The sequence below is a fragment of the Mustelus asterias genome, chromosome 25 (genome assembly GCF_964213995.1).
Source record: "Mustelus asterias chromosome 25, sMusAst1.hap1.1, whole genome shotgun sequence".
NCBI classification, from domain to species: domain Eukaryota; kingdom Metazoa; phylum Chordata; class Chondrichthyes; order Carcharhiniformes; family Triakidae; genus Mustelus; species Mustelus asterias.
In genome coordinates, this window is record NC_135825.1 from 36,148,458 (window position 1) to 36,398,467 (window position 250,010).

At 43.6% G+C, this 250,010-nt stretch overlaps 2 protein-coding genes across 6 annotated transcripts; both read right to left on the bottom strand.

The window, feature by feature from the left end:
• Positions 1-435: 435 nt before the first annotated feature.
• On the bottom strand, positions 436-49,931 carry tnnt2a (troponin T type 2a (cardiac)). The gene is made up of 13 exons (XM_078197954.1): positions 49,891-49,931; positions 48,618-48,644; positions 46,148-46,174; positions 35,197-35,229; positions 33,166-33,184; positions 29,529-29,589; positions 25,601-25,717; positions 16,500-16,577; positions 16,303-16,416; positions 5,658-5,770; positions 4,638-4,728; positions 2,118-2,158; positions 436-1,306 (listed from the first exon to the last, which is right to left on the bottom strand). Exons 6-13 carry the CDS (start codon positions 29,580-29,582, stop codon positions 1,258-1,260), a joined length of 657 nt encoding a protein of 218 aa, XP_078054080.1. The 5' UTR covers positions 29,583-29,589; positions 33,166-33,184; positions 35,197-35,229; positions 46,148-46,174; positions 48,618-48,644; positions 49,891-49,931; the 3' UTR covers positions 436-1,257.
• A 28,117-nt stretch (positions 49,932-78,048) lies between these two features.
• lad1 (ladinin) lies at positions 78,049-220,995 on the bottom strand. 5 transcript variants are annotated; one of them, XM_078197956.1, is made up of 13 exons: positions 220,905-220,981; positions 220,734-220,823; positions 155,702-155,830; positions 148,932-149,223; positions 130,511-130,632; positions 129,120-129,330; positions 125,251-125,376; positions 123,651-123,691; positions 123,469-123,547; positions 122,865-123,002; positions 113,398-113,466; positions 90,814-90,830; positions 78,143-78,551 (listed from the first exon to the last, which is right to left on the bottom strand). In XM_078197956.1, exons 1-13 carry the CDS (start codon positions 220,925-220,927, stop codon positions 78,533-78,535), a joined length of 1,356 nt encoding a protein of 451 aa, XP_078054082.1. In that variant the 5' UTR covers positions 220,928-220,981; the 3' UTR covers positions 78,143-78,532. The 5 variants fall into 5 exon arrangements, with proteins under 5 accessions (XP_078054086.1, XP_078054083.1, XP_078054085.1 ...); XM_078197957.1 differs by lacking the exon at positions 90,814-90,830 and having other exon boundaries at positions 78,058-78,551; positions 113,384-113,466; positions 220,905-220,995; XM_078197958.1 differs by lacking the exon at positions 90,814-90,830 and having other exon boundaries at positions 78,076-78,551; positions 220,905-220,989.
• Positions 220,996-250,010: the final 29,015 nt, after the last annotated feature.

Sequence of the window (250,010 nt, forward strand, 5' to 3'; positions counted from 1 at the left end):
AGGATTTTGACCCAGCAACAGTGAAGGAATGACAAGATATTTCCAACCCAGGATGGTGAGCGACTTGGAGGGGAACTTCCAGGTGGTGCTGTTCCCATGCATCAGCTGCCCTTGTACTTCTAGATGAAAGCGTTTGTGGGTTTGAGCCAGCAGGAGCAGAGAGGAGGAAGTCAGGAGAAGTGGTAGTTATTTGAACAGGACTGGAAGTTGATGGTGGTTTGTGGGCCAAGGCAGTAGACAAATCAGAGACCAAAAAAGCTTCCAATGCTCTTCATTGCAGCTCGGATATCAGTAACAAAATGGCATTACAAGTGAGCTTCAACTAATTTTCATAGACTACAGACAAGATTTCAACCATTTAAACACACATGCCATAATTAAAAGAAGCCATAACAAGGCATAAGAAAAACACATTAACATAATCCATTTGTCTTTGTCACTTTTTATTAAGCCTCATTTATGCAGAGATGCATCATATTTTATAGCTGACAACGACATTTGCTCTGCAGTGAAATTAAGCATGTTTTGTTTAGTTTTAATAAGTATGCCTCACGAATACTTCCTTGAAATACAACATTTTTGCATTTTCAACTGTGCATTGTCACATCTGCAACATGTAGATTTTGTCTCAATACATATGCTAAAATATTGTAAACTAGAATTTAGGTAATGTACGAAGCTCAAATGTTCACTGTTCCCTGCAATTGCAGTAAATTGTTTCCTTTTCCTGGAGAAGCGCTAGCTCAAAAAATTTGAAAATCTGTCCTTCTTTGCCGAAAGATTCTTTACAAATTAGTTAGAAATGTTCAAATGCTTCCATTCATCAGCTTTGTCCACATGATAAGCCTTGAACACTGCAGTAATCCTGAAATAGCTCTCCCATAAGCAGGTAAGATATATAACTATGGTTTGCAGTGATGCACTTTCTGTCTTTGTAAGGTCTTAAATATACTGCTAGGTTTTATTCACTACAAAGAAGCAACTGTTATGCAAAAGCTTGATCACATTGAATTACAAGTAAAGAAATATTGCTGTGACGGTTAAGAATGTAACAAAGATATTAAAATATTGAATGACATGAAAACCACAACAGTCAAAGTGCTTTTCCGAAGATTCTACAAGTAAGAAATGGGTTGTGAGTGATGGAAGTCGATTGAGGACAGTGGAATCATTGATGTTGAAATTATAGGATCATTGAACAGATGTTGAAACTCGTTTCTGCCCAATGTCACAAGACAAGGCACTTCCATGTTTCACTTATTTCCAACGGCCTGAAACCTTTCCCTTGCCACGAAGTCCCTTTGAGCTAAAGTTGGAAAATAATGACCAGTTATTCCAGTTTTTCTTCACTTAAAGTCACACAGAATTTGTAGCAGGTCATTTAGCTAAACTGGTCTATGGTGGTGCTTATGCTCCACAAGAGCCTCCTCTCACTCTACTTAATCTAATCGTAGCATCTTATCTTCCTAATCCGTGCCCCTTCATGCACTTATCCAACGCCCCCTTAAACATATCTTTGTTATTCATCTGGAGGTATTCAATTAAATTAAATCGCCCAGTAAGAGGTTCATGGAGTAGAAAGTAGGAGAATGAAAAATACCAAATGGGATGAAAATGAGGGAAAGTTAATAAGAAATCAATCTGGTTAGAGTATTCCGCTATGGATCATGGAAAAGACTCAGCATTTATAGAACAAATGAATGCATAGCCACAACATAATTAAATGAAGCAATCAGGATGAATGTCAATCAATTACGGCAAATTGGAAGATTATTTTGATGGATTTATATAAATTCAAGTCAACACAGTGGGGCTTGGGGTGCATCGTTTCTCCCCAGAACCATATAGTGATTTAAAGTTTAGTAAATTTCCTTTGGGTTTTTTTTATTTGTTGTCCCCTTTAAAGGAGTATCCCCCTCCTCCTCAATTTGTTTCACTTGTTAATTTGTTTACTTTTTGTACTCAGAAGAGTATGAACTCAAGTCATTTGGCATAATATGGAACTGCATGTACAAGCAAAGCAAATAAAAACTATCATGGATGCATAAACTGATGGGAATTGATCTTGTAATTTTGTGGAATAGTTCATTATTGGCTTAGCATTGTTAAATACTTACACCTTCTGATGGTCACTAACTCGATTTCGAAGTACATTAATCTGTAAGATAATTTTAAAAAACACATTTAGATTAATAGCACAAATAAGGGAGACACCTGGATGGATGAAATAGGCTGGATTTCATTGAATAGTGTCCTAGTTTCTGGAGCTTTCTGTGTTAAGGTTGACTCTCTCTAACATTGTTCTGAGTGGAAAGTACAGCATTGAAAATGAAATCTACATTATCCTCAATGGCAGTGTTTCCACTCGGTATATTTAAGAAGGAACTCCATTACTTAGCTCTGTCCCACTGTATTATCCTTCCTCTAGTTCATGATCATATTCAGTTCGTCTTTATCCATCTTAAAGTTTAAAATTTATTTATTAGTCACAAGTAAGGCTTACATTAACACTGCAATGAAGTTACTGTGAAATTCCCCTAGACGCCATCATTACATTTCATTTATGATAAATTTGAAAGATATCAGAGTAATAGATTTAACTCACCAGTCATGAATTACATATCCCCCAAACCATAAAGCTTTCTCCTTTGTGTCTCAACAACTTGCCTTAACTCCAGCATTCTCTGCTGGAGTTAAGGCAAGGGGGGGGGGGGGGAGGGGCGGGTGTGCGGGGGTGTGCAAGCAGAGAATGCTGGAGTTAAGGCAAGTTGTTGAGACACATGTTCGGGTCAATATACCTAACCAGCACATCTTTCAGAATGTGGGAGGAAACCAGAGTACCCAGAGGAAACCCACGCAGACATGGGGGGAATGTGCAAACTCCACACAGACAGTGACCCAAGCCAGGAATTGAACCCAGGTCCCTTGTGCTGTGAAGCAGCAGTGCTAACCACTGTGCCACCATGCCGCCCATAACTGTTGAATTTCCAATGATTGCAAGTCTTCCAATTTAGGATATCCTGATTGGTGTTTTCTTAGAAATCTGAGTCAGTGTTTAAAGTGACTGACATGAAGAACTACAAAGAACGTCTTAATAATATTAAGAAATATTACAAAATTTCCTCTATGGGCTCTATGAGTAGTGGATGAGGTGGAGGGCTGTTGTAGGCTGCAAAGAGACATAGATAGGATGCAAAGCTGGGCTGAAAAATGGCAAATGGAGTTTAACCCTGATAAATGTGAGGTGATTCATTTTGGTAGGACTAATTTAAATGTGGATTACAGGGTCAAAGGTAGGGTTCTGAAGACTGTGGAGGAACAGAGAGATCTTGGGGTTCATATCCACAAATCTCTAAAGGTTGCCACTCAAGTGGATAGAGCTGTGAAGAAGGCCTATAGTGTGTTAGCTTTTATTAACAGGGGGTTGGAGTTTAAGAGCCGTGGGGTTATGCTGCAACTGTACAGGACCTTGGTGAGACCGCATTTGGAATATTGTGTGCAGTTCTGGTCACCTCACTATAAGAAGGATGTGGAAGCGCTGGAAAGAGTGCAGAGGAGATTTACCAGGATGCTGCCTGGTTTGGAGGGTAGGTCTTATGAGGAAAGGTTGAGGGAGCTAGGGCTGTTCTCTCTGGAGCGGAGGAGGCTGAGGGGAGACTTAATAGAGGTTTATAAAATGATGAAGGGGATAGATAGAGTGAACGTTCAAAGACTATTTCCTCGGGTGGATGGAGCTATTACAAGGGGGCATAACTATAGGGTTCGTGGTGGGAGATACAGGAAGGATATCAGAGGTAGGTTCTTTACGCAGAGAGTGGTTGGGGTGTGGAATGGACTGCCTGCAGTGATAGTGGAGTCAGACACTTTAGGAACATTTAAGCAGTTATTGGATAGGCACATGGAGCACACCAGGATGATAGGGAGTGGAATAGCTTGATCTTGGTTTCAGATAAAGCTCGGCACAACATCGTGGGCCGAAGGGCCTGTTCTGTGCTGTACTGTTCTATGTTCTATGTTAATATTGCACCCATTTTGGTATTATCAAGTTATGCCCAAGTGTCCTCCCAACCTCACTGGAATAAAACTGAACTTAAACTGGGTATAAATCAGAGCAAACAACTGGAACCCAAGGGAAGCGTTAATTCACAGGATTTCTTCTTTAAGTATGAAAAATAGACTTGTATAACAAATTGATGAAATAATACATAATCTATTACATGGCAAATATCGGCTTCAGGTTTGTGAATCCAATGACCAATCATATCGCCTGTCCAAGAATGTAAGACAGCATTTATTAGAATTTGTATGCAGCATTGAAACATTAGATAGACTTGTCCTTTATGAAGATTCTTTACTTTGTTTTGTGGGGAGGGGGGTTGGGGGGGGGCGGGGGTGTGTGAAAGCAGAGAATGCTGGAGTTAAGGCAAGTTGTTGAGACACAAAGGAGAAAGCTTTATGGTTTGGGGGATATGTAATTCATGACTGGTGAGTGGAAAAGTGTTCCACGCCTTGTATTAAATCTATTACTCTGATATCTTTCAAATTTATCATAAATGAAATGTAATGATGGCTATATGCAGCTGGTAAAATTAATTGTCAGGATTCTAACTAGCAAAAATAGTCACATTTCTACACACCTCGTATTTTTGTTGTTTCATTTTGTCCTGGAGGTCAAATTTTTCTGCTTCCAATTGGTACAGCCACTTCCATAGCTCCTTGCCTTTTTCCCTGATCACACAGTAAGATAGACTTCTGTTAAATGCCTGAAATATTGTTCTATATTTCGTCAAAGTCCTTTATAAAAATATGTCCAAGTTATGAATGACATAGATGCTGAGAGTTTGGGCGAGAATCTTTGGCCTCCCAGTTGCGTGTCTCTTGGTGATGGAAGATGGCATGTCATTTGCTGGTGGCAGGATTCTCTGGTCCAACCGCTCTGTCAATGGGATTTCCTCTTGAAGGCATCCCACGCCATTAGGAAATCCATGGGTGGAGGTGCATTGTCGCAGGGCCAGAGAATCCCGCTAACGTGAACGGCTGGAGAATTCTGGCCGTTGTTTCCCCTTGTGAGAATCCAGAACCAGAAGGCATAATCTCTGAGTAAGGGCGTTGCCCATTTCATACAGAGATCTGGAGGAATTTCTTCTCTCCAAGTGTAGGGAATCTATGGAATTCTTTACCACAGAGAGCTGTTGAGGCTGGGTTGTTAAGAATGTTCAAGGCTCAGATAGGTACACTTTTAATCAGTAAGGGAATCAAGGATAATGGGATAAGGCAGGAAAGTGGAGTTGAGAATTAGATCAGATCAGCCACGATCTCATTGAATGGTGGAGTAGACTCAATGGGCCAAATAGCCAACTTCTGCTCCTGTGTTTTATGGTCTTATGGTCTTATGGACATGAAAAGCAGATGAATTTAAAGCCACACAAATGTAGTTATAAATTTTTTTTTCGAATGTCATGGACTTAAAATTTTAGGATTTCCACTGTTTGCCCATTGCAATTCTGATGGGACAGTGGAGAATTCACCAACAAAATACGATGAGTAGTTGAAAAACCAAAGGGTGGACAGTTTTATTTTTCAATCAAGGATGGCATTGATGCAGTCTCAGGAAATGGATGTGAAACAAATAAACAACAAAATATGTTTATCCTCACTTCAGTTCCTCCTCATTCAGATCGTCGATGTTTAGAGCTTTGCGTCTATCCGCCAGGATCTTCTTCTTCTTTTCCCTCTCAGTCTGTTTCTTCCCACCTCTACGACTGTCAGTCTGATGGAAATGAAGTGATTAGCTTGATACCACCGCATAATTAATTGCTGTATTTGAATCAAATTGGAATTTAACCAGTGAAATTAAATCCTGCTCTTCTTTTCTTAAAAGATCCGGATTGTTTGCAACCCAGTTCCAGAAATGGAATGCTCTCAGTTAGAAAACACATGCTTTCTCAGTGGTTCCATTTCGAAAAGTATCCAAGTACAAAGAACAAAGAACAAAGAAAATTACAGCACAGGAACAGGCCCTTCAGCCCTCCAAGCCTGCACCGACCATGCTGCCCGACTTAATTAAAACCCCCTACCCTTCCGGGGACCATATCCCTCTATTCCCATCCTATTCATGTACTTGTCAAGACGCCCCTTAAAAGCCACTACCATATCTGCTTCCACTACCTCTCCCGACAACGAGTTCCAGGCACCCACTACTCTCTGTGTAAAAAATATGCCTTGTACATCTCCTTTAAACCTTGCCCCTTGCACCTTAAATCTATGCCCCCTAGTAATTGACTCTTTCACCCTGGGAAAAAGCTTCTGACTATCCACTCTGTCCATGCCTCTCATAATCTTGTAGACTTCTATCAGATCTCCCCTCAACCTCCTTTGTTCCAGTGGGAACAAACCAAGTTTCTCCAACCTCTCCTCATAGCTAGTGCCCTCCATATCAGGCAACAACCTGTAGAGTAGAGCCGAACAATATAGGTCAAGAAAGTTCCTCAAGAAAGTGAAAGGTTTGATGCCTGGTATGTGCTGACTTAACTGATCTAAAGAGACAGGACTCTATGAATTGGTGTGAGATTGGTTGTCTACAATTCAATTTGCCTATCAGAGTTCCTATCATGTGTAGACATCTGCATAGATGATGATTGGACTTGCTTGGCATAAACCCTTTGGTCAACAAAAACCTACTTGACTACCAGAGGCCTTTTAAAAAGTAACAATCCCAATGACAAATGATTGTTTTTGGGGATAAAGGATTAGGAGTGAAGATTTTAGTATACAATAGTTACGTGTTTGTAATAGATCTGAAGAGTGTACCAGTAGCTAAATGTTTAAACAGATTACTTAAAATAAATCACTAATAAATTCAGCACATACTTAGAATCTATCAATAGAATCTATTCCACAAAACCTTCACAATCAAAATATTGGGTGGTATTTTACGGCCTCACTCATCCTCAAACCATAAAATACCACCCAAGGTCAATGGACTTCCCATTGTCTGCCCTTTGCCTGCTCTGATTCCTGTGGCGGGCGGGGTAGTAAAATTCCAACATTCATCTTCTCCCAAAATTGATATTTCCTAGAGTGTTAAAAAAAATTCATTGACAAATCTCTGATTTTAGGTTTTCATTTGGTGGTAGTACTGAGGAAAATAATATTTTGCTTGTGAAGGGATGGTTTTGTTGAGTAGAATCTACTTAAGCATTTGTACAGGATATGTTGAGTTTATCTCTGATTTACACTCAGTTGTCTGTTTAAATAGTTAACTACTGGTACACTCTTTGAAACTATTACAAAAACATACATATTGTTTGATAAAATCTTCACTCCTAATCCTTTATCCTCCAAAACAATAGCTTTCCATTATAATTCCATTATACTTGTCTCTGGTCTTTCTTGGAAATCACTTATCAACTGGGCCAAGAGCAATATTGGCATTAACTATATAAAACTAGTCTACTGTTTACTAGATTGCTCAATTACTAACAATATAACTTAAACTTATGCAAAATTAATCAAAGTAATTATGTTTATGAAATCCTTAATCAGAGTCACGGTGCTCGATTAAAAATATGGAAATTAAATCCTATTTAAAGGATTCGTATTTATTAATTCAACATTACAGAACAATGGCAAAATACTGAATGTATAATGTACCAACCCTCACATAATCAGATAAGAGCATTTGATGAATAGACAATTATGCCCTTCAAAACTGTGTACAGTTTTGGTCTCCTTACTTGAGAAAGGATATACTGGCACTGGACGGGGTGCAGAGGAGATTCATTAGGTTGATTCTGGAGTTGAGAGAGTTGGCTTATGAGGAGAGACCGAGTAGACCGGGACTATACTCATTGGAATTCAGAAGAATGACAGGGGATCTTATGGAAACATATAAAATTATGAAGAGAATAGATAAGATAGAAGCAGGGAGGTTGTTTCCATTAGTGGATGAAACCAGAACTAGGAGGCATAGCCTCAAAATAAGGGGGAGCAAATTTAGGACTGAGTTGAGGAGGAACTTCTTCATGCAAAGGGTTGTGAATCTGTGGAATTCCAGTGAAGCAGTTGAGGCTACCCCATTGAATGTTTTTAAGGCAAAGATAGATTTTTGAACAGTAAAGGAATTAAGGGTTATGGTGAAAGGGCAGGTTAAGTGGAGCTGAGTCCACAAAAAGATCAGCCATAATCTTATTGAATGGCAGAACACGCTGGAGGGACCAGGTGGGCTGCTCCTGCTCCTAGTTATTATGTTCTTAGGTTCTAAATCATGCTCTTATCAAAAGCATACTGAAGCTCACACTTGTTGACATCCCTATGTGTATTCTTTAGTCAGCTGTTAAATAATGATACTTTACCTAATACATCTCACCTTGTATCCAAAATTGACTTAACTTTGTAGTATAAACAAACACATACTTTCAGGTTGGTGTTATGCAAAACTGTACAAGAAGTTCAGGAAGCTACATCAAGCATAAATATTAGATAGTGTTTGGCAGATTAACTAAATAATTCCAGAGAATAATAGGTTCCTGCCGTGAATGGGTTGTATTCTCCATATCATTATTTGAGCTAATTTCCAACATCTGCATCTTCCAATGTTAGTAATCCTTCATGAATAAGTTTCCAATAAAGTTTGCTGGTAGAAGAATTAGTTCTCATTGTTAACTTTTGCACAAATCCTCAATGTATTTGCTTGTTCAAGTGACTCACTTCCCTTCCCAGATTATTGTTTTTAATTTTTACTGTAAGACCTTAAGGCAGGGATCAAATATTACCCTTGGTTATAGTATAATTGAGGTATCATACAGCATATGTCTACATGAGCCATTAACAGGAGGTAATATCGGAGGTCTTGCTTTATCAACTCCTCTCAGGGTATGCCATTTGCATCCTCGGCATCATGGTGGCACAGTGGTTTGCCTCACAGTGCCAGAGACCTGGGTTAAATTTTAGCCTTGGGTGATTGTCTGTGGTGTTTACACATTCTCCCCGTGAGTTTCCTCCAGGCGCTCCAGCTTCATCCCACAGTCCCAAGATATGCAGGTTAGGTTGATTTCCCATGCTAAATTACCCCTTAGTATCCGAAGATATATAGGCTAGCGGGGTAAATACATGGGGTTATGGGGTAGGCCTGGGTAAGAGTTGGTGCAGACTTGATGGGCCGAATGACCTCCTTCTGCACTCTAGGGATTCTATCCTTTACATTTGTCTGGGATCGATGAAGAATGTGCTGGATTCATACTGTTGCTCCTCCCCCAATCCCACTGATCTTCATTTCAGTGCTCAATGAAGGGTGACAGATCTCAAAGCTCTGTGATGAAGCCCAACTGTGTAAATGGTTGGGGTCTCTCACTAGTACTATTGAGAATGGAGTAATAGTACCCGACTGAGTATCTGCTCAAAGTGCAGATAAACTGAATGCCTCTATCATTGTGTCAGAGGACAGATTCTGACTAAGTTATGGACCAATCTGGCCATTGAAGTGAAACATTGAAGTGAAATCCTCTTGCAGGATGTGGGAGATCAGGGAGACCACCAGTATCCCTGACGACAGCACCTGCAAAAGATGCATCCAGCTGCAGCTGCTAGCAAAGCGTGTTAGGGAACTGGAGCAGGAGCTTGATGACCTCCATCTAATTCGGGAGAATGAGAAGTATATAGACAGTAGCTTCAGGGAGGAAGTTACACCCAAGCAGCAGAGCACAGGAAATTGGGTTACTGTAAGGAGAGGAAATGGCAATGTGAAAGGACAGGCAGAGCAGCGTTCCCCTGTGGCCATACCCCTCCACAACAGGTATACTAAATTGGATACTGTTGTGGGAGATGCTTTACCTGGGACAGGCTGCGACAGCTGGAACTCTGATACTGAGTCTGGTTCTACAGCGCAAAAGGGTGGGAGGAAGAAGAGGAGAGCAGTAGTACAAAGAACAAACAAACAAAGAACAAAGAACAGTGCAGCACAGGAAACAGGCCCTTCGGCCCTCCAAGCCTGTGCCACTCCTTGGTCCAACTAGATCAATCGTTTGTATCCTTCCATTCCCAGGCTGCTCATGTGACTATCCAGGTAAGTCTTAAACAATGTCAGCGTGTCTGCCTCCACCACCCTACTTGGCAGCGCATTCCAGACCCCCACTACCCTCTGTGTAAAAAACATCCCTCTAATATCTGAGTTATACTTCACCCCTCTCACCTTGAGCCCGTGACCCCTCGTGATCGTCACTTCTGATAGTGATAGGGGACTCAATGGTTAGAGGTACGGACAGGAGGTTCTGTGGTCGGGACAGAGACTCCAGCATGGTTTGTTGCCTCCCGGGTGCCAAGGTCAGCGATGTCTCTGATCGCCTGCACAGCGTTCTAAAGTGGGAAGGTGATCAGCCAGATGTCGTGGTACACATCGGTACCAATGACGTAGGAAGGAAGTGTGAGGAGGTCCTGAAGAGTGAGTATAGAGAGCTTGGAAGGAAGTTAAAAAGCAGGACCCCGAGGGTAGTAATCTCAGGATTGCTACCTGTACCACATGCCAATGAGGGTAGGAGTAGGATGCTTGGGCAGATGAACACGTTGCTGAGAAACTGGAGTAGGGGGCAGGGTTTCCAATTCATGGATCATTGGGACCTCTTCTAGGGCAGGTGGGACCTGTACAAGAGAGACAGGTTACACCGAAACTACAAGTTGACCAATATACTTGCAGGGAGGTTTGCTAGTGTTATTGGGGAGCGTTTAAAATAGATTTGCAGGGGGATGGGAACCAGAGTGCCAGAGCAGATAGTGGAGCAGGGGTGAAAAGACAGGTTAGTTCAAGCAAAATCACAAATGGAAGGGTTGAGTGTGGTGGAAATAATCTTTTGAGGTGTGTCTATTTCAATGCCAGGAGTATTGTGGGGAAGGCAGATGAGCTGAAGGCGTGGATAGACACATGGAAATATGACATTGTAGCCATTAGTGAAACTTGGCTACAGGAGGGGCAGGACTGGCAGCTCAATGTTCCAGGGTTCCAATGTTTCAGGCGGGATAGAGGCAGAGGGATAAAAGGTGGGGGGGGGGGGGTGGCATTGTTGGTCAGGGAAAATGTTACAGCGGTACTCAGGCAGGATAGACTAGGGAGCTTGTCTACAGAGGCCCTATGGGTGGAGTTGAGAAACAGGAAAGGTATAACCACATTAATGTGGTTGTATTATAGACCACCCAATTGTCAACGAGAATTGGAGGAGCAAATCAGCGGAGAGATAGCTGACAACTGCAAGAAACACAAAGTTGTGATAGTAGGGGATTTTAATTTTCCACATATAGATTGGGACTTGCATACTGTTAAAGGTTTAGACGGGGTAGAGTTTGTAAAATGTGTTCAGGAGAATTTTCTACATCAGTATATAGAGGTGCCAACTAGAGAGGATGTGATATTGGATCTCCTATTGGGAAATGAGTTAGGACAGGTGATGGATGTGAGTGTGAGGGAACACTTTGGATCCAGTGATCATAATGCCATTAGTTTCAACCTGATCGTGGATAAGGATAGATCTGGTCCTCGGGTTGAAGTTCTGAACTGGAAAAAGGCCAAATTTGATGAAATGAGAAGGGATCTGGGAAGTGTGAATTGGCACAGGCTGTTCTCTGGTAAGGATGTAAATGGAAAGTGGGAGGCCTTCAAAGGATAAATTTTGAGAGTGCAGAGTTTGTATGTTCCTGTCAGGATTAAAGGCAAAGTAAATAGGAATAAGGAACCTTGGTTCTCGAGGGAGATTGTAACACTAATTAAGAGGAAGAGAGAGTTCTATGACATGTACAGGCAGCAAGGAGCAGATCAGATGCTCGAGGAGTATAAAAAGTGCAAGAAGCTACTTAAGAGGGAAATCAGGAGGGCTAAAAGAAGACATGAGGTTGCTTTGGCAGACAGAGTGAAGGAAAATCCAAAGAGCTTCTACAGGTATGTTAGGGGCAAAAGGATAGTGAGGGATAAAATTGGTCCTCTTGAAGACCAGAGTGGTAGACTGTGTATGGAACCAAAAGAGATGGGGGAGATCCTAAATGGTTTTTTTGCATCCGTATTTACTGAGGAAACGGGCATGGAGTCTACGGAAATAGGGCAAACAGGTAGGGAGGTCATGGAACCTTTACAGATTAAAGGGGAGGAGGTGCTCGCTGTCTTGAGGCAAATCAAAGTGGATAAATCCCCAGGACCGGACAGGGTATTCCCACGGACCTTGAGGGAAGCTCATGTTGAACTTGCAGGGGCCCTGGCAGACATATTTAAAATGTCAGTATTCACGGGGGAGGTGCCGGATGATTGGAAGGTGGCTCATGTTGTTCCATTGTTTAAAAAAGGTTCCAAAAGAAATCCGGGAAATTATAGGCCAGTAAGTTTGACGTCGGTGGTGGGCAAGTTATTGGAAGGTGTGATAAGGAATAGGATCTACAAATATTTGGATAGACAGGAACTTATTAGGGAGAGTTAACATGGCTTTGTGCGTGGTAGGTCATGTTTGACCAATCTATTAGAGTTTTTCGAGGAGGTTACCAGGAAAGTGGATGAAGGGAAGGCGGTGGATGTTGTCTACCTGGATTTTAGCAAGGCCTTTGACAAGGTCGCTCGACAAGGTTCCCCATGGGAGGTTAGTTAGGAAGGTTCAGTCGCTAGGTATACATGGGGAGGTAGTAAATTGGATAAGACACTGGCTCAATGGAAGAAGCATAAGAGTGGTTGTGGAGGATTGCTTCTCTGAGTGGAGGCCTGTGACTAGTGATGTGCCGCAGGGATCGTTGTTGGTCCATTGTTGTTTGTCACCTATATCAATGATCTGGATGATAATGTGGTAAATTGGATCAGCAAGTTTGCAAAGATTGGAGGTGTAGTGGACAGTGAGGAAGGTTTTCAAAGCTTGCAGAGGGATTTGGACCAGCTAGAAAAATGGGCTGAAAAATGGCAAATGGAATTTAACGCAGACAAGTGTGAGATATTGCACTTTGGAAGGACAAACCAAAGAAGGACATACAGGGTAAATGGTAGGACTCTGAAGAGTGCTGTTGAACAGAGGGATCTGGGAATACAGGTACAGAATTCCCTAAAAGTGATGTCACAGGTGGATAGGGTTGTAAAGAGTGCCTTTGGTACATTGGCCTTTATAAATCGGAGTATCGAGTCTAAAAGTTGGAGTGTTATGGTAAGGTTATATAGGGCATTGGTGAGGCTGAATTTAGAGTATTGTGTGCAGTTTTGGTCACCTAGTTACAGGAAGGATGTAAATAAGGTTGAAAGAGTGCAGAGAAGGTTCACAAGGATGTTGCCGGGATTTGAGAAGATGAGTTACAGAGACAGATTGAATAGGTTGGGACTTTATTCCATGAAGTGTAGAAGAATGAGGGGAGATTTGATCGAGGTGTACAAAATTTTGATGGGTATAGATAGAGTGAATGCAAGCAGGCTTTTTCCATTGAGGCTAGGGGAGAAAAAAACCAGAGGGCATGGGTTAAGGGTGAAAGGAGAAAAGTTTAAAGGGAATATTAGGGGGGGCTTCTTCACGCAGAGAGTGATGGGAGTGTGGAATGAGCTACCGGATAAAGTGGTAAATGCTTTTAACATTTAACATTTTAACATTTAAGAAAAACTTGGACGGGCTCATGGATGAGAGGGGTGTGGAGGGATATGGTCCAAGTGCAGGTCAGTGGGACTAGGCAAAAAATGGTTCGGCACAGACAAGAAGGGCCAAAAGGCCTGTTTCTGAGCTGTAATTTTCTATGGTTCTATGGCTCTAATAGCAAAATCTCCCATTCAGTGCCACTGCGTTTTGAAAATTTGAACTATCAGCTTCATAAAATTATTAAAAATAGGAGCAGAGCATTCAGCCCCTTGATGCCTGTTCCACCATTAAATCACCCAGCATCCACTGCTGTCTGTGGAAGAGAATTCCAAAGATTGGCAACTCCCTGAGAGAAAGGATTCCCCCTTATCTCCATCTTAAATAGGAGATCCCTTATTTTTAAAGCTTTTGATTTCCACATGAGGGGAACATCCTTTCAGCATCTACCCTGTCAAGTCCCCTAAGATTCATATATGTTTCCATAAGTGTATCTCTAATTCTTCTAAATTCCAAAGGATAAAGCCCCTTCCTGTCCAACTGTCCCTCATAAGGAAACCCCTTTCATCCCAGGAATCAGCCCAGTGAACGTGCTTTGCACTACTTCCAATGCAAGTATATCCCTTCTTAAGCAAGAAGATCAAAACTGTACACAGTGCTCTCGGTAGAGTCTCACCAATATTTTATACAGTTGTAGCAAGATGCAAAAGTCTGAGGACACGTACCAACCGACTCAAGAACAGCTTCTTCACTGCTGCCATCAGACTTTCGAATGGACCTACCTCGCATTAAATTGATTTTTCTCTACACCTTAACTATGACTGTAACACTACATTCTGCACTCTCTCCTTTCCTTCTCTATGAACGGTATGCTTTGGCTGTATAGCGCGCAAGAAACAATACTTTTCACTGTTTACTTGTGTTAATACATGTGTTAATAATAAATCAAATCAAATCAAATCAAGGCCTATACACCTTATACTCCAACCCTCTTGCAATAAAGGCAAATATTTCATTTGCCTTCCTAAATACTTGTTGTACCTGCATGTTAAATGTTTGCCAATGATGCACTAGGACACTTTCATTCCTTTGTACCATAGCATTCTGCAGTCTCTCTCAATTTAAATAATATTCTGCTTTTACATTCTTCTGCCAAAGTTGACATCCTCACATTTTCCCACGTGGTACTTCATTTGCCAAACTTTTGCCCATGCACTTAATGTGTTTATATCCATTTATATCCCAGACTACCTTTACAAATTTTATTCATCTGATCCATATGAAGATTAAAATTGCCTACAATTGCGGCAATACCTTTCCTCAAGCCCATATTATTACTTGATTTATACACTGTCCTTCAGTTTAGCTACTATTAGTGGACTTATAAACTACTCCCACCAGCAACCTCTTTCCTTTGCTACTTACTGATCTCCGAAACTGATTCTACGGCCGGATGTCTACCACCTTCCCCACCACAGAATAGGAGCAGGCGAGGGTTCGACAAAAGAAATCTCTGTTGCCTCAGGTGGGAATTTCCAGTCTCGCCCTAGCGAGGCCGTAAAATCCCGCCCTACATCTCGATCTTCTGAGCCAAGGTCATTTCTCGCTACTGTACTGTTCACATTCCTTATGACCATTTCAATACTTCGTTCCCAGCATTGGTCACCTTGCAATCAAAACACTGTAATGGCTATCATATCATACCAATTTATTTTTATTTGTTTTTCAATTTGTTCATCTTGTTATGAATGCTGCATGCGCTCAGATGAAGAGCCTTTAATTCTATCTTTTACCACTTTTCCCAACTCTGACCTTGCTGGTGTACTATTATGGTTGTATGATCTGTCCATTCCGGCCACACTTTGGTTATCATTACTTGCATTTCTACCCTGCTCTTCAAATTTATATGTCTCTCTTCATGTGAACCCTACCCTCACTTTTTAGTTGAATGCATCTCTGCAACCCTCGTTAAAAGATTTGGCAGGAAATTGGTTCCTTTGAAGTTCAGGTGACGCTGTCCCATTGGCATAGTTCCCTCTTTCCCTGGTACTGATGCCAGTGAGTCATGAATCAAAACAAAATTTCTTCCACACACCTTTTGAGCCATGCATTTACTTTATACCTGTGGCACAATGAATAGCACTCTTGCCTCTGAGCCAGAAGCTCTGGGTTTGAGTCCCATCCCAGGACTTGATGGCTAAGGAAGGTGCATTCATAATGCGGTCAAACAGGTTGAGCGTGTCAACCTGTTAATCCTTCAAAACACACCCATGGCTGCCGGTAAGAGCTGGAAAGACTCCTGGTCTGCCACACTTGATGTAGAGTAGCGCTACTCAAGCTATAAACCCTTGGCGACAAACTAGCCACCTGATCTGGGAATTACTAGCTATGGAAACAAATGAAAGTCTACCTTCGTGCATCACTAGGTATGGGAAGAGAATTGCAATTGACCTTATTTGCCCAACTCAATTTGTATGTGACTCACGCAGTAATTCTAAAACCATTACCTTTGTGGTTCTGCTTTTTAATTTAGCCTTAGCTGCTCAAACAACCATAAATTATTCTGGATCAGTTTTAAAGTGAAACATCTCACAACTGTGTTTTTAAGTTACAAAAGAAATATTCCATGCTCATGTAAGACTTACCCAGAGATAATTTAAATTATGCATGGTACGTGTAGATGACCTTTAAAACACCAATATCTATCCAATGAGGAAGATTTAATGATTACCTTTTGCATGTAGCCTCCAAAGTGCAAGGACATATTTGACATAGTCTTTTTCTTTTTTGCATCTTCCTCTGCTCTCTTTCTTGATTCTTCCTCTTCTTTTCTGGCTCTTTCCTCCTAACACAATTTTGGTAGAGATATTAGTTCCTTCTGCAGCTATTAAAAGGTGTAATGAAGATGTTTCTAAGGTCATGACTTACAGCAATCCTTGATTGACGTTCCTTCTCTTTCTCAGCTCGAATCCTTTGCTGTTCCGCGCGTTCTGCTCTACGATTTTCCTGCCGTGAAGAAATGTTGACTTTTATCAGAAAACTGAGAGCATAGAATCATTGGGCAGATTTTCCAGTCCCGGCTACAGCCAGGATTTCCCAGTCCCACCTGCAGCCAGGATTCCCTAGTCCCGCCTGAAGCCAGGATTTCCCAGTCCTACCTGCAGCCGGGATTTCCCAGTCCTACCTGCAGCCGGGATTTCCCAGTCCCGCCTTGATGCACATCAATTGGACACAAGGCTCAAAGCTTCAGTAAAAGAAGGCTTTTATTAACTAACAACGAAGCTATCAGAACTTTAACACACTATCCCAGACTGAAGGGGTCCCGTCCAAGCAGGGAGTCTTATACCTCTCCCAGGAGGCGGAGCCCGACTGGGATGTGCCACAACAGTAACAAACACAGGTGTAACAATCCCACCCGAACCCAACAGCAACATTAGTACAATCCCACAGTAAACTATATACATTCCTGTAGTACTGGCCAGCCCTGGCTCAGTACTATCCAGTGGGAACCAACGATGGTTCACCACATTCACCCCTCCTTTGAGAACAAAGGCCGGCGGGGTACGAAAACAGACTAAAATGTCAGCAGATTATAAGTTCAGATGGTCTGGAGGACCGCACCGTCGTTGTGACCTCCTCAATACCGGCGGTGACACCGGAGTAGGCACTTGCGGTGGCGTTCTCCCCAAAACGGCGTCCAGCTGTTCTTCCACGGACTCACAGCCGGTTGACCCTGATGAGACAGTAGTGCAGGGGATCCTGACACGTCCTGCGGTGGCGACCATCTTCGGGGCTCAGGCAAGCTGTGCATTGGAGTAAAACTGTTAAGCAATGGTCCCGATGCTGCCCGTGCCATGTCCGGGGAAGAAATGAGAGAAAATGGATTCATCACTGGGGGTATGGGAGCGACAGGAGTTGCTACGTCCCCTGCAGGCGCCAGGTCTCGGATCGAGACTGTGTCCTCTCGCCCGTCAGGATATGCCACATAGGCATACTGAGGGTTGGCGTGGAGGAGGTGGACCTGTTCGACCAAGGGGTCGGACTTGCGGGCCCTAACATGTCGCCGCAGGAGGACGGGTCCTGGGTACGTCAACCAGGCTGGTAAAGATATCCCCGAGGAAGACTTCCGAGGGAATGAGAACATCCTCTCGTGGGGAGTAGCATTGGTTGCCGTACACAGGAGGGAGCGAATAGAGTGAAGCGCATCAGGGAGGACCTCCTGCCAACGGGAGACTGGAAGACCTTTGGATTTCAATGCCAATAGGACAGCCTTCCAGACTGTAGCATTCTCTCGTTCCACCTGTCCATTACCCCTAGGGTTGTAACTCGTGGTCCTACTAGAGGCAATCCCGTATGAAGGCAGGAATTGCCTCATGTCATCGCTCATGAACGACGAGCTCCTGTCGCTATGGATATAGCTGGGGTACCCGAACAGGGTAAAAAGATCACGGAATGCCTTGATCACCGTGGCAGCTGATGTGTCCGAGCAGGGGACAACAAACGGGAACCGGGAGTACTCATCGATTATGTTCAGAAAGTACACGTTCCGATCTGTTGAGGGAAGGGGGCCCTTAAAATCAACACTCAGCCTCTCGAAGGGGCGAGTGGCCTTGACCAAATGTGCCCAGTCAGGTCGGTAAAAGTGCGGTTTGCATTCCGCGCAAATCCGACAGCTCCTTGTTACCGACCTGACGTCCTCCACCGAGTAAGGCAGATTGCGGGCTTTGACAAAGTGGTAGAGCCGAGTGACCTCAGGATGGCACAGATCATTATGGAGGGCGTTCAAGCGATCCTCCTGAATACTAGCGCATGTTCCGCGCGAGAGGGCATCCGAGGGCTCATTGAGTTTCCCTGGACGATACATGATATCGTAGTTATAGGTGGAGAGTTCAATTCTCCACCGCAAGATCTTGTCATTCTTGATCTTGCCCCTCTGCATGTTGTTGAACATGAACGCCACGGACCGCTGGTCCGTGATCAGGGTGAACCGCTTTCCCGCCAGGTAATGGCGCCAGTGTCTGACGGCCTCCACAATGGCCTGGGCCTCCTTCTCCACCGCTGAATGCCGAATTTCGGGGCCTTGGAGGATGCGGGAAAAAAAGGCGACGGGCCTGCCCGCCTGGTTAAGTGTGGCGGCCAGGGCGAAATCAGATGCATCGCTTTCCACCTGAAAAGGGATGGATTCGTCTACCGCGTGCATCGTGGCTTTCGCGATGTCGTGTTTCAATTCCTTGAAGGCCAATTGGGCCTCTGACGTTAGTGGAAAGGACATGGACTTAATAAGCGGATGGGCTTTGTCCGCGTAGTTGGGGACCCACTGCGCATAATAGGAGAAGAAGCCTAGGCATCTTCTCAGTGCTTTTGCGCTAGCGGGCAAGGGAAGTTCAGCAAGGGGGCGCATACGGTCTGGATCAGGGCCAATGACCCCGTTTTCCACCACGTATCCCAGGATGGCTAACCGGCGCGTACGGAATACACACTTCTCCCTGTTGTAGGTCAAGTTCAGGCGAGATGCAGTGCGTAAGAAGTTATGGAGGTTTGTGTCATGGTCCTGCTGATCATGGCCGCAGATGGTGACATTATCTAGGTACGGGAAGGTAGCCCGCAGCCTGTTCTGGTCCACCATTCGGTCCATAGCACGCTGGAAGACCAAGACCCCATTGGTGACACCAAAGGGAACCCTAAGAAAATGATACAAACGACCATCCGCCCCAAAGGCCGTGTATTGTCGGTCCTCTGGGCGAATGGGGAGTTGGTGGTAGGCGGACCTGAGGTCTATGATGGAGAACACCCGGTACTGCGCAATCTGATTGACCATATCTGATATGCGCGGGAGAGGATACGTATCCAGCTGCGTATATCGGTTAATGGTCTGACTGTAATCAATGACCATCCGGGGTTTGTTCCCGCTCTTGACCACCACAACCTGTGCTCTCCACGGACTAACACTGGGCTGTATGATCCCTTCTTTGAGGAGTCGCTGAACCTCAGATCTGATGAAGATCCAATCCTCAGTGCTGTAACGTCTACTTTTAGTAGCGATGGGCTTGCAGCCTGGTACCAGATTCTGAAATAAAGAGGGTGTGGTGATCTTTAACGTAGAAAGATTGCAGGCGGGGCGTGTTGGGCAATTTGGAGACTGCAGCTGTTCTCCCACTGCCAGCGAAGGGAGTGGCCCACCGTACTGTAGGATCACACTCCTCAAGTGGACCATGAAGTTTAGTCCGAGAAGGATTGGTGCGCAAAGATACGGCAACACAAGGAGCTTGAAACGCTCGTAAATTGTGCCTTGTACTTTCAAGGTTACCACACAACTCCCTAGCACGGCGACAGACCGGGACCTTGATGCCATAGAGATTGTCTGTTTGGCAGGTTGAATCTGGAGTCCACACCTCTTCACAGTGTCTGGGTGGATAAAGCTCTCAGTGCTCCCGCTGTCAAACAGACAATAAAGCACATGATTGTTTACCTGGATATCTATCATTGAACGATCAAGCCTGTGAGGCTTAGCCTGGTCCAGGATGATCGACGCCACCGTTGGTCCATGAACGTCACTGCAGGCAGCTGAAGTCGATGCTGAGCACCCCTGCTGGTCGCTCGTGATCATCGTCGACCAACATGGCCGCCCCCATGAATCACACATGGGTGAGGGCGCCAAACTCAGCGACCCGTGGTGGTCATACTTCTCCGACTCCGTCGACCGCAATGGCGTCGTCCTGGACTCGCACGTGGACGAACCCCGCGAGGACTTCGACGACGATGGTGATGATCCCAGCTCCGAAGAGTCGCAGGCCGCACTGCCGTTCCTGGGCTTCGATCTGCACACCTTTGCATAATGCCCTTTTTTACCGCATGCGGTGCAGATTACCGCTTTAGCGGGACACTTTTGTCGGGTATGTTTTGCTCCTCCGCAGAAATAGCACCGCGGGCCGCATGGGGCTGCAGCCATCGTCTGGCCCACATGGGAGCACGCTATAACACTGCACTTCAAGCCCGAGGGGCGAGGAGGGATTTGCGACTGCTCCTGCCACGTTGTCTCCACGTGGTCCTCTGGATATAAGACTAAGCTCTTCGACGCCGACTCGAGCATTTCAGCTAATTCGATGGCCTGGGTAAGGTTGAGATTACCCTTTTCTAGCAGTTTGAGACGGATGTATTAAGACCCGACCCCGGCCACAAACGCATCTCGGGCGAGGTCGTACATGCTCTGCTCAGCCGACACAGCTTTGCAGTCACAGCCCCTGGCTAGCTGTAAGAGCTCATTGGCGTAGTCCTCCATGGTTTCGCCCGACTGCCGATGTCGTGTAGCGAGGAGGTAACGAGCGTGGATCTCGTTAGGAGGTTTTGTATAGCGCTTCTTTAGAAGCTCGAGGGCCCTAGGGTAAGTGGTGGCCGCACGGATCGTGAGGTAGACAGTGTCGCTTACCCTCGCATGGAGGACCCGGAGTCTGTCATCATCTGTGGTGACCGCTGCGGAGGCTGCTAGGTAATCTTCAAAAGACTTCAGCCAGTGGTCGAAAGTGTCAGAAGCGCCCACCGCAAGTGGATCTAGCGTCAGACGTTCTGGCTTGAGGATTTGCTCCATACTCTCCTTTCTTTCTTTTCTTCCGTCGAGAGTTTAATTTTAGTTAATAAAATTGATGCACATCAATTGGACACGAGGCTCGAAGCTTCAGTAAAAGAAGGCTTTTATTAACTAACAACGAAGCTATCAGAACTTTAACACACTATCCCAGACTGAAGGGGTCCCGTCCGAGCAGGGAGTCTTATACCTCTCCCAGGAGGTGGAGCCCGACTGGGATGTGCCACAACAGTAACGAACACAGGTGTAACAATCCCACCCTAACCCAACAGCAACATTAGTACAATCCCACAGTAACCTATATACATTCCTGTAGTACTGGCCAGCCCTGGCTCAGTACTATCCAGTGGGAACCAACGATAGTTCACCACAAGCCTGAAGCCAGGATTTCCCAGTCCTACCTGCAGCCGGGATTTCCCAGTCCTACCTGCAGCCAGGATTTCCCAGTCCCGCCTGAAGCCAGGATTTCCCAGTCCTACCTGCAGCCGGGATTTCCCAGTCCCACCTGCAGCCAGGATTTCCTAGTCCCGCTGAAAGTCAGTGAACTTTTAACTTCCTCTCCAAATTTTCCATTCCCGTCTGCAACCAGTTCCACGATGGGCAGGACCAGAAAAATCCCATAGAATGGTTAGCAAAGATGGAGGCATTTTCTGTGCTGCTACTCTGAAGGAATAATTCACCTTCTGTCAGTCTCCTACAATTATACCGAAGCCCTGAAGTCCTTTTGAAATAATGATCCAATTCCCTTTTGAAAATCTCGATTGAGGCAGTGCATTCCAAATATCCTAATCATTTTTTGCATAAAGAAGCTCTTCCTCATGTTGCTATTGTTACTTTTGTCAACGAACTTTAAGTTGTGCCCTTTGGTTCTTGATCCTTCTACTAATGGGAATTTCCCTAACTGCTCTTTCCAGATCCCTCATGATTTTGAATATGCCGATCAAATCTCCTCTCTTCATCTATTCTCCAAGAACACTCCCAACTTCTCCAATCTTTTTACATAACTGTAGTTTCCCAACCCTGAAATCATCCTTGTGAATCTTTTCTGTACCTCGCTAATGCCTTCACATCTTTCCTAAAGTGTAGTGTCCAGAGCTAGGTGTATTGCTCCTGTTGAGGCCACACCAGGGTTTTTATGCAGATTTAACCTTGTTTTTGTACTCTATTGATAAACCCAGGATGCCATCTGCTTTATGAACCGCATTCTCAACCGTCCTGTCACCTAAAATGATTTATGCACGTAAACACTCAGGTTCCCCCGCTCCTGCACCCCCTTCAGTATTGCACTTATTATTTTATTTGTCTCTATGCTCTTCCAACTAAAGTGAATCATATCAGATTTCCCTGTATCGAATATCATCTCCCACTAGTCCACCCATTCAACCAACCTGGCTATGTCCTTTGGAAGTTTTACATTATCTTCACAGTTCACAATACTTCCAAGTCTTGTATCTTCAAATTTTGAAATTGTGCTCTGTACACCTAGATCTAGGTCATTAACATATATTAGGAAGAGCAGGAATTTTAACACTGATCCCTGCGGAACTCGACTTCAAACCTTCCTGCAGTCTGAAACAAAACAACCATTCACCATAACTGTTTCCTACCGCTCAGCCAATTTTGTATCCACGTTGCTGGTGTGCCCTTTATTTCATGAGCTGTAACTTTGCTCACAGGTCTGCTGTGTGGTACGTTAGCAAATACCAATTGGAACTCCATGTACACACAATCAACAGCATTACCCTCATCAATCCTCTCTGTCACTTCATCAAACTGTTCAAGCAAATTAGTTAAACATGGTTTGCTATGAACAAATCCATGTTGGCTGTCTTTAATTAGCCCAGGTAATTATTAATTTTGTTTTGAGTTATTATTTCTCAAAGCTTTGTTGTCATTTAAATACATGTACCTTTCATCATTCTCCTGTGAGAATGATGTACGTGGACTATGCCAGACCTTAAAGACAAATGCTGTAGAAGAAAGGATCTGAAACATGGGTCATCACCATGCATGCTAGTCTCAGTGGGTGAGTGTAAAATGGAAAATCAATGAGAATTGAGTGAAATGAAGCTCAGAAGGCTGAAGTGGGACCCATCAAGAAGGGTGAAAACCAAGGAATTGGTTTAAGTCATAGAATCATAGAATCCCTACAGTGCAGAAGGAGGCCATTCGGCCCATCGAGTCTGCACCGACCACAATCCCACCCAGGCCCTACCCCCACATATTTACCCGCTAATCCCTCTAACCTACGCATCTCAGGACTCTAAGGGGCAATTTTTAACCTGGCCAATCAACCTAACCTGCACATTGTCCTCAGATATTGAGGTCAATTTTAGTTTGTGAATTTATTTATTTATTATTCATTTGAAGGACATGGGCGTCTCTGGCTGGCCAGCATTTATTGCCCATCCCCACTTGCCCCTGAGAAGGTGAGCTGCCATCTTGAAATGGTGCAGCCCACGTGTTGTGGGTTGCGATTGATACAACTGAATGGCTTGCTAGGCCATTTCAGAGGCCAATTAAGAGTCAACCACATTGTTGTGGCTCTGGAATCACATGTAGCCAGACCAGGTAAGGATGGCAGATTTCCTTCCCGAAAGGACATTAGTGAACGACATGGGTTTTTCCGACAATCGTTTCATGGCCATCAGTAGATTCTTAACTCCAGAAATATTTTATTGAATTCTAATTCCACCATCTGCCATAGTGAGATTTGAACCTGGGTCCCTAGAACATTAACTAAGTTTCTATATTAATAGTCTATCAATAATACCACTAGGCCATTGCCTCCTCATTTTGTATTGGTTGGGTTGTGAAGGGGTGATGGGGCAGCAAAAAAGTATGCCATAGGGTGCTTGGTACCATACCTTTCTGTTGGCAGCTAGGCATCAATATTTCTGGCAGCTAATGGTTAGTAAATGTTCAGGTAGATCTTATGGTGACATGGGCATCCACCAGTGCAAATGAGATCTTCTGCCATTTCCTCCGCATAATCTTGTTAGATCAGCATGGCAGCTGGCAGGTGCAATTCTTGCAAGTTACAGATAATTGGGCCTCTTTTTATAATCTCCTATTGCTTATCCTGGGCTATATACTCCATAATAACAAATTCTCTATTTTCCAATAATCACAATCTGAAATATTTAAATACACCAAAAACAAAACAGGTTTGGTGGAGAAAGTGGGGCAGTGAGATTAGTTTTGATTCTTCTTGCAAAGAGCCAACCAAGATATTATAGAAACATAGAAACTAGAAGCAGGAGTAGGCCATTTGGACCTTCGAGCCTGCTCCGCCATTCATTATGATCATGGCCGATCATCAAATTCAATATCCTGACTCCCCCCATGTCCCTTGATTCCTTTAGCCCCAGGAGCTATATCTAATTTTTGCTTACAAAACACACAACATTTTTCCCTCAACTACTTTCTGTGGTGACTTCCACAGATTCACCACTCTCTGGGTGAAGAAATTTCTCCTCACCTCAGTTCTTATTCTCAAACTATGACCACGAGTTCTGGACTCTCTCACCATCAGGAACATTCTTTTTGAATGTACCCTGCCTAATCCTATTAGAATTTTATTAGTTTCTATGCGATCCCCTTGAGTTCCCCTATGAGACCCATTCATTATAGGTCAAATAACCTCCTCCTGATTTCAGTTGCTTTATGTCCTTAGATAATAAGGGCCTTTTCCAACACTCTCATTAAGTGCAGTAGAATGATTGCAAATTAGGCCAGGACTCAGGTATACCAGGTCTGGCCTTGTATCAGCCTTGATAACCATACAAGGGACATGTTTTTCACCAGACCCAGGCAAGGCTATTGACAGAAGAAGAGCAACCAGGAATACGAACCCTCAATTTGACACGAATGTGAATCTTTGGCCTTTGAACAACTGCATAGATAATTGGTGTCGATAATTCCAATAAAGTTAGGAGTTGTGGACTGTGAAATGATGCTTGTGCAGTCCATTGGGCTTAAGGTTAATCTCATATGCCAGAATTTTACCGCCTCGCCTGCCCAAGGCTCATAAGATCCTGCCCGAGGCCAACAGAGAACGCCATTCTGCGAGCCTCGCCCGCCCTTATTCTGGGGCAGGCGAGGCTGTAAAATTCCAGCCATAACCAGCATTCTAGGAGGCTAGAGCTGGATGGTTTCTAGTTGTATCCTTTGCAAAGAAGAATGAGGAGGCAGGGGTGACAGCTTTTCAAGGGACACTTTCTAACTTGACATTCTTCTGTCACAGCTTGCAACTTGATTTAGTGACTGGAAACCCTTGATGTGCCCCTGTTACCATCTATCCATGACATTAGTATACACAGAACTAAAAAACCAAATCCTTGCAAATCCATCAGTCTCAGAGGCGAACGTCCCCTGATCACACATTCCAGAATTTCCACACAATGCATCTTTCACAGAATCAACCCTTAAAGAGGCTTCAGCTCACAATTCTTTCTTTCAAAGCGATGATTTCCTCCTCTTCTTTCTTTCTGTTCTCAAAGTGGACCTCAATTAAGGTCTGCAATTCCAATAGATCCTTCTCCATACGTTTTCGATGGATGTCCTGGAAAATAGATGGCCATATGAGTGAGCTTCATCACATTTGATGATCTTTCAAATTTCTGAAGATATAAGACACAGACAGCTCTGCAATTTCGCCCGAGACAAGTTGAGCAATAGAGGAAAAACCGGGTTTATTTTGGCACTCAGACTTGAGTTAGCTAGTCACATCCAGGGTTATATTACAAATGTCACAAGTGGCCTCAGGGCACTCCATCATCCAGAGGTAAACCCGTGCTTGGAATTTCCCTGTGGAAGTGCTGGAAAACAAGTACATTGGTCTTTGATGTTATGGCCCCACTGGGAGTTGGTTAGCTCAGTTGGCTGGACAGCTGGTTAATAATGCAGAGCAAAGTCAACAGCGTGGATTCAATTCCCAAACTTTCCCCTTGCCTGAGGTATGACAATCCTCAGGTTAAATCACCACCAGTCAGCTCTCCCCCTCAAAGGAGTTAGCCTATGGTCATCTGGAACAATGGTGACTTTACCCACTGGTAAAATATCAGAGCCGTATGCAAACATTTCTAAGTGTAGCTACAGGCAAACTATTTTCAGTAGTACAAGAATCTAGAATAAAAATGATAATCTTAAAATTAGAGCTAGGCCATTAAGGGGTAAGAGCGCAAAGCATTTTTCTACACACAAGGTGTGGAAATCAGCGACACTCACGTTTGTAAAATTATTTTTTGAACAATCACAAATTCCTCCCTAAAAAGGATGCTGCATCAATTGGACTTTGCAAGACCGAGAAAAATTGATTTATGTGAGGTAAGGGATGGAGCAAAACTGAGTCATTGAAGTTGATGTACAGATCAATCATAAGACCATAAGACCATAAGACATAGGAGCGGAAGTAAGGCCATTCGGCCCATCGAGTCCACTCCACCATTCAATCATGGTTGATTTCAACTCCATTTACCCGCTCTCTCCCCATAGCCCTTAATTCCTCGAGAAATCAAGAATTTATCAATTTCTGTCTTGAAGACGCTCAACGTCTCGGCCTCCACAGCCCTCTGTGGCAATGAATTCCACAGACCCACCACTCTCTGGCTGAAGAAATTTCTCCTCATCTCTGTTCTAAAGTGACTCCCTTTTATTCTAAGGCTGTGCCCCCGCGTCCTAGTCTCCCCTGTTAATGGAAACAACTTCCCTACGTCCATCCTATCTAAGCCGTTCATTATCTTGTAAGTTTCTATCAGATCTCCCCTCAACCTCCTAAACTCCAATGAATATAATCCCACGATCCTCAGACGTTCATCGTATGTCAGGCCTACCATTCCTGGGATCATCCGTGTGAATCTCCGCTGGACCCGCTCCAGTGCCAGTATGTCCTTCCTGAGGTGTGGGGCCCAAAATTGCTCACAGTACTCCAAATGGGGCCTAACCAGTGCTTTATAAAGCCTCAGAAGTACATCCCTGCTTTTGTATTCCAAGCCTCTTGAGATAAATGACAACATTACATTTGCTTTCTTAATTACGGACTCAACCTGCAAGTTTACCTTTAGAGAATCCTGGACTAGGACTCCCAAGTCCCTTTGCACTTTAGCATTATGAATTTTGTCACCGTTTAGAAAATAGTCCATGCCTCTATTCTTTTTTCCAAAGTGTACGACCTCGCACTTGCCCACGTTGAATTTCATCAGCCACTTCTTGGACCACTCTCCTAAACTGTCTAAATCTTTCTGCAGCCTCCCCACCTCCTCAATACTACCTGCCCCTCCACCTATCTTTGTATCATCGGCAAACTTGGCCAGAATGCTCCCAGTCCCGTCATCTAGATCGTTAATATATAAAGAGAACAGCTGTGGCCCCAACACTGAACCCTGCGGGACACCACTTGTCACCGGTTGCCATTCTGAGAAAGAACCTTTTATCCCAACTCTCTGCCTTCTGTCTGACAGCCAATTGTCAATCCATGTTAGTACCTTGCCTCGAATACCATGGGCCCTTATTTTACTCAGCAGTCTCCCGTGAGGCACCTTGTCAAAGGCCTTTTGGAAGTCAAGATAGATAACATCCATTGGCTCTCCTTGGTCTAACCTATTTGTTATCTCTTCAAAGAACTCTAACAGGTTTGTCAGGCACGACCTCCCCTTACTAAATCCATGCTGACTTGTCTTAATCCGACCCTGCACTTCCAAGAATTTAGAAATCTCATCCTTAACGATGGATTCTAGAATTTTGCCAACAACTGAGGTTAGGCTAATTGGCCTATAATTTTCCATCTTTTTTCTTGTTCCCTTCTTGAACAGTGGGGTTACAACAGCGATTTTCCAATCCTCTGGGACTTTCCCTGACTCCAGTGACTTTTGAAAGATCATAACTAACGCCTCCACTATTTCTTCAGCTATCTCCTTTAGAACTCTAGGATGTAGCCCATCTGGGCCCGGAGATTTATCAATTTTCAGACCTTTTAGTTTCTCTAGCACTTTCTCCTTTGTGATGGCAACCATATTCAACTCTGCCCCCTGACTTTCCTGAATTGTTGGGATATTACTCATGTCTTCTACTGTGAAGACTGACGCAAAGTACTTATTAAGTTCCTCAGCTATTTCCTTGTCTCCCATCACTAGATTACCAGCGTCATTTTGGAGCGGCCCAATGTCTACTTTTGCCTCCCGTTTGTTTTTAATGTATTTAAAGAAACTTTTACTATCATTCCTAATGTTACTGGCTAGCCTACCTTCATATTTGATCCTCTCCTTCCTTATTTCTCTCTTTGTTATCCTCTGTTTGTTTTTATAGCCTTCCCAATCTTCTGACTTCCCACTACTCTTTGCCACATTATAGGCTCTCTCTTTTGCCTTGATGCATTCCCTGACTTCCTTTGTCAGCCATGGCTGCCTAATCCCCCCTCTGATAACCTTTCTTTTGTTTGGGATGAACCTCTGCACTGTGTCCTCAATTACTCCCAGAAACTCCTGCCATTGCTGTTCTACTGTCTTTCCCATTAGGCTCTGCTTCCAGTCGATTTTTGTCAGTTCCTCCCTCATGCGCCTGTAATTACCTTTATTTAACTGTAGAACCTTCACATCTGATTCTGCCTTCCTTCTTTCAAATTGCAGACTGAATTCTACCATATTATGATCACTGCTTCCTAAGTGTTCCCTTACTTTAAGATCTTTTATCACGTCTGGCTCATTACATAACACTAAGTCCAGAATAGCCTGTTCCCTCGTGGGCTCCATCACAAGCTGTTCCAAAAAGCCATCCTGTAAACATTCAATGAATTCCCTTTCTTTGGGTCCACTGGCAACATTATTTACCCAGTCCACCTGCATATTGAAATCCCCCATGATCACTGTGACCTTGCCTTTCTGACATGCCCTTTCTATTTCGTGGTGCATTTTGTGCCCCTGGTCCTGACCACTGTCAGGAGGCCTGTACATAACTCCCATTATGGTTTTTTTGCCTTTGTGGTTCCTCAACTCTACCCACATGATCTGAATGAATTACAGAACAGGCTTGAGGGGCTGAATAGCCAACTCATTTTCCTATGCCCATTTTATTTCATTCATTCATGGGATGTGGGCATCGTTGGCTGGGCCAGCACTTATTGCCCACCTCAGAGGGCATTTAAGAGTCAATCACGTTGCTGTGGATTTGGAGTCACTTGTCGGCCAGACTGGGTAAGGACGACAGATTTCCTTCCCTAAAGGGCATTATAAATAACAAGATGGTGAACCAACACCAAGGAAATGAGATTTTCGAGAAAGAATGTGAAATAAGGGACAAGAAAAAATCTTTAAAAATTAAATATGAAACATTCTTCACTCAGAATAACAAGAAAATGAATTGGCACTTTGGAATCTTACGTCAAAGTCGACTCTTTCTCCATCTGGGATTTTAGGTGGCACAAGGTTGGGCATGAAAAGTCTACAAAAAACAAAAAAAAGATAGTTTCGATCAAATAAAGTCATAGAACCATACAGTGCAGAAGAGGCCCTTCGGCCCATCAAGTCTGCATCTGACCTCCCACCTAATCCCATTTACCAGCACTTGGCCCAAAAGCCTTGAATGTTATGATGTGCCAAGAGCTCATTCAGGTACTTTTTAAAGGATGTGAGGCAACCCATCTCTACCACCCTCCGAGGAAATGCATTCCAGACTGTCACCACCCTGAGTAAAAATGTTTTTCCTCACATTCCCCCTTGTGTCACCTTGTGACTGACCCAAGCCTTTCCAACGTCTGTTCATAACTTAAATGTTTCATTCTAGGCAGCATCCCGGTGGATCTGCGCTGCACCCCATCCGGTGCAATCACATCCTTCCGATAATATAGCGACCAGAACTGCACACAGTACTCCAGCTGTGGCCTCACCAAAGTTCTGTAGAGCGAAAAGTTCCCTGCTTTTGTAATCTATGCCTTGAATGATAAAGGCAAATATCCCATATGCCTTTTTCACTACTCTATTAACATGCCCTTCCGCCTTCAGAGATATTTGGACAAGCATACCGAGGTCCATAGTCGCGTTCCTCAGGGATCAGTGCTGGGACCTTTGCTGTTTGTAATATGTATAAATGATTTGGAGGAAAATGTAACTGGATTGATGAGTAAGTTTGCGGAAGACACAAAGGTTGGTGGATTTGCAGATGGCGATGAGGACCATCAGAGGATCAAGCAGGATATAGATCAGTTGGAGACTTGGGCGGAGAGGTGGCAGATGGAGTATAATCCAGACAAAAGTGAGGTAATGCATTTTGGAAGATCTAATACAAATAGGAAATATACAGTAAATGGCAGAACCCTTAAGAGTATTGATAGGCAAAGGGATCTGGGTGTACAGGTACACAGGTCACTGAAAGTGGCAATGCAGGTGGAGAAGGTAGTCAAGAAGGCATACGGCATGATTGCCTTCATCGGCCGGGGCATTGAGTTTAAAAATTGGCAAGTCATGTTGCAGCTTTATAGAACCTTAGTTAGGCTGCATTTGGAATATAGTGTTCAATTCTGGTCGCCACACTACCAGAAGGATGTGGAGGTTTTGGAGAGGGTACAGAAAAGATTTACCAGAATGTTGCCTGGTATGGAGGGCATCAGCTATGAGGAGAGGTTGGAGAAACTTGGTTTGTTCTCACTGGAACAACGGAGGTTGAGGGGTGACCTAATAGAAGTCTATAAGATTATGAGAGGCATGGACAGAGTGGATAGTCAGAAGCTTTTTCCCAGGGTAGAAGCGTCAATTACTAGGGGGCACAGGTTTAAGGTGTGAGGGGCAAGGTTTAAAGGAGATGTACGAGGCAGATGTTTTACACAGAGAGTGGTGGGTGCCTGGAATTTGTTGCCGGGGGAGGTAGTGGAAGCAGATACGATAGTGACTTTTCAGGGGTGTCTTGACAAATACATGAATAGGATGGGAATAGAGGGATACGGTCCCTCTAAGTCGGGTAGCATGGTCGGTGGAAGCTTGGAGGGCTAAAGTGCCTGTTCTTGTGCTGTAATTTTCTTTGTTCTTTGCTCTTTGTCCCTCTGTTCCACAGAACTTCCTAGTGTCATGTCGTGAGCAACATGTGTTGCTCACATAGTCCCTCAGGCCAATTGTTGAGGATACATTTGAAAAGGAAAAGTATCTCAACTGTACTTTTAGGTTTTTATTCCAGCTATTTTCCCTCAGGTTTCCTGCCTTCCTGATCATTTCCATAAACATTCATTCCCTCAACTGACCATTGCCTGTCCCAAGTATATAGCAAGACCAGGGATTAAAGAGAAGACCTGTGTTACTGTATTTTGTCTACTGGAAATATTACAATATCATCCGTCACTTCAAAAGGTTATAGCATGGCTTTGGTTGAAAAATACTAGTTTTATTAAACAGGAAAACACACAGATTAAATTTGCATTGATTAATTTCAGAAGGAAACACGGTCATGTTAAATGACAATGTCAGCAGAACTGAAATGCGAATTTGGATTTCTATGGGCATCCTGATCATCATTTTCTGTAACTCAGATGGAAGAAAGGTGAACACATCAGATTTACCATCCCAAAATCCCCACTAATCTCCCATCTTGTAATCCTTGATAGAAACCCAAACCTCACCAGTCCATTCCTGATTCTGGTCCAGTCCAATCCCAAATCACAACCGTTTACCTATTTGCCTGATCTACTGCTCTTTATTGATGTGGAGCTGGCTCCATTGTAAAGAAGCTGAAGGCTCAATATCTAGAGGAAAATCAAAATACTGTGCATGCTGGAAATAAAAATTGAAAATACTGGAAAACTCAACAAAACTGGCAGCATCTGCCTTGGGCAGTGCCAGGGGGCCCAGGCTGGCACTGCCAAGATGGTAATGCCCAGGGGGCACCCCTTACCGCCGACCCTCTGGGGGGCCTCGATGGTCCCCCCATCACCCCAGCGGGGGGCACGGCTGCGAGCTCCCCACAAGTTGGGACTTTGACTCCTTAGCTGTCAGCCTTACAGGTGTTACCACTAAACCAGAACCAACATCAAAAGCATACAATATCTGCATAAAGTCATGATACAGAACACAGCTGCTACAATAATCATTTAGCTTAATAAATGAGTGAAAGCTTTTGTAAACCCCGCTGTAGTGAAACAGTGCTGGCGGTGGGGACAGGGGGTGGGGCGGGGAGTATATTTATGTTTAACTTAGATTGAAATATGCATTTAAATAATTTATGCAACTCCGAGCCGATTTCTGGCGCAGAGCTGAAGGTGCCGGAAATCCGGCACCCAGAGGCATGTAGCGCCCAGCAAAAGCATTGCAATGGGCCAGGAGAATCGCCCCCATCAACTCTGTTTTTCTCGCCACAGATGCTGCCAGACTTGCTGAGCTTTCCAGCATTTTTTGTTTTTATTCTCAATATCTAGAGCTCCGTGGCTTCACTATTCTGCCACAGTGGATGTAACTGTCACCCACAGCACCCCTCTCCAGCTCTAGGGTCATCCAGACTCGAAATGTTGGCTCTACTCTATCTCGCCAGGAATTTTCCAGCATTTTCTGTTTTTGTTTCAGATTCCAGCATCCGCAGTATTTTGCTTTTACCCCTCTACCAAAAGTGCCTCTGCAGTTGTAACATAAGGAAATGCAGTAACCAACTGGTCAAAGATCCAAATTACAATGAGATAACGATTAGATAATCTGTTTTTTTTAATAATGGTGATGTTGTTGTGGGTAGAATATTGGCCAAGTACTTGAGAACATATACTTCTCCTCTTTGAATAGTGCATGGGATCTTTTAAGTACATCGGAGAAAGAAGATTGGGTCTGATGTGAAATGCAGCACACCATCAAGCACATCACTTAAATGTCGGTCGAGTGTCTGGTTTGGAACTTTGACTCCTTAGCTGTCTGCCTTACAGGTGTTACCATTAAACCAGAACCAACATCAAAAGCATAAAATATCTGCGTAAAGTCATGATACAAAACACAGCTGCCACAATAATCATTTAGCTTAATAAATTAATGAAAGAAATGAACTGTTTCTTACTTTGGCTTAGGTTTTCCTTCTTAGATATGGAATAAAAGGGGAAATGAGACATTTGTTAGTGACAGTTTTAAGTCACAAAATAAGCAGTAATCAGGTCTGAATTATTTACATCGGTTGATAATCACTTTCAATAATGTCTGCTATCTTAAGAATACTTAATGAAAAAGGATGCATTAAATACTGAGCTGCTTCTAGAGCGTGGGAATAATGTTGAGTGCCCATCATGGTGAGAACAAAAACTGAAGTGTTATAAAATATCTGTCACTGCCTAAAGATTGGTTCCATTTGTAGTTCAGATTAGGCTGGTTTGGTAGCTGATTAATATAGTCTTCAATGATGATGCAACACATATATAGAGAGAGCATAATTTAGTCCAAATAAATGAACTGATAAAATAATCAAGTGTTTTAAAAAAATAAAAGCTCCAAGCACAAATCCCCTTTCTAATTTTTACATTCATTGCCTATTAAATTATTAAAAATGAATTTAAATAAGTTGCAGACAAAAATCTGGATTTATTCATTGCTGTACTGCCTCACTAAAGCCAATGACCGAAATTCTCCCATCCCACCCACCATGGGAATCTTAGCGGACGAGACAGCAAATTCGGCGGACCATTTAAAGGTCCGTTGAGCTCAGGTGGGAATTTCCAGGTGTTAAGGCTCTTTCATCAATCCAGCATCCAGGCCTGAATATTAATTTATAACCAATTTACTGGTGTTTCAGAGTTTCACCCCACCCACCATTCAACCCATCAGGTGCAAGGGCTCAAGTACTTCTGTACAGTCAACATGTCAAGCTTGACATGTTGACTGTACATGAGTACTTGAGGCCTTGCACCTGATGGGTTGAATGGTGGGTGGGGTGAAACTTTGTTCAGATGTGAAAACCACCTCATCGGGTGCTAATTCTCAGACATTGTAATACTTAAAAATTGTGCATGCTTTCGTGGAGAGCAAAGATTTGGGCTACAAACTGTGACCATGAGCGGAATTTTCTGGCTGCGCTCGTCCCAAAACTAAAAAAACCCACCTGAGATTAACACACCTTTGCATGGTCCGCCCCCCCCCCCATGATTCCCGTGGTGGGCGGAACAGGAAAATTCCGCCCCCATATCTTTGTCTGTGAATGAATGCAAATGTCATCTCAAAGGAGAAGATTTGTTCCCTGGCTAATAAGGCGAAAGCAATTGTTTTGCTGAAAGGGCTGAAAATTTGTCAGGTTATCAGAGTGAAATGAAAAGATTGGTATAGCAAAGCTTTTTAAAAAAGATTTGTTTTGATGTACCATAAAGTGCTTTTTTGGAATGAAGCATAAGATGGAAACACTTGTCTAAAAGGCCAATTGGAATAATTTTTTCAGTTTATTCATTAGTATCACAAGTAGGCTAACATTAACACTGTAATGAAGTTACTGTGAAAATCCCCTAGTTGCCACACTCCGGCGCCTGTTCAGGTACACTGAGGGAGAATTTAGCATGGTCAATGCATCTAACCAGCACATCTTTGGAGTGTGGGAGGACACTGGAGCAGCCAGTGGAAAGCCACATGGACACGGGGAGAATGTGCAGACTCCGCACAGACTATGACCCAATCCGGGAATCAAACCCGGGTCCTTGGCACTGTGAGACAGCAGTGCTAACCATTGTGCCGCCGTGCGCAATTTTCATTCCATTGTTAGTTTCTTGCCAAACGTGGCATAATAGAATGGATGAAAGAACAAGACAATTAAATGAACAACATTTCTGGGCAAAACTAATGATCCACTTAACAGTTATCCCCATATTAATAAATTATAGCATCATATATCCCGCAATGCAATTGAGATGAACAAAGGAGTGTAATTTGGCCAATTAGTACTTTTACAGTAAATCAACAACAATGTTTATTTATGTTGCACCATTAACATAATAAAATGTCCCTCACAGGGATATTATAAAAGAAGGCATGATTCAAAGGCTGGGCGAGTTTCATTAATGGTGCAATTGCATTGAAAAAGTTTCAATGTTCTTGAAACAGGAAAAATAAATACCTTCTTCTCCTCCTCCATCTCTTGCATCTCTTTCTGTAAACATTGCAGAGAAGGCATTACTTTAAGATTTTAAAAATGCAAATGTAAAAGACTCTTGCACATTCACCGTGACAATTATAGAGATGCTAGCTTCAATCATTCTTTCTGACAATACATACTATGTTAAAGTACTGGGTTACCATACAGCAAAAGCAGCTTCTAAGAAAATGTGTGAACCCACCTTGGTCTGCTAGCATTGCAGTATACAGATAGATTAGTTTCGTTTATTTGTTGTTATCAAAAGCAGGCTTACACGGCACGGTAGCACAGTGGTTAGCACTGCTGCTTCATAGCTCCAGGGTCCTGGGTTCGATTCCCGGCTCGGGTCACTGTCTGTGTGGAGTTTGCACATTCTCCTCGTGTCTGCGTGGGTTTCCTCCGGGTGCTCCGGTTTCCTCCCACAGTCCAAAGATGTGCGGGTTAGGTTGATTGGCCAGGTTAAAAATTGCCCCTTAGAGTCCTGAGATGCGTAGGTTAGAGGGATTAGCAAGTAAATATGTGGGGATAGGGCCTGGGTGGGATTGTGGTCGGTGCAGACTCGATGGGCCGAATGGCCTCCTTCCGCACTGTAGGGTTTCTATGATTTCTTCTATGATTAACACTACAAAGAAATTACTGTGAAAATCCCCAGTCACCACACCACAGCGCCTGTTTAGGTACAGAGAGGTATAGTTAGGAAGACCTGGGGACCGGGTCTTAGATGGGTCAATATGGAGGAAAAGCCCCCTTTCCCATCACCAACTCATGCAGTAGAAGCTGCCATATTGGATGCGTGGTGTGGGCCTTCCCTGTCATTGATTAAATCCTAGCAGTGGAACAATAAGGCCATTAAGGGTTATTAGTTGACCACAGAAGAGCCTTGGTTAGCTCAAGGATTGGCAGGCAGATGATTGGCGTGGCACCCATGGCGTTTACTGCCCCATCGCAATACCTGCAAACCTGCCACTGGGATGGCGGGCTCTAAAACCCAGTCCTATGACACAATTGCTGATTGCTGTCAAATTCTTCATGTAAAATGGATGCATAAAGATAATGAGTGTAGTTGTAGTTTTGTCACTTAAGAGTACAAAAATCACATTGGCTGAATATTATGAATGGACATAATGGCAACTTGGGGCAAGGGGGTAAGTGGTGGGAATAGGTGAAGGGATGGGGTAGGCAAGTTTTCAAGAACAGGCATGGAAGCGCAAAGTGTGGGGAGAATGTACAATCTTAAGGGAAAGTGCTCCCATTGCTAACACTTTCACCACTTTTAGTGTAAAAATGGCCTTCCCATTCCCACATGCCTGTCACTGCCCAAGATATTATGGCAGTGGAGGCAGATTGAGTTAGGCACAAGGGCCTCAATAGGCCTAGGGGCAGGTGGGCTAGTGGGTGCCTTACCCATATTTTGGGAACTGGTTTGGGGGTAGCCAGTGGGCTACCAACTCATCATATTTTTCATGCCCACCAACCACCTCCCTCTCCCTCCTCCCATTCACATCAGTCTGATGAGATGGAGGAGCATAAAATCCAGCTAATAGCAATTTCAAATTAACGCCAATCCATCATTTTATATTAACTGTGGAGCTTGTGCTCCAGTTAAGGAACTTACCTTTGTCTAATGACAATTGCATTAGATAGATTAGCACACAGACAACTTGCCACTTATAGCAAAAAAGTGCTTTTATGTAGCATCAGTTGAGGGGGGTTGGTCATTGAGCAGATATACCATCGAACTGATTCCCTGAAAACACCACATGGACTGCAAGGGTTCAAGAAGGCAACTCACCATCACCTTCGAGGACAATTATGGATGGACAATAAATGCTGACCATGTTAATGATGCCCCTACTCCATGAATGAATTGTAAATGTCCGGCATAAAGTTAAATAACAGACTATTTCCTTATAGTGATATATCAGAATTCTGCAGAAATAAAGTTAAGATACAATTTAAACACATAAATATATTTGTAATTTAAATAACAGGCTCCATTGCATGCACCTTCACATTGTGATGTGAAAGCAAAGCTGGATTTGATGTTTTTATTCACCTGTATTGACACTAAACAAAATTTGAGTTTGCAACTGTATTGTACATATTGCTGCTATTTTTCGTTGCATTATGTTTGAACGATATTTCTCCTAGACCAGAGAAATTCAGCATTTTGACATTGAATGCTCAATTACTCTGGACTCAAGATGAAGCATGAAGGAAAATGACTAGTGGTGTGCCTCAGGGATCAGTGTTGGGACCATAATTGTTTATGATTTACATAGATGATTTGGAGTTGGGGACCAAGTGCAGTGTGTCAAAATTCACAGATGACACTAAGATGAGTGGCAGAGCAAAGTGTGCAGAGGATGCTGGAAGTCTGCAAAGGGATATAGATAGTCTAAGTGAGTGGGCGAGGGCCCGGCAGATGGAATACAATGTTGGTAAATGAGAGGTCATCCATTTTGGTAGGAATAACAGCTAAATGGACTATTAGTTAAATGATAAAAAATTGCAGCATGCTGCTGTGCAGAGGGACCTGGGTGTCCTTGTGCAAGAATCACAAGGAGTTAGTTTGCAGGTGCAGCAGGTAATTAAGAAGGCAAATGGAATTTTGTGTTTCATTGCTAGAGTGATGAAGTTTAAAAACAGTGAGGTTATGTTGCAGCTGTATAAGGTGCTGGTGAGGCCACACTTGGAGTACTGTGTACAGTTTTGGTCACCTTACTTGAGAAAGGTTATACTGGTACTGAAGCAGGTGCAGAGGAGATTCACTAGGTTGATTCTGGAGTTGAGAGGGTTGGCGTATGAGTAGAGACTGAGTAGACTGGGGCTATACTCATTGGAATTCAGAAGAAATGAGGGGAGATCTTATAGAAACAAATAAGATTATGAAGGGAATAGATAAGCTAGAAACAGGGAAGTTGTTTCCACTGACAGGTGAAACTAGACTAGGGGGCATAGCCTCAAAATAAGGGGAAGCAGATTTAGGACTGAGTTGAGGAGGAACTTCTTCACACAAAGTGTTGTGAATCTGTGGAATTCTCTGCCCAGTGAAGCAGTTGAGGCTACCTCATTGAATGTTTTTAAGGCAAGGATAGATAAATGTTTGAATAGTAAAGCAATTAAGGATTATGGTGAGCAGGCGGGTAAGTGGAGCTGAGTCCATGAAAAGATCAGCCATGATTTTATTGAATGGCGGAGCAGGCTCGAGGGGCCAGATGGCCTACTCCTGCTCCTAGTTCTTATGTTCTTATGTTCTCATCTTCTTAAAATGTTTCCCTTGTCGTGGAATCTTGGACCAGAGATTATAATCTCAGCATAAGGGATCACCCATTTAAGACAGAGATGAGGAGGAATTTCTTATCTCAGAGGGTAGTGAATCTGTGGATTTGTTTTTTACTGCAGAGGGCTGTAGAAGTAAAGTTAATGTTCAAGGCTGAGATAGACAGATTTTTAATTAGCTATGGAATCAAGGGTTATGGGGATAGGTCGTGAAAGTGAAGTTGAGGTTATCATATCAGATCAAATCAGTCATGATCTCATTGAAAGATGGAGCAGACTCAATGGGCTGAATGGTCTACTTCTGTTGCAACTTCTTGTGGTCTCATGATAAGCTTCGAGGATGACTGATTTCAGCGGTAATCAGCTTCTGTGGATTTTGGAATCAGCACAAAACATTTTGAAACCTGATCAATGGGATGATTTGTGGAAATTATTAACATGAAATTAATGTCACTGGTATAGCATGGAGGATAAAACAAATTTAATATGAGTTTTTAGTGGAAAGCATCTTTCAACTTGTTGCATGTTGTGAAAATCGTCTTGATCCAATATTGATTCTATTTTCAACATTCCACAAAAATCTATAGATACAGCAAATCCATTTATTTGTATCTTTTTGTTTAATTTTAGATTTTATAACCCCTGCTGTTTGCACCATCTCAAACCTGGTGACATTCCCCCACTCTCATATCTCTGTCAATAATGCTGGCTAATAATTCATAGATCATAGAATATCATATAATCCCTACAGTACAGAAAGAGGCCATTCGGCCCATCGAGTCTGCACCGATCACAATCCCACCCAGGCCCTACCCCCATATCCCTACATACTTATCCACTAATCCCTCTTACCTACGCATCTCAGGACACTAAGGGCAATTTTAGCATGGCCAATCAACCTAACCCGCACATCTTTGGACTGTTGGAGGAAACCTACGCAGACACGAGGAGAACGTGCAAACTCCACACAGACAGTGACCCAAGGCGGGAATTGAACCCAGGTCCCTGGAGCTGTGAAGCAGCAGTGCTAACCACTGTGCTACCGTGCTCTGGAATTAGAGGCCAAAACTACCTGGGGTCACAGTGCCTCCACTGTTCCCATGCTCCCTGTGGGTAAATGCCTGGACATTTGAGGGCAACTTCAGAAAGGAGAATATTAATTATGTTATCTCAGTAGATATTATGGATTATGTGGTCTCAGGCAAGGCCCGGGAGTGATGGGTTGCAGACAATGTCAAACATCAGGGCCTGGGGCTAGGGAGGGTGAGGATTCCATGTTTTGAACAGAGTACTCATTGTCCAGACTGAGTAACCAGAGCTGTAGACCAGCTTAACACATCAGAACCAGTTTGTCAGTGGATATTTCACAGAGTTGCTGTGCTGCTGCTTCTGACCTTCAGACAGCTTCTTTGCTCCAAATGTTTTTTTGAAAAACCTGTCAGAAATCCACGCGGCTGCTGAAGATCAACAGCACCAACAGTAACTATCAGGAGAGTGTTCTTGCTTGAAAAATGGGAAGTAAAAATTCTGCAATTTTAGAACCAATTGGATTGGGGAGTGGGGCGGGGCGGGGGGAGGGGCGGGGAGGCGGTGGAGGGCATGTGTGTGTGTGTGTGTGTCTGTGTGTGTGAGTGTCGGACTTTCGAACAAGACCTCTTCACTGCATAGGACTTCAACCGATGCTATACGCTAGATACATCGATGACATTTTCTTTCTTTGGATTGATGGCGAACAATCACTGAAATAACTATATGATGACATCAACAAGTTCCATCCCACCATCAGACTCACCATGGATTATTCTCCGCAATCGGTTGCATTCTTGAACACACAAATCTCCATCAAGGACGGTCACCTCAGCACTTCACTGTACCGCAAGCCCACGGATAACCTCATGATGCTCCACTTCTCCAGCTTCCACCCTAAACACGTTAAAGAAGCCATCCCTTACGGACAAGCCTTCCGTATACACAGAATCTGCTCAGATGAGGAGGATCGCAACAGACACCTCCAGACGCTGAAAGATGTCCTCATAAGAACAGGATATAGCACTCGACTCATCGATTGACATTTTTGACGCACCACAGCGAAAAACCACACCGACCTCCTCAGAAGACAAACACAGGACATGGCGGACAGAGTACCCTTCGTCGTCCAGCACTTCCCCGGAACGGAGAAGCGATGACATCTTCTCCGGAATCTTCAACATGTCATTGATGAAGACAAACCTCGTGCCAAGGCCATCCCCACACCCCCACTTCTTCCCTTCAAACAACCGCATAACCTCAGATAGACCATTGTTCGTAGCAAACTACCCAGCCTTCAGGAGAACAGTGACCATGACACCACACAACCCTGCCACAGCAACCTATTGCAAGCTGTGCTGGATCATCAACACGGATGCCATCATCTCATGTGAGAACACCATCCACTAGGTACACAGTACATACTCTTGCGATTCGGCCAATGTTGTCTACCTGATACGCTGCAGGAAAGGATGGCCCGAGGCATGGTATATTGGCGAGACCAGGCAGACGCTACGACAACGGATGAATGAACACCGCTCGACAATCACCAGGCAGGAGTGTTCTCTTCCTGTCGGGGAAGACTTCAGCAGTCACGGGCATTCAGCCTCTGATCCTCGGGTAAGCGTTCACCAAGCTTCACAACACACAACAAAGCAGAATCGCCAAGCAAAAACTGATAGCCAAGTTCCGCCTCAACCGGGATCTTGGGTTCATGTCACACTATCTGTAACCCCCACGACTTGCCTGGGCTTACAAAATCTCACTAACTGTCCTGGCTGGAGACAATTCACACCTCTTTAACCTGTGCTTAACCCTCTCTCCACTCACGTTGTCTGTACCTGTAAAGTCTTGATTACCTGTAAAGGCTCGCATTCCAAACATCATCTTGTAAATTGAGTCTGTGTTTATGTATGCCCTGTTTGTGAACATAACTCTTCACTCACCTGAAGAAGGAGTGACAGTCCAAAAGCTTGTGCTATCAAATATACCTGTTGGACTTTAGCCTGGTGTTGTGAGACTTCTTACTGTCCTTACCTCAGTCCAATGCCGGCATCTCCACATTGTGAGTGTCAGAGGCAGAGTTTGGGGGAGAAGGCATGCTGGGGGTTTATGTGACGTTGAGGAAGTTGGAGTGGGGTGGAGATTTAGAGGACGTAGGTGAGGTTGGAGGGAGGTCGGGGGGGTTGGGGGGGATTGGTGGAGTGAGGAGGTGGAGGGTTTGAAGGTTGAGGGTTCAAGGTTGGGAGGATGTTGGAGGGGTTTTTGGGAATAGTATGAGTATGGAGGCTTGGGGGAAGGTTAGCGTGGACATTGGCAGGGGAGGTTGGAGGGGAGATTTGAATGCAGGTTGAAGGAAGGTTAGAGGAGGTTTGGGAGGAGGTTGAAGGGGGGGCTGAGGTGAGATTAGAGGATGGGTTGAAGAGGGCGCTGAGGGAAAGGTTGGGGGTGGAGGTTATGATTGGTTACAGAGTTTAATTGTTTTCTAAAAGTAGTGATTTATTTGTAGCCACTTCCCTAACATCAGTTGGTTACTCTGTGATTAATTATCTTGAATGAATCAGCATTGGGCCTTCAATTTCACCATTGCTACAATGCAGGTATAGTGAAAGAACAATAAAATCTACATTTATACATCATCTTTCATGGTTTTCCAACCCATTAAGTACTTTTGGGTTGTCACTGGTATAATGTAGGCAATGTTATCAAATAGTAGAGCAGGCTTGAGAGGTCGAATAGCCTACCCGAAGTGAGAATCATACCTCTGGACCAATGAGCCAATCCTGCTTATAATATGTATATTTGTATGTCATTCTTGGATGTATGAGATGAACTCGGCTGGATGCTGCTTATCATCCATAATTATCTTGCGAATTGAGGGTAGAATCATTTATTTTGTTGTGACTGAAAGTTTATAGTGAGCAGACTTTGCCAGGACCGGAGTGTGTAATTGGCTCCTCATGAATCAGTAACCGCACTTGATGCTCAAGAGTCTTTCTATTGATTTTAATCTTGATCTTTTTTTCCATGTACCAATTATCCCACTCTATGGGCCCGATTTTACCATTTTGAGTCTAAGTGCCGAATCTGGGCATAATACAGATCCGAGCCTGGAATCCTCTTTCCAGCGCGCTCATACGCATTTTGTCGGTTCCAGTCCGATCCGCGCAGTGGGCGGGGCTTAGCACTGCCGGAACGATCAGAGTTCTGAACTGCGCAAGCGCAGTTCAAAATAAATCTGAAAAAGCGCGCCCGTGTCAGATCGCAGATCTGAGGAGTAGAAATGATGCCTTGACTTAAAATCATACCTGCGAGTAAATTTCTCACTCAGAATGACAATTATTTGTTAGTTTAAAAATATAACCTGTTCCTGTGCAAGCCACTCAGAAGCAATAAACACAGCTGCATGTATTTAACTACATTTGCAATTTGCATCATTCTTGCTGATCAGAAATAACTTTTAATATTTCCATGATGCCACAGATCTGTGTTTAGTAAACACAGATAATGAATGGGTGCCGAAAGATTTCCACGGACTAGTCTGTCAGTCAGTGCTCCCACTGATCCATTCTGCACCAATATCTCTGTCCAGCTGCCTGGAAATCGTCGAGTCTCATCTGGAACAACTGAATTTGGTCAATAAATTATCTTTTTTACCTTTGATGCTGAAATAAAAATCTCACCATTCACCGGACTCTGAAATGTCTTGCTGCACTTTACACTGGAGGCTGTCAGCTCTCTTCCAACTGGTCCGATGTTGGCCACTGCAGTCATTACTGCAGTTGAAGAAAAGTCTATGGTGACTGTATATTTCATCTAAAAGAATGCTGGCTTTTCACGCTGGGATATATGTGCGTTCAGTCTTTTGAGTTATGGCCCCTATTCCAGACATTAGATAAACATTCCTTCTGAAGTTTTTGTGGAGAAGCAAGGTCACATGACCCAGGACACCTACCTTTTGGCCAGTTTAATAATACAGACCCCCCTGGGAGGCAGGCCCCCCTCAGCAGACACCCCCCAACCAGAGATCCATCTGAGCCCCTCCTCCCACCCACAACCAGAGATCCATCTGAGCCCGCCCCCCCTCCTCCGGCGGACGCCAGCGGAACGGTGTGAAGCCCGGTCACTTTAGCCGTGGCTCCAAGTCTGTGGCCAGGAAGGTGCTGCAGGCTCTCGAAGGACTGAAGATGGTCGAGAAGGATGGTGGAGGGAGACCAGCGATCGAGGCAGGTTGGGGGTGTGGCTTGCCGAGGGGGGCCTGACTCCCAGGGGGGGTCTGATCCCAGTGGGGGGTGGGGGGGAGGGTCAGCAGGGGGTGGGGTGCTCTGCCGAGGGCGTCTGCCTCCCGTCGGGGGGATCTGCCTCCAGGGGAGGGGGGTTGGTCTGCCGGGGTGGTTAGCAGGGGGGTCTGCCAGGGTGAGGGGGGGTGGAGGGATTGCCACTGCTGGGGGGCGTGGGCTGGATATCGGGGCACTCTGAGAAGGACGGTCGAGAAGGATGGTGGCCGCAGACTGACTTCACAAAGGCAGAGAGAGCTTCGGAGGTTCCCCTGCAGAATAAAAATCCACTTCGGATTTCTATTTTGCAGGTTGCTTACAGCACGGATCCGGAATGGACCAGAAGAAGGTAAAGTGGGATTTGGTGGTAGAGTGGTTCAGTAAATCGATTTAAATGCATGCTGATGCATTTAAATCGTCGGGCCGCCCGATTCGGGCGCGGACCCGGATCCGCGCCCAAATCGGGTGTCGGTAAAGTCGCGATTTGCTTGGATTCGGGTGCAGATTGCGTTAAAGGCCCGACGCCCGAATTTACCCACGATTTTGCGCCCGAAAATCGGGCCCTATCTTTAACTTTATTAAACTTTTAACATTTATTTATTTATTAGTCACAAGTAAGGCTTACATTAACATTGCAATGAAGTTACTGTGAAACTCCCCTGGTCGCCACATTCTGGCGCCTGTTCGGGTCAAACCAGCATATCTTTCAGACTGTGGGAAGAAACTGGAGAACCCGAAGGAAACCCATGCAGACATGGAGAGAAAGTGCAAACTCCACACAGACATGGAGAGAAAGTGCAAACTCCACACAGACAGTGACCCAAGCCGGAAATCGAACCCGGATCCCTGGTGCTGCGAGGCAGCAGTGCTAACCATTGTGCTATCATGCAGCTCACTCTATTTTTGTACTTTTTTGATGCATTGAAATATCATGATAAAGTTGTGGTGCAGATATTGAAAATATATTGTAGTGAGAAGCAGCAACCAGCAGAGTCTTCAGACTCACTGATCAAGAAAATGTAGCTACAATAGTGAACGATTCAGTCTTTGTCCTCCGTCCTCTTAAGTATAGTTTGGAACAGAGACACCTGAGGGCCCCAGCACTTTTCAGAGACAGTGAAGATCTATGTTGTACAATAATTCCACTTTATTGCTCAGGAGTCATTTGATCTTTCTACCCTGTGAGATTATTGATAAAATAGATTCCAACTATACCCCTTGTATGAAATAATTACTTTTACAGAATGGAAAATGTCTTGTGCAGTTTATTTGGGTTGCAAGTATTGATTGTCTCCATCAAATATGAATGAACTGTCACCGTGTCCATGTGGTACAATGTGTAAAACATGTTAATGAGAGCTAAGACAGTCGCTGAAATCAATGTTATAGAATCATAGAATCCCTATAGTGCAGAAGGAGGCTATTCGGCCCACCGAGTCTGCACCAACCCCACCCAAGCCCTATCCCCATAACGCCATGCATTTACCCTAGCTAATCCCCCTGACACTAAGGGGCCATTTAGCATGGCCAATCCATCTAACCCACACATCTTTGGAGTGTGGGAGGAAACCGGAGCACTTCGAGGAAACCCATGCAGACTCTGCACGGACAGTGACCCAAGCCGGAATCGAACCCGAGTCCTTAGCGCTGTGAGGCAGCAGTTCTAACCACTGTGCCACCATGCCGCCCTATCACATGTTATCATATGCTTGTGGTTAAAAATAACTAATGGGAAATTTTCATGTTAAATTAACAATATTGCATGATACTGTTAAAGTAAAATTTGGACTTGCTGGTCTGTTTAATAGTCACACTGGGATCACCTCTAGGGTACGCCTCAACTAACACCTCATTATATCATTGCAGCTCTTAATATTAATGACCCATGGTGCATGTATATCAAATGATATTTGTAACCAGATACCAGCAGTAAGCATCATCAGTTCACTTGGACTTTTCTGCGATTGCTTGGTGAATTGATTGGTGAATTTTGAAATAAGTGTGATTGAGAGGGAGGATTAAAGTGGAGGGTGAAGGTAGTGGGAGGAACTAAGGGGCTCGGAATCAGGAGAAGCAATGCGACCCATGATTTTTCTCTCTGACCCTGGCTTCAGGTACAATATTATATTATAATTTTTTTTTAAAACCCTCCGATTCTGTCTACTCTATATCTGTGTGGTTACAGATAGAAGGTTAAGGTGGAATCCTAATATAATACATGGTAATGAAAGTGTCAAGCTTTATTTGATATATATGTTATATTAATGGCTATTCCAGTTATCTAACAAAGCCTGAAGTCACAGGCAAAGCAACAATGAGAATAAGCAAAGAATCTGAATATTTCTAACCTTGAGTCTCTTCAGCAGTTCCGTCTTCTACGAATTAAAATTGTAAATGAAAGTTTACTTAGTGCAATAACCTGAAATAATTTTCAGCAATTAAATGCAAATGCTTTTAAAGTGTGAAATATAATGCCCCAGATTTTACAATGGTAATGACAGTGAAACTAACAGCCTTTAACAACAGTTCTGGATGCTGCAGATGCACACTGAAATATGAAAACTTAGAAGCTACAGTCAATTATTCTATGCTTCTCCGAAGATTGTGCCATTAAAGACTCCACATATTGCTATCTACAGAACTGATTAGAACTTCCACTTTTACATTATTACTCCCCTTGTAAAAACCCTTGAAAATGTTACATCTTGTTGACTAATTTGTAACTTGGTGGTTTGACAGCATTCTAAGTTCATCATTACTGCTGAACAACCATCCTTGCTCTGAAAAATTAATTCTATATAAATATTTTAAAAATGTTTATGATATTTATGATTCTATCTTAATCCCAGGAGTACGCCCAATCAATTATTCAGCCTTTGTAAAAATAGGGCGTGATCTTACTGGCTGTGCACGCCACGCACCTGCTGCAGTGAGGTCAGAGAATTTGGTGCGCAGCCAAATCTCCGTTCACTGCAGCGGAATGGGAAAATCCTGCCAGTGTGATCGGCCATGGGATTCCTGCCATAATATTTTTAAAAGGATAATTTGTACCGTGTAATGGTTTGCTGTCTGTGAGAATTCTTCAATTCAATTGGCTGCTTGATGCCAACACTGCTGATGGGTGCCAGATTTAAACTAAAGTTAGGAAAGGAGAAATCTATGCCACAGAGATTGTTAGCACTTTGTGGGCAGTTTCCTTCAAGGTCAACAATGAGTACCAAAGCTTTGCCACAGTCCGCAAAGTTTGGGCCATTGTTATTCCTGGATATTTACATCTGAATTGCTGCTACATTTTCTATTTGTACAATGACTTTTATGCTAATTAATCCATTACTTAATTCCAACAAATGTACACTTTTTAATGTTTAGTCAAAAAAGGATTTGAATTTCTCAGGTCCTCTTTCTCTTTATAATTTCTTGAACTATGGTTACAAAAGGCATTTCTTCCACTTTCCCATTACACTGTAAAATGGCTATTCACCTAATGAAGGAGCAGTGCTTCGAAAGCTATCAAATAAACTGGTTGGACTTTAACCTGGTGTTGTGAGTTTTCTTTCTGTGCCCATCCTAGTCCAATGCCAGCATCTCCACATCACTGTGAAATGAGCCAGCAGTAGAATTGGGTTCTTTACATCCTTAGACAATTGAATCGAATCCTTGGTCACAGTGGAGCACAAGAGCTCCTGGGAGATGTTCCATATACAGCTGCAAAAAGTTGAAAACTACAACTCATTCTGTCAAACATTTCTATCCTCTTACATAATGAATGGCTCGATGGAAGTAATAGTAGCCATTCCATTTAATTTTGATCTTTTGTCATTTAAAGCTTCTATTATGTTTTAACTGCATGATTATATTTGGAGGATTAAAATGCAACTTGCCCCAACTTGTTACATCTATGAATGAAAAGACCTTAGACTAAAATGAACAAATAAAGGTTCAACTCGAGCAGGTTTTGCAAAAATACCATATGAATTTAATTGCTACAATATATGATTTTAAATTTTTTATCAGCAATGGCAAGTGGCGGAAGAGTCAATTGCATTTCTTTAGCCATAGCATCGCTCATGCATTGGAGGGGTTTACGGACTGCTGGACAGAAGTGTTGCTAAGGTGTTAACACTTGAAAAAACATATTGTTCTCTGCGCCTGTGCTCATGGCATTTCTTTGTGAGTGTTAAATCTTGCAACTTTTGGGGGTTGGAGTGAGATCCAGTGAGCTGCTTTGTATATGCTTTATATAATACTCCTCAGATTCCACAGGGAGCAGTTCGGCAATGCATGTCCCACTTCTATCATCACCCACCACCCTGCCTATTGCTAGGGGAGATTTTACTCATCCCAGCAAAATTATTTGTATTTCAAATAATGGTACCATAGAGTATGTAAAGGAGCTGTGTACCCAGATTTACAATTAATTTTAGCCAGCTGTAGCTTCATCAACTTAATATTCTGAACAGATTGCCAAACCTTTTCCAGTTAAGTGCATGCTTATCCATTTAAAATATGAATGTGGTATCATTTGCCTCTCTCAAGATTCAGAATGTTAGCAGAAACAGCAAAGCAAGAGAGTAATTCTGTAGCAGAAAGCAGAGATGATTTCTGCAAAACAAACTTGACATGAAGTATTTCCTCTTACGGTGTGTTGGGAGTAGAATTTGTTATACTCAGCATTACACCTGGAGGAAGGAGGAAATAAGGCAGAGGACTAGACTAGCCATGTATCATTTACATCATTATTAAACAGCACAACATACAATTTGCCAAACACAGAAATGCACAATAAAGGCAGTGTTCAGTGTGGGGCACACACCTTACCTTCTTCTTCTAGTTCCTCTTCATCAGCTAAAATAAACAATGAAGCAAAGGGATGAATTAAAAAATAGATTAGTGCTCATCAGTGGTCACTGTAAATGTGATAAGATATTTTAAGGCAGAAAAGTTCAATTCCTCTTCTGGTTTAATTTATTTATTAGTGTCACAAATAGGCTTACATTAACAATGTAATGAAAAAACCCCTAGTCGCCGAACTCCGGTGCCTATTCGGGTACACTGAAGGAAATTGGTGGCACGGCCGCACAGTGGTTATCACTACTGCCTCACAGTGCCAGAGACTCGGGTTCAACTCCCAGCTTGGGTCGCTGTCTGTGTGGACTCTGCACATTCTCCCCATGTCTGCATGAGTTTCCTCCAGGTGCTGCGGTTTCCTCCCATAGTCAGAAAGATGTGCTGGTTAGGTGCATTTGTATTGGCCATGCTAAATACTCCCTCAGTGTACCCGAACAGGCGCCGGGGTGTGGCTACTAGGGGAGTTTCACAATAACTTAATTGTAGTGTTAATGTGAGCCTACTTGTGACACTAATAAATTAACATTTAAAGCTTTAATTTAGCATGGCCAATGCACCTAACCAGCACGTCTTTTGGTCTGTGGGAGGAAACCGGAGCACCCGGAGGAAACCCACGCAGACACGGGGAGAATGTGCAGGCTCCACAATGACCCAAGCCAGTAATCGTACCCGGGTGCCTGGTGCTGTGAGGCAGCAACACGCTGTGCCACCGTGCCGCCCCTATACTATGCTACAGAATAAATGTTAGTCAACAGATTGGAACTGCAATGTTTTGCAACCTAATTAAAGTGAGATGATGTTACACACATGATAACTGACATGCATGGGTTATCGTTTTTAGTAACAAGACCTTCCCAGAGGGAAGGACATTATTTTCAATGTAATGCATTCCTCCCATTTTAGGCATCTCACGTCAAATTTCTTAATGTTGTTGGGTGAAGGCAGTTTTAATTGCATCCCCAGGGCTTCCATCCCATCCCTTGGGGATTTGAGTTTTACATGTGGATGTGGCAAAAATAGCATTCGAGTGACATTAGCAAAGGTTCCATCAACCAACCCCTCAACTGAAACAACACAGATCGCGTTCCTTTCATTCTTGAATTGCAAGACAAAGTGGTCAATCACAATTCAGTGTCCATCAAGTATTTGTAGCTAAATGTGTCTTGAAGCATCAATATCATAACTGCACCGATATAAATAAAGCAACAACAAAAAGCGCAAATTTGAAAATAAAATGATTTACCTTGCTCCTCTTCTATTTCTTCATCTTCTACCTCTTCCTCTTCTACAACATTGAGCATTAAAATGACACAAACACAATGGTTAGTGCTTTGCACATCGTGAAGCAAGATTCTGTCAAAAAACTTAAGAGTTACTGTAAGTTTTTGGAGGGGTCGTGTTTATTATTATATAATGAATATTGGTGCCCAATTTCTTATTGGTTATAAAATTGTCTGACTACAAGAGGGTTTAGCCATATAAGGTCATAGAAAGTCACAGAAACCCTACAGTGCAGGTAGAGGCCATTTGGCCCATCGAGTCTGCACCGACCAGAATCCCACCCAGGCCCTATCCCCATATCCCTACATATTTACCCGCTAATCACTCTAACCTACACATCTCAGGACACTAAGGGGCAATTTTAGCATGGCCAATCAACCTAACCCGCACATCTTTGGACTGTGGGAGAAAACCGGAGCACCCGGAGGAAACCCACGTAGACACGAGGAGAATGTGCAAACTCCACACAGACAGTGACCCAAGCCGGGAATCGAACCCAGGTCCCTGGAGCTGTGAAGCAGCAGTGCTAACCACTGTGCTATCATGCCGCCCCAAGGGTCAGATGTTTCATGAAGGGGGGCTTAAAAGGTGATCAGCATTCACAGCTGCAATAATGAAAATATTGTCTGGGGTGTTTCAGAGGACTAAGACCCATTGACACTGTCTACACTTCCCGCTGCCTCAGAAAAGCAACCAGCATAATTGAGGACCCCAGGCACCCTAGGCTTATGCTTTTCCACCTTCTTCAGTCAGGAAAAAGATACAAAAGTCTGAGGACACATACCAACCGACTCAAGAACGGCTTCTTCCCTGCTGCCATCAGACTTTTGAATGGACCTACCTTATATTAAGTTGTTCTTTCTCTACACCCTAGCTATGACTGTAACACTACATTCTGCACTCTCTCTTTTCCTTCCCTATGAATGGTATGCTGTATAGTGTGCAAGATACAATACTTCTCACTGTATACCAATACATGTGACAATAATAAATCAAATTAACTTAAATCAAAAAAATCAAAATACCCGTGGCGGGGGTGGGAAAGGCTGGTGTTTCCTGCTGCAGAGGCTGGTAAGGAACCACGCCATATCTTCTTGCCCTGACCTCATTAATGATGTACGAAAAGATTTAGCATTGTATTCTGTGGCGGGACAGGCTTGACGGCCTGGGTGTTTTATTAAAAGGGCACCCAACATCTCTGACTACTGTTGAAAAAGATGCTGGATCTCCAGGGGTATTCTATGGCTGGAAGATGGATCTGCTTGATGACACTGAAGCTGGAAGACCCACCTGTCGATGCTGCCCCACTCCCCCGCGCTCCACCCCCCCAAACCCTCTTCCCCTCAACCCGACACACTGCTGCAATGTTATGGGGCCCAGGGTTGCTGGTGGCCTCCATCTTGAACTTCGAATGCAGCCCAGGCATTGTTCAGAGTCCCAACCTCTGCGTGCCAGACATGTTCTGGACCAGTGTGCTTTCCCGCTGGCGTCATGGAGAATCCAGTCTGGAATTAAGATTCTGGTCAGGCCTCCATCGGCATCCTTTTGGATTCCATTTTGGAACCCACACCTTCCCTCTCCCACACCACTCCCATCCCTCCTCCGATATCCCAGTCTGCCATTGAACTCACCGGCAAAGAGTTGGGGGAGTGCATGGGAGAACTCCTATCAGAATTTCTTATATACAGCTACAAACAGAACAGCTACTGTACACTCAGTGTTTCACTGCAGGCAAGGTTGGGTGCAGCTCGAATAAAGAACAAAAAAATGTTTGAAACACACAGCTGATCAAGTGGCAGGGATTTAGATTTGTTAAAATGGTGACAGTTCATAATAAATGCTCAATTGTTTCAAAAATAGCAGTAAGGAAAAAAAAACTTATTTAATGCTATTACTCTTTGTTTCCATCTGTTATCCATCAGCTCCTCAGTCACGCCAACATCAGAAACAGTACTTGAAGGTGGAGACTGGGTGCCTGGGATGGGGATGTGGGTTTGAAGGTGTTGGGGTGCAGGAGGCAGAGGAATAGGAGTGTTATAACATTCAAGAGACGCGGTTTTGATGTATTCAATGTCTGCAAGGAGCAGTCTCAATATAACCAATCTAAAAGGTTGCGTAATCAGCAATCAGCCCAGGTCCCTAGATGACAGCTTACAGCGGAATAATCAGCATTAGCTCCTCTGGAGCACATTCAGGTACACCAGATTTCAGTGCTTAGTCAGATCATCGGAATGTGCGCTGCTGTACCAGCCTCCACCGCGGTGAACATCTTAGTAATCGCTACTACTGAGACTGAAAGCTTGGGCCAGAGATGTTAGCAGGCAAAATCCCAGTAAGTGTGTTCACTGTAGTCTGACTTAAATTGGAACTTTTTTATACTGGGAGGGCGTAATTTTTTGCCTCATATAGTTAACCAATCACATTCACTGTCATGCATCAAGGCCATCTCCTTCAAAGCAGGGACAGGATCAGCTAACCACTGATTTAACCAATTCAGCTAACATCAATAAATATATGGGGGACACTACTAAATTGGACATGAAACAAACTATAAATGTTACCAGATTTGTTGTTTGCTATGGAAATTTATGGAGTTAAAAATTTATTTACTATTTTCTTCATGTTCTTCTTTTGTAGGGGGAATAGATTTATCAATTGGAAACATTTGAATTAGTCAGTATTGTAAAGTAACAATTTTAAAACAGGATTATAAAAATATGCACATATATTCACACAGCAGAATATTTTGCAATGAAAAAGAAACAAGTTTAAGACATCAAAATAAGAAAGGTCCTGCAAACATGGGTTTTTAGGACCAAATAAAAGCATTATTCTGTCTACCCTCTACAAAAATGAATTGTTAGAGTTTGGGCTGGCCTATAAGATTAAAAGATACCTCTTGAAAATCTTCAAGAAAGTGGTTTAGTCAGAGCCACGCATGCCTATACAATCAGAGATATTTACCCAAATGCTTTTATCTGCGGACAAACATTACAGATCACCTAGCTCTCAACCCTACAACCCAACTTCACTTACAGCAATTCATCTCCTCAGATTGCTAAGTTAATACTAATATGGTTTTGGCATTATTAAAAGAAATAAGTATACCATATGGTAAGTATACCATATTGATCAATGGAAGATTGAATAGAACAGATTTATTTATTGGTTGTTCCCATTAGAATAGAGGATCTTACAAGGCAATGCCATGGAGTGTTTAACATCAATGAAGTGATTGGACAAGCGTAGATAGCAACAGAGGGATTTTATCTTTCAAGGCCTGACAGGACACTGACAGGGTTCAGTCAAATCCCCACCCTCCTGATTTTCATTTTCAGTGATTGAAGAAATTACAGACACAAGATGAAAATTGGACAGAGAACAAGAGGAATTATTCTACGCAGAGGATTATGAGGCTGTGGAATGCACTTCTAACATTGGCGATTGAAGCAGATACCTTCAGAACTTTTAAGGGTGAGTTAAATGGGTAGTTGAAAAAAGGGAAAGGATATGGTGGGGTGAATTTCCCCAAAGTGTCGAATTCAGGTAAAAATTGAAGTAAATTGCATTTGTTTATTTCAGCCGCAATTCCAAAATGATTCTCCCACACTCTGTGCACTGCAAAGGCCACAAGGGTGAGTCATGCAAAAAATCCACAAACTGACCTTTCCATTGTCCGCCCCTCGCCTGTTCCGATTCCTGTGGCGGTTGGGGGGTAAAATTGTGGTGGATATATGAGACAATCGTGCAGCATATTACTTATGAATGGGCCAAATTCACAGTATTTGGCCATTTGGCGCAGCCCAGCGACAAAAGCAGAAACTGTCTCCCTGGTAAAATGTCCCAACAGCTCAAATGATTACCCAGTGAGTCCCCAGGAATGGATGGTAGTTACCCAATGATGCTAATTGAACTGAGGATGAAATTCACAACTTTCATACATGAGGGGCATCAATGAAAATAGGGAACGTCTCATTGGATTGGAAAAAACCAACATGGACAGAATAAATCTGGGATATTATAGAATAGGGACAAGCTTGAAGATTATTTCCATGAAATAATCTATTAAAGTGTCTGACCAGCCTCCTTTATTTTTTTGTGAGCATTTGATTTTCAAGCGTATATCAGAAAACCCTATTCCAAAATGGTCTTGACTTTCAGAAAGTGGTTCATGTCAGACTGGGGGAAAACATTAGATGCCTACTATATATATAAAATGATGCATATAAGATCATATATTCCTTGAACTCAGAATCGCAAGATCAGTTGTTCAAACTTGTAAATGATAAATTAGCTAAGCTGAAACAACCAATGAAATTATTAAATGACCTGGATAATATTTCCAAGTAATCCAACAATGAAAGATTGCATTCAACACAGATCAATGGCTGGTGTTACTCATTGGAAGAAATGATCAGGGAAATAGTTACTGACTGAAGTCAGATTAGTTAATGGGAGGCCTAATGTAATCTGGGAATGATAATAGACTCAATATAGAACATGGGCTAGATTTGTCGGCCTCCCAGCCACGTGTTTCCCGCCAGCAGGAGGTGGCGCATTGTTTGCTAGTGGTGGCATTCTCTGATCCTGCTGCTGTCAATGGCAATTCCCATTGATGTCACCCCACGTCGGTGGGAAACCCAAGGGCGGGGGATGTGCTGACAGTGGGACCGGAGAATCCCTGATTGAGGTATATAAGAAAGAAGTGAAAGGGAAAAGGTAAATTCTGATCACTACTTCAAGTTAAATTATGTGATGAGTCCTTATAGAGGTCTATATGATACTAAGAGGAATATAAAAGATCAATCCTGAGCACTATTTAATTAAGAATGTAAGACAAGTTCATGCAGATGAGAATCGATTAAAAAATTGCAAAACTGATGCCAGAAATGATTTCTTCCCATGAATGATTAATACCAAGCATGGTCCTTAATGTATGGAAAGCAAAAACTATGCAGATCCAGCAGGAGATGGTTAAATGCTATGATGAGGGGATCATTGGTATCATAGAATCATAGAATCCCTACAGTACAGAAAGAGGCCATTCGGCCCATCGAGTCTGCACCGTCCACAATCCCACCCAGGCCCCACCCCCATATCCCTACACATTTTACCCACTAATCTCTCTAATCTACGCATCCCAGGACACTAAGGGACAATTTTAGCATGGCCAATCAACCTAACCCGCACATCTTTGGACTGTGGGAGGAAACCGGAGCACCCGGAGGAAACCCACGCAGACACGAGGAGAATGTGCAAACTCCACACAGACAGTGACCCAAGCCGGGAATCGAACCCAGGTCCCTGGAGCTGTGAAGCAACAGTGCTAACCACTGTGCTACAGTGCCGCCCCAGTATCTATGGAAATTTGAGCTGGATGGTTAAACTTGCCTCTCTCCTTTCTCTGTAACTTCATAAAACTACCAAAAAAAACATTAAATAATGTTCAGTCAAAAAGTTACATACCTGCAGCTTCTTCTTCTGTTATATCAAGCAAATAAAACACAAGGAAACATATTTACTATAGGCCACTGGAGTGTTCCTTTTTAAAAAGGTGAAACTTCAACATTTTCATAACCAACTTCTTACCTTCCTGTTCCCTGAAATAAAACAATAATCATTTAAAAATCTCACAAATACTCAGCAAGTTGTCTCAGTGAGTAACTAAGCTGTATAAATTAGGGAGGTCCTAGATTCACATTGGTCTATATTGAGTTATTTGATTGTAGCTGGGACTATGGCATTAAAATTGCCTCAGAGTTAGGGAAAGAAAGCTGGACCAGGTTTCCTACCCGTGGACATTCTGCCATTAAGATTTAACATGTTTGGATGTTAAGGGAAGGTAGGATTGGATTTCATTGTGATATCCTCCATCAGTAACAAAGCTAGTGAAACACAGTCAAGCCTCACTTATGAAGAATGCCCTCTTGGGTAAGGTAATAGGAGTAAACAGTCAGCCCTTCACCAGAGGAACAGTTTGAAATGAACATGTGGGGAAGCATCACAATAGGCCAAAGATGTGCAGGTTAGGTGGATTGGCCATGCTAAATGAGCCCTTAATGTCCAAAGATACATAGGTTAAATGGATCAGCCATGGTAAGCGTGTGGAGTTACGGGATAGGGTGGTGGAGAGGGCCTAGCTAAGTTATTCTGTCAGAGAGTCAGTGCTGGCTCAATGGGCCGAATGGTCTCTTCTTCACTGTAGGGATTCTATGATTCTATAGTTCACTCAAATATTGAAAAAAAGCTTTAACTAATAAAAAGTCAAAGAAAAAGGTAGCAACATAAAAATGCATATTGTGCCAAATAAAAATTATACTTACTCAACTTCCTCCACAATGTCTTCTGTGTCTGACATGTTCAAAATTAATATCTTAGGATTGAAAGGATAAAAACCAGAATGGGTTTCTGCAGCGTTCTGTAGGAATAAAACTCAAAACAGTGAAGGGTCCTCCTGGAAGTTTAAGGATACAGATTCTGCAAAATCCCAAATGAACATGTGTAGTCTCTTGCTGTAAATTCAATAGAAGAGCAGCAGAATGCCTGAGGAATTTCAGGATCCATGTGTATTTGGGTTCTTACATACTTAGAAAAATGTAGAATACAATTTGCTTGCCACTTGTTTAAAAAAACTGCAAACACAATGGGGAAGAATTCCTGAGGACATTGACAGGTGTTTACAGAGTCAGTAGAATTGCACCTCACTTGCATGACAGAGGCAGGTGCAAATGTGTTGAGCTACATATCATATCAACATAGAATCCCTACAGTGCAGAAGGAGGCCATTCAGGTCCACCGAGTTTGCACCAACAACAATCCCACCCTATTTCTGTAACCCAGACATTTATCTTGTTAATCCCCCTGAAACTAAAGTCAATTTAGCATGGCCAATCAACCTAACCCGCACATTTTGGATTCGGGGAGAAACCGGAGCACCTGGAGGGAGGAAATCCATGCAGACACGGGGAGAACGTGCAAACTCCACACAGACAGTGACCCAAGCTGAGAATTGAACCCAGTCCCTGGTGCTATGAGGCAGCAGTGCTAACCACTGTGCCACCTAACACATGACAGGAAACATCAGTGCCTGCTCTTTATTTTTGATGTGGAGATGCTGGCGTTGGACTGGGGTAAGCACAGTAAGAAGTCTCACAACACCAGGTTAAAGTCCAACAGGTTTATTTGGTAGCAAATACCATAAGCTTTCGGAGCACAGCTCCTTCATCAGATGGAGTGGATATCTGTTCTCCAACAGTGCACAGACACAGAAATCAAGTTACAGAATACTAATTAGAATGCAAATCTCTACAGCCAGTCAGGTCTTAAAGGTACAGATAATGTGGGTGGAGGGAGCATTCAACACAGGTTGAATGTGTGTTCTTACAACTACACAGGCTACAACTGTGCACTGTTGGAGAACAGATATCCACTCCATCTGACGAAGGAGCTGTGCTCCGAAAGCTTATGGTATTTGCTACCAAATAAACCTGTTGGACTTTAACCTGGTGTTGTGAGACTTCTTACTTTATTTTTGGCCCATGTCTGAATCAGCCATCTGTCAATGGCTTATAATCTGTTCGTTACTGAAATAAAATTGGTTATTTCTTTGGGAGGCTTCACTGGACCCCACCATTGGGGCCCACATCTAATTACTCAGTGAAGTGGCTTCCTTGGGTACATTGAGTCATGAGTGACTAAGCTGAGTAAGCTGGTAGGAACTCCCAGTTAATGGTCCTCTGCCAGCTTCACTCCCAAGATATTCATCTTATAATGATGGGTAGAGTGTCGATGCCTTAAAAGGCATCTTTAACCTGTGCTAATGCTCTCTCCACTCACATTGTCTGTGCCTTTAAGACTTGATTAGCTGTAAAGACTCGCATTCCAATCATTATTCATTATTCTGTAAATTGAGTTTGTGTCTTTATATGCCCTGTTTGCTGTTTATGAGCAAATCTCCCACTCACCTGACGAAGGAGCAGCGCTCCGAAAGCTAGTGGCGTTTGCTACCAAATAAACCTGTTGGACTTTAACCTGGTGTTGTTAGACTCCTTACGATGCCTTAAAAGGCCAGTCAAAAACCTCTGGAAACTCCTGAGATATGATGGAACTAGGTCTCTGCTGTTTCCTCGAGTGTGTGTTCACTATTATCCCGTTGGAAGATTAACAAAATTGAGGAGGAAGGTTGGCTCCTTTACAACAAATGGTTTATATGAATGCTTACACAGAATGAACTTTAGTTCCAACCAGTGGACTGATTTTAAAAAACCATATTAAAAAGATATTTTGATTGATTGGCCATGGTAAATTGCCCCTTAGTGCCAGTGGAATTAGCAGGGCAAATAAGTGGGGTGATGGGGATGGGCCAAATGGCCTCCATAGGTATTCTATGACTGTGATTTAACTTGGGTGTTAGTTGGTGGTATCCATTATTATATACTATCGAACCATTAGTATGATGACGAAGATTTCATGGAGTGAACTTCATTTACATAGCATGTAATGCATATTGTACCTGGCATTGGGAATTTCTATGTTAGCAAAGCTAAGGTCAATTTAAAGGGATGAAATCAGTTTAGTAAATGGTTGAAAATGGAGACAGAACTGTTGATAACATTTAGAAAAACAATCAATATTTTAAGTTCCTATTTCAGGCTTTGTAAAGGTTACTTGGATTAGAATTTTAAGTGGCACAATCCAATGTATGGGACTATCAATGAGGTGGCAGAGAGCCCTTTTCCAAATGATGGAATGTTACAACATTCAAATCTCACTGTTTGATGGCTACATAGTGGAGATCATATCAAATGAGATGGATATGAAACGACTGCCCTTGTTTTCCCTTCCAGTGGACAGCAATGCAACTTGCTTAGAGTGAATGGAGAAAGAGATCTTGAGACCATGGTTGACCATTGTGGTCACTGGCAATGCCAGTCTGACATTTAACTTCCCACTGATTCACCTCTACATAACCCCATGTAGATGATTCTCTGCCTGAAAGTGTGAGTAGAGCAGGATTGGCAGAGAGATGCATCCTGCCTGTGAATGTAATCTCCATCCTGCCAATGCTACTAAGATAAGGGGGAATCCTGAAACCCACTTTATCAAAACATCTTGAGCCTAGCTGAAAAAAAGTATCAAGATACTTAACACCTGATCAACTAAGTGGAAAATGGGAGAGGAAAGAAACAAGGAACATGGTTCAGAAATTGACTCGAGTAATACTTTTGTAATTAAACTTATGTAATTAAACTTGATTTTAAAATATTGAATTTAAATCCATTTCCATGAACTGCACAGTTCTTTAATAGTCTTTGCTGCCCATTACATATGGCATGCAAAGATGACTAAACAAAATTAAGGTGTTAAGACTAAAAAGTTGTTTGAGTGCTTAAAATGTAACTTTGGACTCTAATTTTAATATGGCCAACTATAAATAGGCAGACATTTAGAGCACAAGTATAGAACCTAACCAAGTAAATGGATGCGATGCTAATTAAGCAGTAATTATGATTTGTATATTTCTGACTATTTTCTTATGAGCTGTACCCATCCTATGCCATTTATTCATCATTAGCAATTGGAAATTCTGTTCAGTTAGTTCCAAAATGATGCTTGTTGATTAACAATTCATAACAGAAAACTATTACTGGGTTTCCCCTGGGTGTTCTGGTTTCCTCCCACAGTCCAAAGAAGTGCAGGTTAGGTGATTGGCCATGCTAAATTGCCCCTTAGTGTCAGAGGGTCTAGCTAGGGTAAATGCATGGGGTTGTGGGGATAGGACCTGGGTGGGATTGTGGTCTGAGCAGACTCAATGGGCTGAATGGCCTCCTTCTGCACTGTAGGATTCTATGATTCTATATATCTTGACTTTTATAAGACATGTGCCTATCACGAGGAGTGTTGTTAGCTCTAGCAGGGGAATACTGTTCATTCTGGCCATTCTATTAGCATGAAGCAATATTTTCCCTGTTTTGTTAGAATAATTTTGAAAAAGGGTCACAATATATTATATTCTCTTGGATGTATAGTCAAAATTATAAGGTCAAGATCAAGTTAACTTGATTAGAAACTTTTCTCACGTGCAATGCATTTTCAGTGGTCAGTAGTAATACATTCAAGCAATCTATTCCCGAATGTATAATTCTTGATGAGAGAAGAGCAAAAATGAATGCTGAAGATTCCAAAAGCATTAATTTACTAATTTTATGATGTCATACATATCTGGACAGCAAAACTGTTCTAAGCACTGTAAAGTTTAATTATTTTGAAGTATTGCTTTTGTTAAATAGTCATAAATGTTTTTAATTGGAAGGAAAGATTTATTAATGGCCAATGGCAAAAATGTTTTCCAAAGTAAAAGTTCAATTTCTACTTAGAGAGCAGTTGACCGCAGATAAATATTGTAAATGCACAATTAATCAGTATTGTATTGAGAGGTTGTTGCTTGTTTTGTACTGGGTAGCAATTATGCAGTGATGCCTGCTTTCAAGTGGCCCACTTACTGCCCTGCATAACTGAAATAGTTGCAATTCTCTGACCTTTTAAAGAGAAGAGTTTGATAAAGAATTTAATCATTTCAGATAAGAGTGGCCAATAATAGGGTATAGTCTCCTTCATAACCTTAAATACACAAGCAATTAAAATACATTTCAACATCCAGTAGTGAAATTCTTTCTGAGTGAGAAATGTCTTTGTTCCTGTAATTCAATACCTACTGGTGAAATCTCATTCTCATAAATCATTTTTCCACGTCATGTATTCCTGTGATTTCAATAGTCAGTTTCTTATGGGAAAAATAGGCACTCTCCTATTTTCCATTAGAAGTAGAATTTCATTATTCCATATCTATGGTACGAAAGTTAAGTGAATAAAATCAGAAATATAAGCACCATCGATCTTTGTTAGTTATGTGACCAGCATCATAGTAACATTTCTGCAAAGTACAACACTAACTATAGGTTACTCTAATATTGGCATGTACAAATTCAACCATTGAAGTCATCAAATAGCTTCTGACTGTGCAATGATTTATATTTATATCAAATAAATAAAAAATAAATAACAAAGTTGCCTCTAGCAGTAAAACTTTTATTTGAACATTCCACAAAAGATAATCTCAAATGCTAACCAAATTATATCAGAACATTCTGCAAAAAAAAATGTCCTGCTTGCAAAGTAAATTTTCTTACCTGACTTGAAATAAAAGGAACATGAACAGCACCACAGCCGACTTGTGAAGATCTGAGAGTTTACTTCAAAATTTTGTGCTTAAAACCCAGTCCAGCCCCTTGACCAAGTGTATTTCCTGATTGGTGAGAAAGGCTCGAACTGTTACATATGCTATTTTAGAAAGATGTTGGTTTGTCTGTCCTGATCAGAAGAACCATTCTGTAACCCATAAAAGACCATTGCTTTGTCATAGCTTAAGGGTCCAGTTATTCTTAGACATCAGTATGGCAAGTGTCACTGGAAGGGCACAAATGTGCTTTGGGGGATGGAAAAGGGAGGGAGACATAAAAATACAGGAGGGACAAAAACGTAAAGAATATGACTAAAATAATAAGAACAGGATTATTAATATAACATCACAAACTTCTTCAGTTTATGATAACAAATGGGAGGGATCCAACTAGGTCCATCTTTACAGCTGTGACAGTCAATTTTATTTTATGTTAGTATATCTGAACAAAGAAAAAAGAACAAAGAAAATTACAGCACAGGAACAAGCCCTTCGGCCCTCCAAGCCTACACTGACCTTGCTGCCCGTCTGAACTAAAACACCCTCCCTTCTGGGACCATATCCCTCTATTCCCATCCTATTCATGTATTTGTCCCTTAAATGTCACTGTCGTATCCGCTTCCACTACCTTCCCGGCAGCAAATTCCAGGCACCCACCACCGTCTGTGTAAAAAACGTGCCTCGTACATCTCCTTTAAACCTTGCCCCTCACACCTTAAACCTATGCCCCCTGGTAATTGACTCTTCCACCCTGGGAAAAAGCTTCTGACTATCCACTCTGTCCATGCCCCTCATAATCTTGTAGACTTCCATCAGGTCACCCCTCAACCTCCGTCGTTCCAGTGAGAACAAACCAAGTTTCTCCAACCTCTCCTCAGAGCTAATGCCCTCCATACCAGGCAACATCCTGGTAAATCATTTCTGTACTCTCTCCAAAGCCTCCACATCCTTCTGGAAGTGCAGCGACCAGAATTGAATACTATATTCCAAGTGCGGCCTAACTAAGGTTCTATAAAGCTGCAACATGACTTGCCAATTTTTAAACTCAATGCCCCGGCCGATGAAGGCAAGCATGCCATATGCTTTCTTGACTACCGACTCCACCCGCGTTGCCACTTTCGGTGACCTGCGTACCTGTACACCCAGATCCCTCTGCCTCGCAATACTCTTAAGTGTTCTGTCATTTACTGTATATTTCCTGTCTGTATTAGGCCTTCCAAAATGCATTACCTCAAATTTGTCCGGATTGAACTCCATCTGCCATCTCTCCACCCAAGCCTCCAACCGATCTATATCCTGCTGTATCCTCTGATGGTCCTCATCGCTATCCAAAATTCCACCAACCTTTGTTTCATCCGCAAACTTACTAATCAAACCAGTTACATTTTCCTCCAAATCATTTATATATATATATATTACAAACAGCAAAGGTCCCAGCTCTGATCCCTGAGGAATGCCACTTGTCACAGCCCTCCATTCAGAAATGCACCCTTCCACTGCTACCATCTGTTTTCTATGACCGAGCCAGTTCTATATCCATCTCACCAGCTCACCTCTGATCCCATGCGACTTCACCTTATGCACTAGCCTGCCATGAGGGACCTTGTCAAAGGCCTTACTGGAGTCCATGTAGACAACATCCACTACCTGACCCTCATCAATCATCTTCGTCACTTCCTCGAAAAACTGATCAAGTGAGTGAGACACGACTTCCCCTTCACAAAACCATGTTACCTCTCGCTAATAAGTCCACTTATTTCCAAGTGGAGTAAATTCTGTCTCAAAGAATCCTCTCCAATCGGTTTACCAGACCGATTCCTGGGATGGCTGCACTGATATATGAGGAGGGATTATGCTGGTTAAGATTATATTCATTGGAGTTCAGAAGAATGAAGGGGGATGTCATAGAAACCTATAAAACTCTAATAGGACTATACAAGGTAAGTGCAGGAAGGATGTTCCCGATGGTGGGGGAGTCCAGAACCAGGGGTCACAGTCTGAGGATACAGAATAGACCATTTAGGACTGAGATAAGGAGAAACTTCTTCATCCAGAGAGTGGTAAGCCTGTGCTACGACAGAATGTAGTTGAGGCCAAAACATTGATCTTTTCAAGAAGGAGTTAGATATAGCTCTTTGGGTGAAAGGGATCAAAGGATATGGGAGGAAGGTGGGACAAGACTATTGAGTTGGATGATCAGCCATGATTATAATGAATGGCGGTGTGGACTTGGAGGGTTGAATAGCCTACTTCTGCTCCTTTTTTCCATATTTTGATGTTTTTACTCATTTACATCATGTGAGGTGATTCATTTTGGTAGGACAAATTTAAATGTGGATTACAGGGTCAAAGGTAGGGTTCTGAAGACTGTGGAGGAACAGAGAGATCTTGGGGTCCATATCCACAGATCTCTAAAGGTTGCCAGTCAAGTGGATAGAGCTGTGAAGAAGGCCTATAGTGTGTTAGCTTTTATTAACAGGGGGTTGGAGTTTAAGAGCCGTGGGGTTATGCTGCAACTGTACAGGACCTTGGTGAGACCACATTTGGAATATTGTGTGCAGTTCTGGTCACCTCACTATAAGAAGGATGTGGAAGCACTGGAAAGAGTGCAGAGGAGATTTACCAGGATGCTGCCTGGTTTGGAGGGTAGGTCATATGGGGAAAGGTTGAGGGAGCTAGGGCTGTTCTCTCTGGAGCGGAGGAGGCTGAGGGGAGACTTAATAGAGGTGTATAAAATGATGAAGGGGATAGATAGAGTGAACGTTCAAAGACTATTTCCTCGGGTGGATGGAGCTATTACAAGGGGGCATAACTATAGGGTTCGTGGTGGGAGATACAGGACGGATATCAGAGGTAGGTTCTTTACGCAGAGAGTGGTTGGGGTGTGGAATGGACTGCCTGCAGTGATAGTGGAGTCAGACACTTTAGAAACATTTAAGCGGTTATTGGATAGGCACATGGAGCACACCAGGATGATAGGGAATGGGATAGCTTGATCTTGGTTTCAGATAAAGCTCGGCACAACATCGTGGGCCGAAGGGCCTGTTCTGTGCTGTACTGTTCTATGTTCTATGTTCTATGTTTTCAGAATGCATAAAAAGGTATGTTCCAATACACCAAGTTTCCCTCTGGGATTTGGTTTGCACAAGAGTAAACATTTGCTGTCTGTGGTCATAACATGATCATGATTTGTGATCATTTTTGTTAATGATTGATGCACATCAATTTAGACACGAGGCTCGAAGCTCAGTAAATGAAGCCTTTTATTTACTATTAATGAAGCTATCAGAACTTATGTACACTATCCCAGACTGAAGGGGTCCTGGCCAGAGCAGGGACTCTTATACCTCTCCCAGGAGGCGGAGCCCAACTGGGATGTGCCACAACACTATCAGACAAAGGTGTAACAACCCCACCCTAACCCAACAGCAACAATAGCACAATCCAACAGTAACATATGTACATCCTTGTAGTCCTGGCCAGCCCCTGGCTCAGCACTATCCAGTGGGAACCAACGATGGTTCACCACATTCACCCCTCCTTTGAAAACAAAGTCCGGCGGGGTACAAAAACCAGAATAAAATGACAGCAGTCTATAAGTTCAGACGGTCAGGGGGACCGCACCGTCGTTGTGACCTCCTCAATACCGGCGGTGACACCGGAGTAGGCACGTGCGGTGGCGTTCTCCCCAAAACGGCGTCCAGCTGTTCTGCCATGGACTCACCGGCCGGTTGACCCTGAGGTGACGGTAGTCCAGGGGATCCTGACACGCCCTGCGGTGGCGACCATCTTCTGGGCTCAGGCAAGCTGTACATGGGAGTAAAATGGTTAAGCAATGGTCCCGATGCTGCCCGCGCCGTGTCCGGGGAAGAAATGAGAGATAATGGGTTTGTTACTGGGGGTATGGGAGCGACAGGGGTTGCTACGTCCCCTGCTGGCGCCAGGTCTCGGATCGAGACCGTGTCCTCTCGCCCGTCAGGGTATGCCACATAAGCATACTGAGGGTTGGCATGGAGGAGATGGACCTTTTCGACCAAGGGGTCGGACTTGCGGGCCCTTACATGTTGCCGCAGGAGGACGGGTCCTGAGTACGTCAACCAAGACGGTAAAGAGATCCCCGAGGAAGACTTCCGAGGGAATGAGAACATCCTCTTGTGGGGAGTAGCATTGGTTGCCGTACACAGGAGGGAGCGAATAGAGTGGAGCGCATCAGGGAGCACCTCTTGCCAATGGGAGACTGGAAGACCTTTGGACTTCAACGCCAGTAAGACAGCCTTCCAGACTGTAGCATTCTCTCGTTCCACCTGTCCATTACCCCTAGGGTTGTAACTCGTGGTCCTACTAGAGGCAATCCCGTATGAGAGCAGGAATTGCCTCAAGTCATCGCTCATGAACGACGAGCCCCTGTCGCTATGGATGTAGCTGGGGTACCCGAACAGGGTAAAAAGATCACGGAATGCCTTGATCACCGTGGCAGCGGATGTATCCGAGCAGGGAACAACAAAAGGGAACCGGGAGTACTCATCGATGATGTTTAGAAAGTACACGTTCCGATCTGTTGAGGGAAGGGGGCCCTTAAAATCAACACTCAGTCTCTCGAAGGGACGAGTGGCCTTGACCAAATGTGCCTGGTCAGGTCGGTAAAAGTGCGGTTTGCATTCCGCGCAAATCCGACAGCTCCTTGTTACCGACCTGACGTCCTCCATCGAGTAAGGCAGGTTGCGGGCTTTGACAAAGTGGTAGAGCCGAGTGACCCCAGGATGGCACAGATCATTACGGAGGGCGTTCAAACGATCCTCCTGAATACTAGCGCATGTTCCACGCGAGAGGGCATCCGAGGGCTCATTGAGTTTCCCTGGACGATACATGATATCGTAGTTATAGGTGGAGAGTTCAATTCTCCACCGCAAGATCTTGTCATTCTTGATCTTGCCCCTCTGCGTGTTATTAAACATGAACGCCACGGACCGCTGGTCCGTGATCAGGGTGAACCGTTTTCCCGCCAAGTAATGGCGCCAGTGTCTGACGGCCTCCACAATGGCCTCGGCCTCCTTTTCCACCGCTGAATGCCGAATTTCGGGGCCTTGGAGGGTGCGGGAAAAAAATGCGACCAGGGCGAAATCAGATGCATCGCTTTCCACCTGAAAGGGGATGGACTCGTCTACCGCGTGCATCGTAGCTTTCGCGATGTCGTCTTTCAATTTCTTGAAGGCCAATTGGGCCTCTGGCGTTAGGGGAAAAGTCGTGGACTTAATAAGCGGACGGGCTTTGTCTGCGTAGTTGGGAACCCACTGCGCATAATAAGAGAAGAAGCCTAGGCATCTTCTCAGTGCTTTTGCACTAGCAGGCAAGGGAAGTTCAGCAAGGGGGCGCATACGGTCTGGATCAGGGCCAATTACCCCGTTTTCCACCACGTATCCTAGGATGGCTAAACGGCGCGTACGAAACACACACTTCTCCCTGTTGTAGGTCAAGTTCAGGCGAGATGCAGTGCGTAAGAAGTTCAGGAGGTTTGTGTTGTGGTCCTGCAGATGGTGACATTATCTAGGTACGGGAAGGTAGCCCGCAGCCCGTTCTGGTCCACCATTCGGTCCATAGCACGCTGGAAGACCGAGACCCCATTGGTGACACCAAAGGGAACCCTGAGAAAATGATACAAGCGACCATCCGCCTCAAAAGCCGTGTATTGTCGGTCCTCTGGGCGAATGGGAAGTTGGTGGTAGGCGGACCTGAGGTCTATGGTGGAGAACACCCGGTACTGCGCAATCTGATTGACCATATCAGATATGCGCGGGAGAGGATACGCATCCAGCTGCGTATATCGGTTAATGGTCTGACTGTAGTCAATGACCATCTGGGGTTTGTTCCCGCTCTTGACCACCACAACCTGTGCTTCCACGGACTAACACTGGGTTGTATGACACCTTCTTTGAGGAGCCGCTGAACCTCAGATCTAATGAAGATCCGATCCTCAGTGCTGTAATGCCTACTTTTAGTCGCGATGGGCTTGCAGCCTGGTACCAGATTCTGAAACAAAGAGGGAGTGGTGATCTTTAGCAGAGGTTGCAGGCAGGGCGTGTTGGGCAATTTGGAGGCTGCTGCTGTTTTCCCACTGCCAGTGAAGGGAGTGGCCCACCGTACTGTAGGATTACGATCCTCAAGTGGACCATGAAGTTTAGTCCGAGAAGTATTGGCGCGCAAAGATACGGCAACACAAGGAGCTTGAAGCGCTCATAAACTGTGCCTTGTACTTTCAAGGTTACCACGCAACTCCCTAGCACGGCATCAGACCGGGACCTTGATGCCATAGAGATTGTCTGTTTGGCAGGTTGAATCTGGAGTCCACACCTCTTCACAGTGTCTGGGTGGATAAAGCTCTCAGTGCTCCCGCTATCAAACAGACAATAAAGCACATGATTGTTTACCTGGATATTCATCATTGAACAATCGAGTCTATGAGGCTTGGCCTGGTCCAGGATGATCGACGCCACCGTTGGTTCATGAACGCCACTGCAGGCAGCTGAAATCGATGCGGAGGACCCCTGCTGGTCGTTCGTGGTCAGTGTCGACCAACATGGCTGCCCCCATGAATCGCACGTGGGTGAGGGTGCCAAACTCCGCGACCCCTGGTGGTCATACTCCTCCGACTCCGTCGACCGTAATGGCGTCGTCCTGGCCTCTCACGTGGACGAACCCGCGACGACTTCGACGATGGTGATGATCCAAGCTCCGAAGAATCGCAGGCCGCACTGCCGTCCCTGGGTTTCGATCGGCACACTTTTGCATAATGCCCTTTTTTACCGCATGCGGTACACAATACCACTTTAGCGGGACACTTTTGCCGGGTATGTTTTGCTCCTCCACAGAAGTAGCACTGCGGGCCGCATGGGGCTGCAGCTGTCGTCTGGCCCGAATGGGAGCACGCCATTACACAGCATTTTGAACCCGAGGGGCGAGGAGGGATTTGCGACTGCTCTTGCCACATTGTCTCCACGTGGTCCTCTGGATATAAGACTAAGCTCTTTGAAGCCGACTCGAGCATCTCTGCTAACTCGATGGCCTGGGTAAGATTAAGGTTACCCTTTTCCAACAGTTTAAGTCGAATGTACGACGATCCGACCCCAAACGCATCTCGGGCGAGGTCGTACATACTCTGCTCAGCCGACACAGCTTTGCAGTCACAGCCCCTGGCTAGCTGTAAGAGCTCATTGGCATAGTCCTCCATCGTTTCGCCCGACTGCCGTCGTCGAGTGGCTAGAAGGTAACGAGCGTGTATCTCGTTAGGTGGTTTTGTATAGCGCTTCTTTAGAAGCTCGAGGGCCTTAGGGTAATTAGTGGCCGCTCGGATTGCGAGGTAGACTGTGTCGCTAACCCTCGCATGGAGGACCCGGAGTCTGTCATCATCTGTAGTGACCGCTGCGGAGGCTGCCAGGTAATCTTCGAAACACTTCAGCCAGTGGTCGAAGGTGTTAGAAGCGCCCACCGCACGTGGATCTAGCATCAGATGTTCTGGCTTGAGAATTTGCTCCATACTCTCTCTTCTTTTTCTTTCTCCGTCGAGAGTTTAATAATAGTAAATAAAATTGATGCACATCAATTTAGACACGAGGCTCGAAGCTCAGTAAATGAAGGCTTTTATTTACTATTAATGAAGCTATCAGAACTTATGTCCACTATCCCAGACTGGAGGGGTCCCGGCCAGAGCAGGGACTCTTATACCTCTCCCAGGAGGCGGAGCCCGACTGGGATGTGCCACAACACTATCATACAAAGGTGTAACAACCCCACCCTAACCCAACAGCAACAATAGCACAATCCAACAGTAACATATGTACATCCTTGTAGTCCTGGCCAGCCCCTGGCTCAGCACTATCCAGTGGGAACCAACGATGGTTCACCACAATGATCTGACTGTAGTCAGAATCTTCCTGCATTTAATCATCCAAATCTATAGGAGTCTGTTAGCTCATTAAACAGACATGATCACCACCACTGCAAAGTTATTCAAAACGCTTTAAAGACACAGGGCAGGATTCTCATGAGTTGGTTCAAAATATCTGTCCTGTCTGGAGACAATACACATCTCTTTAACCTGTGCTTAATGCTCCCTCCACTCACATTGTCTGTACCTTTAAGACTTGATTAGCTGTAAAGACTCACATTCCAATCATTATTCATGTAAATTGCGTTTGTGTCTTTGTGCCCTGTTTGTGATCAGAACTCCCACCCACCTGATGAAGGAACAGCCTGTTCAGAAAGCTAGTGGCTTTTGTTACCAAATAAACCTGTTGGACTTTAACCTGGTGTTGTTAGACCTCTTACTGTGTTTACCCCAGTCCAACACCAGCATCTCCACATCACTGACATCATGGCCAGGCACCTCTGAGGGGGGTCAAAGGGGATTTGTCTAGTTCCCATGTGCCCCTCTGCCACTGCCAGGCTGCAGAGGGAGAATTCCCCCAAGGGTCCTGGGGGTTGGGCGTGCTTGAGATGAGGGCAAGTGATTGACCTTAGCACTATCCCTCAGGATGGGGATCCTGTGGCTGGAATGACCCTTCTAACCCTGCGAAAGGTGTTGTTCAGTTTCAGGGTGGTGAATTCAGACACCAACCTGGGGTAAAATTCTTATTATTGTCTCTGTCCTTGAAAAACATTCAAGTTTCCCTGGTCACTTAAAACTCCATGCTTCCTGGACAGCTGGAAAGATTTCAAATCACCACAGCACTCCATTCAGCAAAAGAGGTTTGCCTTTCCCTGTCTCGGAAGCTGCAGGTGTGAGAAGATCCTTTTCAAGTCCTGTGACTGTCAGAAGACAGCCACTTTCATTAGGTGGGGAATTTCCATCTCTGTATCTGTTCACTCAGCCTCATTGTTTTAATACAGCATTTATTTCAACTCGCTGAGACTTCATAGAAAGCTCTGAGTCTTTGAGATATCTTCAAACCCTCTCAAAACCTTTCTTTCCATTCAATTTCGGACTATTCCTTTGAACTCTTGTTGATTGACAGCTTAATGGTTTTTATTCAACGTACATTCAGTTGTGTTTATTTATCTTTCCCTTCATGCTTGAATGCATCTCAAGTACTCCCCATTGTTTCAAACCCAAATGTTTACATAAAAGAGTAAGTGAAAAGCACAGTAGCTGTGTAGCCAGTGAGCTATTGTCTCATATAAGAAAGGCCAAGCAAGAAAAGTCTTTACTACGATCTGAGGGGAAACGTCACTAACTTCAGGACAGAAGTTTTAAACTCCAGTGAAAAGTGTGTGGCTGCAAGAAGAAATTATTTTTCTTTACCTGTGACAAATGGCTTCAGTTTTATGATGGGTAATAAAGTCAGCAGGATAATGGACAATAGTTATTTTCAAGGGGGAAACTGTAAAAACACATCCATATAGTAATGTCATTCTAATCGATAAAATGAAGCTAGGAGACTGATTTTAAGAGCTAAATTAACTGAAGACAACTGCGTTAAGGTCAGTCAGTCTACGATAAATCAATTTGCATGATGTGCCGATGGTAAATTCCTATATGTAGAACTGCATGTGTTCCAGCCAGTCTCAAAAATTAAAATTGGAGTTTTGGAGAACAAAATCAGAAGAGAAGAGAAGAATGCAGAAGAAGAAAGGAACCTCAAGCTTTAAGCTTGATGAAGTCTAATCCCTCTCTGTAACTGGCCAGCATGAGTGGATAGAGACTCATTTGATGAGTATAATAGTTAAAATCCATGTTTGTATATTTGTTACTGTAGATTTATTGGGGAATAGAAACATTGATTTGTGATAGTGTAAGAGAATCAGTCTTAAAGCAGTCATAGGTATTTAAAGTTTTCCGAATAAAGACATGATTTAATTTAAAGATAAAGTTTTGGGGCACAATCTTACCGGCCGTTCATACCTATTGAAGCGAGGTCAGAGAATTTGGCATCCAGCCAAATCTCTGTTCACTGCAGCAGGATAGGAAAATCCCACCAGCGTGAATGGCTGCAACATTCCAGCCTTTGTGTCAATCAATTAATTGGAGCAAGGGTCTCGGTTTGAAGTTGCCTGCAGCTGCTTGTAACCAAATCCTACCTGGTGCAGATCTCGCTGGGGAGATGGATGAATAGCAGGGGGGAATTGAATTGGGCTTCAAGCCCACCAATCACATGTAAAAGAGGTCAATTTGAATATTTATTGGATTCCTGCCTGATCTGGTTGGGAACCCGATCGGGAGCAGTGTGGAAGGCTGAGAATATCACCAATTCGGCACCAAACATGTTTTTTTTGCCCGAAGCCCGATTCTCCAGGCCAAAGTAATTCCCACCAGGAGCTAGCAGGCCCAGAAAATTCTGGCTACAGGCTGAATGGGCAGGCAATGGCCTAGTGGTATTATCGCTAGACTATTAATCCAGAAACTCAGCTAATGTTCTGGGGACCCAGGTTCAAAAACCTCCACAGCTGATCGTGGAATTTGAATTCAATAAATAAAATCTGGAATTAAGAATCTACTGATGACCATGAAACCATTATCGATTGTTGGAAAAACCCATCTGGTTCACTAATGTCCTTTGGGAAAGGGAATCTGCTGTCCTTACCTGGTGTGGCCTACATGTGACTCCAGAGCCACAACAATGTGGTTGACTCTCAATTGCCTTCGGACAACTAGGGATAGGCAATAAATGCTGGCCAGCCAGTGACACCCATGTCCCAAAAATTAATTTTAAAAAAATTTTGGGATCGCCCTGTCTTGCCATGTGAATGGAAGTCCCACTGCATCTGCCACAACAGAACCCGCTGACCCGAGGCCAGAGAACCTCAGCCACACAATGCTAAAGGGCACAATGACAAAGTCACTGCTTCAATGCTGCCTGATATCATTATAAATTGAAATGATGACAAGTTCAATCAGAAGTCTTCTTCTCATATTGGAATAGATTGGCTTTAAAATGACAAATTAATATGTCTAGAAAACAAATTAGTGCTCTTGTTTGACTCCCCTGTGTTCAAGTCAATGAAAACACTTCACCTTTAAAATAATCTTGTAATAATCTTTGAAGAGGCTCATTTGGAGCAGAATCAAAGAATTGGCCCACCATGTCAGTACCAGCACAGTACAATTGGACTGAATGGCTTAAAAGTAAAGTAAAGTTTATTTATTAGTCACAAGTAAGGCTTTCATTAACATTGCAATGAAGTTACTGTGAAATTCTCTTCGTCGCCACATTCCGGCATCTGTTCGGGTCAATGCACCTAACCAAGGTTTCTGTGTTGTTTCTGTATTGTTTCTGTGTTGTATACTTCACGTCAATATAATGATAGAAGATAAAACCAGGAACAATATTTCCACTCCACATCACTGAAGAGAAAAACACAGCTCCGAGGTGTGAAGTCCTAAACTATACATAAAAAAACCATTTGACATTCATCACTTAATCTCAGAAACAAATTGTAATAAAATGCCATGTTTACATTGTGAGAGGTACCAGCTTCTGAACTCTGAAAGAAAAATACTAACTTTAGCAAACCTACATGCAGAAATTATTTAATTGTTGCAGAGGCAGATGTTGTGTGCTTACTTCTTTCAAGTAAACTGTAAGGGGTGTGTTTTCCTGTTCCGCCCACCACAGGGATCGGAGTGGGTGAGGGGCGGACCATGGAAAGGTCCGATGACCTCAGGTGGGAGTTTCCAGTTTCAGGGCAAATGCGGCCGGACCATCTCGCCCCAGAAGTCTTTATAAAGAACAAGGTTTAAATATTAACAGAAAGCAAACCATTTATTATTAAATGAATCACTTGATTGACAATCTGCATATATACACATATAGGGGAGACCGAGCTGCATGTGCAGCTGACACCTTTGTATTTGCATAATATCAAATAGACAAATAATAAAAACAGGCTTTAGAAGTATAATTAAATCAGATGTTGCTGCAAATCTAGGAGGAGGAAATAGCTTTTGCAGATTCTAACTCATCATTATTTGACACTCGAGTGGTGGTCTCTCAGAGAGGGTACAAGGATAGCCAGAGTCAAAAATAAATGGTGCTCTCCTGAGACTGGGGTCAAAACCAGTCAGTGATGAATTGTTAACTAGTATTTAACCTTTGATATAAGTTTTCTGTTGTGCTGGATAATGAAGTAGGGTGCAAACAGTGGAAAATTTCCCACTTCCAACCTTAATTTAACTTTTTGACAATCACTAAATGGAATATTCCTAACTCAGTAGGTCTTGAACCTTTTACATTCTTGGATACTTAAGCAGGACAAGCAACTCTGAAGACCACACATTGAGAACTATTGACCGAAGGCATATTCTAGTCCTTTGCAGTTTTCATGGAGTCAGGCCAGGCTTTCAAAGAGTCAAGACTCATTGAGAACTATTGACTTAAGGCATGTTCTAGTCCTCCAACAGTTTTCATGGAGTCAGGCCAGGCTTTCAAAGAGTCATATTACAACTGGGCTGAGTCCCTCATGCAACATGACGGGCCTTTGAAACAGCCCAACTCATCACACGGCAGCCCCTGTGGCTGCCTCCGAACTCATTCTCAAGTCGACTGGCCCAGCTGCAGCCTATTTCATATCTTGGCCAATATCTGGCCAGTCTGTTCAAATTTTAACAAAGACCGTGCAAGTGAGTATAATGTTGAAGACTATTTTGTACTCATATCTACTTTCCACTATACTGTGGATGAGAACTCTTCTCTCTATGGAACTTAATGTTCATAAAAGTTATGAAACTGGGAAGAAAATTTGGTGATTCTTTTAAATTTTAAATGCAAGTGAAGTCAGGATAGCCTTGGATTGATCTTTTTCTAAAGGAAACAACAACCCAGATTTTCCAATGCTGGTTTCCCATTATAACAGCCTACATTAGTCAGCTGGCAACAGAAAAATGGCCAGGTCTTCTATTTCAGCAGGGCTGGACATACTATGCACCATGGTTTAGTTTCTGGAGATTGGAGGTGAGGTGTGCCAATAATATTAATTGGAACCAGGGAAGGTCTATTCACCATTCCTCAATGTTCAAACATTAACCATTTCTAAAAAGATATTTTTTTCTAATTGACACCCAGCATTGCTAGAGAAAAAAGTTGGTGCAGTCTCTAAATAACACAGGAAAGTCAATTTTCTTTCAATATTTCTATCACTTTTTGATCAGCACCCATGTGTACATTGTACCAATTTTCTCTCTAAATTGTGTGGCTGGATCTCCAATATTCCCATAAATGCCACTTACAAATCAACCCGTTTAAGCTACTGCATTTACAAAACCAAACAAAAAATGTAAAGGGCCAGGCCCATAAACAAATTTCCCGCATACCACAAACAAAAATTTAGAGAGTTTCTTGCACCTCACTTGGGTTTGTTTTCCATCGCCTTCAATCGCTTCACCAATGATTGCACAATATTCAGCACCATTCACGACTCCTCAGATACTGAAGCAGTCCATGTTCAAATGCAACAAGATCTGAACAATATCCAGGCTTGGGCTGACAAGTAGCAAGTATCTTTCGTGCCACACAAATGCCAGGCAATGACCATCACCAATAAGAGACATGCTAACCAACGCCTCTTGACATTCAATGGTGTTACCATTACTGAATCCCTCGCTGTCAACATCCTTTGGGCTACCATTGACCAGAAACTCAACTGCACTCACCACATTAACACAGTGGCTACAAGAGCAGGTCAGAGCCTAGGAATACTGTGGCGAGTAACTCACTTCCTGATTCCCCAAAGCCTATCCACCATCTACAAGACACAAGTTAGGAGTGTGATGGAATACCCCCCACTTGCCTGAATGTGTGCAGCTCCAACAACCTCAAGAAGCCTGACACCATCAGGACAAAGCAGCCTGCTTGATTGGCACCACATCTACAAACATCCATTACCTCCATCACCAACGCTCAGTAGCAGCAGTGTGTACTATCTACAAGATGCACTGCAGCAATTCACCAAAGATCCTTAGACAGCACCTTCCAAACCCACGACCACTTCCATCTGGATGGACAAGGGCAGCAGATACGTGGGAAAACCACCACCTGCAAGTTCCCCTCCAAGCCACTCACCATCCTGACTTGGAAATACATTGCCATTCCTTCGCAGCCAGTGGGTCAAAAATTCCCTCCCTAATGGCATTATGGGTCAACCCACAGCACATGGACTGCAGCGATTGAAGGAGGACACCTTCTCAAGGGCAACTAGGGGTGGGCAATAAATCAGGCCAGTCAGCGATGCCACGTCCCATAAATGAATACAAAAATATAGCTTCACCCACAACGTTCCCACAAGAAGTCACCTAATATGAAAAGTTTGTCAAGCAATTGTGAAGTTAGTGAGGTTGCATTCTGTTAATATGTGCATGATTGTAAAGTCATAAAAGATCAATCTTGAAGACAAATCGATTCTGAAAAATAGTCAAAACATTAATAAATAACATTTTGGATAGTGCCTATGACCAGGAAGGGACCACAGTATACTCTTTCCTGCTTCTGGGAATTGAATAAGGCAACCGTGTTTCTTATAATTAACTAGATTTTAGTAGAATGTAATTACTACATAATTAAAATGTCCATTCTGTGAGACAAGGCTAAATTTAGCTTCAAGAGAACTGTGGAATAATTACTCGGGATATGTTGGAATTCTTCAGAGAACAGTCATCATGAAGAAGAGAGAACAGCTGCCTTTATTTTTGGCAGCAGCTCCCATTCTTTTTGATATCACCTTTCAAAACAACTCAATTGTGTCTCTTCACGAAGGAAAAGCAGCCTTTGTTAATGCAGGAGAGGAAGGAATGGATTCTACATTGAGTCACATCCACTGCATCAAAGCCAACCATTAGTGCCAGAGCGACAAAAGATCAGACCTTAAAAGGAACTAAACATTGCACGAGGACCGGGATCTTTCATGTGATTGTGTTTTTCTGCCCTCATAAAGATGAGAAATTGCAGTGTTATAGAGTCATCGGGCGGGCTTTCCAGCTGCGCTCGGCCTAAAACTGGAAAATCCTGCCCGAGGTTAATGGACCTTTTTGTGGTTCCCCACCCACCCCAGACACCACGGGAATCATAGCAGGAAAATTCCCCCATAGAGTCATACAGTGCAGAAAGGTCCCTTTGGCCCATTGGGTATGCACCGACAATATCTATCACTAAAGGCGCATTAATCCCATTTTCCTGCACTTGTCTCATATCGTTGAATGTTATGATATTTTAAGTGCTCATCCAAATGTTTTTAAAGGTTTTACCTGCCCAGGCAGTACATTCCAGATTCCCACCACCCTCTGAGTGAAAATGTTTTCTCAAATCCCCTTTGAATTTCCTGCCCCTTACCCTAAAACTATGCCCCCTCATAATTGACCCCTCAACCAAGGCTGCTCCCTACTCACCCTGTCCATATCCCTCATAATCTTATACACCTCAATCATGTCTCCTCCTCAGCCTTCTCCGCTCTAAAGAAAACAATCTAAGCCTAGTGGTGGGGAATGGAACTATTTCCATCTCTGACAACCAAAGTTGGTATAATGTGTTCTCAGATCATGTATAGCCGAGTTGTTTGGACAGCAAAGTTCTTGCAACTTAGCCTCAATATTTTCTTCTGCCCAAACCACTTAAGAATGCCCCGACTAACAAATAAATATTGGGTGTCATAAGCACCAAAACTCCAGTATTTTGACAAAGTGCTCATAAAATGGATATAAATAAATTTGTTTCAGCTCAAATGGAATATAAAACGGCAAAGAAAAATGAGACAAGTTTACCTTGGATTATAATTATGTTGCCTATAGAGAAAAAGAATTGGCGCATCTGCAGGATGTCAAAAGTGCTTCAGAGCCATGGAGTTACTTTTGAAACAAAGAGATATTCATTCGTTAATTTGCTTTGCTTTGGAGAATAAACATTGGTCAGGAAAATTAAGAGAAACGTTCCCGTTCTTTGAATGGTGCCATTGTATCTTTTATGTCCGCTTGAATAGGCAACAGAACCCCAGCTCATCATTTTGTTCAATAGATTGCACCTCTGACAGTGCGGCAGTCCTTCAGCATTATGTTCTAATTTCAGCCTGACATAAATTGACTGTATTCAAGTGGAACCTGAACCCACAACCTTCTTACTCAGAGGCAAGAATGGCAAAACTGAACTATATTGTAGTGAATATATCGAAGGCCCATTTTTTCCATTGTTTGATTAATGTCTTCTTCAACCCATAATGCTCAAAATAATTGGAATTAACCTCACTGACTCTTGATGGTTTACACATGATTCTATCACTGTTATTATACCGATAATTGCAAAGACCAGGCTATTTAGTTCATTTAGCCTTTTGCTTATTGCTAACTATGTTCTGGTAATATCTTGCCTTTTCCCAATAATGCACAGCTTACCAATTAAGATTGCAAGTTTACTTGTGTGGAAATTGTGGATAGAAATACACTCATACAGTGGTGTATTGAAGTGCAGTGTGCCACTCAGGGTCAGAAGTATCACCTTTCTGAAGCGAGGCAGATTCAACCAAACTCAATTGAGCATGTGTCCCTCAGCAAACTAATGGCCATATGCCTACCGATGAACATAAAACCAAACACTATGTTAAAAATTCCTAGTGCTGAGCAGTATTTAAGCATTTTTATGATCTATGCAGATTAACTATTGGGTGCTATGGAACTCAAGGGCTGAATTCAAAGAGTACTTGTAGCTATTAAAGTTTATTTATTAGTCACAAGTAGGCTTACACTAACACTGCAATGAAGTTACTGTGAAAATGCCCTCAGGCTCCTAAGGGAATATTTGTTACTTACTGCACTATTCGTAAAGACTTTGGTTACACCCAAATAGTTCATGACTACAGTTATGTGAATGACACCATCTAATGTTTTAAAATTTGAAACAGGTAACTTATTCTGAAAATTTGCATTAAATAATTTGGTTTAGTGCAACTTTTTTTATTAACAAAATACCATACTTTACAAAACAAATAAACCACAATCCAACACATTAAATTGAAAACCTGTTCACATTTTAAACATTTATTTTGCAGAAAATAACTGAAATAGAGTGAATATGGTATTTAATTCTCGAACATAAAAAAGTGCAAAATTTAAAGCAACTTATCTTACAAAGTTTTGAACCTGATTTATTCCCTTGCTGGTATTTGTTTAAATTGAAACTCATTTTTAATCACCTCAGAAGCTTTATTTTTCCTGTTGTCCACTGTTTTGAAAGCAATTAAATCCCCTTTATTATAACATTATTGTATTTACTGTAAAATCACTCCTATTGGAGAGCTAGCTTGATCATGCTTAGGTAAAATATTAACAATTTTCAAAAGTTAAGAAAAAATAATTACAACATTCTGAAATCAGTTTGGTGCAGAATTGTCTCCATTTTCATTTTGACACGTTACTCCTGGCAACAAAAGAAAAATAAAAATGTCAAAACATTGAAACAATTGTCTTGAAAGTTTTAAAATGAAGACTGAAAGCTTTCAATTTCTAGTGAATCAAAATTGAAAATTGTCTCTTTAAAAACATTGCGTTCACCGTTTCACTGTATGGTCACATTAATTAGGGTGATTTCCTCTATTCATTAAATATGGCATCATGAACTAATGTGGGAAGATGTCTTTGATTTAACATTTCTAGTGAGATTTGATTTAGAAACATAGAAAAACTACAGCACAAACAGGCCCTTTGGCCCACAAGTTGTGCCGAACACGTCCCTACCTTCTAGACCTACCTATTTGATTTACTATTGACACGTATTGGGATATAATGAAAAGTATTGTTTCTTGCGCGCTATGCAGACAAAACATACCATCCATAGAGTACATAGGGGAGAAGGAAAAGAGAGGGTGCGGAATGTGGTGTTACAATCACAGCTAGGGTGTAGGGAAAGGTCAGCTTAATATTTGGCAGGTCCATTCAAATATTTGATGGCAGCAGGGAAGAATCTATTCTAGAGTCGATTAGTGTATGATCTCAGACTTCTGTATCTTTTTCCTGATGGAAGAAAGTGGAAGAGAACATGTCCGGGGTGCATGGGATCCTTGATTATGCTGGCTGCTTTTCTGAGGCAGTGGGAAGCAATGGACTACAGTCAACTTGAATGTAATAACATCCTACTGGCAATACTGACTGGAAGAAATCACACATCTGTCCGTGATGTGCTCCTGTTAATGCCCCTGTGAGGCATTGGAACTTTTTTTTAAAACTACACTGATGACACCATGGAAATGCAATTTGTTGTCGTTGATGTTGTCACCCAATGGTAGAATAAGCAATGTAAGAAGTTTAACAACACCAGGTTAAAGTCCAACAGGTTTATTTGGTAGCAAAAGCCACACAAGCTTTCGGAGCTCCAAGCCCCTTCTTCAGGTGAGTGGGAATTCTGTTCACAAACAGGGCGTATAAAGGCACAGACTCAATTTACATGAATAATGGTTGGAATGCGAATACTTACAGCTAATCAAGTCTTTAAGATACAAACAACGTGAGTGGAGAGAGCATCAAGACAGGCTAAAAAGATGTGTATTGTCTCCAGACAGGACAGCCAGTGAAACTCTGCAGGTCCAGGCAAGCTGTGGGGCCTGTTTGTGAACAGAATTCCCACTCACCTGAAGAAGGGGCTTGGAGCTCCGAAAGCTTGTGTGGCTCTTGCTACCAAATAATCCTGTTGGACTTTAACCTGGTGTTGTTAAACTTCTTACTGTGTTTACCCCAGTCCAACGCCGGCATCTCCACATCATGACAATAAGCAATGCCAGCAGTGCTTTAGTACGAAGCTACATTTCATTGATCGTGGAGACTTGGATCTTATCCTGCATCCGATTTGAGTGCTTGGAGATGTCGGAGAGAAACACCCTGATTGTGCAACAGCTCATCAAGATCTCATGCTTCATGTAAATTTGAGGGCATGACAATGGAAATGTGGCTTCAGTGACTAAGCAATACTCCTGATGTTAAGTACCTATTTTGAAGGTCTTTTCAGGGGAGGCCTGCCTTAAAATTACACATTTTGCTCCCGGATAGCTCACTTCTTGTAATAAAGCAGCTTTTTGTTTCTGTCCTAGCAGTTGGTTTCTAGCAACCTACTCTTTAAAGGCAGAATTGAAGTTCTTCACCGTTATAAAATAAAAATAAAGAAGTGTCAAGGCAACCGGCAGACCTTTACAATTGACAGGTGCCCAACATTCCGGCCCCCACCCCTTAGTCTACTAGCATATCATGTACTGAGCACGGTGGGGGCGGGGGGGGGGGGGGGGGGGGGTGGGTAACCACAGAAATACGTAAATGAGCTGATCCAATTTTAATGCACAAGGTTATCTGGTGATAGTTCAATTGTCACAATAGGGATGAGAGGAAATTTGACCTGTACAGGTTCTTATCTGCGGCTTTTTAAAAAGTATCATGTCATTGATATGAGTTATTGAACAATGTAATTGAGGAATATCAAAAAGGAAGCACAAGTAAAATATCCTATCAGATTACTATCAAGTGAAACAAGATTTTCCACCAGGACATTAATACGTTCTTGTAATATATGCTCCTGCCAGTTAGAGGTTGAACTTAGAGTCATAGAATCATAGAGGTTTACAGCATGGAAACAGGCCCTTCGGCTCAATTTGTCCATGCTGCCCCTTTTTTTAAAACCCCCACGGTAGTCCCAATTGCCCGCATTTGGCCCATATCTCTCTGTACCCATCTTACCCATGTAATTGTCTAAATGCTTTTTAAAAGTCAAAAATTATACCCGCCTCTACTACTACCTCTGGCAGCTTGTTCCAGACACTCACCACCATCTGTGAGAAAAAATTGCCCCTCTGGACACTTTTGTATCTCTCCCCTCTCACCTTAAACCTATGCCCTCTAGTTTTACACTCCCCTACCTTTGGGAAAAGATATTGACTTTCTAGCTGATCTATGACCCTCATTATATTATAGGGCTCTATGAACAAAGAACAAAGAACAATACAGCACAGGAACAGGCCCTTCGGCCCTCCAAGCCCGCGTCGCTCCCTGGTCCAATCTAGACCATTCTTTTGTATCCCTCCATCCCACTCCGTTCATGTGGCTATCTAGATAAGTCTTAAATGTTCCCAGTGTGTGCACCTCCACCACCTTGCCCAGCAGCGCATTCCAGGCCCCCACCACCCTCTGTGTAAAATACGTCCTTCTGATATCCGTGTTAAACCTCCCCCCCCCTCACCTTGAACCTATGACCCCTCGTGAACGTAACCACCGACCTGGGAAAAAGCTTCCCACCGTTCACCCTATCTATGCCTTTCATAATTTTATACACCTCTATTAGGTCTCCCCTCATCCTCCGTCTTTCCAGTGAGAACAACCCCAGTTTACCCAATCTCTCCTCATAACTAAGCCCCTCCATACCAGGCAACATCCTGGTAAACCTCCTCTGCACTCTCTCTAAAGCCTCCACGTCCTTCTGGTAGTGTGGCAACCAGAACTGGACGCAGTATTCCAAATGCGGTCGAACCAACGTTCTATACAACTGCAACATCAGACCCCAACTTTTATACTCTATGCCCCGTCTTATAAAGGCAAGCATGCCATATGCCTTATTCACTACCTTCTCCACCTGTGACATCACTTCCAAGGATCTGTGGACTTGCACACCCAGGTCTCTCTGCGTAGCTACACCCTTTATGGTTCTGCCATTTATCGTATAGCTGCCCCCTACGTTAGTTCTACCAAAATGCATCACTTTGCATTTATCTGGATTGAACTCCATCTGCCATTTCTTTGCCCAAATTTCCAGCCTATCTATATCCTTATGTAGCCTCTGACAATGTTCCTCACTATCTGTCGTCCGCAAACTTACTGATCACCCCAGTTACACCTTCTTCCAGATCGTTTATATAAATCACAAACAGCAGAGGTCCCAATACAGAGCCCTGCGGAACACCACTAGTCACAGGCATCCAACTGGAAAAAGGCCCTTCCACTACCACCCTCTGTCTTCTGTGACCAAGCCAGTTCTCCACCCATCTAGCCACCTCCCCCTTTATCCCATGAGATCCAACCTTTTGCACCAACCTACCATGAGGGACTTTGTCAAACGCTTTACTAAAGTCCATATAGACGACATCCACGGCCCTTCCCTCGTCAACCATTCTAGTCACTTCTTCAAAAAGCTCCACCAGGTTAGTGAGGCATGACTTCCCTCTCACAAAGCCATGCTGACTATCGTCAATGAGTTTATTCCTTTCTAAATGCGCATACATCCTATCTCTAAGAATCCTCTCCAACAACTTCCCTACCACGGACATCAAGCTCACCGGCCTATAATTTCCCGGGTTATCCTTCCTACCCTTCTTAAATAATGGGACCACATTAGCTATCTTCCAATCCTCTGGGATCTCACCTGTGTCACCTCTCAGCCTTCTATGCTCCAGAGAATAAAGTCCCAGTCTTTGCAGCCTCTCCTTACAACTCAAACCATCAAGTCCCGGTAGCATCCTAGTAAATCTCTTCTGCATTCTTTCTATAATAGGGTGACCAGAACTGTACATCACTATTTTTGTCCCCAAGTTCCCAAGCATCCATGCTTTTCTCAACAGTAAATACTGATGAGAAATATTCATTTAGGATCTCACCCACCTCTTGTGGATCCACACATAGATGACCTTGTTGATCCTAGTTACTCTCCCTAGTTACTCTTTTGGCTTTTATGTATTTGTAGACACTCTTTGGATTCTCCTTTGCCTTATCTGCCAAAACAATCTCGTGTCCCCTTTTTGCCCTCCTGATTTCTCTCTCAACTCTACTCCTACACCCTCGATACTCTTCAAGGGATTCAAAGAGAACAATGAACAAAGAAAATTACAGCACAGGAACAGGCCCTTCAGCCCTCCAAGCCTGCACTGACCATGCTGCCCGACTTAACTAAAATTTGCGACCCTTCCAGGGACCATATCCCTCTATTCCCATCCTATTCATGTATTTGTCAAGATGCCCCTTAAAAGTCACTATCGTATCTGCTTCCACTACCTCCCCCGGCAACGGGTTCCAGGCATCCACCACCTCTGTGTAAAAAATCTGCCTCGTACATCTCCTTTAAACCTTGCCCCTCGCACCTTAAAGCTGTGCCCCCTAGGAATTGACCCTTCCACCTGGGAAAAAGTTTCTGACTATCCACTGTGGTGATATAAACAGGGCCTCGTTTTAAGGCTGATAAAATTGGATATCCTGAATTAAAGAATTGGGCATATTAAAATCAAACACAGTCAAACCAAAGGCATGCCAATTGTACAAATACACAAACATGCCTGGACCTGACCCATCAACCACCTATCAAAAGTCGTTACACTCTACTGATACTTAGCAGGAGATCATTGCACCTCATTGAAATGCACCGGCCTATTGTTAGAAGGCCAGATCGGGCCAGACTTTCCGTCACCGAAAGTTCCTGCAGTTACATGTAAGCAACAGCATGGAGATGGGGCACCTGGGGGCGGACCCTGGTGTCCTGTCAAGCAGACATCAAGAAACCCACTGGGTATTGGAACCCTCTCTTGGGACCTCATTGGCCGGAAGCCAGAGAAGTTTCTGGAAAGGCAAGCAGGCTGGGGGATAAAGGGACACACTTTCAGACACACAGCAGCGAAGACTCGACAGGGGGGACGACCTTGACATTCAGAAGACTGACCAGAGAAGGAAGGAAGGAGACTCACCTTCGTGACGATGGACCAGAGAGACTCAGAGAATCAAGCCTGCAGTTTAACCAAACCATCTTGTCGGTAGTATACTTGAATCTGGGGTATCCTCTTGTTTTATGTGGGTAATTTAAGGGTTAATAGTGTTGTTATTAATAAACTTGTTGAACCTTTACTTGTGTTTGTCCTTTGTTCATCTTGCAAATAAGGGCACCGGGGTAAAACCTTGTAGTAAGCAAACTGGTCGAAAGTATCTGAGAATTAACAGGTACAACACCACTCTGTCCATGCCTCTCATAATCTTGTAGACTTCTATCAGGTCGCCCCTCAACCTCAGTCGCTTCAGTGAGAACAAACCAAGTTTCTCCAACCTCTCCTCATAGCTAATGCCCTCCATACCAGGCAACATCCTGGTAAAACTTTTCTGTACCCCCTCTAAAGCCTTCCTGTAGTGTGGTGACCAGAATTGAACACTATATTCCAAGTGCGGCCCAACTGAGGTTCTATAAAGCTCCAACATGACTTGCCAATTTTTGAACTCAATGCCCTGGCCGATTAAGGCAAGCATGCTGCATGCCTTCTTGACTACCTTCTCTACCTGCGTTGCCACTTTCAGTGACCTGTGTACGTACACACAGATCGCTTTGCCTATCAATACTCTTAAGGGTTCTGCCATTTACTGTATATTTCCTATCTGTGTTAGACCTTCCAAAATGCATTACCTCACATTTGTCCGAATTAAACTCCATGTGCCATCTTTCCGCCCAAGTCTCCAATCGATCTATATCCTACTATTTCCTCTGATGGTCCTCATCGCTATCCACAAATCCACCAAACTTTGTGTCGTCTGCAAACTTACTAATCAATCCAGTTATATTTTCCTCCAAATCATTTATATATATTACAAACAGCAAAGGTCCCAGCACTGATCCCTGAGGAACACCACTTGTCACAGCCCTCCATACAGAAACACACCCTTCCACTGCTACCCTCTGTCTTCTTTGACTGAGCCAGCTTTGTATTCACCTTGCCAGCTCACCTCTGATCCCATGCGACTTCACCTTCTGCACTAGCCTGCCATGAGGGACCTTGTCAAAGGCCTTACTGAAGTCCATGTAGACAACATCCACTGCCCCACCCTCATCAATCATCTTCGTCACTTCCTCAAAAAACTCGATCAAGTTTATGAGACACGACCCTTCACTAATACGTCCACTTATTTCCAAGTGGGAATAAATCCTGTCTTGAAGAATCCTCTCCAATAATGTCCCTACCACTGATGTAAGGCTCACTGGCCTGTAATTACCTGGATTACCCTTGCCACCCTTCTTAAACAAAGGAACAACATTGGCTATTCTCCAATCCTCTGGGACCTCCCCTGTAAGAGTTTTAACAACACCAGGTCAAACTGCCGACCTCCCCTGTGGCCAGTGAGGATACAAAGATTTCTCTCAAGGCCCCGGCAATTTCCTCTCTTGCCTCTCTCAGTATTCTGGGGTGTATCCCATCAGGCCCTGTGGACTTGTCTACCTTAATGTTTCTCATGAACCACAATACCTCCTCCTTTATGATCTCAACATGACTCAAACTATCTACAGATCCTTTCCCAGACTCCTCATCCACCAAGTCCTTCTCTTTGGTGAATACTGATGCAAAATACTCATTTAATACCTCGCCCATTTCCTCTGGCTCCACGCATAGATTCCCTCCCTTGTCCTTGAATGGGCCAACCCTCTCCCTGGCTACCCTCTTGCTCTTTATATATGTATAAAAAGTCTTGGGATTTTCCTTAATCCTGCTGGCCAATGCTTTTTCGTGACCTCTTTTAGCCCTCCTTACTCCTTGCTTAAGTTTCTTTCTACTTTCCTTGTATTCCACACTTGCTTTGTGCATTCCCAGCCTCCCAGCTTTGACAAATGCTTCCTTTTTCTCTTTGACAAGGCTCACAATATCTCCTGTTATCCAAGGTTCCCAAAACTTGCCATGCTTGTCCTTCATCCCAACAGGAATGTGCCGGTCCTGAATCCCTATCAACTTACACTTGAAAACCTCCCACATGCCAGATGTTGATTTGCCCTCAGACATCTGTCCCCAATCTACATTCTTCAGTTCCAGCCTAATATTGTTGTAATTAGCCTTCCCCCAATTTTACACCTTAACTTGAGGACTACACTTATCTTTATCCATCAGTCCCTTAAAGCTTACTGAATTGTGGTCACTGTTCCTGAACTGCTCCCCTACTGAAACATTGACCACCTGGCCGGGCACATTCCCCAATACCAGGTCCAATATGGCCCCTTCCTTAGTTGGACTATCTACATACTGTTTCAAGAAGCCCTCCTGGTGCTCCTTACAAATTCTGCTCCATCCACACCCCTCGCACTAAGTGAGTCCCAGTCAATATAGGGGAAGATAAAATCACCCACCACAGCAACCTTGTTACTTTTACAGCTTGCCAAAATCTGCCTACATATTTGTTCCTCTATCTCCCTCTGGCAGTTGGGTGGCCTATTGTAAACCCCCAACATTGTGACTACACCCTTCCTATTCCTGAGCTCTACCCATATTGTCTCGCTGTATGAGCCCTCCGAGGTGTCCTTCCGCAGTATAGCTGTGAGATTCTCCTTAACCAGTAGTGCAACTCCCCCACCCCTTTTACATCCCCCTCTATCCCGCCTGAAACATCTGTATCCTGGAATGTTAAGCCTGTCCTTTCCTTAACCAAGTCTCTGTAATGGCAACAACATCATAGTTCCTGGTACTAATTCAAGCTCTAAGTTCACCTGCCTTACCTGTTACACATCTAGCATTGAAACAAATGCACTTCAGTCCACCAGACCCTCTTTGATTAGCAACCCCACCCTACCTGCTGTTTCTCTGAGTCTTACTAGCCCTACTCTCTGGCTCCCCTTCAGCTAATTCACTTTTGTTTTTGGTTCCCACCCCCCCCGCCAAACTAGTTTAAATCCTCCCGTGTGACACTAGCAAACCTCCCGGCCAGAATATTTATGCCCTTCCAGTTTAGATGCAACCCGTCCTTCTTGTACAGGCCCCACCTGCCCTGGAAGAGACCCCAATGGTCCAGATATCTGAAAACCTCCCTCCTACATCAGCTGTTTAGCCACGTGTTGAGCTGTACTATCTTCCTGGAGTTTTTTGAGGAAGTGACAAAAACGGTTGATGAAGGAAGGGCCGTGGATGTCGTCTATATGGATTTCAGTAAGGCATTTGACAAAGTCCCACATGGCAGGTTGGTTAAGAAGGTTAAGGCTCATGGGATACAAGGAGAAGTGGCTAGATGGGTGGAGAACTGGCTTGGCCATAGGAGACAGAGGGTAGTGGTCGAAGGGTCTTTTTCCGGCTGGAGGTCTGTGACCAGTGGTGTTCCGCAGGGCTCTGTACTGGGACCTCTGCTATTTGTGATATATATAAATGATTTGGAAGAAGGAGTAACTGGTGTAATCAGCAAGTTTGCGGATGACACGAAGATGGCTGGAATTGCGGATAGCGAAGAGCATTGTCGGGCAATACAGCAGGATATAGATAGGCTGGAAAATTGGGCGGAGAGGTGGCAGATGGAGTTTAATCCGGATAAATGCGAAGTGATGCATTTTGGAAGAAATAATGTAGGGAGGAGTTATACAATAAATGGCAGAGTCATCAGGAGTATAGAAACACAGAGGGACCTAGGTGTGCAAGTCCACAAATCCTTGAAGGTGGCAACACAGGTGGAGAAGGTGGTGAAGAAGGCATATGGTATGCTTGCCTTTATAGGACGGGGTATAGAGTATAAAAGCTGGAGTCTGATGATGCAGCTGTATAGAACGCTGGTTAGGCCACATTTGGAGTACTGCGTCCAGTTCTGGTCGCCGCACTACCAGAAGGACGTGGAGGCATTGGAGAGAGTGCAGAGAAGGTTTACCAGGATGTTGCCTGGTATGGAGGGTCTTAGCTATGAGGAGAGATTGGGTAGACTGGGGTTGTTCTCCTTGGAAAGACGGAGAATGAGGGGAGATCTAATAGAGGTATACAAGATTATGAAGGGTATAGATAGGGTGAACAGTGGGAAGCTTTTTCCCAGGTCGGAGGTGACGATCACGAGGGGTCACGGGCTCAAGCTGAGAGGGGCGAAGTATAACTCAGACATCAGAGGGACGTTTTTTACACAGAGGGTGGTGGGGGCCTGGAATGCGCTGCCAAGTAGGGTGGTGGAGGCAGGCACGCTGACATCGTTTAAGACTTACCTGGATAGTCACATGAGCAGCCTGGGAATGGAGGGATACAAATGATTGGTCTAGTTGGACCAAGGAGCGGCACAGGCTTGGAGGGCCGAAGGGCCTGTTTCCTGTGCTGTACTGTTCTTTGTTCTTTGTTTGTTCTTTGTTCCTATTCCTAGCCTCACTAGCACCTGGCACAGGGAGTAATCCTGAGATTACAACTTTAGATGTCCTGCTTATTAACTTTCGACCTAACTCCCTAAACTGCTGCTGCAGGACCTCATCACTCTTCCTCCCTATGTCGTTAGTCCCAATATGTACCACAACCTCTGGCTGTTCACCCTCTCCTTCAAAATGCATTCTGCCTGTTCAGAGACCTTCACTTCTAATCAATTTTTAAAATTCATTCATGGGACATGGGTGTCGCTGGCGGGCCAGCATTTATCACCATTCCCTAGTTGCCCTTGAACTCAGTGGCTTGCTTGGCCATTTCAGAGGGCAGTTGAGTGTCAGCCACATTGCTATGGCTCAAGAGTCACATGTAGGCCAGGTGAGGACGGCAGATTTCCTTCCCTAAAGGACATTAATGAACCAGGTGGGTTTTCCCGACAATCAACAATGGTTTTATGGTCATCAGTAGATTCTTAATTCAAAATATTTTTTATTGAATTCAAATTCCACCAACTGCCAAGGTGGGATTCGAATCTGGATCCCGAGGACATCAGTTGAGTTTCTGGGTTAATAGTCTTTGATAATACCACTAGGCCATCGTCCCCCTCTCTCCCTGCCCCCCCCCGCCCCCTACAATGTTCCCGTAATAATCTTTGGAAAATTCATAAGGGGGGAATGCAGGACATGGTATAAGCAGCCTCCTCCCAGCATAATAAGCATAATCTAAAAATGCAGTGAACTCCTGCTGCCAGATTAACACAAATCCATATTTTTAACAGATTTCTTCTAAGGGTTTTAAGATATATGTAGGTGTGCCTGTTATTTTAAGTCCAATAAATGTGGACTAGAAAATGACCCCACAGGGCATAAACTAAACTGCTGGCAACTCTGCAACCGTCTCATTACAGCTGAATGCTGCTACCAGTGTCAAAGCAAAGCAAAGCTAACATTTCATTTTCAAGCATTTTATTCTCCATCTCTGTGGCGCAATTGGCTAGTGTGTTTGGCTATTAACTGAAAGGTTGGTGGGGACGGAGTCTTCTTTTTGTAAGGGAGGCAGTGGTGCAGTCGTATTGTGACTCAACTGCTAACGCAGAGACCCAGGGCAAGATCTGGGAACTTGGGTTTGAATTCCACCATGGCAGCTGGTGAAATTTAAATTTAACAAAAATCAGAATTCAGGAGGACATTGAAGCCATTGTCAATAAAAACCCATCTGCTTCACTTTTGGGGGCAGCACAGTGGTTAGCACTGCTGCCTCGAGTGCCAGGGATCTGGGTTCGATTTAGGCCTTCGTTGACTGTGTGGGATTACTTCGGGTGCTCCAGTTTCTCCCACAGTCCAAAGGTGTGCAGGTTAGGTGGATTGGCCATGATAAATTGCACCTTTGTGTTTTCCAAGATGTGTAGGTTAGATGGATTAGTCATGGGAAATGTGGGGGGTACAGGGATAGGGCGGGGGAGAGGGTCTGGGTAAGAAACTCTGTCAGAGAGTCAGTGCAGACTCGATGGGCCAAATGGCTCTTCTGCACTGTAAGGAATCTATGATTCTATAAAAGCGTAAGTGGATAGAAATTAAATTCCTGACTGCAATTTCCAATTTCCTGCTTAATGGTGATGTAAAGCTTTAAGCTGCATTGTTCCAAGGAAACTGCTAACCTTCTGAAACTCACATCTGGTGAAATTTCAACCTGAAAGTGTTGCACCATGTTGCAATTTTAGAAGAAAATTTTGCTCGATTTTATCTATTATTGTATTAATTTTCAGATTACACAGAAAATTGAACGTAATGTACCTTTTTTGTGCTGAATAAGATGAGATATGTCAGTGCTGGAATATTTTCCTATTTTTGTTGCAATTTTAGTAAATGTGTAAAGCACTTGTGGTCTAAATTTTACTAAATTCTTATTTGACGCTGAGCAAATCTCTTTCTACTTTGTCCCGACAAAATGTCCTTCAATCGAGAGTGTATTAATGGCTGCATCCATTCTATTTCTCTTTGCTGCATCAGCCATCACTGTGACTTCACTGAGTGAGACTGCTGATTTAGTGACATTTTATTCTAAGTGTCATCACTGATTGGGATCTGGGATGATATTGCACAAAGGTATTTTATGTAAAATCTGCTCAGCCAGCTGTGAGAGAAGATTGTAACTTATCTCACTTTATTAGTCCGAGTCTGAATTGAAACTGACAGCTCAGTTGAAAGGTTATTGGTAAGGTTATCGCCTTATTATATTATAGGTTATTGGTAAGGTTATAGCCTTATTATATTATAGGTTATTGGTAAGGTTATAGCCTTATTATATTATAGGTTATTGGTAAGGTTATAGCCTGGTTATTGAAAGGTTATAGCCCGCAATGCCACCTGAATTTTATTAGAAGTGTGAGCTCCAAGTAATTATTAATGGAATTGAAGGATGAAACATTAAATGAGTCCAATGAAAAATCCCAAAAAGGTTACAGTGGGTTAGTTTCACCAATCAAGTACATGCATACACAGGATGCAACTACATGAATTCCCAGCTCAGACATGTTAGTCATCGAAAGTTCCCAGATAGTTAAAGAATGAAGTAGACCATTTTTATATAAAAAAAACCTTTCCTTACTTTGAATGTTGTGCTTTCTGAAAACAAGAAGGATGATCAAGTAAATATTTCTAGTTTACAATGAAAATGGTTCAGTTAGCTTATTGTCAGATTACCTTAATGATACTTGCAGCAATTCAAAATTATAGTGTAATTATTATATGTATTCCATTCCACAAAACAGGGTATATAATTCACCAGTTGCTGATACCATCAATTTTGTTTTGCAAAGATAATCACAAATGCTAAGGGAAAACCAAACACTTATGTTTTCACGCCTTCATTATGCAGCATAATGAAATCCAGTTTATTGCTGCACTTCATCCAACAACAGTTCAATCTAAGCACAGAGAGAATCTGCAACACCATTTGCAATAGATTAGTTTTTCTCTAAATGTGCTCTAAAGCTCCCATTTGCTTGCTTGGTCGAGAATGTTGACTGTAAATGGAACACTCACCCGCATTGTAACATAATACTCTTGATATTATCTCAAGGATTTAAATGATGTTAGAAGTGGATCTACTATGTTGGAGAAATGTGTGAGCCTTAACAGCAGGCTGCCTCTGCTCCCACACACTGTATACATTCCATAGCAGCTAACAAATTGCACCGTGAACCCAACTTCTGTGTGAAAAGACAAAATCCTTCAAAAAGTCATACATTGGTCGGATGTGCCTTTTGTAAGCCATGGGAGTGCACAGGTTGGGTTTTCTTGAGCCGAGGTGGAAATTTGGCCTTTTTTGCCTGACATATTTTGCCAAAATTAAACCATTGCTATCTTGTTAGAACAAAGAACAAAGAAAGTTATCAGACAGGAACAGGCTCTTCGGTTCTCCAAGCCTGCACCGACAAGCTGCCCGTCTGAACTAAAACCCCCTAACCTTTTGGGGACCATATCCCTCTATTCCCATCTTATTCATGTATTTGTCAAGAAGCCCCTTAAAAGCCACTATTGTATCTGCTTCCACTACCTCCCCCGGCAGCGAGTTCTGGGCACCCACCACCCTCTGTGTAAAAATCTTGACTCGTACATCTTCTTTAAACCTTGCCCCTCGCACCTTAAACCTATGCCCCCTAGTAATTGGCTCTTCCACCCTGGGAAAAAGCTTCTGACTATCCATTCTGTCCATACCCCTCATAATCTTGTAAACTTCTATCAGGTCGTCCGTCAACCTCCATGTCCTGTTGCATGACATGAAGGCAAGGGTCTAACATGACCAGTTGCAACGTAAATAAGATCACATAAAACGTTTGTTTAGCTCATACTTGTCCAAATTGAACTGTGTTGCATTTAATATTCTATTCCCTGGATATTGGCTAAAAAGATTGAGCAACAAAGTCCATGACTATGATCATACTCCCAAAGACTATTTGCTCATTAGTTCTTTCCATAACCCGAGTTTGAATTTATGAATTTATAAGCAGTGACCTAGGCCACTAACTACACTCCCAGTTGGGACACCAAACCTATCCAAAGTTGGCAGTGGGCAGGCTTGTCCTATTTTCCTTCCCCAGCCCACGTTAGGAAGGCTGCTTCTAATTTGCTCAACACATGTAACTGCCAATAGGAAAGTAGAACCCAGTCATCCACTTCTTCGCTTTTTATTACTGTTCCCACTTTGTACTTCCCCATCACCCCTCCTTGCTGGGTGAGGGGTGACAATAACTTCTGAAGCAATAATGGACAGATCGCTGATGTCTCTTTTGGGGAGTGAGGTTTCAGTGGTGGCTGCCTCTTACACCTCTCAGTCCTCAGCAAGTCACTGTTTTGTGGTCTTGAGATCTTTCACCCTCTGAAGTGGTGCCCTTACCTTCTGGTGCCTGACAGTGGCAGGCTCCATCCTGATGGCAAAACTGTGGTAAAAGACCAGCCTGCAAACTAAATGACCACTCATTCAGAAACATGGGTCAGGCTGTGAAGGGCAGGGTTGTCATGCAAAGTCCCATCCTGTTGCTGTATTGGCAATAGATGGAGAATCTCTATTGTAGAACACCACAACTGCTTACTATTTAAAGATCTGTCTGTGTAGAAGACAGTCATGATGTGGAGATGCCGGCGTTGGACTGGGGTAAACACAGTAAGAAGTTTAACAACACCAGGTTAAAGTCCAACAGGTGTGGCTTTTGCTACCAAATAAACCTGTTGGACTTTAACCTGGTGTTGTTAAACTTCTTACTGTGTAGAAGACTCACAGGATGCATATTTAATCATTTTTTTGCCGACAAGAATTCAGATGGGATGAATTAAATTAGCGACCAAACTTTCAGCAGAGCAACAGTCAGTGCTCCATTCCAACCAGTCAATTTTAAAAAAGGACAGCAGTTGATAGATTGATATTATAATCACTGCCTTGTCATTTATTTACTCATTTGTCCTTTCAACAGCCTGAGTTTGAATTTACAAATAATAAGTAACGTAGGGCGGCATGGTGGCACAGTTGTTAGCTCTGATGCCTTACAGCGCCAGGGACCGAGGTTCAATCCTGGCCATGGACCACTGTCTATGTGGAGTTTGCACATTCTCCCAAGTATGCATGGGTTTCCTGCGGCTTTTCCAGTTTCCTCCCACAGTCCAAAGATGTGCTGGTTAGGTTAATTGGCAAATGCTAAATTGCCCCAAGTGTAAGGAGTTTAGCGGGGTAAATATGTGGGATGAGGGGAATAGGGTGGGATTGTGGTTGGTGCAGACTTGATGGGCCGAACGACCTCCTTCTGCACTGTAGGAATTCAATGATTCTATGATTCTGGAATTACATTCCCAGTTGGGAACACAGCGAACCAAAAACATCTAGAGGTGGCAGTGAACATGCTTATCCTATTTTAATGGTTAGACTTCAGCAACAAGGCGCTTTCTGACATCCTGACTAAAAATGCCAGGAAATCATTTGCAAGCAGCTAGCTGTTTGTTAAAATCAAGTTACTCAGTGGCAGTAACTGGGAAACTGGGTGATTGTACCCAGCATGAAAGGCTCTTTGAACACTATAGTTAATTGTGCAATGTTTATTGACAAAAGATAAAGAGGTTTCAAGTATTTACAGTTTCTGCTATTGATACTTTAAAAGGTCTGGATAATTGGTACTTTTATTACCATGTAGTAAAAATAAGCTTTTTTTGGAAAGAGGAAAGATGCCTTAGAATGAATTTTTTTTTGTCCATTCTACTGCCATTATAGGTTTCATTGGTTCCAAAGAGTGTCTAATGTGTGAATGGGCATGAAAGTGTCATAGCTTGGGCATTAGAAGACGAGGATATATAGGCAGTGGGTGGTGCAGCAACCCTTGGCATGGGGCATAAGGTTGCATGAATGCAGCAGAGAATGTATGTGTGTGTGTTGGGAGGGTGTGAGGCAGCAGTGAGGGGGTATGAGGGATGAGGGCTAGAGTACTTCTTTCATCGCACAGAACCGAGGCAGGCCTTTTAAGTAGTCCACCTCGGCATCTGGCAGCCCCTGTGGCTTCCTCAAAACATTCCCGTGGGTTGGCTGGCTTGACTGCAGTCTGAACCCGAGCCCACATCCCTGCTCCCTACCCCCGAATGAAAATCCTGTCTTTCCTGGCTCTTTAAGACCATAAGACCATAAGACATAGGAGCGGAAGTAAGGCCATTCGGCCCATCGAGTCCACTCCACCATTCAATCATGGTTGATTTCAACTCCATTTACCCGCTCTCTCCCCATAGCCCTTAATTCCTCGAGAAATCAAGAATTTATCAATTTCTGTCTTGAAGACGCTCAACATCTCGGCCTCCACAGCCCTCTGTGGCAATGAATTCCACAGACCTACCACTCTCTGGCTGAAGAAATTTCTCCTCATCTCTGTTCTAAAGTGACTCCCTTTTATTCTAAGGCTGTGCCCCCGCGTCCTAGTCTCCCCTGTTAATGGAAACAACTTCCCTACGTCCATCCTATCTAAGCCGTTCATTATCTTGTAAGTTTCTATCAGATCTCCCCTCAACCTCCTAAACTCCAATGAATATAATCCCACGATCCTCAGACGTTCATCGTATGTCAGGCCTACCATTCCTGGGATCATCTGTGTGAATCTCCACTGGACCCGCTCCAGTGCCAGTATGTCCTTCCTGAGGTGTGGGGCCCAAAATTGCTCACAGTACTCCAAATGGGGCCTAACCAGTGCTTTATAAAGCCTCAGAAGTACATCCCTGCTTTTGTATTCCAAGCCTCTTGAGATAAATGACATTACATTTGCTTTCTTAATTACGGACTCAACCTGCAAGTTTACCTTTAGAGAATCCTGGACTAGGACTCCCAAGTCCCTTTGCACTTTAGCATTATGAATTTTGTCACCGTTTAGAAAATAGTCCATGCCTCTATTCTTTTTTCCAAAGTGTACGACCTCGCACTTGCCCACGTTGAATTTCATCAGCCACTTCTTGGACCACTCTCCTAAACTGTCTAAATCTTTCTGCAGCCTCCCCACCTCCTCAATACTACCTGCCCCTCCACCTATCTTTGTATCATCAGCAAACTTGGCCAGAATGCCCCCAGTCCCGTCATCTAGATCGTTAATATATAAAGAGAACAGCTGTGGCCCCAACACTGAACCCTGCGGGACACCACTTGTCACCGGTTGCCATTCTGAGAAAGAACCTTTTATCCCAACTCTCTGCCTTCTGTCTGACAGCCAATCGTCAATCCATGTTCGTACCTTGCCTCGAATACCATGGGCCCTTATTTTACTCAGCAGTCTCCCGTGAGGCACCTTGTCAAAGGCCTTTTGGAAGTCAAGATAGATAACATCCATTGGCTCTCCTTGGTCTAACCTATTTGTTATCTCTTCAAAGAACTCTAACAGGTTTCTCAGGCACGACCTCCCCTTACTAAATCCATGCTGACTTGTCCTAATCCGACCCTGCACTTCCAAGAATTTAGAAATCTCATCCTTAACGATGGATTCTAGAATTTTGCCAACAACTGAGGTTAGGCTAATTGGCCTATAATTTTCCATCTTTTTTCTTGTTCCCTTCTTGAACAGTGGGGTTACAACAGCGATTTTCCAATCCTCTGGGACTTTCCTTGACTCCAGTGACTTTTGAAAGATCATAACTAACGCCTCCACTATTTCTTCAGCTATCTCCTTTAGAACTCTAGGATGTAGCCCATCTGGGCCCGGAGATTTATCAATTTTCAGACCTTTTAGTTTCTCTAGCACTTTCTCCTTTGTGATGGCAACCATATTCAACTCTGCCCCCTGACTTTCCTGAATTGTTGGGATATTACTCACGTCTTCTACTGTGAAGACTGACGCAAAGTACTTATTAAGTTCCTCAGCTATTTCCTTGTCTCCCATCACTAGATTACCAGCGTCATTTTGGAGCGGCCCAATGTCTACTTTTGCCTCCCGTTTGTTTTTAATGTATTTAAAGAAACTTTTACTATCATTCCTAATGTTACTGGCTAGCCTACCTTCATATTTGATCCTCTCCTTCCTTATTTCTCTCTTTGTTATCCTCTGTTTGTTTTTATAGCCTTCCCAATCTTCTGACTTCCCATTACTCTTTGCCACATTATAGGCTCTCTCTTTTGCCTTGATGCATTCCCTGACTTCCTTTGTCAGCCATGGCTGCCTAATCCCCCCTCTGATAACCTTTCTTTTGTTTGGGATGAACCTCTGCACTGTGTCCTCAATTACTCCCAGAAACTCCTGCCATTGCTGTTCTACTGTCTTTCCCATTAGGCTCTGCTTCCAGTCGATTTTTGTCAGTTCCTCCCTCATGCGCCTGTAATTACCTTTATTTAACTGTAGAACCTTCACATCTGATTCTGCCTTCCTTCTTTCAAATTGCAGACTGAATTCTACCATATTATGATCACTGCTTCCTAAGTGTTCCCTTACTTTAAGATCTTTTATTACGTCTGGCTCATTACATAACACTAAGTCCAGAATAGCCTGTTCCCTCGTGGGCTCCATCACAAGCTGTTCCAAAAAGCCATCCTGTAAACATTCAATGAATTCCCTTTCTTTGGGTCCACTGGCAACATTATTTACCCAGTCCACCTGCATATTGAAATCCCCCATGATCACTGTGACCTTGCCTTTCTGACATGCCCTTTCTATTTCGTGGTGCATTTTGTGCCCCTGGTCCTGACCACTGTCAGGAGGCCTGTACATAACTCCCATTATGATTTTTTTGCCTTTGTGGTTCCTCAACTCTACCCACACAGACTCCACATCGTCTGACCCTATGTCGTTTAGTGCTATTGATTTAATTTCATTTCTAATTAACAAGGCAACCCCACCCCCTCTACCCACCTCTCTGTCTTTTCGATAGGTTGTGAATCCCTGGATGTTTAACTGCCAGTCCTGAACCCCCTGCAACCACGTCTCTGTGATGCCTACCACATCATACCTGCCAGTCACAATCTGGGCCACAAGCTCATCTACCTTGTTCCGGACACTGCGGGCATTTAAATATAGCACCTTTAATTCCCTATTGACCGTCCCTTTTTGTTTTCGTAGTGTGGTGGACCTTGGTTTACTGAGCCTTTCCAGACACTGTGTCATATTTTGCGAGATGGGGACTATCGTAACCTCTCCTGAGTGCTGTCTTTTCGTGATTTTTTGTAATCCTAAGCAGCTACGCTTCCCACTGATTCCTTCACCTCTTGGTTCCCTGACTTTCCCTTCCCCCCCAATCTCTAGTTTAAAGTCCTATTGACCACCCCATTTACTCTCTTCGCCAGAACACTGATCCCAGCTCGGTCCAGGTGGAGACCATCCCAACCGTATAGGTCCCCCCTGCCCCAAAACTGATGCCAGTGTCCCATGAAAAAGAACCCCTCTTTCCCACACCACTCTTTCAGCCACGTGTTAACTTCCCTTATTCTTGCCTCCCTATGCCAATTTGCACGTGGCTCGGGCAGTAATCCGGAGATTATGACCCTTGAGGACCTGTTTTTTAATTTGAATCCTAGCTCTTTATAATCTCTAAACAGGTCCTCTTTCCTAGACTTGCCTATGTTGTTGGTACCAACATGGACCACAACAACTGGATCCTCCCCCTCCCTCTCCAGTATCCTTTCAAGCCGGTCAGAGATGTCCCGCACCCTAGCACCGGGCAGGCAACATACCATGCGGGACACTCTATCCTGCTCACAAAGGATACTATCTATCCCCCTGAGGTGGGATAAAATAAAGACAGTAGCTTAAATCTCCTGAGGTGGGAGTGCCGAGCCTGGAAATTTACTGACTCCCTCTACATGCCTTGAGGATGAACTTCCAGCCCTTTAGGTGAACAAAAGCAAAATACTTTAGACATTGGAAATTTGAAATAAAAATAGAAAAACACAAAAATGGTTCCTTCTTGTTTTTGTCAAAAGTATTTTGTGGCCCCGCCAGAATGGGTTACATTTGATTTTAAAGTTATGCCACCTTTTCCTATATTTCATTAGCAACAGAAAATTGCAACCCTATCAATTTCTATCAAAATCCTGAAAACCTCAATTGCCCCTTATACCCCTGTACAATAAGGAATACAAGCCTGTGGTTTACGTAATCTTGGCTCTTAATCTAATGCTTAGGACATGGGTAACAGTCTGGTGAATCTCAGTATGTCTCAAGTTTCCTTGCAGTCAAAAATGGATGAACAAAAATGGTTCCACTGCCTTTAATTCTGTTCGCTGAGTAGTTCATACTGACAACTTCCAAATCCAGTAAAACGTATCAGCCAACTTTTTAAAAAACTGCATGAGTACACAAAACTATTCATTTCATTCAGGTCTATGGATTCAGACAACTAATAATTCTACTGTCTGGAGTTTGGATATTAAAAATGTGCAAAAATAAAGACAGTAGCTTAAATCACTGTATCATTGTTGCATTGCATTGCTCAAATCATTGACACTCTGCTCAGAATGCACATCACCATTTGGAAGCTATTCCCACACATAGTGAATGACGCATGCTATGTGTCATTAAAGGCAAGAATGTGCCTACGTGAGAATTTACAATTGCTACCGCATGTGCCAGTTTCTGAATGCCCCATATTAGAGTGGATCCTTTTACTACTGACAGTATGGGTCAGCCAAGTATTTACTTATCATCACATTGGCACATTATAGAGTACGAAGTGACTCAAAATAGCATGCAATTTCCACTTTATATTGTCAACGTCCGAGCTTGAGATTTTGTTGGGCAGAGTTTTTCTCTCTCTCCACGGTGTGTTTGGTGGGGGCAGAAAGCAGTGGGATCTTATGGTCCCGCCGTCGTCAATGACATTTCCTATTGAACGCACCCTTTACTGCCAGGAAACCAGTGAGAGGGGTACGCCGTCAGTGGGATCATAAGATCCCACTGACGTGAATGGAAGCAAGATCTCAGTGATTGTATCTATTTACAAAAGCAGAAAAGACACAGGGCAGGATTTTACGGCCACGCTCACCCCAGCACCGGAAAATCCCGTCCGAGGTCAACGGGCCTTTCCATGGTCCATCCCCTCCTCTCATCCCCTGCCCACCATGGTTCCCACGGCAGGTGGGACAGGAAAATTCCGTCTCAAGGGTCGGATTCTCTGATCTTACCCGCAGCTGGGATTCTCTGATCCCGCTGCAGTGAATGAAGATTTGGTTGAGCGCCAAATTATCTGCTCTCACCAGCAGCCCACTTATCATTGTGATGCATTCTGATGAGCTTGCTCAGTTGCAATGAGTATGATACTGGCTGCACAAAGTCAGCATTGACAAGACAGTCCACTGGGGCTTTGCAAAGAATCTCAGAAAATGGCAATTTGTCTCAGTCTTGCACTGAATATTATTTTCAATGCTCGTATTTTTGTATCTTGTTGATTTGGCTGAGTCTAGTTGTTTGGCTTATTTGTTGGAATTATATTTTAGAAAATATAAACCTGGAAACCTGGAGGGTTCCCAATGGTGGGGGGAGTCCAGAATTAGGGGGTCATAGTTTGAGTATAAGGGTTTAGAACTGGGCTGAGGAGAAATTTCTTCACTCAGAGGGTGGTGAATGTGTGGAATTCACTACCACCAAGTGTAGTTGAGGCCAAAACATTGTGTGATTTAAATTAGACAATGCTCTTGGGGCTAAAGGGTTCAAGGTATATGGTGGGGGTGGGGGGGGGGGGGGGGGGGGGGGAATCAGGATAGTGAATTTGATGATCAGCCATGATCAAGATTGTAATAAGTCTTCGGAGGCAGATGTCCCTTCACCAAAATCCCTTTATTTACAAACTCTAACAGCAGTACACAGAGTGCTGGTAGTTAGCCATCTATCTACAGGGGTGTCAGAGGAACTGACACTCACGGTCAAGTACAAGGCAAAGACTCACTGATTAGCCCATCAATTGGATTCTTAATCTGGAAGTTCATACTCCAATAGGCCAACCCCAATTGTCTGACTGAAGTCATTTCAAAGATGAATTGCAGAGCAGGCCTACTCCTACTTCTAGTTTCTATGTTTCCAGCCAGCGATACCCATGTCCTACGATTAAATAATTTTTAAAATGACAAAGTCCAAAGATGTGCAGGTTAGGTTGATTGGCCATGATAAATTGCCCCTTTGTATCAGGAGGATTAGTAGGGTAAATATATGGGACTACAGGGATACGACCTGGGTGGAATTGTTGTTGCATGCTCGATGCGTCAAATGGCCTCTTTCTGCACTATAGATTCTAAGATTCTATGACTTTACCATATATCAGACTACCTGTTGCTGCACCTTACTTTATTCAGTTGCTGAGAACGGAAATCAAATTCAAATCTGCCAAGAGCGACTCTTGTACAATAGGTGGGAAATCAAATTCTGCATACACACAGCAAAGTGACAGCCTGTTACCAGTGGCAGGGGTGTTTTAATTTGGTAAGTGCGATGAATCACTTTGAGAAATAACCTGGCGGTCCTGATCAGGGAGATACAAGGGGTAAGTGACTTAATCCTTGTTGAAATCAAACAATCAGAAAACAGTACTGGGCTATTCTACTCAGAAGAGAACAGTTTGTGTAACATTTAGGGCCTCTGTATCCTTATGATTAAAATGTGTGATACACATTCAAATGACAGTATCAGCTTCTGTCTTTAAGGATATTTCTGTTATGCACTCACCAATCTTATATATCTGATTTACTTCAGCAATTATAGGATTTTTACATACATGCCCTCAGTGCAGATTTCAGAACCTTCTATAAGGTTCAGAACCTTCTATAAGCCCACTAGATCCACCTGCATGCTTAAGCAATCAAGTACTGTGAACATAGATCAGTGAACAGACTAACATAATCAAAGAACAAAGAAAATTACAGCACAGGAACAGGCCCTTCGGCCCTCCAAGCATGCACTGACCATGCTGCCCGACTGAACTAAAACCCCCTCCCTTCCGGGGGCCACATCCCTCTATTCCCATCCTATTCATGTATTTGTCCAGACGCTCCTTAAAAGTCACCATCATATCTGCTTCCACAACCTCACCCGGCAACGCGTTCCAGGCACCCACCACCTTCTGTGTCAAAGGCTTGCCTCGTACATCTCCTTTAAACATTATCCCCTGCACCTTAAACCTATGCCCCCTAGTAATTGACTCTTCCACCCTGGGAAAAAGCTTCTGACTATCCACTCTGTCCATAATCTTGTAGACTTCTATCAGGTCGTCCAGTGAGGACAAACCAAGTTTCTCCAACCTCTCCTCATAGCTAATGTCCTCCATACCAGGCAACACCCTGGTAAATCTTTTCTGTACCCTCTCCAAAGCCTCCTCATCCTTCTGGTAGTGTGGCGACCGGAATTGAACACTATATTCCAAGTGCGTCCTAACTAAGGTCCCATAAAGCTGCAACATGACTTGCCAATTTTTAAACTCAGGGCCCCAGCTGATGAAGGCAAGCATGCCATATGCCTTCTTGACTACCTTCTCCACCTGCATTGCCACTTTCTGTGAGCTGTGTACCTGTACACCCAGATCCCTCTGCCAATCAATACTTTTTTAAGGGTTCTGCCATTTACTGTATATTTCCTCTTTGTTTTAGACCTTCCAAAATGCATTACCTCACATTTGTCCGGATTAAACTCCATTTGCCATCTCTCCGCTCAAGTCTCCAAACGATCTATATCTTGTTGTATCCTCTGATGGTCCTCATCGCTATCTGCAAATCCACCAATCTTTGTGTAATCCGCAAACTTACCAATCGAACCAGTTACATTTTCCCCCAAATCATTTATATATATTACAAACAGCAAAGGTCCCAGCACTGATCCCTAGGAACACCACTTGTCACAGCCCTCCATTCAGAAATGCACCCTTTCACTGATACTCTCTGTCTTCTATGGCCAAGCCAGTTCTGTATCCACCCTGCCCAGCTCACCTCTGATCCCACGCGACTTTATCTTCTGCATCAAACACAGATCAATTAGCTGTTGAACATTACAATTAGTCTTTTGTGTAATTTGCACTGGGAATGTATTTATAGTAATTTTTAGCAAGGAAATTATGGAGGGGCAGTTATGAACAATGAAATTAAGTGCATACTAGTTATAATACACTCCTTATGCTCCTTAATTTCTTCAAATTCAGTCAACAATAACCTGGATGTGACATAACTAATACGAATGTACAACATGAAAACATGCCCTTCAGCACAACTGATCTATGCCAGTATTTATGCTCCGCACAAGCCTATATTATAAATAAATATTATCATAATATCTGTCATTCATGATGAGCTTTGGCCATATGATAGCCTGACACACTAGAAAAAAGTTTTGTTATGAAAAACAACTTGCACTGTTACAACTTGTTACAATCTTGCCTCAAATTTAAAAACCGCCCATGTAATTTTGTGGGTCCTTGAAGTGCAGCCAAGCGGCTTTCATTGCCATTGAGTCAGATCGTAATCAAACTAAACCGCTAAGGTCCACCCAAGCCCCAGGAAACACTGTGCAAATGTTCAGGTATGGAAAGATCTGATTCTGAACAAGAAATAGCTTCATTCTTCAAGGTCAAAACAGAAACAAAAACTTTACAGAGGCAAGAATACTTCACGTTCAAAACAAGTGAAACAAGCAAGCATTCAAACGAACACTTGGAAGGAGTGGGGTAGATAACAGAGCAATCAATCAGCTCTGACAAAGGGTCATCCTGACTTGAAACGTTGGCTCTGTTCTCTCCCCACAAATGCTGTCAGACCTGCTGAGATATTCCAGCATTTTCTGTTTTTGATTCAATCCCCTTGTCTGGAAGTGTCATCGAGATTCTCCAACAGCTCGTAAAGGAAGCAGGAGCACTTGGCTTATGGAAACAATGCATGAAGATGTTCAATCGAGCCTAGCAAGCCCAGGTTAGAGAAACTGCCGCAACCAACATTAATGCAGTATTCAAATCCTTAAACTCTGCAAGTGAAGGCCTATGAGGAAGTGGAGTGCTCTATCCAATCTGAGGGTGGCAGAGTGGTTAGCACTGCTGCCTCACAGTGCCAGGGACCCGGGTTCGATTCCAGCTTGGGTCACTGTCTGTGTAGAATCTGCGTGGGTTTCCTCCGGGTGCTCTGTTTTCCTCCCACAGTCCGAAAGACGTGTCGGTTAGGTCCTTTGGCCATGCTAAATTCTCCCTCAGTGTACCTGAACAGGCGCTGGAATGTGGCAACTAGGGGATTTTCACAGTACCTTCATTGCAGTGTTAATGTAACCCTTGTTCTGGCATGAATAAATAAACTTTAAACCAATCCAGCCCCGTACCTGGAACTGTTTCTTCACTCACACCCTTCCAAGCATTCAACTGAAATGACTCATAATGCAACCGATAATTACATGAAGACACCATTACATCAACTATAAACTGTATGCTGACACTTGGATCTTACTGCACATCAGCTTCACAATTGAATTTATTACATGTCAGCATTAAAGGCCACTCCTGTAAATGAATCCCAGCTCTCTACAAGCTGCTGCAAGCTTTTGCACATTGCACACCAGGATAGTTGTGCAAAAGCAAGAATTGAAAATAAATGCTTGCCAGTAACTCAGCTTACTGGATATATCACGTGAGCTCCTTGACTCGGAGCAGTAAAGTAAATAATCTATTAAATTTTTGCTTACATGATAAACTACACAAGTTTAATAATAAAATAAGTAGCATTTCACCGTTAATGCTCAGAGCAATTACTTGCAGTAAAATTCACAGTGAAACTGGATCTGATAACGTCTATTAACAATGATTTTCCATGGAGTTTGTGAGGCAACATTCATGCCCCCTGCAACCCCTTCAAATTCTGCATCTTTCCCTCTCTAATGGTTTTGATGGTTTCAGAAGAGTTGGTGGCCAATTGGGGTTGCACGGTGGTTAGTACTGCTGTCTCATAATGCCAGGGATCATGCTAAGCTGCCCCTTAATGTCAGGAGGACTAGCAGGGTAAATATATTGGGTTACGGGGATAGGGCCTGGGTGGGATTGTTGTCGGTACAGGCTCGATGGGCTAAATGGCCTCTTTCTGTGCTGTTTGGATTCTATGGTTCTATTTGGTCTATGTGCAAACTTTGAATTGGGATTATATGCAAACAACCCAACAGAAAAAAAAGTCCATATAGGCCATTGCTTATCTAATAGCTGCAGGGAAGTCCAATTAGCCTTTTAATATAATTCCCTCTTTGAACTGATTAAATAAAGCAATTGTGGTGAACACATTAATATATTAACATTATTCCAACAACAACAGGGCAGCACGGTGGCACAACAGTTAGCCCTGCTGCCTCACAGCGCCAGGGACCCGGGTTTCATTCCTGGCTTGGGTCGCTGTCTGTGCGGAGTTTGCACATTCTCCCCGTGTCTGCGTGGGTTTCCTCCGGGTGCTCGGTTTTCCTCCCACAGTCCAAAAGACGTGCTGGTTACGTGCACTGGCCATGCTAAATCCTCCCTCAGTGTACCCGAACAAGTGCCGGAATGTGATGACGAGGCAATTTTCACAGTAACTTCATCACAAAGTTAATGTAAGCCTACTTATGCCTAATAAATTAATAAACTTATAAAGTTAGGCTGCTGAGCATTGAGTAGACTGATTTATTTTCTTTTGTGAATCTGGTTTTAAACCTAAAGTGCCATAATAAAAAAAAACCAAACGAACAAGAAGAAACAGGCTGCAATTCTCCCATTGCGGTCCGCCACTTTTCGGGCGGGTCCGACCGGGAGATGCGCGTGTCGGCCATTTCGAGGATTCTCCGACAGTTCTTTCGATCCGCGCATATCACCCAGCTGGAGAGAAATGGCGCCGTCGGGAACCCGCTGTAAATCGGCGGGCCACTGTTTAGCATGAGTTTACATGCCATTATCGGAATCCACACAGCAATCTCAACCATGTCTGCGTCGCCCACCTCTTTGGCGGGATGTAATTTTGGCGCGAATCAGAACAGGTATTTAAAAGTCACAACCTGGCGTGGCAACCTTGAACTGGCAAGAGGAGGTAAATGCTGCTAGCGGAGCGTGGGGGATGTTGCAGGCAGGCCCTGGAGATGCCTGGTGGCCTTCCTCCTGCTGCCTTCAGGTTTTGACCCATTGACGAGTGACATCTCTGGGGATGTGGGGAGGAGGGGTCGGGGGCTTCCATTTCCTCACAGCTCCCTGGGTGAGGTTGATGCGCTATCAATAAGACAAAAGACTACCGGTGTACCAATACAAGTGTAGGCTTTTATTCACAACAGAATCAGGAGCAGATCCCGACAAGTAACCGACCTGGACTGAACAAGGGGGAGGAGACAGCCACCTTTATACTAGGTGCCGAGGGGAGGAACCAAACTGAAAGGGGATGTGTCCAGGTATGACAAGCACACACAGCGGTGGTCCATATAGGACAAAGGCACAACTGAGGTCCACCACAGAGGTTCCGTCAGGGAGTCCTGTTTCCACCCCCCCCCCCTCCAAGCAGCGCGGAAGCTGACTGTTGGAAGCAGCCTCGAGGGCTCCCACTCCCCCCACCTCCTTTCCAAGCAGCGCTGAGTCTGGTGGATGTTGGGAAGGTCGGGCAGGCACTCTGCAAGGCTCAACAGACAGCATCTCTATGTTTGGGAATCGGGAACACTGAGCTGTGAGTGGAGAGTTGGGGGTGGGGGAAGAGAATCAGAGACACATTAGTCACAGCATGCTGTGCAATTAACAGTTTATTGTGCTCTTAACATAAATGATTACCAAACCCTGACTAATGCTGACCGTCACCCGTGCCCTCTAGTGAACTACAACTTTCTAACTTTGTGCTGTCTCCTGCATCTTCTAGGTGCTAAGCGAGGATGCATGTCGGAGGTGGAGGTGTCCAGTTATGATGCATGCCCCATTGCCTGTGATACCCTTGGCGGATGTTCCCTGGATGGCCGGGACCTGGAGGGCCCTGGCTGACTTGCGGATGTCACTGTTTCGGTGCCACCCTGTTCATCTCGTTGGGAATCGGTAGGCCTCTGGACATCCAGGATCTCCTGGGTGGAAGACCCGGGCATGGGCTCAAGCCTTTCCTTCTCCCTTGGGTGCCCAGAGGCCCCGGAGGCACTCGTGGGATGCCAGGGGAGCTGCACTGAGCTCCAGAAGCTCTGGCGTCACCTGGCTCTGCCAGCCCTGGAGGCCTAGATGCATCTGTCCCATGATGTGTGATTCCCTCAGCCCTGGCCCTCTGAGAGCCAGCCAAGCTCCGGAGCCCCTCCGCTACAGCATTCTCTGAGCAAGCCAGGCTCTGGAGCCCTTCAGCAATAGCCCTCTGAACCTGGCCTAAATTGTCGAGGCTCACAGCCACGGCCTGCTATGTCTCCAGAATGCCAGAGAGAGTCCCAGCCATGACCAGCAGTGTCTCCCACATGCCCCCAACACAAATGGTAATCGAACGCTGTGCCTCCTGAATGCCGGAAACACACTCGCCCGTGGCCTGTAGTATCTCCAGGATGACCTGGACTCTGTCACCATGAGGACAGACCCCTGAGCCAGACTTTCCACTGCGGTCGCCACCCTTGCAGTGTTGGTCTGGGTCTCACGCTGTGTCAGCACCACCTCCTGCAACAGCACTCTGTTTGATTCCCCTAAACAGCCTTGCAGTAGCAGCATGGTTGCTGACAGCCCTTCCACAACTCCCCGGGTTTCCTGATGCATCTTCACCAGCTTTGGGAGGAACAAACTCAGAGGCCCAGCTGCTGGCTTGGGGACAGCTTAATCCTGGCCTCCGGCAGACCTCCGTGTGCCCAAACCCTTGGATCTGCCCACCTCCACCCGATGTGCATCAGGGTTGTGATGTGCTCACCAGATCATGACCCAGAAGCCTCAACACTAAAGGTACCCACCGTGTTGATCATCTGTGTGTTGGTGGGTAGTGTGGTACATGCTGGCGATGAGGCCAGACATCACTGAGGGGGGGTTGTGGGGGCCAGCGATGGTGTTGGGGGGTTGTGGGGGCCAGCGATGGTGTTGGGGGGTTGTGGGGGCCAGCGATGGTGTTGGGGGGTTGTGGGGGCCAGCGATGGTGTTGGGGGGTTGTGGGGGCCAGCGATGGTGTTGGGGGGTTGTGGGGGCCAGCGGTGAGGCCAGTGATGTCTTTGTGGGGGCCAGCGATGAGGCCACAATGTGTGGAGGGGGTTGTGGGGGCCAGCAATAAGGCCAGCGTTGTGTGTGGGGTTTTGATGCCAGTAATCTGGATGCTGGGAGGTCTTTTCCGCGATCTCCCAGCGATGTGCGCATGCGTGGGCTCCCATTCATCCCACCGATTTCAAACTCTTTGGCCCCGCCCCCCAAGCATTTAATGATATTCACGACTGGGCCCTCTGCATTGCACAGAGTGCGGAGATTCAGGTGAGAAGCTGACCTGTCAGAACAGTCGTGATCTACAACAGTTTTCCCGCCAATTTTCAGCACTTTTGGGAGAATCGCCCCCAGAATGTGGGAAAAGACGTGCATCTTGCAATGAAAGAAATGATCCTTCTTGCAGGAGAAGTTAACATGTGATTACCCTGAGAGATCATTAACAGGTGGTGTGGGTCCTTAAGCTGCACTCTGTATCTTTGGGACGCCTGCCATTCTCCAAAACTGCGCAGCCCTTTCATGCTTCCATCAGCTGTTCATTGAGTAAACAAAGCAGCTATGACTTGCTGTACACATCTATGCACAGCTGATTGGTTGATATTCGATATGACCCCACTGGCAGCTGGAAATGACCCTGCTACATAAAGCTGAGGGCGATTAGGACATGTCCAGGAACTGGCAGCACTCTGCACCTGTTGTGCAATCTAGCTCCGGGTCTGGCTGCAGCATGTGGCATAACTGTGAAGACTCTGTGTTGAATTAAATCTACCACGGGCAATCTCCTCAGACAAGTGTACAGTATGTGTGCGTGCCGATAACTAACTGTGGCTGTATCAATGGCTGAGTGCAGCTAAGCCGATCTGGCATTCTTTCTCCCTGGTCCTCTCTTCACCTAAGATAATTCATTGAGGCAATAGAATATTCGAATCCCTACAGTGTAGAAGGAGGCCATTTGGCCCATCAAGTCTGTACCCACAACAATCCCACCCAAGTCCTATCCCCTTAACCCCATGTATTTACCCTGCTACTCTCCCTGACACTAATGGACAATTTAACATGGCCAATCAACCTAGCCCGCACATCTTTGGAGCGTGGGAGTAAATCAGAGCCCCCAGAGGAAATCCAAAGGGAGAACATACAAACTCCAGACAGACAGTGACCCGAGGCCGGAATTGAACCCAGGACCCTGACACTGTGAGGCAGCAGGGCTAACCATTGTGCCACCATGCTGGCTTAGAAATAGGGTAACACTAAACATATTCACTGGAATTCTACCGCCTCGCCCGCCACAGAATCGGAGCAGGCCAGGGGTGGACAACAGAAATGTCCGTTGGCCTTGGGCGGGAACTTCCGGTTTTCCTCGAGCGAGGCCATACAATCCCGCCTGTTACCACAAAGACTTTTCAAAAACCTTTCAAGAAAACAAGAGAAAACCGGTGATAACTGATCAATATGCCAATACTATTACTGGTCTCTTTAAAGTAGCGTCTTTTCAGGACTAGCTAACCTGATTACCAGATTTATATAATCAGGGAAAGGAAGCAAAATGATGGAAATTATACAAAATCATGTGAATTACATCTTTGTCATTCACTCATGCCTCTATCCACAAACTATAATTAAGCATTCGTATTCCAAAGTACAAGCTTTTATGTTTAAATCAACTAAATACCACTTGGTGTTTCAAAAGAAGCATGAGTTGCAAACTGTTAAATTTGACTGTAGTCGACCTCGAGCCTGTCCTTACTTGTTTTGTAGAACACCAACTGCTCACAAGCCTCAAAATACCATCACGTGAATTTGGCTATTCACAATAGTTTGAGTTCACAGCTGCTCATTCTCTTCCATGGGATAGTGTAAACAAAGAGAGTGAGTGAAGGCACACAGGCATCTGGGAACTTTGTGCCCTGGACTTTGCACTGCGGAATTGGTCATTGACGCTTATTGTTTATTGCTGTGAAATGTCCTGGACAGGTTGGCGACAAGTACCTGCAGACACTGCAGAATAAGTACTTGGCGGCCCTCAGCCACTTCAAAGGAGCTCACTAAGGAAAGAATTTAAATCTATGCAGCACTTTTTACACCTTCAGGGCATCTCAAAGTGTTCAACAGTCAACAAATTACTTTCAAATTGAAGCCACTCTGGAGCCAGAGCCAGTTTAAAACACACCAAGGATCCTCAAATAGTAAACATGCAATGATCTGAATGATTGGCTAATCTGGAAATATTCAGCTGGTCTGGCAGCATCAGTAAAGAGAAAAACAGACTTATTTGGTTGAAACTTACACAATTTCCACAGTTGCTTTCTGAAGGGTTTCCAGTCTCGAACCTACTCTTGTAGCCACAGTATTTATATAGCTGGACCAGCTCAGTTCAGTTCAATGGTAACCCCAAGGATGTTGATAGTTATTGTCATGTTGCCCTCTGGCTTGGTTTAAGTGTTATAGGTACATAATTGACTTCCCTTTGTTTGTTCTCCAATTATGGGCAGCAGGGTTTCCAGAAGTGGAAGGCCCAATGAGAGGACACAGCACGGACCAACTAGCAATCGGAATGAGAGTGGTGTGTGTTGCACAGGCAGAAATGTGAATTTCAAGGCCTATCAAAATGGAGATGCTCTCAGAAGCCTGCTGAAAATTTAAACTTGAAGTAGGTCACAGGTTGGTCAGGTCAACACCATGGAGGCATCCCTCTGCAAGAATGGTTTTGACTGTGGCTGCAGTATTTTCACACTTAAACCATAAGACCCTAAGAAATAGGGACAGGAGTAGGACATTTGGCCCCTCGAGCCTGCTCCACTATGCAATAGGATCATGCCTGATCTGACATTCCTTATGTCCACTTTCCTGTCCTTTTTCCGTGACCCCTGACTCCCTTACTGATCAATGGCTCATTCTTTGGGACAGCGCAGAGGAGGTACTGATGGCCATTCAGCATGTTGCTGGAAGGTTGCTTCCTAGTTACTGCTTGGCTCTGGAGTCCAAATGAGATGCCATTCCAATGCTAGAAAATGCAGTGGCTTCTGAAAATTATCCCTAAGTGATACTTTAATTGGCCTAATTGATTGTCCGCCTTTGTGAAGGGGTTGCCAATTTCCATGGCAGCCTTGAGCTGGGACACATATCTAGAGGCAGGACCACATCAGGGGTGCCTCTCGACATGCATCTGAACTCCCCAACACCTTTGCCTCTAAATCCGCCTTCACGGCAAAATTCAGCCCAGTGTTTTCTAGTTTTAATGATAAATCATTGACCTTAAATGTTAACTGTTACCTTCTCTACAGGTGCTGCCAGACCTGCTTTGCATTTCTAGCATGTTTGGTTTTTTTTACAGATTTCCAGCAGGTACAGTATTTTGCCTTTTCATCAGGTAATCTGCTTTGTTAATATTGCCTCTGGGATGTTAAATAAAGTTGCAAGGCATTGTGACAACTTCCTTTCTGCTGTATTGGTTTAAATCCAATGTCAGCACCTGCCCAGCTAACAAAGTTCAAAATTCTTCCAGACTTCTGTTTAATACACATAGAATTATAGAATCCCTACAGCGCAGATGGAGGTCATTCAGCCCTTCGAGCCTGCACCGACAACAATCCCACCCAGGCCTTATCCCCTTAATCCCCTGACACTAAGGGACAATTTAGCATGGCCAATCAACCTGACCTGCACAGTTTTGGAACAAAGAACAAAGAACAAAGAAAATTACAACACAGGAACAGGCCCTTCAGCCCTCCAAGCCTGCACTGACCATGCTGCCGATTTAACTAAAACTTCTTACCCTTCTGGGGACCATATCCCTCTATTCCCATCCTATTCATGCACTTGTCAAGCCGCCCCTTAAAAGTCACTACAGTATCCGCTTCCACTACCTCCCCCGGCAACGAGTTCCAGGCACCCACTACTCTGTGTAAAAAATCTGCCTCGTATATCTCCTTTAAATCTTGCCCCTCACACTTAAACATATGCCCCCTAGTAATTGACTGTTCCACCCTGGGAAAAAGCTTCTGACTATGGGGCAGTGTGGGAGGAAACCGGAGCACTCAGAGGAAACCTACGCAGACACAGCGGGAATGTGCAAACTCCGCAGAGACAGTTACCCGAGGCTAGAATTGAACCCAGGTCCTTGGCGCAGTGAGGCAGCAGTGTTAGCACCACTGAGCCACCATGCTGCCCAACACCTAACACTATTCTCTCTTGCATAAAATCTCACCACTTAATACTTTAACAGAGTTCGAACTCCACGACAGCATTAAAAATATATTTTTTTCTATATTGGTACATTCCTTCTTATAACATACACCCTAATTTTTCTAACAAAGCTCGTGTAAGACCTTTTATCAAAGACCTGCTGAAGATCTACACATCAATTGTTTGCAGAATTTCCATTATCCAATCATGTGGTTACTTCATATGGTTAATTTTGACAAATACAACTTGCCATTAGCAGATATATGCCGAGTGTTGTTGATCAATCCTTGCATGTTTAAAGTTTCAATAATTTTATCTTATAATGTTAAGAATTTTCTCACACCTGACACGAGATGAACTGGTATAGCCCCTGTTTATACTTTCTTGCATATTGAAAAAAAGGTGTTACATAAGTTACTCATCAAATGTCAAATACATATTGTGCATATTTAAGGATGATGGACCAGGAACTCTGTTAGTTTTTTTGTGTTCAACAGCTCAGACTATGTGGTTTGGAGGCCAATGCTTTTTAAAGAAGTGATCCTTTTCAGTTACCTCTGATCATTATCCGTATCCTCCTCTAGTCCATCAACATTCTCAATTCCACCATCATTCATAAAAACTGATGTAAATCACTTCTTTAAAATCTGCCGTATCTGAATTTTTGTTATGGGTGTGAGGGTTTATATGATGATTACGTTTTGGGACTGTCTCTTAAATTCAAGGTAAATTGGTATACTGAAGAGGGTCATGTGGCGTGCATCAGATTCTTCTCAACAAGAAGCCTGTGGTTACTATGGGGACAGAGAGACATAGGATGAGACCTACTGGGAGCCAAGTATAAAAATGTTCACGCCGGAAATGAAAGGTAACAGTAGCTGTGCAGCATTTGAATAGACTTTCAGTCTTTGAGATTTTGGGCAGAGAGTTGATGTGGTCTCACATAGAGGCAAAAGATTACAACTACTGTGATCAGCAGAGAGGAGAGTGTGTCCTTTCTGTGAGCTACCAAACAGAAATGCAGGAGGAAAGGCAGTCTCCTGTTGAAGAGATGCATCCCATGGTAATCTAGGGGATGCAGGTTTGTCCTGGTGGGGCTGGAGGCTTGGGGACGGGACAGGAATTGCCAGATTGGGCCTTTCTGCTGGGATTTAGTTCAGGCTGATATTTGCCACTTCTCTGAAACTGAGAGAAGTCTCTTTTACTGGTCACTTGACATTATGACCTAACAAAATGGGCACAGGCAAATTTGATGGAACATGGGAGTGATGTTGGATTGTTATCCTGCAGAACCTGGGACATGAAGTATAGCTGTGTCATAGAGTTTTTGGTCATGTTCAAAATTAAAGGGAGGTTACGTTTTCTGTAGCTTCCTGTATTAGTTGCTTATTAAGTAGTGTTTAGTTGATATTGCTTTTAGTTGATTAGCTACAGTAAAAGTCTTAAAATTTGATATATATTTTTTGTAATGTAATTCCTTTAAGTTGGTCACTGGGAATTCAAATCTCTTGTTTGATGCTATCAGTCTCAAGGGGGAACATACCATTCTACACTATAAATTCCCTCATTCATTCCTGAGAGGTCCCATATCATACAGCTCATCAACAATCCGTCATTAAACAATATGACATACAATGAATATTTGAAGTATTTCTCTGTCCATACATATACTTGCAATTACTTGACTAAGTTTTTACACTTAAATTAATTCATTAATTAATTGAGGCAGCCTCTGGAAATCAGAATATGTCAACATAAGTTGACTTACAGCTGCTGATAGTGCAAAGAACATTGGCATTGCTGTTTTAAAGATCAAAATATGCATATAGGTAATTAGAGAAAGGCACTATTATTTCAAATTACAGTGAGTATCCTTAATGCATTTCATTTCCCTTAGAAGTCTTCACTTTAATTTTGTTACCTTTTCTGCAGCATCAGCTTTGTTCTCCCACAGATTGCGTTTGTTGGCTACATCCCCTGGTCTGATATCCTGGAAACACAAATCAACATCTTTTACCTTTAGGGACCAATTCACAACATTATTCCAATGCTCTGAATAGGTGTGCTTACATGCAAACTATAGCTAATGAATAAAGTAGGAGACATCTACCACATGTGTTGTGCAGTGCTGTAAAATAACCTGTTTTTCAATTGATGGTGTTCTTTCTGTAAAATATTCTAGCTCAAGATTCAGATTTGTTGTTTCAACTGTGAATTGCACCAGCTGAAGTATTTTTTTGAATCTGTGATTCTCTCCAGCATTTCATCACACTTCTGTTTCACAAGCTACGAGTTTCCTACCTTGGATTATATCTCTACTGAATTTGTAGCTTCCCCAGCCTTTCACCAGTGACAACTTTTATTTATAATGCTCTTTTAATCTACAAAGCATCCAAAAAGCACTTTGTAAAGAAATACTAAGTGTAACAGGTATCAAAGAGAGAATAGAAGAGACCTAACGTCCAGGTTTAAAATATTGGTTTTGTGAAGATCTTTTTAAAGAGGAAGGTCCTTGCATGATTTTAAGAGTGTGTTCCAAAGAAGAGAGTGAGAGTAACCAAAGGTTCTGCTAATAATGATGTGGTGAAAGGAGGAGGGATACACAGGCAGCCAGAGTTGGAGATTCAATAGGTGTGGAAAGCTGTTGATATTGACGAGATTAGGTGTACTGAGGCAATGATGGGATTTGAAGACAAGAATGAGTGTTTTGTATTGGATGTATTAGGGTTCAGGGAACCAAAGTTAGTCACTAAGAATGAGGTTGATGCGTTGAGGATGTCTTAGTGCACGACAGGTTGCAGCAGCTGTATAGGTTGCAGCAGCTGTATTTTGGAGAAGTTGAAGTGTATGGGAGGAAGGTAAGAGAAGATTAACAAGGAGATTTTTGTAGTAGTCAAGTCTGGAGGTGGCCAAAGCAGGTGATAAAGGGGTCAGCAGCTATGTTGAGATGGAAGTGGGCAATATTGCAGATTTAGAAGTAAGCAAACCCGGTAATAGAGAAGATATGGGGCATGAAGTTTGTTTTAGCATAAAACACAACACCAATGTTTAGCATGTTTTTTCAGACTGGATATTGCCTGTGCTAAAGGACTGGTATTCGAGACATACATCAAAATCAATAGTCATTGCTCAGCTGAAGGAAGTTGTGACTCAACCAAGACTTGATATGAGACAGCTAGTCTGACTCAGTAGGGTCGTAAGGTTAAGAGACATTGTGGAATGTAAAGTCAGATGTCATGAATATACGTTTAGAAAATGACTCCACGTCTGCAGGTGATGGTGTCAAAGGACATATTAAAGGAAAACAGGATAAAGATATATCCTTAGAAGTGTCCAAAGACAACAGTGCAAAAGGAAAAGGGAATCAATTGCAGGTTTGAAGTTGTTTTCCCTAAACATTGAGTAAAAACACACAAGGTCAGACATAGGGAACTATACAAAAGAGAAGCAAGGGAGGAGGATATCAGGGTATGATAACTGCTGCAGCAATGCTGGAACAGATATTAAAACAATAATCAGTATACAGCACAGGTGAAAGAATAAACTTGCATGCATATAGACCTTTCACAATTTGAAGATGGCCTAAATCACAGCCAATTACATACCTTAAAGATTCAATGGAAAAGTTTTATTTAGTCTTTCTATTCAGTGGGCAGAAATGTGTGAGAACTCTGGGTGACACAGTGGCAGCAGGTGCCTGAGGTGTTATTTCATAGAGTAATAAGTTGGATGTTCTTGAAGAATGAGTTCTATGTCATAACCCAATTATTGTAAAGTGGAAATCAAGTTTTAAAAAAGCAGCTTTAGTGGTGGATGAGATGTGACAGTTCTCCTTGAAGCCAAAGGTTATCATAGAATCGCTACAGTGCAGAAGGAGGCCATTCGGCCCATCGAGTCTGCACTGACCACAATCCCACCCAGGCCCTATCCCCATGACCCTACTAACCATCTGACACTAAGGGACAATTTAGCATGGCCAATCAACATAACCCGCACACCTTTGGCATGTGGGAGGAAACCAGAATACCCGGAGGAAACCCAAGCAGGTGCAGAGAAAATGAGCAAACTCCACACAGACAATGACCCAAGCCGGGAATCGAACCTGGACCCCTGACGCTGTGAGGCAGCAGTGCTAACCACTGTGCCGCCCATTGTGCCACTGTGCCGTCCATATTGTGAAGCTAAGAATGTAGATAAATGAAGGAAGTTTAAAAAGGTAAAACCATCAAAAGGTGAAAAGTGGCAGCTGGAAGCAAGACTTGAGAGAAATAAAGAAGTTGGCTTTGAAGAAAGATGATTTTCCCTATCTTATGGGGAAATGGAGAACAAAGTGGGGTAATTCAGCCACTTCACTGCAAACATTTGAGCACTGGGAATTTTTGGAAAAAAATTAGATTTATAAAGCACCTTTCACATCATTGGGTTATTGTGAAATGTTGTCACCATTGTGATCAACTTTTTGAATGCAGCTTGAAGCTACAATGTCCTGATTCACAAGTGAAGGTGTCATTGTTGATAGTTAAGAAGAAAGGAATAGCAGAAAATATTTGCGAATAGAAAATGGTCCACAGCAAAACAACCAAATAGCTCCAGAGGGGAACATTACAATTCCAAATAAAAAGCGCAAGTTTGAATACAATGTCAGCTTTTCTCATTGTCCAGGTTTCACCAGTTCTTGCATATAGCCCGCAGGAGGAACACTTCATAGAAAAAGTGCCGTTAAATAGAAAATGGACAGCAAATGAAAGGGAAGGAAGCCGTCAAATATATGTACTCCCCATCAGCTTAATATAAAGTATCAATGAAAATATTCCTATAAGAACTTAAAGGCCTCGAGCGTCTTACTCATTTACTGGAATGGGAAGCTTTGATGTATTTAAAATGTTATGAAGAACAAATAAACCTAAAACATTAGAAATAATAACTAGAGCATGAAAAACACAAATGAGCAAAAAATGTAGCAGAACAATAATAATAACAGCATGTAATTATTGGACTTTTGTGAAACATCTGACATAACTCAAACAGATATTAAAATAACTGAAATAGTCCACACTTTAATTATTTATTATAAGAAATTGCTTTGTTATAATACCTTCTTTGACTCATGTTCGTTACCTTATCCATGGAACCTGTTTTAATCTCCCACTGAGTTTGGTTGGTCCATCCTTTTGAATTATCCATGTCGGGTTTTGGTTTTCTGTATTCTCCAAAATCTTTCGTTTTATCTTCTTCCTTCGCATTTCCTCAGCTTTTTCTTACGGCTTATTTTTTTTTTCTACTAGCATCTTTCACTGTCCAATCTATCCCAATCTCTTCTAATTTGTCTTTCTGTGCCTTAACTTATCATTCATTAGTTTGGCTTGAAATTCAGGCAGCACTAATACTTAGGTTAATGTTACAATGGTTGCATTGCATTGCACACTGTAAGAATCTATTGCAATGTAGAATGGTCTGAATAAAGTTGATGGACAATTTAAGTGACACCATTGGCTGATTCCCCAGATTTATGTTAAAGAGGCTCAGTGAAAATATCTTCTCTTTTTTTTTCTTTCTACTTTTGGCAACCTATACTTGAGCTTTAATAAAAGGACAAAATGTGGAACTTTCACAGCCCAACGTCATTTGAATTGAAAAATATAAAATGGAGAAATCAATGAATGGCCCCAGGATCACTACCTTACATCCAAATGTTTTTCTGTATTCTTGAGTTCTACGGAGCCATTGGTTGATGCGAACTGCAACCCCCACATAAAGGCCTATTGTGTCCTATCATTATAGATAATGGCAGATATTAGATGCAATGGTACCGTTTATGTATCCTACTAGAAGCTGCTTAGAGTGAGCACTGATATCTGGAACTTTTCAGTTGTGACTCTTTTCAAAAGAAACATTTTCTTACTTATGAAAGTCAAGTGTAATTATGATTGCTTCTCCATATGAATTTGGCAAACGTGATCGGCCCATGACTACTCAACTTCGCATGTGCATGAGGTTTTTACACAAACAGTGTAACAGAAATCAAGCTTTAAAATTAAAAGAAACAGTAGGTGAAATACATGATGCTACAGTCATGTCGCACTTCAGTAGAAATCAAATCACATTTCCAATGTCACATCTTTTATTTTCCACTGATAGTCATTTAGTTTAATTTTATTATTTGGTATTTTTATCAATTTAAAAGTTCCTGAGAGTGATCACACTAAGTGGCTTCAACCATCATTCCACTTCTGAGTCTGTCCTTCAGTTACACTTCATGCTCCTTGCTTTCCATTACAAAGCAATCCTGTGATGCAGAGCCATAACAGACCTGTATAGTGTAACATGCAACGTGCTGTACGTGACACCATTCTCTATTTAACTGTCGAAATAGGAGCTTTGGTTTAGTGAATATGGTGCTGTGTGAGACAGGGTGCAAGAAATTGTCTTAGCATCTGTTTAAATTATCTTAATTATCGATTCAAGTTAGACTGGAAACTCCTCCAGTAAATAGGCGAGCAGTTCCAGTATGCATGCATAAATGCTATTAAAGAAACAACCATTAAAACATATTAATATTCTCTCAGGTTTCCAGTAATAGTAGATTATAAAGGAAATTATAAGTATCCAGTAGTATGAATTTAATCTTGGGCATGAATGTAAAATGGGAAGTAGCAAATCAGCATTCTTTTTATATTCCACCCGATCTTTACTATTGTCTTCAAAACTTTGGACATTTGCTGCCATCACCAAAGATTCTCACTTATATTGGCCTGAGTATAACACTGGGCAGCAGAGTTAAGACAATTGTTGATAATCTGGTTCAAGACGTCTTTGTGATTTTCTCCAGGCCTGGCTCAGAGTAACACTTGCCGCTAAGTTAGAAAGCTATGGGTTTAATTCCCATTTGAAAGAGTTTGCGCATATATGTTTGTGTCATTATTTTTCATGTGGTTTTTTTTGGTCAACTGCCTGCCCTTTGGGAGTTAATTCCCATCACAGAGACTTGAGCACAAAACCTAGGCTGAAGCCTCAGTCCAATATTGAGGTAGTGCTATACTGTTGGAGGTGTCATCTTTTGGATAAGATCTTAAACTGAGGTTTAGTCTGTTTTCCTCAAGAGAACCTAAAAGATCCCACAGTACTGTTATTTATTTCTCAGCCAACATCATTAAAACAGATAAACTGAGCATTCTCATACTACTGTTAGTGGGATCTTGCTGTACAGATTCACTATTATAACAAATTAAGTCTGACATTACAACAATAACGACAGTTCAAAAGTACTTAATTGACTACTAAGTGCTTTCGAACATTTGTAAGGCTATGTAAATGTAAGTCTTTCTTTTCCCTATCAGCATTGGGTCTGAATTAATAGAAAATCAATGCCATTGTCTTCTACATTTCTTATTAAGGTGAAAACATCCCTCCTGGTTAATCCTGTGTTACACTTGGCATCAGTACCTCTTCAGTCTCTGCTCCCTCGGATGACCTCCATACAAGCACATGCTCATTCCTCACATTAGCTACATACCTTTTTTTAGCATAAAATGTGGAGTCAGCACAGCGAACAACCAAGAGGCAGAGCAGTCTGTCTTTGACTCTTGATCCCTCTCCCACACACATAAACCTTTCAGCCAGACCACTGTGGGTTAACTAGTAGCAGAAGTCGCATGTTGACTGATCGTGCTTTACATCTCTGCCACCAAGTGGCTTGATACAAAGTTGTCATTCAGACAGGCGAATAATCAATTAACGCCCTCACTCCTATTAATGCAATCTGGACTTTGTACAGTACCTAGCAGCCAAAAAATGCTCGAGTCAGTCGGGTGTTTGATTTGCAAACCAATTATATCATAGAAACATAGAAAATAGGGGCAAGAGGAGGCCATTTGGCCCTTCAAGCCTGCTCCACCATTCATTACGATCATGGCTGATTATCCAACTCAGTAGCCTAATCCTGCTTTTTCCCCATAACCTTTGATCCCATTCACCCCAAGTGCTATATTCAGCTGCCTCTTGAATACATTCACTGTCTCTTGAATACATTCACTGTTTTGGCATCAACTACTTCCTATGATAATGAATTCCACAGGCTCACCGCTCTTTGGGTGAAGAAATGTCTCCTCACCTCCACTGTAAATGGTCTTCCCTGAATCCTCAGACTGTGACCCCTTGTTTTGGACTCCCCACCAACGGGAACATCCTCCCTGCATCTACCCTGTCTCGTTCTGTTAGAATTTTATAAGTCTCGATTAGATCCCCCCTCATTCGTCTAAACTTCAGTGAAAACAATCCTAACCTAGTCAATCTTTCCTCATACATCAGTCCCGCCATCCCTGGAATCAGCCTGGTAAACCTGGTATATCCACAGCTATGGATTCACAATAACTGAGTACATCAATTCCTGTTTTATCCCCTGGCATGCTAAGATTTTTACTACAACATTTTGGTGCATCCATTTATATTTATGGCATCTGATTTGCATTTAAGGTTCATTCTGTATTTATGGGGAATTTAGATAAGTACAAGTGAGAAATGAATAAAAGGTTATGTTGATGGGGCTGAAGGTGGGGAGAGGCTCATAACAACAGCATAGACCCGTTTTTCTGCTATCAATTCAATATAATTTATGAAACAATTTGCTGGTCCCTCCCAGGAACAGGACTGATGCATGACAACAATAGATCATGTTGTTAGCCGCCCTCCCCCATCTCACCAAGATTTTGAGCAAAATGCCCACCAAACTAAACAACAAAAGACTGCAATAAAAAGGTCAGATGTGCTTCAAGTGTTGCCAGTGTAATCATAATCAAATGCTCCACCCATAACCACATAATATTTTAAAAGCTTTAGAAAATGAATTTTAAAAAAGTTTAAAATTATGTTTTTCATTAGTGCTAGGCATAGAGGGCACTTGCTCACTCTACAAGTTCATAATGTGCAGAATGCATACTATTGCCACCTTTGTCCCTGCTTAACTCCAGACACTGTGAAACCCTCATTCGTACTTTTGCCACTGTCCCATATTCAAATATACCAATGCTCTCCTGGACATTGTCCCCCTGACCTGAGCATATCCCACTCGCTAATCAGCCCTGTGCTTTGCTGACCTACATTGACTTTCCCAGTCCAACAATACTTTAGATTTTCACGTTCGTATCCCTTCATGGTCGCCCATCCTCTGGAACCTTCTCTACCATAGGACTCTGCAGAATGCCTGCATGGCACTACGTTGGAAGGGGCAGTAAGTAATTCAGATGTGAATGGGAAGTTGCAAAGAAACATGTACAGTTTCAATGATAGCAAAACAATGAAAAATGGAGATCATTGTGAGGAAATATGTGGTCAACAAATCCAAGAAGAATAAATTGATACTTTTCCTAAATGGTGAGAAAATAGGGCCAGAACTTCTGCTCTCTTGCCAGGTCTTTATGTGGGGGTTGGGAGGGAAGGGTGAAATTGAATGGAAGGGATTTCCTCTGGATTCACACCTGCACCAACCATGCAGCGATTTTACATTGAGATGTACAAAGAACAAAGAACAATACAGAACAGGAACAGGCCCTTCGGCCCTCCAAGCCCGCGCCGCTCCCTGGTCCAAACTAGACCATTTTTTTGTATCCCTCTATCCCCAGTCTGTTCATGTGGCTATCTAGATAAGTCTTAAACGATCCTAGCATGTCCGCCTCAATCACCTTGCTTGGCAGTACAAGGCCTTGGACCCACCGTTGCCCCAGTTGAGGCCCTTAAGTAGACAATTAATGGATGTTTACCACCAAGCCTCAATTTTTAAGCTAACGGAGGATTTACCTGGTGTAGAAACATAGAAACTAGAAGCAGGATTAGGCCATTCGGCCCTTCGAGCCTGCTCCGCCATTCATTTTGATCATGGCTGATCATCAAGTTCAATATCCTGACCCCCCCTTCCCCCCATATCCCTTGATCCCTTTAGCCCCTAGAATTATATCTAATTTCTTCTGGAAATCAGACAATGTTTTGGCCTCAACTACATTCTATGGTAGTGAATTCAACGCATTCATCACCCTTTGGGTGAAGACATTTTTCCTCACCTCAGTCCTAAAAGGTTTACCCATTATCCTCAAACTATGACCCCTAGCTCTGGACTCCCCCACCATTGGGAACATTCTTTCTGAATCTACCCTGTCTAATCCTGTTAGAATTTTATAAGTTTCTATGAGATCTCCTCTCACTCTTCTAAACTCCAGTGAATATAATCCTAACTGACTTAGTCTCTCCTCATATGATGGACCTGCCATCCCAGGAATCAGCCCGGTAAACCTTCGCTGAACTCCCTTTATAACAAGGATATCCTTCCTCAGATAAGGACACAAAAACTGCACACAATACTCCAGCTGTGGCCTCTCCAATGCCCTATACAATTGCAGCAAAACATCCCTATCCCTATAAATCCTCTCACTATGAAAGCCAACATACCATTTGTCTTTTTTTACTGCCTGCTGTATCTGCTCGCTTACTTTCAGCGACTGATGCACGAGGACACCAAGGTCTCTGCCATGGTGGGATTGGTACCTGGGTCCCCAGAACATTAGCTGAGTTTCTGGATTAATAGTTTAGCGATAACCACTAGGCCATTGCCTCTACCTAGTACTTGGGATATTTTCTGTGTAAAGTGCTCTGTACAAATACAAGGGGTGGGATTTTCCAGCCATGCTCACCCTGAAACCCAAAAATCCCACACAAGGTCAACGGAGCTTTCCATGGTCCGCCTCTTGCCTGCTACCATTCCTGTGGCAGGTGGAACGGGAAAATTTACCCCAAGATGTTCGTTTTGAGGACATTAAGATTAGTCATGAAATATAGTGGAGCATGTTCTGCTGCTCTTTATTTTAAAAAGGATCATGTATACAAAACTCCAAAGAGAAATAAAGCTGAATTTTGTGAAATAACCCAAATTGTCCCTGAGTTTAGAATTTAGAATGGATTGATCAATGACTTTGGAAAAGTAGGTATGGCATGGCGTGGCGACTACTTTTGGTCTACTGCGTCAAGGGGATAACGCAGAGGCATAAAGTCTTGATGGGAAATCCAAAAAAGAATGGAAGTTGGAAGAATAAAATGTCATCGGTCAACCCTTTTTAGAGTTGTGAATGTCAGGTCTGCCTTACAGTATCTTCTAAGGAAAATAGGGAGCTAAAACTCAAATGTACTTATTATACAGTCAAATCTCAAATGTACTTATTATACAGTCAAATCTAAATCCATGCAAATATAATGGAGATAAAATCTTAATGTTAGTATCAAGTGTCAACTCATTTCTTTAATCACATTGCAATAGCCATTCCTGTTATATGCAAGTGTGCGAATGTGGTTATCAGCAACATCCCGGCATCTCCCAATCCAAGTCAAAATAAAACCCCACCTTACCTTTTTGCTTGCAAGGTGTCGAGCACTGACATCTTGAACATCATCCTTCTCAAACACACATCGCTTGCTTGCAATGCCCTCTAACGGCCGGGTCAAATAATTAGAAGGGGATTTCTTTGACTTGGTGCTATCACTTCTCTGAAAAGAAAACATTCAATAAAATCCAATAATGTGCCTCAAATTCAAAATAAACACTCAGTCTCATTTACATGTTTTATGCATTTTTCTTTGAAAATTATAGAATCATAAAATCTCGACAGTGCAAAAGGAGGCAATTCAGCCCATCAGGCCAACAACAATCCCACCCAGACCCCGTAACCCTACGTACTTACCTTGCTAGTCTTCCTGACACTAAGGGGCAATTTAGCATGGCCAATCAACCTAACCCGCAACTTTTTGTAGTGTAGGAGGAAACTAGAACAACCAGAGGAAACCCACATAGCCAGGGGGAGAACATGCAAACTCCATGCAGATAGTGACCCGTGTCCAGAATTGAACCCGGGTCCCTGGCGCTGTGAGGCAGCAGTGCTAACCATTGTGCCACCATACCACCCAGATACATAGATATACAGATACAGATATCACAAGTCACTCTGTCACTGACCTGGATTGCCTTTGCATATTTCTCAAGTATGTCATCAATCTTTGTTGAAGAAGACCTGGATGGTATCCTTAGACTAGCACTGTTTGCAAAATTCAAATAGTAAAACATCAGAATCTTCATTACTAGACCCTTAATTCATTGCATTTTCTTATATTCTATTAATGACATTTCAGTACACTCACCTTCTTTGGAATGATTGCTTTTTCACCTCTGGATTTGTAACCTTCAAAATAAAACATTTGTGTTAATATTCACACGTGTTGGTTTTTACAGTGTTTTCCTTTTTTTACTGGCTTCTCATCTCCTCCAATTAGCAACCGTGTGACAGACTGCCATGGACAATAAGCCGAAGAAAAGCTCATTCAGGTTCAACAGGCTTGCTGCCTTTAATAGAATTGTACAGTTTGTGCTGGTCAAACATACTCCCCAATACATTGATCTGCTGAAATCAGTAAATAACCATGGGTGACATTATCAGGAAGACAACTTTGAATTTCCTTCCTGACCATCAAATCCTCAAGGTATTCAAATCTGACCATCGGACTCAACAGTTAAGCCTTCCAGTTAAGCCTTCCATAATCCAAGCAATTCCAAGTGGAACTGTCCACAAAATGTTAGCATGGAATTTCCAAAGGATTCTTTTATTCTCCTGCCAACTCTTCAGTGAAGGGTTGGGAAAAGCCCTGACAAAGCTCTGACGAAGGGTCATCCAGACTTGAATCTTTGGCTCTATTCTTTCCCCACAGATGCTGTCAGACCTGCTGAGATTTTCCAGCTTTTTCTGTTTATGTTGGGAGAAATCCTACTGTTTCTTTAGCCTATCCACTGATCTCCCACCACAGTTCTAGTCTGAGATTAGTATAACACAAAACAAATGATTCCCCTCTAAATTATCTGTGTCTAGTTACAAAATTTCACCATATTTATAAGTACATCACATGAGGGTTATTCCACTGTATTTATTTGTGTGGAGATGATTGCTGGGGATAGGGGGTCATTATTAAGCAGGGAGCTATGGGTTGACTGGTCAAGAAGGTTGTTGTGATTGGGGGATCAGCAGATTTCTTGAAGGGTCGAACATGTCATTAAGACTGTCTTTTTAACAGACAGCCCTAGGTCCATCATAGTTATGGGGACTCAGGATGCATAAGGGGCTGATTTTGTTGATTTCCGAGCCCCTCAAGTAACCCATACATTGCTTGCTCTGACTGGGTCAAATATATTCACTGTACAGTTGCTGGCTGTAGTTTGTCAGGGGATATTTGTCAGCAGTTAATCAATGGGATCATTAACTGTTTTTATTTGTACTCAATCTACAATACACTGAAACACATTACTATGTAAATGAGCAAACTGGAGGTCTATGGCAAGAAGGAACTATAGGTCTGATTAAACTCATCACAGGGATTGCTCACCACATTCAATTATAATGTTGTTAAGCCATAGAGAAGCCATTGTGAGGCGAGTTCCACATAAAAACGTAGTACAAGACTTTTCGGGGTATAATTTAAAAGCATTTTGCATACTTTATTTCCTTGCCAAAACAGTGCCAACTTTTTTTTTTAATTGCATCACCCTGTTGATATATATCAATACATCTGTTCCTAGATTGTCACTGCTTGGGTGAAGTGGGGCACATCAATGTAATCTTGCAGCTTTGCTCTGTTTACATAACTAACTTTGCGCTTTAGTTTATAGTGCCTTGGAGAAATGCCAGTTTCGCTGTTGATATTGGCAGCTACTAAACAGACCATACCACCACAATATCATCATTCAACTTACTCTGAATGATGTAGCCCTTGAGGAGAAGCTGCGGAAGGATCCATCGTTTGTACTGGGACCACCAGCATTATTTTCCTGTCTCTGGTTCTGCACCTCTGTGACTATGGCAGATGTTCTTTTTACAACCTGAAATGAAAAGTTATCCCGTTGACATTGTATGTTTCTGTTCCCTGACTTTATAACCTGAATGTTCCACTTGGATAAAATCCCAAGAGGAGTGTCATTCTGAACTGAAGGACAAACACAGCCACAGTTTCCTGGGTCAACTGAATGATAATAATTGGGTCTGCTCTTGTTTTTGTTCAGCTGGTTGCCATGTGGCCCGGTGGGTGATGTGGGTAGAAGGAGATCATGGACGTTCAAGCCACGCTCCCACTGCAGCGAGGTCAGAGAATTTGGCGCCCAGCCTAATTTCCATTCGCTGCAGCGGGATGGAAAAATCCTGCCGGCGAGAACAGCCGTAACTTTCCAGCCTACGTATTTCTGCAGAACTTAAAGGTCTGCAGTAACTGAATGGGGTCTGCAGAATTATAGCAAAGTGGTCATGAATATCTCTATCATTCAGCAAACCTGCTCCTTTATACAAATAAATATTTTGGAGTAAGAGAATAGGATTCCATCCTTCCAGTTCAGTGAGGGGACAGAGGTTTAACTGACATTGGCACAGTCACTGACCTCCAGTCACAAAAGCCAAATGACTGGCAGAAGGCAGAGAGTGGGGATAAAGGGGTCTTTCTCAGGATGGCAGCCGATGACTCGTGGTGTGCTTCAGAGGTCAGTGCTGGGACCACAACTTTTCACAATATACATTAATGATTTGGAGGAAGGAACTGAAGGCACTGTTGCCAAGTTTGCAGATGATACAAAGATATGGAGAGAGGGACAGGTAGTACTGAGGAAGCAGGGGGGCTGCAGAAGGACTTGGATAGGTTAGGAGAGTGGGCAAAGAAGTGGCAGATGGAATACAATGTGGAAAAGAAGGAATGGAGGCATAGAATGTTTTCTAAATGGGAAAATGCTTAAGAAATCAGAAACACCAAAGGGACTTGGAAGTCATTGTTCAAGATTCTTTTAAGGTTAACGTGCAGGTTCAGTCAGTAGTTAGGAAGGCAAATGCAATGTTAGCATTCATGTCGAGAGGGCTAGAATACAAGTAAGAGTTTTAACAACACCAGGTTAAAGTCCAACAGGTTTATTTGGTAGCAAATACCATTAGCTTTCGGAGCGCTGCTCCTTCTGTAAGAGTTTTAACAACACCAGGTTAAAGTCCAACAGGTTTATTTGGTAGCAAATACCATTAGCTTTCGGAGAAGGAGCAGCGCTCCGAAAGCTAATGGTATTTGCTACCAAATAAACGTGTTGGACTTTAACCTGGTGTTGTTAAAACTCTTACTGTGTTCACCCCAGTCCAACACCGGCATCTCCACATCATAGAATACAAGAGCAGGGATGTACTTCTGAGTCTGTATAAGGTGTATCAGAGGCTGTATCAGACCCCATTTGGAGTATTGTGAGCAGTTTTGGGCCCCATATCTAAGGAAGGATGTGCTGGCCTTGGAAAGGGTCCAGAGGATGTTCACAAGAATGATCACTGGAATGAAGAGCTTGCCGTATGAGGAACAGTTGAGGACTCTGGGTCTGTCATCATTGGAGTTTAGAAGGATGAGGGGGGATCTTATTGAAATTTACACTATACTGTGAGGTCTGGATAGAGTGGACGTGGAGAGGATGTTTCCACTTGTAGGAAAAACTAGAACCAGAAGGCACAACCTCAGGCTAAAGGGACGATCCTTTAAAACAGAGATGAGGAGGAATTTCTTCAGTCAGAGAGTGGTGAATCTGTAGAACTCGTTGCCGCAGAAGGCTGTGGAGGCCAGGTCATTGAGTGTCTTTAAGACAGAGATAGATAGGTTCTTAATTAATAAGGGGATCAGAAGTTATGGGGAAAAGGCAGGAGAATAGGGATGAGAAAAAAATCAGCCATGATTGAATGGCAGAGCAGACTCACTGGGCTGGGTGGCCTAATTCTGCTCCTATGTCTTATGGTCTTATAGTCTTATCTGTGAGAAAGAACTTGCATTTATATTATATTTTACTGCATCTCTTAGAAATGGCTCAAAGGGTATTACAGACAGTTAATTACTTTTTGAAGTGTTATTATATGGGCAAAAATGGGAATCATTTTGTATTCTGCTGTGCGCCACAAACTCAATGAGCCCAATGGCCAGATAGACTACTTTTATTGGTGTCAATTGAGAATGAAATATCGACCAGGAAATTGGAAGAGGAGATTATGGGATTATTAATGTCCATTTGTATCATTATCACAAGCCCTTGGGACTCCACTTAATTATATAATCACAATTACTGACAGGAGCAGGTAATAAGTTACTATGGCAACCAGGATAACATCTAGTTTCTGGAATAAACCAATGACACAAAACTTTGAAAGTTTGGAAACTGTGAGGAGAATCGTGACACCAAGAGGACATGGGCAGGTTGGTGGAATGGGTAGACAACCAGCAAATGAAATTGAATGCAAAGTACTGTCAAGTAATTCATTTTGGTGGGAAGAACAAGGAGAGGCCACTGCCTCTGCAAAGCAGCCAGCATAGTCAAGGATCCCACACACCTTGGACATACTCACTTCCACCTTCTTCCGTCAGGAAAAAGATACAAAAGTCAGATCGCATGCCAACCGACTCAAAAATACCTTCTTCCCTGCTGCCATCAGACTTTTGAATGGACCTAACTTGTATTAAGTTCATCTTTGTCTATATCCTACTATGATTGTAACACTATATTCTGTGTATTGTGCACTCTCTCCTTTCCTTCTCTATGTATGGTATGCTTTATCTGTATAGTGTGCAAGAAACAATATTTTTCACTGTATATTAATACATGTGACAATAATAAATCAAATCAAAATCAAATCAACTGTACCCCATTTAAAGGGTACAATTCTAAAGAAGGTGCAAGAGCAAATATGTGCATCAATTATTAAATGTATCAGGGCAGGATGAGAAAGAGGTTAATAAAGCATCCCGGCCTTTATGAATAGGGACACAATTTTTTTTTAAATATTCCTTTCTTAGAGTTACAAAGCCAACATACCTTGTGGACAGGGCAATCCTTTAATCCATCTCCTTGCTTACTCTAAAATACAATTCGATTTGCAATAACATGGGAATTATGACAAACATGTGTACAACATTAGTTCAGCCTCAACTGGGGTACTGATCAGAATTTTCCCGTCCCACCTGTCACAGGAATCGTAGCCGGCGGGGGCAGATGATGCAAACGTCTGTTGGCCTCAGGTGGGAATTATGGCCTTGGGGGCGAGCGTGATGGGAAAATTCGGCCCATTGTGACTAGTTCTGGGCACGAACCTTTAGGCATTGGAAAAGGTGCAAGAAAGATTCAGGAGAATGGCCCCAAGATGGGGAACGTTGATAGATTGGAAAAGTTGAGCTGCTCCCCTTGGAGAAGAAGAGATTGGCGGAAAGTTGATTGAGATGTTCAAAATCATAAGGGGTCTGGACAGTACAGAAAGGGAGAGACTATTGCCACTGGCAGAAGGATCGAGAACCAGAAGACACCAGCATAAGTTCATTCGCAAAAGAAGCAATGGTGATATGAAGGAAAACTATTTTTACACAATGAACGGTTAGGACCTGGAATACAATGCCTAAGAGTGTGATGAATGCAGAATCAAGGCCTTCAATGGAGAATTGGATAATTATCTGAAGAGAAAATATTTATAGGGTTATAAGGGAAAGGCAGAGGAGTGGGACTAGGTGAGTTGCTCTTGCTATAATCATTTTATAATTTTATTATTCTATAACAGCTATTGAGATTTATTGCCTTACCTGCGTCTTTGTTTTGCTGCTCTCTCTCTGAAAGGGCTCCTGTCCTGTTTTCTCATGCTCTCCTCTTCCACTTTCTTTGGGCTCTGCTCTTGCCCAAGATTTGGAACAGTCGTTTGCAACTGTTGTGCTGCTTTTTGTTTCCGGCTGGCACTCCAAACTCAGCTGTGTTTTCAGCCTTGTTGGGCTTTTTACTTCTTTTGGCTTCTCTAAGCTGTGCATAGGCAAGTAATACAAAACAAGATTAGTATATGGCATTCATCAAACACCACAGGGCCATTGCAAAGTTATGAAATCTCAAGAATTCCCAATCCTGCACTGTTGCCAACCACTGATGCTGGCGATGAGCTACAACCGTTCTTAAAATGACCACCAGATGGAGCACTGCACTGCAGAGTGAAAACCTTTTGCACACAAAAGTGGGCAGTTTTGTGGGATTGCGATCCCAAAGCACTGGTAAAAATGCCAGGCCTTAAAAACAGAGTTAACTTGTTCAGGGCATTGAATATACAACAAACAAATGGGCAATGGTCCCTTCAGAGGGTTTGAATTTAAGGGGCTAAGAGCAGCATGAAGGGGCTAAGAGCTCCGAAAGCTTGTGTGGCTTTTGCTACCAAATAAACCTGTTGGACTTTAACCTGGTGTTGTTAAACTTCTTACTGTGTTTACCCCAGTCCAACGCCGGCATCTCCACATCTTGAATTTAAGCTACAGGACTAGCTTGCCTTTCTAATGAGAAAGAGCTTAGTGTTCAGAACCCAATATTTATGGTCCTTAGAGTTCAAATTATGGTCTAAATGTCCAGTCAGATCTGATAACAACTTAAGGTTTTTGATAGAAAGTGTGTAGACAATTAAAGGTTGATTGGCATCTGTAGTTCCTTAATGTGCCAAATCGCTATTAGAATCATAGAATCTACAGTGTAGAAGGAAACTATTCGGCCCAACAAGTTTACACTGACAACAATCCCACCCAAGTCCTATCCACACGTATTTACCCTGTTAATCGCCTGACACTACTGGGAAATTAGCATGGTCAATCAACCTAACCTGCACATCTTTGCAGTGTGGGAGCACCCGAAGGAAACCCACGCAGACACGAAAAGAACGTGCAAACTCCACACAGACTATCACCTGAAGCCGGAATTGAATCCTGGTCACTGGACCTATGAAACAGCAGTGCTATCAACTGTGCCACCGTGCTGCCCGTAAAAACTATTAAAATTAAATCAATTAGAATATTGAATTGTGAAAGAAATGGATGAGACAGATCTTCTTTGGAAGGTAAGGATGATCTGTATTTTGTAGCAGATATAATACTGAGATAGCATCATATACTTAAATAATAATACAATTCACATTATAAAATATTCCATAAATAAAGAGCATCTTTACCTTATAAAAGCCCGTGTAGTATGTATGGGACTAAGTGGTGATTGAAGAGGCGTTTGACTGGAAGCATTTTCTTCATCAGGATGATTCTGCGTACTGGTTACATTGTTGTTGGGCTTCTTTTCCTGTTCAGAAGAAAATCATCCAAGTAAAGAAATTCTAGTTACCTGTTAAAAACTTGTGCTGTATGTCACAGAATCATAGAATTGTTACAGTGCAGAAGGAGGCCATTTGGCCCATTGTGTCTGCACTAGCTCCTCAAACCAGCATCCTGACTTAGTACCATTCCTCTGCCTTTTTTACCCCTGTACATTGTTTTTATTCAAATAATCATCGAATGCCCTCTTGAATACATCGATTGAAGCTGCCTCCATCACTTCCAGGCAGTGCATTCCAGACCCGAACCACTTGTGTGAAGAAATTTTTTCTCACATCGTGTTTGCTTCTTTTACAAATCACCTCAATCTGCGCCCTCTCATCTTGATCCTTTTACGAGAAGGAGCAGTTTCTCCCTATCTACTCTGTCAAGCCCCGTCATGATTTTGAGCATGTCTATCAAATTTCCTCTTAGCCTTCTTCTCTCCAAGGAGAACAATTCTAACCTCTCTAATCTATCCTCATAACTGAAGTTTCTCATCCCTAGTACCATTCTTGTGAACCTCTTCTGCACTCTCTCCAATGCGCTCACATCTTTTCTATAGTGTGGCACCCAAAACTGTACACAATGTTCCAACTGAGGTCAAACTAATGTCTTGTATAGATTCAGCATAAACTCCTCGCTCTTGTACTCTCTGCCCCTATTTATAAAGCCCAGAATATTGGATGCTTTATTGACTGCTCTCTCGATCTAACCTACCAGCTTCAATGATCTGCACATATACACCCAGGTCCCTCTGCTCCTGTACCTCCTTAAGAATTTTACCCCTTATTTTTTATTATCTCTCCAGGTTCTTACTACCAAAATGCAGCACCTCACGCATCTCCGCATTAAACAGCATCTGTCACCTATCTGCCCACTCCACCAACTTGCCTTTTGAAGCTCTACACTGTCGTCCTCACAGTTTACAGTACTTCCAAGTTTCATATAATCCGTAAACTTTGAACTTGTCGCTTGCACACCAAGATCTAGATCATTAATATATATCAGGAAAAGCAAGGTTCATAACCAAATGCAAAAAATTGTCGCAAGAATCTTTTGTACATCAATACACATTGAGAAACGTTTCACTGAATAAAAATCATTATCTGGGGGTTGAATTTCCACGGCCAGCTCTCCAATGTCCAACTAAAATTCTCATCGAACTCCAGTGGAATGGCTCAGTGATAGGTCATACTGGGTCCTGATTTCACTTGGTAAATCGTACACAGCCTAAGGTTGCAAAGCCTCTGCTCAAACAAGGCAATCCATGACTGAAGGGATGAGCACTCCTTACTCTGAGAACCTGCACTTCTCTGCCCCATGAGGGATGCTGAAGAGTGGATAGTTTGAACATAATACTCATCCTGCTAAAACAACGATCAGCAGCATGAATTCTTCTTTTTGGAATCAAGGATAATTTGCTTCCCCTCTTGTTTCATGGGTTCTGAAATAGCTGCTAAGTTCAATGTTTCATTACCAGATTCTGGATTTAATTTGATTTGATTTATTATTGACACTTGTATTAGGATACAGTAAAAAGTATTGTTTCTTGCGCGCTATATAGACAAAACATACCGTACAGAGAAAAAGAAAGGAGAGGGTGCAGAATGTAGTGTTACAGTCATAGCTAGGATGTAAAGAAAGATCAACTTAATGTAAGGTAGGCCCATTCAAAGGTCTGATGGCAGCAGGGAAGAAGCTGTTCTTGAAGCTCAGACTTTTGTATACTTTTCCTGACGGAAGAAGGTGGAAGAGAGTATGTCCAATGTGCGTGGGGGGTCCTTGATTATACTGGCTACTTTTCCAAGGCAGCGGGAAGTGTAGACAGTGTCAATGGATGGGAGACTGGTGTGCGAGGTGGACTGGACTACATGCATATTCTTTGTAATTTCTGGTCCTTGAAATGTTGGGTAGTTGGGCTGTTTAGAGGTTTGTGCACTCCCTACGATGCCTCAAATTTGCCTCTGCACATTCCCGATTAATTCTTTCAATATACTTGGTGTCCTCCTAAACGAGCCTTCTCCATTTTGATCAGTCATGGGCCAGGGCCACCCAAGAGTTGGTGGGGATGTTTGATCTCTTCAGAGATGCTTTGAAGACATTCTGAAAGTACTTCTGCTCATGGGAGCTCCACATACAGCAATTAGGTGGGATTTTACATCCTCGCTCGGGCATGACCGAAAATTCCCGCCCGAGGTCAAAGGAGATTTCCGTTGTTGGACCCTCGCCTGCTCCGATTCCGTGGCGGGCGAAGTGGTAGAGTTTAGGCCATTGTTTCATGAGTTTGGTGTCAGGCATGCAAATGCCATGTCCTGCCCAGTGGAACTGGTTTTGATTGATGCTGTACAGACATGAACAACAGCACTTTGACAACATTGCAGCACACAATGGGTGACAAACTGCCTGTATTAAGGTGTCATTTAAATTGGGGTATCATGATCCTTGCAGTTTACAGGTAATATGTTATACACTCTAACATCAGTCATTGAGAATATAGTGAAAACCTTTCAGTCCATTTTGATTTATATTTCAATTTGATCCGCATAAATTGGATCAGGATCTCTGCTCACAACAAAGGACACAGATTAAATTCACTCTAACATCAACTATAAAACCTAATTTCCCATGGATATGCTCGCTGCTTTTGTTTTTTTAGGTTATTTATAAATCATTATCTTGCATCTGGTTTCACTGGTTTTGCAGGAGCTGAAATGATCAATGGGTAATTATTTGAAACCTGTGTGAGAGTCAAATTAATGATGAACTGGAGATCATTGCAGCTTTTGGTTGAGTCACTTAGCCACAAAATGTTCCTGGTACACGTATTTACACCAGTGGTAGGCAGCCTGCGGCCTGGGGGCCAATATGGACCATCAGGGTTCTGAGTGCGGCCCACAAGACGACTGCCAACGTCCTGAGTTGCCACATTTTGCTGATTTCCAACCACATAACTTTTCTCTTATTGGTATAACTAAAGTTAAACGCATGTAAAGCAAGGGCAAGTGAAGTGAGGTGCAAGATGATGGCACACAACATTGACTGTGAGAGCTGTGCACTCCCTCTGAATCCAATCAAGTATAATGATTTCTTTCGTTTTTAACCACTTGAAGTTGATGACAGCTCCATTAATATATGAATTACTAAGAATTTTCTATGACTTTGTTATGAAATATTCGGGATTTGTTTCATCTATTTAATTTCATTTAAGGGTCATAGTTAGTAAACAAACCCAATTTCAATCTTGTGGCCCACTGAGATGAAGGAGGGCCACTCGTGTGGCCCACTCAATAGCCTAGGTTGCCCATCACTGATCTACACTCATTGGTCGGGATTCTGTAGCCGTTCTTGTCCCGCCACTGATGCCAGCAAGGACGGAGAATTTGGCGCTCAGCCAAATCTCCATTCACAGCAGTGGGACAGGAGAATTTCAGCTGTAAGCGAGGTCAGAGAATCTGGCCTATTGTTGCTATTTTGTAGGAAATAAATACAGAAATAAGTATATTAAAGTTTTTAAAAGTTTACTTATTAGTATCACAAGTAGGCTATGTTAACACTGCAGTGGAGTTACTGTGAAAATCCTCCAGTCGCCACACTCCAGCACCTGTTTGAGTACACTGAGGGTGAATTTAGCACGACCAATGCACCTAACCAGCACATCTTTCAGACTTTGGGAGAAAACCGGAGCACCCGGAGGAAACCCTCGCAGACACAGGGAGAACGTGCAGACTCATGCACAGTGACCTAAGCCGGAAATCAAACCAAAGTCCATGGCCCTGTGAGGTAGCAGTGCTAACCATTGTGCCACCATGCCGCCCCTATAATCTATTGTATAGATCTCAATTTCAACATGTAGTGATCAGACTATCATAGAAATCATAGAAACTCTACAGTGCAGAAAGAGGCCATCTGGCCCATTGAGTCTGCACCGACCACAATCCCACCCAGGCCCTACCCCCTTATCCCTACACATTTACCCGCTAATCCCTCTAACCTACCCATCTCAGGACACTAAGGGGCAATTTTAGCACGGCCAATCAACCTAACCCGCACATTTTTGGACTGTGGGAGGAAACCGGAACACCCGGAGGAACCCCACGCAGACACGAGGAGAATGTGCAAACTTCACACAGACAGTGACCCAAGCCGGGAATCGAACCCAGGTCCCTGGAGCTGTAAAGCAGCAGTGCTAACCATTGTGCTACTGTGCCGCCCCACTCCAAACTAACAAAGACTAACTGCCCAGTCTGAGATTCTTTTGAATCTTTGTAACAGCCAGTGCCAGAAATTATCGTTCTATTACTGTTGTTAATAATATAAAAAAATCAAATGCTGGTTTTCTGGAAAGAAAATAGAAAACACTAGAGGTGGGATTCTCTGGCCGCGCTCGCCCCAAATCTGGAGAATTCTGCACGAATTCAATGGACCTTGGTGTGGTCCACCCATCCTCCTTCCCACGCCCCCCCCCCATTATGATTCCCCTGGCAGTGGGATGGGAGAATTCCCCCCTAGAAATTGGATATATATTTGAAAAAGAAATGCAGGGCTATGGGTAAAGAGCAGACAAGTGGGGCTAATTGGACAGGACTTTCCATGGGTATGATGTGGTTAATAGCTCCTGTCCCTGCTGTATAGTTTTATGAAACGGGGCGGCATGGTAGCACAGTGGTTAGCACTGCTGCTTCACAGCTCCAGGGACCTGGGTTCAATACCCAGTTTGGGTCACTGTCTGTGTGGAGTTTGCACATTCTCCTCGTGTCTGCGGGGGTTTCCTCTGGGTGCTCCGGTTTCCTCCCACAGTCCAAAGATGTGCAGGTTAGGTTGATTGGCCATGCTAAAATTGCCCTTTAGTGTCCTGAGATGTGTAGGTTAGAGGGATTAGTGGGTAAAATATGTAGGGATATGGGGGTAGGGCCTGGGTGGGATTGTGGTCGGTGCAGGCTCGATGGACCGAATGGCCTCTTTCTGCACTGTAGGGTTTCTATGATTCTATGAAATACACAGCATGTTAATCAACATGTAAAGAGAAAGATCAGGTTAACTTTTTGGATGTGTACCCTTCTTTTGAAAACTCATTATAATTCTGACCGCAGGAGTAAACATTGAATGTGCTGTAACCAAGCAAGAGGGACAGAAAATAATTTAACACAAAAATATCAGGAGCCCAAAGTCGAACAGGTTGATAACAGACAATCAGGTGTTAACTGAAACTTTTATGAGGGTGTGGCAGATAAATAAGCTGAAGCTGCAGACAGCAGTGTCTGGTTTCATTTTCATTCCCCAAAGACAATGACCTGTTTTTCAGTGGAGGTGGTCTCTGGGTTGATGTGAATTTCTCACAGGCCTATCTTTCTAATCCTCATGTGGCACCTGATCACAAATATTTTCCCATTGCTTCACAAACCCACAAAACAGGCCCAGGAGAGTATATGGCTTAGCCATAAAATAAACAACTGAAACCGTGGGAAAATAAAGTAAAATTCAATTAAAAATGTTGGTTCTGATACTTATAGGAAGGTGGGAGGGGGTTGTGGAAGAAACAGAAAACAGGCAATGAACCCTGCAAAGGCTGGAGTCACAGAGGTCCTGATACATTTACAGCAAGAACCATATTATCATTTGTTCTTGTTCTATTTCCCAACTGAACATAGGTTGAATGGAGAGTCTGACCAGTGGTTAGGAGCCAGCACTAACCAGTGGAAGGAGACCACCCCATTTGTTTAAAGTTTATTTCAGTAGTGTCACAAGTAGCTTTCCATTAACACTGCAATGAAGTTACTGTGAAAATCCCCCAGTTGCCACACTTCAACATCTGTTCGGGTGCACTGTGGGAGAATTTAGCATGGCCAATGCACCTAACCAGCACATCTTTTGGACTGTGGGAGGAAACCGGAGCACCCAGAGGAAACACACAGACGCCGGAAGAACGTTCAGACTCCGCACAGACAGTGACCCAAGCCGGGAAACGAACTCAGATCCCTGGCACTGTGAGGCAGCAGTGCTAACCAGTATGTCATCGTGCTGCTCATGAGGGCAGGCCAGCGATTGGGAGGTATGTGTGGAAAAATAGAGAGGCCACGATTGGCAGGGGGAACGGCAAAGCGGGGAACGCTCCCGTTTCTCCTGAAGTACAAGGAATGCTGAGAAAGGCACTTAGCCATGGTGCCAGCAGTTTTCATTTCTCTTCATTGTCAGGGTTCCTGAGTCAGGAATGTGCAGCCACAGTGAATTTTAAATCATCTCCTATTTGCACATTGTGAGATCCCAATTAAGAATGTTAATTAAGTGTCCACCTCCACTGCAGGACACACAGATGCCCACCAGTATGGTGGGTGCAACTTGTTGGAGGTATTCCACCATAGTTAAGTCTTTAATGCTTCTATATAACCCTCTTCAACCTTTGTGAGTGAGGATTAATACTGAGGTTGACCTTTTTTAAAATTTCTGTTTAACTTTACATTTTCTGTCTCCATACTTATTTTATTTTTATCCTTATATATTTCCTTTACACCCTCTTTTTAAGGTGCTTGGTATAGCTTAATAGGTTTTGGTTGCCAGCGTCACCTGAATAAAGTAGCCATATTCTTCATCTTCTCTCCATTTTATTCTCTCAAATGCCACAAAACTCTCATTGCATCCCAGACAACAAGGTGACCTTCAGTGATTTATTTGATGGTCAGAAATCACAAAAATAGTATTTGCATGATTCTTTCATTCACAAGTTACATCACAAAAATGCATCATTATAAAAATGCAACAATACCCTAACATGATCCTAATCTTACTCTCTTTGAGCAGGAAAACCTTGTGAGTATATATATCTGTGACTGCAAAGTGCCTATCTCATTGGGATCGATCTTCTGTTTACTAATGTAAATTTAGATGTTTTTAAATCAATAAATTAAACTTTGACATGGTCATTAATGTTGGTAAATGTGGGATCATGGGGATAGGGCCTAGGTGGGATTGTTGTAGTGCAGGCTCGATGGGTCAAATGGCCTCCTTCTGCACTGTAGGAAGCCTGTGATTCAATGATTCAAAATGTCAAAGTTCTGCTAAAGGCAAGGGTGACGGCAAACTCTGAAACTTTATTTGACCAGCTGCTGTGTGAAGTTCTATTTCATTTTTAAGGTGCTCAATCATCAAGACAAGAGAACTTTGAGGACCAAACGAAATACAGCAATTGGTGAAGAACCAAAAGTACACACCAATTCCTTAGACTTTGACACGGGTGAAAAATCAAACTTTTCTAGCTATGTTCCATATTGTGGGAAGGCAAAATAGGTTGCCTCACTCAGACAGCTACTATTATTCAGGTGAGACATGTCCATTCAGTTCAGTCCAAACAAGCCTGATTTAAACTTGAAGACAAACATTGCACAGAAAAGGCATATTACACTGAAGCGACTATTAGGTGAATACATGTTTGTAGTTGAGGCCCATCAGATCAAACAGCTTCCTTATCAGTTGCCTCACATATTCACTCAGTATTTGGACTAGCTTTGTCTATTTACTTTATTTTGGCAGCGGCATGCTGGGGCAGTGGGGGTGCAGGGGGTGGAGGGGGTCAGGGTGGGGGGTGGGGATGTGGAGGCGGTGGCAGTGATCATAGGAGTTGGTGAGGACACAACTCCACACCTGAAGTACTATGTACAGTTTTGGTCTCCTTACTTGAGAAAGGATGTACTGGCACTGTAGTGGGTGCAGAGCAGATTCACTGGGTTGATTCTGGAGTTGAGAGCGTTGACTTATAAGGAGAGACTGAGTAGACTGGGACTGTACTCATTGGAATTTAGAGGAATGGGGGAGGGAGGGATCTTATAGAAATATATAAAATTATGAAGGGAATAGACAAGATAGAAGTAGGGAGGTTGTTCCCACTGATGGGTGAAACCAGAACTAGGGGTCATAGCCTCAAAATAAGGGGGAGCAGATTTAGGACTGAGTTGAGGAGGAAATTCTTCACCCAAAGGGTTGTGTATCAGTGGCATTTCCTGCCCAGTTAAACAACTGAGTCTAACTCTTTGAATGTTTTTACGGCAAAGGTAGATAGAATTAAGGGAAAGGAATTAAGGGTTATAGTGAGCAGGTGGGTGAGTGGAGCTAAGTGCATGAAAAGATCACTCATGATCTTATTGATTGGCAAGGTAGGCTCGAGGGGCCAAATGGCCTACTCCTGCTCCTAGTTCTTATTTTCTTATGTATGGAGCAGGGAGAAGAATTGGAATCAAGCCGAAATGGGGAGTTTTGGGGGAGAGTGGTCAAAATAGGCGTGGAGTGCGAGGAATTAGCTTGTTTCGAGCTGTTTGGCTGAATTGGAAGGGGGCGAGTGGGGAGGTTTATGTTGGGAGAGTGTTACCTTTTATGGCTCCACAGCCGCTTTGAGCGTCATATATTTCAGCCCATTTTTGTCAAAATAAAAATGAAAATTGAAATTGGTCTAACAAAAGTGCTTGAGATTGGTCTGATAGTCTTCCATGTAGATTGTTTACAAACAGGCATATTAAAATACTTGAGTGAAATTTTAATGTTTCTTTTGAGAGTTTGTCATTAAGAAAATTATCAGCATACCAAGAGGTTGTGCAAAATTAATTTAATTGAAGGCTCAGATACCCTACTTTCCCCTTCTCTTCAGTTTGAATGCAATATTCATTCCCTATCGTAGGATGGGGTCAACTAGTCTCAGATCTCCGCTGCTGACAGTTGGATGTGAGTTGTGATGCAATGACTCTGTTTTCCTGCTGTTGGTGACTGGCCTCCCCTCATTAACATGGTTAAGAGTTGACACTCAGCAAATCGAACTTGCACTTGACCTCCAACTGCATGGACATGAGAACATACGAACATAAGAAATAGGAGCAGGAGTAGGCCATCTAGCCCCTTGAGCCTGCCCCGCCATTCAATAAGATCATGGCTGATCTGACGTGGATCAGTACCACTTACCCGCCTGATCCCCATAACCCTTAATTCCCTTACCGATCAGGAATCCATCCATCCGCGCTTTAAACATATTCAGCGAGGTAGCCTCCACCACCTCAGTGGGCAGAGAATTCCAGAGATTCACCACCCTCTGGGAGAAGAAGTTCCTCCTCAACTCTGTCTTAAACCGACCCCCCTTTATTTTGAGGCTGTGTCCTCTAGTTTTAACTTCCTTACTAAGTGGAAAGAATCTCTCCGCCTCCACCCTATCCAGCCCCCGCATTATCTTATAAGTCTCCATAAGATCCCCCCTCATCCTTCTAAACTCCAACAAGTACAAACCCAATCTCCTCAGCCTCTCCTCATAATCCAAACCCCTCATCTCCGGTATCAACCTGGTGAACCTTCTCTGCACTCCCTCCAATGCCAATATATCCTTCCTCATATAAGGGGACCAATGCTGCACACAGTATTCCAGCTGCGGCCTCACCAATGCCCTGTACAGGTGCATCAAGACATCCCTGCTTTTATATTCTATCCCCCTCGCGATATAGGCCAACATCCCATTTGCCTTCTTGATCACCTGTTGTACCTGCAGACTGGGCTTTTGCGTCTCATGCACAAGGACCCCCAGGTCCCTTTGCACGGTAGCATGTTTTAATTTGTTTCCATTGAGATAGTAATCCCATTTGTTATTATTTCCTCCAAAGTGTATAACCTCGCATTTATCAACGTTATACTCCATTTGCCATATCCTCGCCCACTCACTCAGCCTGTCCAAATCTCTCTGCAGATCTTCTCCGTCCTCCACACGATTCACTTTTCCACTTATCTTTGTATCGTCTGCAAACTTCGTTACCCTACACTCCGTCCCCTCCTCCAGATCATCTATATAAATGGTAAATAGTTGCGGCCCGAGTACCGATCCCTGCGGCACGCCACTAGTTACCTTCCTCCAACCGGAAAAACACCCATTTATTCCGACTCTTTGCTTCCTGTCGGATAGCCAGTCCCCAATCCACTTTAACACACTACCCCCAACTCCGTGTGCCCTAATCTTCTTCAGCAGCCTTTTATGGGGCACCTTATCAAACGCCTTTTGGAAATCCAAAAACACCGCATCCACCGGTTCTCCTCCATCAACCGCCCTAGTCACATCTTCATAAAAATCCAACATGTTCGTCAAGCACGACTTTCCTCTCATGAATCCATGCTGCGTCTGATTGATCGAACCATTTCTATCCAGATGCCCTGCTATCTCCTCTTTAATAATGGATTCCAGCATTTTCCCTACTACAGACGTTAAGCTGACCGGCCTATAATTACCCGCCTTTTGTCTCCTTCCTTTTTTAAACAGCGGCGTAACATTAGCCATTTTCCAATCAACCGGCACTACCCCAGAATGCAACGAGTTTTGATAAATAATCACTAACGCATCCACTATTACCTCTGACATTTCTTTCAATACCCTGGGATGCATTCCATCCGGACCCGGGGACTTGTCCACCTTCAGTCCCATTAGTCTACCCAGCACTGCCTCTCTGGTAACATTAATTGTATTAAGTATTTCTCCTGCTGCCAACCCTCTATCGTTAATATTTGGCAAACTATTTGTGTCCTCCACCGTGAAGACCGACACAAAAAACTTATTTAAAGACTCAGCCATATCCTCATTTCCCACTATTAACTCCCCCCTCTCGTCCTCCAAGGGTCCAACATTCACTCTAGCCACTCTATTCCTTTTTATATATTTATAAAAACTTTTACTATCATTTTTTATATTAATTGCTAGCCTAGCTTCATAGTCTATCCTTCCTTTCTTTATCGCTTTCTTAGTCTCTCTTTGTTGTTTCTTAAATTTTTCCCAATCACTTGTTTCTCCACTATTTTTGGCCACTCTGTACGCAGCTGTTTTTATTTTAATACTCTCCTTTATTTCCTTCGTTATCCACGGCTGGTTCTCCCTTTTCTTACAATCCTTGTTTTTTGCTGGAATATATTTTTGCTGAGAACTGAAAAGGATCTCCTTAAAAATCCTCCACTGTTCCTCAGCTATCCTACCTGCCAGCCTGCTCTCCCAGTCTACCTTAGCCAATTCATCCCTCATCCTATCATATTTCCCTCTGTTCAAACAGAGGACACTGGTTTGGGACCAAACTTTCTCCTCTTCCATCTGAATCAGAAATTCGACCATATTGTGGTCACTAGACCCAAGAGGGTCCTTCACAATAAGATCCTTAATTCTACCTACCTCGTTACACAATACCAGATCCAAAATAGCTCGTTCCCTCGTCGGTTCCGTAACATGCTGTTCAAGGAAACTATCCCGACAGCATTCTAAGAACTCTTCCTCCATTCCACCCTTACCAACTTGAGTCTGCCAGTCAATGTGCATGTTGAAGTCCCCCATGATTATTGCCGTTCCGTTTTTACACGCATCCCTTATCTGCTTGTTTATAGCCCTCCCTACCTCAACATTATTATTTGGGGGCCTATATACCACACCTACATGCTACAATGTTCCAGGCAAATCATAGCCACCTTTTATTCCCCAGAGATCAGTTGTTACTAATGATTCTGCCTCTGTCATTTTCAGTTCCTCTACACCTGTATTTTGGGTCTTTTATTAATTTAATGTCACTCGTTTTTGCTTTGTATCATCATCCATTTTGTCCTGTAATCACTGCTGCCTTCCAACCTATTATAGGCTTTACCTTTCCTTCTTTCCTCTACTGCCACATTTCCCTAGTCATGAAAATCCTTAAAACCTGTCATATCTCTTACTTTTTCAGTTCTTATGAAAGGGCATCAGCTTGGAACAATAACATTGTTCCTCTCTCCAGTAGTCTTGTCTTACTTGGTGAGTGTTTCCAGCATTTTCTGTTTTTCTTTCAGATTTTCAGCATTTGCAGTGTTTTTGCTTTTGGAGTAGCAACATCACAAGATGTGTTTAACTCATAAATTTATCCTGACATATTTCAAGCTGGGGCTGTTACAGTTGTAATGTTTATAAAAATATCTTAAAGCCTTAAGGCTTTATCTTTTAGCTTCAAAGAGTTCTACAGTTTGGAATCCATACTTGAATTTAAATGATCTTAAATTACCTCAGGGTAGGTGGTTGTCACTGGATTAATAATCCAGATGGCCCCAGCTAAGATCTGGGGAGCTGGGTTTGAATCCCACCATGACAGATGATGAAATGTGAATTCAATAAGCAACTGGAATTAAAAGTCTAATGCTGACTGTCAATTGTTAAAAAAAACACTGGTTTACTAATGTCTTTTAGGGAAGGAAGTCATCCTTACCCGGTCTGGCCTACATGTGACTCCAGATCCACAACAGTGCAATTGACTCTCAAATGCCTTCTGAAATGGAGGGCAATTAGGGATGGGTAATAAATGCTGGCCCAGTGATGCTCATATCCCATAAATTAATAAATAAAATAGGTCATGGGAAATGTGCTGGATTCTGCCTGACAATAAGTCTGCTCTTTTTAATTGTTAACGATCAAAAGAAGAATCAGATTGTTTTATTGACAGGGAGGTGCAAGGTATTTACACATGGACAATGACATTGTTCCCCTACATCTACGATGGGAAGTCCCTGCTTCTTCAGAAACCCCAGAAAGGTGGTACCGATGGCAAGTTTCAAATAGTTTTGCTGTAACCTATCCTTTACTTCTAAGATGAAAGGCAGTTCTTACCCAAGATAACTGATCGGCATTTCTACTCAAATATAAGGTTAATGCTTTTGTCATTGCCCTGGAGAAGTGGTTGAGGGAACCATTTTGGGATCAGGATGAGTAATATCCCAACAATTCAGGAAAGTCAGGGGGCAGAGTTGAATATGATTGCCATCACAAAGGAGAAAGTGCTAGAGAAACTAAAAGGTCTGAAAATTGATAAATCTCCGGGCCCAGATGGGCTACATCCTAGAGTTCTAAAGGAGATAGCTGAAGAAATAGTGGAGGCGTTAGTTATGATCTTTCAAAAGTCACTGGAGTCAGGGAAAGTCCCAGAGGATTGGAAAATCGCTGTTGTAACCCCACTGTTCAAGAAGGGAACAAGAAAAAAGATGGAAAATTATAGGCCAATTAGCCTAACCTCAGTTGTTGGCAAAATTCTAGAATCCATCGTTAAGGATGAGATTTCTAAATTCTTGGAAGTGCAGGGTCGGATTAAGACAAGTCAGCATGGATTTAGTAAGGGGAGGTCGTGCCTGACAAACCTGTTAGAGTTCTTTGAAGAGATAACAAATAGGTTAGACCAAGGAGAGCCAATGGATGTTATCTATCTTGACTTCCAAAAGGCCTTTGACAAGGTGCCTCACGGGAGACTGCTGAGTAAAATAAGGGCCCATGGTATTCGAGGCAAGGTACTAACATGGATTGACGATTGGCTGTCAGACAGAAGGCAGAGAGTTGGGATAAAAGGTTCTTTCTCAGAATGGCAACCGGTGACAAGTGGTGTCCCGCAGGGTTCAGTGTTGGGGCCACAGCTGTTCTCTTTATATATTAACGATCTAGATGACGGGACTGGGAGCATTCTGGCCAAGTTTGCCGATGATACAAAGATAGGTGGAGGGGCAGGTAGTATTGAGGAGGTGGGGAGGCTGCAGAAAGATTTAGACAGTTTAGGAGAGTGGTCCAAGAAGTGGCTGATGAAATTCAACGTGGGCAAGTGCGAGGTCGTACACTTTGGAAAAAAGAATAGAGGCATGGACTATTTTCTAAACGGTGACAAAATTCATAATGCTAAAGTGCAAAGGGACTTGGGAGTCCTAGTCCAGGATTCTCTAAAGGTAAACTTGCAGGTTGAGTCCGTAATTAAGAAAGCAAATGTAATGTTGTCATTTATCTCAAGAGGCTTGGAATACAAAAGCAGGGATGTACTTCTGAGGCTTTATAAAGCACTGGTTAGGCCCCATTTGGAGTACTGTGAGCAATTTTGGGCCCCACACCTCAGGAAGGACATACTGGCACTGGAGCGGGTCCAGCGGAGATTCACACGGATGATCCCAGGAATGGTAGGCCTGACATACGATGAACATCTGAGGATCGTGGGATTATATTCATTGGAGTTTAGGAGGTTGAGGGGAGATCTGATAGAAACTTACAAGATAATGAACGGCTTAGATAGGATGGACGTAGGGAAGTTGTTTCCATTAACAGGGGAGACTAGGACGCGGGGGCACAGCCTTAGAATAAAAGGGAGTCACTTTAGAACAGAGATGAGGAGAAATTTCTTCAGCCAGAGAGTGGTGGGTCTGTGGAATTCATTGCCACAGAGGGCTGTGGAGGCCGAGACGTTGAGCGTCTTCAAGACAGAAATTGATAAATTCTTGATTTCTCGAGGAATTAAGGGCTATGGGGAGAGAGCGGGTAAATGGAGTTGAAATCAACCATGATTGAATGGTGGAGTGGACTCGATGGGCCGAATGGCCTTACTTCCGCTCCTATGTCTTATGGTCTTATGGTCTTAGGATACAAGATTCCTTAGAAATTCCAGGTGTATCATAGAAAGACATAAATTAAATATTTGCCTTGTGTGGTGTGCAGTCAACTGAGAAATAGAGAGCAGGGAAAAGATAAAATTAGTCAGGGCTACACCTTAAATCAGAGAAAATGCTGACTTCATCATTCATCACACAGAATGATGGGGGTTTGTGCTCATTTTGAAGATAGAATTCATGAGGAGAAAAGAGGCTGGAAGATTTGCCTAGATCAGAGCTAGAGGAAGACATCGACAGCATAATTCTCATAGTGAGAGATAGTGATAGTATTAGAAGTCAATTGGCTAGGAAAAAGAAAGTAACCCCTCTGGAGGCTCAGAGCAACTGTGAACCATTTGCTATAAGAACACCCTGTGATAAGTAAAACTTTACTAATGTTTCTTTTTTTAATAGTTACTGGTCTCCATAGAGATCATAATAAGGTGCAGAGCATAACCACAGATTGCACATGAATGAAGTGCATTATAAACAGAATGAGAAGTTGATAATTCAGTAAGCATGGGAATTCAATGTAGAGGAAGATACAGCTGGCCCTTGCTGCCTTATACCAATGTGGAGCGCTTTGTAGGAAATAGTAATCATAATATGCTGAACTTCATATTATATTTGAGTGCAATGCTGTAAAGTCTGAAACTAGGCTCTTAAATTTAAACAAAACTGCAAAAGTACGAAGGGTGAGTTAGCTGAGGTAGATCAGGAAATATGTTTAAAAGCGATGATAGTAGCAAAATGTGGACATGAAATTGAGAAAGGTAGAAATAATAGAAAATGAGAGTAAGCTAGCAAAAAAAGAAATAAGTTGTAAGAGGTTTTAGAATTGTGATTTATGAAAGGAAAATCGAGTTTCAGGAATATATTGGAGTTTTTTGAGGCTGTAACCAGCAGGGTAGATGAGGGGCACCAGTAGATGTAGTATATTTGGACTTTCAGAAGGCATTTGATAGGTGCCATGCAATATCAGGGCTCATGAGATTGGGATAATAGATTAGCATGAAAGATTAATGCATGGACAGAAAACAAGGAGTAGGAATTGATAGATAATTTTTCGGATGGCATATTGTACCTAATGGGGTGCCCTGAGGATCAGTGTAACATAGACAGGTTTTCTGATGATACAATTGGAGTATCAGCATGGGAAAAATGAGCTGTGAGGAGGATGCAGAATGGCTACAAAGAGATATAGACTGATTAAGTAAATCGGGGAAGAAGATGATAGACAGAAAATAATGTATGAAAATTTGAAATTTATTTGCAACAAAATGGAGTTAATGTGCTGCATCATGCATCCGGTACAAGTGTATTACAGTCATACACAAACAAGGCAAGGTAACCTGAATATCATAAAGCATTACACAAATCAGCCACTGCCCTACCTGTCAATAATGGGAAACTGAACTCACACAATCCTGACGTCAGCACAAGACAAATAACATTGAGTCTCTTGGCTAGTTGTTCAAGCTGAGCTGGCAAAGAAGCTTGCAATTATTTTAACCAAATGTCAGCCACCAAGGAGAAATAACTCAAAGGGGAGGTGATAAAACACAAAATATTAGATTAATAATCCACATCAATAAAAACGTTGTCAAGGATATAGAATGGCAACAATCTTCTTGTTCTTAGGATTAACAAATTTAAGATTTAAGAGTGTACACGAACACAACTTTCCTGATGAATCAAACATCAGATAAACGACAGTTTGAACATCAAATGGGTCATAAAAATATTTTGAACTTATACCTTTGGACTGGAATCTCAAATATCACTGAAAGAGATTTAGTTACATTACAATAAGATGACTCATAACAATCTCAGTGCTGTCCCAGCTCTTACATGTATATATATACATTTATATATATCCTTTATCTGAATTGAATCCAAGCTGCTATAAATAAGGCAAACTAGAGGAGATATACATAAGAACTTTATTATAGGCTGACGACAATTTAAAAAGAGATGGTGTTCTAGCTATAGGTGACTACAAGACACTCTGTAAAGCTCACAGATGGGGATTGTGAGCGTCCGGCCACATTTCACAATGTAGTCTTTTCATTTTCTCAAGTTAAGGCATCATTAAGGAATCATTTACATTATCCACTTAATATTGAACTGACCTTTGGTTTCCAATGGCAACTATTCTGTTCACCTTTAAATCAACAAAAAAGTAAATCTGTCAATTGATTATGGAATCTGATTTGATGGAACGCAGTTTTGCGATAAATCATAAGATTATCATTAACTGGAGCAGAGATAGGCCATTTGGCCCATCTACCCTGCTCGAGCAGTTACTATCCTTTCTGCAGCCATTCAAAAAAACCACAACACAACTAGCGTTCAATCTTTTGGGTGTGTAGTTTAACAGGTGTTCGTGGCTATACTGCATTGGCTGGATATGCCAAGCATTGAATCTACCTTGACTCTGAAGTCCCCTTTTGCCTCATCTTGAGATGGTTTGTCATTCATGGAGCACACGTTATGTAGGTACATGAGAATTACAGGGCAAGTGTAGGTTGTTTAGCGCAACCATCCAATGTTGGTGTTTATTCAGCCTTTTCTGTTCCAACAAAAGTTACAATTTTTCTTTTGAACAGTTTCTTTGATATCATCTGCAAATTTCACCAGTTTATTTTGAGTTTCTGAATGTATGTCATTTACGCAACTTTGAAATAATGGTGATTTCAACATTATGCATCCTATAATAGCTCTCTCGCCCTCCCTCAAGTACTCATTGTTTTCAGGATTTTAAAATCCATTGCCTGGGTCCTCCACAGCTAGTCTTTGGTGTGGAAATTTGTTGAATGCCTTATTGGATGTTGAGGTTCAGTTATGAAGCTTTTCATATTTCCGCAAAGAAATTGAGAAGGTTCCTCAGGCAGGAACTTCTCAGTAAATCCATGTTGATTGCAGTTAATTGGGTTATGAGACAGATAATCCAAAATGTTACTCCTGATTCCATTATTTGACATTCAATTTGAGAAGACTGGTCTGCATACAAACAGTAAATGAAACCCCTTTGAGCCTTTTCTGTCATTTAACCATATCTTAACTGATCTGTATCTCAACTTCATGTATTCCACCTTTGCTCTATACTCTTGGTATCTTTATCTAACAAAAAAACTATCATTCTTCAAAAATTTTAATTGACTCAGTTCCCACAACCTTTTCCAGTCCTGTCTTCCATTACTCTTTGAAATCAAGAAGCACTTTGTCCACTCACAGCTATAAATAGCCCATGGTATGTTCATCCTCAGTTTCAAGTCTTCTTTAGAATTTCAGCTCTTCTCTAGTTGTTTCCTTCCTCTCTCTGAACCTGCTCCAACTGAGCAGAATAATGCATTATACACTACACATAACCCTCCAACCCTTCTAAAACAGAGGATCATCCAACCAACTGCAACAAACAGGAGATTTGATACTCCAGAAATAATTAGGCCTGCGCAACATATTAACAAATAGAAAATGACAAATATAAAAATTAAAACCTGTATACACTTGTCATTTTCTATTTGTTAATATGTTGAATAACATATTGTTAAATCTGCTGACTGCCTGATAATACCAAATTGAGGGCAGGCTACTTCATCTGTCACTATCAGTTAAAAAGGCTACAATTGGGGAGGGAATTAGAGCTGGTTTCTCCCATCCTTCCAGTTTCCAGATTGCAAATTTGCCAGTATCACCACATACTCAATAGCATTGTCAATGGTTCAATCTTTGGGATTGTCTAATCATGCAGTGACATCTTAACATCTGTGTCATATAATTACAGAGGATAAAAGTTTCTGAAAGGAAGCTTTCGTTTTTAAGTAATTTGTTCTGGATATCAGCTCGAACATCATTTATGGTAAGCAGGTCACTCACCTTCACTGTGATCCCACTGATGTTCTGACTGGGATCTTCACTTGATTTCTTTCTCGGTGTCTCAGTGGGCACTCTCTGCATTTCTAGCTTCTGGTTTTCATTCTCCTGTTTGCTTTCGCTTTCCTTTTCAATGTCGGTTTCAGAGGTAAACTTTGCTAGTTTCAGATTCTGCAAAGTTTCACGTTGAAACCGTCTTTTGTCCTCTTCTCTTTTTTTCAGCATTTCAGCAAATGCAACCGCGTCATCTTCCAAGGGTGGAGATGAGGTTTCTTCTTGTTCATTAAACACAGTGCTTAATCACAAATGGGAAATAATTATTTGAACAGCTTTATTGGGCTCAAGCTATTTCATAGAGTCTCTACAGTGCAGAAGGAGGCCATTTGGCCCATTGAGCCTGCACCAACAACAATCCCACCAATACCCTATCCCCGTAACCCCACATATTTACCCCACTAATCCCTCTAAGCCATGCATCCCGGGACACTAAGGGGCAATTTAGCATGGCCAATGCATCTAAGCCGCACATCTTTGGAGCGTGGGAGGAAACCGAAGCACCCGGAGGAAACTCACGTAGACACAGGGAGAACATGCAGACTCCACACAGACAGTGACCCAAGCCGGGAATCAAACCAAAGTCCCTGGAGCTGTGAGGCAGCAGTGCTAACCACTGTGTCACGTGCCGCCCTACTTTCTGTTGTGAATCATTCCCCTCCACAGATCCCTCCCAACCAATTTGACTATAATTCATCATGGATTTCAAGTTGCCAGGAATAGTAATTTAGTAATTTCCCTGCCTCACAGTAGTTTGTAATAACCTTGTTACACAACTCTTCATTGGTTAACTTGTTCTAGGAAATAATGTCTATAAAAATTGCTTGTGAATTAAAACTGCACTTATTGTTTGACAAGTCTGGAGGGAATCACCTGTAGGCCATCAAAATGGTGTAAAAATTTACATTAAAGTTTTTTGTAAACAGGAGTTTTGAACATCTAACAATAATGTTCACATTGATGAGAAACCTAGCAGTAATTTTTTAAACATGTTAAAGGTTCACGAGAAGTAATTTGATTGACCTCTGAACCTCATCCTAAATTGGTTCTGTTTGTAATGTGGTGTTGTGTCATTAAGAAACGTAAGTAATTGACGGGTTATAACCTGAAGCAGAAATTTGAGAATGGATTTTTGCACACCCACTCAAAGCATTTAAGATTTGACACATGGGAGCAAAGCCTAATGCAGAGCTCCCTTCTTCTATCAAGAGTATGGATTATGACCCGTGGTATAGATCATAAGATATAGGAGCAGAATTAGGCCATTTGGCTCATTACGTCTGCTTCGCCAATCAATCATGGCTGATGAGTTTCTCAACCCCATTCTTCTGTCTTTTCCCCATAAACTTTGATCCCTTTAAGAATCAAGAATCTAAAGAATGATAGATCATAGAATCCCTACAGTGCAGAAGGAGGCCATTCAGCCCATCGAGCCTGCACCAACAACAATCCCACCCAGGCCTATCCCAAAATTCCACATATTTACCCTGCTGACACTAAGAGGAAATTTAGCATGGCCAATCGATCTAACCCGCACATCTTTGGAGTATGGGAGGAAACTGGAGCACCCGGAAGAAACCCATGCAGACACGGGGAGAATGTACAAACTCCACACAGAGAGTAGCAATTGAACCTTGGTCCTGATGCTGAAGCAGCAGTGCTAACCACTGTACCACCCTATCTATCTCTGTCTTAAATACACTCAATGACCTGGCCTCCTTCTGTGGCCATAGATTCACCACCCTCCGGCTGAAGAAATTCCTCCTCATCTCGGCTCTAAAGGATCGTCCCTTCACTCTGAGGCTGTGCCCTCAGATTCTAGTCTCTCCAGTAATGGAAACATCTCCCCCATTGAGGCTGCTGGCTGCAAACTGTTCACTGTATCTAATAATCGCAGAATGAGTTCAAACTGCAGCCTTGGTAAAAACCGCCACACTGTTACAGATGAATAAGTCTGGAGTGCCCAGGACTCTGGGTGTTTGGATGACCGAGTCCAACTCCAAGTTTTGACAGATTCAAGTGTACATCTGTTACAACTAATTATAAATTTGGAGTTGAGCCAAGTTTTCATTTTTCCATTGAACTAACACAGGAAGTGTATTTAAGAGGTTCTGTTTTGGCCTTTGTTCAGGGAGAGGTCATCTTATCACTCGAAACACTGAACTGTGAAAATAATTGACCAAATGATGTTACAGCAAAAGCAAACAACCCAAACGTTTCAAGTGAGTTGCTGTCATGTAATTTTATTTAAAAGATTTAAATATCCATTGTTAGAAGTTTTCTAAAAATCAATGCTTTAAAAAATCAATTTGTGATAAAGCAGATAAAATAAATCTCAAAAAATTTGAAGGCTGAAGACTTAGGAAGCACCATCATCCAATTAGGGTTAGGGTTAGGATGTTAGACCCAAAAATATCTCTTAGCTTGCTGTCAAGCCCAAGTTTATTCAATACCTAAAAAATGCTTCCTAATCTGGGAGGACCTTCTAAAACCTTTCACATATTTCTGACATTGTACAAGAAAATGGTTTTGATATGATTGAGTGTCCTGTCACATCTAACTTCACAATGCACTCCCTGGCACAAACCTCCTTGCCTTTCTATGCTCAATTCATAGAGTGTGATCTTGCTGGCTGAAGACGCCACACTCCTGCTGAAGCAAGGTCGGAGAATCTGGCACCCAGCCAAATCTCCGTTCGCTGCAGCGGGTTTGGGGAAATCCCGCTGGCGTGAACGGTGATAACATTCTGGCCATAATGCCATATGCCAGTCCATATCGGAATCGGAGAAGAACTCTTCGGGTCCAGGGCCCTAGAAATATCCAAGGGGCCTTTCTGTGCAATGCAATCCCTTCACCATTCCCAGCGATCCATTTAAACACAAACTTTGCTTCACCTACTCCTGACAGTATTTCAAGTTTTAAAAAATTTGTTCATGGGAAGTGGGGCATCAGTGGCTGGGCTGGCATTTATTACCCATCCCTGAAGGCATTTTAAGAGTCAACCACATTGCTGTGGATCTGGAATCACATGTAGGCCAGATCAGGTAAGGGCAACAGATTTCCTTCCCTTAAGGACATTAGTGAACCAGATGCGTTTTTATGAAAATTGACAGTGGTTTAATTCCAGATTTTACTGAATTCAAATTTCACCATCTGCTGTGGTGGCATTTGAACCCGGGTCCCCAAGCATTATTTTGGGTCTCTGGATTACCAGTCCAGCGACAATACCATGACACCATGTCTCACAAATCATGTCTCACAAATTTGATTTGAGTTTTTTGAAAGGATAACCAAGAAGGTAGATGAGGGCAGTGCAGTTGATGTTATCTACATGGATCTTAGCAAGGCCTTTGGCAAGGTACTGCATGGTAGCTTGTTGCATAAGGTTAAATCTCACGGGATCCAAGGTGGGGTAGCCAAATGGATACAAAATTGGCTTGATGACAGAAGACAAAGGGTGGTTGTAGAGGGTTGTTTTTCAAACTGGAGGCCTATGACCAGTGTTGTGCCTCAGGGATCAGTGCTGGGTCCACTGTTATTTGTCATTTATATTAATGATTTGGAAGAGAATTAGGAGGCAGAATTAAGTTTGCAGATAACACCAAGATTGGTGGCATAGTGGACTATGAAGAGGTTATCTAGGATTGTAATGGGATCTTGATCAATTGGTCCAGTGGGCTGATGAATAGCAGATGGAGTTTAATTTAAATAAGTGTGAGGTGATGCATTTTGGTAGATCGAACCAGGGCAAGACTTATTTAGTTAATGGTAGTGTGTTGGGGAGAGTTATAGAACAAAGAGGTCTAGGGGTACAGGTTCATAGCTCCTTGAAAGTGGAGTCACAGGTGGACAGAGTGGTGAAGAAGGCATTCGGCATGCTTGGTTTCGTTGGTCAGAATGTTATATACAGGAATTGGGATGTCTTGTTGAAGTTGTACAAGACATTGGTAAGGCCACACTTGGAATACTGTGTGTACAGTTCTGGTCACCCTATTATAGAAAGGATATTATTAAACTAATAAGAGTGCAGAAAAGATTTACTAGGATGCTTCTGGGACTTGATGGTTTGAGTTATAAGAAGAGGCTGGATAAACTGGGACTCTTTTCCCTGGAGCTTAGGAGATTTAAGGGGTCTATACTTTTAGAGGTCTATAAAATAATGAGGGGCATAGATCAGTTAGATAGTCAATAGCTTTTCCCAAAGTTAGGGGAGTTTAAAACTAGAGGACATAGGTTTAAGGTGAGAGGGGAGAGATACAAAAGGGTCCAGAGGGGCAGTTTTTTCATGCAGAGAGTGGTGAGTGTCTGGAACCAGCTACCAGAGGTAGTAGTAGAGGTGGAATTTAGAAGGCTGAGGGGGGGGATCTTATAGAGACCTATAAGATAATGAAGGGGCTGAATAGGATAGAGATGGAGAGATTCTTTCCACTTAGACAGGAAACTAGAACTAGAGGGCACAGCCTCAAAATAAAGGGGGGTCAGTTTAGGACAGAGTTGAGGAGGAACTTCTTCTCTCAGAGGGTGGTGAATCTCTGGAATTCTCTGCCCACTGAAGTGGTGGAGGCTACCTCGTTGAATATGTTTAAATCACGGATAGATGGATTCCTGATCGGTAAGGGAATTAGGGGTTATAGGGATCAGGCGGGTAAGTGGAACTGATCCACTTCAGATCAGCCATGATCTTATTGAATGGCGGGGCAGGCTCGAGGGGCTAGATGGCCTACTCCTGCTCCTATTTCTTATGTTCTTATGTTCTAATGAATACAGTCTTGTTTTTTAAGAAGCATTTAGACAATTACATGGGTAGGGTGGGTAGAGAGGGGTATGGGCCAAACGCAGGCAATTGGGACTAGTTTAGTGGTTTTTAAAAAAGGGTGGCATGGACAAGTTAGGCCAAAAGGCCTGATCCATGCTGTAAACCTCTATGACTCTATGATTGTGCTTTTTATTTCATTCATAATTCTGTAAAATTTGAAAGAAATTTTAGACCCTTTAACATTTCAAGGCAAAACCGGGGTGACTGTCTGATCAAGCAATGAAAACATGGATCAGGGACAGGAATCCCCTAGATTTTACTCTTCCTTTTTCTGTCCCTCTGAAGGAGCAATTCACTTAGTGCTACTCCCCTGCCTTTAAGCGATTATAATATCATGGTTTTTTTTGTGAAATTTCTTTTGCCGATGTCTCAATGTTTATTTGCACAAGATTAAGAGGTGTGAAGTGTTTGAAGCTTCTGTTATTGATACCTTAATGGTCACTTCGAAGTAACAAATTTGAGTAACGAATTTGAGTATTTGAAAAAAGAGGCACATTGTTGAAGTCTTTTGTCTTGCATTCATCAGGACAGGTGCAAGGATGTGAAATGTCAAAGGGAGCAACAATTTATGCTGCATGAGAAAGGGATCCTGATTGGCTGACTTTGTCTAATGTTAGATATGATTCCACAATTGAACATCAATCAGGCTAACAATGAGGCTAGAATCTACATTTATTCATAGACATGGACCTGTCCTCTGCGGGAAAAAGAAACATATCCAGGCATTGTGCATTTTCTGAATTGAACAAGAGTTCTGTGGTGCATTCTCCATGGCATCAAAGTCAACTTCGCAACAAATCAGAACCCTTTTCTCATGCAGCACAAGTTGTTGCCCTCTTTGAAATTGTCCATTCTTGCATCTGTCCTGATGAGTACAAGTTAAAAATGTTTGAAAGTATGTCTCGTTTTTCAACAATACTTTACTAGTTTGTCTGACTGGCATTTCTTTAGAGTTGTAGGATCAGCACTCTTTTTTGAAAAGAAGGCTTGTGAAAGTTATTTTATTCTGAACCTTCCAAAAGACTATTGTTACAAAATGGTTCATCAGTTCTGTAGGTAGTACGCACTGGGTGAATGGGCATGGAAGGGTTACAAATTGGCACAAGGTGGAAGGGATTGTGTGAAGATCCATGGAATGTGTGTGGGAGCATGAGTTGGCATGGGGGCTATAGTTACATGCAGTATATGAGTGTCCATGAAGGGGGGTGTGGCATGAAGGGGACATGGGTACATGGAACGGCAAGGCCTTTTGAACTTGCCTTTCAAAAGTTCCCTGAGTCGAACTGTGGATCATGAGTTCTCCGAGGGACCATGAACCACGTGTCAACCAGAAACTTATCGGCCTCCATGAAAATTGCAGGTGGCTAGGAGATGCCTATCCCTGTAATGGAACCAGCCAGGTTGGGGATGCCAGTACCATCTGTCCCCTTGTCCCACACCAGTGAAAAATGGGTGTGTCAGGAATGGGGACAGGAAACCTGGAATTAGGTCACACAATTTCTAACTAGCTGTTAAGAGTTTTAAGAATTGTTGCAATTCAGTGAAGATCCTCAACACTGTGTTCCCTAATTTCTCTACTAACTGTCGGTATTTTGTTTGGAGAACTCCAATTTTATTCCTTCCAATGTTATTTGTTCCAACATTAACCATGGTTTCTGGCTGATACCCTTCCATCTCCAAAGCTTTTCTCACCCACTCTCCTACACTCCTTACTCTGATGGTTACGAGATATCATGCTATTTAGGATTGTCAGTTGTGGCTGCAAAGGTGCATATCTACTCAACTCATTATGAAATCCTCTATTACAACTGTTTTTTACTTCTTAAATTCCACAATATTGACAACCAAATGAAATCAATTCATATGTGTCCTTTACAAGGTTGGCTAATTATAATATTTGTACCTGTTTTCAGATGTATGTTGTGCTTCAGCAATATCTTCATTGTCTGGCGCTGAATTACTCACTCGGTTCCGGCGTCGACGAGCTTTCTCAAATTCCTCATCATCCTCCATTGATCTCTGCTTTGCGAGACTGGGAAAGATGCAATAACCAGTTTATTCAATTTATATAGAAGCAAAATACTGCGGATGCTGGAATCTGAAACAAAAACAGAAAATGCTGGAAAATCTCAGCAGGTCTGACAGCATCTGTGGGGGTTGACTCTATTCTCTCCCCATAGATGCTGTCAGATCTGCTGAGAATTCCCAGCATTTTCTGTTATTCAATTTAAACTTTGTTATTAAGAAATATCCCAGTCTTGCCTTTTATAGAATTCCTACAGTGCAGAAAGAGGCCATTCGGTCCATTGAGTCTGCATTGACCACAATCCCACCCAGACCCTATTTACCCTACTAATCCCCCTGACACTAGGATCAATTTAGCATGGCCAATCAACCTAACCTTAACCTTTCTCACAGTAGCTTCAGGATCAATTGTAGTAAGTTAAAGCAGTGAGCCTATTTTTCTGCCCCTCTACTGCATATGGCATAGAAACAATGGTCCACACAGGAACAAAACTTTAGTCCCTTCATTTAGTCAACATTAAAGATGGTGACATGGGCTCTTAAGCAGAAATACCATTCAAAGCTTATTTCACCGGAACATACTCCAATCATTCTAGAATAGCACAATCAATATTTAAACTCACCACTTTCTTCCCTATAAAGACTTCCTTATTCTGGTATTAGATATTATTTACGGATTACACTGCGACATTTCCACAGATGTGACAAGAGATTTGCCTGACATTCACCAGTTTGGGTTCAATTTATACTGATCCCCAGGTGGAGGAGAAGACATTTTGATTTAAGGACAGGAATAAAAGTTTTAAAATGTATTTATTATTGTCACAAGTAGGCTTACATTAACCCTGCAATGAAGTTACTGTGAAATTCTCCTAGTCGTCACACTCCGAGTCAATACACCTAATCAGCACATCTTTCAGACTGTGGGAGGAGCTGGGACGATAGGGAGTGAAGCTCGCGAATGGCATTGTGATGAATGCAAAGAAAAATGCAAATTGACGTTCCGCCCATTTTGGGCGGGCTCCCAATCATGCCGATTTTCTTTTCTGAGTAAAACGGGAACGGGAGCAAAAATGGGCGCCATTCCTGCTAGTTGCATAACGCCCAATTTTACGACATTTTCCTGCCGCAAAACAGGCACGATGAGGTCACAAAATTCCATCCTTGGTCTGTTCTGGTTCAAGAAGAGGAATTCTGATCATTTCCCCCCCAGCCGAGAGGAATGTGCTGCCTAACTTCCTCATTGCTTTGTCCTGTTATCATTTCATAGCTTTTTCAAAATAATCTAATTAATTCATTTTTTATTTTGTCAATCTGATTAGGTCATCTGGGAATGCAAACTATGGCTAAAGTCTTGTGGCTTAACATGGACAAGCTTAACCCTTTAACTGCTATACTTAATTTTGAACTTAAAAAGGAGAAATACATGGATGGACAACTAGAATTTATATATTTTTGTGCATTTGAAAATAATCAACAGCAAAATAATTGCGCAAGTTATTTAAAAAAGTTTATTTATTAATGTCAAAAGTAGGCTTACATTAACACCACAATGAAGTTACTATGAAAATCCACTAGTCACCACATTCTGGCACCTGTTCAGGTACACTGAGGGAGAATTTAGCATGGCCAATTAACCTAACCAGCATGCCTTTTGGATTGTGGGAGGAAACTGAAGCACCCGGAGGAAACCCACACAGACACAGGGAGAAGGTGCAGACCCCACACAGACAGTGACTCAAGCCAGGAATCGAACCTGGGTTCCTAGCATTGTGACGCAGCAGTGTTAACCACTGTGCCACCGCGCCATCCTAGTAGTATTCAACAGATTAAATGAAAGCCCATTTTCCTTTAAATGTTATTCCTATTTCAGATAAGATAGAATCTCTATCATCTTAACATAATTCTACAAACCCCTGAAGTTCAATAGGAAAATGATACCTTATAAATCAATGTGATCAGTGCTACAAAGGTGTTTATTTATATTCTAGTTTTGAATCAATACAGGAAAGCATAAAGAGTAGGCGCTTGAGAATAACGTGTGCAAGTTTGCTCTCCCAAGGAGTACCTCACTATTGACAATAAATGTGGTCTGAGACAGGAAAAGCAATAGTACTAAGTGGGATGTTTCATACTAACCTTTTAATGTTCCCATTAACTAATTTCTAATATGGTGCTGCTGAAGTGTAATTGTGGTCTGCAGAACTAACAATCTGTCCTTTTCCTTTATTCAAGCACTCCCATTGGAGAATTGGTCAAAACAGACACCTCCTTAAGTATTTTACTTAAATAAAAGCAAAATACCGCGGATGCTGGAAATCTGAATTAAAAATGGAAAATGCTGGCTAAACTCAGCAGGTCTGGCAGCAACTGTGGAGAGAAAAAGTGAATTAACGTTTCAAGTCCATATGACTCTTGAAGTGTCTTGAAACATTAGCCAGAATTTTACCACCTTGCCCGCCCCAATTCTGGGGCGGGCAAGGCTCACAGAATGGCATTCTCCGTTGGACTCAGGCAGGATCTCACAAGCCTTGGGCGGGCGAGATGGTAAAATTCTGGCAGTTAACTCTGTTTCTCTCTCCAGAGATGCTGTCAGACCTGCTGAGTTTATCCAGCACTTTCTATTTTTATTTCCTAGTTACTAGCGTTTTCAAAAGCAATCAAATTAAGGCATGTGGAACTTGAGGTCAAAAAGCTGAATGGATAGGAAATTGGCCAAAAGAAAAGAAAGCAGGGAATAGGGGGTGAATGGATAGTTATTCATATTGGAGGAGAGTAGAAAATGGTGTTCCGCAAGGATCAGACATGGGAAAACGCTACCACTAACAACTTCTCTTGCTCCCTTGCTCACTTCTTTCCTCTCACTGCTCCTCTCCTGAACCTGTGCAGTGAGTGGGAGAGTCAGACAGATAATCAGTGATGGGTGGGTCAGGCAGAGAGTGGTGAGTGGGAGAGCCAGGCAGGGAAGAGGCGAGATAGTTGGCAAGAGAAAGTTGGCCTGCAGTAGGCAGGCACAGAGCAGGAGAGGATTGGCCTGTGGGGAAGGAGCCAAGTAGAAAGAGCATATTTCTTTTATATTTTTAAACTTATTATATTTTAAAAGTTATTTCAGTTACAAAAGTAAGAATGTAGGAATGTGAAGGGGAGGCAGTGGTGTCCTGACATTGTCTCTGGACAAATAACCAAAAACCCAGGGTAATTCTCTGGGGACCTGGGTTCAAATCCCACCACAGCTGATGGTGGAATTTGAATTTAATAAAAAAGAATCTGGAATTAAAAGTCTAATGATGGTCATAAAAGCATTGTTGATTGTCATAAAAACCCATCTGGTTTTTATAATGTCCTTTAGGGAAGGAAATCTGTCATTCTTACCTGGTCTGGCCTACATGTAACTCTAGATCCACAGCAGTGTGGTTGACTCTTAAATGCCCAGCCGGCGACGCTCACTTCCCATGAACAATTGAAACAAATGGACATTGACAAGGTACTGCATGGTAGGTTGTTGCATAAGGTTAAATCTCATGGGATCCAAGGTGAGGTAGCTAAATGGATACAACATTGGCTTGATGACAAGCCAGAGGGTGGTTGTAGAGGGTTGTTTTTCCAATTGGAGACCTATGACCAGCGGTGTGCCTCAGGGATTGGTGCTGGGTCCACTATTATTTATCATTTATATTAATGATTTGGATGAGAATATAGGGGGCATGGTTAGTAAGTTTGCAGGTGACACCAAGATTGGTGGCATAGTGGACAGTGAAGAAGGTTTTCTCCGATTGCAACGGGATCTTGATCAATTGGGCCAGTGGACTGACGAATGGCAGATGGAGTTTAATTTAGATAATTGCAAGGTGATGCATTTTGGTCAATCGAACCAGGGCAGGATTTACTCAGTTAATGATAGGGCATTGGGGAGAGTTACAGAGCAAAGAGATCTAGGGATACAGGTTCATAGCTTCTTGAAAGTGGAGTCACAGATGGACAGAGTGGTGAAGAAGGCATTCAGCATGCTTGGTTTCATCGGTCAGAACATTGAATACAGGAGTTGGGACATCTTATTGAAGTTGTACAAGACACTGGTAAGGCCACACTTGGAATACTGTGTACAATTCTGATCACCCTATTATAGAAAGGATATTATTAAACTGGAAAGAGTGCAGGAAAGATTTAGTAGGATGCTACCGGGACTTGGTGGTTTAGGTTATAAGGAGAGACTGGATAGACTGTGACTTTTTTCTCTGGAGCATAGAAGGCTGAGGGGTGAACTTATAGAGGTCTATAAAATAATGAGGGGCATAGATCAATTAGATAGTCAATATCTTTTCCCAAAAAGTAGGGGAGTCTAAAACTAGAGGGCATAGGTTTAAGGTGAGAGGGGAGAGATACAAAAGTGTCCAGAGGGGCAAATTTTTCACACAGGGGGTGGTGAGTGTCTGGAACAAGCTGCCAGAGGTAGTAGTAGAGGCGGGTACAATTTTGTCTTTTAAAAAGCATTTAGACAGTTACATGCGTAAGATGGGTAGAGAGGGATATGGGCCAAATGTGGGCAATTGGGACTAGCTTCGGGGTTTAAAAAAAAAAGGACGGCATGGACAAGTTGGGCCGAAGGGCCTGTTTCCATGTTGTAAACTTCTATGACTCAATGACTCTAAATTTCAACTCACAGGTTATAACATTTTAATTTTTTTTATTCTGGCAGGAAAGAGTGGCACAGTAGCACAGTGGCTAGCACTGCTGCCTCACAGCGCCAGGGATCCGGGTTTGATTCCCGGCTTGGGTCACTGTCTGTGTGGAGTTTGCACATTCTCCCCATGTCTGCGTGGGTTTCATCCGGGTGCTCTGGTTTCCTCCCACAGTCTGAAAGATGTGCTGATTAGGTGTATTGACTCGGGGTGTGACGACGAGGAGAATTTCACAGTAACTTCATTGCAGTGTTAATGTAAGCCTTACTTGTGACTAATAAATAAACTTTGACTTTGAGGTCCTACAGAAGCTAACTACTACCTTTACATTGACTGTAACGAGAAAATCTCATTACTTAAAGTTGTTTCACTTAATTGACCCTAGTGTCAGGAGGATTGGCAGTGTAAATGCATGGGGTTGTGGGAATAGGGCCTGGGTGGGATTGTGGTCGGTAAAGACTCGATGGGCCAAATGGCCTTCTGTACTATAGAGATTCAATGATTCTATGATTAATGCTGCACTTTTCAGCAACGCATCAACAACTTTAAGCAAGGACATACAAGGCTAGATATTCAAATGCTGATGTTGAAAGTTTCTCTGAATTGAAGGGCATCACTCCATGAAGAAAGGTAAATCATAAAAAATCAATAGAAACTAACTAATTTTCTTTCTCTTGTTGAATATTTCCTTTAAAGATGCAGTTATAATATATCAACATTATATGCCAACTGAGACATTTCAAGTGTGGCAGGCTCCCTTTGATTCACACCAGAAGTTCTGTGATGTTGCTCAAGGTAATTTGCAGTGTATGCTGTTTTATACTGTTTAATACAATCGGATGAATTTCCACTTGCCTGGTAATAACCTCACAGTAGAGCGATGATAACACTGGAACAATGGGTATAAATGGTGTTTTTGCTGGAATAATGGAGGGGAAATATATTGAGCTGGATCTAACCTATAGAGAGGCTTTCAGGTAATGGATGAATTCTGAGATCAATTAAAGGTGGAAAATATCACTAAGACTGTCAAGAGCTTGTCACTCACTAACTGTTTCACAAGGTCAGAAAATTGTTGCTTTCCTTTTTACATTTTTGATATTTGGAAGTGTGAGAAGCCTGTACAAGGCACCAACATTGAACACAGATGGATTAGGTCACAGATAGATATCAAAGGTGGGGTGAACTGATAGCCTGCTTGAAATAATATGATGTGGAGGTGCCGGCGTTGGACTGGGGTAAACACAGTAAGAAGTCTCACAACACCAGGTTAAAGTTCAACGGGTTTATTTGGTAGCACAAGCCACTAGCTTTCGGAGCGCTGCTCCTTCATCAGGTGAGTAAAGGACCTGATGAAGGCGCAGCGCTCCGAAAGCTAGTGGCTTGTGCTACCAAATAAACCTGTTGGACTTTAACCTGGTGTTGTGAGACTTCTTACTGAAACAATATGTACAGTTGGAGAAATCAATTTAGTTCATAGATGGCTAGGAGTTCTTTCAGCAGAAGATGAAATAGGCCCTTACAATTTCTATCAGTGGTCACTCGTATATTTATGGAACAGAACAGTTTCCTGTACTGGGAGATGCCCTATTGCACACCATACATGTTGCCTTGGAGCCCATGCTAGCGGTTAATTAACCCCAGGGTGGTTCAGAAAGTTTGCTATTTAAGAGAACAGACACCTGCTGCATGATTCGTGTTCTCCTGCCCAAGCAATCTGTTAATGAAACCGACTCATTTTGACTTTAGAAAAGGTGACTGATAGTGCCTGAGATAGCTGAAAAGGCAGAATAAAGGCTCATTTCTTCCCATGCTCAGGCACAGTATAAAAGCAGTGACACTCTGAACATTCGCATTGATAGGGTTCTGGCTCTCTTCATTAGCTGAATAAGTTCCCGATGAACTGATGTATAGCTGATCAAAGAAAATGCATTCACAGGTAAAACATTTGTTCTAGGTTGCACCACTCTCTTCTATTTTGTATTCTCTCACTCAGATTCAGTCATCCTGTCTGCACTCAGTGTCAGTGATGTGTGACTTTCCATTGCTTGTGAATGAATAACATTGACCGAGGTGCCTGTATTTCTAGTCATCACAATTTGCTGATTTGTAGCTCCAGGGAAACTTTTAAATAACATCTGCGTTTCTGATGTGTGGACTTTGCAAGTTCCAAGGTGTCAAGTTCAGGGAAATTATTGGAAATCTCAATTTCCTTCTCTCTCACTGTCATTATGGACTTTTGTAAGATTGCCAATTTAAAATCACAGAATCATACAGCACAGAAGAGGCCCTTCGGGCCATCAAGTCAGCAGCTGAAACACCTGAACTCCCACTTAATCCTATTTATTGCACTTGGCCCATAGCCTTGAATGTTATGACATGCCAAGTGTTCATCCAGGTACTTTTTAAAGAATGTGAGGCAACCCACCTCCATGACCCTCCCAGGCAGCACAATTCAGACCATCACCACCCTCTGGGTAAAAAAGTTTTTCCTCATATCCTCCCAAACCCCCTGGCCCTCACCTTGAACTTGACCCCCTTGTGATTGACCCTTCAACTAAGGCGAACAGCTGCTCCTTATTCACTCTGTCCATTTCTCTCATAATCTTGTACACCTCGATCAGGTTGCCCCCGCAGTCTTCTCTGCTCCAATGTAAATAACTCAGGCCTATCAAAACTTAAATGTCCCATCCCAGGCTGTATCCTGGTAGATCTCCTCTGCACCCCCTCCAATGCAATCACATCCTTCCGATAATGTGACGACCAGAACTGCACACAGTGCTCTAGCTGTGGCCTCAACGAAGTTCTATACAACTCCAACATGACTTTGCTGCATTTGTAATCTATGCCTTGATTGATGAAGACAAGTATCACATATACCTTTTTCACCACCTTACAAATATGACTTTCCATCTTCAGAGATCTATGGACAAATAAGCTAATGTCCCTTTGTTCCACAGAACTTCCTAGTGCCATGCCAATCATTGAATACTTCCTTGTCAAATTAGTCCTTCCAAAGTGTATCATCTCACACTTTTCAGGGTTAAATTCCATCTGCTACTTATCTGCTCATTTGGCCATCCTGTCTATATCTTCTTGTAGCCCAAGACACTCAACCTCACTGTTAACCACCCAGCCAATCTATATGTCATCCGCAAACTTACTAATCTTACCCCCCATATAGTCATCACTGTCATTTATATCAATGAACCAGCACAGATCCTTGTGATACGCCACTGGCCACTGGCTTCCAGTGACTAAAGCAGCCTTCTGTCATCACCCTCTGTCTCTTACAACCTAGCCAATTTTGAATCCACTTTATCAAAGTATCCTGTATTCCGTGTGCATTTACATTCTTGATAAGTCTCCCTTGTGGGAACCTTCTCAAAGGCTTTGCTGAAATCCATATAAACGACATCGACTGCACGACTCTTACCTACACATGTAGTCACCTCCTCAAAGAATTTAATCAAATTTGTTAGGCATAACCTCACTCCAACAAAGCCATGCTGACTATTTCTGGTTAAACCTTGCCTCGCTAAGTGGAGATAGATGCTCGTCTTCAGAATTTTCTCCAATAGTTTCCCTACCATTGATGAGTGGCTCACTGGTCTGTAGTTATCTCTAGAACCCTTCTTAAATAGCAGAACCACATTAGCTGTTCTCCAGTTCTCTGGCACCAGAGAGGAATTAAACATTTGGGCCAGAACCCCTGCAACCTCCTCCCATGCCTCCGACAGCAGCCTGGGGCACAATTCAACCGGACCTGGAAACGTGTCCACTTTTAAACCAACACAATTTCTGTGTTTATTCTGTCCACAGCTCCTTGAAGGCAAGGTGCTTATAAAAGGAGCAGTTTGGTTCAAATTTTCTCATTGGTCGTGGAGCTGGTAGGACCATGTGCTAACTCAATCAGCGAGAATGGGATTGTCAACTTTCACCCCCATACCTAGTGGAGCAGATCACCCTTCTTTTTTGGAACCTACCTGATATTCTTTCTGTGGAAATCTGTGGAATAAAAATCGTGTCGATTCCCTGAAGGGTAAAGTGATCCCTTGAGCAAGATTATCTCCCAGGCAGTGAAAATGAAAAATCTACCCCGATATAATTGGTGAAGCCATGAAAACAGCGCACAAAGCAACTGAAACTCATCAAAAAATCTGTGAGGTTCCCTTGTGTCTAAACTTGTAGTGACATGCACCAAAATTCACTTGATTTCGACAATTCCACAATTGGTGCAACTCTTTCTGATGGAAATCTGGGAAAATGATTCTCAATGTAGTAAACGAGGATTGTCTGATGGTTCTTTTTTGAATTTTGTTTTGTGAGATTCGGATTTTTCTTAGGCCCCAGTTTTCCAGCCCCATTGTGGCAGGACCAGCCGCAGGAGATTCGGCAGCCAAACCAAAAGTCCTCTGACTTTCAGTGGGACTGGATGATCCCAGGAACCAGTGGGACTGAAAAACTCCATCCTTAGGTTTGCTTGCTCCCTGCTGCTTTTTAAAGACAAGGCTTGGGATGATTTTATAAAGAAATGTAGATAAGTGAAATAAGTCAGTGAGTGTATTTTCCAATGTTTGTCCCACAGTAATGCTGTGGGAAAGCATATTGGCTCTTGACATTCACTGCTGCCTTCATGACAGAGGATCAGCAGTGATTTGCTGAATAGTTTTGATGCATGGGGAAATACTGAGCAATTCATTGCAAAGCAATCAATGGCACAGCCTGGAATGGTGGTTGAAAAACATGGCCAGGCTGGTTGATATTATTACTTTACATTACGGGTTCCACTGCTGAACTCAACTCCACTCTGGCCTGAGAAGCCAGAAAGCTTCCCGACAGTATGTTAATAATTCTGAGGCTCGAAGGCCAGCTGGAATCTGAGGCACCTCTTCATACTGCCATGGAGAGAAATGCCTCAATTCTTCACACCGCATGTATTACTTTCTGATATAAGTGGACATAAGAGACCATATAATCAATGCAGGTTGCATTGCAAAGATGCAGGACAGTTTAAGACACGTCCCACTCATCGGATGCTGAAGACATCAAATCTAATAAGTTTTAAAATGCTTTGTTTGTGGATAAATGTATCCTGATACAGTTCATTTATTTAATAAACTGTATCACATTAATTTGATCTGAATTTCTGGTATTATGTTTTTTTTTGACATTTTAAAATGGCGACTATCCACACTCACACCAGTGGTTTGCTTTTCTACTCAGCGTGCATGTAATTCGGCCTCAGATTTTGGAGAGATTTTTCAGTGCTTCAAAGGTTGACTTAAACACCGATATCTACGGTACATCTATACACACACAATATATATGAGAGAGATAGAAGGGACATGGGAGGAAAATCTTTAGTTGCTATGGTTAGGAATTCCAGAGTGATGTGTAAAAGAAGGACCTGCATTCATATAGCATCTTCCACATCATCAGAATATCCCAAAGCACTTTTCAGCTAATGAAGTACTTTTAAAGTCTAGTCCCTGTTTTAATGTGGGAAAAGTGGCAGGCAATTTATGCACAGCAAGCCTGCACAAAAAGGCATGCAATAATGATCAAATCGCTTGTTTTTATGATGTTTCTTGAGGGGTACTTACTGGCCAGGACACCGGCAATAACTCCTCTGCTCTTCCTCAAAACAGTGTCATGAGATCTTTTAAGTCCACCTTGGAAGCAGATTGGGCCTTGTTTCTACACCTCATCTGCAAGGCAGCTGCAATGACAGTGCAGCACTCCCCCCAGTACTGCATTGAAGAGTCCGATTTTAGTTGAAGACAGGAAATTTCAGCAAGTCTCTGACCATTGTGCATGGCAGCTATTTAAGCCAGTCTGGCACGCAAAACCTACATTTAATTGAAGCACAGGAAGATTTCAGATAATTTAGTCAAGGCAGTGGCATCGTGGTATTGTCACTGGACCAATAGTCCAGAGACCCAGGGTAATGCTCTGGGGACCAGGGTCCAAATCCCACCATGGCAGGTGGGCAAATTTGAATTCAATAAAAAATCTGTAATTAAAAGTCTAATGATGACCATGAAACCACTGCTGATTGTCATAAAAACCTATATGGTTCACTAATGTTGTTTAAGGAAGCAAATCTGCTGTCCTTACCTGGTCTGACCTACATGTACTCCAGACCCACAATAATGTGGTTGACTCTTAACTGCCCTCAGGAATGGGCAGTAAATGCTGCCCCAGCCAGCGATGCTCACATCCCATGAATATAAAAAAAATCAGTAGGGCTGCACTGGACACTCAATTCACCCACCTCGGGTGATTCGAAGGAAACTTAAATGCGCGATGCAGCTCTTAAAGGTATCGGGTGTTGCTTGTTGCAACTGTTCAAAATTTTAATTTTTCAGGGATTTTTTTCAGCACTGGCTTTTATTCATTTTGACTGTTTTTCTGATTCTTTTTGAAATTTGTTATTTGTTTTCCAAAATGTATTTGGAGGTTTCTTTATTTGGTAGACAGTAATTCTTATGGTGAATCAAAAGTGGCTGAATATTTGATTTGATTTATTACTGTCACATGTATTAACATGCAGTGAAAAGTATCGTTTCTTGAGTGCTATACAGACAAAACATGACATAATAGAGAAGGAAACGAGAGAGTGCAAAATGTAATGTTACAGTCATAGCTTGGGTGTAGAGAAAGATCAACTTAATGCAAGGTAAGTCCATATTGTTCACAAGTTCATCAGAAAGTTGTTTGTTAAGCATCTACAAGACTTCAGAAAAGTAAAGTCTTAAAGAAAAATGGTCACGCAAAGGAGTCCTTAAATACATCTTTCATAGAGGCTCAGGGAGCAACAAGAGTGCAAGTTGGTTAGTAACACAAATTAAAGTGAAATATGGAGGTTGGTTTTAAAGCATCCCAGAGTATTTCATGGATTTTCTGTTCAAGGTGAAAGTAGGCAAACTGGGGAGATCAGTAGGCATTATGGTTGAACTGGCCACAACCATTATTGTAACTGTACATGCATCAAGTAAATGACTGGTGATTGTAAGTAAGGTCAGCTCATTCATCTCTTTTCAAACTGCCTGAAAGAGCACTGCCAGTGTTGTCAGCCAAAACAGTACCTACTACACACAAACCTCTCCTTTACTAATGTCAGCAGCACGGTAGCACGGTGGTTAGCATTGCTGCCTCACAGTGCCAGGGACCCAGGTTCGATTCCTGCCTTAGGTGTCGGTCTGTGTAAAGTTTTCATGTCCTTTGCATCGGTTTTAAACCCATGCTCCGGTTTCCTTCCACTGTCCAAGCATGTGCAGGTTAGGTGGATTGGCCATGCTAAATTGCCCCATTGGGTGGGATTTTACGGCCTTGCTCGACCCGAGATGGGAAAATCCTGCCTGGGGTCAACGGAACTACCCATTGTCCGCCCCTTGCCCACTCCGATTCCCATGGCAGGCGGGGCAGTAGAATTCCGGCGTTAGTGTCCAAAGATGTGTAGCTTAGGGGGATTGGCGGGGTGAATTCTTGGGGTTACATGAATGGGGCTGGTCCTGGGCCTGGGCCTGAGCGAGATGCTGTGTCGGAGAGTTGATGCAGACTCAATAGGCCAAATGGCCTCCTTCTGCACTGCAGGGAATTCTATGATTGCAAGTTGCTATTCACCAGCAACTACCCACCCCACCTCTGTGCTCCAATACAGACATTGAAAAGCCAAATGTAAATTTGAAGCCTTCGCATCATTCATAAAGTCTGAAACTATGACCTCTTTAATGATATTCTCAGCTCTTCCGGGTTATTGGTGGTGCGCATATTTGCTGCAACCTCCCTTCCCAACTGTTTGATGAACTCCTGGTGCCAGGCCCAACCTAGGCCAGGAGCTTGCCTAGTACAAGTAATACATGGGGGCTGATGAAAAGAGGTCAGTGAGGGACTAACAAGCAGTGGAATTTGGGGCAGATGGGGACTGGAGAGGCAGCCCTGTTTCCACCTCTAACCAAGTTTGTGTGGGGCAGGAAGGCTCATGGCTGGCGATTAGGGCACTTAAGTGAGCAGTTAATGCCACTTAAGGGCCTCATTTCAATGCTGCTGGTATTCAAACGCATTGAATTTTCTTATGAGTGTCTGTAGCGGGGGTGGGGAAGGGGTGGTGATGGATGGTGGGGGAAAGTGGGTGAGGGGGGGTGGAGGGATGCTCATTGTTCAAAGACATTCAGTGCCTAATGACTTAATGGCCTGATGGCATTGGAAGGGTGGGCCCTCCGAGAACCGCACTGCTGTTCATTCTTTTCTTGCCACCCCTCTAGCCTTGACCCCCTAAACCGCAACCTCCATCTTGCGAACTAATCTTGCTCTCCTTCAACTTTGGCCAAGGGCCCATCAGGCGATCCTGACCATCTGGTGAGCGCAATACCGGCAGCAGGAGTGGTTGCACTGACAGCAACGGAGAGCTGCTGCTCTCTGATTGGTCTCAAGCTCTCAGGGGGAGGGATCTCTGCCAAACACCTAAATCCTGGAGAAGGCCCGATGCTGGCTACTTCAGTGCCTGATGGATTTAAAAATCTGGTGGGCCTTCCCCAATGTGGTATCCCATCAGTTCTCCAGCCAAAGATTGAGACTTTCATCACCAGTACAGGATCCCACTGTCTGTGGAGAAAAGCATGAGGTGTGAGAAATGTGATTGCTCTTCAAGGGAGCTGACACAAATATCCTTCTTCTCTGCAACAAAATTCTATGGTTCTGTGATGATTCACCTCACTTTTCTTTTAAGTGTCTTTCTGGTGGCTTCCATCCAAAGATATGCAGGTCAAGTAGAATGGCCATGGTACATTGCCCCTTGGTATCCAAGATGTATAGGTAAGGGGAATTAATATGTGGGATTACAGGTAAGATGCTCTGTCGGAGAGTTGGTGCAGACTGGATGGGCCAAATGGCCTTCTTCTGCACTGTAGGGATTCTATGATTTTCCATCAAAGCATTAACGGAGGAGACAAGTTCTAGGTAAATAATCACATTTATTTCTCAATTTCCCTATTAGTCTTTTCTTTGACCTTGCATATTTCTCAAAATGAAAGATTGCTATCAACAAGGAACTGAAATATTTTGTACATGCAGGAAGGACCGTTACTATGGTAACAAGTTGGCTTGAATAGACATGTGCACAGACTCACAGAATTGTTACAGCAATAAAAGAGACCAATAGCCTGACCTGTCTGAACCAGCTCCCTGAAGGAGCAATTTAGCCACTGCCATTTCCCGTAGCCCTGCTCATTCTTCCTTTTGCAGATTACAGTTGAATTCCCTGTTGAATGCCTCGATTGAACCTGCCTCCACTACACTTTCAGGCTGTGCATTCCAGGTCCTAACTATTTGCTGTGTGAAAAAGTTTCTCCTCATGTCTCCATTGCTTCTTTTAACAATTATCTTAAACCTGTCTCTTCACGTCTTCGATCCTTCCACCAATGGAACAGTTTCCCCCAAACTATCCTGTCCAGATCCCTTATGATTTTCTATGTCAAATCTTTCTCAACCTTCTCTTAGAGACATAGAGTCATTGAGGTTTACAGTGTGGAAACAGGTCCTTTGGCTCTTCTTCTACAAGGCGGCTTCTCCAATCTATTCATGAAACTAAAATTCCTCAAATGTGGAACCATTCTTGTGAATCTTTTCTGCATTCTTTCCAAAAGAATTGGATGCAATACTCCAGCTGAGACTGATTCAGTGTTTTACACAAGTTTAACTTCAATTATGTGCTCTATTCCCCTATTAATAAATCTTTAGATGCTGTATACTTTATTGGCTGCTCTGCCAAGCTGTCTTGCCAACCTCACTGATTTATACATACATGCGCCCAGGTTCCTCGGCTCCTCCACCAACTTTGGAATTGTAACCTACATGTTATATTGTCTTTCCTTATTCTTCCAACTGTGGCGTGGTATGGTGGCACAGTGGTTAGCACTGCTGCCTCACAGTGCCAGGGACCCAGGTTCAACCCCAGCCTTGGGTCACTGTCTGTGTGGAGTTTGTGGATTCTCCCCGTGTCTGCATGCTCTGGTTTCCTCCAATAGTCAAAAGATGTGGGGGTTAGGTTGATTGGTTATGCTAAGTTGACACTAGTATCAGGGGGCTTAACACGGTAAATGCGGATTATGGGAATAGGGCTTGGGTGGGATTGTGGTCAGTACAGACTCGATGGGCTGAATGGCCTCCTTCTGTACTGTAGTGATTCTTTGAAAATGAATCAATTCGGCGCACTTCACTGTGTTGAATTTTCTCTGCTACTTGCCCACTCATTCCACCAAGTTGTCTATGTCCTTTTTAAGTTCTACACTATTCCCACAGTTCACAAACTTCCATGTTTTATAGCATCCACAAATTTTAAAATTGCCCCCTATATGCCAAGGGCTAGCTCATTACTATCAATCAGGAAGTGAAAGGGTTCGAACGCTGACCCCTGAGGAGCTCCATGACAAACCTCTCTCCATGGCCAAATCAACCTAACCCACACATCTTTGGACTGTGGGAGGAAACCGGAGCACTCGGAGGAAACCCACACAGACACGGGGAGAATGTGCAAACTCCACACAGACAGTGACCCGAAACATGGGCGCCTGGCACTGTGAGGCAGCAGTGCTAACCACTGTGCCGCTCCAAATCTTCCCCACCATTCGAGTTAAATTGATTGGCCTTTAGTTGCTGCACTTATCTTCACATCCTTTTTTGAACATGGTTGTCACATTTTTGTCTGTGTGGAGCTTGCATGTTCTCCCTCTGTCTGCGTGGGTTTCTCCGGGTGTTCCAGTTTCCTCCCACAGTCCAAAGGTGTGTGGGTTAGGTAGATTGGCCATGATAAATTGCCACTTAGTGTCAGGGTGATTGGTGGGGTAAATATGTGGGGTTACGGGGACAGGGCCTGGGTGGGATTGTTGCAGGGTTGTTAGGTTGAATGGCTTCCTTCTGCACTGGAGGGATTCTATGATTCTACTTGCAATTCTCTAGTCCTCTGCACTAGGCCTAAGTCTCAGGAAAATTGGAAACTTATCATAGAAATCATAGAAACCCTACAGTGCAGAAGGAGGCCATTCGGCCCATCGAGTCTGCACCGACCACAATCCCACCCAGGCCCTACCCCCACATATTTACCCGCTAATCCCACTAACCTATGCATCTGAGGACTCTAAGGGGCAATTTTTTTTAACCTGGCCAATCAACCTAACCCGCACATCTTTGGACTGTGGGAGGAAACCGGAGCACCCGGAGAAAACCCACGCAGACACGAGGAAAATGTGCAAACTCCACACAGACAGTGATCCGAGCCAGGAATCGAACCTGGGACCCTGGAGCTGTGAAGCAGCAGTGCTAACCACTGTGCTACCGTGCCGCCCAAATGGCCAGAGCCTGCACAATTCCCGCTCTCACCTCCCTTAGCATTCTTGGATGCATCTCATCCAGTATCCAGTTCTCATGCTTTATCAACTGAAGTACAGACAGCCAATCCAATACCTTGTCATTTACAATTTAAATCCTTCCTATGTCTGAACTACCTCGCCTTGGAGAGCTTCTTCTTCCTTGTTAAAGGCAGATATACTGTCTTCATTTAATATCTCAGCGATGCCCCATGTTTCCATGCTTAAATCCACTTTGGGTCTTTAATCAGCCCCACTCTTCCTTTTACCACCCTTCCGATATTTATACATTATAGACGATCCTGGGATTCCATTTTAACAGTATGGGATGGGTGTCAGATGGGAGAGAGGAGGGGAGAGAGCAGTCAGTGATGGGATCCCCTGTGGTTGTCCCCCTCCAAAATAAGTATACCGTTTTGGATACTGTGGGGAGGGATGACCCTCCAGGGGTAAGCCACGGTGATCAGGTCACTGGCACCGAATCGGGCTCTGTGGCTCAGAAGGGAAAGAGGGGAACCAGGAGAGCAATAGAAGTGGGGGATGAAATGGTTAGAGGCACAGACAGGCGGTTCTGTGGGCGTGAACGAGACTCCGGGATGGTAGTCTGCCTCCCTGGTGCCGGGGTCCTGGATGTCTCTGAGCGGGTAGGAAGCATCCTAAAAAAGACGGGTAACCAGACAGACGTCATTGTCCACATTGGTGCAAATGATGTAGCAGAAAGAGCAGGGAGGTCCTGCGAGAGCAATTCAGGGAGTTGGGTAGTAGGCTAAAAAGCAGGGCCTCTAGGGGAGCGATCTCTGGACTACTCCCAGTGCCACAAGCTAGTGAGGCTAGGAACAGGGAGACTGCACAGCTGAATGCGTGGCTTAAGGACTGGTGCAGGAGGGAGGGTTTCAAATTCGTGGATCACTGGGAAGTCTTCAAGAGAGGATGGCACCTGTACAAGAAGGACGGGTTGCACTTAAACTGGAGGGGTACGAATATCCTAGCTGGGAGTTTTGCTAGTGTGGTTCGGGTGGGTTTAAACTAATGTGGCAGGGGAGTGGGGATCAAAACAATAGATCAATAAGCATAGAGGCTGGGGACGAGGTTGGGGCCAAGACAAGGCTATCTAAGAGGAAGAGCATTCTGGGGGAGGATGACCTCAGTGGGCCTGGAGGTCTGGAGTGCATCTGCTTCAATGCAAGGAGCATCACGGGCAAGACAGACGAGCTTAGAGCCTTAATGCTTGCGCGGAACTTGGATGTGGTTGCAGTGACGGAGGCTTGGTTAAAGGAAGGACAGGACTGGCAGCTGAATATTCCGGGGTATGAGTGTTTTAGGCAAGACAGAGGAGGGGCGAGGAGAGGTGGGGGAGTAGCAATGCTGGTTAGGGAGCATATTACAGCGGTACAGAGGGTGGACAATATGGAAGGGTCAGGTAACGAGTCACTGTGGGTGGAGCTCAGAAACAGGAAGAGCGCAGTCACTATGCTGGGGGTATACTACAGGCCTGCCAACAGACCACGGGAAGTTGAGGAATGGATATGTAAGGAGATTCTGGACAGGTGCAGAAAAAATAGGCTTGTTGTAGTGGGAGAGTTTAATTTCCCTTGTATAGACTGAAAATCGCTTAGGGCTGCGGGCCTGGACGGGGAAGAATTTATAAAATGCGTACAGGACGTTTCTTTGGAACAATATGTTGACAGTCCAACTAGAGAGGGGGGCTATACTGGACCTAGTACTGGGGAATGAGCCCAGTCAGATCATCAAAGTTGCAGTAGGGGAACACGTGGCAAATAGTGACTAAAATTCTGTAAACCTTAGGATAGGAATGGAAAAAGACGAGTGTTGTCATATGGCTAAGGTGCTGAATTGGGGGAAGGCTAACGACAGCCGAATTAGGCAGGATTTGGTGGCTGTTGATTGGGAGAGGCTGTTCGAGGGTAAATCCACATCTGGCATGTGGGAGTCTTTTAAGGAGCAGTTGATAGGACTGCAGGACAGGCATGTGCCTGAAAAGAGGAAGGATAGGAAAGGTAGGATTCGAGAGCCGTGGATAACCAGTGAAATTGTGGGTCTAATCAGAAAGAAAAAAGAGGCATATATGAGGTCCAGGCAGCTAAAAACAGATGGAGCACTGGAGGAATACAGAGAAAGTAGAAAATAACTCAAACAGGGACTTAGAAGGGCAAAAAGGGGTCACGAAATGTCCTTGGCAGACAGGATTAAGGAGAATCCTAAGGCATTTTATACATACGTTAGGAGCAAGAGGGCTGTTAGGGAAAAAAACCGGACCTCTCAGGGACAAAGGAGGGGAATTATGCTTAGAACCAAAGGAAGTAGGTGAGATCCTAAATGAATACTTTGCATCAGTATTCACAAAGGAGAGGGACATGTTGATTGGTAGTGTCTCAGAGAGATGTGTTGACCCGTTAGAAAAAATCTCAATTACAAGGGAGGAAGTGTTAGGTTTTTTTAGGAACCATTAAGACAGACAAATCCCCAGGGCCAGATGGCATCTATCCTAGACTCCTCAGGGAGGTGAGAGATGCAATTGCTGGGCCTCTAACAGAAATCTTTGTCTCTTCACGGGACACAGGTGAGGTCCCAGAGGATTGGAGGGTAACAAATGTGGTCCCGTTATTTAAGAAGGGTAGCAAGGATAACCTGGGGTAATTATAGGCCGGTGAGCTTGACGTCCGTGGTAGGGAAGTTGTTGGAGAAGATTCTTAGAGATAGGATATATGCGCATTGAGAACTGAATAATCTCATTAGCGATAGACAGCATGGTTTTGTACGAGGGAGGTCATGCCTCACAAATTTGGTTGAGTTTTTTGAAGAGGTGACAAAAACGATTGACGAGGGAAGGGCCGCGGATGTCGTCTATATGGATTTTAGTAAAGCATTTGACAAGGTCCCTCATGGTAGGCGGATGCAAAAGGTTAAATCTCACGGGATAAAAGGTGAGCTAGCGAGATGGGTGGAGAACTGGCTTAGCCATAGAATAAGAAGTTTAACAACACCAGGTTAAAGTCCAACAGGTTTATTTGGTAGTAAAAGCCACACAAGCTTTCGGAGCTCCAAGCCCCTTCTTCAGGTGAGTGGGAATTAACTAAACTACAAACTGATAGCCAAGTTTCGCACACACGAGGACGGCCTCAACCGGAACACCGGGTTCATGTCACACTATCTGCAACCCCCACAGTTGCCTGGACCTGCAGAGGCTCTGCAGGTCCAGGCAACTGTGGGGGTTGCAGGTGGTGTGACATGAACCCGGTGTTCCGGTTGAGGCCGTCCTCGTGTGTGCGGAACTTGGCTATCAGTTTGTAGTTTAGTTAATTCCCACTCACCTGAAGAAGGGGCTTGGAGCTCCGAAAGCTTGTGTGGCTTTTGCTACCAAATAAACCTGTTGGACTTTAACCTGGTGTTGTTAAACTTCTTACTGTGTTTACCCCAGTCCAACGCCGGCATCTCCACATCATGATTAGCCATAGAAGACAGAGGGTAACAGTGGAGGGGTCTTTTTCCGGTTGGAAGTCTGTGACGAGTGGTGTTCCGCAGGGCTCTGTACTGGGACCTCTGCTGTTTGTGATATATATAAATGATTTGGAGGAAGATGTAACTGGTGTGATCAGTAAGTTTGCGGACGACACGAAGATTGCTGGAGTTGCGGATAGTGATGAACATTGTCAGAGAATACAGCAGGATATAGATAGGCTGGAACATTGGGCGGAGAAATGGCAGATGGAATTTAATCCAGATAAATGCGAAGTGATGCATTTCAGTAGATCTAATGTAAGGGGGAGCTATACAATAAATGGCAGAACCATCAGGAGTATAGACACACAGAGGGACCTGGATGTACAAGTCCACAGATCCTTAAAGGTGGCAGCACAGGTGGAGAGGGTGGTGAAGAAGGCATATGGCATGCTTGCCTTTATTGGCATAGAATATAAAAGTTGGCATATGATGTTGCAGCTGTATAGAACGATGGTTAGGCCACATTTGAAATACTGCATCCAGTTCTGGTCACCACACTCCCAAAAGGACATGGAGGCTTTGGAGAGAGTACAGAGAAGGTTCACCAGGATGTTGCCTGGCATGGAGGGTCTTAGCTATGAGGAGAGATTGGGTAAACTGGGGTTGTTCTCCCTGGAAAGACAGAGGATGAGGGGCGACCTAATAGAGGTGTATAAAATTATGAAGGGCATAGATCGAGTGAACAGTGGGAAGCTCTTTCCCAGGTCGGAGGTGATGAACACAAGGGGTCACGGGTTCAAGGTGAGGGGGGCAAGGTTCAACACAGATGTCAGTGGGACGTATTTTACACAGTGGGGTGGTGGGGGCTGGAATGCACTGCCAAGCAAGGTGATTGAGGCAGACACGCTGGGATCGTTTAAGACTTACCTAGATAACCACATGAACAGACTGGGAATAGAGGGATACAAACGAATGGTCTAGTGGGCACATGAGCAGCGCAGGCTTGGAGGGCCGAAGGGCCTGTTCCTGTGCTGTATTGTTCTTTGTTAGTTGCCAGTCTTACTTTACACACTAGGTAGGATCTTGAGCCTGCGTTCTCCATCCACGGGAATGGCGGTGACAGGCTCAAATTGCAGAGAGTTTGGAAAAGCATGATTCTCACTGGTGAGTGATGTGGAAACGCAGGGAAGGGGCGAGAATCTAATTTGAATGCAACAGCATATCATTAGCGAGCACTCACTCCGGATATTGTGCCCACACCGAGCATTCTGCTGGCATCGGTGTGACGTCACATTGACGCCACTTACTACAGCTCTACATAAATGTGAACCTGGTGCAATCACCTCTGAGAGGGATATCGGAGATGAGCGCTCACTTGGCCATTACTTCTTGGGCAGCCCAACATGCAAGGAGCACCAGGCAGAATGCTGGGGTTACATACAAGTGCAGCTCGGAGCTGGGGCTGAGGGCTACTGCTCCATCGGGGGAGTTGGGGGAGTGGGGCTGTCGGTTCGGTGGGTGTGTGTGGGTTGCTCAAAGGACTTAACTTCCCTTCTCTTCATATCAGGTTGCCCCTTGCTCCGAGGGGATGTGCTGGCTGCCAAGGTTCCTCCGTGCTGGGTCACTGTTCAAACAGTAGCTGAGTGGGTGCCCTTCCTTGTTGGGAGCTGCAAACTGGGTGGAAGACAGCAGATGGGCAGTACTGGGTGTGACTATGAGGTCCTGGGATACTGCTTTGGGAGAGGCCAGGCTGCAAGGGCAGTGTGGAGCCACCCTGCCTCATGTTGCATAAAGTCTCTCTCATTTGGGGGAGGGTAAATGCAGTGAAACCTACAATCCTCACTCTATTAATGGTGTGGGCTTAGTGGGCAGGAAGTGCATATCTACTTCTGTGCGAACTCTGACTCTCAGGCCCAGCAATGAGAGTGTGTTGATTGCTCTAATGTAAGGCTGCTTAACTGCACAGCACTGAAGACCCCAAAGAATGACATTACCCTTTAGGGAATTGCTTCAAAGGTTAATTGCATACCTCTTAACAATCCACTGTGTGTTGTCAAGATGAATACTGTTGTCAGAGTGACTAACTGACAAACCTTTGAGGGGTCCAGCATGCCAGTTTAATGTCCAGAGCTAGATCTAGTTGCATGGACTGGGGACAAAGGTTACTTTGGAATGCCAACCCTCAAAACCGTAGAAAAATCATTCAATTTAAGCATTGTAAGAAGTCTCACAACACCAGGTTAACACCAGATGCAATTTAAGCATTAGCAGTACGCAGCTCGCACTGCGGAGAACCCGCAGGCAAGGTAGAATGGTTAGCTGGCACCATTCCCCTCATTCAGTATTATGCCTGGCACAATTTTTGAGGTGCCCCGTCAGGATACACACTTTGTTGTCATGCATTCTCTCCAATGCACTTTCGTGCTATACAAGGTAGGGACTTCTGTTTTTGGCTGGAGGGGTGGGAGTGTAGAATGTGGGATCACGGGGCGCCATGCAAGAACTGCAAGGGGCTCCACTCCCAAAAGCTCCATGTGAAGAGCCGGGGCGGGTGAATCAGTGCACGGCTATCGCGAGTGCAGTGTTATTCTCATGGCCATAAAAAGCTTTGTTAATGAGGCTCAAGATTCGGTCAGAAATTACGCCAGAACCGTCGGCACGATTCACTCCAATTTTCTCACCGGAACCGACACTCTACCAAATTGTGAAAAGATCGCTCCCTCTCTTTTTACTTGTCTGATTTTTTTTTCCATTTCCCCTCTGAATCTTCTACAATCAGCCAGGTTCTCACCTTCATCTTAATCTCTATCCCTTTTCTCATCCAGGGAGCACTGGATTTGTTTGCCCTACACTTCTCCATCGAAGAAATATACCTTGATTGTACATGAACTCTCTTCTTTCAAGGCAACCCATTTGCAGGAACAGTAACTGCAGCTAATGGTTTGCCTGACAACCTTTGATTCCAATTAATCTGGCCCAGATCCATTCTTATCCAATTGAAGTTGGTTTTCCCACAGTTAATTATTCGTAATCTGGATTGTTCCTTGTCCTTTCCAATGGCCGACTTAACTAAAGCTTATGATATCATGATCACTATCCTCTAAATGTTGTCCTACTTATACTTGTTCTCCTTGGCCCATATCATTCCCAACAACCAGGTCTAGAATTGTCTCCTCTCTCATTGGACTGGAGATATATTGCTGTGGAAAATTGTCCTGAACAGACCCGGCAAGGATATAACCATAATCAGGCAGGGGACGAAGCTAGCCCATTGCATTTGGAGTGCACTGATGCCTGCAATTGTGGTTTGTCCAGGCTAGGATAGAGCAACGCCAATGAGGTGAAACCGAGGCTTTACCTGATGCAATTTTTTCAAAGCCATCTTGGTCTTTTGGCTAAGATGAAGCGTTAGATCAAGCCTGGGAGGGGGTGCAATGTCTCGTCCTGTCAGCTTGGATCTTGTATGATTGAGCCCAAGATGGGATGCAACGCCTCATCTTGTCAGCTTGAATCTTACTTGTCCCTCATGTGAGGGACCATGTTTGGACTTAATTTCAATTGGCTTTTTGATTAGAATTAAAGTACTGAAAGGTACCAATAAAAAAAAAACATACTCTAGCAACTCGTTCCTCATTCTGCCCTCTTATCCCAGTCCAATTTAATCAATACTGCCATCCCTCCCCCTTCCCTTATTTTCCTAACTTTCCGAAAAACTTGTATCCAGAGATATTTGATACCCAGTCCTGCCCTTCTTTCGACATTACCTGTCAAATGGGACATGATGGATGTTAGAATCATAGATTTCCCTAGAATCCCTACAGCGCAGAGGAGGCCATTCAGCCCATCATGCCTGCACCGACAACAATCTCACCTATCCCTGTAACGCCACATAATACTCGAAAGATGTGCTGGTTAGGCGCATTGACCATACTAAATTCTCCCTCAGTGTACCCGAACAGGCACCTGAGTGTCATGACTCGGGAATTTTCACAGTAACTTCATTGCAGTGTTAATGTAAGCCTACTTGTGACTCTAATAAATAAACTTTAAACTTTAAATCTAATCCCCCTGAAACTAAGGGGCAATTTAGCATGGCCAATCAGCCTAACTCGCACATCTTATTACCCCAGTGGATCAGACAAGAAAAGACATATGTTACTGAATTACAATAAATACAAAGTTGCAAGTTTCATTCTGTGGAATGTAGCTAAAATCATGGCGGAAGTAATACAATTGGCTTAATCAGCCTCCCTTGGAAGGATAAGAATAAACCATGGTTCCTGCTCGTGAATTGCTACACATTGACATGTGTATACATGCGCATTTGCAGAGCATGCCAAAAGTTTCGAAATAAACTCAAACATGAAGAACGCTTAGAACTTAACAACAGCAAAAATCTGCCCCTTTGGGAGTGGTGGAAAGAAAATCATAGATAAGAAAGCAAAGGTGAAGGAGGAAAAAGAGTAAATAATATACTGCTGTTTTACATTGGTTGTTGATATAAGTATCACGTTCCAATCCAAATTTTCCACAGAATGGTCTCACATAACCATCTTTTTCCAAACACTGAAAGCAAAAATGTAGATTCTTCCTTAGATGAGTTAATATATTTTTCCTTATTCCTAAATGTTTAAAGAGGGGGCTTGTACAATGTCATGATATTGATTGCTGCATAAAATTGCACTGAACTTGCTGAGCTATAAGAACAGAATAATAACATCCAGAAACTAAATGAACCATTTTATGCAAAACGTTAAAGGTCATTCACCTGAAGGGTCAACTTGATTCAGTGACCATCACTGGTCAGAGGATTGTAGGTTCAAACACACAGACCATTGCAGATCTTAAAGAGCTACTCTAGACTGACAGTTCAAGGGCAGTATTGAGGGAATGATGCACTGCCAGAGCTTCGTGTCTTTCAAATAAATTATTAAATTGAGATCCAGGGCCGGATTCGCCGACCTCGCCCATAGCTTGGATTCTTTGGTCCTGCTGCAGTGAACGGAGATTTGGCTGAGTGTCAAATTCTCCATTCTCGCTGGCAGCAGCGGTGGGGCATGAAAGTGATAGTTATACCAACAACAGTGTAAAACAGCAGTATCTTATTTACTCTTTTTCCTCCTTCACCTTTGCTCTCTTATCTGTGATTTTCTTTTCACCACTCCCAAAGGGACAGATTTTTGCTGCTGTTAAGTTCTGAGCATTCTTCTGTCTGCTTGGTCTTTTAAATAAAAAAAAACACAATGGCATTATTTGAAAGGAACATGAAGTTACCCTGGTGAACACTTGTTCATATCATAAAATCCCTCCCCACAAGAGGCCATTCAGCCCATCAAGCCTGCACCAACAACAATCCCCACCCACGCCCTATTCCTGTAATCCCACGTATTTACCCTGATAATCCCCCTAACCTACACACCTTGAGACACTAAGGGGCAATTTAGCATGGCTAATCAACCAAACCCGCATGCACATCTTTGGACTGTGGGAGGAAACTGGAACACCCGAAGAAAACCCACGCAGACATGGGGAGAATGTGCAAACTCCACACGCAGTCACCAAAGGCCCAAATTGAACCTGGGTCCCTGGTGCTGTGAGGCAACAATGCTAACCACTGTGCCACCTGTTCTTAGACAGCACCATCAGAAACAGATTGGACGGAATGCTCCCATCTGGGACTAAGTCCCATGGTAGGGGTGGGAATGTGAAGTTTTTCACACTGCAGAGGCCAGTGGGAAACCACACCATAACTTCATTAATTATGAAATTTGGTGTTTTGCACAATATTTCAGGGCAGGGCAGACCTGATGGCATATTGTCATATCTGGGTGCCATATTGAAAAGTTGCCCAACATCATTGACCCACTATTGAAGAAAGGCGATGAACCACCTAAAAATGAAGATGGATCTCTAGGAACACTCCAAAGCGGGAAGATAGATGTCCTGAGAAAGATGATGGATCTCCAGGAACATTCTGAGGCTGGACCTCTTCAATGATACTGAATCTGGAAGATGCATCTGCAGATGCACCTGGGCTTCTCATACCCACTGCTGTGGTGTTCCGGAGCCCAGGGTTGCTGGGGGGGCTTCATTGGGAACCCTGGAGGCAGCCCCAGGCATTATTCAGGTGAGTCCCAACATCTGCATGCTACGTTGTTCCAGGCGTGTTTTGGATTGGTGTGTTTACCTGTTGACGTGACAGAGAATTGGAAATGGGTGGAGGATTCCGGTGTGTCCTTCAGCTGCACCCCATTGGTGGAACGCAAATAAGTTTCATGCCAGCCTCCAGCGGGTTTCCCGATCTGCCATGGTGGACACCAGCAGAAGATCCACGGGGAATTTATGCAGGTATGTAACTGATTGTTTTCATTCCTGCCAAATTCAACCCTCCCCCCCCCTCTCCCCGCCCGACCCCCGCCAGTCGAACCCACAGGCGGGACCATGGGAGAATTCGCCTATTAACTGTTGACTTATCTCATTGCCATTTGTGAGATCTTGCTGTCTGTAAATTGCCCACCACATTTCTTACATCGCAATTCTGACCACTCTTTAAAGGCAGTTCAACATTTGTGAAATCATACCTTGAAGATTTGTGCCAGAATCCTCCGGCCGTTCATGCCCTGCCGCCGCTGCCAGCAAGAACGGAGAATCTGGTGCTCAGCCAAATCTCCGTTCACGGTGGCGGGACTGGAGCATCTCAGCTGCGGGCAAGGTCGAAGAATTCAATAAGCAATAAATAAAAGCAAAGGTCCAAAATTCCCGTGGCTGTTTCACTGCATTTGGATCAATGAGGTGTGTGGAACTAAATTCACCATAATTTATGAAGTAAGCTAATTTAAATATTGATTGGTGGCTTTGTAGTAAAAGAGGAATAATGAGTGCATGTATGGCTATAATTCTATTCTAATAATTACAGAAACATAGAAACAGGAGTCGGCCGTTCATCTCCTCAACCATTCAGTTTGACCACGGCTGTTCCGCATCTTAACTTTGTTTAGCTATCTTTGGTTCATATCCCTGTTGTCTAACAGCAAGCTATCAATCTCAATTATGCATATTTCAATTGACCCAGTATCCACAGCTTTTTGAGACAAAAACTCCTTAATTTCAGTCTTTATGTGAAAGAATACTTCCCGACTTCATTCTCAATGGCTCTGCTTTTAAGCTTGTGGCTTCTTGCACTGCCTACCTGCATGGAAGGAAATAGGCTCCCTGTGTCTGACCTAGTAAATTCCTTTATCATTTTCAAGACTTTAATTAGATTACCCTTCAATCTTCTAGTCTCAGAGAAACATAAGTCAAGTTCATGCAGCCTGTTTTCATCATTTAACCATCTCATTTTGACATTCAATGACATTACCATTGCTGAATCTCCATTAACAACATCGTGGGGGCTACTGTTGACCAGAAGCTGAACTGTGCCAGTCATCCAGAACTGGCTTGCCTGCAGAAGGCAGAGAGTGGTTGTAGATGGGTCTTTTTCTAAATGGAGGTTGGTCACCAGTGGAGTGCCCCAGGGATCTGTTCTGGGACCCTTGCCGTTTGTCATTTTCATAAATGACCTGGATGAGGAAGTGGAGGGATGGATTGGTAAGTTTGCCGTGTTGGTGGTGTTGTGGATAGTTTGGAGGGATGTCAGAAGCTGCAGCCTGACATAGATAGGATGCAAGACTGGGCGGACAAGTGGCAGGTGGACTTCAACCCAGATAAATGTGTAGTGGTCCATTTTGGCAGGTCAAATGGGATGAAGGAGTATAATATCAAGGGTAAGACTCTTAGCAGTGTAGAGGATCAGAAGGACCTTGGGGTTCAGTTCCATAGGACTCTTAAATTGGCCTCACAGGTAGAGGAGGTGGTTAAGAAGGCGTATGGTGTGCTGGCCTTTATCAATCGAGGGATTGACTTTAGGAGTCCGGGGATAATGATGCCGTTTTATAAGACCCTCGTCAGACCCCACTTGGAGTACTGTGCTCAGTTCTGGTCGCCTCATTACAGGAAGGATGTGGAAAAGATTGAAAGGTTGCAGAGGAGATTTACAAGGATGTTGCCTGGATTGAGTGGCATGCCTTATGAGGATAGGCTGAGGGAGCTCGGTCTTTTCTCCTTGGAGAGACGTAGGATGAGAGGAGACCTAATAGAGGTGTATAAGGCAGCAGTGAGTGCCATCCAGCAAATGCACTAAAGCACCACAGCAACTCACTAAGGCTTTGTCGACAACACTTTCCAAATTCATGACCTTTACCGCCTAGAAGCACAAAGGCAACAGGCACATGGGAACACTATCACCAGCAGATTCCCCTCCAAGCATCACACCATCCTGACTTGGAACCACTTATACCATCATTTCATCACTATTGCTGGTTCAAACTCCTGGAACTCCATTCCTAACAGCCCTGTGGGAGTATCTGTACCAGATTGATGGCAGTGACTCAAGAAAGCAGATCACCGTCACCTTCTTAAGGGCACTTATGGGCAACAAATGTTGGCCTTTTCAGTGATGCTCATATCTCATGAAATAAGTGTTTTTTAAAATCCTTTATGTCTTGGTATCATTCTGATGAATCTGCATGTTTTTCTTGGCCATTATATCTTTCCTGATGTTCAGTGGCCAAAACTAAAACAAGCACACCTGCTGAGGTCTGACCATTCATCACTTCCTTATGTAATAAAAACAGAAAATGCTGGAAACTCTCAGCAGATCTGACAGCATCTGTGCAGAGAGAAACAGAACTGATGTTTCCATTAACTCAATTTCTCTCTCCATAGATACTGTCAGACTTGCGGGGTATTTACAGCATTTTCTATTTTCATTTCAGATTTCCAGTCTTTTGCTTCCTTCTTCTCCTATTCCAACTCCTTTAAGATAAATGTTGACCATTCCATTAGTTTTTTTTGGTTACCTTTAGTACCAAAGCAACAATTGAAAAGCAGCTTGTCTGAAGTTTGCAGCAGCAAGTAGCTAGGAAATTGTTTGAATCATTGAGTTAACTGTCAGATGTGTGTGATTTTGTACCATTTTTAAACAATTCCTTCCAGAGAGACAGTCAAAACGACACACAAGCATTGCAAAGAGGTGAAAAAGAGGGAGGGCTGCAATTTCAGTGAGATTAACTCATGGGCGGCACGGTGGCACAGTGGTTAGCATTGCTGCCTTACAGCACCTGGGACCTGGGTTCAATTCCCAGCTTGGATCACTGTCTGTGTGGAGTTTATACATTCTCCCCGTGTCTGTGTGGGCTTCCTCTGGGTGCTCCGGTTACTTCCCACAACCCAAAGATGTGCGGGTTAGGTGGATTGGCCATGCTAAATTGCCCCTTGTGTCAGGAGGACTAGCTCGGGTAAATGGGGTTATGGGGATAGGGTCTGGGTGGGATTATGGTCAGTGCAGACTCAATGGGCCGAATGGCCTCCTTGTGCACTGTAGGATTCTATTATTCTAACCTCCATATTCTCCTCTAGAAGATTCAATAAAGAAAAGGAAGAATGCTGTGCCTGCATAGCAGGATGAATGGTAAAAGGAAATGCGTCGTGCCATGTTGAGAGAAGTGAGATTGGCACTTAGGAGGGAATGAACGAACTGAGTCTTCCGAGACCGTGTAGAATTTCAACAAAAACAGCTTTATTCAACATGCATGAGGGAAAGCAGAACTCATAGTTGTAACTACAGCTTGCTTCCAAGCTACTCTACTGAGCATTGGCTCTTACAGATTCTTATGCCCCTTTCTTTACATTACAAAGTGTTACATTTATATCAGGTCGTCATATTGTTACTTTGAATTGGTTACAGTTCTAATTTTGATTACATTATGCAGTTCCATTGTCTTGTGTGCTTTAGTTTTTAATCATTTTCTGGACATCTCCTGACGGCCTATCTGTTTAACCCTTTCCATTCATTCCTCTCCTGCTGCAGCCCACACTCCCTGGGTTTTGGCCTACTACAGGCACTGAATGCTAACTCTCTTATTCCCATATCCTCTGCCCAGTACTACCAGCAGTTTAGTGACTTTGATAAGCTAACACAGTGATGATAACCTTCCCTTTCCTTCCTTTCCAACATCTAAAATTAATATCAGAATGAATATCCTCTGCACCATTTTTCTGGCTAGTAACATTTGTCTGAATGTTAGGATGCAGAAATACCAAAGATAACATGGAATAATATGGCCAAGCTCTTTATTTTTCTGGTCTGGGAGATTCAGGGCTAAGGGAAGATTCAAGGCATATCTATACCATGATACTGTCATGAACACCTGATACCTGAAATAATTATGCTCTCTGCATTTGAATCTTAAATGTAAGGGAACTGAAGCCAATGCAGGCTCGTAGCATATGTACCAATGTCCATGCATTTATATCAAAGAAAGAAATCCAATGTAAGGCAGTTGAGATAACCTCAACTGCTATCACCAATCCCCTGTAACATTCAGCTTCAGTGCATTCACTATCCTGCAGTCTTGGACAATATTAAATTTATTTATTGGTGTCACAAGTTGGTTTACATTAACACAGCAATGAAGTTACTGTGAAAATCCCCTAGTCGCCACACTCCGACGCCTGTTCATAGAACATAGAACAGTACAGCACAGTACAGGCCCTTCGGCCCTCGATGTTGTGCCGAGCTTTGTCCAAAACCAAGATCAAGCTATCCCACTCCCTATCATTCTGGTGTGCTCCATGTGCCTATCCAGTAACTGCTTGAAAGTTCCTAAATTGACTGACTCCACTATCACATCAGGCAGTCCATTCCAGATGCACGACGGAGAATTTAGCATAGCCAATGCACCTAACCAGCATGACTTTTGGATTGTGGGAGGAAATCAGAGCACTGGAGGAAACCCATACATACACAAGGAGAACGTGCAGACTCAGCACCGACAGTGACCCAAGCCGGGAATTGAACCTGGGAACCTGGTGCGGTGAACCAGCAGTGCTAACCACTTCTATTTCTACAGAGGACTCCATATCAAACTCATGCATTGCCCTAACAGAATAGGAGGTTTTGTGTCCAAACATCCATGTTTCTGACAACCTAGGAAGTTGCTTCATTCCCTGTCCCTCGATTCCCATAGATGCGCCAATGAAAACCTTCCTGGTGCTAAAGTGAACATAGTCTGTATTCACGCCACTGGCACTTCGAATTTTAATTTTAAATGTGCGGGAAATGGCAAAAAGGGTGATGTGGGTGTGGTGTACAGTTCCGGTGATGAAGTCTTTAATGACACAGCGTTGACAAAAGTCCCAGCCTTTGTCCCTCTTGGCAATGCTGGAATGAGCATCAACTTCATTCCCTGCCCCTAGATCCCCATTCCGTCAGCTTCATTCCCTGTCCCTAGATTCTCATTCCATCAGCTTCCTTCCAACATCATGGCCACTTTCATTCACGTTTAACTGTCCCCCATTCTAAATTGCAGATGATCGTGTTCATATTTGAACTCAGATCAAACTTTGGGCAGTGAAAGAAAACATTCAAGTTTCATGGAAATATTGACTTCTCTCCATTCATAATTGTGTTTTGAATGGATTAGTCACATGTAGTGAGTTGCCTGTGTTTAAGCAGTGGCTCCACATGTTGAAAAGGCTAATGCTATCATATTAACAACTGTCTGCTCAATTCCTGAAATAGGAAAAGCCAAAACCACAAAAAAAACTGTTTAAGGAACATTTTACTCACTAGGATGATTTTCTTTAGCTGCACTAATACACCTTTGAAACATATTTAAAAGTAATACTTTACAGCAAAAATGTTGACACAAACCTTTCTTTTGTTCTAATACGAAGAGGCTTAGTAGATCTCTGATTGAATTGTTATACATCTATTCAACAAAGTTAGTCATTGGTGAAGAGTACTGTAACAAAAATTTGACTTTCAGTTTGTCTGTTACAAAGGATGCATTCTGTTCCAAATTCTAGAAAGGTGAGCTTCCACTTGGCACTTTCTCTGTATAGAGAGCTCGAGTACCAACTTGTAGTGCCCATTGGTTCATTGGATGCATTCTGTGACAGCTGCACATGACAAAGCTTTAGGTTGGAATTTTCTGGCTCCTTCTGCCAACGGAGTGTTCTGGTCTGGCCGAAGTCAACGGATGGTTGAATGGCTCGTTGTATCTGCCACGGGGGAACCCACCAAGGAGAGGGCAGGAAATCCCATCCTTAGTTTTGAGTGACCTGACCCAATTTCACCACTTCTTTTTGATTTGTTATTTTGCTTAATTTGCTTTTGCTAAACTTCCTGAAATTTGATGTGATTAAACAAAAGGTGGTTTCTACAATCATCCCAGACCAACTTAAAATACTTAAAGTATTAAAATGATAATTTTGCTTGGTCAATTTGAGCGGGTTAACACTTCCCTAATTTTTTATTACTGCCCTCCCAGTTAAGCAAAACCAAAAATGAGATTTCATAGAATTATAGAATTCCTACAGTGCAGAAGGAGGCCTCTTGGCCCATCGAGGCTGCACCGACAACAATTCCATCCAGGCCTTATCTCCATAGCCCCATGTATTTACCCTACAAATCCCCCTGAGACTAAGGCCAATCAACCTAACCCGCCCATTTGTGGAGTGTGGGAGGAAACCGGAGCATACGAAAGAAACCCACGCAGACACGGGGCGAACGTGCAAACTCCACACAGATTTCATTCCAGCATTGCCAAGAGGGACAAAGGCTGGGACTTTTGTCAACGCTGTGTCATTAAAGACTTCATCACCAGAACTGTACACCACACCCACATCACCCTTTTTGCCATTTCCCGCTCATTTAAAATTAAAATTCGAAGTGCCAGTGGCGTGAATACAGACTATGTTCACTTTAGCACCTGGAAGGTTTTCATTGGCGCATCTATGGGCAGCCAATTAAAGAGCCTCCTGGTTAAACAAGGAGGCTTGGCGTCATAGCCACAACTTTCCTGTGTAACTCCATTTCCATTGACATAAGACTTGAGAGGTGGCACGGGTGTATTTCAAAATTAAATTTCACTTGTAAATATTTCACATCATCCTTATGTGTTCAGACCAGCTTCAGAGAGATAAATATATTGAAGTGCTTCAAGTTTGGAATACTTTGGCAGTTACAGGGGAGCTAGGGATATTTTCTTTATAATGGAAGAAACAATGTTGGACTCGAATCTTCATCCTCTTCAGACAGCCATCGGGAATCCTGATGCCCTGGTGAATCATAGAAATCATAGAAACCCTACAGTACAGAAAGAGGCCATTCGGCCCATCGAGTCTGCACCGACCACAATCCCACCCAGGCTCTACCCCCATATTCCTACATATTTACCCACTAATCCCTCTAACGAACGCATCTCAGGACACTAAGGGCAATTTTTAGCATGGCCAATCAACCTAAACCGCACATCTTTGGACTGTGGGAGGAAACCGGAGCACCCGGAGGAAACCTACGCAGACACGAGGAGAATGTGCAAACTCCACACAGACAGTGACCCAAACCAGAAATCAAACCCAGGTCCCTGGAGCTGTGAAGCAGCAGTGTTAACCACTGTGCTACCATGGGATGTCGGCCGAAAATTGGGATTCCCAATGGGTGTGAGGGCTCTCCGATTCACCTGACCCGCCCCGTCAGCCACGATCAGGTTCCGATCCAACCCGATAATTATGCAAACCTGCTAACTTGAATTTCATTCACAAGTTTGACAGCCATTCATCACTAGCCAATTCACCTAGCCCGCCACAGGGAGCTGCACTGGGCAGGCTTTACAGTTGCTACCTAAAAGATAGGGTACATGGCATGTTGATTCCAAGCAGCCCTGTGATCATGAGTGTCACCCTCGTGCCCGTGTGGTGTGTGGGGGAGGATTGACCAATGATTTGAATGATGCGGGGGGGAGGAAGATGCCCTCTTTTCTGAGGGGTTGGTGGTGCTCCCCTGGACCCTTGAGGTACAGCATGCCATGCCCTCACTGAGCATGAACCAGATTATGTCGGTTAACATAGAACATCGAACATTACAGCGCAGTACAGGCCCTTCGGCCCTCGATGTTGCGCCGACCAGTGGAACCAATCTAAAGCCCCTCTAATCTACACTATTCCAATATCATCCATATGTTTATCCAATAACCATTTGAATGTTCTTAATGTTGACGAGTCCACTACTGCTGCCGGCAGGGCATTCCACGCCCTTACTACTCTCTGAGTAAAGAACCTACCTCTAACATCTGTCCTATACCTGTCACCCCTCAATTTAAAGCTATGTCCCCTCGTGCTAGCCAACACCATCCGAGGAAAAAGGCTCTCACTATCCACCCTATCTAATCCTCTGATCATCTTGTATGCCTCTATTAAGTCACCTCTTAACCTTCTTTTCTCTAACGAAAACAACCTCAGGCCCCTCAGCCTTTCCTCATACGATTTTCCCACCATACCTGGCAACATCCTGGTAAATCTCCTCTGCACCCTTTCCAACACTTCCACATCTTTCCTATAATACGGCGACCAGAACTGTACGCAATACTCCAAATGCGGCCGCACCAGAGTTTTGTACAATTGCAGCATGACCTCCTGGCTCCGAAACTCAATCCCTCTACCAATAAAAGCTAACACACCGTACGTCTTCTTAACAACCCTATCAACCTGGGTGCCAACTTTCAGGGATCTATGCACATGGACACCCAGATCCCTCTGTTCATCCACACTACCAAGTATCTTACCATTAGCCCAGTACTCTGTATTCCTGTTACTCCTTCCAAAGTGAATCACCTCACACTTTTCCGCATTAAACTCCATTTGCCACCTCTCAGCCCAGCTCTGCAGTCTATCTATGTCCCTCTGTAACCTGACACTTCCCTCCGCACTGTCTACAACTCCACCGACTTTAGTGTCATCCGCAAATGTACTAATCCATCCTTCCACGCCCTCATCCAGGTCATTAATAAAAATGACAAACAGCAGTGGCCCCAAAACAGATCCCTGTGGCACACCACTAGTAACTGAACTCCAGGATGAATATTTCCCATCAACCACCACCCTTTGTTTTCTTACAGCTAGCCAATTCTTGATCCAAACCACTAAATCACCCTCAATCCCATGTGTCCGTATTTTCTGCAAAAGCTTACCATGGGGAACCTTATCAAATGCTTTGCTGAAATCCATATACAGCACATCAACCGCTTTACCCTCATCCACCTCTTTGGTCACCTTCTCAAAGAACTCAATAAGGTTTGTGAGGCACGACCTACCCTTCACAAAACCGTGCTGACTATCCCTAATCAAATTATTCCTTTTGAGGTGATTATAAATCCTATCTCTTATAATCCTTTCCAATACTTTGCCCACAACAGCAGTAAGGCTCACCGGTCTATAATTACCAGGGTTGTCCCTACTCCCCTTCTTGAACAAGGGGACAACAGTTGCTATCCTCCAGTCTTCTGGCACTGTTCCTGTAGACAATGACGGCACAAAGATCAAAGCCAAAGGCTCTGCAATCTCCTCCCTAGCCTCCCAGAGAATCCTAGGATAAATCCCATTCGGCCCAGGGGACTTATCTATTTTTACCCTTTCCAGAATTGCTAACACCTCCTCCTTATGAACATCAATCCCATCCAGTCCAACAGCCTGCATCTCAGTACTCCCCTCGACAACACTGTCCCTCTCCAGTGTGAATACTGACGAAAAATATTCATTTAGTCCCTCTCCTATCTCTTCAGACTCCACGCACAACTTCCCACTACTGTCCTTGACTGGCCCTAATCTTACCCTAGTCATTCTTTTACTCCTGACATACCTAGAAAGCTTTAGGGTTTTCCTTGATCCTACCTGCCAAAGACTTCTCATGTCCCCTCCTGGCTCTTCTTAACTCTTTCTTTAGAGTTGTGTGGGAGAATCTCAAAAGGGAATCTTGCTGGCCCTAGCTGCACTCTGGCCTCTCTCCCACGATTCCCTGGCCCGGCCCTAGCACGATTTGCACATGAGCGCACAGGGCAAGAGAATCACATCCATTGTCTGAGACCTCACTAGGTGGGTGTAATTGATGTGTTGTAAGTGAACTTAAAGCTCTGTAAAGATTCCGCCAGCCAACACCCTGAGGTGGGCACATATTTGGACAGTACTGACACTGCCCTTTAGGCCCCTCAAATTCTCACCTTGATTGGCTGTTTCCACCCTGCTCCCTCCCCCACCACACCCAAGGCATTAGGGCCTTCCCTCTTTAAATGTCCATGCTCTCGACCCAAACTCTATCCTCACCTGGATCCCTCTTCTGCTCTTCCATGTCCCCAACCCCACCCCACAAACCTCCTGACCACTGCCTCACCCTTGCCGGCCTGAATCCCCTATGCAAGCTGCCATTCCCTTGCTCCCCTCCCTTGTGTGGTAGAGTTAACTGAAATTCCCATCCCACCTGATTAATCCACGCCATGTTTTGCACCCTTGTGGTCACCATAAAATTCCCCCCTTACTGTGCACATACTTCCTTTACATTGGTCTGCATTTAATCCCACCCACTACTGCTTACTCCCTTTCATATAATTTCTGAAAACAACTTTGAATGCCATCTAACTTCCATATGCTATCCACTTATAACTAACTTTACAGGTTCAGTAAGTTTTATATAATGAGAAGTATCCTCTCATGATTTGTTAATGGAAACAAATGGGACTACAGCATACGTGTGTTCATGCTACACAATGCTGTCTTCCATAATTGTGCACTAGCTGGTGTTGGTGAGTCATTAAAAATATAAAGATAAACAAGTCTCACGTGAACTACAATGCTAAACTCTTTTTCTAAATTCTCTGATCTCGTATCATCTCTGCCATCAAGAATGGAAAATTTGGCACTTAGCCAAATCTTCGTTCACAGCAGCAGGGCCAGAGAATCCCAGCCCCGTGGGAGGTCAGAGAATTGCAGCCTTAGGGTCAGTTTTAAAGAAGATACCAGTTAGATTTTACTACATTCGGGTAAGACAAATGGGGAAGCAAAGTTAGGATGATAGGCTGGAGATCTTAAGCCATAATAAGTCATATAATGCACGTAATATGGGTTCTCCAGCTTGCAATGGTGGCGGCTCATTGAGGAAATCTATTTACCGTACCAAGTATGGTTTTGCATTTTGTTGCTCCCACTATGCAGGCTAGCTGCTTACAATGTGTTCTTCTAGACTCTTCTCTGATCACATGACTACATACACATCACAGTGTGGATGATGCTACTCTCCAGTCCCATGTCAACCCCGGCTTTGCCGAGCATCTTACATTGTAATGCATGCAGCCACATGTCATCACATCTCCTTTCTTTTTCAAAAACTTTCCTCCTTTCGAACAGAGAATGTAATTCAATGTTTATTTCAAATCACTACACAACACAGTCTTATGCCTTGACAGTTCTTTCACATCTCGATCAGTCACGTGTGAAGGAATGGTTGTAGTAATCTATGAATCTGATACTTAGATCACTTGGTATCCTTTCTCGTCTGCTAACAGGATATTGTAATCTATTCTTTAATGCATCTTTGAAAGATTTGTCTACATCCTTTATCATTTTAATTTTCTCAATTACTTTCTTAAGGGTTCATCCTTGACAGACAATTGCTCAACTTCCAATGGCTTTTTTTCAGAAAATTTGATATTGGTACTTTTCCTTGCCAGCATTTCAATTCAGCGTCTTTTTCATTGACCATTTTACTACATTAGTGTTTGTGCTTTTCCAGTCGTGTGACCATTTCAGCAATCGTGTCCTGGCACCTAATCTCAGCTTCACTTAGGGGGGAGTGTTCCCATCTCACTCATATGGATGGGGGAGAGAGACCATGCAAAGGTCTGTTGACTACGGGTGGGATTTTCCAATTGGGGCGAGTGTGGCTGGAAAACCCCACTCTCTATGTCTGAATTGCTGATTCTGATGCCAATTTCAATGTTTTTAACTCTTTAGTTAATTTCTCATTGCCAATCTTCCTTTCTTCAACTTCCTTCTGAAGGCTCTGAATAGTTTCTTCAGATTCTTTGTTGAGTCTTGACAGTTCCAAATTCAATTGTGCTATCTCAGTTTTAAAAGCACTGCACTGCTTAATTTCTTCTATAAACATCTTCTTTTCCAAGCTCTTATTCTCCCGATTCACTTCTTTATTGCATTTCTTCTTATTTTCTAATTGCTTTTTCATGGAGTTCAGCTTATTCTCCGTTGTCTTCAGTAATTTCTCCTTCTTAACTTCTTTCAGCTTTCTTGTTTTTTCTGAAGGCTTGCTGTCAACCATTTTATCTTGTTTTAATGTCTTCCTTGGAGCTTTAATTCTTTTTGCTGATTCCTCTTTATGTTTATCTTTAATCATTTCTAGTTTATTTTGAGGTCTTTAATTTCTGTGTTTCTTTCTGAGATGAATCCATCATATTCTTATTGGATGTGTACATTTCACAAAGGGAACTTTCATTTCAACTTATCTTAACTTCAAAAGGGTTTCCTTTTGGCTTTATTGTTGGCCAGGTCTACCTCCAATAAACTGTTGCCTTGTTTCCGTTCTGCAATTCTCCCATTGCACTTCACTTTGTGCCTTCCTTCTGGGGTCTTTTATTGTCTTCTAGTGCTTACTCCCTAAAGTCTTTTGTTCCCATTTTCTGGGGTCTTTTGTTGCCCTTCTTTTGGGGTGCTTCAATTTATGGAGCTACTTGGAATAGTCACATATTTTAAAATATAAGTACAGTTACTGTTTCTGTACTTTGCTCACCTTCTTGTGAATTCTGGCCAGGGAGCTTGTCGTGTTCTCTTCGTGGCTGACCCGTCTTGTAACTGCCTATGTTCTCTGATTTTACAATACTCTGGATCTGGCAATATATCTTCTTCGGCTTCATTGTTTGGTGCCTTTGGAGACTGTTGTGCATTTCTGAATTTAGTCATCATATCTCGCAGAGGGTGATGAATTTGAGGAACTCGCTGCCCCGTAGCATGGTTGAGTCTGAATCATTAAATGGTTTCCAGAAGGAGATAGATATATTTCTGATTTTAAAAACGGGTTAAAGGGAAATGGAGAACAGGTAGGGAGGTGGATTTGAGGCCAGGAAACGATCAGCCATGATCTGACTGAATGGCGGAGCAGGTTCGAAGGGCTGAATTGCCTACTTCAGCTCTCAATTCCTATGTTCCACCTTTCTTATCACCGTTTATCACCACTGTAGATCACCATGGTATTATCATCAAATCCTGTTCCAAAACTGTGTCGTAATATGTATGTAATATGGGTTCTTTATGCTCTTGTGGTAATGGCTCATTGATGATATCTTGAGACTTGTGTTCTTAGACATCAACTCCTTTATTGGGGGGCTTTAACTATTTATAGTTCCTAGTATGGTCTTGTTTGGTGTTGCCCCCACTATGCAGGATAACTTCTTACAGTGTTTTTCCAGATGGTTCTCTGGCCACGCAACTACATACATCACACTGTGGGCAGTGACCTGCTCCAATCCCATGTTAACCCTTTCTCTGCTGAGCATCTTACATTATAATGCATTCAGGCACATATCATCACAATCCAAGTCAGCCAAACACAACTCCAGATATATCTGCCATAGAACTGCCCCTATTGAAGATGACTGTAAGCAACATAATTCCTGATAAAATCAAACATAGCGACTTGATGTGAAATGAAGAAATTACAGCATCATTCCATATTAATAGTTAGATAATAAACAGTATCATCCATGTTATTTAATGAAGATATCTAGAATTTGAATTGCAAATACGTATAATGATGAATGTGTGACAATCTTTGTTGTTTCCAGATTTGTCCGCACATGAGTGCTACAAAATAAATTCAGGACTCACAGACGACTGTAATGACCACTTAAACATCAATTATTCTGGAAGCATTAATGAGAGTAAAAGGATGTGTTTGGGCTAACAGACATGGAGTAGCTGTTGTAAAAGGTTTCCAACTACACGAGCAATCTGCAGTTTTTAAGTAGTTGATGAGTTCAGTAACAAATCTGCAGGAACAGGTACAGAAAAGATCTTTGAAACAAGCTCTTCCACTTTATGTTTTTGTTTAGACAGAGAATGATTTGCTTATATATTGTTCCAACTCTTGTTACCCTATATGCCTGAAATTCCACCAGTCTGTACACTTTAAAAGGACAGACACAATATACAGCATTCAGTTTTCGTTTCCTTTACATAGAAAGCAAATGACAAGGTGCTTATTTTTCACCTTGTACTTCTCACAAGAATTAGTCTGCAGATTTCAAGTGAGAATATATACGGAAGTAGGCAAAGTGTTAAATATTAATAGACACCTACCTGGAGAGAGCAGTCCAATTTTTCCTACTTAATGACATTCTGTCCCTCAGGCTTTGTTAATCCGGCCTCTAAAAGAACTCCAGTGCTAACTTCTGCACTGTCCCAAATAGTTTAACAACTGTACACACAATGAGAAAATAAACGTTCCTCACTGTTTCTCATCTGCCAAATAGTCGTCATCCAGTCACTGAAGTGCACCTTCACCCTAGCTTGTTAGTACTCCCCTGCTGTGGGGTCACGTGGTTCTTATCAGTTGTATTGTATACTGTAACTTACCTATTAGCTGCACCATATAAAAATTTGAATCTTCCAAAGCATCATGTTAAAATGTTTCAACTAAATCCAAACGTCGACAACTTTTAACTTAGCAATACAAGTTAATGGATGAAATGAGTGGCTTCTAGGTTTACCATTGTACTTTTTTTGTTTTTCAATGTTTCTTTTCAAAATATATTTTGAACTTATAGAAGCAGAAATATGACAGTTCAGAACTTTTATTCATTGTTAAAGGAATGAATCTAACCATGTTGATTATCATGGGGATCCACACTTGCTAAAAGATCTCCTATTACAAATGTTTTCACTGAAATATGGTGACAATTTTAAATATGTCAAAAAAAGTAACTGACATGTAGCTACCAACATTTTATTAAATAACTCATAGTTACATTCTAAAACGGAAATTACCAATGATTACAATGATTGTGTTTTCGGAATAAGGGGCTGCAGGAAGTATGGAGTTATCTTTGTTTATTTGGTCCAAAGTCAGTTTTCACTAAAGATTATAAAACAACTCACAAGAGTCTCAGGGATCTAAAGTGTATTTAGAACACACCCAGCCTCATGCAACAGGAACTTCCATGGATGCAGAACTATTAGGACACAACACAGTGCGGTTTGTGCCCACAATTCTTTAATTTGCTTTCTTTTGTGTTCACTGCTATGCAACGTGGCATGCAATTCTCTATGTTGGAATTACATAATGCCAGCTCAGATATGACCACATATCACAGCATTAACCATTTCATCTTCTGACTTCAGTATTTCTTAAGCTGTCTTACGCTAGTTTGTGGTACTACAGTTAAGCGCAAATTCAACAGTGTCAGTTTTTGGGTGCAGAAATGCAAGGTTACCCCATATTCGATCGAGTTATTGCAGGCAGCAAATGACTGTGGCGTGCAACCCAAATTAAACTAGTTACATACGCTGCTAACTAGTTGCATACGCTGCAGGGGCCTGGGGTGGAGGCCTTGTGGCGCACTGGTGGGGCCCCTGCCGCTGGTCCAGAAGCACCGGGTTCGAGTCAAATGCCGGAACTTGGTGGCCAAGGAAGGAGAGTTCAACACAGTTCAACTGGCTGATAATCAGCTTGGAAATCCTTCCCCCTCTATACCCCAAAGGGTTAAAAAAGCATTAAGGGTATGAAGGGGTTGGGGGGATGGGGGGGCGGTGGGTGCTGGGCAAGTGCGTGGCTAGCACAACGTAAAAACCAGCCTGCAGTTCTTATAGAGGAGTTGCATTCTGGCTACTGGAGGTGATGGAACTGTAGTATAAAGGGTTAACAAATGGGATATGCAAATATATGATGTAGATGATGATCTACCACTGACATCAATCAGCCATAATACGCTAGACTATTAGTCCACAGACTCAGCTAATGTTCTGGGGACCCAGGTTCGAATCCAGCCATGGCAGATGGTGAAATTTGAATTCAATAAAAAATATTCAGAATAAGAATCTACTGATGACCATGAAATCATTGTCGATTGTCAGAAAAACCCATCGGTTCACTAATGTCCTTTAGGAAAAGAAATCTGTTGTCCTTACCTGGTCTGGCCTACATGTGACTCCAGAACCATAAGAATGCTCTCCAAAGGCAACTAGGGATGGGCAATAAATGCTGGCCAGCCAGCGATTCCCAAGCCAGGAATCGAACCCGGGTCACTGGAGCTGAGAGGCAGCAGTGCTAACCAAGTGCCACCATGCTGCCCTTACAGGCCATTTCAAATGAATGGCAGTGCACACATGAGTTTCCAATACATGCTTGCAGAAGGCCAGGCTCCACGTTTGAGTACAAACTCAAAAGATGACCCCATAGCTGTGCAAAAAGATGAAACTTTGTTGACCTCTTGCCAGGTTGCATTTGCTTCTGGATTCAGTCTTGTGCTAAGCCGTATAGACAAAAATCATTTGTCACAGAATGCAGCCCAAGCTCTTGAAAGCAGCACCTTGTCATCTGTTAAGCCAGCAGACAAATATTAAGGTACATTTGGAAATCCCATCTCCCATACCAAACTGAAAGGTGAAGCTTTCCAAATGTAAAAAAGAGCACTGTACAGAATCTACAGACATTTCTGTCCTAAGTTTGCAAAAACGTGAGAAAACAGGTACAAATCCATCTGTCTGGCAACTCAGTTGGTGGACTATGCCTTTGTTTCTGAATAACTTTTCTTCTAGCCCTTGAGCACAGTTAGAAGGAAGGAACTGATGAGCCCATAGAAAATGGTACTGAAGTGAAGTATTAAAACTCTAATATCTATTCGGTGTCCTATGAAGTTGCTCATTTACCCTTGTGTTAGTTTAGGTGGGAAAATAGCAAAATAATGAAGTTGGGAGGAGGTACAAAAGTACCATTGAACTCAGATGCAAATGTGAGCCAAGTGCTTTCAATTCAGGAAAATAGTTCAGGATAGTACACAACTTATATAAAACAGGACTGGAATTCCAGCAGTTTTCCATTGTCTTCGCTATAGTTGCCATTATTTTCTTGTGATTTAGGCAATGAGTATTAATGGGTGAGGTGCTGGAAGATTGGAGGGAGGCAAATGTTGTGCCATTATTTAAGTAAGGTGGCAGGGAAAAGCCAGGGAACTACAGACCGGTGAGCCTAACGTCAGTGGTGGGCAAATTGTTGAAAGGGATTCTGAGGGACAGGATCTACATGCATTTGAAAAGGCAAGGATTGATTAGGGATAGTCAGCATGGCTTTGTGTGTGGGAAATCATATCTTACAAATTTGATAAAGATTTTTGAAGGAGTGACCAAGAAAGTGCATGAGGGCAGTGCAGTAGACATTAGCAAGGCCTTCGACAAGGTATCGCATGGTAGACTGGTCAGTAAAGTTAGATCACATGGGATCCAGGGAGAACCAGCCAATTGGATATAAAATTAGCTTTCCAGTAGGATACAGAGGATAGTAATAGAAGGTTGTTTTTCAGAATGGAGACTTGTGACCAGCCGTGTGCCACAGAAATCAGTGCTGGGTCCACTGTTGTTTGTTATTTATATAAACGACTTGGATGAGAATATAGAAGGTATGGTTGGTAAGTTTGCGGATGACACCAGAATTGGTGGTGCAGGAAAGAAGGTTGATCTTGATCAACTGGGCCTGTGGGCCGAGGAATGGCAGATTGAGTTGAAATCAGATAAATGCGAGGTGTTGTATTTTGGCAAGACAAACCAGGGCAGGACTTATACAGATAATGGTAGGGCCCTGGGGAGTGTTCTCAAACAGAGAAAGCAAGGGATGCAAGTACATATTTTCTTAAAAGTGGTGTCACAGGTAGACAGGGTGGTGAAGAAGGTGTTTGGCACATTTGCCTTCATCGGTCACAGCATTGAGTACAGGAGCTAGGACGTTACGTTACAACTGTACAAGATATAGGTAAGGCCACATTTGGAATACTCCATACAATTCTGGTTGCCCTGCTGTAGGAAGAATGTTATTCATTTGGAAAGGGTGCAAAAAAAATTACGGGACTGTTAAAGGGGCTGGAAGGTTTGAATTATAAGGAGAGGCTGGATAGACTGGGACTTTTTTCCCTGGAGCGTAGGGGGATGAGGGGTCACCTTGTAAAGATTTATAAAATTATGAGGGGCACAGATAAGATGAATAGCCAAGGTCTTTTCCCCAGGGTAGGGGAGTCCAAAACTAGAGGCATAGGCCTAAGGTGAGAGGGGAAAAATTTTAAAGGGACCTGAGGGGCAACTTTTTCACACCGAGGGCGATGCATTTATGGAATGAGCTGCCAGAAGAGGTGGTAGAGGTGGGTACAATTACAATATTTAAAAGGCACTTGGGCAGGTACGTGCATAAGAAAGGTCTAGAGGGATTATGGGCAAATGGGACATGCAGGCAAATGGGACTAGTTAAGTTTAGGAAACCTGGTTGGCATGGGCGAGCTGGGCCGAAGGGCCTGTTTCCATGCTGTTCATCTCTATGATTCTATGACTCTATTCAATCATGGCATTTGGATGATTTGTTCTGTCCTCACCTGATCTCCAGAGGCATCATTTCCAGCACATGTCAGTTTTTAATCTGTTCAGTAAGGCAAGAAAATACCATAACATGTTACAGATTTTTGTCAGATTCAAATTTTATAGCAACCACTTTGACTTCTTCCTGACAAGATAGGTTTAGAATAATTTGGATTGCATTTATGCCACTGAGCTGATTTCTCAAAAAAATACTTGGTCCAGGATGAAAGAGGGGAGGAAGGAAGGAAAGAACAAAGGAAGGAATAGAAGGAAAGGTGGGAGCATAGTGCCTCATCTCATCTCAGAAAGATGCTAGAAATATTTCACATACAAAGGATTTCAATCTGTCCTTTCATAAGAATCATAAAAACTAGCAGCAGGGGTAGGCAATTCAGCCCCTCGAGCCTGCTCCGCCATTCAATATGATCATGGCTGATCTACTCTCGGCCTCAGCTCCACTTACCTGCCCGTTCACCGTACTCCTTCAAACCCTTACTAATTAAAAATCTGTCCACTTCTTCTTTAAATTTACTCAAAGTCCAGACATCCACAAAACTCTGGGGTAATTAATTCCACCAACTCAAGACCCTTTGAGAGAAGTAATTTCTCCTCATCTCTGTTTTAAGTCTGACACCACTGATCCTAAAACTGTGACCTCTTGTTCTAGATTGCCCTCCACGAGGAAACATCCTCTCCATGTCTACTTTGTCAATCCCTGCTATCATCTTGTACATCTCAATTAGACCTCCTCTGATTCTTCTAAACTATCTTGAGGATGAACACATCAGCCATTTTGCATAATGTCCCTCAAGCTGTAAATCAGAAAAATCAAACTGTTTTTGAAGGCATTTGTTGAGGGAAGAATATTGACCATCTCTTTTTCACCGGAATTCTACTGCCCCACCCGCCACAGAATCAGAGCGGGCAATGGGCGGACAACGGAAATGTCTGTTCACCTTGGGCAGGAATTTCTGGTCCCCTCAAGCGAGGCTGTAAAATCCTGCCCAAGGACTCATGTCTATGCTCCATCCAAAATTTAATGCTCCTCAAAATGCAGTACCTTGTTATATCAGTGTAGATTCTGTTTTCAAATTCTGGATAGGGTTTTGAAGTTGTAAACTTCTGTCTCAGGTGAAGCTAATACTGGGTAGATCAGCACAGCCAAAGATCACATTACCTGCGGGGGAGCATGGTGATTTCTCCAATGGCTAGGAATGTCACAGCAATTATGAGTAAGTCATATATTTCCAAAGGAAGTAGCAGAATATTGATCAACCTGACTAAGATTTGGTGTTGTGGCAATTACAGTTTTATGTCATGGCATCGGAAGGAGATGTCAAGTTTTTAACATGTTGGGCTATTTAACTTTTCATATCTCACATCTCATCTACAGAAATGGCTCCACATTGCCTCGAACTAAAGGAGAGAATATAAGGTTGAGTCATACATAGTTAGATTTGATGTGATTATAAGGCTTTCTGCGGATGGCTGGAATTAATGTACTTGTATAGGTTAAATTACATCTGCCATTGTGAGACCTGTTGAAACATCCGTACAATAAGTGTATTGTAAGAATTTTGGCTTGATGCTTGTTCAAAGTCAAACCTGTTTTCTCAACATTTTGACTGAGAAGTTTGTGATAAAACCTGCCCAGCTTTGGGCGGTGCCTGTAGGAAATTGAAAATGGGGAGGCCTTCATCCATAACTCTTGCCTCCAAAAGAAAATTCTGACAGAATTTTCCTCTGCTCACTCAGACTGTGACTGCAGCTAACTACCTTCGATACACTCAGTTGTTTGTGAATGAATCTTCCCTGCTGGATTCTCTTTAGTTCCAGACCAAAGCCCTAACCCTAGGAAACAACACCACTCTAAATGTGACAGGCTTGAGGCAAATGCAGTGTTGCTGAGGCAGGAAAGCAAAGTGGGCAAACAATACTGACACCACTTAGAGATCTAAAGCTTGGGAGCAACTGCCAATCTCGAAGCCTCTTCATAGAAATCATAGAAACCCTACAGTGCAGAAGGAGGCCATTCGGCCCATCGAGTCTGCACCGACCACAATCCCACCCAGGCCCTACCCCCACATATTTATCCGCTAATCCCTCTAACTACGCATCTCAGGGACAATTTTAACCTGGCCAATCAACCTAACCCGCACATCTTTGGACTGTGGGAGGAAACCGGAGCACCCGGAGGAAACCCATGCAGACACGAGGAGAATGTGCAAACTCCACACAGACAGTGACCCGAGCCGGGAATCGAACCCGGGACCCTGGAGCTGTGAAGCAGCAGTGCTAACCACTGTGCTACCGTGCTGCCCTCTTGACAACTAAAATTTAAAGACAGCTGCTAGATTTTAAAATGAAAATGTGGAAATAACAGTAAGGAAGTAAAGTATTTTCCTCGAGGGGTTCCTCTGTTCCTGTATTTGAAGAAAGTGAAAAATGAGGAAACAGATGAGGAGAGGATGGTGATTTTTTAAATTCAATTGTGGGACATGGACGTTGCTGGCTAGCCAGCATTTATTGCCCATCGCTAGTTGCCCATGAGAAGGTGGTGGTGAGCTGCCTTCTTGAAACACTGAGACTTTGTTGCGATTGATACAACTGAGTGGCTCACTAGGCCATTTCAGAGGGCAGTTGAGAGTCAACCACATTGCTGTGGCTCTGGAGTCATATGTAGGTCAGACTAGCGTAAGGATGGCAGATTTCCTTCCCTAAAGGATATTAGTGAACCAGATGGGTTTTTCTGATCTGAGTGGGATTGTTGTCGGTGCGGGCTCGATGAGCCAAATGGCCTCCTTCTGCACTGCAGTGATTCTATGATTCTATGAATACAATGTACGTGAAGTTGGATAATATTCCAATTAATTCCAATGGGTAATTAATTCATTACAGCCCTTTTAATTGGTTGGCAGGCTCCTCAGAATGACTGGCATTCCACTGACATTACTTGGTCAGAAATGCAGGGGAAATCCTGTACACGCAAATGGAGTGGGAGCAGCTTCAAGGAATTTCCTGCTCATAAGAATTACATTAAAAACATTTTTACTCTGCAGTATTTCCTTTGTATTTGTAAATTGTAAATTAATATATTAGTCATTTTAGCCTGAAAACATTCTGGCTCAGAATTTTTTTAAATATATGGAACTTTTTAATGAGTTTAAGAGATCCTAAAGCCAACCATGTAAGTTGGAAGTGCTGTCAATGTTGTAATGTAGGGAACCACGGCAAGACATTTGTACACAGCAAATTCCCACAAACAACAAAAAACACTGAGATGAGTCACAAAACAACAATGAGGTGAATCATGATGTTGGTTGAGGGATAAATATTGCCAGAATTCCCCTGAGATCCAAAAGACAGCAGCTCCAACAATGCAGCACTTCCTCAATACCACACTGCAATGTTAGCTTTGCTTACGTGCTCGAGATTCTGAAGTGGGACTTGAACACTCAATCTGCTCAAAACGTTGGCTCTATTCTCTCTCCACAGATGCTGTCATACCTGCTGAGATTTTCCAACATTTTCTGTTTTTGCACCAGGGGTAAATAACTCCTTGGATGTTCATTGATATGTCATGGGATCTTTGAATCCCAGCTGAGAGGGTAGCGAGACCCTCAGTTTAACATCCCATCTCAAAGACGGGCACCTCCAGCGGTGCAGCATTTCCTCAGAACTGCATTAGAATGTTAGCCCTGATTGTTTCTTTCTCAAGCCTTGAACCCACAAGTTTTTGTGTGCCACAGCCGATTGTGTATGGAATCTTGTCTTTGATATGGCAAAAAGACAGCAGCTCCAACAATGCAGCACTTCCTCAGAATGACTGGAGTTCCACTGACATTACTTGGTCGGAAGTGCAGGGGAAATCCTGTACACGCAAGTGGAATGGGAGCAGCAAGAATGCTGACATAACACAAAGGTCATTGTGGAGAGAGAATAGAGCCAACCCTTTGAGTCTGGGGTCCTGACCTCGGGCAGGATCTTACGAGCCTTGGGCAGGCGAGGTCATAAAATACTGGCCTTTGTCTCTATTCTCTCTCCACAGATGCTATCAGACCTGCTGAGATTTCCCAATATTTGTTTTTGTTTTAGATTCCAGCATCTGCAGTATTTTTCAGTTATTCCTAGTGTCCTGGGCAATATTTATTCCTCAATCAACATGATAGAAGAAAGATTATTTGGTCACATTTCTCTGTGGTAGTTTGTTGTTTGCAATTTGAATGCTCTGTTTCCAACGTTGGAACAGTGACTACACTTCAAAAAGTACTTCATTGTCTTGGTTTTGAAAAGTGCTACATGAATGCAAGTCTTTCTTTATAATTATATGTTTACTTTCTCAAATTTTAGTTTTCCAAGCCTCACATTACACAAAACTTTGTGAATAAGAAGGGAACCTGGAGACCATCGTTTCTCCCTGTTATACTCAATAGCTGGTTACAAAGGGTTTCAGCATATTTCCAGTTTAAAGATGCAATGTGATCTAAATACTAAAATCATGCGGAATAAAGAAGGAAATTGAGGAAAAGTTTGATAAGGCCCGTTGGGAGATGCAGGGAGTGTGATGCGCAATTACCCATGCCTGATGGAAGTGATGGAGGCAACAGAGAAATTTCCTGCTGCCTGCTGATCTCCACAAATGTGGCATGCTGCCCAGCATGGAACGTGCTGTTGAATGGCTGCATGCTCAGCAGAGGACCCAGGTTCATATGAGGCTAGTAGCAATTAAAATTAGCCTACACTTCTTAAAGCCAACCTTAAAGGGGAGGTTGTGCAAGAGGCTGAGAAAAATCTTCTGAAAATGAAGCAATGGAGAGCGCTTATCTGTACTCCGGTGCAGTACTGGAGTCCTTAATGCAGTAAGTGGAAAAAAGGTGGGAAGTAATTTTTTTGCAGCAGTTCAGAAGGTCCTCCACGCAATACGAGCAGATAGCCATGAAAATCGATGCCAAGGATCTGAGCCCAAATATCTAGCTGCAATGCCAGAAGAAATAAAGTTCAGTGACCACATGTGAGTGGTCAAGGTCATCAAATGCCATGTACTACATTGTGTGACAGCCACCTCTCAAGAGCTCCCATGTACTTTCAGCTATCCAGTTATGACAGACAGGTCACCCAAACCGATTCCAATACACTCACTGACACTCCCTCTTACACGACAAGTTGGCACATAACAGGAGGCAGCAACAAGGAACCCACAAGCGGGCTGCACCTCCTCACCCACTTGGAGGAGGCAGTGCCTGTCATTATTGGCAGAATTGTCACTGAGGCCCAGCAATCAAAGTTGCTGAAACCATTCTGGTATGTTCCAGCGCAATGCACCTCCCAAAATCCAACTTCACACTAATCCTACAACCTGGAATGAAATGCGAGCTGCAGATGATGCCACTATGGACCTCTTGCCTTCCAGCCATGTTGCCTTTCTCTACCCCATCCTCCCTATTGTGAATTTATTCTATCAGATTTTACTGGTCTGCCTGCTGGCCAGCCACTGGTACCTGAAAATAAAGGGCCTGGGGCAGAGCAGACATCTCAGGGTGAGAACTGCCAGTTGATCAGTTCCGAAGAAAAGTTACAATGGACTCGAAACATTAAGTCTGTTTCTCTATCCACAGATGCTGCCAGACCTGTTGACTTTTTCCAGCACTTTCTGTTTTTGTTTTGGATTTCCAGTATCCACCATATTTTGCTTTATTTTACACAACTTCCACCAACTCTGCGACAGTAAAGAGACAGTCAAAAGCACCTGAAAATTGATTGGAGATGCCCTTTAACAACTGAATTACCCATGCGATGCTCGCTGCTGTCCTTCAAGACATGTTGACTGGTGTGGGCGGCACTATGGGTTGTTGGAAGCAGACCCCTCAAGTTTGTTTCATCACTCTGTCCCTCGAGCGATCCGGGGCCAAATGTTAAAGCCTTAATCTCTTTCTGTCTCAAAGGGCAGGATTTTATTCTCCCTTACTAGGCTCGTAAAATCCAGCAAGTTGCCTTCCTGCTACCTAGCTGCCCGCCCTGAGCTGTCTGAAATTTTACAGGAGGAGGGGGTTGGTGGAGGAGGCATCCAGTGACCCACCTGCTCTTGGGCCATTGAGACCTTTAAGTCGGAGCTGGACCTACCTGGATTCCTCAGGGAGGGGGGGGGGAGCAAGGTGATTGGGGGGCTGGGCTCAAGAGGCCAAGAGGAAGGGTTAAAGAGAGCAGTAATACATGATTTGGTGCGGAGTGCCTTTGATGGGCACAGGGAGCCACTGAAAGGAGTTTTCTCCCCCGTCTCTTCTGCCTTTGCCCAACAGCAGCTGATGTGGCTAAAATTGCCAGAATTCCTGCATAGCATGAGTTAACCAAGGTGACAAATGAGGCTCTTAAATGAGACAGCCTGTAATCTCAGCATTGCCAACATGCCTATCTGCTGGTGCTGGGACTACTGAGTTGTTTCCCTCTAACATTTTAGCCATCAGGAAAGGGATCATGGCATTCCCTGACAACAAGCCCAATGCAAAGGCGTGGCGAACCATCTGGCCCCAATAATGTTCAAGTACATCAAGCCCAAAATCATTAGCCTTTTTATTAGGATTATTTTTTCTTCAATTTCAATAACTGTACTCCTTCATCAAGAGTACCACTTTCCGGTTCTGCGTTTATTATCTTATGTGTATGTGGGGGATAATTCTGATGATGGTTCCTTTAAACAGTCAGATTATACTAATATTGGGGATCAACTTTCTGATCGTTTTCTGACTGGTAGAATTATCAAAAGTTCTACCAGTTTCTACCAGAGGAGAGCCAGGAGAGGTGTTAAAGTTTAAAGTTTATTTATTGGTGTCACAAGTAGGCTTACATTAACATTGCAATGAAGTTACTGTGAAAATCCCCTAGTCGCCACACTCAGGCACCTGTTCGGGTACACTAAGGGAGAATTTAACATGGCCAATGCATTTAACCAGTACGCCTTTCGGACTGTTGGAGGAAACTGGATCACCCACAGGAAACCCATGCAGCCCTGGGGAGAACGTCTAGACTCCGCACGGACAGTGTGCCCAAGCCGGGAATTGAACCCAGGTCCCTGATGCTGTAAGGCAGCAGTGCTAACCACTGTGCCACCAAACGCCCATGTGCCGCCATGGTGTCCTCATGGGCTGGGCTGGTTTGGACTGCTTAGGGAAGAGAGTGGGAATGGGGGGTGCAGGGGGTGGGTGTGTGGATGAGTTTGGGACTTTAGGTTTCGGAGAGCTGCTGGATAGGAAGAAATGGGGGTACTATTTTAGGGGGGAGCTGCCCCTGATGTGCAAAGATCACTGAGGATAATAGCCCTCCACATGCTTGCCGCCCTTTAAAAAGCTTTTAAAAAAATACAACCAACCCACTCCCACCTGACTGCCCACGTATTATTGGGGCCAATTGCTTTGTTAACAAGCTCAATTAACCCTTAATTATTTATTTACATACGGTAGGTGGGCTGTCAATTTCAGCACCTGCCGACCCACCATGAGTGAATTTGGTGGTGGGTGGGGAAGTGGTGAGCTAGCAGCCCCCTATATATTACGTGCCCACTCCCACTCCCAGCCACCAAAATCACACCTGGTGGCAGCCACATAAAATCCAGCCCTGTAAATGTGCTGAAACTATATTCCCTAACTTTGTCAAATAAATGTACATCTGTATGACGTCCAGAATATTTGAAGAAAAAATATGTTTGAATGTATGCTTTTTAAAAGAGTTAAGTTTATCCCATATTAAAAAAACTGGAAGTGCACAAGTATAGGTGCAATACATGCCACTAATGCCAACTTTCCAGCCTACAACCCCAGTTTTGTAAAAGGGGGAATTTCAGAATGGGGTTTTTCCAGGAACAAATAAAGGCTGTTTGAAAATTCCCCCAAAAGCTGGTTGTTCCTTCTTTCAGTCCAACTCACTCTTCACTGCTTTAGTCCTGAATGAGGCACATGTTTCAAGCAGTTATACTGCCACCAAGAGGCAACATTTCTTGCTCAGCCCACTGAAAAAGTTAACCCATGATCTTGAACAACATGAAATGAAAGCGAATTGATCTCAAGTATTAGCTCAGCTCTGAAAGTCTTTCATCGTAATAAGGATAACCATTGGGGGAGAAATCATTTGTCATTCATGTAGAGTTGAGGTCCAGGCTTTCAGCCTGCTCCTGTGCTTAATTGAAAAGATGCACATGGATTGTACTCCTTAGCTTCTTCTTCAATAGTCACATAGCTCCAGTTAATATTTGATTCATTCTTAGTTTCACATGTAAGAACTTTGGGAATAAGATTACTTTCCTGCAAACCATATATATTACATAGTTGTATTTCCAATTAACTGTTAAAAGAAGTTTATCGCAGTTACTTTTTAAAGATTAACAGGCCTATGTACCCTGCTTGTCAGAAACAACCGCCGCACTAACTTTTTAACATGGCAGGCCTGGAGAATCGCGTGTCGGCCGATTTGCGGGACTCCTGCGAGCGTTCACGCTGCGATTGCGCCTCCCAGGCCCGGATTTCCAGCGGCGTCTTTGTAGCGCCGGAAATTGGCTGGGAGGCAGGGCTAATATTTAAATAACCTTTAAAATGCAATTTAACTGTAATTAGTGGGCCCGGGACTGAATTGTCCGGGCCCGCTAGCATCTCCCACCCTGCCAAGAGTATTTCACTCCAGCTGGGTTCAGACCAGCTCCCACTTTTGGGGAACTAATGGGACGACCCTGCTGGAGTGAAGGGGGGCCAATCAGGGGTCCCTAAGGAGTCGGGTAGTGGGGTGTGCCCTCTGGGCATGGGCAACCTGACAGTGCTATCTTGTGCCCCTGGCACTGCCTGAGGGGCAAAGTGGCCATGCCCAGGGGGCATCTTGGCATTGCCCATCAGGCATGGGGCAGTGCCAAGAGGGCAGGGCCTAGGGTGCGGGGCTAGCTGGAGACAGGGCCAGGGAGCCAGCCGTGGGGTTTGGGGGTCCCGCTACCACTCTGCATGGGGATTGATTGGGGTTGGAGGGAGGCCAGTGATCAGGATGGGCTGGGGGGGTGGTCAGCCTTGGGGGTGGGGGGAGGTCTGCCTCGGGGTTGGGTAGGGGGATCGTCACTGTTGGGGGGAGGGGGGGCAGCTGGAGATTGGGGCACTCCAGGAATGGTCGTGGGGGCCACGATCGGGCCATGGGGGAGTTGGGAGGGGGGGGGGCAGCACTGTGGGGGTGCTGGGCTGGCCAGCAATCGAGCTGGCCAACAAACTACAGGCTGACAGTTTGGGGTCACTGCACATGCGCAGAGGCCTGGAACTGTCAGCCTCCAGCGTGAATAGGCTCAGCTCCCCCAAGCTTTTAATAATATTCCCGATTGTGACCTCTGTATTGCACAGAGTGCGGGAGATTCTTGTCTGAAGTCGCACAGGAAAAAACAGCGTGATTTACATCAGTTTTACTGCAAATTTGACACTTAGAACCTTTTTGGGAGAATCACAGCCTTGCGTAGAGATTTTCCGGCTGCACTCACCCCAAGGCCGGAAAATCCCGCCTGAGGTCAACAGACCTTTGTATGGTCCGCATCCCGCCCACTACAATTTCAACGGTGGGCGGGACGGGAAAATTCCATCCTTGATCTGTAACATTAATAGCAAGTATTTATTTTTATTTTATCATTCAATTAGGCACAAGAATTTTTAGCTCTGTAGTAACATTAGAAACTTGAAACATTTTCTCTAACCCTTCAGCGGCTCGCATGGGGTCGACAATGGCTTTCTCCAGCTCTGTGATCATTACTCCAAACGCAGTGTACAATTTAGTCTGTGTTCCTTGCTGCTGTTCGTTTCAGATTCAGCGCCTGGAACCTCATTAATTATGCACATGTGCATTCCCCTCAGAGTCACATCGTTGGCTTTCAGCTAATTCATCCACCCACAGTCAACTGGCTGGTTTCAAGGCCCAAGCGCCATATTTAAATATCAGTCCATCATACCCGTATCACTCTCACTAGCCCACCTGTTTTCACCAGAGTGTGCAGGATGTCAGCAACCCAGAGAGAAAAGTCTCATAGCCTCAAGAAAAAGTCTGTTCCTCTGCATTCTTCATCCTCATCCAGCTCCTTGCCCCTCTATGTGCCACCATGAGACCCTTCGCCCTTGCCCCACCTCTTGCACAACCCTCCTTTCACATTGCCCACTTGTCCTTTTAGGCCTTCACCCTCCCTCCACCCCCCCCCCCCCCCACTTCCCGCAACACCCTGCCCTCACCTCACACTCCACCTCCGGTCAAGCTTCAGATCTTTGTTGAGGAGGAAGCATGAGTCCAGCTGCACAGTGCTGTCCAGATAGATACTGGTGCGTAGCGTCAGGGGGAAGGAGTTCCCTGTCCTCCCCAACCTCAGGCGCAGTACTGATCTGACTCAGTGACACAGGAGGGTCCATGTGTCTGGTGCTGTCCATGAAAACCAGCTCAACATGGAGATGAATGCAGGAACCAGTCTGCCCCAGCAGAATAGTGTACAGCGCATCAGGAACAGCACAGTACTATGATAGAAAGTTGTTGCACTCACCCCAAAGTCTCTGCCAAACTGAGGACTAATTTGTGCACACTGCTCTTTAGCAGTCAGATTTGATGCCAACGTATTATAGAATTATAGAAACCCTACAGTGCAGAAGGAGGCCATTCGGCCCATCGAGTCTGCACCGACCACAATCCCACCCAGGCCCTACCCCCACATATTTACCCACTAATCCCTCTAATCTACGCATCAGGACTCTAAGGGACAATTTTTAACCTGGCCAATCAACCTAACCCGCACATTTTTGGACGGTGGGAGGAAACCGGAGCACCCGGAGGAAACCCACGCAGACACGAGGAGAATGTGCAAACTCCACACAGACAGTGACCCGAGCCGGGAATCGAACCCGGGACCCTGGAGCTGTGAAGCAGCAATGCTAACCACTGTGCTACCGTGCCGCCCTGCTGCATGACGCTGCATGACGTAAATTCCTGCTGGCATGACGCAAGATTGAAAGGTCTGATGGGATGCTGGAGGGCAGTGTTTTAATGAGCATTCATGAGATGCAAATTAATGCAAATGACATTTACGCCACCTGCTAGCAGGAAGAGCGACCCATCATTTCCCTATCATTGGGAGAATTGCAACGTGATTTTACACCGGTGGGTTTCCGACTTTTTGGCTCCCACTAGATTCACCGTGCCTTCCCACCACCAAACCAGCTATGGGCTGTTTGGGAGAATTCTTCCCTATTTAGTAAACTATGGAAGTGAAGCCAGGGCCCGTGATTTCCTGTGAAAATATAGAAATTGCCAGTAAAATGCTGTATTCTGCCTCATTTTTAACTTCAGAAGTGATAGACCATTAATCCAGAAGATTTTATGATTTATAAAGTAGATTGGGTTTACCAATAAACTAGCCAGACCATAATCTCTTTGAAGTAAATTTTCAGATCGTGTAATTAGAAAAAATGGTCACTGTCAAAAAAGAGATATCAGAAGTGACGACCAAAAGCTCGGTCAATGAACTGGGTTTTAATAATGTTCTTAATGGATTTAACAGCAAGTAGTGGGTGGCACGGTGGCACAGTGGTTAGCACTGCTGCCTCACAGCTCCAGGGACCTGGGTTCAATTCCCGGCTTGGGTCACTGTCTGTGTGGAGTTTGCACTTTCTCCCCGTGTCTGTGTGGGTTTCCTCCGGGTGCTCCGGTTTCTTCCCACAGTCCAAAGATGTGCGGATTAGGTGCATTGGCCATGCTAAATTGTCCCTTAGTGTCCTGGGATGCTTAGGTTAGAGGGATTAGTGGGGTAAATATGTAGGGTTACGGGGATAGGGCCTAGGTGGGATTGTTGTCCTGCAGACGTGATGGGCCGAATGGCCTCCTTCTGCACTGTAGGGATTCTATGATTGACTTTCTATGAATTTTAAATCTAAGGCATTGATAGGCCAGAAGTCACTGTAGGTCAGGAAGGAGCACATGGGTGATGGACAATTGATGGATAAGACACAGGTATCAAAGTGTTGGATGAGTTAAGGTTCATGAAGGGAGGAGGGCATGAACTTTATCAGAAGAGCATTGGAATAGCCAATGTTTCATGGGACAAAAGCATGATTGTGAATTTCAGCAGTGGATGGGCTGAGTAGGGATACAGGCAGACAATATCATAGAAGTGGAAATAGGGAATCATTATGATGGAGAGGGAATTGGATTGAAAGTTTAGCTCAAGGTGGAACAGTTAAGTCTGTAACGATAGGCGGAATTTACCCAAAATTTGTCGGAGTGCCAGTTTAGACTGAAAACTGGCATGTATCTCTCCAGATGCACAGCCCAGTTTTCACATCCGGTTTTCTAACACTCAATGCACAGAAAATCTGAGGGCATGGTTTGCACTGGTGGGGCAGGGCTTGATAGAGCCGGCAAGGCCACATCCAGAGATTTCGCAAAAGAGTTCCTCAATCTGTGATAAAAGTAAACTCTCCCCCACCCCACATGGCCACATAGAATTCCCCCCAAAATCATCCGCACCCACCATGCAAGGATCTGGGCAGAAAGCACGCCGCACCCCCACGCATCAGCACAAGTATCAGCACATTCCCCTCACAGGCATCGCTTCTCCCCCCCTTCACAGGCATCGGGACACATTGTGCCTACCACAAATATAGGGAAACCCCCAATGGGGCTCCCCTGAGGGCCATCTCTGGCAGTGGCAACCTGGCACTGACACACTGGCATTGCCAACCTGTGGATCCTTGCCCACGGATGAGGACATTTAGATGAAGAAGAGGATGTGACCAAGAGGGGGGAACAGGGACTCTGACACTGACTGTACAGGGGTGAGAAGAAACTATTAGTACAAATACTCAGGCAAACTCAGCCAAGGAAGTGCGGAATCAAGTAAGGCAGGGGTTGAGAGCAAGGGTATCCTGTGGGTAGCTTGGTTTAAGAGGGACAACAGCAGAAAATAGTAATTAGATGGATGACAACTTAGTGATAAAAGGCTCCACAATTTCATGGAGGTGAGGGTAATGAAAGCTAGAAGATGGATTTAAATTGACAATTGAGACTTGAGAAAAGAAGTGGGAGGTTGTGTTTGTCTTCCAAAATTATCCTAGATAGGTGGTAAGTTTTGAGAGAGGAGAACAAGGCTTGCTAGTGTTTGGCATGAACTAGCCAAGTCTGTGAAGGATGGCTATGCCAATAGCACACCAGATTTATGCAGGTCTGCATTCATTACACTTGCGGAGGTGAAGACGGAAGATATTCTCGGGAGAATCGCTGAGATGGGCGATATCGGAGACTTTACTGGGGATCAGGCCATCAAAATTGGAAGGAGACACGGCTGAACAAATCACCAGCTGTGGTGGTACCACAGAAAATGGAGGGTCAAGGGCGTTGCAGTTGTGAGTCTGAAAGTACGGTTGTTACTGACTTGGGAGTAGACTTCCATGGGCAGAAACAGAAGGAAAAGAAGGTGGAAGGAGGGAGGGGTATGTGGCTGTTGTCAAGATGCAAGTAAATAGCCTGGGAGAGGCTTGTTAGTGAATCCTGAAAACATAACTTTGCTCTGAAACATTTTGTGGATTTTGAATGTTTCCCTTGAGGAATCCAGAAGCAAGTTATAATAATATCAAATATTTTTTTCTTTTAGTTCTGCAGTGATTGGAAAATAATATTCAGGAACAGCTCTATCAGCATTGTGTCAAAAAAAAGTCATGATGTGGAGATGCCGGCGTTGGACTGGGGTAAACACAGTAAGAAGTTTAACAACACCAGGTTAAAGTCCAACAGGTTTATTTGGTAGCAAAAGCCACACAAGCTTTCGAAGCTCTAAGCCCCTTCTTCAGGTGAGTGGGAATTCTGTTCACAAACAGAGTTTATAAAGACACAGACTCAATTTACATGAATAATGGTTGGAATGCGAATACTTACAACTAATCAAGTCTTTAAGAAACAAAACAATGGGAGTGGAGAGAGCATCAAGACAGGCTAAAAAGATGTGTATTGTCTCCAGACAAGACAGCCAGTGAAACTCTGCAGGTCCACGCAACTGTGGGCGTTACAAATAGTGTGACATGAACCCAGTATCCCGGTTGAGGCCGTCCGCGTGTGTGCGGAACTTGGCTATCAGTTTCTGCTCAGCGACTCTGCGCTGTCGTGTGTCGCGAAGGCCGCCTTGGAGAACGCTTACCCGAATATCAGAGGCCGAATGCCCGTGTCTTTATAAACTTTATATGTGTCTTTATAAACTCTGTTTGTCAAAAAAAAGTGCCAGAGTACATGTGAGTTTGATGACACTTTCGAGCAAAACCTAGGAAAATCTATAAGTATTACTCCTCCCTACAGAATCTTTCTGTCGATCAGTAAATACACATATTTAGATTATACATCTTTATCATGTTAATAAGTTAACAAGCATGTAGTAAAATCAGATGAGAAGCTCTAAAACAATCTATGTTCCAATCGTTGAGCTGATTGTAACAGCCGCATGGAACTGATGACCAACAAAGCAGATAAATGAGCAGAGGTTTATTTGGGGGAAATAGTATACACAATTCAGAGATAAGAATGCTTCCAAACTCCACAATTCCTGGACTCCAACTTCCAGAAAGCCCACGGTTCTGTTCTCGATTCACGCTCCTCACCATGATTGGCCCAATGAGTCATATGACCCCAATAACTCGCCTTGGAAGGGACAAGCTACCACATCCCTCCCCCTTATGTCCTGAATTAATGTTTTGCAATAACAACAAAGCTATTTCTAATACTATACAGCAAAAGGGGGAAACTTAATATAATCTCTCATAAAGTAAGTCTATCTGGCGACTTTCTAATTCTTTAAGAGCGCCGTTATTCTTTAGCAGGCTCTTCATCAGTTAATGTAGTTTCGCCTTGAACAACAGGAAGGCTCTCAGTTTTTCCTGTTTTGCCCCCACCCTCCTCACCAAATTTGTAAATATTAAATTAAGTCTTGTCCAAAGACTTCTTCCCATGAGCAATTCAGGCGTATTTCCTCTAATGGCATGACAGGTTTTTCTGTATGTTAGGAGAAAATGGGCCAGTCAAAGCTGCAAAGGCACAGAGGACTGTTTTCACATGGGAGCTTTAAATGACTGGGTGGCCTTTTCAGCGAACACATTTGAGGCTGGGTGGTAGGGAGGCTGTTCTAAGATGCGAATCCCATCGGTTTGCATGAAGTGCTAAAATTTCTCGCTAGTGAATGCAGTCCCATTTTCAGAGATCAGCATTTCAGGCAACCCATGTGTGGCAAACTTCTGCAGTAGTTTATCAATTGTAGCTAAGGAGGTCGTGGTCTTCATCTCAGGAATGTCCATCCATTTAGAGTGAGTGCCAATAATGAGGAGAAACATGCTGCTCATGGAGGGCCTCCAAAATAAACATGGAGTCGCACCCACAGCCGACCTGACTATTCTCATGGGTGCAGAAGCACAGAGGGCGGTAAACTTTGCTGTACTTGACACTTGTCACAGTGTCTAATGAGATCTTCTATGTCTTTATTTATCCCAGGCTACCATATATAATTCTGGACTAACATTTTCATTTTTGTCACACTGGGATGTGCACAGTGCAATTCTTGTAACAGTGTTGTCTGAGCATGAATGGCTTCCCACAACAGGATTCCATCCTCACAACTCAGCTCATCCTTTCTGATTTGGAAAGGCCGAAATTGTTCAGACTTGTCATGATACCAACCGTGAAGGACCATCCATTTGATTTTAGATAAGATGGGGTCCCTTTGGGTCCACAACTTGATTTGTTGTACCGGTAACGGGTCCAGAAAGTTAAGAGAGAGTAGAATTTCTGAGGGCACTGGTGGCGGTGGAATACTTTATGACAAAGTAAGGCAGCTTAAAGTATACGCATTGGCAATGTGGGTGCCTGGCTTATGTTGGAACCTGTAGTCATATGCCGCTAACAGTGGGGTCCAACTTTGGACCCTCACTGAAGTGATGGGGGGAATGGCTTTGTCCTCTCTGAGCAAACCTAAAAGTGGTTTATGGTCTTTAATTATTGTAAAGTGACATCCCTTAATGAACTAATGAAATGTTTTCACCTCGTAAATAATAGTCAAACTTTCCTTTTTGATCTGAGAATAGGCATTCTCAGTGTCTGTTAGTGTTCTTGAAGCAAAAGCGATAGGATCTCTATACCATCCTCAAGGCTGTGGGACAAACTGCTCCTGTTCCATAGGGTGAGGTGTCACAGCTCAGCATTATTTCTTTCACAGGAACAAAATGGACATAGAGGTTTGAAGACAGCAACATCATTTTAACCTGCTCAATGCTTCGTTTTGATGTTCATTCCAATGCCACCTTTGGTACTTCCTGAGAAGCGCACGCAAGGGTGCCATCAACATGGACAGGTTGTAATAAATCATCCATGATAATTCACATCCTCCGAGGAATGATTTTAGTTTTGATATGTTTCTGGGGGCTGGTGCTCCCTGGATCGTCTTAACCTGCTCCTCTATAGGATACGGTCCATGAGCATCGACCCTGAATCTCAAATATGTTACGATGGCCCCTTTAAACAGCAGTTGTTCATGTGTCACATGACAGTCCTGAGGCCCATCAGAAAGAAGCACATAAACTGCTGCCTATTAAAAGTTAGGACATGGGTCCTGAGAGGGAAATCTCAGTGTCAGCCCGGGATTCGTTGCGACTAGACCTGCATCTACATTGAGCTTGTCTGTATATAATTTTAACTATCCTTCAATAAATCACCATTGTGATTCAAGGCTTCCTTGTCATGTTACCTCATGCTACAAAGTGGGCTTGGAATGTTCATAGAATCATAGGATCCCTACAGTTCAGAAGGAGACCATTTGGCCCATCGATCCTGCACCCACCCAGGCCTTATCCCCTTAACCCCATGTATTTACCTCACTAGTCCCACCGACACTAAGGGGCAATTTAGCATGGCCAATCAACTTAACCTACACATCTTTGGACTGTGGGAGGAAACCGGAACACCCAGAGGAAACCCACACAGACACGGGGAGAATGTGCAAACTCCACACAGTCATCCGAGGCTAGAATTGAACCCGGGTCCCTGGCACCGTGAGGCAGCAGTACTAACCACTGTGCCACCGTACCACTCATTTCTCTCTCTTGAGCCTTGCCGCTGATTTTCTAAATCTGTTCAACACTTCCTCCAAATTTGTTATGTGCCCTTCTTTGGAAGCTCATCATCTAAATAGACAAGTATCTTGGGCAGGTCCTATAACAAGCTTTCCATGTTACGTTGGAATATGGCAGATGCCGAACATACTCCGAATGGCAGCTGGGTATAATGATATTAGCCTTTGTGGATGTTATAAATTCCCGAGATACCTCGTCTAACTCAATCTAGTGATAAGCATGACTCATGCTGAGTTTTGTACAAGTCAACCCTCAAACTAACTTGAGGTCTTTGATTTTTGGTATAGGGAACCAATCTAGTATTGTTTCTTGGTTGATGGTTATCTTATAATCTCCACATATCCTGACAGTCCCATTTGGCTTCACAACTGGGGTAATGGGAGCAGCTCACACAGAAAACTTTATAGGCTTAATTATTCCTAAATCCTCCAGCCACTTGAGCTCAGCTTCTACCCTTTTGTGTTAATCATTGGACACTGGACGAGCTTTGTAGAACTTGGGCATTGACTCAAGATCAATGTAGATTTTTTGCCTTGATACCCTGTATCTTGCTCAGTTCATTCTGAAATACTTCTTGGTATTGCCATAAAATTGACTTCATCAATGCTGAGGATCTCAAACTAATTTAACCGATCTGGCAGAGCAAATCTCAGCCCATGGGAATTAGCCCTTGATCAAGGTAATAGTTAACTCGGCTGGTTAATATTGGTTGGTTACTGGTCCTGCTGTGGTCCCGATTTTCTACATGGCTTCTTCAGTGTACGAGGCCAGTCTGACCATTGTGCTTTCCAATTCCAAGGGCTGGACCCCACCCTACAAATACCGATATGTTTATTCTCCTATGATGGTGGCAGAGGCTCCTGTATCCACTTCCACTTAGTGGGTGACTGTTCACCATGAACACAATTACAATTAAGGTTGACTTGCTCACTTTAATATTGTTTAATCTGTAAATGTGAGATTCTTCTTTGGGGTCATTTTCTAAACTATGCACTGGACTTGGCATGTTTTTTGTTTGCCCTTAGTATACTTTGCTTGGCTCTGCATTTAATCCTAATATGCCCGCATCTGCTACAGGCAAAACACTTTACATCTCTAAATTTACATATCTCCTGGAAGTGCTATCCCCTGCACTGGTAGCATTCTTCCAAGGTATTGGTCTGCAGACCAGATTTTTATGTATCTCTTTGCCCTGTCTTACTCACTGGGCGGGACTTTACGGCCTCATTTGGGCTGGACCGCAAATTCCCGCCCAAGGTTAACGGAGATTTCCTTTGTCGGACCCTCGCTCACTCCAATTCTGGGCGGGCAAGGTGGTAGAGTTCCGGCCACTGTTTTTTGACTCACGACATTCAGCTCCCTGGTGCCACAACTCCCCACAGCCTCCCACCAAAGTTGGTTGACCTCACCTCGCTGCATGCTTTGCAACTCTAATGCACATTTTTCAGTGTGTACTATAGTCTGAGCAATCTCTAATGCTCTAATAAAGGTAATTTCTGATTCTGCTCATTGTTTTGCATGGTGAGGTATTTATACCAAACTAACCTAAGAGGGGATCTTATTGAAACATATAAGATGATTAGAGGTTTAGATAGGGTGGATAGTGATAGCCTTTTTCCTCTGATGGAGAAATCCAGCACGAGGGGGCATGGCTTTAAATTGAGGGGGGGTAGTTATAGAACCGATGTCAGGGGTAGGTTCTTTACCCAGAGGGTGGTGAGGGATTGGAATGCCCTGCCAGCATCAGTTGTAAATGCGCCTAGTTTGGGGGCGTTTAAGAGATCCGTAGATAGGTTCATGGACGAAAAGAAATTGGTTTAGGTTGGAGGGTCACAGTTTTTTTTTTTTTAACTGGTCGGTGCAACATCGTGGGCCGAAGGGCCTGTTCTGCGCTGTAATGTTCTATGTTCTATGTTCTAACCTATCCCTTAGCATATCATTGAGTGTAGATTCAAATTAATGTTACTCAGCTAACTTAACTGTGCCATGAACACTGCTACTGTCCCTGGGTTTCTCATTGTTGAATTAAATTTATATTGCTGCATTATTACCAATGGTTATAGGTGATAGTGTTCTTTGACTAGTGCAACCAACTGTTTGAATATTTTGTATTAGGGGCTCTGGTGAAGTCAGACTATGAATCAGGTTGTAAGTTTGAGCCCCGTAGGATGACCTTCTGCTTTTCATACCCCCCTGATTTCATTGGCCCTTATGAAAAATTGGAGATGCTCCACATATTGGATCGCTGCTCTGTTTCAAGGTCATCTGGTTCCAACTTCCCAATTAAGGGCATTTTGGCATTCACAAGTCATTGCAGTAGTGTTCTTCAAAAGGGTTGTGATTCGAGGACTGCTCTCCTGACTTGCAGAAGACAACAGAAAGAAAACTCTGAATTACCTCATCACGGCGGCACAGTAGCACAGTGGTTAGCACTGCTGCTTCACAGCTCCAGGGACCTGGGTTCGATTCCCGTCTTGGGTCACTGTCTGTGTGGAGTTTGCACATTCTCCTCGTGTCTGCGTGGGTTCCCTCTGGGTGCTCCGGTTTCCTCCCACAGTCCAAAGATGTGCGGGTTAGGTTGATTGGCCATGCTAAAATTGCCCCTTAGTGTCCGGAGATGCGTAGGTTAGAGGGATTAGCGGGTAAATATGGAGGGATAAGGGTGGGATTGTGGTCGGTGGAGACTCGATGGGCCAAATGGCCTCTTTCTGCACTGTAGGGTTTCTATGATTCTATGATCACCAATGTAATTGCCAGGAGAAACTGACAACCAATAAGGCAGATAAACAAACAGGTGTTATATGGGGGAAAATAACTATTCTCAAGACAGAAATAAGAATGCTTCTGAACTCCATGACTCCCAGACTTCAACTGCCAGAAAGTCTAAGCTCCTACTCTTGCTTCACGCATCTCACTATTATGGGCCTGATGGGTTATGTGACCCTCCGGATGACTCACTCCTTAAAGGGGAATACTACCACACTGACCATAGCTAATATGCAATCTGATTGCTCTGAGCATTCAGCTCCGATCTCCTAAAGGATATCTCGGTCCCCTCATCATGGGTCCCCTTTATGGCACATGATGTGTACATATCTACTGAGAGTTTGAATCTAATTAAGCAAAATGAAAACTTTACAAATCTGGGTTTTTTTCTACCAAGGCAAAACTGAAAAAAAAATCTATTTTGGACTCACACTTACTCTTTATAAAATCATCAACAGGATAATAATTCACCCTCTATTGAATATAGAATTTTCTCACCATGCCTATTGTAGAATGGGAATCAAGGTGTTACTATTGTGGACATATTTATCCAAAAATATGTAGAATAAGGTGGAAAGTTAATTTCTTTTATTCCTGCAGTTCAAATTGACCTAATGTGTAACTAGTTTGCTCAAATATATGTCATTTATAAAATATATATACATATAAAATATACAAATTTACATTTAAAAATTGCAAAGTTTTCATTTATTTGGTAACAATCCTGGATTGCACATATTGTCAGCTATTTAAGCTTCATTTTGTGTTTTAATTCACACTGAAATACATCCATCTTAAAACAGAAGTGTGCAAATTAATGATACTCTTAAACACAACCAGAATGTTTCTTTCTCCTGAATATCAAGAGTTTGGTAACAGGAAATAGATTCAGTAGTATGCTTTGATGTAATTCAAGAGCAAGCCCTGGATACAGATATTATCGCGACACATGGGAAAACATTATACGTTGTTTACAGAAATATTTTAGTAATTACCTTCTGGAGACACTGTAACGCTCGCCTTCTGGTGTGTGAATTTCTGCAAAGGTCCCGTCCCCCATATTCCCATTACAGTTACTCTTTAACCTGGAAGAGCACATTTTGATGTATAAAGCAATCCAAAAATAAGTGCAATTTGATTAAATTAAATTCAAACTTATCACCCACCTCAGTTTAAATGTTTTCCTCATCTCTTTGCTTAGTTGCTCAGCCACCAGTAAGCATGGATGTGTATAGATACAAGGATAGAATGGTGAATGTCAGTAAAAAGATGATTGCCTAACTACATACAGCTTTAACAGAGGCTGTTCCATTTTCCTAGGAGGGGGTACAGCATGATCCCATGTAAGACAAGTAGAGTGGTACTTTCTGTAATGACTCAAACCATAGCTTTGCATCATATTGTCATCCGTTGTGATTATCATTCTGCAAATAATTCAGGGAATTATTTGCGAAAAATTAGTACTTCGAACAAGTTACCATGATGATTGCCTTACCCATTGGAACAGTCTGCATTGGCAGTAATCCTTTAATTACACTGAACAGGTATCTGTTCCAAAATCCTGGTCCATGCCTTTTGTAAACAATATAGCAAATAAATGTGGAATCATCAGTTGACTGATACAATGAGATGAAATATCCCTGTCATCACTTTTCTACATTCAATGCAAATTGCCTTCTACCTGCAATGTGGGCAAATCTTAACTCAGCTACAAGACTAAATCCTTTATTTCATTGTGTATTTTCTTATGGTTCATTGCAAATTTGCCAAAGAATTATTTACTTTCTACAAAGAAGTAAGCCTTCTCTGATTAGTGCCAATCCAGTAACGAATGGCAATAGCTCAAAGTTCAAAAATGCGGTAATGTGAGAAATGAGCAAAAACTTAAAATTACAGATTCATTTAAATACCCTTGGGTCAAGCTTATAGAATCCCTACAGTGCAGAATGAGGCCATTCAGTCCATCGAGTCTGCACCAACCACGCTCCCACCCAGGCCCTATTCAAATAACCCCACATATTTACCCTGCTAATCCCCCTGACACTAGGGTCAACTTAGCATAGACAATCAACCTAACCTGCACATCTTTAGACTGTGAGCAGAAAACAGAGTACCTGGAGGAAACCCATGCAGACACAGGGAGAATGTCGACACAGACAGTGACCCGAGGCCAGAATTGAACCTGGGTTCCTGGCGCTGTGAGGCAGCAGTGCTAACCACTGTGCCACCATGCCATAACAGCGAAATAGGTGGCGGTGTTGAAGCAAAATGAAAGATTCTCACACTAAATGAATAAAGAGGAAACCTGAAACCTGCCAAAACCCATTACCTCCAGATTAAAAATGACAACAACTTAAGCAATAATAACCACTTCCTCCTAAGATTGAGTTACATGGAATTGCAAGGGACTTAATTTTCATGGGGAAGAGGTGTTGGGAAAGGTACAGAGGAGTCCTCTAGTGGGTCACAAAGCTGTGTAAATGTCTGCGGCAGTCAGCAAGGGTGGAAAACTATAGACGCCTTCGGGAGGCAGTGTTGGGGAAGGATCAGGCCATCATCTGCGGGTGGGGGTAGGAGTGGTTGGTAGAATGGATCCACCCACCATCTAGAGGGATGTGGGGTGGGAGAAGAATCTATCAAAAATCAGAAGAGTGGGTAGCCTGGTGCAATTAAGAGGGGCTTAAGATGGTCACAGGAACCTGTTACAGAGTATTAAAGTAAGCAACTTCCTCCTGCTTTCAATGCTGAGTTCATATTGTACTACATTTTGATATCTTTATAAAAAAGACCAAAAAACTATACACCACTGGAATAGGCCCTTCGGCCCACCAAAACTGTGCCAACATATGACATCATTCTAAAGATGTTTTGCTTCTCTGCCATCTGTATCTCTCTATTCTCTGCTTATTCATGTATCTGTCAAGATACCTTTTAAACTATGCTATTGTATCTGCTTCTACCATCTCCTCTGGCAGTGCATTCCAGGCACTTATCATCCGTGTAAAAAAACTCGCCTCTCACATCTCCTTTAAACTTTTCCCTTTTTACCTTAAATCTATGTCTCGTAGTAATTGACATTTCTACCCTGAGAAAAAGACCCTGATTATCCATTCTATCCATGCCTCTCACAAATGAAAATAAATTAAGTTTTCCAATCTCTCCTCACAGCTAATACCCTCCAAACCAGGCAAAATCCTGGTAAGCCTTTTCTGTCCCCTCTCCAAAGCCTACGCATCCTTCTGCTAGTGTGGTGGCCAGAATAGCAGTGCAGTATTCCAAATGTGGCCGAACTAAATGATGCACTATCAATCAAGCAAAGACTAGTTTGTATGCAAGAACAAATAGGCTTTTATTTGCAAAAGACTTGGAGCACACCCATGCTGATGGACTGGTCTGGCGACTGAGGCAGGGGGGTTGGGAGCAGTCATCTTTATACCTGGACCAGGGAGGAAGGAGTCTCAGGCAGGGCCGGCAGGGGCATGCCCAGGCATGTCACACACACACAGACAATAAGCTTACCAGTGGTTTACCACATTCACCCCCTGCTTTTAAAAAAGAGTCCGGCGGGGGTGAGGTGGGTGGAACGATATTTACAGAATTACAAATTTACAAATTCAGTCTCTCTGGGGGCTTGATCTGCCGCTGTGACCGCCGTAGTGCTGGTTGTAGTGTCGGTTCCGGTGGCCGCGGTGTTGGTTCAGGCGCCAGGTCGTAGTCGCTCGAGCCATCTGTAGTCGCTTCCAATTGTCGAGTGCGTGGTGGCGGCTCCTGGGGCTCAGGCGTGCTGTATACGGGGGTTGGGGGTGTGGAGTTGTGGGTCGTCGTGGTCCCTGGGGCACCTGCGGGTGCCAGGTCTCGAATGGAGACCGTGTCCTCCCGCCCGTCGGGGTACGCCACATAGGCGTATTGGGGGTTGGCGTGGAGGAGCTGGACCCTTTCGACCAGTGGGTCTGACTTATGGGTCCTCACGTGCTTCCGGAGCAGGACAGGGCCTGGGGACGTCAGCCACGACGGTAGTGAGGTCCCCGAGGAGAACTTCCTGGGGAAAACAAACATCCTTTCGTGAGGGGTAGCATTGGTAGCTGTGCAAAGGAGTGATCTAATCGAGTGTAATGCTTCAGGGAGGACCCCTTGCCAGCGGGTGACTGGAAGACCATTAGACCTCAGAGCTAGTAAAACGGCTTCCAGACTGTCGTGTTCTCCCTCTCTACCTGTCCGTTCCCCCTGGGGTTGTAGCTGGTGGTCCTACTCGAGGCTATGCCTTTGGAGAGCAGGTACTGTCGCAGCTCATCACTCATAAAGGAGGATCCCCGGTTGCTATGGACATAGCTAGGGAAACCGAACAGGGTGAGGAGGCTGGTGCCGGGCCCTAACGACCGTGGCCGAGGTCATATCCGGGCAGGGAATAGTGAAGGGGAAACGTGAATATTCGTCAATGAAGTTGAGGAAGTATATGTTGCGGTCAGAAGAGGGGAGGGGGCCTTTGAAGTCGACGCTTAGGCGTTCGAAAGGGCGGGTGGCCTTTATGAGGTGTGCTCTGTCTGGTCGATAGAAGTGCAGCTTGCACTCTGCGCAGACCTGGCAGAGTCTGGTTATAGACCTGACTTCCTTAATGGAGTAGGGCAGGTTAAGGGCTTTAATGAAGTGAAAAAACCTGGTGACCCCCGGGTGGCAGAGGTCGTTGTGGAGAGTCCGCAATTGGTCTTTTTGTGCGCTGGCACATATTCCCTGGGACAGGGCATCTGGGGGCTCATTGAGCTTCCCGGGCCGGTATAAGATGTCGTAATTGTAGATGGAAAACTCGATTCTCCACCTCAATATTTTATCATTTTTGATCTTGCCCTGCTGCGTGTTGTTAAACATGAATGCAACTGACCGTTGGTCCGTGAGTAGGGTGAATCGTTTACCAGCTAAGTAGTGGCACCAGTGCCGTACAGCTTCCACTATGGCTTGGGCCTCCTTCTCGAATTTCAGGGCCTTGGAGGGTTCGTGAGAAGAAGGCCACGGGTCTGCCCGCCTGGTTAAGGGTGGCAGCTAGGGCGAGGTCAGACGCATCGCTCTCCACCTGGAACGGGATGGATTCGTCTACAGCATGCATCGTGGCCTTCGCGATGTCTGCTTTGATGCGGTCGAAGGCTAGGCGGGCCTCTGCCGTCAGGGGAAAAGAGGTGGATTTGATGAGCGGACGGGCTTTATCCGCATAATTGGGGACCCACTGGGCGTAATACGAGAAGAAGCCCAGGCATCTCCGCAGTGCTTTGAGGCTGGTGGGGAGGGGGAGTTCCAGGAGGGTGCGGTCGGGATCGGGACTGATGACCCCGTTTTCCACAACACAACCAAGGATGGCAAGGCAGCGTGTGCGGAATACGCACTTCTCCTTATTATAGGTCAGATTTAGGAGTGTGGGGGTGTGGAGGAATTTGTGGAGGTTGGCGTCATGGTCCTGCTGATCATGGCCGCAGATGGTGACGTTATCCAGGTACGGGAAGGTGGCCCGCAGCCCGTTCTGGTCTACCATTCGGTCCATCCCACGCTGGAAAACCGAGACCCCGTTGGTGATGCCGAAGGGGACCCTAAGGAAGTGATAGAGGCAGCCATCCGCCTCAAAGGCAGTATATTGGCGGTCTTCCGGGCGGATAGGGAGCTGGTGGTATGCAGATTTTAAGTCGATGGTGGAGAACACCCGATATTGCGCAATCTGATTAACCATGTCAGATATGCGGGGAAGGGGGTACGCGTCCAGCTGTGTGTATCGGTTAATGGTCTGACTGTAGTCAATGACCATGCGATGTTTCTCCCCAGTCTTAACAACTACTACTTGGGCTCTCCAGGGGCTGGTACTGCCCTCGATGATCCCCTGCCCCAGGAGCCGTTGTAATTCAGACCTGATAAAAGCCCTGTCTCCAGCACTGTACCGTCTGCTCTTGGTGGCGATGGGGTTGCAGTCGGGGGTGAGAATTTCAAACAGTGAGGGAGGGGCGACTTTAAGGGTCGAGAGGCTGCAGGTGGTGCGCGGTGGGTGATCTAAGAACTGGTGATTGCAAACAGAGAGCGGGGGAAAAGGCCCGTTATACTCCATGGTGATGCTCTTAAGGTGACACAGGAAATCTAGCCCCAGGAGTACGGCAGCAGAGAGTTGTGGCAGCACGAGGAGCCTGAAGTTTTTGTACACTGTGCCCCGTACAGTCAGGGTCACCACGCAGTGCCCGAGGACCTCAACCGAGTGGGACTTTGAAGCCATGGAGATTGTTTGCTTCACTGGCAGTACTGAAAGGGCGTAGCGACTCACTGTGTTAGGGTGAATAAAGCTCTCCATACTCCCACAGTCAAATAAACAGTTTGTAGTGCGACCATTTACCTTGATGTCCATCATGGACCTGGCGAGTTGGTGAGGCCTGGATTGGTCCAGCGTAACTGAAGCCACCGTTGGATTTTGCGACGTGGCTGACGACCTCCAAGATAGCGGCCCACATGGCTCACTCGCAGCTGAAGGCGTCCAAGGTGGCGGCCCGCACGGCTCACACGCGGCTACCGGCGCCCAAGATGGCGGCCCCCGCGGGTCGCACGCAGCGCTACTGGGCTTGGAGATCGATTTCACTCTGCATACCTTCACGTAATGGCCCTTCTTTCCACACCCGGAGCAGATCGCATCCTTTGCCGGGCAGCGTTGTCGGGGGTGCTTCCCCAGGCCGCAGAAATAGCACTTCGGGCCTCCAGAGACTGCCGCAGCGGTCGGGTCATTGGTGGGACGTGGCGTGGCGTAGGCCTATGGCTCTCCTGAGTATAGAGGTGGCGGCGACTGCGGCGTCCATGATGCGCCCCCGTGGTCGGGGGTGTAGGCCTCGAGATTACGGAAGGCCACCTCTAACAAGTCGGCAAGCGCTACAGTCTTTTGTAGATCCAGCCCACTCTGTTCCAGCAGTTGTTGTCGGATATAGTTTGACCTGATACCCGTGACATTGGCATCTCTGATTAAGTCCTCAGTGTTTTGGGCGGCTGTTACGGCCTTGCAGTTGCAGGCCCTGCCAAGTGCTCGCAATGCACGCAGGAATTGGTCGCCCGATTCTCCTGGCTGTTGTCTGCGAGTAGCCAGAAGATGTCTGGCATATATTACATTAGTCTGTTTGTTGTACTAGCCTTTTAAAAGTTCGATCGCATCCTTGTAAGTTTCAGCGTCTCTAATCATCGAGAATACTTGATCGCTTACCCGGGCGTGGAGCACATGTAGCTTGTTGGTTTTGGTCCGGACGACGGAGGCGGAGGCGGTGAGGAAAGTTTCTAAACATCGCAGCCAGTGATCGAAGCTGTTAGAGGCTCCTACGGCTTGAGGATCCAATTCTAATCTATCGGGTTTTAGTATCTGCTCCATCCCAAAACTTTTTTTTTGCGAATAAAGTTGATGCACTATCAATCAAGCAAAGACTAGTTTGTATGCAAGAACAAATAGGCTTTTATTCGCAAAAGACTTGGAGCACACCCATGCTGATGAACTGGTCCGGTGACTGAGGCAGGGGGGTTGGGAGCAGTCACCTTTATACCTGGACCAGGGGGGGAGGAGTCTCAGGCAGGGCCAGCAGGGGCATGCCCAGGCATGTCACACACACACACACAGACAATAAGCTTAACAGTGTTTTACCACACTAAAGTTCTATACAGCTGCAACATGACTTGCCAATTTTTATACTCTGTGCCCTGACTGATGAAGGCAAGCATGCCTATGCCTTCTTGACCACCTTATCCACTTGTTTGGTCACTTTTAAGGAACTGTGGACCTGTATGCCTAGATCACATTGTATGCTAATTCTAACGGTTCTGTTATAAACAGTTAACTTCCCTCTTGCATTAGACCTTCCAAAATGTATCACCTTGAATTTGTCTGGATTAAATTCCATCTGCCATTCCTCACCCAAGTCTCCAACCTATCGATATCCTGCTGTATCCTCTGGCAATGCTCCTCAATATCCGCAGCAAAAGGAGATTGAGGGACTTGAGGTTGTTTTCGTTAGAGAGAAGAAGGTTAAGAGGTGACTTAATAGAGGCATACAAGATGATCAGAGGATTAGATAGAGTGGATAGTGAGAGCCTTTTTCCTAGGATGGTGATAGCTAGCACGAGGGGACATAGCTTTAAATTGAGGGGTGATAGATATAGGACAGATGTCAGAGGTAGGTTCTTCACTCAGAGAGTAGTAAGGGCATGGAATGCCCTGCCTGCAGCAGTAGTGGACTCGCCAACATTAAGGGCATTTAAAAGGTCATTGGATAAACATATGGATGATATTGGAATAGCGTAGATTAGATGGGCTTTAGATTGGTTTCACTGGTCAGCGCAACATAGAGAGCCGAAGGGCCTGTACTGCACTGTAATGTTCTATGTTCTACGTTCTACTACTTTTTTGTGGCCCAGTTATAGCACCTTTTTGGTGACAAGCAGGAAACGGCACATTAAAAGGAAAAGAAAAGTTTGAAATTCAGCATGGCACGATGAAGATTTTTACAGTGAGTAGCTAGTTTGCAACGTGAGCAGTGGTTGAGGGCTCTGATCAGTGGGCTTGTGAGATTATGAATAAAAAACAGGTTAGCAGCACTGTGATTGTTTACCCCAGTCCAACGCCGGCATCTCCACATCTTGTTCAGGACTATCAGTCAGTTTGTGGAAGAGAATGGGGACTGGACCGAATACGTGGAAAGGTTGGAAAACTTTTTCTTGGCAAATGGAATCACAGATGATGTTAAAAAGCGTTCAATTCTCCTGAGTGCGTGTGGGGCGAATACATACAAGCTAATGAGGTATTTAGCAACACCACAGAAACCAGGGGACATTTCATTTGTGGATTTAGTTGCACTCATTCAGAATCACCAAAATCTTAAGATGGCGATGATTGTCCAGCAGTTCAAGTTCCATAGTCATTTTCGGAAGATGGGACAGTCTGTAGCTAACTTTATTGATGAATTCAGACAATTCTCTGAACATTGTGAGTTTGGAGCAGCATTGGAGGACATAGAGTCATAGAGTCATAGAGATTAACAGTGCAGAAACAGGCCCTTTGGTCCACCTTGCCCATGCCGACCAGTTTTCCTAAAATGAACTAGTCCCATTTACCTGTGTTTTGCCCATATCCCTCTAAACCTTTCCTATTCATGTACCTGTCCAAATGTCTTTTAAATGTTATAATTGTACCCATCTACACCTCCCCTGGCAGCTCATTCCATATACACACCATCCTCGGTGTGAAAAAGTTGCCCCTCAGGTCCCTTTTAAATCTTTCCCCTCTCACCTTAAACATGCGTCATCTAGTTTTGGACTCTCCCACCTGGGGAAAAGACCTCGGATATTCACCTTATCTATGCCCCTCATGATTTTATAAACCTCTATATAGTCACCCCTCATCCTCCCATGTTCCAGGGAAAAAATCCAGCCTCTCCTTATAATTCAAATCTTCCAGTCTCGGTAACATCCTTGTAAATTTTTGTTTGCACCCTATCAAGTTTAATAACATCTTCCCTATAGCAGGGTGGCCAGAATTGTATGCAGTACTCCAAATGCGGCCTTATCAATGTCTTGTACATTGTAACATAATGTCCCACTCCTGTACTCAATTCTCTGACAGGTGAAGGCAAGTGTGCCAAACACCTAATTCACCATCCTATCTCCCTGTGACGTCACTTTCAAGGAACTATGTACCTGCACCCCTAGGTCTCTCTGTCCAACAACATCTCCCAGGGCCCTACCATTAACTGTGAAAGTCCTGCCCTGGTTTGTCTGAACAAAATGCAACACCTCGCATTTATTCTCCATCTGCCATTCCTTGGCCCACTGGCTCAGTTGAACAAAATTCCGTTGTAGTCTCAGATAACCTTCTTCACTGTCCACTATACTACCAATTTTGGTGTCATCTGTAAACTTACTAACCATGCATTCTTTATTCTCCTTTATTCTCATCCAAATCATTTATATAAATAACAAACAACAGTGGACCCAGCACCGATCCATGCGGCACACCACTGGCCACAGACTTCCAGTCTAAAAACTAACTTTCTACCGGAAAGCCAATTTTATATCCAATTAGCTAGTGCTCCCTGGATCCCATGTGATCTAACCTTACTGACCATTCTACCATGTGGTACCTTTCCGAAGGTCTTGCTAAAGTCCAAATCTACCATACTGCCCTCATCAATTTTCTTGGTCACCCCTTCAAAAACCCTTATCAAGTTTTTAAAAGGGAAAGGGGCCTACTTTACTAGGGTGTGACTGGCTCAGTAAAATTCCATTGAACTGAGGTGAGATTAAGCACACACAGGTGACAGAGGATGTCATTCAGAAATATCCAGAGCTTCTCAAGGAAGAATTGGGTACATTGCATGGCATCGCAGGTAAAGTTGCTCATAAATCTTCAGCCTATCCTTCATTTTTTCAAGCCGAGACAGTGTTCTATACCACGAAAGGCAAAGTGGAGGAGGAGTTGGAGTGGCTGCAGAAGCTTGGAACCATTAAGCCCATTCAATTCTCACGTTGGGCAGTTCTAATTATTCCTGTACTTACTACTCAGGGCTCTAAGCTGGATGCTGACCCATTGCTGCAACTGGAAGATCTGTTTTCAATCCAAGCAGGAGACAAGACGTTCTCAAAACTTGATATGAGCCACTCCTACCATTAACTTTTGTTAGAGGAGGACTCGAAACAGCACATCATAATCAACACTCAAAAACTAGTCTAGTTTTTGGGGTTTCCTCCAGTCTGGTGATTTTTTTAGAGGGCAGTGAACAACCTGTTGCAGGGGATTCCACATGCAGCAGTTTACTTCAGGGAGAACTAAGGAAGAGCACCTCAGCAAGCTGAATCAAGTGTTAAAGAGAAGTGCATCTTCCAGGCACAGAATGTGAAATATTTTGGGGCACAAAATCACAGTGCAGGACCTGTCCCCAGTGGAAGACAAAGTCAGAGCTATTAAGGAAGCCCCAAACACCAGGAATGTGTATGACCTCAGGTCATTTCTCGGCAAGGTAAATTACCACAGGAAGTTTCTGCCAGACCTTTCAGCATAAAGAGAAAGGTTCTGATTTTCCCCAATGATCAAAGCATTGGCATTTTCACTAGCCTAGTAATCCAGAGACCCAGGGAAATGCTCTGGCAATCTGGGTACAAATGCCACCATGGCAGATGGGGAAATTTGAATTCAATATAAATCTGGAATTGAAAGTCTAATGATGACCTTGAAACCATTGTCGATTGTTGTTAAAAAAAAACAATCTGGTTCACTAATGTCGTTTAGGGAAGGAAATCTGCCATCTGTACCTGGTCTGGCCTACAGGTGACTCCGGATCCACAGTAATGTGGTTAACTCTTAAATGCCTTCTGAAATGGCCGAGCAAGTCACTGAGTTCATGAGTAATCAGGGACGGGGAATAAATGTTGGCCCAGCCAGCGATGACCACATCGCATGAACAAATGGAAAAAAACCTGCCTCACCAATACATGAAAGTAAAATTTCAGATCTTTGGTTGGAAGTTCCCAATTGACTTTACAGCCATTTGCTTCCAAAAGAAGAGATTTCTTTTTCAAATCTATTGATGTAATATGGCATTATACAAGGAACTGAAGGTTCCAATCTAACATTTGCAAATGCTAATCTGTCAACTATATATCTAAATCTGAGTTTAATAAATCATTAATCACTTAAGTATAGGCAAATATCATACTCCAAAGTTATTTGAGCTGTATTATCATTCTAAATGAGAAAGCCTGTGTGTAAATGATAATTTAATCTTTGTGATGCAGAATTCTTCACTTTAGGGAATACTCCAATGTCTGATAAATGGCAAAAGAAAATTATGGCTTATTAAATATGAATCACCTGACATGTCAACTCATTATATTTGGTTTTTCATCTCAATTCCTGAGGGATCTAATTAATTTCATTCCCAGAACATTATGCGACTGAAAACTCCATGTACTGTCACACAAAGCCTAAATTTTGTTTTGTAATATTTATTGAAAATTAACAGCAAATTATTTTTATGCATGTTTAAGAATAAAAGGAGCGAACATCTATCTCTTCAAATTTGACTGTTTCTAGAAGCAGAATGCAAATTTATAAATTAAGCGGTTACTGCTCAGATCAGTAATGTTAGTGAACATTGACTTCCATTGAAAATTTGACTGCTGAGCATCTGTTATTTGTATTAATTTATTTATTTGTTATTTATTAGTGTCACAGTAGGCTTCTGTTAACACTGCAATGAAGTTACTGTGAAAATCCCCCAGTCGCCACACTCCGGCGCCTGTTCGAGTACACCTAGGGAGAATTTAGCATGGCCAATTTACCTAACCAGCACGTCTTTTGGACTGTGGGAGGAAACTGGAGGACTCAGAGGAAACCCACACAGACACGGGGGACAACATGCAGACTCCGCACAGCCAGTGACCCAAGCCGAGAATCAAACCTAGGTCCATGGCATTGTGAGGCAGCAGTGTCACCGTGCCACCCGCTGCCATTTGCCTCCAAAGGGGTCCCTGTGGCCCACACATATTCTTCTGGTGCCAACTGCATCCAACTCCATTTTAGTGAAGCAATTAGTGCACATACAGGGAATATCCACCAAAAATTGTAATGTCCATCGGCATGTAACATTGATTTGACATACCAGTACCATTTCAGAGACCAACGCTTCAGCTAGCATCCTCCCTTAACCTCAGACTTTTGAACATGCATTCAGCAGCAGGAAGGATCCCCCACCAACTCCAATGAAAAGAACTGTCAACTACTTTTTGGTTAGTCGCTGCTTGACTCTGGATGCTTTGCAATTTTCAAATAATTTGGTGGTTTGCAGAGATGTTTGAAGTTGTTAATGTCTTCAGTCAGTGGTTTGGCACATGCTGAGAGATTTTGTCCTGACTTCAATGGTTCTGCACAAATCACCTGCCCCCAATCATGAGTGAAAAAGATTTGCAACCCCCTTGGATAGGGAGAATGGGCAGAGGTGACACAGAGTAGGCCAAGCTGCTGGAAGAGGGTTTAAAGTTTATTAAAGTTGATTTTTATTCGAATCCCTACAGATGGAGTTTAATTTAGACAAATGCAAGGTAATGCATTTTGGTAGATTGAACCAGGGCAGGACTTACTCAGTTAATGGGAGGGCGTTTCGGAGAGTTACAGAACAAAGAGATCGAGGGGTACATGTTCATAGCTCCTTGAGAGTGGAGTCACAGGTGGACAGAGTGGTGAAGAAGGCATTCGGCATGCTTGGTTTCATCGGTCAGAACATTGAATACAGGAGATGGGACGTCTTGTTGAAGTTGTACAAGACATTGGTAAGGCCAAACGTGGAATACTGTGTGCAATTCTGATCACCCTATTATAGAAAGGATATTATTAAACTAGAAAGAGTGCAGAAAAGATTTACTAGGATGCTACCGTGACTTGATGGATTGAGTTATAAGGAGAAGCTGAATAGACTGGGACTTTTTTCTCTGGAGCGTAGGAGGCTGAGGGGTGACCTTATAGAGGTCTATAAAATAATGAGGGGCATAGACAAGGTAGATAGTCAATACCTTTTCCCAAAGGTAGGGGAGTCTAAAACTAGAGGGCATAGGTTTAAGGTGAGAGGGGTGAGATAAAAAAGTGGCCAGAGGGGCAGTTTTTTCACAGAGAGTGGTGAGTGTCTGGAACAAGCTGCCAGAGGTAGTAGGAGAGGCGGGTACAATTTTATCTTTCAAAAAGCATTTAGATAGTTACATGGGTACAATGGGTATAAAGGGATATGGGCCAAATGCGGGCAATTGGGATTAGTTTAGGGGTTTTATTTAAAAAAAATAAGCGGCATGCACAAGTTGGGCCGAAGGGCCTGTTTCCATGCTGTAAACCTCTATGACTCTATCTATGACTCTAGTACAGAAGGAGGGCATTCGGCCTAGCAAGTCTGCACCAACAACAATGCCACCCTAGCCCCGTAACCCCACATACTTACCCCGCCAATCCCTCTGAAACTAGGGTCAATTTAGCATGGCCAATCAACCTAACCCGCTTTGACAAAGAGTCATCTGGACTCGAAACGTCAGCTCTTTTCTCTCCTTACAGATGATGCCAGACCTGCTGAGATTTTCCAGTGTTTTCTCTTCTGGTTTCAGATTCTAGCATCCGCAGTAATTTGCTTTTAACCTAACCCGTACATCTTTGGACTGCGGGAAGAAACCGGAGTGCCCAGAGGAAACCCATGCAGACACAGGGAAAACGTGCAGACGTTGCATGGACAGTGGCCTAACCCAGGAATCAAACCTGGGTCCCTGGTGCTGTGAGGCAGCAGTGCTAACTACTGTGCCACCGTGCCGCCCCTTAGACATCTGTTTCTTTGCTTAATAAAATAACATTTATCTATTAGTCACAAGTAGGCTAACATTAACACCGCAATGAATTTGCAGCTCATCAGACATCTCCACTTTATAAAGGACAACCTTGCTGAACAATGCCAGCTGTTGTAGCCACAATACACTTCAGAGCACGGAAAAGGCAATATTGCCATTGACTGTGAAAGTGATTGTGGACATAAGTGTTTATGTGTCTGCAGACTGCAGCAGGTGATGATTTGCTATCCACTGTTGCAAAAGGGAGGTCAGTCAGACTCGGCATCCCAAGAAAGCTGAATTCATTAGCGGGCAGCTGAACATCCGGCTTCATGAGGATTTCAGGCTTTCTCATGGTGCAGTGTGCTAATGGCACATGCGTCTCACTTTGTGGCCAACATGAGAACTCTGAAATGTACTACAATTGAAAGGAATTTGCTCACTCCCTCAGTGCCCAGTTGGTGTGTGACCATGTGCAGTATCTCAGACAGGTTAATGTCCAACATACCGGAACCAGTCAAACTGCATCTGAGCTACCATGACAAGCGAAAGGGTGCTTACTGGGTGACAACGATTGTACTTTGATGACATCTCTGATGATTCTGGTTCACAATTCATTCATATGCACGCAATGAAAGACATGCATGGATACAAAGTGTGATAGAGCAGGCTGTGGCGATACTGGAACTATTCGTCCACTGCATGGACCACCCTCAGGGAACCTTGCTGTTTTAGACAGAGAGTGTGTCAAGATTTGTGGTGGCCTGCTGTATGTTATACAACCTTGTAACCATGAGGATTTCTCCACATTGTGGGCCCCAGCGCATCTCTTCAGTGTATTCTGATGCAGTTTTAAATGTCAGAGCTTGTGGGGCTGTGCAGAGAAGCCAAACCCACAAAAGCTATTAACCTGGAAATGGTCGTGAGTATTGAAGGTATCTTTCTCTTTCTATAAATGGTGCTGGCATTGGTAATCGTGCTATTGGGACCTCTCCCCAATCTCTGGTTGTAACTTTTGGAGAAGGGTAAGAGCAATCCTGAGGAAACGTTTTTTCATGTTGGTGTTCTAAAGAAATCTCAAGAACAAAGAACAAAGAAAATTACAGGAACAAGCCTTCACCGACCACGCTGCCCGACTGACCTAAAACCCCTTCCCCTTCCGGGGACCATATCGCTCTATTCCCATCCTATTCATGTATTTGACAAACGCCCCTTAAAACTCATTATCATATCTACTTCCACTACCTGCCCGGCAGCAAGTTCCAGGCACTCACCACCCTCTGTGTAAAAAAATTGCTTTGTACATCTCCTTTAAACGTTCCCCTCACACCTTAAACCTATGTCCCCAAGTAATTGACTCTTCCACCCTGGGAAAAAACTTCTGACTATCCACTCTGTCCATGCCCCTCATAATCTTGTAGACCTCTATCAGGTCGCCCCTCAACATCTGTCGTTCCAGTGAGAACAAACCAAGTTTCTCCAACCTCTCCTCATTGCTAACGCCCTCCATTCCAGGCAACATCCTGGTAAAACTTTTCTGTACCCTCTCCAAAGTGTGGCAACCAGAATTGAACACTATATTCCAAGTGCGGCCTAACTAAGGTTCTACAAAGCTACAACTGGACTTGCCAATTTTTAAAATCAATGCCCGGCCAATGAAGGCAAGCATGCCATGTGCCTTCTTGACTACCTTCTCCACCTGCGTTGCCACTTTCAGTGGCCTGTGTACCTGTACACCCAGATCCCTCTGCCTATCAATACTCTTAAGGGTTCTGCCATTTACTGTATATTTCCTATCTGTATTAGACCTTCCAAAATGCATTACCTCACATTTGTCCGGATTAAACTCCACCTGTCATCTCTCCGCTAAGCGTCCAACCAATCTATATCCTGCTGTATCCTTTGATAGTCCTCATCGCTACCCGCAAATCCATCAATCTTTGTGTTGTCCACAAACTTATTAATCAAACCAGTTACATTTTCCGCCAAATCATTTATACATATTACAAACAGCAAAGGTCCCAGCACTGATCCCTGAGGAACACCACTTGTCACAGCCCTCCAATGAGAAACACACCCTTCCACTGCTACCCTCTGTCTTCTATGACCGAGCCAGTTCTGTATCCACCTTGACAGCTCACCTCTGATCCCATGCGACTTCACCTTCTGCACCAGTCTACCATGCGGGACCTTGTCAAAGGCCTTACTGAAGTCCATGTAGACAACATCCACTGTCCTACCCTCATCAATCATCTTCGTCAGTTCCTCAAAAAACTCGATCAAGTTAGTAAGACATGACCTCCCCTTCCCAAAATCATGTTGCCTCTCGCTAATATGTCCATTTATTTCCAAGTGGGAGTAAATCCTGTCGCGAAGAATCCTCTCCAATAATTTCCCTATCACTGACGTAAAGCTCACTGGTCTGTAATTACCTGGATTATCCTTGCTACCCTTCTTAAACAAAGGAACAACATTGGCTATTCTCCAATCATCTGGGACCTCCCCTGTAGCCAGTGAGGATACAAAGATTTCTCTCAAGGCCCCAGCAATTTCCTCCCTTGCCTCTCTCAGTATTTTGGGGTATATCCCATCAGGCCCTGGGGACTTGTCTATCTCAATGTTTCTCAAGAACCCCAATACCACCTCCTTTTTGATCTCAACATGACTCAAACTATCTGCACACCCTTTCCCTGATTCATCATCCACCAAGTCCTTCTCTTTGGTGAATACTGATACAAAGTACTCATTTAATACCTCGCCCATTCCTCTGGCTCCACATCTCTGCAGTGTGGGAGGAAACCGGAGCACCTGGAGGAAACCCATGCAGACACGGGGAGAATGTGCAAACTCCACACAGACAGTCACTCAAGGCTGGATTCGAACCCAGAATTAGACAGCAAGAATGATTTCTGACCATTAATTGGCCATTCTGTTGAATAGATTCCATCCCCTGTCCTTGAGTGGGCCAACCCTCTCCCTGGCTACCCTCTTGCTCTTTGTATATGCATAAAAAAGCCTTGGGATTTTCCTTAATCCTGCTGGCCAATGCTTTTTTGTAACCCCTTTTAGCCCTCCTTACTCCTTGCTTAAGTTTCTTTCTACTTTCCTTCTATTCCACACTTGCTTCATGTGTTCCCAGCCTCCTTGCCTTGACAAATGTTTCCTTTTTCTCTTTGACTAGGCTCACATTATCTCTCGTTATCCAGGGTTCCCAAAACTTGCCATACTTATCCTTCATCCTTACAGGAATGTGCCAGTCCTGAATCCCTATCAACTTACACTTGAAAGCCTCCCACATGCCAGATGTTGATTTGCCCTCAAACATCTGCCCCCAATCTACATTCTTCAGTTCCAGCCTAATATTGTTGTAATTAGCCTTCCCCCAATTTAACACCTTCATTTGAGGACTACACTGATCTTTATCCATCAGTACCTTAAAGCTTACTGAATTGTGGCCACTGTTCCTGAACTGCTTCTCTACTGAAATGTCAACCACCTGGCCGGGGTTATTCCCCAATACCAGGTCCAGTATGGCCCCTTCCCTAGTTGGACTAACTACATACTGTTTCAAGAAGCCCTCCTGGATGGTCCTTACAAACTCTGTCCCATCCATGCCCCTAGAATTAAGTGAGACCCAGTCAAGACAGGGGAAATTAAAATCTCCCACCACAACAACCCTGTTACTTTTACACCTTGCCAAAATCTGCCTACATATCTGTTCCTGTATCTCCCGCTGGCTGTTGGGCACCCTATAGTAAACCCTCAACATTGTGACCACACCCTTCCTATTCCTGAGCTCTACCCATATTGCCTCACTGTATGAACCCTCTGAGGTATCCTCCCACAATACAGCTGTGATATTCTCCTTAACCAGTAATATCTCCTTAACCAGTAATCTCATCTGCTTGAAATGTTGGGCTGGATTTTTGTTTTGAGGTTGGGACCCTAACATCTGGATGAAATTTGGTCCCTAACTGCCCCATACACTAAAATAATGAACTGGCCCGACATTCAACAGAATGGCCAATTAATGGTCAGAGATCATTCTTGCTGTCTAATTCTGGGTTCGAATCCAGCCTTGGGTGACTGTCTGTGTGGAGTTTGCACATTCTCCCCGTGTCTGCATGGGTTTCCTCCAGGTGCTCCGGTTTCCTCCCACACTGCAGAGATGTGTAGGTTAGATGGATTGACCATGGTAAATTTCCCCTTAGTGTCCCAAGATGTGTATTACATTAAGGAGGTGAGGTTATGGGGATCGACTGGGGTGCTCTCAGAGAGTCAGTGCAGACTCGATGGGCTGAATGGCCTCCTTCTGCACTGTAGGGATTCAATATTCTATGATTCTATGATTCTAATTCAGGATGGTGAGCTTGTTCCTAATGCTGGAGGGCCAATAGGGGCGGCATGGTGGCAGAGTGGTTAGCACTGCTGCCTCACAGCGCCAGGGACCTTGGTTCAATTCCGGCCTCGGGTCACTGTCTGTGTGGAGTTTGCACATTCTCCCCATGTCTACATGGGTTTCCTCTGGGTGCTCTGGTTTCTTTCCACAGTCCAAAGCTATGCGGGTTAGGTTTATTGGCCATGGTAAATTGACCCTAATATCAGGGGGATTAGCAGTGTAAATGTGTGGGGTTATGGGAATAGGGCCTGGGTGAGACTGTGGTCAGTGCAAGATTGATGAGTCGAATAGCCTCCTTCTGCACTGTCAGGATTCTATGAATTGGAAGCTTTTTAGCACTGACGGAGCTGCAGCCCTGAGAAAGATAAAGGGGAGAGATAGTGCCTCAAGATGGAGACACACCCTTAGAACTTCTTAAAAACTGGTTAAAAATAATGGCTACAGCTTGGGCTGTTGCCATAGCTGTGACCATGTAAGTAAAGTAGTTGTGGGGGTGCACAGCTCAAATTGGTCAATCAATCGCCTGCCCTCTGGTCTGTCCGCTTAATAGTGCTCTGGAAGCAGGGAGATGCCAGCAAATCAGTATGCAAGCCAGTTTCAACCTCACCCACCTCTGAATCTGCCTCCAGGGAGTTTCCAAATTCCTACCTTTCCATGGGGAAGTGTTTCTCTTCCCACTGATGTTACCTGACCTGCTGAGGTATGCAGCCATTCATCAGTCTGTTTATTGCAATTTGCATGTAACTAACGTGCAGTTTAGCAGACAACACAAGGTTTGTGTGCTACCTGCTTCAGAAGCAACAGGCACAGTTTAATGACGGATCAAGATACCCAGGCCCGGTTTTTGGACCCTGCCCAAATTCGCACACAAGATAAATTAAAATGGGGGAAAAACCACAAATGCTAGACACTTTAAGAAAATAAAAGAAGCTGGAATCTTTGTAAACTGTCAGCCAGCATTCGTACAGAAATAAAAACAGAAAATGATAGAATCACTCAACAGGTCAGGCAGCATTTGTGGAGAGAGAAAGCGAGTTAATGATTCTGGATGATGCCATTCATCAGAACAGAATTTTTACTATCCTCTGTTATATATTCCCCGTTGGTAGATATCTTAGATGTCTAATTGATCACAGAGAAGTGCAGAAATTATACTGACTCCCAATTATACAGCACATTTATTTATGATTCTTTAAAACATCTCGGAACTTATAAAATTTTCTATATACACAGTGTCATCCAGAACCCAAATCCTTCTGGAATATTTTCTGATCAGTGTCCATATTTAATTCTCTCGCTCAACTCACTGGCATCAAGTACAGTGATGTGGAGATGCTGGCGTTGAACTGGGGTAAACACAGTAAGAAGTCTCACAACACCAGGTTAAAGTCCAACAGGTTTATTTGGTAAGATATCAAATAAACCTGTTGGACTTTAACCTGGTGTTGTGAGACTTCTTATCAAGTACAGTTGTAAGGATCAATTACCAGACCAACATAATCAAACACAGATCAATTTAACCACTGAATACTACATTGTTTTCCCTTTTGATAAAAACCATTGTTTCCAATTGAATCACTTCCTTGAGAAAACAGACAAGTTGAAGTCCATGTAAAGAACAGTTTTGGAGACATGAAAGGTCTCTTCAATCTGTAATTGATCGTTGAATCTGATGTTGTGATTCAGTGTCAGGTAAAATTCCCCCAAATCGAATTTTATGGTCCTATCATTGGTGGGGGAGGTCAGTAAAGCTTATTAGCGGCACAAGTAGGCTTACGTTATCACTGCAATGAAGTTACTGTGAAAATCCCCTCGTCACCACACTCCGGCGTCTGTTCGGGTACACTGAGGGAGAATTTAGAATGATCAATGCATCTAAGTAGTACATCCTTCGGACTGTGGAAGGAAACCAGAGCACCCAGAGGAAACCCACGCAGCCATGGGGAGAATGTGCAGACTCCGCACGGCCAGGAATCGAACCCAGGTCCCTGGCACTGTGAGGCAGCACTGCTAGCCACTATGCCACAGTGCCGCTGTACTGCTCTGAGCCATTCATAAGTCTATTGACATCAGTGGGACCAGAAAATCCCACTAGCAGAAGGTGCCACAATATTCTGCCCTCTGTTTCTCTCTCTACACAAGTTCTGCCTGATCTGCTGAGAGCAGGACTTACTCAGTTAATGCTAGAGCGTTGGGGAGAGATACAGAACAAAGAGATCTCGGGGTACATGTTCATAGCTCCTTGAAAATGGAGTCACAGGTGGACAGAGTGGTGAAAAAGGCATTCAGCATGCTTGGTTTCATCGGTCAGAACATTGAATACAGGAGTTGGGACGTCTTGTTGAAGTTGTACAAGACATTGGTAAGGCCACACTTGGAATACTGTGCACAGTTCTGATCACCCTATTACAGAAAGGATATTATTAAACTAGAAAGAGTGCAGAAAAGATTTACTAGGATGCCACTGGGACTTGATGGTTTGAGTTATAAGGAGAGGCTGGATAGACTGGGACTTTTTTCTCTGGAGTATAGGAGGCTGAGGGGTGATCTTATAGAGGTCTATAAAATAATGAGGGGCACAGATCAGCTTGATAGTCAATATCTTTTCCCAAAGGTAGGGGAGTGTAAAACTAGAGGGCATAGGTTTAAGGTGAGAGGGGAGAGATACAAAAGTGTCTAGAGGGGCATTTGTTTCACACAGAGGGTGGTGAATATCTGGAACAAGCTGCCAGTGATAGTAGTAGAGGCGGGTACAATTTTGTCTTTTAAAAAGCATTTAGACAGTTTCATGGGTATAGAGGGATATGAGCCAAATGCGGGCAATTGGGATTAGCTTAGGGGTTTTAAAAAAAGGGCGGCATGGACAAGTTGGGCCGAAGGGCTTGTTTCCATGCTGTAAACCTCTATGACTCTATGATTCTATAATTTCCAGCTTTTTCAGTTTTCACCTCAGATCTCCAAAATTTGTCGTGTTTTGCTTTGGTATCTGTAGAGAAATGTCAGGTTTATATTTTGACGTAAATCCTTCATCGGATATAACCAACAGATAAATATTTATTTTCTCATCACAGGTGTTTACTGACCATCTGTACATTTCTTGTGTTTTCTGTTATTATTCCAAATTGGTGAAGTCTTTCTTCGATCTGCGCCATTGACTCCAAGCAATAAATGATGCCAGCTGGATATCACATCACAACTTTACCAGCAAGTCTGTGATTAGATGCCATGGTCCAAAGTGTTGTATCATTCTCAATATCAGTATAAGGTAGCTGTTAGCCCTGATTTTATTCAAACTTACAAAAGACAGTAACTTCATTCATTTCAACCCTGTCAAAAACTGGCTACGAACCACAAACATTGCTTTCTTGCACAGAATGGGTTTACCTGAAGGTCTTATGCTGCAGATCAGATTTGAAAGGGCATTCACTATACCCTTGAAACTGAAACAGGGGGTGTGAAAGCTATCAAAAGCGACTTAACTTTGAGCAGGATTTTGATTTCAATGTTAACCACCTCCAGACGAGTCATGTTTTCTTCTTTGTGTTGCTGCAGCGAGTCTGGGCACTTTCCAGGACCTGAATTTATGCTCTCTTGAATTAGCTGGTGCATATTGTCCAGAAGCCAGACAAAAAGATCTGGGCTATATTTAAATAAAAAGTTAGATATTTTGTTTGATGCTGGAAAGCAGCCAGCATCAACGCACAGTATTGTCTGCCCACATGGATTCCATTCTCTCACTTTTTTGCTTGCATGAAGACTACTTTTTCATTTTGACTATTATACTATTTAAATTGTGCCTTGCATTTCTGTTTCCAACTTGGGTCCGTCTTTACTGTACCATCAGTTTCCTCCCTATGGGGCGGCACTGTAGTACAGTGGTTAGCACTGCTGCCTCACAGTGCCAGGGACCTGGATTCAATTCAGGCCTTGGGTCACTGTCTGTGTGGAGTTTGCACATTCTCCCAGTGTCTGCGTGGGTTTGTCCGGGTGCTCCGGTTTCTTTCCACAGTCCAAAGACGTGCAGGTTAGGTTGATTGGCCATGATAAATTGCCCTTACTATCAGGGTGACAAACAGGGTAAATATGTGGGGTTACGGGGTTGGAGCCTGGGTGGGATTGTTGTCGGTGCAGGATTGATAGGCCAAATAGCCTCCTTCTGCACTGACGGGATTCTATGATTCTATGATCTCTGAACTTTCTCCATTGAATCTCAGACCTCTGCTGATCCACCAAGGGAAGTAGCCTTAGTGAAGCATATGTGTGATGAACATTGAAACTTCTTATAAAGAAAATGGTTTATTGTTTCATTTAGACAGTGAGTGAAGTTCAAAGCATGTGAGATGAAGCAGTTAATGTATGCGAGAGGGACAAGTGACCCGGTGAAAGAAAGTGCGTAGAACATGAGAAATCAAAGAACTTAACAGAATATTTAAGAGTGAATCCAAGTCTAAACAAAATAAAAGTAGAATGTTATTTACTAGTTATACGGGCAGCAGCAATAGCCATTGTTGCAGATAACCATAGGCTGCTCTCTCCTTTGAGGGGAAGAGCTGACTGTTGGTAATTTAACCTGAGGATCATCACACCTCAGGCAAGGGGCAAGATTGAGAAGGCTTGGAACTTCATGGACCTGTGCTGCTGGCATCGCTCTGCATCACAAACCAGCCATCCAGGTATATGAGCTAATCAACCCCCCCGCCCCGCCCCCCCGCCCCCCACTTGTTGAATATGTGCAAGTAGAAATGTAATGAAATGTCCCAGTGTGATTGGAAGAGATGTTATATAGTTAGGTAAGGTGAGGTGAGGTGGTGCTGCATTCAGGGAAAGAGAGATATAAAGGAGAATCATCGAATCGTACAGTGCAGAAGAGGCCCTTCAGCCCATCGAGTCTGTACCGACACACAAGAAACACCTGAACTCCCACTTCATCCTATCTACCAGCTCTTGGCCCAAAGCCTTGAATGTTAAGGTGTGTCAAGTGCTCATTCAGGTGCTTTTTAAAGGATGTGAGGCAACCCGCCTTTACTGCCCTCCCACACAGTGCATTCCAGACCGTCACCACCCTCTGGGTAGAAAAGTTCTTCCTCACAACCGCCCAAAACCTCCTGCCCCTCACCGTGAACCTATGTCCTCTTGTGACTGACTCTCTAACTAAGGGGGACAGCTGCTCCTCATCCACTCTGCCCATGTCACTCCTAATCTTGTACACCTCAATCAGGTCATCCCTCAGTCTTGCTCCAATGAAAACAACCCAAGCCTACGTAACCTCTCTTCATAGCTTAAATGTTCCATCCCAGACAGCATCCTGGTGAATCTCCTCTGCACTCCTTCCAGTGCAATCCCATCCTTCCTATAATGTGGTGACCAGAACTGCACACAGTACTCTAGCTGTGACCTTACCAAAGTTCTATACAACTCCAGCATGACTTCCCTGCTTTTGTAATCTATACCTTTACATCAGCAGTCCTGGTATGGACATTTTTGGCATTACAATAATGCCCGAGGAATGATGTTGCTGGCGGTGACTAACTCAGCCACTCTTTCTGGTCCTGAAGTATTCAATAAGCGCCTTCAATACAGTGCTCAAGAAATGGGATGTCCTGACCACCAACATAGCATCTGCTGCGACAGACATGCATTTTTTACTCACCCTCAATTAAAGCTCTACTTTTAAGAGGTGATGCTGCCTTTAAAAAATGCCATGCTATGTTTTTCCACCCTCTCAATGCTATGTAATTCATGCTAACAGCTCACCAATCAGATTTAAGTTATTCCCTATCATATGTTTCAGGCTCCTTACCAGCATCACCAAGGGAGTGTAGCAGGCATCCTTGTCACTGCTTGTCTCAAGTATGCTGTAGGCAATTAAAACAGCTCCAGTACCTCATGAGCCAGGGGCTGATGTCAAATTGTTTGACGCTGCATAGTCACAAGGTGCAAAATAAAATTGCTGCATTCTTCAGCTGCCACAGTAGATCAATTAGTCTGAAACCGATCTGCCAAGGCCTGTTCACTGTGAGTCCATCCCCACCCAACCCTTCCTTCTATATATTTATCCTCTAACAATGATATAACCAACATATAAACCACAGTAAATGAATCAGAAGTAATTAGAAAAAAGTGATGATCTTCTTCCCTTAATACTCTTACAAGGTGTGTAGGGGATGATTTCTCCCACACTGCACCGCACCATCCTCCACTACCTCTCCCTCCCCCCCACCCCACCACCACCATTAGTATCAAGTGTCTTTCAGATCTGTTCCCTTATATTAGTAGTATGGGGCGGCACGATGGCACAGTGGTTAGCACTGCTGCCTCACAGTGCCAGGGACCCAGGATTGACTCCCAACTTGGGTCACTATCTGTGCACAGTTTGCATGTTGCCTGTGTGGGTTTCCTCCGGGTACTCTGGTTTCCACCCACAGTGTGAAAGACATGCTAGTTAGGTGCATTGGCCATGCTGAATTCTCCCTCAGTGTACCCGAACAGTTGCCAGAGTGTGGTGACTAGGGGATTTTCACAGTAATTTCATTGCAGTGTTAATGTAAGCCTACTTGTGATTTATCAACAAAGTTTATTTTATTAAACAAAGAAACAGATGTCTTCACATGTTGTAAATTAATAGATTGGAATTTACCGGCCCAGCCCCCACAGAAATCAAAGCAGATGAGGGGGTGGAGCATGGGAAGGTCCCTTGACGGCAGACGGGATTTTACAGTTTCTAGACGAGCGAGGCCCATAAAATCCCACCCATAATTTTAGGATAAGGGCAGCTGATTTAAAACAGATGAAGAGAAATTACTTCTCTCAAAGAATCTGTGGAATTCACCATCCCAGAGTGCGGTGGATGCCGGGCCAGTGAGTAAATTTAAGGAAGAGACAGACAGATTTTTAATTAGTAATGGGTTGAAGGGTTATGGAGAATGGGCAGGAAAGTGGAGTTGAGACCAAGATGAGATCAGCCATATCGTATTGAATGGTGGAGCAGGCTCGAGGGGCTGAATTGCCTACTCCTGTATCTAATTCTTATGTAATTAAGCAACTGATCCATGACAGACTGAGACTAAAGCTGCAGTTTTTGATGGGCATCATTAAATTATTCCAAAATTGAACTCCAAAACAATTTTGATTCAATTCCCACTGAACTGGTATTGAATCGCAGCTGTAAACTCCTATTGAGTATGTTAAATGTTGCACAATATTTCCTCTATAGTCACAGCTAACTACTAATTGTATTTATTCATTCTCCAATTGACAGAGTTTGTATTGATTATGAAGTCTTCGATATTTCAGAGGAAAGAATCCCATTATGTTAAAAATCTTGGAGTCTACATGTTCTCCCCGTGTTTGAATGAGTTTCCTCCGGGTGCTCCGGTTTCTTCCCACAGTCCAAAAGATGTGTTGGTTAGGTGCATTGGCTAAATTCTCCCTCAGTGTACCCAAACAGCCACCAGAGTGTGGTGACGAGGGGCTTTTCACAGTAACTTCATTACAGTATTGATATAAGCCTACTTGTGACACTAATAAATTAACTTAAAAAAATCTTGTTGATATTTTGCAAAGTTCCTGATCAATTACTGATTAAAATACTGTTCATAATTTTCATAGAAGCATAGAACCCCTACTGTGCAGTAAAAGGCCATTTGGTGTCTGCACTGACTCCCTGTCAGAGTATCTTATCCAGGCCCTCTACCTGCCCTATCCCAGTAACCCTATGCATTTACCGTGGCTAATCCATCTAACCTACAAATCTTGGGACAGTAAGGGGCAATTTAGCATGGCCAATACACCTAACCTGCACATCATTGGACAGTGGGAGGAAACCAGAGCACTTGGAAGAAACCAACGCAGACACGGAGAGAATTAGAAAACTCCACACAATCAGTCACCCAATATCGGAATTGAACCCGGGTCCCTGGCGCTGTGAGGCAGCAATGCTGACCACTATGCTACAGTGCCACTCCAGTATGGCCCCTATGTAGTAAGTAGTCCATGCATCACTGAGATTATTACAGTATCAGTTACATTTAATTTAATTTAAACAAACTATGTAGCAGACGTTGCGAGGTGTTGATTGTTGGTGGCATGACACCACTATAACTGTTTGGAGGAAAGCTCTGAAGTTATATTTTAAGAAACTCTGATGATGATAAACATTGGAGATTCATCTGCATTATTGCCAAATGAAGCAACCTTGGATACGTACGGCATTGAAATCATAGCTTCCAAGAAATGAGCATTTGAGATGCCAATCACATAATTTTAAATATTGTGCTTTGGATCATCGGCTGGGATTCTCTAGCCGTTCATGCAAGTGGGATTCTCTGTTCCTGCCAGTGGTGGACCGCCTGCCATTGATTTCCCGGTAGCGCGAGGTGACTTCATTGTGAATTCCCATTGACAGCAGTGGGACCAAGGGATCCTGTTACTGAGAAAAATGCTGAGGGGAGGCCAGAGAATCTCGCCTTATGGTGTCATTGATTTTGATTGTTATTTTTTAATCCAGTAGTAACAACAACTTGCAATTATATAGCATTTTAACATAGATCATATGATGGCTACAGCCCAGAAACAGGCCAATCATCCCATCATGTTTGTAGCTGGTTCTCTGAACATTAATTCACCTAGTGCCATTTTTTCTGCCTTTTCCCCATAGCTCTGCATTTGTTTCTTTTCAGATAATGATCAAATTCCCTTTTGAAAAGCTCAGTTGGTCCTGCCTCCACCACACTCTCAAGTAATGCATTCCAGATCCTAACCAGTTACTGTGTGGATAAGATTTCATCATGTCTCCATTGCTTCTTTTACCAGCTACCTTAAATCTGTGCCTTCTGGTTTTTGATCCTATTCGAACAGTTTCCCCCGATCTACTCTGTCCAGACCCCTCACGATTTTGAATGCCTCTATCTCCTTTCAATCTTCCTTTCTCCAAGGAGAACAGACCTAACTTCTCCAATCTACATAACTGAAGTTACTCATCCCTGAAATCATTCTTGTTAATCTTTCCTGCACCCTTTCTAATGCCTTCACATCCTTGCTAAGGTGTGCTGCCCAAAGGTGGGTGCAATACTCCAGTTGAGGCCACACCAGTGTTTTGAACAGGTTTAACTTCCTTACTTTTGCACACCATGGGTAGGACTTTACTGCCTCGCTCAAGCAAATCAGCAGCTACCGAGGAGGGGCTAGACGCCAGATTAATGAGTTTGCATTTTGCATTCATCTGGCCTGATTCTTCAAATTCAGAAGTGCTTAACACAGAACGGAGGTGCTCTACCAGAGTTTAAAAGTCCCGGCCTGGCTAAACTTATGAGGAATATTTCCCTGGCGTATTCCTGTTGTCCTTTAATGAAAAATTGCTTGTCGTGCTAATCCTATTCTTTGATTCCTCCATAGGTGAATTCCAGAGTCGGGGGGAAGGAGTGTGGTAGCGTGGCCCTTTAAGGTGGTGTTATCTGAGGATCTCAAGATTGGGCTGGGCCCTATGGATTGTTAAGGCGAGAAGCTGAGCCAGGTCCCAGGTCAAGGGGATCCTGCAGTTGGAGACTGGGAAGAGAGTTGTTTAGTCCACACAATTGATTCAGTCTGACATTTTGCTGTAAATACTTATTCATCAGCGGCTCTTGTTACTTTGAGTCACTCCAAATCGTCCTCAATTTATTACAGTTACCACATCCAAAAGCTCAAGCAAGTTAGTTAGAACACAAGAAAGAATGTAAAAACTAGGAGCAGTACACCATCGAGTCCAGCGAGCCTGCTCCACCATTCAGTACAATCATGGCTGTTCTTGGGCTTCAACTCCATTTTCCTGTCAGTTATTCATATCACTTCAATTCCCTGAAAGACCAAAAACCTGTATATTTGAGCTTGAGTTAAACAGAATTTGCCCTTAACATGATATCGTGGCACAGTCGTTAGCACTGCTGCCTCACAGTGCCAGGGAACTGGGTTCGATTCCCGGCTTGGGTCACTGTTTGTGTGAAATCTTCATGTTTTCCCTGTGTCTGCGTGTGTTTCCTCCGGGTGCTCCAGTTTCCTCCCAGAGTCCAGAAGATGTCTCAGAGGAAAATCATGTCTCACAAATTTGATTGAATTTTTTGAAGAGGTAACCAAGAAGGTAGATGAGGGCAGTGCAGTTGATGTTGTCAACATGGACTTTAGCAAGGCCTTTGACAAGGTACCACATGGTAGGTTGTTGCATAAAGTTAAATCTCACGGGATCCAGGGTGAGGTATCTAAATGGATACAAAATTGGCTTCTTGACAGAAGCCAGAGGGTCGTTGTGGAGAGTTGTTTTTCAAACTGGAGGCCTGTGACCAGAGGTGTGTCTCAGGGATCAGTGCTGGGCCCACTGTTATTTGTCATTTATATTGATGATTTGGATGAGAATATAGGGGGCATGGTTAGTAAGTTTGCAGATGACACCAAGATTGGTGGCATGGTGGACAGTGAGGAAGGTTATCTCCAATTGCAGCGGGATCTTGATCAATTGGGCCAGTGGGCTGACGAATGGCAGATGGAGTTTAATTTAGACAAATGCGAGGTAATGCATTTTGGTAGATTGAACCAGGGCAGGACTTACTCAGTTAATGGTAGGGCGTTGGGGAGAGTTACAGAACAAAGAGATCTGGGGGCGCATGTTCATAGCTCCTTGAAAGTGGAGTCACAGATGGACAGAGTGGTGAAGAAGGCATTCGGCATGCTTGGTTTCATCGGTCAGAACATTGAATACAGGAGTTGGGACGTCTTGTTGAAGTTGTACAAGACATTGGTAAGGCCAAACTTGGAATACTGTGTGCAATTCTGGTCACCCTATTATAGAAAGGATATTATTAAACTAGAAAGAGTGCAGAAAGGATTTACTAGGATGCTACCGGGACTTGATGGATTGAGTTATAAGGAGAGGCTGAATAGGCTGGGACTTTTTTCTCTGGAGCGTAGGAGGCTGAGGGGTGAACTTATAGAGGTCTATAAAATAGTGAGGGGCACAGACAAGGTAGATAGTCAATATCTTTTCCCAAAGGTAGGGGACTCTAAAACTAGAGGGCATGGGTTTAAGGTGAGAGCGGAGAGATACAAAAGTGTCCAGAGGGGCAATGTTTTCACACAGAGGGTGGTGAGTGTCTGGAACAAGCTGCCAGAGGTAGTAGTAGAGGCGGGTCCAATTTTATCTTTTAAAAAGCATTTAGATAGTTACATGGGTACGATGGGTATAGAGGGATATGGGCCAAATGCGGGCAATTGGGATTAGTTTCGGGTTTTTTTAAAAAAAGGGTGGCATGGACAAGTTGGGCCGAAGGGCCTGTTTCCATGCTGTAAACCTCTATGACTCTATGACTCTATGTGCTGGTTAGGTGCATTGGCCATACTAAATTCTCCTTCAGTGTACCTGAATAGGCGCCAGAGTGTGGTGACTAGGGGATTTTCCCGGTAACTTCATTGCAGTGTTAATGTAAGCCTTCTTGTGACACTAATAAATAAATTTTAAAAACACAGAACTGGCTTTATTTAAATTAATCAACAGCTTGGGGTGACA

Excerpts from the sequence above, each read along its gene's own strand:
- tnnt2a (XM_078197954.1), bottom strand. The coding sequence starts at position 29,582 with ATGCCCAACCTTGTGCCACCTAAAATCCCAGATGGAGAAAGAGTCGAC. Across the intron at positions 16,417-16,499 it reads AACGTCAATCAAGGATTGCT|GAGGAAAGAGCCAGAAAAGA; the intron begins GTAAGTCATGAC and ends AAATTGTGTTAG. Across the intron at positions 1,307-2,117 it reads GTTAGTGACCATCAGAAGGT|CTCAAAGGGACTTCGTGGCA; the intron begins GTAAGTATTTAA and ends TTCCAACTTTAG.
- lad1 (XM_078197956.1), bottom strand. The coding sequence starts at position 220,927 with ATGAGGAAAACATTTAAACTGAG. Across the intron at positions 123,003-123,468 it reads AATATGCAAAGGCAATCCAG|AGAAGTGATAGCACCAAGTC; the intron begins GTCAGTGACAGA and ends TTTTCTTTTCAG. Across the intron at positions 113,467-122,864 it reads GACACCTTGCAAGCAAAAAG|GATATCAGACCAGGGGATGT; the intron begins GTAAGGTGGGGT and ends TTGTGTTTCCAG.